Consider the following 288,358-nt stretch of genomic DNA (forward strand, 5'->3'; position numbering starts at 1 on the left):
TCCCTGCAGTTCTCTGGCCGGCCTCTCTTGGCCCATTTCCAACTCCCACCTGCAAGGCTAAAAACCTTGGGGTCATCTTTGACTCCACACTCACCTTCTCTCCTCACATCTCTGACATCTCTAAGAAGTCACACTACCAGCTGCTCCTCCTCAGAGGTATTCTTCCTTTCCTCTCCTTCCCCCAGAAGCTCACTGTCTCCAGCACTCTGGTTCTCTCTAGGCTGGACTACTGCAACAGCCTCTTTTTAAATCGGCCTGCTTCTACTATTCACCCTCTGCACCTTATCCAGAACAGGACTGCAAGACTTGTCCTTGGCCTCAAGCCCTGGGATTGCATCTCTCTAGGACTGAAATCTCTGCACTGATTCCCAGTGGCTGTGAGGATTAAGTTCAAACCCCTCTGCATTGCCCACAAGGCCTTCTGGGGCCTCAATAACCTTCAACTTTCTCTTCCTAAATATCTTCCTTTTCAAGCTCTTCCCTCATCCGCCTCCAACTCCCACAGGTGCAGTCGCTTCTCCAAGCAACAAGTTGGTGGTAGATCTCTTTCCTCGGCCGGTGCCTCCCTCTGGAACAGCCTCCCTGCCTCCCTTAAACTTGAGGAGAACCATCTCCGGTTCCGGAAGCACCTCAAAGCCTTTCTCTTTCCTTCTGCCTTTTTTCCACCTCTCCTCTGCTGACCTCCTAGCTGTAACTGTAACTTGAACTGGCTACCTGTACACCCTCTGATCTCGGGACCAAGTCCCTCCCCCGCCAGTGTCTCACACCTGTACTGCCCACCTGGCAACACCCGCACTTGGGGACTCTTTTCTGTATCCCTACAGTCCCCCTCCCAGCCCTTGACACCTGATGTCTGCACTTACCCATGCACTTGCCACCTGCTGGCCGGTACTACTTACGCACTTGCACAATCTGAATGGTACCTGGCCTAGTGGGATCGTTGTCCATCCTCCCTTTGTTCCCCTCCCTTGCCTCGTCGCACCTTGAAACACTTGTGTATAGGTGCGTTATAAATGCCATATCATATCATATCATATCATACCACTAGGATTAAACTAAAGAACAGGAGCAAACTTGCAGGAATACTCAAATGGAACTGATCTAAAAAACCTATGGACAAACACACCACTCAAGCTCAGTCCATTGAAATTAAACTATTCAGCCTTTGTTCGTTGATACTTGATCGGAAGCCAGAAGGCTTTGAACCTGAACTCTATCCAAAACGTCCACTATCACCAACACCAAAGAGAAATCCAAACATATCAAACTATCCTTGCAAGCAATGCACGAAAGAACATTACTTTGTTACCTACAGTCCTTCAACATACACTAATTTTTTGGAAAAAACAGAAGTTTCTGGTCACCTTATAGCGCACCTGAAGTTGAAATTAGCTAAAGGTTGAATAATGTTCCAAAAGTCATATTTGTTTTATCATGAGGTGTTTTAATGCAAAGTGATCCTCCAAACGTTATTCTTAAATAATAGTGCCCTCAGCACGTGTTTCACCAAATCTACTGGCTCATCAGGAGGGATTTGTAACAGAAAATTAAATTCAAATTCATTGATCAAATACAAAGATGCCTAAAAGAAAACCAAGAAGATAATAATTAATTGATGTGCATGTCTAACAATATGAAGCAGAGAAACTGATATTTGTGTTCCAAAAATATTCTTTGGCGCGAAATTAGATTAACAAACTTGAGAGAACCAGGCAGTAAGTTCACTTAGAGATAAAATAAAACATTTAAAAATAAAATGTTGTTGGCATGATCATTTGTTGTAAATATCATATGAAGTCTTACCTAGTGGTTAAATGCTTGCATTCATTACAAAAGTTAACACATGGATTGTTGGCTTCCAATTTACTTTGAAAATAAACTGGTCCCAGTAACATTTGTAAGTTAGGTTTCCCCTGTGTTATGTTACCCCAATTGGCGTTTCTAAGAAGAAAGAAAAGGATAAGGAGTTATTAGGGTGGATGTAGACTATGTTTAGAGATTCTATATGTCCAAGTCAATATTGGAATCTGCCAGCATTTATATTGGCGAGAAGTGGACGAAAAAGTAAGTTTATAGCGTTGTTCTTACCTTTTGAAGTCTTATGATTGAGACTTAAATGCGTCTGTTTGTCGTCCTCTTTCCTTGTTTCTAGAGTCAGTTGGGCATGTTTTACATTATATTCCATGTGCAACGTAATCACGTGTGCTTTAGCGTTACCAATGGCCTTCAGGAGGTTGCTATTGTGAATAAGTCAGAGAGATTGACTTGTGATCGTCCTATTAATGTGTTTCTACCGTCGGTTAGGCATAATCTGCTTTGCGTAGCGTATATGATGTGATACCGTATGCGGATAACGTCAATAAATGGTAATTAGAAGAATAACATTTGTTGATGGGTCAAAAGGAGAGAAAGAGTAAGAAAAAGAAATGTTTAAAAGAAAAAAGAACATTGACATTTTTTATTGAAGATAATATAATGCATGCGCGAACATGATCACTTGTGTGATAGCGTATCCAATGGCTTTCACGATGTCACTATTTTAAATAAGTCAGAAAAAAAGGCTTATGATCCTCCTCTTTACTTATTTCTACAGCCAGTTGGGCAAAGTCTGTATTGTTTGACATATAGAACGTAATAGGCTCGTGTGGATTAAATTTGAGCAAAAGATGTAACGTTCTGAAATACGAACGTAAGTGTTTTGGGTCATTTGTTTGTAGATAGAATATATCAATTCAGATAAGTACATGTTTTAGTGTAGTATAAGGATATTCTGAAGAAAGCATGGTAAGAGGTGCCATGTGGGATAGAGCAGAAAATATAAGTGTGTTGAATTGAAAATCAGTCCCCAAAGGTTCATACATAACAATATAGTGTAACATGGCATGGGTTTAGAGGTCTAATGTAAAACTGTTGTTGCGTTAGGTGCCAACAGTGGTGGATGTAAAGATTGTGTAGAATATTGTGTCATGGTGCATGCTCCCAAAACCCCAAAACTGGTGAGCCCATCCCGGACTTTGGCTTCCTTGGGGACTTCCGAGGCCCCAGCTAGGCTCATCTGGACTCAGTCCTGGCGCTGCTGGCGCCAGGCTCATGGAAGGTGCTAAATACATGGCCCAGATACTTGGCTCTGAGAGGCTGAGCCATTCAGTACAGGGTGTGGCTTGGGACTACTTTACCTGGAGACAGGATACAGTTAAGGGGGACTATTTTCCTGGGACTACTTGCAAGGCTATTTAAAGCGCACCCAGAAAACTGAACACGCTTTGCGTTATTCGGCACTCCTGCAGCATAACGCTCACCGTGTCAGCTCGGCTCTTGCTTCCCTTCTGCCACGCCTGTCCTGAGTCTTCCTTCCATCGGCACCTGAGAAAAGAGAAGAACAGGAGTTAGAAAAGCATTGAAGGCCTTACCTGCAGAACATCCTCATCTCGCCTTCTGCTTACCCACGGACTGCCGCATCTATAGAAGGGCAGAACTGAAGGTACCCTCCCGGGTAGCTACTCACCTGAAGCAGCCACTTCTAGAAACTCCATCGAGCATTTCTTCATCATTCCAGCATCGGGGCGCAACTTAACCCGTCGAGCGGCTCTTCCATCATCTTCCTGGAACTGCACCGCACCTGCCGAACAGAACAGACAAAGCAGGTTAGTCACACACAGCAAGGAAAGCTAAATACAGCGAACAATTAGCGTGCCTCGCACAGCGCTATACTGACCAGCTGGAATCCTGCTCATCATCGTCAGGAGAGTCATCCTCCATCTGAAAGCCACTTAAAGCCGCACCTGAAAGACAAGAATGAACATTAGATATTTCGGGCAAAGACTTAAGACAGCTATTTCAATGAGTTATTGGAATAGAGACATACCTGCTTACGCCAGCCTTTCCACTTCAACAATCTCCATCGGATCAGTGAAGTAACTAAATCCTGGATAGACTGTGAAACCGCGCCCCTGCCAGAGTGTGCAGGATGGAGAGCCTGCCCATTAAAAAACCAAGGTGAGCCAGAGGAAGAGAAGGGAAAATCGGAAGGAGGGTAAAACCAAAACCAGCTCCATTCAATTGGCTGAAATCTTGTTTTGACTTGCAGGCGAACATCTCCTGAGGCAAGAACGAAGGGAAGACGCAAAGCTAGCACCCTCCGTTAAGCAGAGCAACACCAGTGCAGACATCAACCTTCGAACACGAGCACGCCCCGTGGAGACCAGGTGAGCATGACATATTGGTCGTATGTGATTCATAAGATGACAACAAGAAAAATGTACACATCTTCACAACAGACAAATATTAAGCTGATGACCCCTTATTGTTAAATAAAGAGTGGTTGATGACAGTGATTATAAGAAATGTCTCAGTTCCATATCCATGTTTAGACCTGTATTGCAACAGTCCAGAGAGCAAATCCAGATAGTTTCCTTTGTCTAGGTCTTTTTTCCATATTTCCTCCTCTTGTAGACATTGTGACCTTTTCTATTCCAAAAAATTGCATTTTGTTCATTTGTGTTTCTGAATGTTCGCTCAAAGAATGTAGTCCAAGTGGAAATCTGAGGTCTTTGTTAATAATGGTTCTTATGTGTTCTGAGATTCTTGTTTTCAGCATTCTGATTGTGCTTCCCACATAGAGTCTGGAGCATTGACATTTGATTGCGTACACAATATATTTGCTTTTGCAGTTTATGAAATCTCGAATTTTAGGATTGTGATCGTTTGGCATTGCAATGTTTGAGATGCCATTGTCGGAATACTGACACATGTTGCATGGTCCACATTTGAAGTTACCAGTTAAAGCAGTCTGATTCCAAAGTTGTGTGAGTCCCTTTTGTTTGCGGTATAATTCAAAATGAGACGGACTGATGATTTGTTTCAGAGTTTTGGCTTTTCTGAAAGTGATTTTGGGTTGCTCATCTAGAAACGGCTGGAAATCTGGATCTATTTGTAGAAGGTACCAGTGCTTTGATAAGATTTTCTTTAGAAATTTAGTTTCTGAATTGTAAGTAGTTATGAATCTGAGCTTTTGTGACTGTATATTAATGCGTTGAGATTTGTTTTGTAAAAGGTCAGATCGAGTTCTCATGCTGGTTTTATCCTGTGCTTTTTTCAAAATGTTTTTTGGATAGCCTCTTTTTAGAAATGTTTCTGTTGCAAAATATTTATGCTTCTCAAATAATTCAGATTCAGTGCAATTTCACTTGATGCGTAAGTATTCCCCAACATATACTCACCAACTCGGCAGCACAATGGCTTAGCAACCCACACCAATATAGTGACAGCGCTTCACATCTCCAATCAACAGTAAACCCATCCATTAGCAAAAAGACAAAGATACTCTCCATTCCTCTCACTGCTCTCATGTGGAAACAAACTGCCTCTTATGTACCTATTATCTGTACCCCCAGGGAGGGGGACAAATTACAAATTGAAAAAAAAATTCAACAGGGATGGGGGTTGGGGGTGGGTGGTCACTAGGCACCAGGGATTTTTTACCTATGAAAGTGTGGTGGCCCTCCCACTCCCACACCAAGTGGAAAGGGGGCCACCACTTGTAGCCCTCCCTGGGGGCAGATTTCTGCCCCCAGGCACGAGTACATGAGGTGGCCCCCATCCAATTGGAGGTGGGCACCAGGAGTAAGTGTGTAGGCCCCCCGAAGGATGGGGCCTGCAGGTTAGAGCCGCCTGTGGGCAGATGGCTGATCATCTTCCCCCTGGGAAGGGGACAAAATGAAAAACAAAAAAACAAAACAAAAAAGGGAGATTTGGGTGGGAGTGGGGTGGCACTAGCCACCAGGGATTTATTTTACAAAAAAGGGGGGTGGCCCTCTCCCCCTAACCCCAAGGGAAAATAAGGGCCCCCCTTGTAGCCCTCCCTGAGGGCGGATATCTGCTCCTAGGAAGGGGCATCTGACCCCAGGGAGGGCTGCATGAAATTCCCCTCTCTTATCTGCCCACAGGGAGGGCTGAATGAGATGCCCCCTGCATTTGGTGTGGGGGCAGACGATCACCCCCCATTACATTAGAAAATTACCTGGAGGATAAGGGGGCCCCCCAGCCCCCGCTAAAGTGCAGTCTGCCATTTTCAATTTTTTTCCCTGTTTACCAAACTTGCCTTGGTGCAGAGGGGCACATTGGTGTGCCAATTTGGCCCCAGGGTGCCAAAATCTTACTGCCCCACCCACTGGGGGGCCTGTCACATAATATTCCTTGCTGGTGACTATTTCACCGATGTGTGACTGTTCTTTCGAGGCTCTGATTGTCATGCCCAGATATTTATATTCTACAACTTGTTCCAAGGACTGGCCATCTGTTTTCCAGACAAAATTGGGAGCGCCATACACTCACTTCCCAACAGTCATAACTTCTGTCTTGGAGATTTTAACCTTGAGTCCATTTTCTCTTGCGTGGGCAGCCATTTCCTCCAAAGAACGTTACAGCCCCACAGATGTGCAATCAAAGATGATAGTGTCATCAGCTTAGGTGAGACAATAATTGGCTTCAGAACCATATCTGGGGGGATGGTCATCCAAGAATCTTAAACATTTTTCAAAATCAGAGGCATGATGTGGCCCCTAGGGGATCCTCGTAAATGGAAACAAGGCACAATCACCACACACAAACTGATACAACAGACACAAGGTTCGATTCCCAAAATCTAGGGTTTATTGCAAAGCAAATAGTCTCAGTTGGCCGACTGGGTCTCACGTCTCGCAACGTGTGACGCAAGAGAGCGAACAATTTACATCAGTTACATATATACAAAATGACCATCATATTATCAGTAGTGACACATCCAAACTGCCCATAATGTATCTTTCTTTGCAATGGTTCGATGATTGAAAATTATGACGAATGTGACACCCTCAAAGACATTTATTCAACAACATTTGCAATCTCTGAAAGTGCAGACACTATTCTTTGTTAGCAAGAACATAGTGCTCTTGTTCTGCATGCAAGCTGTGTTCGTAGGAGGGACACATTCCAAGCCTCACTATCTCTTTTTCTATTTGTGAGTTAGAGGTCGGCTAGGTCTAGCAGGGCCCAGGAAAAGTGGGGCCGTAAAAGAGAGTATATTTCAAGCCATTTACTGCCTATTTCAACAGTTTCTGCCATTCCAGCAAGACTAGCTGGCACCTGCTTAATGATTAAATGCCTTTCTGCTTACTTCCAAGGACTTGTGAGGGAGGGAGGAAGGGATACAGAGCATTGCTGTCTGGGCTAGTCTCTCAACATGTAACTTGTGGCCTTGTTCTGTACATGAGCAGAACGAAATAGAATTCACTTTCAGCAAAGCTTTTGAACAGAAGCGAGGAAAAAGCAAAATTGCAAAATGGCGAATTCCAATGTTACAAAATGGACGCTCTATGGTTATGCTGACAATTCTGTACTGACGATGCTAGTCATACGATGCGGTTGGTTTTCGGCCAACATAATATATCGTCTATGCTATGGTAGGGTATTTTCTAGACTAACAAACCCTCCTCTTGGCCGTAAGCCAAACGCATCAACCATACATCGCATCCTCCTCTGACCATGTATTTGATTCTGAACTCTGCATACTGCTATAATCGTCATCTTCAGCATCAATATTAATCAACATTATTTCCTTCATAGTATTTATTTCGTGTTTCATGATTGTATTTACTTTGGGAGTTCTTTTCTGTGTCACCCTGTTTATGCATTCAACACTTACTTCAGTGCACATTATTGGTAGACAGTGTATGCAACAACAACATGTCAGGAAGATTCTGAGGACTGCTGCTAAGATTGCAGCTAATTTCCATCCCCATGAGCATACTAATTCCCCAAAGCCAGGAGCTGAACATAAGTTCAGCTCCCAACTACCTGCTGGGGGGTGGAGGTCAGAACTGAGGACATGTAACTTTTTTATTGCCTCAAAAATCGTAGCGGAGGAGTCAATCACAAATACGCAACACGATGACCCCACGATTTTGCAAACTCCTCCACGGTCAGCCAAAATGATATCAAGAGCCATTCTCTTTTGAAGTGTCATTAACCTAATTGCTTTTTCCTCCAGAGTCATATTACACAATATGTCCGTTGTTCCATTTATGGTTCTCTCTAAAATTCTGGACAGTTGTCTTATATTATACGAATTAATTGCCTGGCCCCAAAATGGTATAATGATTTTGCTATATCTTCTGCAATTAATCCTCCCTCCTCTCGTCGTGGCCTCGACCTAGATAGTTTGGCTACATTTAATGTTTTTGAAAGGAATACTCCAGAAAAAAGGATCCCCTAGTAACAGGTACCTCCCCAATTTCTAGGCAACCATGGATAGGCTTTTTCCCCACATATGAAATAGACCGGATCACCTACATATACTGGTTCATCATCTCTCTCAAGGACTGCAATATTCATGCACCTATTGTATGTCCCTACTGAATAGGAGCCTTTCTTTCTCAAGCAAAATGGAATAGTGCGAGGACTGTAATTTATCATACATGAGGGGGGGGGGGGCACTGTGTTTTTATTCCCTTCTGGGTTCATGTGAAATGTGATTACAGATGATTTTCATGGCACATATAGTGGCATTGTGGCATTACTACTGGTGTTATCATTCTTGCTTTGTGAAATATAGAGCAACGTACAGGTTTCATTACTACCTCTTCAAATTCATCCATGTTTGTCTTATCTATTCGACCTGTTTCACTCGTATTCCATTTACCATAGTATAGTGCACTTAAGGACGCATACCATGCAGAACTTAACGGCAATGGCTGCACATACCAACCTATTCCCTTACCACCATGTTGTGGTATATGGGTGCACACCCAACAATTGTTTTTTCTCAGAATTGATTGTGTCATGTTCATTGGTATAGTAATCAGTGTCGTTTACTGACAGAAACATTTCTAATGGGCAAAAACACTCCTAATGGATGTATCTCTTCTAAATACCATAATACCAGGACTATTGATATCGGTGCTAGTATACTCATAATGCACATGAATATCATAATGATTAGCATACATTTTTTTCTACAACTCTTACTCGCCACATTTATAGTCTCTATATCTACTCCATCATCAGCATTGGTGCAGGAGGGTGCAGGTATAGGCATTTTCTTAATTCTTCTTCTCCAACAATGTTCATCGTGAATACCTCTCACCGCTGCACTCATTGAAATACCAGTAGTTCGGGAATCTTAACAAAGTGTTTAGGCCAGTTCTCGGCAGCCTGGATTGCTAAACGTTAGGCAAGATTATCGTGCTTCTGCACATTGCTCGAAGGACTCCAGAGCAATCATGAATTGCCTGTGTACCATGTGAGCACTGCTTGTTCGCACGGGTGATCAACACATGGGTTTTCATTTTCAAAGGTAGCACCGGGAAGCTGTGTTCCAGAGCTGTCAGATTTGCACAACCCCCACGCTTCTCTCACCTAGGCCTCTGATTGCCACTTCATCTGTGATGGGAAATAGAGGCAACAAAGAATAAATGAAACGAAGATCTGATCACTTCCGATTTTGAGAACGTAGGTTGTACCGAATTGCTCCAGGTACTGAGTGATCGACAAGTAGTGCTTGTGCACTTCCAGATTCAGGCTCAGAGTCTGCCTGTGGCACAGCGAGAGATGGTGGGCGCCAAAGTGATGATGCAGGTTTCGTCTCAACCTGCAGCGATGCAGGTTCTGCTGGGCAAAGTTGGGACACTCTTAGCCCTTTCTCCTTTGTAGCAATCTTTCTAGGCTTTTTCTCGGGCTCAAGCAGAATTTTTGGCAGATAACTGGCAATGATGTCCTTCGAGTCAGAGGTAGCTGTATCTTCCTTGTCGTCTGGATCAGGCAGTTCTTTCAATGGCGATGGAATTCTTTTAGTATGAGTGGCATGTATCCATGCCTTTCTACCATCCACACAGACTGCAGTTTGTGTTGCCAGAAGAACTTGATAGGGCCCACGCCATATTGGCGCAAGCAATGACTTTCTTTCAAAGTTCTTGATCAGGATCCATTCTCCTGGGTTCGGAGAATGCCCCGGACCAGTATATCTAACAGGAAGAGACTCCTGCACCTGCTGATGAATCAAACAAAGCTTCTGTATTAAAATGTTACAATATATCCTAAGCACAGGATATTCTACTTCACTTTACTGCCTTGGCTGTGGCGCACACCAAACATTAGCAGGTCTCCGCATCATGATTTCGTATGGGGAGAGTCCAGTCCTTGCTTGCACAGATGTGCGCATGCACAACAAAGCTAAAGGCAATGCGTCCGTCCATTTCAACTTGTTCCCTGCGCAAATTTTACTGATCTTACTCTTCAATATGCCGTTTTGCTGCTCAACAAGGCCCGCACTCATCGGATGTCTGGTGCAATGGAATCGTTTATCAATCTGAAGACCTGTACAAATCTGTAATATCACGGCGGCAACAAAATGCGTGCCGTTGTCTGACCATATTACCCGTGGCAGGCCGAATCGGGAAAACTACTCTTTTAGCATCACTTTAGCAGTGCTCATGGCTGTACAATCCTTCAGCGGAAATGCTTCCACCCATTTACTGAACGCACACACTACCACCAGAATGTATTTTAGGTTCTGACACCTTTCCATTTCTATGAAATCAAAATGGATCACCTCAAAGGGCATAGGGGGGGGGGAAAACTACCTGTTGGAGTAGCTGTTCCTTTTCCAACATTGTGTTGCAAACAAGTTATACAATTCTGTACTAGTCTTTCCGCATTTTTACTTATGTGCGTGTTCTGCCATACCGTGGTTAAATGCTGAACCATTTTTTTTCGCAGAGATGTGCGTGGGACTGTGGGCCATGGTGACCATTGCAGTTATGTAGGACTAGGGCAGCATCCATTTTCTACTCTTTTTGTCTACCCAGCAACCTTCCAAGTCTAACTCTGCAAAGCCCTCAGCCCACCCTTTTATTTCATCAGCTGTTGCGTCAGCCTGCATCTCTTTGACTGTAGCATCCATTTTTTATCATGCAGGGCACTTCCTCTGACTATACTATCAACATTTTTGTACTTACGTCAGTGGCAGTTTGTTTTGCAATTTTGTCTGCAAATGCGTTTCCTTCTCCCACTTTACATGTTACTTTTTTATGCGCCTCACATTTCATTATCGCCAGTTGCTTCGGACACGTAAGTGCAGACAGCAATCACATTATCAAAGGGCCATGTTGGATCCTAGTTCCATGTGATTTTAGGAAACCACTCTCAGCCCAGAGTCGACCAAAATTATGTACCACCCCAAAGGCATACTGACTATCAGTATATACATTCACATTCAAATTTGCTGAAATTTCACATGTTCTTGGTAATGCTATTATCTCCGCTGCCTGTACGAAATTGTAGGGGATTCTTTTGCTTTCTACAATGTTTTTTAGTGTCTTAATGGCATAGGCAGCCGTTGATGTGCAGTCAGGTAATTTAAAGCAGGAGCCATCACAAAACAGTTCTCCATCTGGCTCTTTCTGTGGGGTGTCTGTTAAATCAACTCTTCCTTTTGTTTCTTCTTCGGTAACCATTAAACAATCATGGGGAGGTGATTCATTCACACCTATTTCTTCCCTGGGCAGTGGCATTCATTCTGCAGGATTCAAAGCGCAACACCTCTGAATCTGTATATGTGGTGCGAATAGAACACTTTCATATCTAGTCAATCTAGCTGATGTGAGGTGTTGCGTCAACGTTCTGTTTAAGAGAACGTCTATGGGGTGTGGCACCATCAAAATTAAGGTGTGCCCCAGCACCATTCCTTCAGTCTGTGTCACTGATGCGGCAGCCGCAGCAACAGCTCGCAAACAACACGGCTAAGTGCATGCTACAGGGTCCAGCACGGAAGAAAAATAACCGCATGGTCTATTTCTTCCTCCTTGTTCCTGTGTTAAAACAGCCAACGCGCAGCCTTCATTCTCATGAACAAATAATCTGAAAACTTTTTAATAATTTGGTGTGCCCAGAACTGGGGCGGAGCACAACACAGTTTTGAGCAGATCAAATGCAATCTGGCATTCTTCACTCCATGGCAAAGGCAACACAACATCCTTCTTTGTCAATGCCACCATCGGCTTTACAATCCTTTCAAAATTTGCTATCCATTGGCGGCAATAGGAAGCCATGCCTATTATGGCTCTAACTCCTTTCTGCGTTTTTGGGATAGGCATACCAGAGATACTCTCTATCCTTTCCGGTGTCAGTCTTCTCCCCTCTTTCGAAAGTAGGTAGCCCAAATAGGCCACCTCCTTTCGACAATACTGGAATTTTTTCAAACTAGCTTTATGGCCATGTTCTGCTAAATGTGACGACAACAACAAAACGGTACTCTTTTTACAAATCTCTTCTGTATCAGCAGCAATTAACAGGTCATCTGTGTATTGCAATAGTACACAACCCGCTGATAGTTCTAGCATGTCTAACTGTTCTTTTAATGCTCTGCTGTAAATACTTGGGCTTTCAGTGTAACCTTGTGGAATTCGTGTGAATGTGAATGACCGCCCTCCTAACGTGAAAGCAAATAAGTATCTGCTAACCTGGTGTACTGGAATGCTAAAAAAATCATTTTTGAGGTCGACTACACTAAAATATGCAGCCGAAGCAGGTATCATTGTCAAAATTATAGTGACGTCTGGGACCAATGGGAACTGGGGATCAACTACTTTATTCAATGTGCGTAAATCAATTATGAAACAGAACAGTATTTCATGACCTCCTTTTTTATAAACTAGAAGAATAGGGCTGTTACAAGTGCTACCACTAATCTCTTCAATCATGTTTCTTTTAATCAAATCTGAGACAATACACTTCAATGCTTTCTCGCCTTCAAATGAAATTTTATACTGGGGAATACGTAGCAATGTTACTCCTTCTTTCAAAACAATTTTCACTGGCTCTATTTTCAGGCATCCAACATAATTTTCATTCATTGCCCATATACAATTCGGTACCTTACTTAACTCAGCTGGCATCGGTTTAGACAGGAACTCGGACACTGGTACATTTTGTGGTGCTATTGTCAAAAATACTCCATCGGGAGTACAATGGATAATCGCACTTAATTTCTTTAACAAATTCCAACCTAACAGGTTCTCACCACAATTTTGTGTCAACAAGAACGGGCAATATTCAGTAAATGGTCCTAGCATTATTGGTACCGATTGGGACACAGGATTAATTACTGGGGTGCCTGAAAACCCTACTGAAACATTCTTTTGCCCTGACAGTGGTATACTTGGAACCAAGTGGTGATCTATTGAGTATTTCTGTGCACCTGTGTCCACGAGAAAAGTGTGCTCCTTATTCCCAACTTTCATTTCTACGTAGGGTCCTTTCTGGTTAATGGGAATAGACACTGGTTCCAACGCCTGTCTTGGGATGCCCTAATGGGGGAACAATACGTCATCTGATGTATAGTCACCAGAATGGTATGTATTTGGTTGAGTATCAAACATATTCCCGTCCCCACATCATTCTGCTGATTCTGATTTTAGTTTTGGCTCTGATTCTGGTTGCTATGTCTTTGATTATTCTGGTTTTGCTGCATACTATTATGTCCCCGGGGGAACTCTGTTCTGTCTTCTCTGACCAAACCCATTCCTATTTTGCAAGTATGGACAATGTGCTCGCCAATGACCCTCTCCCCTACAATATGCACACTGGTTTAGTCCAAGTGGACCTCCATGCATGTTCGAATTACTTCCTTTCCACTGTGCATTTCCTCTTCCTCTATTATGACCCACTACCTGCTGTAGTAACACCCTTGTTTTTAGATTCACTCTGTCTTTCACTTCTTTTTCTTGCTCTGTATTCACTCTGTTCTCATGATACTGGGCAATGTGTAAAACCTCACTTAGTGATTTTCCTTGCCATGCACTTTCAGATGTCATTATCAAGTTTTGGATCGGGGGTAACAATCCTCTCACATATTTGTCAACAAATATGCTCTTTCCCGCCTCAGTGCTTAAATCTTGCCCACTATAATCTGTAAACACTTCCTCGAATTTGTTGAAGTAGTCTGTAGCCAACTCATCTTTGCCTTGTACACATGCAGTTAGTTTGTCCCATACAATTCTCTTCTCTGGAACTATAACCTTCAATCTCTGTATTATCTCTGCTGGTAATGCTGCCATATTTCACAATGGTTTCTCGCCTGCTTTCCTGTCCGCATCCTCTTTTGCTAAATTCTCCCACGTATCACCAAAACTATCCTGATCATCTATTTTTCTTATTTGTTTCCATATATCTGCTGGGAAAATTACTGGGAATATTAGGTCAATATCGTTCATAGTAAAAATGGACGATTTCAAATAGGACTCTATTTCTTTATAGAATCCCGTCGGATTTTTTCTCAAATCAGGGATCGTTTGTTTTATATTATTCACCTCTTGGCTGGAGAAAGGGACATGCACATATTGTGCTGTATACTGTGCTTCTGCCACTTATGCTGGTGCCCTGTTAACACCAGGAACTTCTACTTTTGGCACAAAAGTGGGTGGAAACTCCATCATGCGGAATATCGCACTAATTTTTCCTTCTCCATCTCTCATATGTAGCACTATTGCCAAATCAAGGGATAAGGCAGTTTCTCCTGTATCTCGTGTAAATGCTCTCTTATACACTGACATCAATTCAGGTTGACAACTTTGCTTATTGTCTACATATTTGTCCGGTAAATATTCAACCATTACTTGCAATGCCTTCCTTTGCATTCCTAATGTATATTGGTCAAATGTTTCATGCACTTCCATTGTAGGAATGCTAGCATCTGTAGTCCATCTAAGCGCCTCTCGTGTGCATATTTTCATTTCTTCACTAGCATGTTTTGAGGGCAGAAAAAATTGCGGTTGCACATATGGTACCTCCTCTTGCCTACCTCACTGTATGCCCTTGTTCCTAAACCCAGGCGTAGAAAACATTTCAGCATACAATTCATCAAGTTAATTTGTAAACTCAAAAAGCCTATCAACATGTTCCTTCATTTCTGAATCACTTTCTCTTATACATCCAAAGGCATTCAAGTCCCGTAACTTCTGCGGTGGCACCACACCAATGAATTGCTTCCATCTCTCCATCAGATATTCCCTCATGCATTCCAACAATACCTGTTTCTCACTGAGCTTTCTATAGTCGTACATCGACTCCATCGTTGAGGTCTCATCATTCCCGTCAATATATATTTCTGCCTGTTCTCTCAGCTCCTTCTTCCTCTCTTTGCTGACCGCACTACGGGATATTCTAGCACACACACTCTGTGCCAGCTCCGCTTTTCCCATACTGTCTTCTCCGATTACCGTGGATTCAAGTTTGGTTGGAAGAGGGGGAAGCGAAACTATAGGCAACAGAGGGGCTGGTGTGGATGGTACAACTGGAAGGGGGAGAGGTAGCTGCGGCTGTAATGGAGGCTGGACAACGGGGATGGGCTGGGCAATAGGCGCTAATGCAATTATGTCAGTCTTACTGCTGGGACATTCTTGCCTTTTTTCATTTAAAATCTTATCGATTAACTCGTCTGATGAATGCAATTCTTGTTGGGGATATATTTTGTCGATTCCCATCTAGAGACTTCTATCCGCCTTTCTAATTTGCTCATCCCATTCTTTTTCTTCCTGATCTAGCGTTTTATCTTCCCTAGATTTGTGCCTATGCGCATGTTTCTCTCTGCTTCTCAAGCGGAGCATAGCTTCCTTCCTCCAGTTTCTAATGATGTTAAATGTTTCAGGGCGTGCTTTCTTGCGCAGCAATACTTATTCCAAATAATCTATACGCACCATCTCAAAACTCCCATTTTTAGGCCATTGCAAATCTTCCTCGTGTCTGGTTTGCCTATGCCAAATTTCACAAAACATTATTGCCCCTATTCCATACTTCACATACATCTCATACACTGGCCACCCTATGGGTGGCGCAGCCTGGACAGTTTCCAAAGATTGTCTATTGCAGTAGAAAAATCACACTTAACAGGAAGACAATTTCCCAGGCATGTTTTAATCTTTTTTGCACCTTACCCTGGGCATTTGATCTTGCAAGAGCAACACTCAACCTATATCAGGGCTATTAGAATCGAGGCACGACTCACCTGATCAACCAAGTCATCTTTCAAGATGCAATTCATCCGTATACTGACGCAACCAAGAATCGTCGTGTCTGCATATCTGACTCACTCTGCCTCGTTTTGGGACCCTCATCTTCTTGCTCTCTGGCCGAACATGTCGATCAGGGATCGGTTGTGTACAGATCTGCAAAGGAATATCTCATCACTTTTACAGGGGTGCCCCGAACACCTCTCAATCCCGGCTCGATGGTCTCGTGCTTGATTCGTTTTTTTAGCCTTCTTCAAATTACCACATACACGATGGAGCAGGTGGGGGACGGTCCCTATTCGGGTGCTATTTTGACGTGGCCCCTAGGGGACCCTCAAGAATGGAAACAAGGCACAATCACCACACACGAACTGATACGCCAAACACAAGGTTCAATTCCCAAAATCTAGGGTTTATTGGAAAGCAAATAGTCTCAGTCGGCCGACTGGGTCTCACGTCCCACGACGGTTGTCACCCAGACCTCGTGGGACGCAAGAGAGCGAACAATTTACATCAGTTACATATATACAAAATCACCATCATATTATCAGTAGTGACACATCCAAACCGTCCATAATGTATCTTTCTTTGCAATGGTTCGATGATTGACAATTATGACGAATGTGACACCCTCAGAGACATTTATTCAACAACATTTGCAATCTCTGAAAGTGCAGACACTATTCTTTGTTCCCAAGAACATAGTGTTCTTGTTCTGCAAGCAAGCTGTATTCGTAGGAGGGACACATTCCAAGCCTCACTATCCCTTGGTTTCTATTTGTGAGTTAGAGGTCGGCTCGGTCTAGCAGGGCCCATGAAAAGGGGGCGGCAAAAGAGGGTATAATTCAAGCCATTAACTGCCTATTTCTAAAGTTTCTGCCATTCCAGCGAGACTATCTGGCACCTGCTTAGTGCTTAAATGCCTTTCTGCTTACTTCCAAGGACTTGTGAGGGAGGGAGGAAGGGAAACAGTGCATCACTGTCTGGGATAGTCTCTCAACATGTAACTTGTGGCCTTGCTCTTTACATGAGCAGAGCGAAATAGAATTTGCTTTCAGCAAAGCATTTGAACAGAAGCGAGGAAAAAGTAAAATTGCAAAATGGCGAATTCCAATGTTACAAAATGGACGCTCTATGATATGCTGACAATTCTGTACTGACGATGCTAGTCATACGATGCCGTTGGTTTTCGGCCAGCATAATATATCGTCTATGGTAGGGTATTTTCTAGACTAACAGGCATACAGATTGTAAAGGGCGAGGGCCAGAATACAGCCCTATTTTAGTCCTCTCTTGGTGGAAATGGAGGTACCCATATTGCCAGATTGTAAGAGGTGAACCTGTACCTCCGTGGCTGAGTGGAAAAGCTTTAAAAAGTATAGTACAGATTTGTCTATTCCCCAGCTCTCCAATTTAGTCCGTTGTGGCCCCCGATGTACACTATCAAATGCAGTACTATAATCTACAAAGCACAAGTACATTGCCTGATCTGGGGGCAGTAAGGTGTCAGAAGTCAACGTGCGGAGGACCCACAAAGGATGGCTCGTGGAGCAGTTCTTCCTAAATCTCATCTGGGTAAGGTTAAAAGTGCAAATTTTTTGCCCATTTTGTCAATGCCTCCAGTAATAGCTTTGCATTTGAACAGAAGCGAGGAAAAAGTAAAATTGCAAATTGGCGAATTCCAGTGTTACAAAATGGATGCTCTATGATTATGCTGACAATTTGTTACTGATGATGGTAGTCATACAATGCAGTTGGTTTTCGGCCAACATAATATATCGTCTATGCTATGGTAGGGTATTTTCTAGACTAACAGGCATACAGATTGTAAAGGGCGGGAGCCAGAATACAGCCCTATTTTAGTCCTCTCTTGTGGAAATGGAGGTACCCATATTGCCAGATTGTAAGAGGCAAATCTGTACCTCCGTTGCTGAGTGGAAAAGCTTTAAAAAGTATAGTACAGGTTTGTCTATTCCCCAGCTCTCCAATTTAGTCCGTAGTGTCCCCCGATATACACTATCAAATGCAGTACTATAATGTACAAAGCACATGTACATTGCCTGATCTGGGGGCAGTAAGGTGTCAGAAGTCAACGTGTGGAGGACCCACAAAGGATGGCTCGTGGAGCAGTTCTTCCTAAATCCCATCTGGGTAAGGTTAAAAGTGCACATTTTCTGCCCATTTTGTCAATGTCTCCAGTAATAGCTTTGCAAATACTTTGGAGGTACTGTCCAGCATTGCCAGAAGTCTGGAATGTTCTGGCAAATTCCGGGGCTCTTCTTATGGATCAGGATTAGGATGGGATGCTGCCAGGTCCTAGGAATGGTACCCATCTCATAAATATGCATGAACATTTGCAGCAGGACCACTGCCCAATACTCAGGGTTGCTCTTAAAGATGACATTACAAATTCCAACTGTGCCAGCAGACCAGGAAGCAGTGAGCTTTCTAATTATCAGTGACAAGTCAGTGTCCCTTCCCAGCTGCCCTACCTCTGTGTTAACCATGGACCTAAAGGTCTGAGGCAATGGTGAGTCCTGTGGCATCTAGTAAATTTGCTTAATATATTTTTTCCCAACATGACCCTTCCATGGCACATATTATGATTGTATTAAGACTTTTCTTCATAGAACATTTTTACTGCTTGAGAGCGAGGTGTAGTTTTAGGAGATTGTGGTATTTTTGGGGTACATGTATTGTTTGATTGGATATTGTGACCATGCAGCCAATTTCAGAAGCAGAGGATTGTGATTGTTTAGAGTACTGTGGAAAATTAGAGTATTTTGAGAATGGTGTTAATAGTGATGTTGAGGACATAGGTGATATGTTCTCGAAGCATTGGCTTGTAAAGTTGTTTTGGGTCAATATAATTGTAGATGGAGTGTTGGAAATGAGAGGTTCATGCTGCAATTGTGGAGAAATATTTTTGACTGGGAGTACAGTTTTTTTCTGTTCGAGAAAAGGAAATTAATTAATCATCTAAAAAAAGAGCACATAGCAATGTACCAAGATTATTCTTTTTTTGTAATAGAGATGAAGAGTATTTTTCTGATTGAAAATAATTATTTTTAGCTATACATTAAATATTGTTGATGCCTTGTTTGTAAATAGCCACAGTTAAAACAGCAGCCAATGAAATGTTGTATCGTGTCAGGAGTAATATAGCCATGGGTACCGAGTTGGAAGATGGATTATGGCTGCGGGTACTAGTAAGCCAATAACACATTGAGTATTTTTGACGAGTGTAGCCATGTTTATGACTATCATTTTAGCCGTAGGCATGGCGATTCCAATGATTGTGCAATGATCATGGTGGTCCATTGATTTTACACTACACAATTTCACATGTGTATCTTTATGTTAATTGAATTGTTGCACCCTGTTAGTATGCCTTTTTAAATCTGTAAAAATGTTATGGGTAGCCGCATCTAGTGGCGGTTGACTCAATTCATGGTTGTACGTCGTACTCTGTGGCAGGCTTTGGCAGCCGCAGATGTAAACTGTGGGTCCTCAGTTATAGCTGTTTGAATTTTGGTGCCATGATCATATCATGTTTTGGGTGTTTTAGCACAATGTGTACATGTGTTTCGGTTTGGATGTTCTCATCTGAAGGCTAGTGTGAATTAATCTTGAAATCTTTGTAACATGTGTTTTCCAGCGGCTTTTAAAAATGTATGTGCAACCGCGTCTATAGGTGGGTTTTTATCAGATAAACAGGGTTTTAACCACGGTTATTTAATTTGGCCATATAGGGAAAAAAATGTGTTGTATATAGTGTGTAAATGTTGTGCAAAGCATTCTTTAGGAGGATTTTGCTCAGGTTTATTGATTGATATAGGTTTTAATAAAAATGTATTCTGAATTTTACTTTCTATGATCCTCTTTTGTGCTATTGATTTATGAAAGATATGAAAGTGACCTTTTGTTGAACTTGTCTCATTCTTTTTCAGAAGTGAGAGTGTGCACATGTTCTGTTTTCGGCTATTGTGAAGATCTCTTTAGCCAAAGGTGACTGATAGTGTGTTTTATATATTGTAGGTGCATTCAGAATTGCTGTATTTCTAAGATAAATACAGTATCTTTAGGTGTCTCATCTGGTCAATTTTATAAGTATTGTTTGAAAAGTAGGGTTTTCTATATTTTACTTCTACATTTTTAGGAGATTGATGAAGCAGTATGACATGTTATGCTATGCTTATGTGTGACAAGAAATATATTTCCAAATAAAGATTGTTTCTCACTGGCATTGAAAGATGTGATATGCATGTGAGTGCCGAAGAAGCTTTACTGTGAAGCAAGTAGTACAAGTCTACCCTTGACAGATATTGTTGTGTTTGTGCTTTGTAGTTGGATATTAAGCTGTTTTTGTATGACCTTATATTCATGATTTTGTGTTGTCCTAGAATGTTCTCAGGTTGTGCATGTTATAGGTGCTGTTCAATAGTATTCCACATTAGTCAAGAACTTAGAAGAGAGGTGTAAATGGGCATGTTTTTATACTGCAGAATTTCCACTCTCATGTAATTGTTGATAGTGATTTAAAAATAATAATCAGCAACCATGTTTTGGCAGTTTTAAAATTTGTTTGGAAATGGTGTGCTTTGGTAGGGGAGGAATCTATTTGTATTTCACAGTATACAATGCAATATGTTGATACGCAATACACGAACATAGGGAGATGTAAAATGAATAAGGGTGAATAGAGGGTTCGGGGAAACAATATTATATATGAGGTTCGCTAAGGTAGCTTTCTGGGGCTGCCCATGGCATTTAGTTATTAAAACCCTATTGGAGTGGGAATGGGCAGTGAAAGGAGGACATGCATGCTCATATGTTTCATTGATATGTTTCATTGAGTAGTAGTAGTAGTGATTAGTTTGTAGGTGAAGTGTAGAATAGTGGTTAAGGCCCTTGGTTCTATTATGGTTGAGTAGGTGAAAACAGGTGAGGCGTTTGACTTTAAATTTTAATCAATTTAATCAATCTGACTAAGCCAGGTTGATTAAATGGGTGGTAGGCGGAGAAAGGTTGTGAGAGGGTACAGTTACACAACTAACAGTAGAGGGAATGATGTCTGTCTGGAGTTGGCCCACAGTTCTGAAGGAAAGTCTTACAAGGTGAGACAACTGGAGTTGGGTGGAACAACTAAGTGGAAGTGCATTATTTTGAAACTCTTTTTTCTTAGTACCTTTTTCATGAATTGAGGACACACTAGAGAGCATGAATGGTCGGTTGCTACATCAGTGCAAAGATATGTTAGACATTATTTTGTATCACCTGTATGAATATGAATAAGACATATTAACCTGTTTTTGTATGACCTTATATTGGTGATGTTGTAATGTCTTGGAATTTTCTCAGGTTATGTATGCTACATGAGCTGTTCAATAGTATTCTAATTCTCAAACACTTATAGGAAAGGTGTGGATGGGGCATTATTTTATACTATAGCATTTCCACTCTCATGTAATTGCTGGTAGTAATTTAGAAAACATAATCAACAACCATATTTAGCAGTTTCACAGTTTGCTTGGAAATAGTGTGCTTAGGAAGGGCACACATCTAGTTGGGTTTCATGGCATGGAATGTAATATGTTGTTAAGCAATGCACTGACACAGGGAGATGTAAAATGAATAAGGGTGCAGAGTGGGTTGTGTGAGAAACCTGAAGGTGTCTCACCCTCTAGTCCCTGGAGATATGTCTTCCAGGTGCCCAGGACATGGCCATCACTATTGAATCCAGTTTCTGCGGTCGGACCAATGGCGGAAGATCACCTGGATGAGGGGTCTTTGGGGAGTGGAAGTAGGACATCAAAGGTTGAGACACAGTACCCCCTTCCTTGCAACACTTTTTCCCCATCCTACCTTGTAGGATATTAAGAAGTTATACTCCCCATCCCTTTTCTAACACAAACACTTTCTTACACCGTAACAGACAACGGACTAACACCAGAACTGTTTACCTGATATGTCCCAACACAAGGGTCAGGCAGTGTAAGGCAATTGACAATAATCACACACACCTGACGGCTCTTTACCTTTCCCAAAGGGATAAAAGATGGAGCACAAGAGCACACTATGAGCAAGGCCGCATGCACAAATAAACAAACAGTTCAAAGGGAGGAGAAAGGAGGTGAGACATGGAGGGATGACGAAGAGGGAACTGACCTGACACTTTTATTTTGAACTCAGACCTGCAAAACCTCAGAAAAGGGAATTACAAGACCAGAAAGTACAGTTGCTGTACTGGCCGAGATCAATAGTTAATTTCACCTGTAAGAATGTCATTGTATTTCCCCTTGTTCCCTCCCTTGCCTTGAAGCGCTTTGAAACACATTGTGTATTGGAGCTATATAAATTAACTATCATATCATGTCATGTGTGGAGTAACAGATGTCAGCGGTGCACGGGGGACTCCCATATTGATAACACAGGCTTGGAGGCACGCTGGCTACCGTGGTACCATCCTTGACACCAGAGGCAAGCCAAGCCAGCGGACACGACACAATCAGTGAGTTGGAGGAAGCTGGCAGCAAACTGAACTGTGTTGAGCCCAAGGTTGCAAGTGGCAACATTAGATGAACATAAGAAATTGGGAACAAAGAACTTGTCTCTGTTTGAACATTTGGAGAAGCCCAGAGAAGGGCCAGCTGCAGAGTGGTCAGGCACAACAGGAGTGCTCATTCGAAGGACTCTCTCTGGACCCTTTTACATTGAAACTGCAATTTCTCTGGGAAAGGGTGATGTGAGATGTTAGAGTGGTCCTACAAGGGTTACAACAAATCCCTTCTACAATCTAAAGTCTCTGACACATTGCCAAAAGAAATCTGGGGGAAGGGAACCTCTCCCGCTCTTTGGGAAGATTGTGAATATTGAGGAATAAGGCAAGTAGGAACCCGACAGAGGGATGCCAAAAGAAAGCAAGGGAAAGGGAACCCACGCTTTATGATGAGTTGAGGCAAGTCATGAACTGTGTGGGAAACTCATGAACTGTGGTAAAGATGGCTATGTGAACTTGACGGAGGGATACTAAAGGGAAGGCTTATGAGAGTGAATCCTGCATTATGATAAAGTAAAGTGAACTGTATATTTGGCAAACATGAACTCGGTTGAGGGATGCCTGAAATTTGGGGTGAAGAGTAATACACTGTGAACATTGTAGAGACAAGATTCAACCCAGCCGAGGGCTGTCTGCAGTGGGAAGTTGTTTAAAGAGACATTAAGGCTCTTGAATATTGCAAGCTGCATTTTAAAAGCCATAGTGACCCTGACAGAGGGAGGCCCAATTTGCAAGAAGGATCCAAGCCCGGCAGAGGGAGATCCAAGGGATGAAGAGCAATTGCCCAAGGTGCAAGATTACTAAAGGAAGTTTTGTTTGTTTGTTTGTTGCCTTGATGCATCAGGTCTTCTAAGGTAAGACACTTTGAAGAGAAGAGACTTGGCCCCTGAAGGGTTCTGGTATCGTTGAACTGGAATTGTGATCCTCGTGCTGGAGAGGCACAGGAGTCTGTTGTGCTCAGAAGTCCTGCCTTGTCATGTGCTAAAAATGTGGGTAAGGAAGACCCAGCCGTACCCAGCCGTACCATCCTGACTTATAATTTTGTGAACACTTCTTTCTTTACTGGTGAACATTATCCCACACTCTTTTTGTAACTTAGAGGTAAAGATTGGCAATAGATTTTTTAGTATAGGCCCTTTTTATTTAACAATATGTCACTAGGACTGCCTTATTATTATTTGATGATCATAGCATGCTCCCATTTTAGATTTAGGTTTAGATTAGGTGTTTATCTCACCTAGTATAAAGTTCTTCAAAAACACCCTCGAACTGTGTCTGTCTTTACTGTTATACCATCATGAGTTCCTCACATATGGTGTCGGGAGTGGAATATGATTCAACTGATAAAAATTGAAGCCCAGGCTAATAATTGTGGTACCACCAGAAGGGGAAAATAAAATAGATGATCTCCTTGATTCTGACTGCATATCCATGTTTTATTGTGCCAACTGGTCAACAGGATCTGTTGTTCAGAACACACGTTTTGCTAGATACCCTTCCTCTATCCCATTATAACATACAACCGTGGGACCAGATAATCCTAAAAATTCAACCTGTATTTTTCTTTATCAGATCCAGTGCATCGCCCATTGAGCGACCCATCAGATGAAGGCTGAGATTAGACCCCAAGAAAATTTAGCTAAGCTAATTGAACTGCCAACAAGACCCCTACTACCGCAGGGAGTATGCACTTCAACCATATCATGAAGGCAAATATTTAGGAAATGTTTTCTAACACCTAGCTGAACTAGGATGGGAAAAGAACCTTAAAATATGCTATTTAGCCCCTTTACTGAAAGATGAACTACAAACCTCCTATTAGCTACTCAATCTTGCACAGGGAGCCACCTTTTGAGACATCAAAGAAGGGTTGTTAAAAAGACTAGGGCAAACCTGCAATTGTTATTGGCAGAAGTTGAGGGCCATTAGATTGAACCTAGGAGAAACCCCATTAGAAATGAGTGAACGTGCCAAAAACACTGGATCAGTGACAAATCCTCAGAAGAACTGCAGAGATGATTACCCTATAGCAATTCACTTATTCTATACCCCCTTGTTTGCAGAAAGCCATTCTACTGTTAAATCGACCTACCCTAGCCATAGACATCAAAACTGCACGAAACTATTCAGATGCAGCTAAACATTTCCTCTCAATACATCGTTGGGAGGAACGGAAGGATTATAAACATATATACAACCTCAACCTCAGACAATAGATAAACTAGGGGGATCGTACCAAAGTAAAGAAGGGGTGCCACGAGAGAAAGTAGAAATTAGGAAGACTCATCCGAATACCAAAGATGAAAGTAGAACGGAGGAAGTAAAAGGGAGCACACACCCCCTCCAGTCTCTTTTTTATGTAGAGAAAGAGGGCATTGAGCTAGGCATTTTTCAAAGAATATCAGGGACAAACCTATGGAAATAGGTTGTTTAAAGGGTGAAGAGTAGAGAGAACCTGAGGAAGAGTTAGAGGCCTTTAGCATATGGTTATGTCAAACTCCTACAGTCTTTACCTATGAAAAATAAATTGTGTAAACATTAGGCAAGTAGGGCCTTAATTGACTCAGGTAGTAAACAAACTGCTATACAAACCAATTTAGTTTCCACAAAAGATCTAGACGTGGCCCTAGTGTTGAGCCCAAGGTTGTAAGTGGCAACATTAGATGAGCATATGAACTTGAGAACAAAGAACATGTCTGTGTTTGAACTTTTGGGGAAGTCCAGTGAAGGGCCAGCTGTAGAGTGGTCAGGCGCTGCAGGAGTGCTCATTTAAAGGACCCTCGTTGGCCCTGTTTGTGTTGAAACTGCAAGTACCAGAACGCCCTAGGAAAGGGCGGCGTGAGATGTCAGAGTGGTCCGACAAGGGTTACAACAAATCCCTTGTCCAATCTAAAGTCTCTGATGCATTGCCAAAGGAAAGCTAGGGGAAGGGAACCCCCACCCCCCTCTTTGGAAAGATTGTGAATATTGAGGAATAAGGCAAGTGTGAACCCAACAGAGGGATGTTGAAAGAAAGCTTTATGATAAGTTGAGACAAGCCCTGAACTGTGTTGCATACTCATGAACTGTGGTAAAGATGGTTATGTCAACCCGACAGAGGGATGCCAAAGGGAAAGCTAATCAGAGTGAATACTACACTGTGATAAAGTAATGTGAACTGTATATTTGGCAAACATGAACCAGGTTGACTTCTGCCTGTGAGTTGGGGTGAAGAGTAATACACCAGTGAATATTGTGTAGACAAGATTGAACCCGGCCAAGGGTTGTCTGAAGTGGGAAGTTGTTTAGGAGAGACGTAAAGGCTCTTGAATATGCTAATAATTGTTGTACCACTGGAAGGGGAAAATAAAATTGTTGATCTCCTTGATTCTGACCGCATATCCACGTTGAAAGAGGTGTTGTTCTCTTAATTACATGTGTCACCTGGAACTGTTGTTTAAAATGCAAGTTTTGCTAGATGCCCTTCCTCTCTTCCTTTATAACATACAACCGTGGGACCGGAAAATCCCAAAAAATCGACCTGTATTTTCCTTCATCAGACCCAGTGCTCTGAATCCCAATCCTTCCAAACCTTTTTTTTCATGGTACCCAATCATTATCTGTGCGGGGCCATCAGGTTAAGGGATCCATTTACTGCAGCCCATTACTTCGACTGACTCAGAGTCGGAAGAATCTGACAATTTAAAAACCTTATCCGGCGGAGTCGAGAGTTGCTTCCTTCCTGATTCGGAACACTCGACAGAAGGGACACTTACTCCACCGGATGAAATGGACAACCTAGCCAATGTCATCGCCCAGTTAGCGACCCGAGATCAGACTCCAAGAAAATGTTGTTAAGTAATTGAACTGCAAGCAAGACCCTTACTACCGTAGAGAGTACTTCAACCATACGTTGAAGGTGAGGATTTAGGAAATGTTTTCTTAAACTATGAACGTCTAGCTGAACAACTAGGATGGGTAAGAACCTTAAAAGATTCTATTTAGCCCCTTTACTAAAAGGCGAACTACAGACCTCCTATCAGCTACTCAATCTTGCACAGGGAACAACCTTTCAATCCATCAAAGACGGGCTGTAAAAAAGAGTAGGACAATCCTGCAATTTCTATCGGCAGAAGTTAAGTGCCATTAGATTGAACCCAGGAGAAACCCCTTTAGAAATGGGCAAACGTGACAAAAACACTGCGGCCCCGTGGATCAGTGCCAAATATTTAGAAGAACTGACATAGATGATTACCCTAGAACAATTCACTAATTCATTATCCCTTTTTGCAGAAAGCCGTCCTGCAGTTAAATTGACCTACCCTAGCCATAGCCATAAAAACTGCACAAAACCATTCAGGTGCAGCCAAACATTTCCACTCAGTCCATTGTTGGAGGAATGGAAGGATCATAAACCTATACACCGATCTCAACCTCAGGGAAAAGATAAACCAGGGGGATCGTTCCAAAGTAAAGAAGGGTTGCCAGAAGAGAAAGTGGAAATGAAGAAGACTAACCTGAAGGCCAAAGATGAAAGTGCAAGGTAGGAAGAAAATGGGAGCAAACCCCCTTCTCCAGTGTGTTTTTCCTGTAGAGAAACAGGACATTTAGCTAGTTACTGTCCAAAGAATTCCAGGGATGAACCTATGGAAACAGGCTTTTTAAAGGGGGAAGAGTGGGAAGAACCTGAGGAAGAGCTAGAGACCTGTAGCATCTATTTATGTCAAACTCCTACAAGGCACCACTAGGAATGCCTTATTATTATTATTTGATGGTCATAGCTTGCTATCATCTTAGATTTAGGTTTAGATTAGGCGTTTATCTCATCCAGTATAAAGTTCAATAAACACCCTTGAACTGTGATCACTTGTGTCTGTCTTTATTGTTGCCACCATGAGTTCCTTGCCTTTGGGGAAAACAGTATTATAGATAAGTTTGGACAGATAGCTTTCTTGGGCTGCCCAGGGTACTTGGCTACTGGTTCTCTATTGGAGTGGGCATGTGCAGTGAAGGGAGGACATGTATGCTGAAATCTTTTGTTGAGTAGTAGTAGTGATTAGTTTGTAGGTGAAATTTAGGATAGTGGGTCAAGTTGTGGCCGTATGATAGTTGAGTAGGTTGAAATAGGTGAGGCACTTGATTTTACAAGCTATTTGATACAGATGACTAAGAAGGACTGATTAAATGGGTGGTAGGAGAAGGAAGGTTGTCACAGGACACAGTTATGGTACAGTAAACTGAATGCTGTGTGTCTGGAGTTGGCATACAATTCTTAATGAAAGGCTTGTAAGGTGTGAAACCAGGATTTGGGTGCAACAACTATGAGGCAGTGCTTTATTTTTCAGTTCTTTTCTCTTACTAGATTTCTCATGAATTGAAGACACACTAGAGATGTATAGATGGTTGTTTGTTACATGAAAGCAAAGATGTGTTCGAAATATTTTTGTATCAACTTTATGAATGCGAATGAAGACATGATGCCAATGTATATCATGTTGTTTCAAGTGAACATTTCTTTTCTGTAGAAGTTTGGGAATTGTAGTCTAAAGTTATGGTTAGAGTATGTGAGGTATTACTGAAGAAATGTATAGTGGGATGGGGTCAACCATGGCACTTGGCCATTTACACTCTACCGAAAGTGGGGATGGGCAGTGGAGGGAGAACATACATGATGTTATGTTTTGTTGAATAGCAGTAGTAGCAATTAGTTTGTAGGTGAAATGCAGGATAGTGGGTCAATCTATTGTCTCAATATGCTGAAAAAGGTTAAAACATGTGAGGTGGTTCATTTTGCATGCTGTTTGATGAGGATGGCTTAGGGAGTACTCTTTAAATGGGTCCTGATAGAAACAAGTGTGTGGTAGGGTCCAGTTGTGTGACCAGCAGTATACCCAATGATGTGTGCCTGGAGTTGGCAGACTGTTGTTAAGTAGAGACTTCTAAGGTGTGAAAACTGGAGCTGGCTGAAGCAACTAAGTGGCAGTGTGTTATTTTGGTGCAATGTACTCTTATCATGTTACTTATGAATTGAGAACATACCAGAGATTAATGAATTGTTGGTTGGTGTATGAAAGCAAAGATGGGTTGCATATTATTTTTCAACTCCTTTATGCATGTGAATGGAGAACTGACGGTCATTTTAGTCATGTTGTTTCCAGTGAACAGTACTTCTATTTAGAAGTTGTTTGGTAATTGTAGACTGAGGTTATGGGTAGAGTATGTGAGGATTTTTTTTAATGTATTTATTTGGTAGGGTAGCTTTATGAGACTGACCATGGGACTTGGCCATTGAAACTCTAATGATGGTGGGGATGGGTATTGGAGGGGGGATAAACATGCTGACATGTTTTGTTGAGGAGCCATAGTAATGATTAGTTTGAAGGTCCCTTTTCGTATCACAGTAGCCAATTTGGAACATGTTTGTTTTTGGTTGCTGTCATCCGAAAAGGGACTTATTCTATTTTTGATTTAAATGGTGGTGGACATTATTATTATTTTTGTTTCTAATGAGAGATGGGCTCTACTTGACCACATCTCCTGTCACGTGGAAAAAAAAGAAAATTATCTACACCCCAGGTATGGGCTGACTGGTAGATATAGGGTTTTACATCCCACAGCCTTGAGGCCCTTGCTTCTCTTGGCCCTAAAATGCCGGGTTGGTGGGCTATTAAACGCTGTCTCTGCCCATCAACCTGAGCATGAAAGTTATATTATATATTGGAAATATAAAGAAACACAATGCATGAAGTTTACCATTTTAATATTTTTTCGTTATACAGCTTTTTCGTGAGATGCCATCAAGAAAGCAAGTAGAACGAGCCAGAAGAAAGGATCGTCTACAGGGAAGTACATTTGTAGAGTGTAATATTTCAAAAAGTAGTGTTGTTATATCTGTAGATACAAATCCTGTAGATAATACAACAATACCTATTATCGATAATACTTTCGATAATGTGCTATTTCAAATAGGAGATCTGCCAACAGAATATATTGATGGAACCAAGTTTATAAATGTAATTTAAAAATAATGTTTTTCTTGAAAGTAAAAAAAGAAAAAGGTTATCAAATGTGTTTCTATCTAGCAAAAAAAGAAAAGATAGTGAATGTGAAATCAATTTGAAACAAATGAATACAAATATACATATATACATACATAGGAAAATGTATCACTCTCATGTTTTTACAAATCTATGGAGAAGTCTGAAACTGAAATTTAGATATGTGGTAAAGTGTTTTTTGCAAAGGATAAAAGTAGAATGAATAATTAAGAAAGCTTTTGATATGAAAAGAAAATTGTTCTTTTTTCATATTGAATAAACTTACGAAATTACTGAAGGTGACCACACTATTCTATACAAATATACAAACAGTTCATCTACTTAAATGTGACAACTTTTGTGACCTTTTTCGAGTAGAATGAAAACACACTTCTCATACAGAAATATGTTTTAATAAGGAGAGTTACATTCAAGGAAACAATGTTCCCCTAGCTATTGATGAGAGTGTACGTAGCTATGAAGTCCGAAATGGTGTGATTTCTAAAAAAGAAGAAATTGTACAGTGTAATAATACAGAAATTTAGAGTGTAGATCAGTCAATAATAAAACCACAGAAGGATTGTGGGGTATGGACGTCCAATTTTGTATGCAATATCATCACATTTTCTTGTGAAGTCTTAAAGAGATGTTTGCAAGTTTTGCACAAAAATTATAGTGTGCAAAGACAGATCAAGATGCTACAAAGAAAAGATAACTGTGAAGTTAATGAAAAAACATGACTTTTGGGTCATGTTTGGGTTGATAAAAGTAGATGTAAGAGTCAGATTCATCATGTACGGATGCTGGCTGCTCATCATACTAAAATGAGATATCTTCTAGTTAAACTTCTAGTTAAACTGTATGAGTGCAAAACACCAAATATTTCTCTAGTAGTTTTAAATCAAATACTTTTGACTGGAACTGTAGAAAGTTTATTTTCTCCAATGCAAATGATACATATGATGCTTTTAAAAGAGTATGTGTATGCGGATGAGACACTTGCAGGATTTTTCAATAGTATAAAAGAAATATTGCAATGTTTGAGTTGTCTTCTATTGAAAGATGTGACATTGTTTGTGTATCTTTTCGACCCACACTTTTAATAAGTCTCAAGTGCAACTAGTGTACATTGAGGATACAATTAAACACAGTGTGGAAGATGTTTGGAAATAACTTTATCTGTATTTGTTTGTAGAAGACCAATTTGACACAAGAGAGGCACTATATGTTTGTAGACACTGTGTTGGGTTTTTATAATCAAAGACGTAATCCTCAAAGATGTTGTGTGGATGACATGGTAGTGCCTGATATCCCATCTGTGCTTCAAAAATTGAACATGTTTGAATTGATTGAATTGCAAACTGTTAATCCTTTCCAAGTTATTGTTAGATTGCAAACCAAGAAGTCAAATATGCCTAAGGAATCATTAGGGCAAGCTGTGAAAGGCAAAGTTGTGTATTTATCAATCAATTTGGGTGAAAATGTGAATACTCTTGGAGTGAAGTGTGACATTGGAGATTCTTGATTTGGTTTAGTGAATGGTGTTGCCACTAAAGATACAAGCATTTGGCAACAGCCTATAGATATTGGAAAAGTGAGACAAGCATTGGTGTTTCTATTTGAACGCAATGATGTATACAAAGGCCATCTGACTGTACCAGACTTGTCTATGCTTGATTTTGAGTCAGCAAACAAAAACATTGAAGGTTAGCGTCAGCTTATATCTGTTGCAGAAGGGAATAGTATGTATGAACATTATATTATTCATCATTTACACTCACATAAAGTCATGAGCAACAGTTTAGAATTGTATCAAATGAAAGCAATGAAAGGTGCACCAATCAGTATCTGGAAAATACATTAGAAGCCTGTTGTTTCCCTATACTTTGTCCAACTGGTATTGGAGGGAGATTAGATTATTGCAAGGTGTGAATATCTGTCTCAGACTACCGTTATACAAGGCTATATTTCGATGATTTACAATTCCGCACCAATGTTGAATATATTTTTCACTTATTGTATGCAAGTGAATTTTCAACATTATGTTCAGGCGGGAACTAGATTTCAAAATCTTTCTGCATGTGAAATGCTGCAACAGGTAAAAGAAAAATGAAATTTTAGATGGTAAAATAACAAATGTTCTTGCTACAATGAGAGGAACTAAAGAAAACTGGTATAGGAGACACTCCGAGGTTAGATGCATGAAGGGAAACTTGGGCTCTCCAACTTGTTTTGTGACTTTAAGTTGCACTGATTATGGTTGGGATGATTTTGCAGAGTGGATTCGTGAAACTAATTCATGGAAAGAAAACATAGAGCACATGACACCAGGAGAATTGTGTTCCATGGACGATGTAAGTGTATTGCGGTTCTTTCATCACAGATTTTTAGCCATGTTACATTTTATATCTAATAAAGACAATTATCCATGAGGAACTGTGGAGAATTTCTTTTGGAGGAAAGAGTATCAGGCACAAGGGGCTCCACATATACATATGATTTTGTGGATTAAAGATGCTCCTCAGTTTGGTAAGGAAAGTGATGGCTGTGTGATGGATTCCATTGACAAATATGTTACTTGTTCCATTCCAGCTCAGCACGTGATTGCTGATCTACAGAAAAAGATGGAAAGGTTTCAAAAGCATTCCTGTCAAAAGTACTGTCAGAGAAAATACAAAAGTAAAGACAAGAACTACACTAAGTGCAGATTTGGCTTTCCAAGGCCTCTGCCAGCAGTTGGTTGAGTGAACAGTTTAATGTCATCTGTTCGACACCATGTTACAGGTAATTCACCAAGAAATACATATAATTTAAAAAGAAGTAAGGAATGTCAATTCATTAATGATTTTAATCCTGTCTTTGCTCAGCTATGGAATGCAAATACTGATGCTCAGTTTATTAAGGGTGATACAACAGCTGTTGCCTGTTATGTTACAGCATACATGACAAAAGCTGAAAAGGGCAATGCAGCTGAAGTATGGACAGATTTATCAGCAGATAAAAGTCTTAGTCAGAAAACCTTTAAGCTTTGTTCTGAAGATGCTTTCACATAGAGCATGTGGTAGCTATGAAACTTCAGATTAGCTAACTAGTTTGCCTCTTAATGGATGTAGCATTAATGCAGTTTGATTAAATCTTTGACCAGCTAGTACTAGAAATTGGGTACTGAAACCTTTGAGTGAAATTGAGCAGTTAGCTGAAGCAGTTCCTGACAGTACAGCGATTTTGAAAACCAACTTGATTGTTAAATATTATCCAAATCAATCTGAAATGTTGCAGGATGTTTGTTTAAATGAAGTGGCCCTACGCTACTCCAATTGAAATATTGAAGGAAACAGTGCCGCTGTGAAGTACATGGATGTAGTGATTGTCTAGTCAGACGTGAGAAGCCAAGTCTCATGAAACTGTCTTGCAAAACTGCAGAGAAAAATGAATGATTTTATGTTAGGCAGAAACCTGTGCAGTTCCCTTAGGGACCACTGCAAAAGGCTTAAGACTACAGGTGTTGGCAGTAAACCCAATTGGTAGCAGTCTGTACCACCCAGATTTACCTGGTAGCTGTGGCTGAGCAGCCAGACTTCTCTCAAGAAGAGTTAGACAGTATATAGAGTATACAAGATAGGTACCAAAATACAGTAGCACAAGCAAACACTGACCAGAGCTTTGGTAACAAGTATATAATTATTTATTGAAAGATACACTAAGAAACACTCTAGCACTGTTATTATAAGCAAGTTCAAAAACACAGTCACTATTAATATATACATCCCTTATTCCTTATTAGACAAGTCTTAGTTAACACCACTTATTTCCAGACAGAGGTGATCGCTTAACTAAAGATGGCACTCCAATAAGTTTAAGAAAAAGGGAGGGAAAAGGCAGAAATTAGGAACAGCACACAACACAATCCTTTATAAGCACTCAGCAAGGCAGGAAAGTCAAAGTCTACTTGTGAGCAAAAAGTTCAGAGGCCAGACTCCCTCTTGGAGAGAGTAGAATACCAATGCGTCCAAGATCACACAGTTTAAAAGGCTTGGACAGTCTTGAAGAGAGTTCAGAAATGAATCAGTTCAGTTTAGAAAAGTTCAGTTAGCCAGCCTAGGGCCAACCCAAGTGGTAAGTTGAGGCTTTAAGAGTAACCCCACACAGACCATTGCGAGGGAGGCCAGGCGGACAAAGTACCTTTAAAGTGGAGAGGATCCTCCAGCGGAGGCAGTTGTTCCTGGCAGCGGGTGCAAGTCACGGTGTCGTCCAGAGGAAGAGATTACCTCGACGTGGAGGAAGGCTGAAGGTCGTTGCACTGCCAGGGAAGAAACCAGCCACGGAGTTCTCCGGTTAAAAGGTACTACCCTTTTATTCGCGGTAGTGAAGAAAACGTGGTATCCCGGTTGCCGGGGTGCTTGGCACAGGCAAGGCGGCCACGAGATGATCCGGGAAGGCAAAAAGGTGGGAAAACTGGTTATCCCCACCAGTCAAAGGAAGAAGACTCTTCGGAATGAAGATCTCCTCTGTCGTCGGGAAAAGTGGTGAGACGATTCAGCAGGGCTCCACCGGTGGTGTCGTCGTTGCAGGTTGGCTCAGCTTCTCCCTCTTCAGATTCTTTGGTCCTGTGCCGACGTCTGAAGTCCCAGTCCCCAAAGCCCTGCTTTTATGCAGAAAACCCCCATTCATCAGTCCTAGCTGTCACTCAAACATGCTAAGTGGTGAGCCGGGCGGCTCACCAATGGGCCAATCACACGAGAGTGCGACTTGAGTTGCCGAGGCAACTCAGTCCAGGGTGCCTAAACCCCCTCCCACACCCCCTGTGGTACCCAGACAGAGTGGCACCACTTTTGGAGGCTTCTGTGGAGAAGCCTGCGGAAAAATGGAACAAAGGGCTTAACTTGGGTTGGAGTCACAGAAGCGAACACAAACGCCATTTTGGAACCAAGTTTCAGCAAAAAATACCAACCGATGAATTTATATTAATTTAATAAACCAGCGGTATGTTCGAGGCTACATTAAAAAGTGGTAGCTTCGAACAAGGGGAAAATCCCATAGGAATATATTTGCGGTCGAATATGAAAAGTAGTATCCACTGCCACCAACCAAAACTCGGTCGGAGGGGACTGGACAGTGCCCCTCGAACAACAGACCCCGGGGCAATGGAATGGCCCTGACCAGTACGTCCACAATATGATGGTTTGTACTGGTTCTGTTCACAATTTAAGACTAGTAAAGCCAATGGTGACTTTACATGCCCTGGGAGACAGTAGTCAGTCCCAGGGTATGGAGTCTATGTTTGGGGGTCGCTACGTCACCCCTGGGTTACTGCACGAAGAGTGCTGTGTAACCCACATACCAAAAACATATGAAGCCCTATGGGGTAAAGGACCCCATAGCCCATAAAACACATACAAAGTCAAATGAACACCTCAAATCATGTCTAAGAGTAGGGGAAAAAGAGCCTCACTCTTAGCAGGAGAAAAAAATAAACCCCAAATATCCAGCAAAGCTGCTGGGGGACTCACTAGGTTTGGGAAATTAGCCTTAACAGAGAATTCTCCCTAACATTTTATTTTTGTCTTTTGCAGTTGTTTTTCACATGGCATGCAGATTTGCTTGGACACTTTGAAACTTTTGAACAATCATTTTTTGCAAAAAAAAGCTTAATTACCTATCCAAAGTTTTAACAGTACTTGGAGTTACTGGAGAAAGAACTACGTCAAGAGGAACATTTGGCAGCTGAATTGGCAAAAGAGACTCCTGAGGGAAGCCCAGGTTCTGCAGGAGGAATTGAAAATGTGCTTGGTGAGCCAATTATTCAAACTTATGTTGAGCTTGCCATGGAGGAAGTAGAAAGTGCAATACAACAAAGTAATGTTGGAGATGTGAATTGTGATGAAATTGTTAGAAAACTTAATGTAAAGCAACAAGAAGTATATTATTAAATTAAATATAGATTCTTACATGGTTTACTGCAGAACAAGCGTGAATGTTCGTGTTTGCAATACAAACCTGTATTGTTGTATGTTAGTGGACAAGCAGGAACAGGTCAATCTTTCTTAATTCATGCAATTAGAGCTTTGATCCAAAATGCAACAGATTCCACTTTGTCATATATTGTAACCGCTCCAACTGGTTTAGCAGCATTTAATGTAGGAGTTGTTACATTACATCGTCTATTGATGTACCAGTGGAGCATGACATCAAACTAGAGTATTGAAAACTTGTATCAAGTGCAGCACAAGAAGTAGGAAAAGTTCTTAGAACATGTAATACTTTGCTGATGAAGTAAGTATGGTGTCTACAAATTTAGCTTGAAGGTAAACATGTACTTGTTTTTGGAGACTTGTTACAATTAACTCCTGTGAAAGGTCAACCAGTTTTCAAAATGCTGCAAACTAAGTATACTCAAAAAAGTATAGGAAGTATTGGTCATTTTAACCTTTGGAAATGAATTCCAGGATATTACTATTAATATGAATTAATATGCAGATTTAGAGTATGCAGACATTCTTAATAAGATGTGTATAGGTGTTTTTGAGGAAAATGTTAAAGCAGTCTTAAAAGAAAGATTGATTTCTAAAATGTTTCATTCAGAGAGCAGTCCATATGATGTCATGTTGACTCTTAAAGAAAGAAACATTTTGTTTGTTGCTTTCATGTTCACACTTGCAGAGTTTAACACGTGTAACACTACAATGCTACTGTCAAAGGAGTGAAATATTGTGGAGATAAAATCATGTGATATTTTAGATGGTCATGTTATGCCTTTAGAGTTGGATAAGAGAGCAAAATCTTGATCAGGTCAACTAGAGAATTCAATTTCTAAAACATCAGGTCCTGAAGGATTTTTAAAACTGTGCATCAATGCACGAGTGATGCTAAAGAGGAACTTAAATGGAGGAATTGGTCTAGTCAATGGAGCGATGGGAAGATTGATTGCATTTCACAATTTTTCTCACAGTACACATATTGAACATGTTGAAGTTAAGTTTGATCGTGTTTAAGGTTCTCATTTGATTTCTAATACCTCTGCACATTTCATGCTTTTTAAGTATACTGTTGTGAAGAGAATCAAGTGGTTGTTGCTGTCCATGGAGACCTTTCTGGGGGGGGACAGAATAAATGACTGGATTGTCCATCTGTTTGAGCAGAGTTGGAAACTATGGCTTTGGTTCAAGTTGGGCACAGCTTGAATATAATTCTACAATCCATTGGCCAGCAGCGTTTTGGAGAAAAGCGCAATATAAACTAAATAAATACAAATACAAATAAATACAAATGGGTAAGATGCACAAAATATATAACTCATGGCAAAAAAGTAAGGTTTGAATAATTAATTGTACCACACTGTCTAACGTTTCCTCCCACAAGACTACTACTTTCTTTATGATACACTTTTATATTTTTGGATTAAAAGGTGAATTGGCGTCTAAAACCAGACTAAACCGGAGCAGTAACAAAGGGATTGTTTGTCACCATACACTTTGAGTCTATCAGGGGAAATGCAAGACAGTTACGTCCCCAGCCGGGCTTTGGAAAGGCAACTAAACAAATCACCCACAGGCCTACCATCTAGCTAAGTGAATGGTACACTTGAGGTCTGCCTGAAGGAGATGACAAGGAAGATTGAAGTTCAAGGAAGTTCAAGAGGAATTGGAGCATGATCTACAATTATTCAACCATGAACAGATTGTGCCCCAAACTTCTCACCACTGCTGTATCTGTTCTTTAAGCCCACCGAAAACATTGGCATGGTTCCAGAGGCATTGATAACTCAGCATTTATAACACCTATGCTCATGGGGGAATCATCTTTACCCCCAGGTGAGACATCCAAGATTGCACCGGCTTCTGCTTATTTACTGGAAATTAAGAATCAGTTGAATAGCACTAAGGGGACAGTCACTAAAATAGACATGTTGAATGAGAATGAGAATTTGATTTGATCTCTTTTTAAATCTTTTTAAAAGACTATCTTTGGAATATTGCTGGTAATCGATGACTCTATAAGAAATGTAGCACGCTCAAAATCACCCAGTGATCCAGCTGGAAAGGAGATTTCTGATTACCTGCAGCTGAATATAGGTTTTTAATTCAGACGGGAGAACTATAGAGATCCAGAACAGAAGCACTACATAAAGTAGAAAAGGACATTCACTGCCAGTGAGCAGTTCATCAGAAATGGGCTAGGTGTCAGTCCCACAAGTACACAGGGATACATAGAGTGTCACTTCGTCCACATTGAATCTATTGCTTGCCGCAGCACCACTGGTGGGCGTTATTGAGGGTGTATCTTCATTACTCTCTGGACAGTCAGAATCGACAGCCTCATTAATAAACAAATCCACACACTGGATCAATGCTAAGTTAATTGGTCCTCCAGTTAAACCTCAGAGAATACTAATGGCAAGATGTGTTTTCTGGATCAAACGTATAGTGCTAACTATTAAGGGAGATTGTATTGTGATCCATTTCATTCCATTTCTCTAGATGGTTGCATACCATGATTTTTTCCCTGGCCTTCAATGCCCACATGTTGTCCCTGTGGAGAGAGTACATTTTCCATCCTATACAAAACAATCCCTAGCCGCAAGCAGGGAGAAAAGCACCATATGTGGAAAACAAGTTTACCTACCTTTCCTTTACTCTTTACCAAACAACATAAACAGTGGATCTTACTCTCTGTCAATCCCATCTAGGTGATTGATCCATCCAAGCACCTTCTTCCAAAAGCACTGAATCGTAGATAATTTCAACCACATATGGCAGTATGTGGCCCTCTTTCCATATCCATGCCAACACCTCGAGTAAACCCTGGCTACATTTTTGAAAGGCAGACTGGACCGTACTGCCATTTGTATAACAATTTTAGCCTGTACAATTTATACTGGCATTCTATTGATGTCTTGTGCATTTAGGTATAGGGCCCTCTATTTCTGGTCATCAAATTAAAGCTCTGAGTCCTGCTCCTACCTGAACCTGTACAACTTGCCACTCTTCCCTGGTATTTTTATCAGGGATCTACATATGGCTGAAATCAGATCCTTTATCCCTGTGTTATCATTGAGGATATGTTTGGTTTACGTGAGTTCCCTTTGCAGGGTTATTTTCCATTTTAGGCAATTTAGAACCCCGCTCAATTGCAGGAACATAAATACTGGTAACCTACTAACATGGAGCCTCTCTTCCAACACCTATGTTGTCTCCTACAACCATTCCCTTCACCTCCTGGTCACAATGCATCTTTATTGCCAGCAGTTTAATCTTAAGGGCTAACAACAATGGAGACAGGGGGCAGCCCTGCCTAGTACCACACCCCAAACTAAACCCAGAGGAGGTCTTCCCACTGACAACCACTTGTGCCAGTGGATCCATGTATATGGCTCGTATTCCCCTTGTGATCTTTTCACCAAATCCCAGCCTTCGCAGAAATGCAAATAAAAAAGTCCATGCAAACCTGTCAAATGCCTTTTGGGTGTTGAGGTCAAGCAGTATAGGGTCTCCAACCCCTGACCTCCCTAGTTCCATGAGGTTTAAGGTCTTTTATAATGCGTCTGCACCCTTCTGCCCCTGTATAAAACTCACCTGGTCAGAGTGGATCAGGCGCAACATCAGCCTTCAAGAAGTAATGCTATGGTCCGTGCATAGATCTTCTCGTCAATGTTTAACAAAGATATTGGTCTGTACAACTGACTTTTTTCAGGATCTCTACCCTCTTTAGGTATAACCCATATTAGGGATCTGCTAAAAGAAGGAGGATGAACATTTTTGTAAAACCCAGTGGTGTATTCATCTTTGCCAGGTGCCTGGGTAAACGGGAGTCTGTCAATTTCCCTTTGCATTTTTTCTTCAGTAAACAGGGTGTCTAGATTAGTTTGTTCCTCTTCGATCAACTCTGGCATCTCAATGTCCTTCAAGTATCTGTATGCCTCCCCCTTTCTTCCTACCTCCACTCTGTGTAGAGTTCATTATAAAAGCTAGCAAAGCATTCAGCGACTACCTTAGATGAACCTAACCCGCACTCAGCAGCATTCCTTATTTTTGCAACCCACTTCTCTGCCCTCTGTACCATGAGCCTGGCCGCCAACAAAGCATTCACCTTGTCACTCTTCTCATAACAATTTTGCTTCAGGAAGTGCAGTTTCCTTGTCGTATCTGCCATCTCTATTGCCTTAAACTGCGAACACTTTTGATGAAGAGACAGAATTTCATCTTTCTAATATTACCCTGCATCATGCAACCTCCCTTCCAAGTCAACAATGTCCTTATGCAGGGCTGTATCCAGCAACCTCCTCTCCCTTTTCTTATGGGCTCCCTAACATATCAGCAGTCCTTATCAGATGGCTTTCCCTGCATCCCAGACTATATTAAGCCATACCTGTCCTGTGGCATTTATTTAAAAAAGATTTCCATATGTCATGGTCCAGTAGAACAGCGAACAACTGCTCCTTCCATAAATAACTGTTACACTTCCATCTCGAGGCAACTCTACTTACACCCACCACATCCACCTTCATAAGGATCATATCGTGATCAGACCATCCAACCGGCCTGATCACACAATATTGTATCCTATGCTAATTTTCCTTATTCACCAACAGGTGATCAATCCTCGTGTAAGTAGTGTGCAGTGCGGAGTGGAAAGTATATTCTCTCTGTCGGGGGTGTATGATCCTTCAAACATCCTACAGCCCATTACTCCCAATTGTCACTTGGAACCCTCTCCTGTGTGCCCTGGGGCCACCTTTGATGCATTTCGTAGGGACCTTCTATCCAAGTCTGCATCCACCCTCATGTTGAACTCTACCCCTATGATGATCAACTCTCTTTCTAACTTTCTCACCTTGAACAATGCCTGCTCAGAGAACACAGTCTGCCCTTGGTTGGGGCAATACACCAATTCCAATACCAGTCAAATCCTTCCCAGCATTCCTTGCACTTGTAATAGCCTCTGAACTTTCCCTTGGTTCCTCTTTAGACACTTATGGAGGAGGATTCCAACACCACCCTTCTTTACCTCACTAGAGGCCAAGTATACCTCCTCTACCCCTCCTCCTCGAAGTGGCTGTTCCTCCCCAAGTCAAAACCTCATTTCCAACACTAATAATACATTCAAGGCAGCACGTTGGAACTCTCTCACCACCAATTACCTCTTTGTGCGTGAATTCAGTCCCTTAACATTGAAATTACCCATGTTTATTCAGCCCTCCCTCAGTGTGACGCAACTAGTGCTCAAACTCATTCCAAAGTATCTAAAAAGGCACTTATCATCCATTACTCTTTGTCACAGGTACCTGCCTAATACAAATTACATAAGTAAGCTCGTTCCCATTTACCCTGTGTTGCCTCCCGGAAAACCCCAACATAGAACGCCCACCCTTCACCCCTAGAAAAAACATTCCCCATGAAAATCTCACTTCCAGTCGGAGCACCACAAGGGACACAAACTCCCTTCCTGACCCCTTATATGGTTCAACAATGCAGTCCATCTCAAGATGAACTCCTTTTAAGTACACACTGTAACCGTTGTTAGGCTACACATCTCAGTTTTGCTTCCCTTGGGTTGGTGTATTTCTTATATTTCCAGCCCCAGTCCCTTTCTTTCTTTGTGAAGGACCCTTCCGCTGGGCTCAGTTTCCTCTTCTTCTTACTAGTCGGCCCCTGCACCTGCGTCGGTTCTGCATCAAGGTGTGTCATTGCCAGGGTTGCTTCCATTGCTTAGGTAATCCAGTAGTCCTTGGTCCCAAACTCAATTAGCAATGGAAATGGATGGTCCCATACATACATAATATCTTTTTCTGTAAACCACAGTGTCAAAGGGTGACAGTCTCATCTCCGGGATAAGGTGAGACCAGATAAATCCTAAATTGGTATTGTTCCTCCTTCATATGGAATGTCTGGCGACATCTTTGCTTTAGCCAACATCTCCATCTTTCATTTATATTGGAGAAATCACACTACAATGGATCTGTGACCATTATTGTAAGCTTTACCTCCTCTATGGCTTGTTCTAGCTGCACCTGCTTTCTGTCAAACAAGATGTGGATAACTTCTTGCACCTTCCTTTTCACCTCCAGGGTCAATTCCCCATCACGTTCTGACATCCCCAGCACCATGATGTTGTTCCTCTGTTCACAGGTCTCCAAATAATCTAGCTTCAGAAGCACCTCCTCTTCCATGGATTTGTGTTCTGTCAGTCTGGCATCCATTCGTATCTCTACCAAATCAATACTCAATTGGTTGCATTCAAGCCCTCAGTCTTGTATTCAATGGATTCAACCCTACCTCTCAGATCTGCTAGCAAGGATTGTATGTCATTTCTCAAGGCCTTCATCTTCGACATAATGGGCCTCATTACCAGTTTGGCGGTAGCCATGCCGCTATTTGTGGCATGGCTGCCACCAAACCGGACTCCTTTACCGGGTTCCCTGAATGGGGAATTACCGGGCCATTCCGAGTTTGGAGGGCCCGGTAATTCCTCCCTCAGGGAACCCAGGCTGGGACCTTCCCCATTCCCATTTGAGCCCCCATAGGGCTCAATGGGAATGGGAGAGGGAGCTAACAACGGGCCGATTACGACCGGCCCATTGTTTGCTCCCTCTTCCCCTTGCAGGACCCGGTAATGATGCCAGGTTTTACCAGGTGTCCTCACTGGGTCCCTCGAGGGGACCTGGTAATCATGCGGAATGGTGTTAACGGGTCCGCATCCATTAGCTAACCCATTCCGCACGAGTCGTAATGATGCCCAATGTGTCCTATATCCTCTTTGGATGCCAATCTGGATTGTCGGTGCAGTCCTAGGAGAGGAGCCACCCATACCTCTCCCCTCATCTCTCCAGTATCTCTGGGTGGCTGAGATGGCCAATGATGTGCTGAGTGCCCTTCCTCTCACTGCTGACCGGTCCAGGCCCTCCAACTCTCCTAGGACTTCCTGCAAGATATGGATATGGACAGGCTTCCTTAGGCCCCACATTTAATCTTTGTGCCGCCTCGACTCGGTACACTCTTTCCTGGCCAGGACTCAATATCTCCTCAGGTGTCTTCCTTCGGAGACGTGACTCCTAGCAGAACGGTCCAAGTATGGCCTTCTCCCATCAACTTCCTCCCGTATTGACTTGTCTACAGCAAACTCTATCAACAGGAGAGGAGACCCTACAGCATGTTCAACTATATGTAGAGGAACTTTATAAATGTGCTTTTTGCCATTTGCATCCCTATGCTAGTTACTCTGCGCAAGCTCTCCCCTTGTGCCTCATACTCATCCAAAGAGCAATCCATTATTGTACAGGCCTTCCCATCAGCTGAACAGTCTACCCGAAAGGCCTCATAGTTATCTATTTCCAGGGGTGACATTGTAAGCATTCCTGGGGAACCATATTCAGGCCTTTCTGTTTGTGTTTGTGTGAGTAGTATGTGGAGCTTTGCTCCCCGTGCTCCGTCAACATTCAGGGGCAGCATATATGTTCCCCCTCCATGGCTTCCCTGGCACATTTTTAACCCTAATTTACATGCACAAAAGGTGATGAGTACCAAAACAAGGATTGAGACGGATATCTTAAAAATATTGGATAACCACATGGGGACCCAGGTGACAATGCTGTTGAGCCAATTGTCAGATGCTAATGGGCTTGTTTCTTTTGTCAAAGTCTCATGGAGTATGTGCAGCCCTTCAATTGCATTGGACAAGGTTCTATTTGCTGCATTGTTGCAGGCACAAATGTACAACAGCTGTTTCCTATGTTCATGCACACACCACCCTCAATTGTTGTTAACAAATCCAGAATTTGCCGGTTTTGAAGTGCAACTGGTTTTACCGGCCTCAGCTACTCCCTCATTGCATTTAATCACTTCTAAAATTATTTTCAAGTTCAGAGATTGGGCCCATCACATACATGTCCTCCTGTCCAATGCTTTATTAGAGTTTACATTTTATTCAATAGTGCAGGATGATAGGTAAATGGAATGAAATCTGAGTGGGGCACCATGAGGGGTGGGCTGTGCAAAGTCACAAGGGAGCACATTCCTCCCCAGTCGGGAGGAAGCTGTGCGTGTGCCTGGGTCCTACATGCCCATCATGTGTCCATTGTAGCTGTACCAAATTGGCACAATGCACACCAACTTGTTATATACTGTTGGAAAAATACCTGACTAAGGACTTCAAAAGAAATCTCAAGTGTTTTTGTGACTTTGTAATTAATTATTTAATGAATTACAGGTGATGGTGAGAAAAAAAACACAACCTTGGCATATAGGTTGGCAACGTAACAGAGAAAGGAGAAAGTTCTCTATGGAGGGAACTCACATCACCTGCACACTATCATATGACCTAAGAAAGGCAAGTAATTAAGAGTGAGCGCCAAGTGGTTGCTAAAGAAAGGAGATTTGCCTTACTATTTATTCATTCAGGTTATTATAGTTTTTTGTGACTGATTTATGACAATATTAAGCAAATACAATTAGGATACAGTCTTCGATTGAACCAATCGATCGTCCACAAGTTCAAAATTATTCTTTTTAATGCTCAAAATTGCCCATCCAGTTTTGAGTCAAGACTCTTCATCAGGGGCTTCTGATCATTAGATCCTTACAAAGAAATATGAACAGAGATTTATATAGTTTTTTTGCAAAAGGAACATTCAAGAAATAAAAAATCCATTGGTTAAACATTGTTAATTAAAGTGTCTGAAAAAATGTCTAAAGGAACAACATGGGATGTCCAGAGGATGTCCCTGCTCTCCACAGATACCAATACATCTTTGCATGTTAATACTGCAGCTCCTCTTAGTAGCATCACAATTCAAACCTGTATATATTAGCATTTCCATATTTTCAAGTTCAAGTGAATCCAAATAACATAGTTACATTGAAAAATGAGGTAATTCTTATGCCCATCTGTATTCACTCTCAGAGAAAGTATCCCTTATTGTTAATCTATGTTGTGTCATAGAATATATTCTTAAATTATGGTCACCAAGTAGACTATTCCCCATTCCCCTCAGAGCTGGGGAGAAATCCGCCATAGCCCTGATTTGGCGGACCCTTAAATCCGGCGGTAATAGCGCGACTGCCAGATTTAAGGGTTACCACCAAACTCGTGATGAGGCCCACGGTGTTTATCTGGATGCAAATTTGAATATGAAGAAACATGTTAGGCAGGTTAAAGTCTCTTGTGCTAACAACACAAGACACATTAGACAAATTAAACCTTACCTATCTGAATCTAATTCTCTTCACTTGCTACTGCTCTCCTGAATTCTAGATTCGATTACTGCAATTGTCTCCTAGCCAATACTTCTAAATCACATATTGCTACCTTACAGGTAGCACAAAATAATGCTGTACGATCTGAATTTGGTCTTGCCAGGAGGGACCATGTTTCCAAAGCCCATAAATCCTTACACTGGCTCTCTGTCAAAGAACGTTTTACATATACATTGCTAACTCTGACTCACAAATGCTTGGTGAATATTGCACCTGGATATTTGACCAAGAGGATCCTGCATGCTTCCTCTAATCCCTCCCTCTGTTACAACTGTTTTAATGAACTCTCCCAACCCTGGTACAAGCTAGAGAGTTTTGGTGGAACAAGTTTTGATATAGTGGCTCCACACCTGTGAAATTCCATTCCAACTGAACTCAGGAATTGCACAGATCTTGTTCAGTTTAAGAAATCCTTAAAGACCTTTATTTTTAACTATAATGACTAGTCTGTGTCTCTCTGGCGCAGCCCTAGTTTGACCCTTTTCTTTTCTTTCTCTTTCTTCTGTGTACTGAGGCCTGAGGGCATGTTGCGCATTATAAAAATTGCTAATAAAAATAATAATTAAAGGTCTTGTATGGCACCGCAGATGACTATGCCCCATGGCATTATAGAACTCTAATCTGCTCTGGGTTGTGAACAGTGTTCCCCTATTCTCGCCCCTTTCTGTCATATATTCTAATATATGTTTTGTGGCCTCTACATTAGCCATCTTGGTTTCGTATAATTGTCGACATACACTTCCTCCCCCTCATCAATAGCAGGAGTGAGAGGCACATGCATTCTCCTGCCAGTGACAATTTTGTGCAGAGTCATATGGTGATCCACACCAGGGGAATTACATAATGAAAACAAATCAAGAGGCAAACAATAGAGGTCGTTCTTGCCAAGTATGTCTGACACCTTGGCAATGCCCTCTTTAAGCAGGCTATTGAGGCACTCAACACGTCTGTTGGGTTGGAGATGATATGTATAGTGCAGTTTGTGCTTAATGCCCAAAAGGAGGTTACTGCCTTAAAAAGATCATTGGCAAGGTGTTGTCCATTGTCGGACCTGAACACGTCCTATACTCCCCACCGGGAAAATACTTCTCATATGTAAAATGTGGCTGCTGATTTTGCATCATTATGAGAACATGGGCCACCCTCAGGCCAATGTGAAAAAGGACATGCAACAATGACCCATGTACCTATAAGAGCTACATTGATCCTGCATATCGACATAGTCAATTTGCAAATGCTGGAAAGACCGCTCCGAGCCTGGCAATGTTGCTTTAATTATTTTAAGTGTGTGCCTTGCTGTAAACCTCTGGCATGTCTCACAATTATTTACAATTTCAGTTATTAGTTCATGTAAATTGAGCACATACCATTGTTCGTTAATTTCTGCAGCAGCATGCTCTTTTGATATATATTTTGGACAATGCAGCTACATTGATCCTGCATTTCGACATAGTCAATTTGCAAATGCTGGAAAGAACGCTCCGGGCCTTCAATGTTGCTTTAATTATTTTAAGTGTGTGCCTTTGCTGTAAACCTCTGGCATGTCACACAATTATTTACAATTTCAGTTACTAGTTCATGTAAATTGAGCACACACCATTGTTCGTTAATTTCTGCAAGAGCATGCTCTTTTTATATGTATTTTGAACAATGCAGCTACATTGATCCTGCATATCGACATAGTCAATTTGCAAATGCTGGAAAGACCGCTCCGGGCCTTGCAATGTTGCTTTAATTATTTGAAGTGTGTGCCTTGCTGTAAACTTCTGGCATGTCACACAATTATTTAAAATTTCAGTTACTAGTTCATGTAAATTGAGCACACACCATTGTTCGTTAATTTCTGCAGCAGCATGCTCTTTTGATGTATATTTTGGACAATGCAGCTGATCAAGGGCTATTTTGAGTGGCCTCTGGATCATCATTGTTTTCCTTGTACTGTTCTGTCTCCACACCAAATCCATGGGTGAAAGGAATCAGCCCTTCTATTTCCATAACATCTGCTCTTGTTGGGGTGCACTCCCCTGATACTCTATCACTTGGACAATGAGCAATGCATTGAATAGTTCCATGAGTGTGGGATGCTGCCCATGCAGCAATTCCATCAAATGCGTTTGATTCTTTTTAAAGGGCATGAATAGTGTTGTGTGTAGTGGCAGATATGCTGCTTCTTGTTGCTGCCTTTTGAAATTAAATTTGTGCCGTTGGTATGGGCAGCACATTTTATGACCGCCAATTCCGCAGGAAGGGGCAGTATATTAATTAGCCGCAACAATAACTCTGTATGTTGTTTAGGGGAGCCATTGCTCCTCCGGAACCCTCTCCTTTTCCAACCGCCCAATCCTGAGTGCACTGTGGAGGTGGTGTAGTGCAAATCTTAGAATATGTTAACAGCATGCCCTTCTGACATATCTATGGCCATTATGAGAGCTGTCAACTCTGCTTCCTGCACTGAATAGTGTAGTGGCAACCTCATCTGAGCCCCACCTTGAACTCTACTTCCTGATTACAGACCACTGCCCTATGGTGTGTCGACAAACTGTGCTTGAATCTCTCATTGATGACCCATCAACGTAGACCATATCTCCTCCGTCTATGGGATCTTCCTGTACTGTAGGGTCACCCCCGAGTGTCCATGCATGATGCAAAAGTGTGCACATACTCCCCTATCTCTGCTGGTTCTGTGCTATGACGGTCACTGCAATGACAACCTGACAACTCACTACCTCAATTGCTTGATTGAACAATAGCACCTTGTACCCTGAAACTCTTTGGGCTGTCAGTGTGGACTTAGATTTTTCTAGTATCTCAAAAAGCAAATTCTCCTCATAGAGTGTGAGTGTACAGCCTATTGTTATCATTGCTGACTTTTCATTGTCAAATGCTGCTCTGGTGAGTGCTTGTTCACAAGGAAGTGGCCTTCCATTATGGGGTCTAAAAGAGCACTGTAGTATGCCTTGGGCTTGTGTCCTTGTGGCTTCTTTTGAGTGAGGACAGCTGCGCCATCAGAATGGGAACACAAAAACAGTTTTTCTTTATAATTTAGAGTCGCTAAAACTGGTGCATGTGCTAAAGCTTCCTTAAGATCTGCAAATTAGTTAATAATTTTAAATGTACAGTTTATGGTGCCTTTTCCCTTCAGTGCTCCTTTTACTCCTTGAAGGAGGAACTTCATAAATGTGGAATAGTCGTAGACCCAGGCCCTGCAATAGTTGCATAGGCCTACGAACTGCTGCATCTACTTGACTGTGCATGGCTGCACTGTGCTATGTATTGCTTCTGCCCTTTCTGGAATCATCCTCCTGGCATCCACTGATAATATCTGCTCAAGCTACACTACTTCTTTCTGGCATTATTGTAATTTCTCCTTGTCCACCTTGTATCCCTTCTCTGCCAATACTGTCAGGAATGTCACTGAATCTTTCCTGCACTGGTCCTCCATTGTGCTGTACAACAGGAGGTCATCCACATACTGGATGACTATGCTGTGCATTGCAAGTTACTTGGTCCATCTGGATCACCCTATTGAATACACTGGGTGACTCACAATAACCTTGTGATAGATGAGTGTGATGAAATCTGGTCTCGCGATACACTGTGAATATACTGTGAATCTGGGTGCAGTGGGATGGAGAAAAACACATTCTTTAAATCAATAACTGTGAAGCATGGCACATCTGTGGGCATGTTACATACATTTTGGGATGGATTTGGTATGAGTGGAAACTCTGCTTCCACTACTTTGTTCAAGGGGCAGAGCTCTTAAATGAATCTTCACGCCCCTCCTTTCAATTTCTTGACAGGCTAAATGGCCGTATTACTTATGTTTTTATTATGCCATGTTGCCATAATGCTAGGAGTATGTCATATACACCATTGTCTACTTCATGTGATAGTGCATATTGTTTAACCTGTGACTGTAGTGCCCATTCCTTCACTTTTATACAGACTTTCCCCCTCTCCCCTCAGTAATACTACATCATTGGGCCCACTGGTTCATAGTACCTCTGGTATCTTTTTCAAATATTCCCACAAGCGAGCTGATACTGTGCTCACTATCTGCATCCTCTGGGGACCTGTCTCTCTTCTATATTTACCTGACATGGGATGCATACCTGGAATGCCTTCTCCCCCTCTTCTTCATCCTCTTAAAACAGTTGCTTATCTATCAAGTCAGTTAGTCTTAATGTCGGCTAAATACCTGAGAGCGTGCAACATTCTGTCAGATGTCCCAACTCTACACTGGAACACAGGGCCCATGCAGACAACTGACCCACACAGACTCAGCTACCTTAGGAGAAAGGCCATACACTGTAAAGAACACCACATCCTAGGGGAAATAGTAGAACTGCACAAAACAACATTTTCGCAGCATGCACACATAACCTGACTAACCACGCAAGAAGGAAGACAAGTCTATTGTGTTTCAATACATATCAGTGGCATACATTATGGGCCTCATTATGACCCTGCTGGTCCGGAAACTACGGTGGCGGTAAACCAGCCTCCACCGTTGTCTCTGGACCGGCAGACTACGAGTTCAGCAGGCGGGTGACCTTACTCCCGCCAGGTCTAACCTGGCGGGAGTAACATTGCCCACCTGCTGATGGAAATGGAAACACCAGCACCATTAATTAGGGTGCCCGTGTTTCCACGGTCCCCATTCCCATGGAATCCTATGGGACGGATTGCCAGCTCCGGAATTACCAGATCACCCGGGCTGTAATGCCCCGTTAATTCCGGCATGTCCAGAGCCGGTAATTCATGCTTGGTCCAGCGGCAACCTGCCAGTTTTTCCGGCACGGTTACTGCCATACTTGGAATGAAGCCCTATATCTTACGCTTCAATGGGCCTCATTACGAGGTAGGAGGTAGCCATGGCGCTATTAGCACCATTGCTACCCCCTTACCACATTCCGGGTCCGTGTTCCCGGAATAGGGACTTACCGGGTCATTCCGACCTTGGAGGACCCGGTAAGTCCCCATTCCGGGAACCATTCCCCATTCCCATTCGAGCCCCCGTAGGGCTCAATGGGAATGGGGATGGAGCTAATAACAGGCCCGCTATTAGCAGGCCCGTTATTAGCTCTGAAGTCCCTTAACGGGTCCCTTCCATAACGCCTGCCAGGCGTTGAGGAAGGGACCCACTAAGGGACCTCGGAATAGGGTGGTAAGGGATTACCGGCACCAGTGTCCTTACCGGTGCCGGTAATCCCTTACCTCCCACCTCGTAATGAGGCCCAATGAATTTCAGTAGCAACCTTTTAGCTCCCATTTTTTTCGTAATACTTATCAGTTGCAAAACACCATATCTTATGCGTGAATGTACTGTGGTGCCGTCCACTTTTGGTTTACATGTGAATTGAGTATTCTGAGGGATACTAGAATCCAGTTACCTCCCTCAAATTATATTTAACACACATCCCATTTGGAGACTCCTTGCGGAACCGGGGTATCATTAATTCCATCCATAAATACTTAACTACCAATCCTTAACAAGACGTGCAACATCTGTCACATTAATGATTTCCAAATCAACATTTTGCTACTCCTTTTTTCTCACGTGACTTTTGTCACTTTACAAAATGTGCAGCCTTTGTCACATTCACGATTACCAAATCAACATTTTGCAACCCCTTTATTATTTTATAATGTGACCTTTGCCACTTTACAAAATATGCAACCTTTGTCACATTAATGATGTACAAATCAAAGTTTTTGAACCTTTTCTTTTTAACACCTGAAATTATTACTAATAAACAACACGCATGTAGTTAGAACCTTTTTTTTCAATGTTACTTTAACCTTAAAGCTTTCCCAACTTTAAATATTCATGCAATTGAAAATGACTTTTCTTGTTACTTTCATATTTGAATGTGCACAGCTTAATTACATTCAGTTCTTAGCACATCATACATTTCCATTGTTGCCCAAAGTACTCAAAATGCATGTAAATTCTTTCCCCTGGAAACTCACTTTTAAACCTCATTTTCCCGTTCACCTTAATGGTAACTCAAACACTTTACTTTCAATCCAGTCATAACACAGATGAAATCATAGTTCAGAACAGTTTACTCCATCAAAACCTGACCTTATTTCCTTTGCAGGTCAAAGTGATTTGCTTGACAAGAGCAATCCCACAATATCACATTACACACTCAGCAGCCGCATTTTCGTTTCGTCAAAGGAGGGGCCACTGCACTGTAAATCACTATGGTGCCTACATGCCAGCCATCGCTTTTCCATGGCACTTCCATTTCCTTTACTTAGTGTGCCCTTTGGCACTGTCTTTTCATTTACACATCGCACATCACAGCGCTGCGTCAGCCGAGCGTTAGCTTTTCCTGCAGATATCAGGCTAACATTTTCTATTTTTTTCTGCACAGTCAGCATCTGCTGATTTCTACAACGTGGCTGAGAGCACATTTCTTTGAAGTTAAATGCTGCTCGAATACACTGTTCATTGCAGCACTCTCTTTGTCACATCCAGTAGTTATAGGCTTACATTTTCCTCTACAGTTAGGTACACTTATCTTCAGTGATCACATAATAGCAGTCAACTTCAAGGACCGCTCTAGTTCACAGTAATATGAGATCAAGCGCTCTTCTTTTCATGATGTTATTTATAGATCGCTCACAGCGCTGGTATATCGCTTTGCAATGCTTAAGGCACTATACCTTTCTTGCTATGCTGGTTCTTTCAATTAATAGCATTCTGTTCTGTTCAACACACTTTATTTTCCTGGACGGATCTCTAAACTCTGGCCTGCGCCGCATCTAGATAGAAGTATGAATGTTGGCATGACCACACCTGGATGGAGTCCTGGACACTGGCCTGTGCCGCGTCTGGGTGGGAGTGTGGGGGCCGGCAGGTGCCACACTCGGACGGAACTGTGAATGTTAGCATGGTAAAGGTCAGGTAACCCATTAACCAATATAAGCTCATACTCTGCATACTTATCTCACTCAAAAAACTCACACAACCATCTCTCGCACAACAAGCCGCGAGCACTTCACAACACTGCAACTACACATAAGCCGGAACAACAGCACACGCGGACTGACTCTGATCCGATAACCGCACCAAAGCTCAACACCCGGTGTATACTGAGTTGAAGCCGCCAACAGAACACCACTCCTCTCACTATCCTACTCCCTTCTTCACCTTGCTAACCCATCCCACCTTTATCATTTACAGATTCGCCTGAGCGCCTGGGGACCAATTCCGTTGGTGACGGTGCGGGGTATAAAACCTTTAACATTTAACATTTAACATTTAACATCCCTCGTTCTTTCAAGTAATACCGCTCTGCTCTGCTTATTGTACTTTACCTTTATGTTACTTTCACAGGTTCTTTAATAGTGGAGTTCGGAGACGAGTTCAGTCTTCTGCAGAACTCGGTGTCTGAGCCCCTGTGAGGAGCTGCTGCGACGGACTCTGTTGCTTTAAGGCTGAGGACCTGCCTACAAAAGCTGTGTGTCAGCGTGGAGCGCGGCGCGGAGTTCGGAGACGAGTTCAGTCTTCTGCAGAACTCGGTGTCTGAGCCCCTGTGAGGAGCTGCTGCGATGGACTCTGTTGCTTTAAGGCTGAGGACCTGCCTACAAAAGCTGTGTGTCAGTGCGGAGCGCGGCGCGGAGTTCAGAGACGAGTTCAGTCTTCTGCAGTCCGCTGCACATCCGACTGCACGCTATCACATCTTGGTAGCGGGCTGAGCTGCAGCCATAATACAATACAAAATGGTGACTGCAATATTGAAGGAGGGACCGCAGACTCGGCAAAAATCACTGTTACATCGAAGGAAGCCACCACAGAGGCTAAACAAGGAGGTAAGCCTGGTGGACTTGTCTGCGCTGAATGATTAAACTGGGTCAATTATAAATGTGGACAGATTGGAAACCAGTCGACCGTTGAAAGGCATAGTGCCTTCCTTAGCCTATTTGTCACAGACGGTAATGGGTTTCCCGCAGCCGGAGGCTGCTTACACGGGAAATGAAAGTAATGATGCCATAATACTTCCTCAAAATGTGCATTTAGAAAAACTTGAGAGCCGCATTGTTGAACCGGAAGATGCCTTTTCGCCTTCGGTCTACATTGACGCTTATGAAACCCCACAAATCTCTCCCTTTGAACTAACTGACCTCGATTTGTTGGGTATTAACATTCCAAATGTTCTATCTCAGACTAAAGTCTCATTGCCTCCCCCCCTGGCAGATCATAGAAGATCAGGAATGCAGTCTGCACCTTTTTCTCCAATGCTTCCACTTGTCACAAAAAACATACCAATGCCTTCAATACCATTCAGTACTATGAAGGCAGTTGGTTTTAACCCAGTTAATTAAATAAAATCGGGGGGGGGGGGGCGAGTTTTGATTCTATGCCGACTGAAATGCCGAATGTAATGTCATCTGAAATTGCCATAGCGGCGGAGAAAGACCTTAGTCAAAGGGTCTGCCTTGAGGCCGTGGGCACAAATAAAGCACATGCAATACAGATGCAAAAATCACAAGACTCTTCCAGAGGTAAGAAACCTACAGAAGTACCATCGACTGAACTCTCAGGACGCGAAGCAAGGTTGGCTACAAGGCTAAAAGCTGACTTCTTAGCAACTTATGAGCGTTTAAATGACAGCTTTCGACAAAATCAAATGGCACATTCATCTAGAAAAGAACCCGCAGACAATAAATTAGTAGGGAATTCATCTTGGAATACATCATTCAGGTCTGAGGGTTCCATGTCAGTTGTAGACAACTCGATACTTCAAAAATCGGATGCAAACTTGGAATCGGTAGGCTCAAAGGATGTAGAGGCCAGAGCTGTCATGAGTAACTCCAAGTTGACTGGTCGGATAAAGGAAAAGAGAGCCCCCCTTGGAGAGAACCAAGATGTCTCTGAACAAGAAAGGTCTGAACCCCCTCTAAAAGCTCGCTATCCACAGCGGCCGGAATACAAATCCACAATAATGTGTTGGCCGCAACATCAATTGCCTTATTACCATTTATGAAATTGTATGAATCCCTGCATGATGCTGTGAGTGACCAATTGACGCTTTTGGCTTCTGTAAATGCCAAGATTTCAACTTTAGAAACCTTTTCGCAAGTAATTACGCACAGAATGGACTATGAAGCTGAAACATCCCTAAAATGGCAAAGCAGATTATGCGAACTTGCTCGCCAGGCAAATGGTGATAATGCGGGCTTAATTGATGCAGTAATCGAATGCACAAAATGGATGCGCCACAATAATCCAACGAATAGCCGGACAGGAAGCGCGGGAGCCGATGACTTGCCTAGATTACCATTATCGACTGAATCATCAAATGGTAAGCATGGCTTGATCCCAAAACCTTGTTTCAAGCCCTCAGGACTGTCTTGCTGTAGTATGGTCCCTGCGTGTCCAGTCGATGAGCAAACGAATATCGAGAATAACGTCCTTGATGTAAGTGACAGGGGCTTGAAGTCAAACGAAGCAAGCAAAAAGCAAACGTCGCATGTCCAGCTCAACCCCCTGTCCCAGCAAGAAGCATCCGACAATACCAATAATGGTGTCGTGATTATAGCATCGGCGGAGCCGGAGCAAGCACAAGGGGAACGGTTCCCAGGGCCAGATGTGGAAAGAGCTGTCCCAGGAAACTTATCTGAAATACTCTCATTTGGGATCTTTAACAAATCCACAACAGCAGAGAAAGTGAGCAAAAACCAACCCCTGGATAAAAAGAGAGGGGAAAAAAACTTACAGACGCGCTCTACCCAGAGGCAAGTGGCCAAACGCACGCGTAAAACGGGCAGCAAAAAATTAATACGGAATTTATCAACACCGCCACGCCTGTCTATGTTTCAACGTCAGGTGAAACAACCAAAGGAGTCTGATAATTCTATAAAAGAAACTGAAATAACGAGAGTGCCTAAACGGTGCTTGAAAAGAAGAAGAGCCTGTTCAGGTTGTAATGACGATGAAACATCTGAGTCATCTATTGACTTATGTGAATTCTCAACCTACTCAATTGAGGAAAATGAAGAAAAAGAAGTGGCTGCCCCTACGGTGGAAGAATTACCGGGTGACACGGGTAAGGCCAAAGAGACTCAGCCTAGACCGGGCCTTCGAAAGGTCATTCCACCACAAGTAAGTGGGCAAGCAAGCAAAAACAACAAAAAGGTGCCTCTGCCTTTGCCAACAAGTACGGAAACAGAAGAGCAGAGCAGCAAATTGCCAGCTGTCCGTGCCCAGCCAAATGACATGTGCAGCAAATTAAATCCGAAATTAACAAGCACAAATTGAAAATCTTGGCAGAAATTCTAATTTGGAAAACACAGAGTCGAATGTTCCATTTGAGAGAGGTATCTGGAAAATACAAATCAAAAATGTCCTGCTAGAACAAAAAGAAGTAAATTTGAATCGTCGGAACATATTAAAACTTTTACAGTGCATCCCAACTCTCCGAGCTACCAAATCAGACGACATAGCGGTAGTTGAGTATATGTCTGAAGACCATCTGGACTGGGTAAACTTGCATCTTAATTCCAGCACGTTAAAGGAAGCCGTAAAGGATGCTGCTGCCGACTTTTTGTTCTTCGGCTTCGAAATTATATGTGCTGATGCTCAGGACGTAGAAAGCTTTCCGTATTCTTCTATGGAACAAACAGAGAATGAAAAAAGAAGAAAAGAACTGTGGGACCACATGAGGATAAAGCGATCATCGTGCCAAAGACACGCAAAACAAACTGGACAGTAGCTCAGCGTGGATGGATTGGACATTAACAATCATTTAATGCCATGGAACACACAAGGCTTTTCCCATCTTTTTGAAGGTAAATGGCAATTAGCGGACAAAACTTCAATTATATGTTTACAAGAAACATGGCTATGTGAATGCCCAGTGTGCGATGGATATACTGTCCTTCTCAACCCGGCAGGAAAGAACTTGTTTGGCTGTCCCTTCTCTGGTTTGATAACCATGATAAATAACAGTGAGGACTGGAAGATTTTGTCAACTAAGAATCCAAACATGTTCGCACAAGTCACAACAATTCAAAACTCCAGGTCCGTAAACTCCAGGGACCAGGTGACTCTGATAGTGAACATTTATTGGAATCCAGCAATGATATCACAATCAAGATTCATTTCTGAGGTTATGTCCGCAATTGACGAATGTTTACACTCATATACTGATCCTTCAATTATAATATGTGGGGATTTCAACTATTCTTGGGTAAATAAACCTCTGACAAAAAGCATAACAACTGCATCGAGGAGCAACGAACATTTGCAGGATCGGGGTGAAAGATGGGCAAAGGAACTTGCCCTTAGAGATTGCTCTATGCTGAATGGCTGCACTCGTGGCGACATCCCCCCAGGTCTTACCTGGAAGAGAGGAGATTCCATGAAGACGCTCGATTATATATGGGTATCTAGGAACTTTTTGGAACAAATAATCACTCTCAAAGTCACCAAGACAGAAAAAATTGACCATGACGCACTAATGCTGAAATGGCTGAAAGTTCAAAAAACAACCTTGATAAAATACCCGGAGAGGATTACCATAAACAATGGAGCCAATAGGCTACGTCTGAATGTACCAAAGCTGGTCAAGATAAAATCCCGTTTTGCTAACGCGACCGACAGAACGGCAAGGATAAATTATACATTGTTATTTCATCAATACAAAACGAGGTCCAATAAACGAAAAGGGCATGATGTCGAAGTAAAACATACTTTTAACCCAATAATAAAACGAGAGAAGCAAAATCTTCGGAACGACATCAGGCTCTTAAGAAAGGATCCAAACTCCTGCAATAATATACTAATTCAAAAAAGAAAACAGCGTTACCGAAACTGGATGAAATCTTTCAATTTGAGTCGAGTCCAAGCCCAAGCCGAACAGATGTTGAAACTAATTCTGCAAAAATATAGTAGACATATTTGGGAGATAATTAACACCGGTGGGATTAAACATACTTATGCAATGTCAAATGGAGTAAGTGGAGCAAGCTGGGTGGTGCATTTTACTACCATATTTGATGATTGCAACTGCATTAAGGTCCCCCAACCAGTGCTCCCTGATGTAAGATGGAATGTGGCAGACTCAGAGGAAGATATTAAACGGGCAATTCAGAAGCTAAACTCTTCCAGAGCAGTCGGCCCCGATGGTATTTCAAACATGATGCTAAAAAACCACAGCTCTGTATGGGCAAATCTGATGAGTATCCTATTCGAAAGAATTGCTCTGGAAAGAGTACTGCCTGATTCTTGGTCCAAGGCGGTGGTTGTTCCGATATTCAAAAAGGGTAATCGGGACGATCCAAACAACTATCGCCCGATTGCCCTTTTGGATACAATCGGGAAAGTATTTGGGTCCTTTCTCCAGAAACGTCTTGCTCACTGGGCTGAAGAAGTCGCAGCTGTTGATCGACGTCAAACCGGATTTACAAAGGGTGTGGGGGTTGAGCTTAACTTGGTGCTTTTGAACTGCCTAAAACTAGACGCACTGAGGCGTAAGAGAAAACTATACATCGCCTTTATAGATCTGAGTCAGGCTTTCAACAGTATAAATCGCAACCTGCTGTGGAAAAAACTTCGTGCTTGGAACTGTCCAAGTGAGCCGCTGGCCCCTTTGATTGCGCTACATTCCAACACATCCATTAGAGTTCAGCTAAACGAGGAAGGCGACTTATGTGATGAGATATTGACAAAACGAGGAGTCAAACAGGGTTGCCCTTTAGCAGCCCAGTTATTTAAGCTCTTCATCTATGATCTACCTCTAACATTAAGTGAATTAAGAGTCTTTCCTCCGTTGGTGAATGGTCATGAATTAAGTTGGGCTGTTTACGCTGACGATATTGTGTTTATGGACTCTACTCCTATTGGACTGCAGCGCCTGCTAAATGAATTCCAGCAATATTGCATGCAAAATGACCTACGAATTAATATCAAAAAGTCAAAAATCATCGAGGTTGGTCAGAGTAAATCAAAGAAGCCAGGTAACTTTGAATGGAAGATAAACGATGAACTTCTTGCGATAACTGACAGTTTAAGATACTTAGGTGTTTTGTTTAACACCTCAATTCGAGAATGGGAGTGGTCTCAAGACTTGGTGGCCCGGATGAAAATGTTTGCATTGCAAGGGGCAAAATTGCATGCAGCTTACGGAAAATTCACTCTAAAGCCGGCTCTATCATTCTACCTTCAAAACGTAGTTCCCGCGATAACTTTTGGGAGTGAAACATGTTGGAATCTTCCAGAAGACTTGTGGGACAAGCACGAAGGTAGATTTTGGCGTAAAGTGTTGAGATTACCAAATAGCTCATCAATTGTGGCAATACGATATATTGAGGCCCTATATGGAACTGTTCTGTGGAAATCAATCTCCATGTTTAGGAAAATGCGGATGGAGACGGTAGTAAAGAAATCATACACTCTGTTTCTGAACATTCATCTGCCTTTTTATTAAAGGAGTGGGAGAAAAAACTACTTCTTGTATTAGAAGATGCTGGAGTTTCTGTAGAGACTGTAATACTTCGCCCCCAAATTGCGAAGAAAAAAATTTGTCACCATAATTGGCTAAGAAATGAAGAACGCCGAAACAAACTGACAACTTCTCTGGACCTTGGAAGTGCGCTAAATAAACTTGATGCAATTCCAAAATACTTGGAGAAATTTCCATCACAATACCATCGTAATATGTTCCTGCGGATGAGACTTAGGGGGTAATTCATAGAATTAAGCGCACAAGTGGCGCACGCGGCTGGCGCACAGTGTGCGCGTGCGAATCCCTGCGCCAGCCGCGTGCGCCAAAACCCATTTCCGCGCACAGCGTATTCATGGATTCCAGCCACCAAAACCAGCCGTGGTGCACAGTGGCGCAGCGACCTTGCAGCAGCGCCAGTAACGCCCCCAAGAACGCCTTCCGCGCAGGGAAAAGCCATCAAAATCCCCAATCCAGCGCAAAGGGCTGCGCTAACCCTGTACCAGCACGGCAAGCGGGCTACTTGTATATTTCAGGGGTTCGCGTGAAGTTTCTCACGCGATCGGGCCTGGGGGAGCGTGCTACGTGTATTTCAGGGGTTCGCGTGAACTTTCTCACGCGATCGGGCCTGGGGGAGCGTGCTACGTGTATTCCAGGGGTTCGCGTGAACATTTTCACGCGATCGGGCCTGGGGGAGCGTGCTACGTGTATTTCAGGGGTTCGCGTGAACTTTCTCACGCGATCGGACCTGGGGGAGCGGGCTGCGTGTATTTCAGGGGTTCGCGTGAACTTTCTCACGCGATCGGGCCTGGGGGAGTGTGCTACGTGTATTTCAGGGGTTCGCGTGAACTTTTTCACGCGATCGGGCCCGGGGGAGCGGGCTAGGTGTATTTCAGGGGTTCGCGTGAAGTTTCTCAAGCGATCGGGCCTGGGGGAGCGGGCTACGTGTATTTCAGGGGTTCGCGTGAAGTTCCACACGCGATTGGCCTGGCCGCGTGTATTTCAGGGTTGCGTGGGAAGTTCCACACGCGATTGTCCTGGGCGCGTGTATTTCAGGGGTGCGCGGGAAGTTCCACACGCGATTGTCCTGGGCGCGTGTATTTCAGGGGTGCGCGGGAAGTTCCACACGCGATTGTCCTGGGCGCGTGTATTTCAGGGGTGCACGGGAAGTTCCACACGCGATTGTCCTGGGCGCGTGTATTTCAGGGGTGCGCGGGAAGTTCCACACGCGATTGTCCTGGGCGCGTGTATTTCAGGGGTGCGCGGGAAGTTCCACACGCGATTGGGCTGCGTGCGGGTATTACCGGGGTGCGCACGAAGTTTTACACGTGATTTCAGCAGGGTACGTGTATTTCAGGGGTGCCGGGGAGTCCTACATGTGATTTGCCAGTGTGGGTCCTCCCAGGTGTTCCCTGTACACCCTCCACGGCCCCTGCAGGCAGCCCACACCACAGGGGACTACCCTGCATCCCTGGTCATGTCCCGCAGGCAGCTCACCCAACATGGGCATGCCCCCCAGCAAAGGCACATGTCTCCTTGCACCAATGATCACCAACTCATGTCCCCTTGCACCCCCACCCCCAGCATTGCGGGGCACCTGCCAGCAGGCCCCCACCCATGTCTCCTAGCACCCCCACCTCCCCAGTCACCAGGGGTAGCCTCCACCAGGCCCCCACCCATGTCTCCCAGCACCCCCACCCCCCCTGTCACCAGGGGCAGCCTCCACCAGGCCCCCACCCATGTCTCCCACCACCCCCACCCCCCAGCACTGTGGGGCACCTGCCAGCAGGCCCCCACCCATGTCTCCTAGCACCCCCACCTCCCCAGTCACCAGGGGCAGCCTCCACCAGGCCCCCACCCATGTCTCCCAGCACCCCCACCCCCCAGTCACCAGGGGCAGCCTCCACCTGGCCCCCACCCATGTCTCCCACCACCCCCACCGCCCAGCACTGTGGGGCACCTGCCAGCAGGCCCCCACCCATGTCCAACTCATGTCTCCCACCACCCCCACCCCCCAGCACTGTGGGGCACCTGCCAGCAGGCCCCCACCCATGTCCAACTCATGTCCCCCACCACCCCCACCCCCCAGCATTGCGGGGCACCCTCCACCAGGCCCTCGCCCATGTCCCATCCATGCCCCCACCACCCCCACCCCCCAGCACTGTGGGGCACATGCCAGCAGGCCCCCACCCATGTCCCATCCATGCCCCCCTGCACCTGGGTCCCAACAATCCCCAATCATGTCCGTAATGGCCATCCTCCCCTGCCAAAAGGCCCAACCAACTATCACATCCACCCACATATCAAAGGCAATTACATGTTACACACCCAATGTAAATAATGCAAATGAACACATGTCTGTCACACACAATGGCTGCAAGTGAATGTTAAAACACCCAACATGACATGCATGAAAGTAATGAGATGATACGACACATTGAAGGATGAAAATAAAAATGTATTGAAAATCAACAAGAATGGAAATGAAATAAGAAAAACCACAAAGCAAAACAACAAAAAGAAGTTGAATGTCCATGAAATAAATCCAAAAAATCCAAAAATCCATAGAAGAACTATATACAAGACAATCCCGGGTCCACGAGCCCAACCAAATGAAACCTAACTATGTCAACTAACTAAAAACTGAACTATATACAAAAAGGTGGCGCATTGTCCAATCGCAACCAAATAAAAAAAAAATAATTCAAAGGAAACCTACCACTAACTATATAACTATATACAATGGCAGCGGGCAAGTCCTGCGGCTCACTCTGTGATGTTGCCGGCCAGGGCATCATCGAACTCCATGTCGATGTCCTGGAGGCGGGACTCTGTCCTGGCCCTGAGGTCTCGCAGGGATAACCCCATGTTCACCTCAAACTCCCTGCGAGCTTCCTCGAGGCACTCAGTCCGCATCAATGCCCGACGCATGGAGAACTCCGCCTGACCATGGTGAGCCGCTCCTCTTCCGCCCGCTGCCGCTCCGCACCTATCCGCTGGACCAACTGCTCCCACACGGAAGACACTACCATCCCAGGGTTCTCCTGCCCTCCGGCCGATGCCTGCCCCTCTGATCTTGATGGCCCCGAGCCATGATGCCTCCCACGTCGAGCCTGCTGCTGCCTCCGACGCCACTGCCTCTGCCAGCACGACGGCATCCAGGATGATGGAAACCACCGACGCCGTCGTGCACGTGCCCTGCCCGATGATGCCGTCACATCCTCCATCTGCTGGGGTCCAGTTGCTGTGTTGTCCACCCCTGCTGGACCTCTGACTCCCGACTGTGGCAGGGATGGGATCCCCACCGAGCTGGCTGCATTGGTCAGGGCAGGTCCAGAGGGGGCCCTGGTGGCATCTGGGCCGTAAGACGGCAAGGAGAACGACTGGCGTATAGTCTCCACAGAGGAGGAGAGGGCCACCAGATTGGCCGACACATGCAGGAAACCCCCGAACATGGCCGATCACAATTGGGCCACGTCGGCACGGTGCTCTTCGTGATGACGTGCGTGCTCCTCCTGGAAAGCACGCACGGCATCACGAATCACAGCCGTGCGCATCGCGACCCCAATCAGGACCTTCTCCACACGGCCAGGGGTCCCCTCGTCCGCAGGTGGAGGGGAGTCAGATGACATGGACATCCCCTCTACCTGCGGACGGGCCTGGGACGGGGCATCCCTGCTGGTGCAAGGTGGTGCACCCACAGGTTCAGGGACAGCGACATGCACAGGCCCCTCCACGGTGACCTGTGCTGTCTCCTGCCCCTGCCCCTGGACTGCACCACTTGCACCAGCAGGGATGCCCCCACCAGGCCCCATGTGCGCCTCAGTGGCGGCCTCCTCTTCCTCTGTGGAAACCACCAACCTGGATGGCTCCTCGCCGTCTACCGCCGTAGCAGGCCCCTGTGGGGGCTCACCCACCCCTTCCGCTGCAGCCGTGGGGGCATCCCCGCCGCCTTGCTCCACAGCGCCGTCTCCGCCCTCTCCTTCACTAGCCGCTGCGTAGAGGGAGACATAGAACACAAGCATCAGGGTACTGTACAATGGTCCCCTAGACAGGAAGCAATAGCAGATGAGTGCCACTGTCAAAGTACACTTCCATCATGTCACACCACAACACATGTGTCAGTCCAGGCAAAACACACACAGTAACAGGCATGGTGCATGCCATGGACATTTCAATGCATGTCCAATGGACTCTCGATTCATACAATGTAATGGGACTCACATGCATCATGGGTCATGCCTATCACATGCACACACTTCACCTCAGTCACATCCATCTGGCCCCGTACACCCCAATCACAGTGCATACAAGGATGACTAGGCTGCATCAGTGAATCTGTACATTGTCACAGACATGTGTCATGCATCCATGGCACTCACAAGTCACAGACACGCAGGTCAGGCACACAGACATGGATAAAACATATGTATCTGGCATCAGCACCCATCCCTCGCCCCCACCCATGTCCAGGAACAGAGACTGCCATGCTCTCATGTGTGCAATCTGCACAGGGCTCCCCATGTCGCATTCAAACACATGCAACAACCGTGCGGTTCACACATTACAGGTCGCACATGCATTCCCATGATGTCCCTGCACACATACATCATACATGCGTACATGGCCTATGTCACACATGCAGGCAAGTATCAGACAACCAGCACACTGCAACATGCCCTGTCTCACATAGCAATGCTTGGCCACTTACCGCTCAACTCCAGACGGGTCTCCCTCTCAAGGACCTGGGCGTGGAGCGCTGGGTGTGCGCGTTCCAGGACCCTCAACTGGATGGAACTCATGCGGCCCCGGCCCCCCTCCACGAGGCGCCGGGCCTTCATGAGGGTCCTGGACCTCAAGTCCTCCCAGCGCTTCTTGACCTTCTGGATGGTGTGGGTTGCCACCCCCTCCGCGTTGATGGCAACCACACAGTCGGCCCAGATCCTATCCCGTCCTTCCCTGTTGGCGCGGGACGATCCAAAGAGGGCATCATACTGCCCCAGGACTTGCTCCACCAGGACACCAACTTCGGTGGCAGTGAAGCTGGTGCCCCTCTGCCCCTCTGGCCGGGGGTTGCCACTGGGGTCAGATGTGGATGTGCCCGACATGGCAACCCCAGGGGCAGGAGTGGGTGGGCAACTGGGTCCTGGGGCTGGGCTGTGGAGCGATGTTAATCGAGTCGGGAGTCTTCTGTACCAGCAGGGGTGGACACAGCAACTGGACCCCTGCAGATGGCTGCTGTGCAGGCACCAAATGGCAGGGCACGGTGGCAGCAGGCAGGCAGGCAGGCAGGCAGCAGCAGATGGCACGTGGGAGGCTGCTCGGGGCACTGGGGGGCAGTGATTCGGCCTTCTGGGCAGGAGCGTGGTCTTCCGTGTGTTTTCGCGTGGCCAGCTTGATACGGAGTGATTTGGCACGTGAAAAATCTGCACGTCAGCGTGTAATTCGAGGAAAGGCCCTTAGCGCGTAAGCGCGTCTGTACGCATACGCATTTTCATTGGACAGAAGGCCCCTCAAGCGCAAGCGCCCCTGTGACGTGACGCGTACAGACGTGCATGCGCATTTCAGCGCGCGTGAAAAACTGCACGTCCGCGTGTAATACAGGAAAGGGCCTATGTGCGTAAGTGACGTGACACGCGCAGGTGTTTCCCTCATTGCACGTGATGACAGAACACACGTGGATTTCCACCAATCGCGTGTGAAAGTTCCCGGCACCCCGGAACACACGTACCCAGGCTAATCGCGTGTGGAACTTCCCGCGCACCCCCGAAATACACGTACCCCCTCAATCGTGTGTCACTTCCCGCGCGCCCCTGAAATACGCGTAGCCCGCTCCCCCAGGCCCGATCGCGTGAGAAAGTTCACGCGAACCCCTGAAATACACGTAGCCCGCTCCCCCAGGCCCGATCGCGTGAGAAAGTTCACGCGGACCCCTGAAATACACGTAGCCCGCTCCCCCAGGCCCGATCGCGTGAAAAAGTTCACGCGAACACCTGTAATACACGTAGCCCGATCCCCCAGGCCCGATCGCGTGAAAAAGTTCACGCGAACCCCTGTAATACACGTAGCCCGCTCCCCCAGGCCCGATCGCGTGAGAAAGTTCACGCGGACCCCTGAAATACACGTAGCCCGCTCCCCCAGGCCCGATCGCGTGAAGAAGTTCACGCGAACCCCTGAAATACACGTAGCCCGCTCCCCCAGGCCCGATCGCGTGAAGAAGTTCACGCGAACCCCCGAAATACACGTGCTCCGCTCGCACAATTGCTGTATGTTGCCACTTTTGTAATGCGCAGGGACGCTACCGTCTGCCTTCGTGTGGCGGACGTGTATCGGCTTGTGCGTGTCTTTCGCTGTGCGTGGCTTTGCCCTATTCGGTTCCATGAATACGTGTGGTTCGGGTGCGTGTGGGCGTTCCCTTTGCTTCCCTGCAGTACATCCCCAGTTATGCCCTTGTTTTCGCAAGTTGTTCCCCATTCCGCGCGTTACGCCCCGTGTTCCGCCCACTTTCTAGTGTATGCGCAGAGGTTGTGCGCTTTCACTGTGCGCGTCGCGCACGTCTTTCGGGATGTTGCAGTCACGTGTGCGCCATGCACGGGTTTGGCGCACATCCCGAGGAAGACACGCGCAGGGACTTCCATGAATCGCACGCGTGCGCGTGCGCCTCTTTTTTTCCGCTTGCGCCTGCTTGCGCCTGCTTGCGCGTAGATTTTCGGCGCACGTTTGTTCCATGAATCGGCCCCTTAATCTATATAAAACTAGGGAGATACAGCTCCTGAGGTATGATCCACTGGTGCAGACGGCACAATGTAGATTCTGCAAACTTGGCCAAGAATCGGTGAGACACCTAATCTTGGACTGTGAAGCCATTACAGCGCAGCGTAGCCTGCATTTAGATCGCTTTGCTCCCTCGTCAGGAAACATGGATTCCTGGTGGTGCTACCTGATCGCAGGTTTCAATACTCAGCTAACCTGCGCAATAATAAACTTTATGGACGCATTATAGTGAAACAACTTGGAATGTAATTAGTGATTTTAGTTAGTGAAGACTTTGAGGACTTGAGGTACAAATGTAACAAAACGTTTTTCTTTCTTTTGTAATAAACTAATGTTACAATAAAAAAAAAAATAATAATAATTAAAAAAAAATAGCACTCTACTTTACCTTTTCCCTGGATGTCATCCCTGGGTGGTCGGACTGTCCTTTTGGGCTGGTGGTTTTTCACTTTTGGCTGCTCCCCATCACAGCTCCTTGGAGCACAGCGACTTCATTCTCAGGCCCCCTTAGAGATCAACTTGTCACCAGTGTAGTCATCATAGACTCACACTTCAGTTGTAGGTGCATGTAGTGCATTTATTCTGGTCTTGGATGCATATAGTTCAAGTGCAGATCATGAGAAGACGACCCAGCAGTCCCCATCACCCCGTAATCTTTCCAAGTAAGTTTCTGCAACTGTGCCTTAAACAAAAATTTTAATTGTTCCAATGACCCAATTAAACAGTAATTTGTGCAATCCTCCCTTTTTGAACAACTGGCACAGCTATGCTCTCCGTTCATGATTGAGGGATGGAAAACAGTCAGCATAATTTAATTAAATATATATATTTAATGCACTTCTTCCCATTTCTTGGGGAAGGTCATCAAGATCACATTTGAGAAGCCACAAGGACTCAGAGCCCTTGACAGCTTAATGTATCTAATCAAGTATACTTCAAGTATGGGTGGCCAACCTCTAAGAATCTTTTGGGTTTATCTAAGGCGTTTTAAGGCTTCCATCCCCATTACTGATCAATTCTCAAAAACCATATGAGTCCCAGTTGACAACATAGGTAGCATCGCCAATGTGCATATACTTGCTGGATCTTCTTTCTTTGCCCTACAGAAGATGCACTTTGGCAATGTTTTTTGATTGTTTGCATTTTTATTTCTAAGTATGTTGATTGTTTGGCAAGTGTGCACATCTTTTCAAGTTTTATTACAATATGTAGTTTAATAAGAATGCTGAAACAACTCAAAATCAAGCTGTAGTGCAGTCTTTTGCAGGTATAGACAAAAACCATACCGCTAAACAACTTGAGCAGTTGATGCTGCCAGAAGTTGTTTCTACATTACATGCTGTAACCTTATGAGAATATCTCACACTTACCCACTCTGTTGCATGAGAACATACTATTTGTCATTCACGCGCTGAAGGACAGTAAATAATGCTCTTTTGGCTGACTGATTCGGACGCAGAAATACTGAATATGCGTATGTGCATAGCAATGTATCTATTGAGAGGTAAAACGATCATTTGAAGCATCCACACAAAAAGAGGTTTGGAAAAGAATGTCAGAGGAACTTTATTAAATTACCGGAAAGCAGAGCAAAGAGATTCGAAAACCAAACCTGATCATTTCTGATCAGAAAAATAGCCCAAATCGAGCTTCATTGTCACAGAAATGTTATTGTTGTTGCACCCGCCCCTTCACACTGAACGTGTACTTTACCTAATTACAATAGAAACCACGGTCCTATAAATAAGTTCTAAATCTTTTGCAAGTTCTAGTTAAATACTGACATTGAGAAACAGGCCTTTTCCGTTTTCCAAATGATACCCTTATACTAGTTGTAGTAACCATACAGATGTATTTGGACAACACTAGGGGAATATCCCTCTTGCAGGAACACTTATAATTGCAAATTCCTTACTTTTCTTGGCTGCCGGTGTGTAATAAGTAGCACTTGTCATATCAAGAACGACGCTTTACATGCGCACCATGTAACCTGGTCAGGGCTCATCTACTTTAAGAATGCAGTGCGATTTGAACAGACGGTGTGGCTTTGCACTGTATTTATTGGCACTGTGGGACACATGCAGAGAGCCCAGCACCCTCATTAGGGCCACACCAGTGGGCGCAAAAGCACATAGTTTTAAGGAACAACAACTGCCAGGAGGACCTTAATACCATACGTATACTCTAATTGATCCTCAATATAGACATGTATTATAGGAACCCAATGCCAAACCCTATAACATGTTTGAGTCATTTGCTTTGAAATGTCTTAAATGGGCACTCTTAAACATTTAGAACAATTTGGTCAATACATTATTGCTGTTTTATTTCACTTTGCCTTTTGTATGGAGCTTACATTACTGTTCTTGTGATGCTGCTTGCATATTCCAGCACCATTGGTGGGGTTCAGCCTTGAACCTGACCAAAACTACAAAAAGGCGAGGAAATGGTCCCTCCACGTTTTGCATCAGTGGTGCTGGGGAGGTTGGGTAGAGATGTTAATGTTAGTTAATGTTAAAAGGATATTTGTACCACACAATATCACCATCGGAGTGGTCCCCTGGCGCTCTGGCGGCTCTGTAAGAGAAGGGGAGTTTGAGTTAGTGGGAGGAAGCAGGAGAAGTGCAAGAGAGCAGTGATGTGCTGTTGGCAGCCTCAGCCCGTTGGGTCCATTGGCTGGGCTTGGGGTGTTTGCGGCCGTTAGTCATTGTGTACTGTTTTGCGAGTCTATGTGTGAATTTTGTTTTGTTGTTGCAATGTAGTGAAGTTTGTGTGGTTTGTTGTGCTGTAGGTTTTTGGTTGGGATTGGTTTGGAGTTTGAGAGGTGTATGCAGAGGGTGAAATTGTTAGTGGAGTTGGTTAGTTGGCATTTCTATCCTGAATTGAGGTGCTGGGCTTGTGTAGTCTCCCCTGATGCGCCTCTGTCCTGATCTGGGCCCGTCTGGCATTCAAGGTCCCTTTCTCATCTGGCCCCCACCTCTATCAGGCTCTCTCATAGCCCCACCTGTCTTCCCATCATACTCCTGTGGCCAGTGCACCTGCCAGTGTCAACAACTCAGATAGTGTGGTGGTTGTCAATTTCTCGACAATTCCACAACACTGTGGTACCTGGTGGTAACTGAGGGGCGGGTGAAGATGTTGAGTGGGGTTGGCTGGGGTAGTTGACTTGGTCTCCATGTGTGTCGCCTGCGTTACAGTTTGTCCGGAGTCACCCGTCCGGGTGATGTGGGATCTTCCCTGTCAGTTCTGGGTTGTCCGTGTCCTTTCCCGTTTAGTCATCCTTTTTCTTTGTTTCGGTTTTCAGTTTGAGTCTGTGGTGTTGAAGAGCCAGGTTTTTAGTGATTCCCTTAATTTTAGGTGATCGTCTGTGTTTCTTATCTCTTTTAGGATGTTGTTCCAGGTTTTTGTGGCTAAGTGGTAGAAGGAGGTGCCTCCAAGTTTTTTCTTAAAATATGGTTTAAGCTCCAGGCGGATTTTGTTGCTTGATCTGAGGGGTCTCTTTGGTTTGTAGATTGTTTTTTTCTTTTGTAGGAATTCTGCTCCTTGTCCGTTGATTGCCCTGTGCGTTATGCACATTGTTTTGAAGGTGATGCAATGTTTTACTGGGAGCCAGTGTAGTGTTTTTAGAGCAGGAGTGATGTGGTCTCTTCTGGATAGTATAAGGAGTAGTCTTGCTGCTGCATTTTGGATCCGTTGTAGTTTCTTCAGGAGGTATTCTGGTATTCCGAGGTAGAGGCTGTTTGCATAGTCGATTCTTGACATGATGAGGGCGACGATAGTGAGTGTTTTGTGCGTGAAGGAGAGGAAAGGTAGAATTCTTCTTGCCGTGTGGAGGAGGAAAAAACATTTCTTCACTGTTGCATTTATTTGCGGGTCTAGGGTGAGGGTGTTGTCCATTAGGACTCCGAGATTTTTTACTACCTTAGATGGCGTCGGTGTATTTCCCATTTCAGTAGGCCACGGGATGGTGGTTTCATTCTCTTGGTCTTTGGACATGATCATGATTTCTGTCTTTCCTGGGTTGATTTTCAGGTTGTTGGCATTCATCCAGTTGAAGACTTCTTTTAGACAGTCAATACTCCATATTTCCTATAATTTCTATTTGATTATCTTTTTCTCCCAAATAAATTAATGAGAGAAGGAATTCCACCCACCTCACCTATATAAACAGCTACTAATTTTGTCACATAGCTTTTTTACCCCTTTAACAAACCCTCTCCCATCTGATCTTTTTCTCCTCTGCCCAGCATGAACTGTTAATGCCAACACTCAGTTATGTTTTAATATAAAATGTTATTTCACATACTACGGGTAATTTAATGACGCCTGTCAGACCAAAGCCTTCAAGGCAAAAATCCTCAAGGCCAAAAAAATCATTCTACTGAAACAGAATCTCTAACATCTCTCACACCCGCAACACTAGCTGGGAACTCCACAAGATCATCTCAGAATTCCAGGTCCCTCCCCGCACTTCCTCCACCACTCCTCACTCTCAATCACTATGTGACTCCCTCTCAGACCATTTCCTAAACATAGCAGTGGATGGATAGCTCACCATTGGTGCCAAACTATCAGCATTTCCGCCCGATCACTTGCACCCTCCTCATATCCTACAAACCATCTCAGTGGCCTCATTACCTTCTCCTCTTTCTCTCCCATCTCACAATTCTTCCAAACATCACCGGGAGATCCATGCCCTCCGGCTCTCCTAAAAGATACCAATTCCTCAACTTGTGCTGTCAGCATTGCAATAGCTATCATTATCTCTTCCCTCACCTCAGGCATATTTCCAGCAACTTTCAAGATATTGCACAACAGACCCCTGCTCATAAAACCCACCTTGACACCCTCCGACTGGACAATTACAGACCTATCTCTAATAACCATTTCATAGCCGGACTTATTGACCAAGCAGCCTACTCTCAGCTTTGCATCTTCACCTATCAAACACCCTCCTCAACACAGTCCAGTCCAGTTTCAGACCGCCATGAGGAACTGAATCATCCCTAGTCACCATCTTGGATGACCTAAACAGAACTGCAGACATGGAAGGCTGTGCCACACTTATCCTTCTCAACCTCTCTGCTGCCTTAACACTATCAACCGCTTCACCCTCATGGGTAGACTCCATTTGTTCGGCATCAGGGACACTGGCATTAAGGTAGATTTCCTTCCTCCTCACTAACAGATCACAATTCACCTTCCTTCCTTCTCCTCGACCCCTTGCATGTCACCAACAGAGTACCACTGAGCACCTCCCTATTCAGCCTGCTCTTTAACCTATGTGAGTCCCCTCCCTGCTCTTATTTGCTCACATGACTTAACCTGCAACAACTATACAGATGACACCCAGATCATCTTCAAGATCCCTAAGACCTCTTCCAACCCCCATCCTGACCTCATCTCATGCCTCTCAGAAATCAACCACTGGATGATGGCTAACCACCTCCTCCTCAACCCTGGAAAATTTCAAAATCATGATCTGTGGTGAAGAATGCCCTCTTCACCCAACCCAACCCGTGGTTGTCCTCCTTGAGCCCTTCTCCCACTACATCCAACTCAGTAAAGATCCTGGGGTGTACCATGGATGCAGACCTGACACTTTCACACCACATCAGCTCTGTGTCCAAATCATGCTATCTATACCTTAACGTTCTCTGATGTATCTTCTGTTACCTTACCTACCCTAACAAAGTCACTGCAATCACAAATATCGTCCTCTCTCGCCTAAACTATGCTAACTCCCTTTACTTGGCTGCCCCTGCATTTCAACACCGAAAACTACAAAGGGTTCAAAACACAGCAGCTAGGCTCCTCCTAGCCCTTGGCCCCAGACAGCACATCACACCTGCCCTCTGTGTCCTCCACTCACTCCTTGTCGGGGACAGTCCACTTTACAAGCTATGTGAATCACACATTGTGCTCCAAGAGACCAGAATACCTACCTACCTACCTACAACACAATCTCACCCCATACATACCCAATAGAAATCAGAGATGAGGCACTGGATTCCTCCTTGCCATCCCCCCTTCAAATTGACCATATTAGGGGGGGGGTTTCTTCCTTTTCTGTCCTGGCTGCCACAATATGGAACGTGATTCCACTCTGCATCCACCCCTCACCACTTAGAGGATCACCTTGCCTTCTGGAAAGCCCTCAAAGCCTGGCTTTTCTCCCAATGTCCTGACAAAACCATTCCACCTCCCGCACTAATTTAACTCCCTGTCAAATAGACTGGGCCAGCAATGAGACCCTAAACGAATGTAGTGAGCAACACAGAAAAATGACTCTGGCAGACTGCAGGACAGGAATGACGAAACGTCAATGAAACAAAGAACCTTGCAAGGAAGTTGGTAATGTATCAAACTCCATGTCAATTGAAGATAGCCATAGGCATGGCCACCCACCCGCACTCATCTGCAATCACAAGCTACTTGAAGACACATCACACACCACCTCTACCATTAGCATGCAGCTATGTCCCATTATATTAATTTGGTCTAGCTGGACACATAATTAGTCTCCTGGACTTGCATAATCCCCCTATAACCTCTCAGCACCCATCCAGAAGCCAGCTCGAAATGGGACACTAGGAGCGACTTGCCAACCCCTACCTAACTTTACAAATGTCAAATTACATTACATATTAAGTACTCTTAATCTGGTCAGACATGATTCATCCCTGAAGCTTTTCTTCATAAAATTAATAAAAGGACCCCTCCTTACTCCATAGAGTACTCCATTATCCCATATCATTGCCTCTGTCTTTTATATCATGATAAAGTGGCATATCTGAGATAGCCGTAGTGACAGAGTGGAGGATATGTACTTCTCCCAAGGAAGGAAGTCAGCATATTACCTGTCACATGCAGTTGCATTATCAAGTTGCCCTCATTTGATCCCATTGCATATCACAGCTCATCAGTAGCTCCCAGTATGATCTTTTATGGCTCACCAGAATCTCAAAGCCTACCATCATACTCTAACAACATACTACGAGCCAAAAAGGCAGTCATATGGAAGGTGCAATATATTACCACATTCCCATATCTATTTGGGTATCTAGTGGAAGTCCACAAAGCAATCCAGTTTAAAATAGCATCAGTGTAGAATGTTTAGTAGGGTTTCCACAATGGCCAGACATGTAGAACACTGTCAGGAACCCGTCACCAGATTCACTGATGGAAGCACCAAGTGGGACTCTGGTGTCAATACAATCAAACACATGGACATATTTAGTTTGTGAATATCGTTTCAAGATGGCCACCAGGTTACCTGCAGGAAGACTACCAAGATGACCCCTGCCTGGCCGCTAAACATAATGCAGGAAGAGTCAGTGTTCCACCGATTATAGAAACCCCACCCAACCAGAAGCCTGTGCTTTGTGTTGCTAGCTAGTTCCTGATTACTTGCTTTGACACTTCTCTTGTTCAGCTCTTGACTTCTCTCATTGCTTCCCTGAGAATTCTGTCAACACCGAAAACTCTTCGACATCTGTGGAAGAAACCAAGACAAATACACCTTCAGTAAGCCAATAGCACTCTTGCACTTTCGTTTTCAGCATAGTTGCGTGCTTAAAGACTTTTTGAAGACATTGGGCCTCATTACGAGTCCGGCGGTAACCGAGGCGGTAAAACCCCCTGGTTACCGCTGGACTTGTATTACCATTCTGCCTCCGTGACTCCCGGAAATACCAGGGCATTACGACCCTGGTGTCCCGGGAATTCCGGAGGCGGAATTCAGTAAATCCCCATTCCCATTGAGTCAAATAGGACTCAATGAGAATGGGGAAGTGGAAACACCGGCACCATCTCGTGATGGTGGTGCTGGTGTTTCCACGTCCGCCTGCAGGTGGGCGGTGTTAAACCCGCCAGGTCAGACCTGGCGGGAACATCACCTCACGCCTGCAGGAGTCGGGATCGGGCGGTCCGGAATTAACAGTGGTGGCGGGTTTACCGCCACTGTTATTTCTTGACCGCCCGAACTGTAATGAGGCCCATTATCTGCGCTCTGCCTATAGCAGAACATTAGCCTGAAATAACGAAGCGCACGCAAGCCTCGCATCATGTTTAACTTTCGCATTGAGTCAGTGAAGTAACGGACAAACGAAACGAAGGAACAAACTGTTTCCAAATGAAGACGTGTTTTATGCCACACTCTCCAGAAAGTGTTTAGCGCCAGGACACACTGGCTTCCCGTGAATTTAACAGGCAGTCCTTATAATTTGTTAAAAACGCGCATGCTACATTTTAATAAACTAACCTGTTTATTTCACCGTTGGGACTCGATTCAGCACGTTCCTCTGCAGCATGTTTAACCTGCAAAGAACACAAGACTGGTTGATCATACACCATAAGGGATAAGAATAAAGGTGCAAACATGGAATACAATAGACACAGAACAGCCCTTTATACAAGGTTTCTAAGGCCCTGAAATCTTTCATCTTTTCAACAACTGGAAACACTGCAAAGACAACAGAAAATTGTAAGTTCTTGACCACACTGAAGAGAACAATAGACTTCATTACCGGAGCTGCCAAAATCTTCAGCCCAAAATCTGGTAAGATTGTAGGTAGTTAATTGTCCTAGGAGTACAGGAGGAAGGGCAGAGATGTGGTACAATCTCACCATAGATGCTAATTATAACACTCTACGCTGCAGAAAACCTTCCCGTGAGCCACAGAAAATTTAATGGGGCAGCAAGAGGATTAGCAGCCATTCCACAACCTTACAGCAGCTCTACTTCAATGCACATCCTATCTATTTGGATGCAACGGACTGTGAGCATCTCAGAATACCACACGTGCTTGATCTATCAAGGGGTGTGGGTATTCATCGACAAACACTGTCTCGGCATTACCCTCCAAAAGGCCAGGTAGGTCAATGTCCATCCATGCAAGACACCAGGGAAGCGTTCCACATTTTCATGGCCAAGAAAATATGTTCCTCACAAATCTTCATCTTTCGATTTCCCCATGGTGTCCTGCCATTTATTTGCTCTGTTTCCATATTGTGGTTGAGGGTCATGAATATATATGTTCTTGCATTCTGTCAAAGGATACACAGGGCACCCAGGTAGGTTTGGGGTGGCTATTGTGATATAATGGACAGGAAAGTGGATATAGCATTAGGGTAAACAAGAAGGAAGCATAGACAAGGTAAATCAGAACAAAAGAACCGGAAGAAAGGGCAGACCTCAATGTTGAACAAGAAGGGATGCTAAACATGCACTGGACAAACGATGAGGAATCCTAGTATGGGTGTATGCACAGGTTGGACTTGAGACTACCCACAGACATAATAGAAGCTTAATGCCTCTGTGCAGGTTACTAAGTTACTCTTACAGGTGCCACACCATGCAAGCCCATGGAAGTGGGCAATAAGAGTCGCTTCTGTATCTGGACCCTAAGGCATGAACAATGAGTGTACTTATATGAGACAAGCTTTTGTGGGTCCAGTGAGAACATACAGTGCATACCCTGTGTGGGAACAGATTGCAACACACGGTTACATTAGATTGTCTCCTAGGGTATAGGAGCCAATCTCTGTACAAAGGAATACACAGAGGCACAGATCCGTTCACCATACAACCTGTAGGAACAGAATGCAACACAAGGTTACATTAGATTGCCTCCTAGGGTATAGGAGCCAATATCTGCGTAAAGGAATACACAGAGGCACGGGTGCGGACACCATACATCACTTTTCACACACTCAGAGCCCCAAAATGGAATCACAAGTTAAGAACAGGATAGCAGGAAGACTGTAGCACCAAACTGGTACAAGGCAACAAGGGCAAGGTACAAGTACAAGGTAACAGAGGAAAGGAGCTGGTACCAGGTAACAGGGATGAGGATCTAGTACCAGGTAACAGAGACAAGGAGCTGGTAACAGGTGTCAGAGGCAATGAGCTGGTACCATATAATATAGACAAGTAGCTGGTAACAGGTAACAGAGACAAGAATCTGGTACAAGGTAACTGAGCAGGAAGCAGTGGAGACTGACTGGAATCAACACAAAACACAGAGGCTGATGTATGTAGGGACTGAGAACAGGGGCTTGGCACTGCAGCAAATCAGGACAATAAACTGGGGATGATAGCTGCAGGGCCACAGCACAAAGGGCATAGGAAGCACTCTGTTATGCATCTGTATTGTTGTATACTCTGTTGTGTAAATGTAGTGTTCTGTTGCTTCTAGAAGTTAGGTCCACGCTCAATAATAATAATAATAATAATAATAATAATAATAATAATAATAATAATAATAATAATAATAATAAGTTGATAATCTTAAACAATTTAGAAATTAATCCTCTAGTTTCTTCGGCTATTTATTAGAGAGGTTTTGGGGTTTGAGTGGCCACCTTTTTTTTACAATGGACTGGTGCTCGTAATGTCTCGCATAATACTGATGTTTCACTACCTCACCAAATCCTAAATCTTTCTTATGCACTTCAGATGAATACATTTTGCAGTCTAGAAACATATATACAACTTTTGAGCACCCCCTCTTCCACTTCATCCTCTTGTCGAGTTTTTGTGCATGTCAAAGACGGTGTCCAGCCAAAGGATCGAAAATAAAGGATCGAATGCCCTTTTGTTCAAATACAAAAGGACCGAAAAAAAGTTTTGTATGCATAAAAAGTTTTTTGTAAAAAGAAAACGGGGTGGTTGGGCGGTAACCCCCCCCCATAAAAAAAAAATCGACCCTTTTTTCGGTCCTTTTGGTGTCGAAAAAAAGGCATTCAAGCCTTTTGTTTTCGATTCTTTGACCTACACCGTCAAAGACATCTAAGGAGATCTTTTTTTGTTAGTTAATGTACGGAAATCTAGGGACGTATTAGTTTATTATCCAGATGTAATTATGTGTAAGCCAGGTAGAAGCTCTACCACCGTTCCACAGTCCAGCCATTCATATATGTTCATGTTCTGAGCTGTATGCAGAGGTGTTTGTCTTGGGCAGTCTTCGTCAGATGGAGAAAGCACTCAGCAGGGAATCGACATATTCCTCCTAAACGGTTCTGTTCACTGCATCTCCAACTACTAACACATGTGATTCAGTGATGAGAGTTTTGCAGTCTGTGTCGAACGAGAAGTGAGCTGTGAGTGCCATTAACTTTATTTGAGTCAGATTCACATCCTAAGACTCTTACCCGTATTCTCTGACTGACACTTGGAGTGCTGCCCTATGTGTATGTACGATCTGATGAGTGGGTGGAGCCTTATGTCTCCCAAATTAAATCATGCTCCCATCATTGACAAAGAGATGTTGGCCGCCATAAACGTACCCATGTCACCATCGCCGGTGGCTGGTTTATCCAGTGCCCATCAAATGGGGGAAGTGGTATCTCATTCTGAACATGTTAAGGAGGGGCTGGATATTATAACACTCCCACTACCAGTTAGAAAAATGACTCTTTTGCAGGCTAAACGTGTTACCAATTTAGTAACCTTCTTCCAACCAAAGGGCCCACAAGTGGATAAAATGGTATAGGCCTCAGTAACAGCTTAATTACTTAATAATGTAATCCTGACTTTATTAACCATTATGGATTCTCCTTCCCACACACCCTTGTGTGATGTTGACCACCAGACATGGAGCAGAGGTTTGCTCTGAATTTCAAATCCTCACTCTCCTCAATAGGTCCCTCTCCTCCATTTCTGCTAGCAAGGAAATCGGATGTCCCCTTCTTAATGTGTAAGGCGGGGGCATTCGCCTGGAAACAGTCACTGGTGGAAATAAATCAAGTTCTATGCATCTTAGTATCACTATACAAGAGTTTGAAAACAGAAACTAAAGCAAATTCTGTGCTTTTGGAGTCTCTTCTTTTGAAGTTTGACAATGTAAAAATGCATACTACAGCCAAAGAGTTTCTGTTTACACATGGTTTGGCAAATACTAAGGTTGCTCCTCATACCTCAGTTGGGCCCGCTCAGGTAAAAAATGAGAGGGGGGTCCTACGAGCATCAAGGGACAACCTTAGGATCAGGGAGCTCTTAAGTACAGATGCCCTTGTAGTCCAGAGACGTCCAGTGTATACATTGTGTTGGGACCTGAATTTGGAATGTGTGATCATCTACAAAGAGGTCTCGGCTTCGTTCGAGGGGGAGGATCATACTGGGGAACTGAACGTGGGCTCTGACATTTCGAGCTGACGAGCTTCCTACGATCAGTAATAAGCCCTCAAGGTACTGAGGTCTAAAATCAGGGAAGGAGGTTATTCATTTGACTGATGCTTTGACCACCTTAGGGCCTGGGGAAAAAGGTTCAGCCATTTCAATAATGCTGAAGCTTGCACCATCACATCTCACAGCAAAGGCACTGAGACGGAAAGTTCCAATGAAGAGGAAATCGAAGAACTGTCCAGCCCTCTCATAAAACAACCAGGCATCCCGACTGTTCTTAAAACGTCTTTTGTCTCAACTTGAAGTTAAAACAGCCCTGTCTAAATCAGCAGCTAGCGGGGACACTTTCTCTGTTAAAGAATCCCAGGCAACTTCCCATGTTGAGAAATAAGTAATTAACATGGTGCTTACAAATAAGTAAACTCAGCCCATTCATTTGGCTGGGTCTATTGTTACGGTGGAGGGAAGGCCCTCCCCTTTGTTGGATTTGTTGAGCTCGAGTGCTCCTCATAATGTAATGAGGAAGCCATTCACTCCATTATTGAAACCTCAAAAACCTCCACAAGTGTTATCAGGGGTGATCGTTTTTTACAGAGCAAAAGAGCTCAAGAGTCTCAGCAGTTGAACTTACGACTCATAGTGACTCATGTCCAAGGTTGGACATGTCTGGTGCACAGTTTCACTATGTACCAAAAAGTGGAGTGAATCGTTGGTTCGCTGGGGGTGAGTGTCAGCTCTTGGGTCTAGGGGTGCTGGGGGCTCCTTGTGGTATGAGAAAATACTCAGCATCTGAGGCCATAGATTTAGATTCTAAGTTTTGAATTCTATTTGAAAGTGTGATTGCAGATAATAGATCTCTGAACTTGAATCACATGAATGTTCTACACTTGCTATCAGAAGACCCAAGCTTAGCGGATATATCTACCAATGATATAAAGAGAGTGTATTTTCTGGATAGACATACGCCAGATAGATCTGTGGTTCTTTTTTTTAGATCCAAACTTGTTTTGTCCTCCAAGAATGAGCCTCAGTATGGGTGTTTGGTTATGATTTAACCAAATATGTGGATTGTCGAAGTGTGGGAATGGCTCCAAAGTGGCAGAAGTGTGATCAATAACTTAACAATGAATTCCTTGCCCTAAAACGTAAAATGATCTCTGAAGAGTACAGGGATTGGTCTTGGCCGCTGAAAGCAATGCAATGTTAAAAATCAACAAGTACAGGTCAAACACTGGTGGAAGTGAGTTCCTGTTCTATTCTCTAATGGAATACATAAGGTGGTTCCCATTTATTTACCAACTTAAATGTGGGTTGAGAATTGAAGTCTCATAATGTGGTCTGCCTTAGGGAGACCTGGACACTGAATCCACCAGTGTTTGACGGGTACACTGTCATCTTCCAAGCAGCAAGACTTGGGCGATGGGTTGCCCGTATGATGGCCTTTTAATGTTGGATAGATCATTGTGTACTATTGTAGTTGTGAGGAGTATGGACTGTTTCTTCGGCACTCAATCAACTCACGTGCCAATACTGGGTGCCGTGATCCTCCACTTCATGACCCTTAATGTGTATTGGCACAATAAAATCTTAAGCCTGAACTCCACTCTCGATTATGTGACAGAGTTTATCACTGCATGGTGTGAACAACATGCTGGTGGTCAGATAATGTTATTGGGTGATCTTAACTCTGAATGCATTATTAGTCATTTCCAATACAACACTGCAGGGTACGATTAATCCCTGTAAAAAAAAATAAAAAACATAGAGGTCTTATTTGTATGAGAGCTATGAGAGGGGTAGGTTTGTACCCGCTGAATGGATCAGTGTATGGAGATATCCCGCATAGTGTCACCTGGTCTAATGGTAAGGTGCATTCAACTTTTGATTACATCTTTGCAGGAGGCGGATGGTCTGATAATTGCAGCTCTATGAAGGTCGTTCCATCACCTTAAAGTGGTCATCATCAGCTGATAGCAAACTTTGAATTGAGGAATTCTGTAGAGGGTTCAGGGGTTTCCAGCCTGAAGGATCTGAATTCTAATTCAGCTGGGAATCTTGTAACTTGGAACGACATTCTGGTGGCACACGTGAATCGCTACTTGGTGGATGTCCTTAAATGGTCCTCATGCGCTCAGAAAAATTATGTGTTCTCGGCCAATAACTTTGAGGCACACATTGGGGAGCTAATTAAGCATAACCAATGCCAAGGATCATGAATCCAGCCCAAAAAATCTAATGAGCAATTCCACGTTTATAAGGAGGAAATTGCAGTTAAGAAACGCAACTTATGGAATGTGGTTAGGTCCCTAAACAGCGGTCCAGCCTCATGCCCGAAACCAAGAGAAATCAGATAAGGCTTGGACGCCAGTCATATAAGAACTGGACTAGAAATAATTGTGGTAAGAAGAGCCATGCTGATACAGAGGCAATATTCACTTTTCTAAGAAATAAGAATGCTCAGGTATTCTGGTGACTTTTGAATAATGCTGATCCAATGCAATTGGGGAAGCAAATCAACCCAGTGGTAGAAATTGAGTGGGTCTAGCATTTTTCAACCTTGTGCGCAAGGCCCCCCCTAGTGATTCTGGGCTTTTGCCAGGGAACTGGAGTCCAACCAGCAGGATGGACTTAGCCTTCTTTGACGATAACAGTTTACTTGAGCTTATAAGTAAGATTAGCCCATCCCGAGCCCCAGGACCAAATAATCTATCAAACCTCTTGTTTAAAAGTGATCCGGAAGCATGGGCAGAAACACTCAACATTTGTTTGAGAGTGTTGTGAGTTGTGATCATTTTTCCAATTTATGCTCCCTGACACTTATCTTTCCTAGTTACAAGTGGGCGTGAGAACGTGCCCTCTAAACTATAGACCAATTGCCCTTCTGAATGCAGACAGCAAGGTTTTTGCTTTAATCTTGCAGTCCCATCTGGATGTATAGGCCTTAGAGGTGGGCCAAAAAGAGAAATGGCAAATTGGATTCTGCGCCAATTTAGGAACCTCACTGAATGGTTTGATAGTTAAACGTGTCCTGCACTTGGCATGGGAGGGGAAGTACAACTCAGTCTTCATCACCTCAATTGACTTAACTGCAGCATTTTATGCTGTGAGCCACGAGTATTTATGATCCAAACTCTATCAGTGGAGTGTCCCTGTGGGCCTTTTCAGGCTAATAATTGGCCTGTACTCACAGTCTAATATTGAAATGCGGCTGAACCACTTGGGGTCTCTCTCGCGGCAGATTCTCACATTTCGTGGTGTCAGGCAGAGTTGCGTTTTGACACCCTGCCTGTTCAACCTTTATTTATCAGATATAGGTGATCGACTACAAACTGCTGCATTTATTTCCCCCAAGCCTCCACCTATTAAGGCATTTCTGGTTGTCCTATGCAGATGACTTTCTCATCTTTGTTTATATTCTGGAAGGTCTCCATAGACCTTTAAATGCTTTTATGGCCTATCTGAATAAGCATTCGCTATAGTTGAATTCCACGAAGACCAAAATAATGCAATGCTCATGAGGTAGAAAAAAATACCCCTTTTAGGTGGCATGTTGGCTGTGAATCGGCAGAAATGGTCGAGTCGCTAATCTATTTGGGCTTCTTTATTCATGCAAGAGCCGCCCAGACAAGTCTAAAAGAGAGGTTGGAGGGTCGAACTCTGACAATGGTTAACAAATTGCAGAGGGTGGACCAGCCTTATGGTAGATACACACTGAGACCATGTTTAAAATATTGCGAATGAAGAATTGTCCCCAAAATCTTGTATCATGGACATTTATCCCATATCATTATTAGATGTGTTGCCCACTCTTGAGGCCTTGATCTGGCAGAGGGCCTTATGTGTGCCCCATTCCATCCCAATCCAAGCAATTTGATTTGAGCTAGGCATTACCTCCCTGATTGCGAGGGCACAGTGGGAAATATTGTCTTTGATGAGAAAGATCCTATCTCCACCTGTGGGTTCCCTGTTTGAGGGCTTGAAGATTATCCTTGAATTGGGATCCTGTAGATGGGTACTCACAGTTTAACATTCAAGTGGGGCTGAACCACTCGGGTTCTCTCTCGCAGCAGATTCCCACATTTTGTGGTGTCAGGCAGGGATGCATTTTGGCTAACTGCCTGTTCAACCTTTATTTGTCAGATACAGGTGATCATCTAAAAACTGCTCCATTTATTTCCCCAAGCCTCCACCAATTAAGGCCTTTCTGGTTGTCCTACACGGATGACTTTCTCATCTTTGATTGTACACTGCTAGGTCTCCAGAAGTTTTTAGATGTTTTTTTGCACTATATTAATAAGCATTCTCTACAAGTGAATTCCATGAAGACTAACATTATTCAATACTCAATGGCTAAAAAAAGAATACCCCTTTCAGGTGGCATGTTGGCCATTAATCAGTGGAAAGGGTGGTTGAAAGGGCAAAATCTGCGATTGGTTAGCCAATTGTAGAGGGTAGACCAGCATTATGGTAGATACACACTTAAACCATGTTTAAAATATCACAAAGGAAACATGGTCCCCAAAATCTATGGCATGGGCATTTATCCCATATCATTAGATGTTTTGCCCACTTTTGAGGCCTTGATCTGGCGGAGGGTCTTGGGTGTGCCCAATTCCATCCTAATCCATGCAATTCGATATGAGCTAGGCATTACCTCCCTGACTGTGAGGGCACAGTGGAAAACATTGTCTTTGATGAAAAGTATCCTGTCTCCACCTGTGGGTTCACTGTTCGGGGACTTGAAGATTATCCTCGAATCGGGCTCCTGTAGATGGTTGAGGGAGGCTTTTGATTACTGTAGTGCCTGCTTACGAGAGATATGTAGTTCTGTGGTTGAGATGAAGGATAACCCTTTTAAGAAACTTTAAGTTAAGACACTTTTATTTAAATAGGATTGGTCTTGCACTTTTGATAAATTACACGCATACTCGTCCTTGTCCCATTTACAGGGGGACTATAAGAAACTGAGAACACTGGCCCCATTTTTGGCAATCTATCAAGCAAAGCATGTCAGGCTTGCTTTTCTTTGCTTTCGTTGGAACCTGTACCCGACAAAACAAATAATGATTATATTGTTAGAAGTTGATCAAAAGGAATGCCGCTTTTGTAAGTATGACCCAGAGTGTGAAACCCCTAAAACATGCACTTGTTGTCTGCCCTGCGATTCGAGGTATGCAGTGAAACTATTTAAAAGAATTTGGATCATCCCTTGATTTGGGGGATGAGGAAAAAATGTGGTCTTTATGTTTGTTGGCCCATATCACCTCTATAGTTATTGCTGTCACCAATTTCCTCAAGGGCTTGACATTGGAAGAGTATTGGGTGCCACCATTGTTGGAGTCGAGCAGAATTGTATTGACTCTTTAGAAATAAGACCTTTGTAGAGTGTGAGCTGATATTAGGAATGCTGACTTTTTTTCTCTCTAGTTTAATGATCAATGAAATTGATTTGCAGATTTGTTTTCTTTTGTTTCTTTTAATGAATTAAGGACCTTGTATCCTTTTTTATTTACTTTGTTTTAAACAATCGAATGCATTATTTTTGTATTTTCTTTGTGATGTTATTGCTATTGTGATATATATGTTTGTTAAAGGTTAATTTCCTTTTTTCCATAAAACAATAAAACAAAATATATATATATATGTTCATGCAGTGCACACACCCATAAAGTTGGAATAAGAACTTAACAGAACACGGAACACAAACAAATGTATTACCTCAGTTCGAAATAACTTTAAATGTAAAGGTACATTCCCGACCTGTATGGTTTTGAGAACGTAAGTACAACGTCCCATCACGTATGGCTTGTTGTTATGCAAGCTCAGGAATGCAATATCTATGAAACATGGGGAGAGAGAGAGAGAAAGGCAGAATTGGAAGGACTGGCATGTCCACCTCACGGGGAAGGAACACAAAAATAAAAATCCATAACCACAAGGTTAAAATGGGGGAGCGTTACATTTGGGTTCTTATTGGAAAATGAATTATGAGACGAGCTTTTGAAAAGGATGGACCGGGTCATTTGCACTTGGTGTGTAAGCAACAACGAAAGGATGAAAGAATGAGTAGGGCAAAAAAAGCTGTAGGTGTGGGTTATGAAGGAGATTTAAGGAGACATGAATACAGTAAAATATTGGAATACATAAATACGATAGTCAATTGAACCCCCTTATTGGCTTTGACAATCCCCAAAGAGTGCTATTTGTATTAGCAAAACAGTTTAATTGTCTGTTCACATAATCCTGAAAAAATTGGATTCATATTTGTTTGTTCCCCAAATAAAAAAGCAAAGAATGAAGCCTACCAACTGACAGGGCCCACTTGTACCTTAAAAAAATAAAAATAAACTTGAGCCACTGGTAACAATTAACACTGTGATGCAGCAACAGAAAAGCTGACTGGCGAAGCAGTAATTTCCCAGGATGCATTGGAATTATCCCACTTTTCTTTTTAAAGTGATTGGACTTGAGGCTTACACTTATAGTAAGGCAGCTCTACAGAAACTTCCATAAAAGGGGTGTGGTGTATTTGCCAGGTTAGAACCACTTCATGGAAATTCTTGTTGCTTCGTTGGGATGCTTGACATGCCATCCTTTAGGGCTAGGATTTCCCTTGCAAATGCGAAGCTTCAGGCCACGAACATTGAGCAAGCAATAGGAACACATCTCTTGTTCACCAAATAGCTTCTTATTTGATTGAAGGTAGGATAGAAAACAACCTAACAAGTGAGTTCTTCTACTTATTTTTTCAGAGGTTTATATATTTGTTTATTGATATTTATTTATATTTATGTATTTATATACACACAGAGGAAATTTGCTGTTTTGATCACAAAAGAGCGTATCATAGATAAGAAATCAGATTTGATGGGAAGCAGTGAGCGTCTTACAATTGGATGAGTTTGAGTGACATTCTGACCAGGTTGTGGAGGGAGTAAATGGAATAGTCACTGGGGACAATACATGGGTGGACATACATAGATCAAGGACAGGATGTCTGCATGACCTGCTGGTGCAGAATTCAGTAGCAGGGTTCCCCAGCCCCTCTGGACAAAAGATGAATATGAATGTACTAGATCAACCTTGAGAGTAGAGAAGTATAGTCTCTAGGCTGAGAAGACAGTGGGAGCTGAACGTTGCCATTAATATGTTTGATGCTAAGGAAACTTAAAAACAAAGGAGGCATTCGTGTGACAAAGGTAATCCAATGATAGTGTGGTCTCACTGGATACACATTGCAACATTACAAATTCAAGTGCCTCTGCCTAGATGACTCAATGTATTTTTAAACTACCTGCCACTTCTTCCCACTTGTGTGGCTATGGCATCAGAAATACAAACGAAAAAGATCCTATCAGGAACCCTGATGGGTGATCTAGAAGCCACTAGTGCTGCTTTGGCCCCTGGTAGAGACTTTTCTGTTGTGGGGCACTTTTTTCAAAAGCTTGTAGCATAGAGTATGTCTGATGGATGTATGACAGTGTTCTAGTATGGTTTTGCATTCAAGTGTTCTTTATTAACCTTTAAGACCTTTAGTAATCTGAAGAAACCACAGCTTTCCTTGGGACTTGACATTTAAGGGCTGATGTGAGCATAATTATGAACACATTTCACACCAATGTTCTGAAACTATAAATACTAGGATTATTAGTCATTATTGTAATATACAAGTCATTAACTCTGCTCAGAGTTGACAAGGGAGATCAGGCTATGATCAATAACTAGTAAGTGGTAGGAGGTGAAGAAAGAGGATCCTTCTGCATTTTTCTGCTGCAGCTAAAAACTAGTACTATGGCAGCATTATGGGACCATATATCCCTCGATAGTGTGTAGCTCTGGAACCTCCTTACGAGGGACCTTTCCCTGGTAAGTGCAGTGGATCAGTCAATGATGCAAAGGATATTGAAGTTTTCTTTTGACTATGAGCCAATGGAGAGTGTCCAGGTCTCAGGTAATATGATCGAAATGTTCCTTCTAAGCAGTAGTCTGGCTGCTACATGTGTGGCATCTCTGAAGGTTTTTCCCTGTGGTATTCTAGGAAGCTGAGATAGAGAATGCCTGTGTAGTCCATCACTGATAGAACTAGTGATATCATGGCCATAGTCCTGTAGGCAAAGGACAGAGAGGCATCGTGCCTGGCAGAGTGCTAATTTGGAAAACAGCACTTCGGACAAAGGCTTTCACCTGTGGCTCAAGTGTGAGATTGTGATCTAATATGTTTCTGAGGTTATTTACTCAGGGTGATAGCATTGAGCTTGGCCAAGGGAGTAAGATAGTGTTTGATGCCGCCACACAGGTAATCATTAATTCAGTTAGTGTGGTTAAGTTTTATACTAATTGTTGTCATACAACAGTCCATCTGTGCAAGGCATGTTTTTAGGTCTGGTGATTCAGTTGAGCGGTCCTGTTACTTCCAACATGCCTCCCTTACCTGCACCTCTGACACTCTCTTTTGGGTCATGGAATGTTGCACCAAGCTTCAAGGGCCACTTCCATGAATCCAGACTCCATGTGAAGAACCCCCTGCAGTCTTTCAGCATAATTCTGAAACCAATGTTATGGGGCTGCCTAAACACCAGTTGAGTGGGACAGTTGGTCGTCTGGGGGAATTCATTTGAACCACTGGATGTGTGTACTGTGTTAGAGGGATTTGAGACTTTTGGAAGTCACTAGGGTAGAATTTTTGGAGAAACAACTAGGGATTCTGCTCCTAACCAGATCACCTGACAATACCCTGGTACGCACTGATCACTGCCCAAGAGGCAATGCTAATGCTTGATGGGCAAACGCCAGAGCTGGCCCACTAGGGCTCAACCTTTCCCCCAACAAACTATGCGCTACGTTTCACATTACACCTACCTTGACCATTGGATTGACTCCTCGCAGCCTGAGCTGTGTTTCGGATCTAACCTACCTTTATCCACTGAATGGAAATGTCTGTTTTTCACCTGCAGCCCCATGCTGTACAATTTACTTATGTTTTGAGCCGTTGCTCTGCTTGACTGTGCATCAACTCAAATTCTGTACACCTGATGTATCCCTCTGCACCTCATGGTGCAGCCTTGCCATCTTGTGCATTTACCTAATTCCGCCTATTATGTATCTGTATACCTGATCTAGCCCCTCTCGCACCGCAAGGTGTGGCTTAACCAGATTATGCTGTTAAGAACTATTGTAACCTGCATATGTGACCTTCCACTATTAAGTATTCGAATTGTTACTTTTTACCAACATGTACCTTCATACTTAATTTTTTCTCCATTCCAAACTTGTGCTGTCTTGAACCGGTCCACTTGCACTTATTACCAGTCACTTCCCTCCCTCCTGTTCTTTGCTCCTTCCTTCGCTGCCTTCATCCCCACCTTCTTTTTTGTTACACCACTTGCACGATCCGAATGTCTCAAGGCCTAGTAGGAACGTTTCTGTTTGATTTTCTTCATCCCTGCTGCTCCCCACTTGCACTCCTCTGCGTCTCCCCTACTTACATGTTACAGCAATTGCAAGTTCCAAATGTCTCAGGGCCTAGTAGGAATGTTTCTCTTTGTTCTTCTTCCCTGCCCCCTCCGCCCCCTTGTCTTCATGTGCCTTGAAACACAATTTTGCTGTCTTGGCACCTTACAAATACCCAATAAATAAGATATCAGCACCTGGGTTTTCATTTATCGGGCAGCCCTTTCTCTATATCAGAAATGCATGCCTCCAGCGTCCCTTAGAATTTCCATGATGTAATGAGTGGACTCTCAAGACCCCTCCCCACTCATCTGCCACTTCACAGATTAACTTTGATCAAATATAAAGTGGTCTATAAAACCAACATTTCGTTTTGGGATTAAAGATCACTTTAGATTAGTTATCAACAGAGTTTTGTGAGTAATTATTGGTATCGTATACAAAGCAGATCAATTCAAATCGTTCTACAATATATACTTAACTAAAATGAAATCACCATTTCCCAAAATCTTTAATGGGAACTGCATTAAAATTGAATTTGTCAAAATCATCTGAGTTACTTAAGCATCTAAAATTGTGTGTTTTAATGCTGCTACAATATCATGTTTAATTAAACAAAATCTAGTTAAACTACATGGCAAACCATTGGATATATGTGTGTTGAAGAGATTAATACAATTTAAGAGCTGATGCAACATGTATTATTCATACAAATCGATACGTCACCAATTGGATATGGGACATTTTCCTCTAAAACGTACAGTAATCCCTGTTCCAGCACTGGAATGCAATGAAAATATCACTAACTATCCGTATTTTTCAGGTAAACAGGCTTTATGCAGGATTGCCAGTCTAAAATGTAGTTAATCCATCATGTTTAACTTTTCAAAAGAATGTGCATGAAATACTAAACAAATTGATGCAGTTGCAATTTTAGGAATTATCAATCACATTCAGAATAGTGATTGTGAACTAGTCGCTGTGGTCTTGCCTATTGCAAGGTGTGAGCTGATAGATACTCTCATTGAAATAATTGTTGAACGGTTGGCAAAAGAAACTTTTAATTGTATGTCAGCAGAAACTATGATATATGCAAAATTAAATGTAATTCAGATACTGTACATGAAGTGCAATCCATTAGGGTCTTATTTCATGGAAATATAATTACCAGCTACTATTGTCAGAGGCAAGCGTGCAGCTGGATATTATAATTTATGTTATTATAATTATATTTTATTTTTTTGACACATACATTTTACGTGCTTGGAATATACTGAAGTTGCAGATAAACCTTTGTGTCAAAGTACATGGAATGTGAGTCTATTTGCGCAGTGAAACATTCTTTGTGCGGATATTATTCACAAATGAGCCTTGTGCACTGAAGCCTTGGAATCTGAAAAGCTCAAAGTTGCTCAGGGAAAACCTTTAACGAAGGAGGTGAAACAGAGCATACACCTAAGTCTAGCATGTTTGTATGTTTTTCAGTCTTAGTGCAGGAACTGCAACTTGTTGGTATGGGAATACCCCCATTTCGTATTTAACACAAGAACCACTGAACACTTTGATTACTCTTGATTTCCGTGCTTGCTCCTATGTACATTTCTACCTTCCAGATAGCATCACCAATAAGGATTGCGATTGAAAGCTCAGACTCTGCATGATCCCTGCTGCAGAACATGGTAACAAACCTCATCTGGAAAATGCATACACATCAAAAGAGCATAACATTTGTATTTTAAACTATGGCATCATAACTATGATCATTGATCCAACTGTTATAAAAAGCATCATGCGAGCACTGCGTACCTGACCTTCCTGGTGTTTGTTGTGAAGAGGTAGCTTGTCTGTTACGGGCGTTGAAGAGATGACCTAGTAACACGGGGTACCCACCCAACACCTCCCTGTTTGGAACAGGAAAACACTGGATCAGCTCCAATGCCACTGGACAGCACTTCACTGATTTCTGTGGCATCAGTAAAGTTCAAGCATTGACTGGGAAGGCCAAGCTGGATGTCCAATAGTGTAGTTGTAGTTTGTGAAGCGTGGATCAAAGCGAAGAAACAACTGACCGGAGTCCACGATTCAGGCATCCAAACAGAGGCACAAAGCAGGAGCTATGACAAGTAGGGGTAAACAGGTTGGCACCCAAGGTAAAGAAAAAGGACGTTCCCGGAGGAAGAACCCAGAAGCAAAGACACCTAGCAGGGAACTAGACCCCAGAACCAGGAGATGGAACCAAGGTGAGGCAGGCCCAGGTCCTAAGACAGGGAACCGAGCAAGCCAGAGAAGGGGACAAGGAGAAGGAAGGACCCAAGAAATGAACTGAGAGTGGAGAGGGAGAGCTCACAAGGCACACGGTTACAGTACTAGGCAAGAGCGAGGAGGCAATCAAGGAACAGATCGCATTGAGATGTGGTTCACAGTTGCCAATGGTGACCGGATATACATCTGGGACCATAACGAGGCTTGAACTGCAAGCAAATGTTGCTGCAAGGCCAAGAGAACTGTGCATGTGCGGAAAGACGGACATGGATGTCTGCGCATGTGCAGACCCTCAATCATGGCTGCGCCCACAGAACCAGTGACCGGGGCTGAGTGCCCTCGAGACAAGCGCCATCAAGGACATATCCTCCATGTCGGATACCGATGGACCCCAGGACCCCTTCTCCTCATCAAGGTAAGTGGTGTAACACTAACTCAACATTTCCTGAAACACATTTAATAACAACAAATATATATACACATTGTTATTCTGAACAATATGAGCACAGTGAATTGTACTGTTGGGAATCAGCTAAAGGGCCTGAAGTGTATGATTTTGGAAATTCAACAGCAAGTGTCTACCAGGATGAAATATACTAATCATATTTTTTTAATTTATTTTTTATTTTCTTTCTTTCTCTCCCAATTTTTACATTTTCAATGGGATTTTTTTTTGGAATGATTGCTTGTATTTGCATACTATTTGTGGATATCTAATTTACCCTTTCAAATCACGTTTGCTCCTAATACATTCTTGTTTTACTAAATAACCTGTTTATGCAATATTCATCATTTGATGTATAGAGCAATTATTTAGGACCACATGTGAATGTAATATTATGTTTTATGAACTTGCCCATTGTAAAGCCTTGAAAAGGACATATCGGGTCAGAACACATGTCGGCTGGGGCACAAGACATAATATTACAGACCAGGATTCTTTATATATAATTATTTGGTTAATCAGGCAATTGAAATGAATATTTGGCTAAGTGAAACCACTACTGGTGTGCAGCAATCCCAATCTGCACATCGAGGATAAGGCAGGGGCAGTGCCTTAGTACACCAGTAAATACAGCTATCCAACCTTAGTATAGAACTTGAGTACTATATAAGCCTAACCCAAGCACAAATGTACACCTAGACAGTCCTGTTTCACATTAATATCTTCATCTATGATACCTTAGACCACCATATCATAATTTAAAAAGCTAGGCGGGTTGAAGGGGGGCCAAGTGACTCAGATGCTAGAGCAAAGGTTGTTCCCAAGTTAAGGCTGCAGGTTCAAGTTACTTCATTGCCACGCATGTACTTAAACTTCTAGGTTGAGCTGCACATTGGTAGGGAATATGTTATTATATTTATTTCCATTGCACATGGCTAAGATAGACACCAGCAAATGTGTTTGTCTCAACAAACATTTCTAGTTCAAAGATGCATCTGACACTAATGTCATAATGGAACAATCTCTGCTTTCAAAAGAGAGTCCCAATGGTCCAGGGGTTAGAGCAGAGGCACATCAAGGGCAATGTTGTAGGTTCAAATCATCTAATTAGCATGAAACATCCCACAATGTAAGTTCAGCCTATGCATTGGTAGAACATGTGTTAATGTTTTAATGTGTATTGTTTTTTCACACTGCTATAAGAATAATAATGTTTTTGTTGTAACTGTTTTTCCATCACAAACGGCTTAGAGTGAGAGACAAGCACATTTATGTATCCCAACCGGATTTGCTAGTTCCCAGATGAATCCTTATCCATTACACCTTAGAAGACCCTGGGGCCTCATTACAAGTCCGGCGGTAACCCGCCAGTGCTACCGGTGGGTTGCCGCCAGACTCGCAACAATTTACAGATGCCTGGCATCCCATTGCCACCAGTACATTACAAGTCCCGGCAGGTCAGGAGCTCACGCCAGGTAAATGTTAATCCCCATTCCCATTGAGCCCCATGGGATTGGGGAGATGGAAGCACCGTCATCGTTGCTAACAGTGCGGGTGCTTCCGTGAAAACGCTGCAAGCGGGTGCCGTCAGACCTGCCGGGAGCAACAGCCCCTGCCCGCAGAGTTGTACTGTGGCAGTGCGAGAAGGGTGAGGTATGGTGCAAGCAGCAGCCTTATTTCCAGACTGCCACAGTTGTAATGAGGCCCATGATGTCATAATGCAAAAAGCTAAGCCTTTTTTTAAGGGAGGCACAGCGGTTAGAGCTTGGGTTTAACAATGGCATGGTTGCAGATTCAAGACCCACCGTTGGCACTAAACTAATCAAACATGTGGTAGGCATGGTGTATGCAAACGTTTAAACTTAAACTTTAAAAAAAACTTGTTTTGCCTTTATTTTCATTAGAAATGGCTCAGAGAGCGAGACCAGGGGGCCGATTCATAGAACAAACGTGTGCCGAAAATCCCAGCGCAAGCAGGCGCAAGGAGGCGCAAGCATGAGAAGGCAAGCGCACGCGTGCGATTCAAGGAAGGCGCTGCGCTATGTTCCCACTGGTTGTGCGCCAAATCCGTGCATGGCGCACGCAGGCACACACATCATCAAACGGCGTGCGCTTTGCGCACAGCAAAAGCTCACATAGCGCAGCGCACACAACAAAAGTGGGTGGAACAGTGGGCGTAACACGCGGAATGGGGAACAACAGGTGAAAAAGAAGGCGTAACTGGGGAAGTACTGCAGGGAACTACACGGAACGCCCACACGCACGCAAACAACCCATATTCATGGATTAGTATACGGAAAAATCGCGCACGGCAAAAGACGCACACAGGCGTCAACGCGTCCGCCACGCGAAGGCAGGCGGGAGCGTCCCCGCACACAGCATAAAAATGCGCGCAAACAACAAACACGTATATACAGCTACGATGAAGGCCCAATTTGTCGCAGCACTGATCGTGGGACACCGCAGGAGGAGGAGAATAGACAGGGCACGCATTTTTTCACCACGGACAAGCCTTTTTGGGATGCCTGATGACCAGGTCTATGGCAGGTATAGGTTTCCACCCCATATCATCCCAGACCTGGTCAGGGAGTGGGAAGATGACCTAACATCCCCCACCCTCTGCTCTCAAGCATTGAGCCCCTTGGAGAAGGTGCTCAATGTCCTGCATTTTTTGGCCACTGGGTCTTTTCAGCGGACTACTGCCATAATGGGTGGGGTCTCACAGGCCACGCAGTCACGCTGCCTACACCAGGTATTGGCAATTATGACAGCGTGCCCCTCAGTCCGCAGGCACATATACATGCCCATAACACCCGCAGAAAGGCAGGCCGTTGTCCAGGACTTTTACAAGGTGGCACACTTCCCCAAAGTGCTCAGTGCCATAGATTGCACCCATGTGGCCCTACATCCACCTAGGGCCACTGAGCACATCTACCGAAACCGCAAGCACTGACATTCCATCAACGTACAGGTGGTATGCGATGCAAAGGGAATCATCACCTCTGTCTATGCAAACTACCCTGGCTCGACCCATGACAGTTTCATATACAGAATGTCCGCCCTGAGCCGGCCCCTGGAAGCTGGGCAGCATGGCGACACATGGATCCTAGGTGAGTACAAATGCCCGTGCACATGCATGCATGTCACACACACACATACACAAACCCCAATAATCACAACCATTATCACCTCTGCAGGGGACAGTGCCTACCCTCTGAGCAACCACATGATGACGCCAATCCGGAACCCCACCACACCACCCCAGGTAAGATACAACGCGGCCCATATTGCAACCAGGGCCATAGTGGAGCGCACATTCGGAGTGCTCAAGTCACGCTTCCGCTCCCTTGACCGCTCTGGCGGGCAGCTACTCTATGCACCCCCAGTAGTGTGCAGGATCATTGTGGCAGCATGTGTCCTGCACAATGTTGCAACACGGCAGGGCGTCCCGGTGGACATGATGGTGCCCCCACATCCCCAACCACAGGCACAGGCGTGGCCCATGGGAGGGGATAGGGCACGTGGCGAGGAAGCCCGTTCCCAGCTTGTGGCCAGATTTTTCACCTAGACTCCCAACCCTGCAGAGTGCACACAGGCCTGGCACATACCAGGTGACAATCAATGATGACAAAGAGACAGTCAACTGTCACAACCTTACCACCCTGAGATTGTTGCCATGGAATTGCCACATTGTGTGCATCCCTAGCTACTTAAACACAAGCAATCCTGTGTGACCAAAAGGCACACATGCAAGGTGTGAATCACACAGACCTGCAAAACAGGCCATGACTATCACTGGTATGTCACTCAAACCCTCCCAAACCACAACATGACATGGCAAGCAATAGCCATACACCAACACAGTACCAATAAGGTACACATTGCCATGTGAAAAATGTAAATGGCCATCAGACAATGATGCCTGACATGGAATCAGATGAAATGACTGACCAACAACCTCCCACCCAAAATAAGTCACACCCAAATGCATTCCAAAAGTCGTATTTGAAACATAACAATGAGTGCCTGTCCACATGCACAATGTGCATTGCATAATCAACACTGCAGCTACTGTGTGCCATGTCCACCTCCTGCAACACACCGCTCAGTGTACAGCACAGTGAACAGCCATTGTGTGTGATGCACACCTTGAGCATCACATCTAAGTAACAAACTACATAAAATAACAAAATTAGGCATGTACAGGATCTACTAATCGTCATAGAACATTCGCTGCAGGGACACAGTGGGCACCAGAAGGCAAACAGTGTGTACACGTGGACATGTAAGGGTGGTTGTACATGTAGTGGATCATAGTGCAAGTGTGTGGGTCAGTAGGGACATGCACTCAACATATGCATGTGAAATCAAGTGACCATCACTGTCCTCTACACATACCTCAAACCACAACTATCCCCTCACACCTGAAAGGTAAACACAACACATGAACAGGCATTGATGAGCAGAATACATCATGTACATAGTAAAGCACAATTACAATTTCAGGGTGCCCATCACACTGCAGGGCAAGGCAACTATCAACAACAAAACACCTACCCTCCCTCACAAATCACCACGACCCACTGAACAACTGCATCTGGGTTATTCATCCGACATCCTTGAATTACAGCTGGCCACAGGATCACCCTTCCCCTTTGTCACCATCTCCCACCTTGTGTGTAAAAAGTTGCCAGCACCCTCAGAGTCCACCTAGATTTGCAAAAGCACAAATTCCAAGAGAACTCAAAGCAGGATAACACAGAAGCCAAGCAAATACCCTGCAGGCAGTAAAACAAACCAGAACAGCCTCCAGTAGATGACTTCAAGTAGCAGTATGCCACAAAGGCCAAGTACTACCACAATGATGTTAACAAGCAAGGTAGCACAGTAAACCAATGTCACAACAGGATCTGAACCATGTGTGGTACATAACATAGAATGATGCAACACAAACTGATGTCTACTGTCACAGCTCCCGTGTACAGGCGCAGGAGTGGCACAAAACAACAACCCCCACCGTGGTCTGGGTGCCTGCAAGGTCTAACTCACACAGGCCTCTGAGACCCTGGTGGGGAAGGAGGGTCAGGGATATGCAGTCGGCACAAGCATTGGCATACTGGATAACCGGAATGAGGGGCAGGAGAGGGGAGTAGGATTGACACGGGAAAGTAGGGAATGCACCAAAATGGAGTACACACATTAACACATACACAAATAGACCAAACTTGTTCACATGCACATAGCAGCAAATTACTCAAATGGAAGTCAAAGAGAAACTTATCTCTGGGGTGAGTGCTGGCCTCCTGCCTGCGGACTCTCCGGTCCGGTAACAGGAGCAGTTCAATGCTGCAAAGAGAGGCACAGTTAATAATCTGTGCATGCCCAAAACACACAAACACACCACCAAATATGCCCCAAAGTAACAAAATACTCTAAAAACAGACAATCTTGTGTGGATGCTTCATACCCATACGTAACATTACCCCTGTGATGGTTCATACACAGTCAATGCATTAAGTCAGGCACCGATGGGTGCGTGGCAAATGGAACACCAATGTGTCACGATTCACACAACATGCAATGTTCCCTGGGTAAGCAGACAGACGTATATAGCAAGGTCTGACTTCAGAACAAGTCATGTACCACCATGACCAAAATAAAGTAGCCAGTGCATGTATCAAATTCTACTTGGAAATGAAATGCACTGCACCCGAGTCTGTCCCTTGCTGTCTGTCCCTGTGAGCTGCTTCATTCCATGTCTTGCAACGCTACATGGCTGATAAAAGTGCCTCAATGGACCATGGTGGAACGGAGGGTATGTGCCACTGCCCATGCAGGTGCCCCAGACAACTTTCCCATCAACTAGCCATCAGTCCACCAACACATCTGAGCTGTATTGTGTGCTTCAACACCAATATTTGTCTAAGCTCACCGTCAGTGCTGCTACTAAGCATGCATGTTCAACTGGCCAGGTGGAAGGTTTGCTGTGTTGGGACCTCCCTGTGCTGCTCACCTTGCCTGGAGTCCTTTGAAACACGTCATTGTTTATTGGATGTATGATCGCAATCCCTGTGCCTCTGCTTGCGCACACATGCGCATGTCGGCACCACCAAACGTGTCCAGATTCCAGACGTCCAATGGCCCATGTCTGCTGGCAAAGGTGGTCTTGAGGCTCATCCCCCTGAAGAAAGTCCATGAAACACATGATTAATGCTTAATATTCATCTGTGTGTGTCTCTTCAGGCATTACATGAGTGGACCATGTCAGAGACGTACATCAGAAATCATACCATCAGTCCGTCTTTCACAGCAACAGTGTGGAACACACTATCTATGGCATGATTTTCAACAAGCACATGTTCATTAAAGATAAGAAACATACTACACAATGCATAGCAATGAATGTACACATGTGTAATAGGCTGTTACACCGAACCATCCTTGCGAGCCCATGGATAAGAGAAGCAGGAGTGGCATATGTGAGTCAAGGACACCAAGCAGCAAACACATACACAAGACAAGCTTGAGGGGCCCAGCTGGAACAGACAGTGGATGCTTTCAAAAGCCACAAAGCACCACACCGTCACATGAAAGCACAATAGACTAGCCATTTTAAACTATATTAACTAATTACACTAACTATAAAAAACCTACTTTACCTATTTAAATTAACTATCAAACAGAAACTTAACTAAATAAACTAAAAGAAAAATCAAAAATGGCCACATACGACCCGGGGGAGGAGGGGAAGCACCCAGGAGGTGGGAGGTACAGGGTGCTGCTTAACACCCTCATGCGATGATGCTGAGGAAAAAAAAAAAACTCCATGGGCCAAATTCCTGCACAGCCCAACCTATGTGGGAGATAGATTGTCGCCCGAGTCTGGCTCTTCCTGGAAAGGAGGACGTGGCACAGGAGCATGACCACGCCTAGCCGCAGCTTGCCCCTCGTCGGCAGCAGGTCTGCCGGATGGGTGAGCCTGGTTCTGTGTGGCGATGACATGTAGGTCTGCATGCAGAACCTCCCTTGAAACACGTGCTTCCTCTTGCAAGGTAGCATGTGCAACACAGAGTTCCTCCTGCAAGGCCTGGCTATACAACCGCTGCACCTCCCGGCAAGCATGTAGCTCAGCCGAGATGGTACGCTCAAGCTGTGCAAACCTTTCCTCTACCCGCTCCCTCTGGGACATCAGAAGGACACCCAGAGTGGATCTGAGGGAAGCATGCTCCTCCCTCAGGGCCTTCATGTGTGCCTCTGCGTGAGCAGCAATTGCTTGACGCAGAGACGACATTTCAGCCTGGCGTGCCCTGTCTGAGGCCGCCATGCCCAGCCTGAGTGAGCGGGCTGTGGACCGTGCTGCCTGCTGCTGGAGAAGCACCTGCCTAGCAGGGGGGAGCACAGTTTGGGCCACACGCTCTATGCTCTCAGTGGTGTTCTCCATTGCTGCCTCCTGCTGTTCAGAATTGGCAGTCATGTCCTCTCAGTGCAGGTGTCGCGGACAGAGGAGTGTCCCCATCAGAATCACTCACCCCTGACATATGGACCTGATGCTCATCCAACTCGACATGGTCGTCACAGTGTTCTTCAGGGCTGGACACATAGGCAGCCAGAGACAAGATGGACTGTAGCACTTGGGGGTTTTCGTGGCCTACCACCCCACTACCCCCACTTGTGCTAGGTTGATGTAGTGATAACAACCCTGTGCCTGGCATGACAACACCATCCTCTGGCTCCATTGTGTCATCATCTGAAAAATAGAGAGAAAAAAGGGCACTACACATGTTCGAAGCACACAACACACACACACACCAACAACAAACACATCAGGCAGACATGTGACACACAAAATAGAACCTGGCATGCATGCTGGGTCAACTTGGAATTGCTTCTGTGATCAGACCTGTTGGAAGTTGGCAGTCTGCATTGAAGTGGGTCTATGCAGTGCAGCAAATATGTATGTTACTCACTACCTACATGTACAAGCACTCCATGGAGTGTGTCAGAAAATGTGAAGGCAGTGCAAGGTTAACTTCAGGCATCACGTGCAATGTGCATTCAATGGGTAGCATATCTACAAGCAAAGCACCCCTCCACCCAAGTGCAAAAGCAGGGATGCCTAGCATGGTATCAAAAGGCTGACCATAGACCTGTGTATTGACAGACAGTGTTGACTAGCATCAACAGCTTCATGTGAGTCAAGTGACAACACTTCAAATGATGATGGGACAGTAAGCAGGACACATGATGAAACCTCTGGAGTCCACCCACGTGTGAAGAAGACACTACACCAGTTGGACAGAGTCATTGGCCATTAAACAGGCTGAGGCCTGTAACCCTCACCGATTGTCAGACCCTAAACATGTGTGCAACGCAGTACTGAGCCACAGTTGACACGGGAAGGCAAATGAAATGCCATGCAATTTGGGTCATCATGGACCTGTGTAACAGTGATCATCCAGTCATGGACACATATGGGCATGCGTGGAATGCACATGGAGCATGAATGGGCACTCATGTCCCTGCGGGGCATCTGACCTCTGCACAGTCCAAGAGAGACACCCTGCATCAAGTACCACAATGGATATGTCTGGCAGATTGGCCGCTGGATGTTAGAATGTACACAGGAGGCATGACCAGGGAAGTAACCAACTGCAATATTGTAGCAGACCAGTGCTAAAATGGAATTGGGGTGCAGAGCAGGGGGTTGAGGGGCTAGGGATCATGCCTACATTGGCTACCCCCTTGCAGGCAGAGGACACATGCACGTCAGTCATGCTATGCATAGTTCCTGGGCTGAGAGGAAGCTCACCCCACGCTACATGCAGAAGTGCCAGTGAGCTGGAACATGGACCGGAGGGGCATACTGGTAACCAGCATGTGACTACGGTGCAAAAGTGGTGATGTGGACAGTCTCTGTCTGCTCCACATGTCCACCATCCAACAGAGTAGACGTGCATCAGGGAAGCATTGCATTACTCACACATCATAACCATGTACACTTGACATGTAGTGGCAGTCATGCACAACACATCCCACAAGTAAAACACGCACGTCCTCGACAAACACGCATCAACACTCACCGGACTGGCCATCAAAGTCCGGCATCTCTCCCACTCCTTCGACCAATTCAGATGGTATGAACTCTGCAACGAGTGACTCATGCGCAGTGAGGTCTTCCTCCTCCGGTGCAGGCCCACCGCCAGTCACCAGAGTCAAGTTGTAATTTGAGGCACGCTTAGCCTTAGCGCTGCGTTTGAGGTAATTCCAACGCTTTTTGCACTCTTGCGCCGTGCGCACCTCATGGCCGAATGCACTCACATGTTCTGCAACTTGCTTCCAGTGGGTATCACGGTGGGCAGCCGTAGTCTGACAATTAGCACCCACTAGCATGTCACGGCTGTGTTTCCGCATGTAGCCCACAATGAAGTCCAGTTCCTGGTTGCAGAAAGGCTTCTTCCTCGATGTGCAGGAAGTCGTGGCTGTGTGTGGGGTCCCAGCCTGTGCTGCAGGTGCAACCTTCCTCCTCTTGGATTGTGGCGCAGACCCTGGCTGGCTGATGCCGCCCTGATCAGTATGGCCAGTGGGACTGGTGGATTGAGCCATGGGAGTGGCAGGTGGAGGGACGACCAAAGGGCTGACTTGTGTCAGTGGCAGCTGGGTGCCCTCTAATGGACCCTGCGCATCAACATCCGCTGTGGCAGGGTCATTGGGCCTCATTACGACCCAGCCGGTAAGTCACCGCCTGGGCCGTGACTTTACCACCATGGCGTAAACTACGTTTACGCCATGGTGGTTGGCGGACTTACCGCCCCATTCCGAGGTTGGCGGGGCGGTAAGTCCCCAATCCCCATTTACCCTTCCCCATTCCCATTTTTGCCCCATAGGGCATAATGGGAGTGGGGAAGGCGTTAATTACGCCACCGTAAATTACGGTGGCGTAATTAACTCCATGGTCCCTTAGCGCCATGGATTTTAACACCTGCTAAAAGCAGGTGTTAAATCCGCCATGGCGCTAAGGGACCTCGTACTCAGGCGGTAAGGGTCGGCGCTGTTTACGCCGGCGTAAACCCCTTACCGCCTGAGTCGTAATGAGGCCCATTGACCGCAACTGTCCTGGTTGGCAGACTCACAACCAGGATGTTGTTGGCTGCATCTGCCCTGCACTTGTCAACACCCGGCTGTTCGGGGCATCAGATGACATTACTGCCACAGCGACACGTGTCTTGGTCAGGGCAGCCCTGCGTGCCCTTACGGTTTCCCTCTGGTGCTGTTGGAAATCTTCCAAGGTCTCTTCAACCGCCAATGCAGCCTGCCCTGGTAGACCCTGAGCCTGGGTGGTGGTGTCCACAGCTGTACCTGCAGCTACCACTACCCTTGGGCCCATGGCAGTCGATGAAAGGGACTGCCCGGTCACACGGGCGCCAGTGCCAGATGCAGAAGCTGCATCTCCCGGAACCACAGGGGGTGGTGGCATGACTGCACCGACACATGACACAACATCGTGCTCAAGTGGCGCACCCCTGCCTCTTCCCCCTCTGCGGCCACCCTGGACACCCTGGAGTCCCCCGACTCCCTGGTCACCCCGGCCACGTCCCTGACCACGCCCGCCATGAGGAGTACGCCCAGCTGAGGCGCCCCTCACCTTTGGTGGCCTCCCAACCATGGCACAGATGGAGTAGTGCCGGCACAGATGGAGTAGTGCCAATGGGAGGTGTACACCACAATTGACCTGGGCAATTGGAGTGAAGGGGGTGGGATGCAAGATGTTAACAACCCCCCTGAACCTGCAAGGCTGTATGTGACCCCGGTGATGTAGTGGCAGGTCCCGCTACGCTCAGGCACCCCAAAACTGCAGTAAAACCGTGCACGCAACCCTGCAGACTACATGCATGGAATCAACCTCCCGCAGGAAGCGGTGGGACCCAGTAACACAAAAAACGCGTACGCATGGGACACGCAGGCTACTATGACCTCGAAAACGGGTGTGATACACAGGGGCACCCGCAGTGGGAAAAATAGCGTGCGCGACTCACCGTCTGACTAGTGTGATAATGAAAAACACGCATAGCCAATACCTCCGTCAAAAGAAGAGATACGTCCTCGATCGCTGTGAAGATGTGATGGCGCGCGAAACAACACGAAGCAGCTACACACGTCAGTCTCCACGAAAGGCACGTAGAGCGAACTGTTGGCCCCGCTCACCTTTAACCCGTGCTGAGGGAAACGCCTGCATGCGTCACGTCACTTACGCACGTAGGCCCTTTCCTCAGATTACACGCATTCACATGCGGACGTGCAGTTTTTTCACGCACGCTGAACCACTATGCCCACGTCACGAGGGAAACGCCCGCGCGCATAACGTCAGAGAAGCGCTTACGCGCTAAGGGCCTTTGGTCCAATGAAAAGGCATACATGTGCTGACGTGCTTACGCGCTAAGGGCCTTTCCTCCAATTACACGCTGACGTGCAATTTTTTCACGTGCCAAATCACTCCGTATCAAGCTGGCCATGCCAAAACACATCGAAGACCACGCTCCTGCCCAGAAGGCCGAATTACTGCCCCCCAGAACCCCAAGCATGATCCCACCTGCAATCTGCTGCTGCCTGACTGCCTGCTGCCCACGTGCCCTGCCATTTGCTGCCTGCACGTCAGCCAGGGGTGCAGTTGCTGTGACCACCCCTGCTGGAACCGAAGACTCCCGACTGGGATTCCATCGCTCCACAGCCCAGCCCCAGGACCCACTTGAAAATGTGTGTTTACACAATCAATGCCAACCAGTGTATCTGTGTGACGGACATGTGTTGATGTACATAGTTGACTTTTGGTTTGTGTCTTGAGATAGGCATGTCAGTGTGGGGTGGATTGGGAAATCATTGTGTCTCAAGAATGGGGTGGCGAGATGTGGTTTTTTGGTGTAGAAGTGGCCCATGATTGTGCTTCTTTATTTTGTGTAGACGGGGACATGAGTGGGGCCCTGCTGGCAGGTGCCCCTCACTGCTGGGGGGTGGGGGTGCAGGGGGACATGAGTGGGACATGAGTGGGGGCCTGCTGGCAGGTACCCCTCACTGCTGGGGGTGGGGGTGCACGGGCACTTGAGTGGGACATGAGTGGGGGCCTGCTGGCAGGTGCCCCTCACTGCTGGGGGGTGGAGGTGCAGGGGGACATAAGTGGGCGCCTGCTGGCAGGTGCCCCTCACTGCTGGGGGGTGGGGGTGCGGGGGGACATGAGTGGGACATGAGTGGGGGTCTGCTGGCAGGTGCCCGTCACTGCTGGGGGGTTGGGTGCAGGGGGACATGAGTTGGTGATCACTAGTGGAAGGTGACATGTGTGCTGGCTGGGGGGCATGCCCAGGGGTGCAGGGTAGTCTCCTGTGTTGTGGGTTGCCTTCAGGGGCCGTGGATGGGGTGGAGGGCACACCTGGGAGGACCCACATTCATATGTGGGACTCCCCGTGCACCCCACTAGATACACGTACCCGCTCTGACAGCGAAACCGGGTGTGAAACTTCCTGCAAACCCCAGTAATACACGTACCCCACTCACACAGGGCCAATCGCGTGTGAAACTTCCCGCAAACCCCAGTAATGCACGTACCCCACTCGGACAGGGCCAATCGCGTGTGAAACTTCCTGCGAACACCAGTAATACACATTCCCCACTCGCACAGGCCCTTTCGCGTGTGAAACTTCCCGCGAATCCCAGTAATACACGTACCCCACTCGCACAGGCCCTTTCGCGTGTGAAACTTCCCACAAACCCCAGTAATACACGTACCCCTCTCGCACAGGGCCTATCGCATGTGAAACTTCCCGCGAACCCCAGTAATACACGTACCCCACTCTCACAGGGCCAATCGCGTGTGAAACTTCCCGCAAACCCCAGTAATACACGCACCCCACTCGCACAGGGCCAATCGTTTGTGAAACTTCCTGCGAACCCCAGTAATACACGTACCCCACTCGCACAGGGCCAATAGCATGTGAAATTTCCCGTGTACCCCAGTAATACACGTACCCCACTTGCACAGGCCCTTTCGCGTGTGAAACTTCCCGCGAACCCCAGTAATACACGTACCCCACTCGCACAGGGCCTATCGCGTGTGAAACTTCCCGCGATCCCCAGTAATACACGTACCCCACTCGCACAGGGCCTATCGCGTGTGAAACTTCCCGTGAACCCCAGTAATACACGTACCCCACTTGCACAGGGCCAAACGCATGTGAAACTTCCCGCGCACCCCAGTAATACACGTTCCCCGCTTGCTGTGTGCTGTGTGGAGTCCATGTATACAGGTACAGGGTTAGCACAGCCCTTTGCGCTGGATTGGGGATTTTGATGGCTTTTCCCTGTGTGAGGGGTGTTCTTGGGGGCATAACTGGCGCTGCCGCAGGGTCGCTGCGCCACTGTGTGCCACAGCTGGTTTTGGTAGCTAAAATCCATGAATACACTGTGCGCGGAAATAGATTTTAGCGCACGCGGCTGGCGCAGAGATTCGCACGCGCACACTGTGCGCCAGCCGCGTGCGCCACTTGTGCACTAAATTCTATGAATTACCCCCCAGAAGATGTGTTCATCGAATCCATCATTTCTAGTTCCCAGATGTATCTTCGTCCATTACACCTTTCACCCCCAAAAGTTGAAAGTTCCCACATTGGCATTAAAGTACCCCAAATTGTACAATGGCCTATGCATTGTGATTAAATTTGAATGATTTCTAACATTTATTTTCTGTTGTATAAATAAAGTTTATCTTTATGTCCATTACAAGTGGCTAAATGTGAAAGATCAGGAACTGTATTTATCCTAAATGGTATTATTAGTTCAGAGACAAAACATCTTCCATTAAACCTTATTATGTCATGGCATAATGCAACCAGCTGTGAAATTCGAAGAGTGGTCGAGTTGCTCAGTGGTTAGAGCCTGGGTTGAACGAAGACATTGTTGCAAATTCAAAATCCTTCATTGTCATGAAAATATTAAACTTTTAGGACAAGCAGTGCAGTGTAAGGAAATAGATACACTTTTCAAAGTTTTTCATTTTTTACTTATGTAAAATATTGTTCTATCTTTATTTATATTACAAATGACTCAGAGAGAAAGCCCTAGACTTTTGTTTATCCCTATTGACATTGCTAGTCCCCCATGCATCTTTAACCATTGCACCTTTAACCCCCATGTCATAATGAAAAGAACAATGCTATCCAGAGTGAGATCAAGTGGGAAAGAGGTTAGAACATGGGTTTACCACTGTACGAAAAAAGCACGTACAAGAGACACTTGTTTCTCCACACTATTACCCTCTTATCCATTCACCACATTCCTCATACTTCACAATTCATTTGTATGTTAGGTTCAGCACTTCAACCTGTCATAATCCCAAAATATATATATATATACATTTTATTCAGGTATCAAAGTTATATAGGCAGAAATCGCCTCCGTTTGACAGCATTCAAGCTATTCCAATTGTATCATTGTATTACTCTATCGATTAATAATCCATATACTACTGTTTTGCAATTATTCTGAGAGGATAAATCCATGACCAACAAGCCAATCTCTAGCACCAACATTCTTTTGATCATGAAGTCCAGAAAATGAAAGTACCCCTGCGGAAAGCCAAGCGTAATACCAAATTCCTTCCATTAGCCAAGAGCCAACCTGCAGAAGATAAATAAATTTAGGAAAGCAAGGATCTATCAGCAAGATGGTGAATTAATGCTTCGTAGCACAGAATATAAAAACTCGGCCCAAATATGGCAATTTACACTTCTCTGTGTTATATGCATTGCCGAAAGATAAGATGTCTATGATTTAAAACCTGCTAAAGTCCGATCTCCAAATGGAAATACAGAGGAAGATATTTATTACTATATTACTAAACACAGTACATCAAGGGCAGCTGGCCCGGACTATTTACACAATTCTACGTTAAAACAATATCCTGTTATATGGGCAAAAATCCTCCCAGTCATCTTTAATCAAGTTTTAACCTCTATAGTGGTTCCTCCATCATGGGTTGCCTCGATTATTATTCCAATTTTCAAAAAGGGTTAATAGGCAGATAGCTAATAAGTATAGGCCTATTGCACTATTAGAAATGCCAGGGAAAATGTTCGCCCGCCTGACATTGCAAAATTTGAGCTCCCGGTTGGATAGAAAATATCTAAGAGACCATTTCCAGACAGGTTTCATACCTGGTCTAGGGACGCCTATAAACTTATTTGTGATAAACATAAAGGCCCACGGAGACCTCATGCACCACCAGGTATACATTGCCTTCATATATGTATATGCAGCTTTCGACTCGGTATCTAGGGGTATCTTAATCGAGAAACTCTGGGAAGCAAATTGCTCCATTCCAATACATCAATTCAAGTGAGGCTTACCCCGTCTGGTGAAATGTCTGATATAATTCCAACGTATAGAGGGTTGAAACAGGGTTTCATACTAGCTGCAGCCCTGTTCAACTTCTTTATTGCAGATGTGGGTAATAGTCTGGCAGGTGTGATAGCATACGCCCCTAAGCTGGGACCAATGCCGATCCCGTGGCTTTTATACGCGGATGACATGGTTCTTATGTTCTCATGCATTTTAGTAATGTATTGCATTTCACTTTATGCACCTCATTTTATGATGTCTAGTTCTTATACATTTTAGTGCTGTATTGCATTTTGACTTGCCTGCATATTTGATACCTTCAAGCTTTCATTAACTGTTTCTAGTGTTCTGAACACATTTCAGTTTGACCATGATTTAAATTAATTCTCATGCATTTCATAATTGTCTGAAATTCTCTGTTTTTGGACGTTGCCATCTTTTGCGAGTCACAGTCTCTTCCAAAGTGATCCCCTTCACCTGGTGAAGAGTCCTGTCCCTCGGCCATTCATTGTTGTGCACCCACAGCCTCCAGAAGGGCAGGAGCCCCTATGCCTTGCTCTGCTGCCGAAACGAGGACCATGCGCTCTGCACGCCAGCCACGTGTTTCACAACATAACTGCCCATCAATCCTGTGATCTGCACCCTGCATTTTACATCACTGAGCCTGCATGAATTACCACCCTGATGCTGCTTACTAGCTCACCATCACAGTAATACTGCCTGATCCAAATCTCTACGACGTACCACAAACGAAGCACCAGAAATGTGCCTTCTCAGCTGATGCTAAAATGGCCACTGTGCGCCTGATGCATTTTCGTTTACTATGTTGCTAGGCAACCATGCTCGACGTAGCTACATCAGCCAATTGTAGCCGCCGGCAGGTGGAAACCGGGCCAACTGCCTAAGGCCCAGTGCACAAGGCTCCCTGTTCAGGGCCTGTCGCAGCTGGTAGGGGCTGCAGGGCTGCCCGAAACTCTGCCCATCAATCAACATGAAAATTGACATATGAACACTCCAGAATGTTGACCGTAGACCTGACGCAGTAAGGATACATCTGTTAAATACTGTTATGTGACCTCATGCTTATATCATACTTATATTCTCATATAGCGGGTAAAGTTAAATATTGGAGCCACTTGATTGCCCCAGTACCAGCATCTATTGTGCTGTACTCCCATTGCCTACATTTATTGTACCGTACTACTGAGTACCATTGTATTGCAATACTGCGCCTTCTACCGTGCTGTATTTAGCCTTGCCTAGCCTGGTTGCCCTATTGCCTGCATTTACTGTGCTGTATCCCCACTGCCTGTACTGACTGGGCCGTAGTACTGTGTTCTACCGTGCCCCAATTCTGTGCTTTTTTACTGTATTGTGCCTAGCTTGCCTGCCCCATTGCCTGCATCTAATGTATTGTACCTCGCATGACTGCATTTTCCCTATTGCCTGTCCTACGAGCTTTGAAACTGGCTCCATTTCCCAAAAGCTCACAATGTATGTCAACCTCACCAGACATCTACCCTCCCCCCGGAACACACCATGTTACCCCAGCATCCCACCCCACACCAACATCCTGCCTACCTCCTTCCTACCTTCCTTCTTCTCCAAATCCACTTACCCTTCGGCCACTTTCCACAAACCCCAGTAGCCCATCCACAACACATCAGGGAACATGGCCATCCAACACAACCACCGTCCTAAATATACTCCACCACCATGCCATCTCCCAAGATCCGTGACCACTAGAAATACATTCCTAGGCCAATGCTCACACCTTGCACATGTACCTACAACTACCATCCCTAAACCTCAACAACATCTCATGTTACCACTCAGGATACTTACTCTCACTGACTCTACTGCGCCACCCAAGGATACCAAACTTAACACCACCACACAGTCCAATGAAGGCCCTAGCAAACTCAACATAACTCTGCTACAATGTGCCCTGATCAATGCTAGATCTCTCCCAGCTCACGCCACTGAGATCTTTGACATCCTTTCCAATCTTGACATAGATGCGTTAGCCATTATGAAGGCTTGGCTCCATGAAGCCTCAGGCACGGCCTTATCACTTGCCCTCCTCCAGGCTACACTATCTTTTGGAAAGACAGACCCACTACCAGGAGTGGTGGAGTAGCCTTTCTAGTAAAAGAGAGCCTAGCAGCCAGACAAATAACCTCTACCCTCAGTGAGAATGCAGACTTCCTCACAGTCAAAATCGCCACCTCTCCCAACACCACCTTTACTATTCACATAGCATACCACCCTCCAGGGGTCCTAGCGAACTTCCACGACAACCTTATCCACATCCTTGGCGAAAATTTGAAAACCTCCTCCAAATCTATCCTGGGGGATTTCAACCTTGGCCTCAATGACCAGAAAGGCAGACCAGCCAAAGCCCTAACCAATGTACTGAAGGAACTCAGCATCCTTCAAAAAATCCTCGCCCCCACCCATTGTAAAGGGCGCACCCTGGATTGGGTAGTGGACCATAATCAGCTCCAACACCCCCACCCCCTGGACAGAACACCACCTCATACACTTCCTCATCCACACCACCTCCCCCTCTAATAATTCCAGCACAGTTCCACCAGCTTTAGCTAGAAGTGCACGCAACCTCACAAAAGAAAGGATTCTCCCCTTCATAGAGACTCCAGCATATACAACACACTGCTCAAAACCACAGTGGACACCATCGCCCCGCTAGAGAGCCAAAAGGCGAAGAAAATAAAACACTCAAACAAATGGTTCTCCTCAGAAATGAAGGAACTACGTACCTTAAAGTGCAAAGCTTTGAACAAATGGCAAAGATCCCCACAGGACGACACGCTCATAGAGTATAAAACCCTAGCAAAGCAATACAAGCAAGCTATATTTAAAGCAAAATCCTCCTCTTATAATGATAGGATCACCAATGTCACCTCCGAATCCAGAGAACTCTTCTCCATCTTCAACGAACTGTCCACACCAGTCACTTACACTCAAGAAGTAGTTAAAGATGAAGTCTGGTGTACCAATGTTCAAACAACCCTTATTAACAACATTGATCTCCTGCAACAAAAGATCCATGCCCATTACAACAACCTCTCTAAACACATTCAGACTGAATCCCACATTGCTAGCAAAGACACCAAAGACATAAAACCCTTCTCGTTCAGAGAAGTAACCGAATCTGAAATAAAGGACATCATGAAGAATATTAAACCTTCCAATTGCAAAGGCGATGCATGTCGGGCCTAGCTAGTCAAAGAATGTGCAGACACCCTTGCAACTTTTCTCAAAACTTTAAAAAATGCCTCTTTCAAATCCAACTCAGTCCCTGATAGTCTAAAAGAAGCTTGGGTCCACCCACTCTTGAAAAAACCCTTGCTGGACCCTGAGATAGCCAATAATTACAGACCAATCATTACGGTCCCATTCCTGCTCAAAATGCTGGTCAAGGTTGCATATACCCCAATCCAGCAATTCCTAGAAGAAAACTACATCCTAGGCAAAGGACACTCTGGATTAAGACCGGGCCATGGGACGGAATCGGCCCAACTGGATCTCAAAATACAACTTGGTGACATTATGGACAAAGGCAAACCGGCACTTCTCCTTCTGCTAGACTTATCAGCTGCCTTTGATCTTGTCAACCACGAAATCCTCTGCAAACAATTTAAAAATGCTTCCCACTTCTCATCACAAGCCACAGCCTGGATTGAGTCCTATCTCAAAGGAAGACTTATGAGGGTCTTCTCAGACTCTGCAGGCACTGATCCCACCACCATTCACTATGGAGTCCCACAGGGATCATGCACAGCACCCACACTGTATAACATCTTCACCCTACCCCTCTTCAATGACTTGGATCATCGCGACATAGCCTACACCAACCATGCCGATGATATGCAAGTTCTTCTCCCACTCACAGGGTCCTATGAACAGGACTCAGAAGCCCTAGCTAACATTGTAACGCTCACCTGATTCCCGTAGAGGCGCCGGTCTTGACTGGGCGTATACCGTATCTTCAAAGGTGATGTGCAACACACGGCTGGCTCTTTGGGCTGGACCTCTGTGCACTGTATGTCTGACTTGAATGGTGAGATGTCTGCAGATAGAAAATATGGGATTAAGGAACTGGGTTATTGAATGTCTCTCTCTTCTTCCCTTTCTCTTCTCCTGTAGAACCCCAAAGGTTAACGCTCTCACCTTAGGTAAGTGAATGCCGTGCTCTCCATCTGCCTCGGGTCAGGGTGCTGTAACCACTTTCTTCACTGGATAAGGGGAGCAGGCCTCTTGACTTCAGAGGACTGCTGTCCGTCGTTTACTGCACGAACGGTAAGTTTCGAGTAACTCTAATGTCTTTAAAGTCTTTAGTAATGATGTTTCTTGTTTTGCAGGGTTCCGGTGATGGCGGATGACGGGCTGAAGTGAGTTGAAGATGGAGCCCGTGTGATGAATAGAAGCGCCTGGAAGCACGTAAGTAAGCGCTTGTTGCCTGCTTCACGATGCGCTCTAACTGTCTTTTTATTTTGCAGGTACAAGTTCGGAGCGGCTGCCGGGTGCCGGAATACCCACTGGGTTAGATGTGGAAAGGAGTAATGGCACGTGAGTATTAAAGTTCCCCAATGTCTGTAAACGCACCTTGTTTTGTCTTTCAGATGCGGGATGCAGCGCCGAAGGCCTCCGGAGCGTGCGAAGAGTTGGTAAGCTTTTGTCTTTCAGATGCCGGAATGCAGTGTGAAGACCTCCGGAGCGCACGAAGAGTAGGTTAGCCTTTGTCCTTCAGATGCCGGAATGCACCGCGAGGCGTTGGTGACAGCCGATGGACCAGGTAAGTGAAGAGCTGTCACTGAAGACCGTAATGCTAACCTGTTCTTTCTTGTCTTTATAGGTGTTGCTGAAGACTGGATTCAGGATGGTAAGCCTTTTTCCTTAGGCCCAGGATCAGATGCAGAAGACACAATGAGCGTTCTGCTGCAGAGGATGCAGAATAACGCAAAGCAAGATTCATCCATCGGGTGTGGTTTAAATAGCCTCCTGTAGTGCTTAGATGTCTCCTTCCACAGCCACGCCTAGTAAGAAAAGAGTTCCTGCTTTCCAGAAGAGTTCCAGTGTTCTGAATCTAGGGAGTGGCTCCTGCCCCACCCAACAGGAAAAGTAGTTCCAAACAGAAGAGGATCAGAGGCTCAACTGGCAGGCAAGTAAGCAGCATGGTCTGCTGCAGGTAAGTCCACCCAAGCATTATGAGCCCGGCGCTTCCAGCGCTGGGACTGGGCATATTTATGAGCCTGGTCCCACTGGCGCTAGGACTGGGTCCAAAAGGTCCCAATTGGGACTGGTTGGCACTCGGAACCTGGGTTATGGATCTGCTTCCAAGGGAGTTGGGAAAACCCTGACCTTTTGGAAGCAGAGATCATGACAAACATCTATGCAGCTATACAGATATGGATGGCAGCAAACGGCCTATGTCTCAAAGGGGACAAAACCGGGATCCACTTGGTAGGCACCAAAGAGACCCTCAGCAAACTCTCTCCCTTATACACGACCTACAATGTTGACAACACACCTATCTCAGTATCACCTTCAGTCAAAATGCTAGGAGTATTTCTCGACTCCTCGTTATCTATGTCACGCCAGGTCAGTGTCATTGCCTTCTCGGCTGCACTCACCACCAAAATCATCAACGCTATCAAACCATTCCTATCTACCAAGAACTGCCTTAACATGGCCAGGGCCACAGTAGTTACCAAACTCGACTACTGCAATGCCTTCTTCTTAGGTATCTATGCCAAAAACATCAAAAAGCTACAAGTCACACAGAATAATGCCCTCCGGAAAGCCCTGTGCATCTCTAAAAGGGAGCACATTTCTCAGGCTAGGAGAGAGGCACATTGGCTGCTGGTTAGAGAGTGCATCTTATTCAAGGCCATTGCAATCCCACACAAATGCCTCTCACGTAATGCCCCTCCCCCATACTTATCTGACAGGATCACCCCAGTCACCTCCTCCAGACCACAAGGTCTTAATTACAAAGAGGCTATTTTCCATGCTAAAAAAGACACCTATAACAAACGTATCATGCAAGCTGAATCCAACACCAAAGAGCTCTTTAAGATACTTAAAGAACTTGAATCAACATCTGCTCCACCTGATTCCTGTAGCAAAGATAGTGCATGGTGCTCCAATATACATAAAGCACTCCTTGACAAAATCACCACATTACAAGCCAAAATCACAGCTAAAAAAAGTAGTCTACCAACCGTCACACGGCTTAGTATACCCACTGGAAAAACCTTGCCCCACCTCATACCCATAAACCTTTTCGTTTTTTGCCACTCTCTATAAAAGAGGTCGAACACATCATCTTTTTTAAAACAAAAAATGTTTGATTGTGTGTACAGTTTAGCAAAACAAAACTTTTACACAAATTTCCAGAAATACAGAATTAAAATGGAAAGAATATAAACATCATCACATTCAAACCCTCCAATTGCCACGGTGACACGTGTACTGGACCTACTGGACCTATCATCAAGGAAGCCACCCTTGAATTAGCACCTTTCATCACCACCTTCATAAACTCATCTTTCATCACAGGCACTTTACCAGATAACCTCAAGGATGCGTACATCATCTCCCTTCTCAAAAAACACCCCTAGAACCAAGCACACCTACTAACTACAGGCCTATCACCTCTGTTCCCTTTTACTTAGAATTTTGGACCGTGCTGCTTACCTGCAGATCCAGGATTATTTAGAGTCCAATAAACTCCTCGGCTGCAGATAATCTGGATTCCGACCTAAGCACGGAACAGAAACAGCCCTAATCGATTTAAAAACTCAAGTTGAGGACCTTAAAGACAATGGCAAGCTGGCCCTCCTATTATTGCTAGATTCATCGGCAGCTTTTGATCTTGTCAATCATCAAATCCTCTGCCATCATCTTAAATTTACAGCCCATTTTTCTGTCAACGCTACCACATGATTAGATACTTCCTAGCCAACAGATCTATGAGGGTCTTCTTACCCACGGCCTCCGCGGAACCCTCGTCAGTCCCATGTGGGGTCCCTCAAGGATTTGCATTTCACTTACACTCTACAACGTGTTCACAAAACCACTCTTCGGTATTCTCGACTATTTGGGTGTCACCTACACTAACTACGCAGATGACACCTAAATACACATCCTTATCACGGGTGACCACACAGTTCACACCAAAGTTCTAAACAAAGTCTATCAAGTCATCCAGGCCTGGATGGTGCAACACGGGGTCTGTCTTAATGATGTCAAGACAGAGCTACTCACGCACACTCAATAGTCTAGAACATGCATTAAAATCTTTCATCATTGATGGCAATACTATCAAGGTAGCCAACGACACAAAAACCTTAGGCATTCATCTTGACTCAGCTCTTTCACTTAAAGACAAACTAATGCCGTAATCTCATCTTCAGCCTACATTTGTAAACTTATCACAGCTTGCCGGCCCTTCCTCACTATGGTGGACTGTACTATCCATGACAGAACCCTCATCATGTCAAAAATCGACTATTGTAATGTGCTATATCTTGGAACTGCTATTAGGGCAGCATTAAATATCCCAAGGAACCAGCATATCTCTGACACCAGACGTAGCCTTCACTGGCTTTCGGTCTCCCAAAGAGTCTCACTTACAACTCTAGCGATCACGCACATATGCCTGGCCAGCCAGGCTCCCATACACTTAGCGAGCCACTTCACACCTCACACCTCCATTTGCCCACTTAGAGCAGCCCAAGTCAACTGTCTTTCACTTCCAAGAGTCAAGCTTCAGAAAACTGGTGGTGTCAGTTTCCCCGTCCTCGCCACTAAACTGTGGAATTTGCTACCCAACCCTCTCAGATCTGAATCCTACTTCCACTCCTTCAAGAGAAAAGCCAAAATGTGGCTCTTGGAGCAAGCCTCTCAGCACCAACCTGCCACTCCACTCACCTTGATTACAACAGCTTACACTGCTTCCTCTCTGCTTGGCCTGACTAGGCCTTGCTGTATCGTCTAACACCTTGTATTTATCCTGTAATTTTCTTGTACATTTCTGACCTGTATATTGCCTTATGTCCGTTGTATTCCATGCTTCTGTAACTTGTATGAAAAGCACCCAGATGCCTTCGGGCCAGGCGCGCTATACAAATAAAGAAACTACAAATACAAACACCTCAGCAACCAGCTCTACGTGCATCTTTCAAACAAGCTAAAGCAGGGGGTGCGAGCTTCAATACCTAGCACCAAAAAACTGGAACGCTCTCCCTTCAACCCTCAGAAACGAAACGTCATACTCAGTATTCAGTAAAGCTCTGAAACCCAAACTCTTCATCTAGCCTGTCTACTGTACCGCCTCTATAACATAATTGTAACATGCCACTAATGTCTCTGCTTCTACCTGTTCCACTGTAACAATGAAACCACTATTTTTGCCTAACACTCTTTGTGCCACCAATACTATGTAATGTGTTTTCGCATCTGCTCAACCAAGTAAGAATTCTCGAACAGTGCCACGATGCCCCAGGGCCGTTGTGCGCTTTATAAATATAAGTAAATAAATAAATAAATAAATAAATAAATAAATAAATAAAATATGTCACAAACTCTGCAGGGGCTTCAGAACCTTCTATGAGCTCTGCAAGATCATATGCACACAATTGATCTGACAATATATAACGAAAAAACTCAAATTGTGACCTGTGGGAAGAGAAGGAATCAGCCAGCTACCCTAAAATTTTCACTTAACGACTTAAATATTCAAGTACAATTGAAATGCTAAACTCGCTACAGCTATATCCCATGCCAAGATTATTGGTATGAATATGGCAAGTTTTCATATTCTCCAATCATCACCTTCTATCGGTTGAATGTAACACCTATTTTACTATATGGGTCAGAAACAACCAAGTTCTGGAATCTGAACAGTTTTTCAGGGTAATTCATGGAATTAATGTGCGCCGTAAACGGGGCGCAAGCATGAAAAAACACAGCGCATGCATGCAAAATGCATGTGCAAGCGCACGTTTACAGATTCATGGAACACATTGCGCGTAGCTTACCCGTGACCTGCGCTGAATCCACGCAGGTCCTACATGTCATTGCGCCATCAGGAACGCTCTGCGCGATTCGGCAAGAGAAGGCGCACACCGTCCAGTGCACACACCTAAAAAGGGGACAGAACACGTGGAATGGGGAACAACATGCAAAAACGTGGGTGTAACAGGGAAGTCTCACAGCAAAATACCTGCAAGGCCAACTTGCGCGCTAACAACACGTATTCATGGAATCGAACAGGGCTAACCATTGCGCAGCAAAAGATGCGCAAACCCGGAAACACGTACACCAGGGGAGAGCTGGCGTAAGCGCCCCTGCACAGCATAAAAGAGTGCGTAAACAACAAACGCACGTTCAAACATTCAAAAGGCCTTATGCAACAGCATCACAATGCTACAAGACAATATATTAGCCAAAAAATCTGCCCTCCATAACATTGCCCTTTCCACGCAAGAGGCCATCCTTCAGGAACTTGCCACTAACCGAACTAAACCCACTAACCAATTTAGCTTCAGAGCCATTTCTATCGCAGAAACTAAGAACATCATCATGTCTCTTAAACTGCCTCGATGCCTTGGTGATACCTGCCCAGCCCCAATCCTTAAATAAGCTGCAAATGAACTAGCCCCTTTCATCACTTCATTCATCAACTCATCATTCAAATCATGCTCTGTGCCAACTAACCTTAAAGATGCCTGGATATTACCTCTCTTAAAAAAGGTAAACCTGGACCGCAATGTCCCTACGAACTATAGGCCCATAACAACTGTCCCGTTCCTCCTCAAAATCTTAGATAAAGCTGCATATCTACAGATACAATCATACTATTAATAATCTACTAGGAACAAGACAATCAGAGTTTAGACCGAGACATGGAACCGAAACGGCTCTCCTATCTTAAAAACCAACTAGTTGAACGTAAAGATAGAGGAAATATCTCGATTCTCCTACTCCTAGACCTATCAGCTACCATCGACCTGGTAGGTCACAAGGTACTTTGTAATCACCTCAAATTGGCGACCAACTTCTCCACAAAAGCCATGGCGTGGATAAACTCATTCTTGGACAAGAGAACCATAAGAGTCTTCTCACCTACATCAGCAGCGGATCCAGTCCCCATCACCTGTGGAGTCACTCTAGGGTCATGTGTTTCCCCCACTTTGTACTATATTTTTACACAGCCTCTCTTTGTTATATTGGAAAAACTAGGGGTCTCATATACCAACTATGCTGATGATACCCAGATCCTTATCCCAATCCAGGGGGACTATGTAAAGGACACTAGCCTCATAAATAAAATCTACCTAATAATCCAAACCTGGATGGGCACACATGGCCTATGTCTTAACGACGACAAGAGTGAGCTATTAATCATCAGTTCCACCAGCAAACTGTCACAACTTTAACACAAGTCGGAAAAAGGATACAGACTTATAAAGGATACAAGGTCAGCATCTACTTTCGGGAGCCTCTTCACTCTGGGATATCTTGGACTGTCACCAAGATGGTTCTGGAATATCTTGATCACAATGTACACAAGACTTTAACCCCAAGAGCGCAGCCTGTAGAAAGTACACTAAAACTAACAGGCCAGGGGCTTGAGTGAAAAGGCAGGCGACAACAGAGCTAGGGGAACAAAGAGAAATGATAGTTCAGGATAGCAGTCAAAGAGCTACCAAAGTGCAGTGTTAGCCCACCCGTAATCAACTCTCTCTTACCTGCTTAGCCAGAAAGGAAATCCAGTGTACCTATGGAAGTCCAGCAGGGTGATGACCAGATGAGGAAGGAAGAAAGTCTCAGTTGAATGAAGTCTGTGCAATGATCCACCTAACCTGAACGGCACGAGGGCGCAACTAAATGTAGTCCAAGAAATCCCCAAGAATAACAGCAAAGCGTCCCCACGTGAGAATAGCCAATCCAAGAAGTGACCACGATAAACGGAGAGCGTCCGTTTAATCACTTCAGCATGTAGAGCGTTGTTTTCTTGTGATGCAGGCAGCGTTGTTGAGCAATCCAAAAAAAAGGGTATGTCTCGTGGTTTATGTAATACGTGGTAGTAAAGCAAGTCAGAAAACCCATGCAGGAATAGTAGCCAGTGGAGAGAAAGAAACGTAAACAGAAGTCTAGTTTAGGTTTTCCTTAATAACCTGCCATGCGTTACACTGGAGGTTAGCAAGGTCCAAACGCCACAACAAATGGGAGCAGGAGGAACACAAATCCGTTTAGAATGCCAAAAGTTCGATTACCAAGGGGAACAGTCGAGGGGTCTGGAGCCAGAAATCGTAGGGAAAAAACATTGGGAAAGGTCCTTGGAGCAAAGCCGGGTCTGTAATAACACAGGAATCAGAATAACAGGGATTCGAGCACTCAAACTGATTACTCAGTTTTAGGAGCACCCGTTACAGGGACAAGCCGTGCTAAGTACTGGCATCTGGTCCAGAACGCGAGGCACGATGCGGGTGGATCACGTGATCGGAAACAGATGGAATTCTGGACCTTATAGTGCGGCGTGTCCCCCGGGCTGTAAACAGTCGCCAGGGCAGTTTCCACCTGGAAATAAACGCCCGCGGGCTTCCGGAAACTGGGATGCGGGGCATGACACAAACTTAACAAATTACCCCATTTGTACAACTCCATCACGATTGATGGCATTACAATCAAGGTAGCCAAGGAAGTTAAAACCTTAGGTTTCTTACTAGACTCAGCTCTCACCCTCGACAAGCAAGTAACTGCCACATCCTCAGCAACCAGCTACACCTGCAAACTTATTCACGCATGCAAACCATACCTTTCCACAGACAGTTGCACCACCATAGCGCGAGCCCTCATCCTCTCCAAATTAGACTACTGTAATGCACTGTACCTACGCACCAGTAAACATAACATCAACAAACTCCAAACCCTGCAGAACAATGCCCTTAGAACAGCCCTAGGTATTCCCAAAGGGCAACACATATCTGTCCATAGAAGAACTGTCAACTGGCTGGCCATCAATGACCACATCAAATTTAAAACTCTGAACATTACACAGAACTGTCTGAACAACAAAGCACCTGCATACCTCACAGCACAGAAAAAATCACAAAGTACACGTCCAAACGACCCATTAGAAAGGCCCTCTCAAACAGCATCAAAATCCCCAACTTTAAACTGAAAAGAACTGGTGGGTCCAGCTTCCCAGTTCTAGCAGCCCAGCTCTGCAACTCCATCCCAGATGCACTCAGAGCCACCCCTTCCTTCCACGCATTCAAAGCTAACATCAAACTCTGGCTTCACACCAACGACTGCTAAATGCCTCAATTGTGCCTAATACTCTGTATATTTACTGTAAATTTCCCTAAAACTGTTACATATCTGTACATGTACTGTACATTTCCTGAAACTGTTACACATCTTGTAAAGTCAAGAAACTGCGTGATATATGATCCTGTAACATAAGAAACTGCGTGATATATGATCCTGTAACATAAGAAATGTAATATATTTATGTACCTGTAACCCAGGTTTTTATTTCTGCAAGTGCCCAGTTGCTTAACGGCCAGGTGCACTCTATAAATAAATAAATAAGCAATACAATACAATACAGCTACAATGAATGTACCATTCCTCTCAACAGTTATCGTGGGACACCGCAGGAGGAGGAGGATAGCCAGGCCCTGCATTTTTCTACACAAGACCAGCCTTTTTGGGATGCCTGATGATCAGGCCTATGACAGGTATAGGTTTCCACCTCATATCATCTTAGACCTGGTCACGGAGTGGGAGGATGACCTCACATCACCCACCCTGTGCTTCCAAGCACTGAGCCCCTTGGAAAAGGTGCTCAATGTACTGCATTTTTGCCCACTGGGTAATTTCAGTGGACAACTGCCATAGTTGGGGTCATCTCAGAGCCTACACCGTCACACTGCCTGCACCAGCTGTTGGCAATCATGACTGCATGCCCTCAGTCAGCAGGCACATATACATGCCCAGTACACTTGCAGAAAGGCAGGCCATGGTCAAGGACTTCTACGGGGTGGCACACATCCCAAAACTGCTTGGTGCCATTGATTGCACCCATGTGGCCTTATGTCCACCTAGCGCCACTGAGCACATCTATCGTAATCGCAAGCACTGGCATTCCATCAACGTGCAGGTCGTATGCAATGCCAAGGGAATCATCACCTCTGTCTATGCAAACTATCCAGGGTCCACCCGTGATAGTTTCATATTTAGAATGTCTCCCCTAAACCCGGGCCCTGGAAGCTGGGAGGCATGGCAATATATGGCTCATAGGTGAGTACAAATGCACTATTCTTAGAGAGGCACAGCTCCACCCTACTGAGGTCCAACCAGACCGAAACACGTGTCTGGGGTTGCTATTGGTACTCTTGTTCAGAGGAGAATTGCCTATCATGTCGGTGCTGGACTGACGCAGGGCAGGACAAAGACTGATATGTTTGGGACATTTCTTCTCCGTGAAAGGAAGTGAGCTGTAAGTCTCTTGTAACCAGGACTAATGTCTGGCAGAGGGACTCCCAGGACCCCCCTTGTTAATTTGCATATTTAAGTAAGTTTGGGTCTTACCCTAAATTACTAGGGGAATCCAGACGTGGACCCCATGCTCCCTATTCTTAGAGAGGGACAGCTCCACCCTACTGATGAGGTCCAACCAGACTGAAACACGTGTCTGGGGTTGCTGTTGGTACTCTTGTTCAGAGGAGAATTGCCTAGCATTTCGGTGCTGCAGTGCCCCAGGGCAGGAAAAAGACTGATAATTTTTGGGATTATTTCTTGTCTGTGTAAGATAGTGAGCTAAAGACTCTGGGTAACTGTCTCATAACCAGGACTAATGTCTGACACAGGGACTCCCAGGACCCCCCTTGATAATTTTTGCATATTTAAGTAACTTTGGGTCTCACTCTATGTTACTAGGGGAATCCAGACGTGGACCCCTTGCTCACTATTCTTAGAGAGGCACAGCTCCACCCTACTGATGAGGTCCAACCAGATCGAAACACATGTCTGGGATTGCTGTTGGTACTCTTGTTCAGAGGAGAATTGGCTAGCATTTTGGTTCTGGACAGCCCCAGGGCAGGACAAAGACTGATATGTTTGGGATATTTCTTCTCTGTAAAAGATAGTAAGCTAAAGACTCTGGGTAAGTCTCTTGTAACCAGGACTAAAGTCTGGCAGAGGGACACCCAGGACCCCCCTTGTTAATTTGCATATTTAAGTAACTTTGTGTCTCACCCTAAGTTGCTAGGGGAATCCAGACCAAGACCCCTTGCTCTCTATTCCTAGAGAGGCACACATACATCCTACTGATGAGGTACAACCATACTGAAACACGTGTCTGGGGTTGCTAATGATACTCTTGTTAAGAGGAGAATTGCCCACAATTTCGGTGCTGGAATGCCCCAGGGAAGGACAAAGACTGATATGTTTAGGATATTTCTTCTTTGTGAAAGATAGTGAGCCAAAGACTCTGGGCAAGTCTCTCCTAACCAGGACAAATTCTGGCAGAGGGACTCCCAGGACCCCCCTTGTTAATTTGCATATTTAAGTAACTTTGGGTCTCACCCTTAGTTACTAGGGGAATCCAGATGTGGACTCCTTACTCATGATTCTTAGAGAGGCACAGCTCCACCCTACCAATGAGGTCCAACCAGACCGAAACACGTGTCTGGGATTGCTGTTGGCTTTATCATTAATGAAAATTTAGCGATCCACTGTCTACTTTATGAAGCCATGCCTATCAAGGCTCTGACCCCTTAATGTGTATTTGGGACAGACATGCTAGAGATGCTTTGTATCCATTCAGGTGTCAGTCTTTTCCCCTCCTTTGACAGTAGATAGCATAAATAGGTGACCTCCTGTTGACAATATTGAAACTTTTTCAACAAAGCCTTATACCCATGTTCTGCTAGATGAATAAGCAGCAACACGGTGCAATCCTCGCAAGCAACTTCTGAATCTGAAGCTAAAAGAAGATCATCAACATACTGTAACAACGCACAGGTAGAAGGCAAATATAAAGCTGTTCCTTCAAAGCTCTACTATGAATACTGGGACTCTTAGTGTACCCTTGTGGCACACGAGTGAATGTAAACGAGCATCCCCCTAAGGTGAACACGAACGAATATCTACTTTCAACATGTACAGGAATACTAAAGAAAGCATTCTTTAGATCCACAACACTGAAATAAGTAGCTGAAGCTGGAATCAGTGTCAATATAGTAGTCACATCAGGCACAATCAGAAATTGTGGAGCAACAATCTTATTGGTAGCACGTAAATCAATAATAAAATGGAAAGGAATTGCATTATCCCCTTTCTTATACACCAGGTAACCTTCCGGAATGCTGACATCTTCATATTGGCACCGAAGCTCACCTTCAAACCTTCTGGAACGCTGAAATCTTCCCCTTGGCACCGCAGCTCACCTCAAGCCTTCCGGAACGCTGAAATCTTCATCTTTGCACCGCAGCTCACCTTCAAAGCTTCCGGAATGCTGAAATCTTCATCTTGGCACCGCAGCTCACCTTCAAACCTTCCGGGACGCTGAAACCTTCATCTTGACACCGCAGCACGACGCACTCCACCCGTGACCGCAGGAACTGCAAGTGAAAACAAAAGGCAAGGTTAGACCCTTAACGGACATTCAGGTAAGGTTGTGCTACCACCGTACCTCACGTTTTTCCTTAAACTATCACTCACTTGTTTTTATCCATCTTCCTCCCAGCCGTGCTCCGTGCCTCCACAGCTGTTTTTGGGCCGCATATCCACCTATTGGGAAGAAAACAGAAGAGAAAACGTTATTCAGGAATTAACAACACTATTGAGAGCAGTAATACAAGACAGAAAACAGAAAGGGTAAAGACAAGAGACCTTGAGAGACACTTACCATCAACCAGGGGAAAGCGCAGTGTCAGCTGGACTGGACCATTACTTACCAGGGATCAGTGAAGGAACTAGATCCCATCAACAAGCACCCCTGCCCGAAGTAGCAGGACAGAGAGCTGATCATCAATACTTAACAGGTGAGCCTTATGGGCCGATGGTTGCCCACAGAAATCGCACCTTGGGTTGAAGGGTTAGAGAGGTACAACAGTCACCGACCAGTGCACTCACGTTTTCTCATATCCACGCAGGAGCAGTGCCACCAATTGTCACCGTCCACAGCTTATCAGCAGGGGGAGAGACTTGACGGGGGTGATATAACTCGAGGGAGTGCTGCAACCGTGCCCCGACGCCTCCCCAGAGACCAGGTGAGCGTAACAGGTACACGACACACAGGGGCAACAGCAGTGGGAAAAATATTCACTGTCTGTCTTGAAAAAAGAAGAAAAACACACACACACAACTCCGCCGCCAAAACAAGAAGTGCGCAGTGCAACCGTAGTGAATTAATCCCATGTGAACCCACAAAAGAACAGAATCTCACGTGTCGGTCCTCATGAAAAGCATGTACAGCGCACTGGTGTCCTATGTGGACCTTTAACTTAAGCGCTAAGGGCCTTTCCTCTGAGTCCACTCTAACGTGCTGTTTTTGTACATGTGGAGTCACTCTGCATCCGGCTGGCCACACAAAAGTACACAGGGAGACCCACACTCCTGCACATAAGGCCATTTACCTGCCCCAGTCGACCCAAGTTGCCTCCTACGAGCCTTCTGCTGCTGCCAGCCCACTCTGTGTGCCTACTGCCTATGTGCCCTGCAATTTGGTACCTGCGCTGAAGCAATTGCCAGAGAGCCTGTTGCTGAGACCACCTCTGCTGACACAGAATATTCCCGACTACTATTCCATCGCTCCACAGCCCAGCCCCAGGATCCAGTTGCCCACCCACACCAGCCTCAGGGGTTGCCATGTCAGACCAAGTAACATCTGGGGAAAGTGGTGCCGGGGCCAGTTGTCCAACAATCAGATGAGAGTCCTAGAGTGCATACACATTTACGCCCAGGTCTTTCAGTTGCAGCTCCGTCCGGAATCAAGTGGTAAGTGTCCATGTGTTCTTGTCCAGCATACGGCATGTTGAGGTGTGGCTGGAGTGTGGACCATAGCCTTATGTCTGGCATGACTCATGTACAGATGTGTGTGAGCATGTCCATGACAGTGCTGCATGTGAGTGCTATCAAGCGTGTTCCACATCAATGGTGTCTGTGTTGCAATGCATGATGCTCACTGGCATGTCACGAGTTGAACATGTTTGCATTCCTGTGTCTGTAATTGGACATGCGAGAGGTGTGAGACATGGATGCTTATGTCACCTTCATGGACATGCATCGTGTCCATGTGCGTGTGTCTGGGTAGTGAGTGTCTGACTGGCAAACCCCATGGATGCATGACACATGAGCATCTCAATGTGTGATTGACTCATGTGGCCCAGTTGTCCACGAGTGCACTGTGACGGGAGGCCTACATGGCCTGATGCATGACTGTCTGTTGATGTGTGTGTATGTGATGTGCATGTGCCATGATGCATGTGAGGTTCAGCCCCTCTTCCGATGTGCCTGCAGTGCCTTGTTCATGGATGTGAATGTTTGATGCACGTGCCATGCTTGTTTTTGCATGTTTGTTGCTTGCACTGACCTGTGTGTTGTGGAGGGTAGCAGGACGGAGAGCTGATCATCAATACTTAACAGGTGAGCCTTATGGGCCGATGCTTGCCCACAGAAATCGCACCTTGGGTTGAAGGGTTAGAGAGGTACAACAGTCACCGACCAGTGCACTCACGTTTTCTCATATCCACGCAGGAGCAGTGCCACCAATTGTCACCGTCCACAGCTTATCAGCAGGGGGAGAGACTTGACGGGGGTGATATAACTCGAGGGAGTGCTGCAACCGTGCCCCAACGCCTCCCAGAGACCAGGTGAGCGTAACAGGTACACGACACACAGGGGCAACAGCAGTGGGAAAAATATTCACTGTCTGTCTTGAAAAAAGAAGAAAAACACACACGCACAACTCCGCCGCCAAAACAAGAAGTGCGCAGTGCAACCGTAGTGAATTAATCCCATGTGAACCCACAAAAGAACAGAATCTCACGTGTCGGTCCTCATGAAAAGCATGTACAGCGCACTGGTGTCCTATGTGGACCTTTAACTTAAGCGCTAAGGGCCTTTCCTCTGAGTCCACTCTAACGTGCTGTTTTTGTACATGTGGAGTCACTCTGCATCCGGCTGGCCACACAAAAGTACACAGGGAGACCCACACTCCTGCACATAAGGCCATTTACCTGCCCCAGTCGACCCAAGTTGCCTCCTACGAGCCTTCTGCTGCTGCCAGCCCACTCTGTGTGCCTACTGCCTACGTGCCCTGCAATTTGGTACCTGCGCTGAAGCAATTGCCAGAGAGCCGGTTGCTGAGACCACCTCTGCTGACACAGAATATTCCCGACTACTATTCCATCGCTCCACAGCCCAGCCCCAGGATCCAGTTGCCCACCCACACCAGCCTCAGGGGTTGCCATGTCAGACCAAGCAACATCTGGGGAAAGTGGTGCCGGGGCCAGTTGTCCAACAATCAGATGAGAGTCCTAGAGTGCATACACATTTACGCCCAGGTCTTTCAGTTGCAGCTCCGTCCGGAATCAAGTGGTAAGTGTCCATGTGTTCTTGTCCAGCATACGGCATGTTGAGGTGTGGCTGGAGTGTGGACCATAGCCTTATGTCTGGCATGACTCATGTACAGATGTGTGTGAGCATGTCCATGACAGTGCTGCATGTGAGTGCTATCAAGCGTGTTCCACATCAATGGTGTCTGTGTTGCAATGCATGATGCTCACTGGCATGTCACAAGTTGAACATGTTTGCATTCCTGTGTCTGTAATTGGACATGCGAGAGGTGTGAGACATGGATGCTTATGTCACCTTCATGGACATGCATTGTGTCCATGTGCGTGTGTCTGGGTAGTGAGTGTCTGACTGGCAAACCCCATGGATGCATGACACATGAGCATCTCAATGTGTGATTGACTCATGTGGCCCAGTTGTCCACGAGTGCACTGTGACGGGAGGCCTACATGGCCTGATGCATGACTGTCTGTTGATGTGTGTGTATGTGATGTGCATGTGCCATGATGCATGTGAGGTTCAGCCCCTCTTCCGATGTGCCTGCAGTGCCTTGTTCATGGATGTAAATGTTTGATGCACGTGCCATGCTTGTTTTTGCATGTTTGTTGCTTGCACTGACCTGTGTGTTGTGGAGGGTGATGATGTTTGTGACGTTTGACAGTGCCACTGTGCATTTGCTTTCTGTCCAGCAGACATTTGTTCGGTACACTGACTTGTGTTCAATGTCTCCCTATCTACACTGGCGATGGAGGAAGAGGCACGAGACGGCGCTGTGGAGCACAGAGGTGGGGATGCCTCCACCAGGTGGAGACGCAAGGCCCAGTCATCCTCCCAGGTCACAACATCTACCGGGAGTGAGGAGACAAGTGCTGTGTCTGCAACAACGGCCGCAACTGCTGAGAGGAGGCCCAAGAAGGCAAGGTTGGACGTGACTCCTCAGCAGCAGAAGGGACAGCGGGGCCCCCACAGGGGCAATTCAATGTGGAAGACGGTTTGGAGTCATCCAGGTTGGTGGTGGGCGAGGGGGAGACAGCATCAGGGCAGCACATGGGGCCTGGTGGGGGTGATGCCACAGGTGCAATTGGTGCAGTACAGGGGCAGGGGCAGGAGGCAGCGCAGGTCACCGCAGAGGGGCCTGTGCCTAATCCTGTCCCTGATGCTGTGCCTGCATCAGTGTGCATCTGCAGGCATGCCTCAGTCCAGGCCGTTCCGCAGGTAGAGGATGAGTCCACGTCAACTGACCTTCCTCTACCAGTGGACCAGGCAATCCGTGACAGGGTTGAGCCCCTGCAGCCGGTGTCGCAAGGTGCACAGTTGCCATTTGTGATGATATGCAGGCTTCCTGGTGGTTGCTTGCACGTCATCACAAAAGCGGTCTGTGCCCTCCTGAACTGGCTAGCACAGCTCATTGTATACAGGTTTGCTACATGTGCTGGGCACTGCTGCGACCCCTCCTCCTCTTTGTCCACTATGCGCCAGTCATACTCCCTGCCGTCTTCCAGCCCAGTTGCCACCAGGGCCCCCTGTGGATCTGTCCCAACCATGGCGGCCGTTCTGGTGGAGACCACACAGTCGGGAGTCAGAGGTTCAGCAGGAACACTGGCAATGGAGGTTCTGTAGGCACCTTCCAGCAGGGCACGTGTACGACTGCCCCGGTGGTTGTCATCATCCCGGAGGCAGTCCTGGTGGCGCAGGCACAGGGCTCATTGCCAGCAGCGGGCTCAACATAGGAGGCGTCAGGACTCGGGCCAACAACATCACAGGGGCAGGCATTGGCCATCGGCCAGGAGGACCCTGGAACAAGGAAGTCTCCATGTGGCAGTGGATAGGCCAGCAGATAGATGCAGAACAGCAGCGGGCACGGGGCGCACGACTCACCATGGCCATGGCCAGGGCAGAGAACTCCATTTGTCGGGCAGAGAGGCAAGCAGAGTTCCTCAAGGAGACTTGCAGGGAGTTTGAGAGGAGCATGATGGAGTCCCTGCGAGTCCTCGAGGATAGAGCAGAGTCCCGCCTCAAGGATATTGACGCAGAGTTTGAATTTGCCCTCGTCCAGGCTCTTGGTAACATTAGTGAGTCATAGGACTAGTGCACTGCCCTTGTATATAGTTATGTAGTGTTAGGTTTCCTTTGTTTTATTATTATTTGGAGTCCATGGTCTTTGCTCCAACATTTTGTACAAAGTTAGTTTTAGGGTTTTATAGGGTTTGTTTCTGGTTTTTAGGATCATAGACCCTTGGATGTTGTACATAGTTTGACTGATTTGGTATCTTGTTTTGTACTTATTTCACCATGGAGTACTGGTTTATTTTTGCTGAGGACATTCAATGGACATGGACCAGTTTTATCATTTTGGCATTTTTCATCCTTACATATTTATTTTTGGATTTCAGTTTTGTTTGCATTACATTCATATTTTCTTTTTCATGGTTGTCTTTCAGTTTGTGTGGATTTAAATGTTTAATACATTTGTATTGTTCTAATCAAAGTGGTGTCTGCTCTCAATGGTTTGGTGCATGTGTCACTCTTCACTTGCTACTTTACGTGTCCCTGCTGTTCATCAATGTTGGTGATGTGTGTGCAGACATGCATGTGATGTTTTGTGTTGGGGAGTGTGATCAATGGATGGGTGTTGAGTTGCACTGTGAGTGGGCAGCGTGTGGTGGAGTTTTGGTGCACATTTCACACATGATTGCATGTTGGGACAATGTGTTGGGAGGGACATGATTCAGGGCCTGCCTGCAGGTTGCCGTCACTGGTGGGGGGCACATGAGTCATGGATGGCCTGCAGGGTATGGTCAGGGTTGTTGGGGGGTATTCTGTGGTGTGGGCTGCCTGCAGGGTATGGTCACGGGTGATGGGCTGCCTGCGGGGCATGGTCACGTGTTTTGGGGGTCCCATGTGGTGTGGGCTGCCTGCAGGGTATGGTCACAGTTGATGGACTGCCATGCCATGCACCCAAGAATCTAGGCACTAGCCACAACCACCACAGCATAATATGGCCATGCACCCAAGAATTTGGCCACAACCACCACACCACACCTTGCCCTTAACTTCCCAATTCAAATGACATCTGCAGACATCAAAACAGACTGGCAACCCTATTTTTCACCTATGTCAATATCCCCATATCATGTGGATTCCACTCCCCTACTCTAACAAGCCCTTGTGTACTCACCAAATAACCCCAAACGTGTTTCTCGAACTGCCCACCAAAGACTTATTATTACAATGGATGTGGCCAGATTCTTGGTTGCATGGCCATATTGTGCTGTGGTGGTTGTGCCAGTGCCTAGATTCTCTGGTACATGGCCAATTTTTCACCTATGCAAACATCCCCATTTCAACTACATTCCACTCCCCTACCCTAACAAAGCCTGCTTGCAGTCACCAAGTAAGCTTCCCGCACAAGACCCTGTTTGCAGAAAACCATGGTGTCCTGCGGACTGCCACACCCTGTACGCTCTTCTTCCACCTAAACAAATAACCCCATATCATCCATTTTTCACTCCCCCACCCTTCGCAGCCCCTCTTTCCAACACCAAATGACCCAAAATAGGTTTCTCAGCCTTGTTCCCTTGCACGCTGTCCACAGACAGCCATGGCTATCCGCGGATAGAACATGGCGGGCGTTTCGGAAAAATATGATGCACACTTTTCAACAACCAATCAGCAGACATGTTGGGTATCCACGGACATCATGTCGCCTTCTGGACCAATCTGAGGCCTGTCTGTAGAGCGAACAGGTAAGTGAGTTTGTGGACTGAACCCAGATATACCTGCTTTTAACTCGTTTTAAAGAAAACTACTGGATGGATATACACCAAATTTACAAAAGTACGCTTTCTGGACAAAGCCGCCGCTCCTGCTGCAAATTTGGTCAAAATCCGTCCAGCAGTTTGGGCTGTATGCGTGAGCAATTTTCTTTTTAGATTAGGTCTGTGGAAAAATAAAATTTGGGACCCCAATTCTGCTCTGTATGGAACATAAAAATATGTCATCTGCTTTCTAGATTCTGTTAGTTCACACTAATTGTAGTCACAACAGACCAACGGTAACTCCTGTTAGCATTTTATATGTCTAAGGCCGGTGTATAACGCAGTACATACAAATCAATTTTTCACTGTACATCAAATATGTATTTCCTTGTTTGTTTGTGGAAACTCGTTGGAACCCGTGTCCATTTTGCTTACTCTGAATGCGTCTGAATGCGTCTGTTAAATTTCTGATGCCATACACTGATATCATTTATTGTTATTTATTTTTACTGTGTTATAGTAATTTACAAACTGTTCACACATTCTTCAATGAAAACAGCATATCATTAAGGTCATATCATATTAAAATACAGATAGAGCCTATAAAAGGTATGATAAAATCAGATGCTCCTCAGTTTCAGAAATTAAACACCTCTGCATCCTAATCCCCTTCACATAAATATTTCAAAAATAATTACATTTCTTTCCCTAAAAACAGTTACAAAATACAATACTGGCTTCATGATTCCCACTCATAAACAAATTCTATATTTCATCCATTATCCAGGGATCCTGTATGCCTGTGGCTTGAAGAACCTCCAACCTTAATTTCTGTAAAGATACACAGTGGACCAAACAGTGCTGTACTGACTCCTGTGTCCCCACTCCACTCCTCTTTTCCTGTGGGGCAGTATGCCAAGCCCACTCTATTTCCCTGGCCCTAACCGTATTACATTTTAAATTAAAATAAATTAAGATAGTCCCATACTAAGTTATTACACACAAATCGGTGGATATAGACAGGTGGTGCCCTCTGTTGCTGTAAGTACTTAACAAATTCCCCTGCATGATTTTTTGTGGCAAGATTAATGACAGACTGTTCCTGGCAATGACTAAGCAAAATGTCTCTCATATTCCTTTTTAAAGAGACTCAATGTTGCTGCCTTCATGTTTCCAGGTGAAAGCTTTAACCAATTGTTGGCAATAGTACTTAATTTCATGATGCTTCTAGCTGGCATCAAGCGGGCTCTAGTTTGGATAATGCCATACACAAAACCGATAAGAGTGGTTGCAGGGGCATTGGCGAGCTTCCATAAGGTGGTTAAGCAACGAAGTTGTATTCTCAAATATATGGGCATGATATTATGCTCTAAATGCACCATTTTGTTGTATGTGCGATTTGGTAATCATAATAAATTCTTCAGTATCGAGCGTTCTATTTTACTCGTCTCATCAAAATTAAGTAATGCACAGATTTCAGCTAGCAAGACAGAGGAGATTTTATTTTTATTTTGTTCATTTATAACGTGCCACAGCCCACAGGCATGAGGGTGCAACATGTAACAAAGATGACGGTTAAGAAAGGCCGGGCGCAGACGTATGATTGTGATCTAGTAATTACTTAAAAAGAAGCGTTTTGAGGCTCTTTTTAAATATTGTGAAGTTTGGTTCGAGTCTGATCGTGACTGGCAGATTATTCCACCCACAGGCAGCTCTAACTGGAAAAGATCTCCCTAGTCCGTTTGATTTTTTGATATGAGGGGTTTTCACTAGGCCTTGGTTCATTGATCGTAGGGATCGTCCTGGTTGGTACAGAGAAATATGTTCTTTTAGATATGCTGGTGCGGTGCTGTAGATGTAGTGATGGACTATTGAAAGTGACTTAAAGGTGATGTGGTCTTCTATGGCCAACCAGTGTATGGATTTCTGTCCTCAGTAACGTGGTCCTTTCTAGTTTTGTTCTTGATGATATCCACTGAATCATTTTTGTATGACTTGGCATTTGGAGATGTTATCTTTATTTGCTCCCAAAAGTAGGGCATTTCTTTAGGCAAGCCTTTAGAAGATAATTACTCTGGCTATTGTGGTGCAGTTTTTCTCATTTAGTACCGGTCTTATATGCCTAAGAAGTCTTTGATAGTATCTACAGTTTTTCTTTAAGTAGGCTACATGTGCATTTGCTCCTAGTGAAGGTTCCAAGTACACGCCTAACATTTTTACTTTATCTGAAACTGGAATACTAGAGATTTTTATGTTAAATTTAGTATAGTCTGGGCTTAACTTAGCCCTGGCCTGCGAGGATCCAGTTGATGTAACTGGATCAAGATACCAGTTCAAAAACCTCCTCCCTTTTGTTCAAATAAACAAATACAACCCTTTGTAGTGTGGGTCTTAAGTCTGACCTGATCCAGATATAGAGCACCACTGAGCTTACAGGCCGTAATTTAATCCTAGTTATTTATACATGGGAATGACTTACAAGGGGACCCCATTCATTTCACATTTTCCTTTATATGTCTTTTTACCAATTTGGTTGAATGCCATGATTTATTTCTTAGAAATATTCACAACCACTGAATTAAGGTCAGAAGAAGCTTTCAATTGGTTCAAATATCTGTGTAGGCCCACAGGTGTAAGATCCATAATGACAAGGTCATCTGCATATCCTAGCCACTGTAGAGAAGTAGATCCTATTTTAGGAGGGGTAGCTAGTGTATGTTTGAGGGCATGACCAAAGTCTGAGAGATAAAGATTAAAAAGTATGGGGACTAATATGCAGCCTTGTTTGAGACCTTTCTCTTTGGATATTCATGCAGTGGTGCCACCATGCTGGTCCAATCTAAACATATCCCTATGTGTTGTTGGAGGAGAACAATCATTTTCAATCATTTTCAAGAGACCATGGGGAAAATCCCAGCCAAGTAATTTGCTCCACAGCCGATTTCGGTCAAAAGTGTGAAATAGGGCATTGAAGTCGATATATGCCACATAGACCGATAGTTTCCTAATCGTCGATGCTTTTTGGATGATAGTAACCAGAGCCAGGCAGTTAATGGTGGTATTATATTTTGGACGGAACCCTGTCTGATTATATGGAATGATATTGCATTTCAGCCCATGTCTCCAACTCTCCAAGAAAGACAGAAACATGTTTGCTGGGGAGTCCAACATAGCGAGAAGACGGTTGTTGCAAGGATTGTCATGACTTCGCCTTTGGTGGATGTGATGCTGTTAGGGAGAATTCTCCAGAATGGCTCATTTCCCTTACCTACCGAGGCCCTCAGCAGCTTTCCTGGATTTCTAGGATTTATTTTTTTCACCTGGTAAGAGTGTGAGCCTTTTTTTCCACTCTTGCATGTGTTTTGCTGTGTGTTTAATATTTGTGTTTTCATAGACTGTGGAGCCACACCTACTCCATAGACATCATCTTTTTACTGTGTATCACACAGCACGTTTAGTGCACTGACAAAGGGTTGTCTTTTTCAGACTTCCCAATTTAAACTCCATTTTCTGGGACTGTCTACTGTCTCCCAGAACATGTAAAGTTGCCATTGACTTTATTAGTCTTTTTAACTTCACAGACCCAGTACAAACTATCTTACATAGAGTACTGGAAATGGTTAATAGCTATCCCTTTTTGTCTGTCTCTGATGGAACATTATTTTGTTCCCATTTCTTTAAGATTTGGCTGGTGGCAGTGGTATCTACCATATTTGTTAGTAGCCTCGAAATTTAATCCGCTGGACCCCATTTTCTTTTATTTGGTTCCGGCTGGGTTTATTCGCCATTTCTTTTTGTGTCTTTCTCGTGTTTTACTCTGTGCGCCAAACCAGGTTTGGTTCCTTTGTTCGCTGTCCTTTGGCAGGCTTCTGCACAGTTTTCCCTTGGAAACCCAAGTCGCACTCTTGTTTGATTGGCTAGGTGACTGTCCTGCCAGGACAGCCACCCTGCTGTGTGATTGACAGCCAGGCTGTGTGAATGGGGGAAAACTGCATAAAAAGCAGGTTTCTCTGACTTGGAAGGAAGAGTCACCACTGGATCGAGAGAACCGAAGAGAAGCCAAAGGAAGAGGACCACTAACGCGACTGAACCTCCCGGTGAAGCACTGCTGCGGGTCCAAATCTCCAAAGTTCGACGACAGAGAAGATCTGCAAGGAATATTCTTCACATGAGCTGGTAAACCAACCAGTTCGCCAAACACCAAGCAAGGCCTCCCTACCCTGGTTGAATTCGCTGTGCACAGCTGCAGTGAACCGGATAGCCAGGAGGACCAACCCTGTTTTGGTTTTAAGGAGTGCACCTTTTATTTGTTGCTTTGCTCTGCTGCTGGTTTCTTCCCTGGGCAGTGCAGGACCCTCCAGTCTTCCTCCTTCGTGTCAGTCCGCCAGCGCTTCAGGAACCGTGAGCCTGCAGGATCTACCGGGAACTACAGCATTCTTCTTCTTCTAAGGTACTGTTCAAACGCGATTGTTCGTTCCGTCCGACCGCTTAGAAAACGTTTAAAATCTTTCGCCAATCTGAGGACTTGTACTTCTCTACTCTTTTAAGTAACTTTTCTTCTAACCAATTTCATTTTGAACTCTTGGCAAAGACTTAACCGCAAACTACTCTGAACTGTGTGATCCTCTGCAAAGACTTTGAACCATTAACATTGGCCCAGGCCTACTGATTTGAATCTTCATTGTAGCAAGCCTTTTCTAGATTTCCCTGCATACTTACTTGTTGGTGCTGCTTAATTTTGTATAATCTTGTCTTTCCCTCCCTTTTTAAATTGCTGGAGTGCCATTTTGCTCACACTTCATTTTGAGATTAACTTGAACAGAATTGATTGGGTGTTGTGTAGTATATTAAGATTGTGATTTTTCTGCTGCTTTACTTAGTGACCTGTTTTACAAATGAATATGTAAATAAATATATATTCTTTTCCTCAGAAACCTTGAGTCAGTGTTTGTTTGAACCATAGTAATTGCTGTCCTTTGTGTAACTTCTGATACTGCTCACTTTACTCTTGAGATAAGTCTGGCTGCTCAGCCATCACTACCACTTTACTGTGTAGTACAAGCTTGTTCCAAAGGTGAATTTGTACTTGTACTTGTAGTCTTAATTGTGTGTGGTGTTCCCAAAGGGTACTGCATATGATTCTGCCTAACAGGTGCTAACCAAGGAACATCTCTTAATGTGTTCCATAGATGTCCCGAAGTGTATTAATGCTTTATTTGCACTCTCTACCGAGATCACTTCAGCAGCAGGGAAACAGACCACTAAGAAAGCATTAAGATTGGCTTTTGTTACGGGCAATGCCTTACCGATATTCAGATCACTCGCCACCATTCTTGCCAACCATGTCCAGCGTGATTCATCTTCCTGCTTCCTGATGTCGATGTTGGCACTCCTGTCACTAGGACACAGCCCATGTTTCTGCATGAAATCTGGACAGGTGGTGACATATTGTTATGCTGGACTAGTAGTCTCTTCAGTCAGTCTACGGATGCTGTTGTTCCGACTTTCAGGGCCTGAGTGATGTCCGTGTTCACCCTTGAGTTCAATGACGGAGCATTCATAACCTAGTGTGTAAAGTAGGGCACAGTGACCCATGATGTACGTAAGGATCCCTTGAGAAAAAAAGATGTAGTCTGTGTAATATTCCCATTTACATATACAATGCGGATATCACTGCTTCTGATCAAATGCAACGGTATGATCGTCTTTAGGAGTTCTATGAGGCGAGAATGATTCAAACAAATCTATTGCTGTGTCAAAATAGTCTTTTATTTTTAAAAACATAGTGTTATCAACAGTGGTGGGAGAATCTGCGCTTTTAGGAGCATTAGGAGCCATATTTGTTATGCTTCTTGAATCCACCAGTGTCAATACACTGTTAGTGGTGGGACAAATGCCTACTCCTGTGTTAGCAGCCTCCTTATTAATACACAACTCCTCAAGGTTACAAATGGTGTCATCCACATTGACTTGATTGCCAGTTTTTTCTCAGAAGTTCTGGTCCTGCTCCCCGGGCTAATAGGTGATGCTCTTGCACTGATGTTATCAGTTTTCTGTGCTTTTGTAAGCCATGTTTTACCCTGGACCTCAAGAGGTCCATCAGGATTAGTTGGGCAGTTAGTGAGATTTACGTATTACTTACTTGTTTGTTCTTAATTATCATGCCACTTGTGAGTGGACCTTGTGCAAGTACGGGACACAATGTTGTTGTCATGACCCTTGCCCCTGGCCCTCACTGGCAAGTCAGCCTTCCCGTTAGGGCCAGGTCAAAGGCCTTAAAACCTCAATCAAGACTCTCTTGAAGTCATTGCTGGTGCCTTTGGCGCCAGACTCATAACCATCATGAAGATCAACATTAGAATGGGACTATTTACTTGGGACTATTTAACATGGGGGGGGTCAGCCAAAATGGAGGCACACACATAGCTCAGTTACAAGGAACTGAGCTATGCGGTCTAGTCTTTTGGGTGTGGCAGGCCTGGGACTACTTTACCTGGACTACTTTGGGTGTGGCAGGCCTGGGACTATTTTACCTGGACTACTTTACCTGAGACTATTTAAACCACACCCAAACAGCAAAACATGCTTTGCGTTATTCTGTGTTCTTTGATGCCAGTTTACCTGAAACCAAGGACTTGCAGAGAGAGAAAGAACACTACGAAACTTACCTGGAACAGTATCCTGTCTTCAATCCATCGCCGACTTCAGTTCCACTCACTTGAAGGTATGAACTCCATCATCCGGCACCGCATGCATCCTGGAATACCATAACCTGGAAAGAGGAGAAAGAAAGACAGCATTAGTAAATGTTTACTCACAGTTCCTTCTGAATGAAGAAGGCCACACAATTCTTACCTGGGTAGTCATCTGGTCAGTATCATTGCTGGAACATTATGGCGCTTGGCAAGGAACATCGCAAACTTCAAGGAGAGAAAAGACACAGGTTAGCAATATAAAAGGGGAAACAGCACCGCGCATCAGGCATTACTCACCGGACAGCATCGCGCACACCGCGCTTTCACCTACCGGCCCATGATCATCTTCAAACTGCATGACAACTCCAAAATACCTTTCCATACCTAAAAGGAAAGAAGCAAGACATTATTATTCGAACTAAGAGGAACATAAGAACTGCATATAAAAACTGTAAAGCAGCAAACCTATGGAGTCGCAGCAGGCTTGGATTCCCCAGGGGGAGGGGGGGCTTGCACCAGTGAAGTTACTTGGTCGCTGCTCGCCCCCCACATCTACGCGCCCCTGCCACGAGGAGCAGGATGGAGAATCCACCTTCTACAGTATTAAGACCCATCTTTAACCAGAGGCCTTACCAAGGGACCAGGAGAGGGTTCAAGAGTGCAAATCATCCAACCAGGGCTAGGTGGCGCCCCGTGGATACTAGGTGAGCATAACCTCAATAATATTATCCACCTGGGAGTCATGGAGACTTCACAGAATGACCAGTTAGTTCAGTTGTTGGGACAATTACGTGTGGAACTACATTCAGCCAGGCAAGAAAGCAATGCTCTTAGAAAGCAATGCTCTTACTAAGCAATGCTGTTACTAAGGATTGTACCAACGAAATAAGTAGACAATTGCTCCAATCACAGGCAGGACAGACCCCATTGCCTGGTAACATTCTGCCAGCACCTGTGCTAGCTTCTACCAATCCAGTACAAATAACCCTTCCTCAGGCAGTTCCTTTAGCTCCACCTGAACGATTTACAGGGGACCCCAAAAAGGTCTCAACGTTCATGAACCAGTGTCGTCTTCATTTCCTTTGCAGACCTGGGGCTTTTCCTAATGACCAAGCGCGGGTTGCTTTTGTTTTGTCATATCTGAGCGGCAGTGCTGCGGATTGGTCGGTACCAATGGTAAGTCAGGATGACCCATTGTTACATGACTTTGGGGGTTTCCAGATGGACTGGAAAAACTCTTTGCTCGTCATACCCAAGGCCAAGCATTAGATAACAAACTTTTATCACTCCGTCAAAGAAGTCAAGACTTGCTTACATATATAGCAACATTTAACAGACTAGTCATTGAAGCTGGGTGGCCTGAGGAAAAAAGGACCACACTATTTCATCGGGGTCTACGAGGGGAACTAAATGATGTCCTTGCTCAAGTGGTTAACCCACCTAAAGACTGTGCAGAATTCATCAACCTTGTGGTTTAATTAGATCACAGATTACAAGACCTAAAAGCAGACCGGATAAGGTTAGACACTCGAGATGTGTATGTCCGGTCAAAGTATAATGTTCCACGTACATTGGGAAACACGGTAGAACCCATGGAAATCGGAGGTGTACAACCCCCTTTAACTAAAACTAAAAGAGACAAGAGAAGGCAACAGCAATTATGCTTATATTGCGGAAAATCATGCCACTTCCTCAAAGAATGACCACTGAAACCACCAAGGAGAACTGTTGGAGCCACAGAGAATGAAGATAATAACCCGGTGCGCAGAGGGCATAGTTTTGGTGGAGTGAATCAGCTGTTAAGCTGTGGCTGCGACCCCCCTCACCTGCCCTCTGCTAGCATCTGGAGGACTTTGGAGGTGCTGTGGGACACGCGGCTGGCAGCTTGGAGGACGTGGAACAGGAGAGAGCGCCGTAGCGCTAGTTGGCTCTGGCCCCTGCCCGCCCCCAGTGACACCTACAAGAAGTGATACAAATTCTGCAGCCAGGCACCCTTGCAGCGCTAAACCCGGCATGCAAAGGGCATCGTTTTGGTGGAGTGACTCAGCTGTTAAGCTGTTTGGCTGCTTGCTGTGAGCTTGCGGGGAACCTTACCCAGTTGGCTTTAACTTGGGGGTGTTCAGCCAACATGGAGGCACACACATAGGTCAGTTACATGGAACTGAGCTATGCGGTCTAGTCTTTTGGGTGTGGCAGGCCTGGGACTACTTTACCTGGACTACTTTGGGTGTGGCAGGCCTGGGACTATTTTACAAGATCAGAATCTGGGGCGAGGGAGAATCTGCATAGCCCGGATTCAACCATGGCTAGCCCTGGCGAAGAGCAGCACCCCCCTAATAAGAATGATGGTGACTTAACTGGAAATTCAAAATCAACCATACCCTCCCAAGATGGGGAATGGGCCGCCCTACACGAACACCCACCTGAGGTGACAACAGATTCAAGATCAAAAGAAATGCTATTACCAAAGAAATCTCAGACCCAATACCTGCGAATCTGAGTAATTCAAGTCTTGCAAATAAAATCATGCAAGACTTAACTATACTAACGGGAAAAATAGAGAGAGAGAAAAGCAAGAGTTTTTGCCTGATAAATGAGAAAATGGCAGCTTTGGACAAAGAACAAGCAGCAGGGAGATCCTTTCTGCCCGAGGATTCGATTACATCATCGATTAAGTGGCAAGAAAATAAAACAGCAACGAAAGAGACCCAAACACTAATCTCCGAGGAGAGAAACATACTCTTACCAGGCGATACCGTGAAAGATTTGACTTCAAAAGGAGCAGCTGGTGAGGAACAGACAGCAAGGCCTATGACCAGCTCTTTAACCTCGGAAGACGCCTATATACGCTCAAGAGAATCAGGAAATGATCGAATCCTATGGACAATAACTGAAGCCTGTAAACTTGGAAGAGAAAAGGATATGGAGCATATCGAAAAAGTGATCATGGCTTCATTAAATATTACATTGTCCCCCTTCTTAAAATTATATGAGGAAATTAAAGACTCTGTACAAGAGGTGACTAATAGCAATATCCAAATAAAAGAGACACACATCCTAATGGAGTCCTCTCTGCAGAGTATAAGTATACGAATAAACAAGGAAGCAGAACAAACCCAACTTTGGCAGATTCGCCTCAGCGATCTAGCAAGAAGAGATGCAACCGACAAATCCCTGCTGATGGAAGCAGTCTTAGAGGACTGAAAATGGATGATAAGTGTCCATAAACAGAGGAACGATGGAGAGCTGTCAGAAAAAAAACTCAAAGAAGGGAAAGGTCCAATGAAATTGAAACAGGGCGCAAATGCCCCCTCCAAACAAAAGGAGTCACAATTGGATGATGTGATTCTGATCCCCTCTGGGAAAAAGGGAGTGGGGAGCGCAAATAACCAGTCGACCTTAACCCAACCGGAACAATCTTCCTTTGCGATCTTTGCAGTGGCCACGCCTAAAGATCATGTCCAGCCAAAGGAAAAAGAGGCAATAAGAAAACCGAACGAAAAGGGAAAAAAATCTAAAAATAAAGAAGCCTAGAAGAGAACTGATGATGAGTAAGCTAGACTTTATTGAGGTGAGCGAGATAAAAGATCCTGAAAATGCGATAATAGAAGAGAAATGGGATGATCAGGAACAGCCAGAAAATCTGAGTGATTGGGTCCTGGCATAGTCTCCGTCATACCCAAGGGTATGACCTGTTTTATTTATTTCGTTAGGAGGCTTTGAAGTTGTTAGAGCTTCCTCAATTTGAGTACAATCTTGATTTCTTTTTCCCAAGAGACCGTAGCTTGCATAATCTTCCCTATAAGGTTGAAAGATATCAAGTGGTCCTCAGGCTGTCTCTCTGAGGCTAGTATGTTGTGTCTTTTTTCTCCGGATGGTGGACTCCTGTAGGGCTTCTTCCATTTGCCCCAAATCTATCGCGTCCCATTGACCTCCATGTTCCCATGATACATCTAATGGTTGATGTTCGGTTGTGGGACTTTCCGTAACGCAGCTGAGTTCTTGTATAGCTAGTGATTTAATTGAGCTGATGGATAATAACAGCGATGAAGAAGATTGGGAAAGTATCAGTCTATCAGAATGGCAAACCATAGACAACTGGGATACCACAGATACAATCTCAAATTCTAAGGATCATAAGAAATTGAAGCCTCAATGAGAGACTGTCCCGAAAAACATTGGGAATCCAGGGAGAAGATCGGAGCCATTGATAAGAGAACTTGACACAGAAAAGGAACCTGTCAAATTCAGAACCCTGGAACAAAAAAGAAAAAAACAGGACAACAAAGGGATGAAAGAACGAAAGAGACAGGATAGCCCCAGTCCAAAACCAAAAAACGACACAAAAGATCATAAGCATATCGAAGCTAAGAAAAGTGAAGTGTTGCCTCTGCCACCTCCAAAGAAATCCATTCCATTTAAATGGTGCTATTTGAAACTAGAAACCGCAGCAAATGGACCCAAAAGGATGGTAATAAATAGGAGCTGTGTGATGGAACTCTGCAATCAAGTTTTGCAACTTCATACGATATCAACTGAAGATATAAAAATAGTTGAATTCCCAAAGGAACAGAGGATGGACCAAGTCATTCTACATCTGTCTTCCAATAAGGCCAAACAGAAATTCCTGGCGGCGAGTGACACCCTAAAAAAAGGGGATTTCGGTTGGAAGATCTGGACGATGACTTTAGGCAAAAAGAAGAACAATCAGCAACAGAACAAAGAAAAGAAGTGAAAGACGTGATTCCAGTATATAACAAAGACAAAGCGACAGAAAAAAAGCATACAAAAATTAAATCAGTTGCTGAGATACCAATGGAAAAGGTCAAAAAAGGAAAAGAAGGGGGGAAAAATCAAAAAGGAAACCCTGCAACAACCAAAAAAAGCTATGAGGCAATGAAAACCTTGAGGTTCACAGTGGAAAATTCGGAAAACCCAAAGAGGATAAAAAGTAAGCCAAATAAAGTAGATAACAACAAAAAGGATTGGTCATGGATGGAAAATGCCTTGATCTCTAAGAAGAAACAATAGAGTAAGGAACGCCAGCAGAAGCCGGTCCTCTGTGCCTCATGGAACACTAGAGGATTTAAACATCTGCTCTCTAAAGACAGTTCCTTTTTGGCCAAATATGATCTCATTTCAATTCAAGAATCATGGCTAAAAGAACCTCCAACGTGTGACGGCTATGAAGTGTATATAAACTCGGCCAGCAAGGGACCAAAGGGAAGACCATTTGGAGGCCTCATGATACTAAAGAAACTGGATAGTCCACTAAAAGTGTTAGAACACCACACACCAAATCCACACGTGCAAATACTCAAAATAAGACTTGAAGCAGATGACATGAAAACTGCGATACAAATGATTCTGATAAATACCTATTGGAGTGAAAATGTGACAGGACCAGTGAGCTACTTAAAATCAATTATGAACGTAATTGATAAATCCATGTCGGAGGAGAAAGATCAGCTGATACTATTAAATGGTGACCTAAACATTAAATTGCTGGACAAAGAGGGTAAAATTAAAGAAATAGAACATCTACTAGGAAAGGAAAAAACATGGATGAAGGAAATGAGAATTTGTGTAGATGAAGATGTTAAACGGCCAGACAAAAGGAGACTTGTTGGGAGCAAATACATGGCACAGCGGAAAATCAGGAGCATGTCTAGAATACTGTTTTGTTGGAGGAAACACGTTGGAGTGGATAAATTCCTTCACAATAATTAAACAAACAAGTAGTGACCACTGTCTGCTAGCCATTGAACTCGCCTGGGAAATAAGGTCTACTATAGCGAGTGAAAGATCAATGGAAACTGAGGTGTTATGGGGAGGAAACCGATTGAGACTAAAAAAACAGATAATCCCAAAATTGGTGCAGGGTTATAAAGATGCAATAACCAAAGATGAGGAGGTGGTTGAGTATAAATGGCTACTGGAAGCCTACGAGGTCAAGTATGACCCTACCAAAAGTAAGCAAATAAAAAAAAAACATGTGTATGATGAACAGCTAGTGGCTAGGGGAAAACAATATAGAGCAGAGCTCAGATGTATAAAAAAGGATAATCATATAGAGAAACCTGAATTACCGAAGAAGTGTCGACTAAACTATAAAAATTGGCTGCGTGTAACTCGTTATCTAAGAATGCAAAGGCGATGTCGACAAAATGTTAGCCGCAATATCAACGAATAATGCTAGAAGTACATGGGACTTACTTAACAACAGGGAACGTAACCAATCGGATATAGGAATTAACCAAGTCTCAGAGGAAAATTGGTTCCAACACTATACTGCACTATTTGAAGGAGAAACCCAGGGACAAATCATAAATGAGAGGCCTGACAACACACCATGGGCACTGGAATTTGATAGAGATGTCATCTTAATTCTAATTAAGAAAATCAGTACTTCCAGAGCAGCAGGCCCAGATGGTACCTCCAACAAGCTGCTGAAAGAAAATTGTGAGGACTGGGCTGATCTTATATATACTCTATTCCAACAAATTAAAAAAGCTAGACAAATACCAACCACGTGGACGGAGGCTTACACCGTACCGATTTACAAGAAGGGAGATCGGGGAAACCCCAGGAATTACAGGCCAATAGCACTCCTAGATCCAATTGGCAAGCTATTTGCATCACTTCTATTAAGGGATCTAAAAAAATGGGCCACCCAGGCTAAAATTTTGGATGAAAGGCAAACAGCCTTCGTTAGTGCAGTAGGTACCGCTCTGAATTTGTTTTTGATTAACATGCTGAAGGCCAAGACTTTAGCAGGGAAAAAAAAACCTCTATTTAGCTTTCATCGACCTCGAACAAGCTTTCGATGGAATAAATAGAGAACGTCTGTGGTCAAAATTGAAGATGTGGGGATGTCCAAAGGGCCTGTTGGAAGCCATCCAAGCCTTATATACTGATACCTCAATCAAGGTCCAAATTACAGGAAACGGAGGGCTATCTATGAAGATTAAAACCTCCAGGGGAATTAAACAGGGATGTGCGTTAGCTCCCTTCCTCTTTGTATTGTATATGGCCGACATGAAGACTAGCCAAGAGCAGATTCGTGCATTCCCGCCAAAGGTAAACGGAAGAGAGATACCGTGGATGCTATATGCGGATGACACGGTATTCGTAGACCTGATGCCAATAGGCCTGCAAAGACGGATTGAGTCATTCAATAAACATCTAAGAGATAACAGCATGAAGATCAGCATCAAGAAATCTATGATCCTAACCATGAGATCTGGCAAGGGAAGAAAAACTGCAGAAAAATCTCAGACGTGGTCTCTGGAAAATGAAAAACTGAAGGAAGTGGAAACCACAATGTATCTTGGGATAATGATAAATAGAAATTGTAACGAACAAGCACATTGATTCGGGAAAAACTAACGGTCCTGACAAATCAAAGAATCTGCTTACATCGCAGGTATGGCAAATTTTCCCTAGCTCCAATAGTAACCTTTTTCAAGCAAAAAGTGGTGGCGGTCATCACGTATGGTGCTGAAGCACTCTTAGCCTTGAGATGGGAAGTCTGGAACAAATGTGAGGCCTACTTTTAGCAAAAGATCCTGCGCCTTCCGACATCGCTACCGGTGGAGCTCATAAGAACAGAGCTCAGGCTTCAGTCTGTGGCTTCAATTGCTCTTTGGAAAACCCTATCCTTGTATAGAAAGTGGGCATCATTACGACCCTTGAGTTAACCATGACGCTATTTGCGCCATGGTTGACGCCGGTATTTTTCCAACTCCGCCATGGTGAACGGCGGAATTTCCGCCCCATTCCAAGGTTGGCGGGGCGGTAATTACACATTCACCATGGGCCCTTCCCCATTCCCATTTTTGCCCCCATAGGCTCAATGGGAATGGGGAAGGAGGTAATTACGGTACCGTAAGTTACGGTACCATAATTACCTCCAAGGTCCCTTTGCGAGTTCATTTTTTAACGCCTGCAAAAAGCAGGCGTTAAGTACCAACCCGCAAAGGGAACTCGGAATAGGGCGGTAAGGGTTTGACGGCACCAGTCTCGTTACCGATGACCGTTAACCCTTACCGCCCTACTCGGAATGACCCCCAGTGTATCCTCGACAACCCATCCAAGCCGTTTGAAATCTTAATGCAGAGGGAAGTACCAAATGAGGATGCTATGATTCGAAATTGGAAAAGAAGATGCAAAGCTAGCTTGAAACAGGCAAACCTTTCAGAAGACACCCTAAAGGAAAACCCAGATAAAGCCAAAAGATCCATCTGGGAAAAGGACTGGGAGGAAACACAGGAGCAAAGATTGAAAAGAAATCAATGGCATAATATTGTCTGGGAAAAAAAGGTTTGAATATGCTACCACCCTACCTGCTGAAATTCTCCTCTCACCATTACCGAGATCTGTTGATGCGCTGCAGACTTAACATCTGGCACTGCAGAGAGGTAAAATGGAAAAGAAGGCAAATTGAAAAATCAACTGCATACTGTAGATTCTGCAAAACTAAAGACCAACTTGAAACTATCAGACATGTAATGTTACCCTGCCAGGCCTTGAAATCGAAAAGGGAGAACTACCTGGGTAATTACACGAGCAACATCACTGAGGAGACGGAAGAAGAATACTGGGAATGGCTCCTGACCATTGATAAGGTTGGCAGAACCCTTGACACATTCAAATTTGTTGAACTATTAAACTTGGACCAGGAGGAAGAGGATATTGGACCTTGAGATAACTCTAATTCTAAGGAGGCAAACTAGATCTACTTAAATAACTATTTAAATAACTCCTTCAATAACTACCTCTGGCCAATTGATGGGACAAGGTGCAGTTGAGGGAACAAACTATGGATATGGTTCTACTGAATGAAAATGAACTAAATAATGAAATAATGGAGTAATGAACTATTGTTTAAGGTTTAAATATGTTTAAGCAATAAAACAAAAACAAAAAAACAAACAAATAATAACAAGGACTCGGAAAACTACCAAGCCCGGCAAGGTAGAGGTCCGCTTGTCGAGCGATAAGGATGAGCCACAGACCTCACACTTTACATTACCAGTAATTTTGATCAATCACCAACAACCGTCTCAGATGCATGCTGTCGAAGCATACATAGACAGCGGAGCAGTTGGGAATTATGTAGACCAAGGTCTGGCAGCAGAGATGGGGATTCCCTTATGCTCTAAGTCGACTATTGAAAAAGTTACTACTGTTGATGGGACAGAAATTGCTTCCGGACCAGTAACCCAATGTACAGCAGCACTAACCCTACTGTGCCAGGATGGACACCGAGAATCTATTGCATTCGATCTCATAAAAGCTCCTCAGTTTCGACTAATCTTAGGGATGCCATGGTTGGTAACTCACAACCCTCTAATAGATTGGTGTGCCAAGTAGTTGGACTTTTCCGATGATTGTGCTTGCACCTGTTATTACCAAGAAAAGAGGAAATCAGACTAATGTACATCTGCTACTCCCAGTACGGTGGCGATTGTACTAGGTGTGACTAGTACTCTACCAAATGAAAACCAAGATTTTCAAGACGTGTTCCAGAAAGAACTGATTGTCAGATCAACCTCATACCTGGTGCGCAAATTCCTTGTGGCCGAATCTATGCACTTACTGAACCAGAAAACCTCCATTTGAAATCTTATCTTGATCAGTACCTGGCAAATGGATTTATCCGCCGGTCTAAATCACCGGCAGCCAGCCCCTTATTCTTCATACCTAAGAAGGAAGGAGATTTGAGGACTTGCATCGACCATCGCGCATTTAACCAGATCACAATAAAAAAATGTTATCCACTGCCCCTTATTCCTGAATTATTGGATCAAGTCAAAGACACCCAAATCTATACCAAACTGGACCTTAGGTGGGCATACCATCTTGTTCAAGTGAAGAAAGGAGATGAATGTAAAACCGCCTTTCGTACCAAATACGGCTTGTATGAATGCCGGGTAATTCCTTTGGACTTTGTAACGCTCCCGCTGCATTCCAGTTCTTTATGAATGATGTTTTGCGGGAGTACAATGACGTTTGCGCTCTGGTTTACATTGATGCCAACTTAGTGTATTCTGCTAGAAAAGAAGACCATGTCAGGCATGTCTGCTCCATCCTTACTAAACTCCGCCAACATAAACTGTATGCTAAACTCGAGAAATGCTCTTTTCATGTCACTGAAGTGGAGCTCCTCAGTTTTCTCCTCATACCAAAAGGTATCAGAATGCATAGGCACAAGGTAAATGCCATTCTTAACTGGCCGTCACCAACTTCATTTAAAGGAATCCAGAGTATGTTGGGTTTTGCAAACTTTTACCGCTGATTCATCCCAGATTTTTCCCAAATAGTGCATCCAATTTCATCACTATTGAGAAAAAACGATAAAAAGTTCCACTGGACCGAAGAAGCAGAAAAGGCCTTTCAAGAACTTAAGAAAAAATTCACTTCTGCTCCAGTTCTATGGCATCCTCGCCCAGACCTCCTTTATATAGTTGAAAGCGATGCCTCTAGCATGGCTATGGGAGCTGTTCTCTCGCAAAGGGACACAGGAACTGGCCAGTTGCACCCTGTTGCCTTCTGGTCACGAATATTCTCACCTCCCAAACTCAACTATGCTATCAGAGACAAAGAACTCTTGGCTATAAAATCGGCTTTCAAGGCATGGCGATACTATCTCTTTGGTGCTAGACATACTGTCACGGTCATAACTGATCATCGAAACCTGCAATACCTAGAAACAGCAAAGGCTCAATCATCCCGTCAACTGCGGTGGGCTCTTTTCTTCACTGAATATGTGATCACCTACCAGCCTGGAGTACGAAACGGAAAGGCTGACCCCTTGTCCCGCATGGATGTTGATGAAAAGATATACATAACTCCAGATCCAGTAGCCATCATTCCAGAAGACACACTCTTGGGTCTTACAACCACATTGACACAGGGTGAACTCCAAAACAAGATCCAACTCTTAATGGATCCCACTTTCTCACAAGAGTGGTGTACTTAAGGAGAAAATTACACCATTAAAGACAAGTTACCATATTTTAGGAACCGTCTATACTTGCCAAGTAAAGATTTACCAGAGCAGGTTATTTCAGGTTATCATGACTCCCTGATTGAAGGTCATCCTGGAATTGCCAAAACTCTAGCTAAAGTAAAACAAAACTATTGGTGGCCCACATGTCGTAAAGACATCATACAATGTATCCCAATCTTGCGGTGGTGTGCACAAAACAAGGCCCAAAAGCAGAAACCAGCTGGTCTTCTCCAACTATTGGAAATTCCTCCCACACCATGGCACACACTGTCCCTTTATTTCATTACAGATCTACCTCCCAGTCAAGGATTCAACACCATCTTAGTAGTTGTAGACCTGTTCTCCAAAATGGCACACTTTATTCATTTTAAGGGTCTTCCAAATGCATCCAATTTAGCAAAAGTATTCCTGGAGGAAATCGTACTGCTACATGGCTTTCCATCGGTCTTGATCTCAGATCGAGGTAGTCAGTTCGTATTCAACTTCTGGAGGAAATGTTGTTCAATGGCCCAAATTGACATTCGACTATCCACAAGTCACCACCCTCAAACCGATGGCCAAACAGAAAGAACAAACAAACCCTCGAGCAATACTTACGTTGCATGTTACATCAAGTGGAAAGAAATTGGAAGGACTTGTTATGGATAGCTGAATATGCCTATAATAACTCATTACACACCAGCACTGGACAAACCCCTTTCTACAATATATATGGTAGACATCCACGTACTTCAGAATTGGATCTCCCAACTTCTTTGGAAATGCCAGCGGTTAAAACCCTACATAGGACTATTTCCCAGGCCTTCAAAGAAGCAGCAGAACATTTACTCTAAGCCAAGAACAGACAAAAGAAATTCACTCACCAACATCGTAGTAAAGCCCCTGACTATCAAATTGGAGACAAGGTCTGGTTAGCATCAAAATATGTGCCCATAAAAGGGACTCAGACCTTTCGTCCCCAATATCTCAGACCATATTCTATTGAATCCATAATAAATCCAGTGGCAGTTAAATTAGCCCTACCACCCACTATGCAGATTCATCCTGTGTTTCCCGTATCACTCCTGAAACTGATACCACCCGGTACTCAGGTTACAACACCACCAAAACCAGGATTAGTTGACGGAGAACCAGAGTTTGAAGTAAAGGATATCCTAGATTCAAAATACACCAGATCCAAACTATACTACTTAGTTGATTGGAAGGGATACGGCCCTCAAGACAGATCATGGGAACCAAGTGAATACATCCATGCACCTTGTTTAATTAAAAAGTTGCATCAGAATTACCCAGCCAAACCAGGACCAGGCAGAAGTGCCACTGTGAGAGGGGCCTTGGGGGGGGGGGAGTGCTGTCATGACCCTTGCCCCTGGCCCTCACTGGCAAGTCAGCCTTCTAGTTAGGGCCAGGTCAAAGTCCTTAAAACCTCATCCAAGACTCTCCTGGAGTCAGTCCTGGCACCTTTGGCGCCAGCCAGGCTCATAACCATCATGAAGACCAACATTAGATTGGGACTATTTACTTGGCACTGTTTAACCTGGGGGTGTTCAGCCAACATGGAGGCACACACATAGGTCAGTTACAAGGAACTGAGCTATGCGGTCTAGTCTTTTGGGTGTGGCAGGCCTGGGACTACTTTACCTGGACTACTTTGGGTGTGACAGGCCTGGGACTATTTTACCTAGACTACTTTACCTGAGACTATTTAAACCACACCCAAACAGCTGAACATGATTTGTGTTATTCTGCTGTGAGCAGCGTAACGCTCACCATGTCCAGTTCTTTGATCCAAGCTTACCTGAAACCTAGGACCTGCAGAGAGAGAAAGAACACTACAAAACTTACCAGGAACAGTATCCTGTCTTCAATCCATCCCCGACTTCAGTTCCACTCACCTGAAGGTACGAACTCCATCATCCGGCACCGCATGCATCCTGGAATACCATAACCTTTTAAAGAGGAGAAAGAAAGACAGCATTAGTAAGCGTTTACTCACGTTTCCTTCTGAATGAAGAAAGCCACACAATTCTTACCTGGGTAGTCATCTCCTGGTCAGTATCATTGCTGGAACATTATGGCGCTTGGCAAGGAACATCGCAACCTGCAAGGAGAGAAAAAACACAGGTTAGCAATATTAAAGGCGAAACAGCGCCGCGCATCGCGCATTACTCACCGGACAGCATTGCGCACACCGTGTTTTCGCCTACCGGCCCATGCTCATCTTCAAACTGCATGACAACTCCAAAATACCTTTCCATACCTAAAAGGAAAGAAGCAAGACATTATTATTCGAACTAAGAGGAACATAAGAACTGCATATAAAGACTGTAAAGAAGTAAACCTATGGAGTCACAGCAGGTTTGGATTCTCACGGGGGGGGCTTGCACCAGTATAGTAACTTGGTCGCTGCTTGCCCCCGACATCTATGCACCCTTGCCATGAGGAGAAGGACAGAGAATCCACCTTCTACAATATTAAGACCCATCTTTAACCAGAGACATTACCAAGGGACCGGGAGAGGGTGCGAGAGTGCAAAACATCCAACCAGGGCTGGGTGGTGTCCGCGTCAATACCAGTTGTTTCCTCATATTTTTTATTCAGAAAGAGTGTTGTACATAATAGCCTGCTTCACAACCTTCTTTTTTGACCTATGGTTATACCAGGTAGGAGAGTCAAGATTGTTCACAGTCACACTATCCAATAGTGGGTCTGTGTCATGTTGCATGGTCTTCCAAGTCTAGCTGCACCTCTAACATTTTCACATGATTGGAAACTGGTATGTCAGAGATTATTATGTTAAATGAAGCATAATCTGAGCAGAGTTTAGCCCTAGATTGTGGAGAGCCGAATATCATGAGCTCTGTTTTACCTCTTAGATCAGACATTAGAGCATGGATTAACCAATGCAAGGTTACAAGTGCAAGTCCCCTCATTGGCATGAACATACTCAAATCTGGTAGATTGCACTGTGCATTGGGACGGAATTAATACATTTAGAATTTTTTTTAGGGTTATGAAAATATTGTTTTATCTTTATTTCCATTACAAATGGCTCAGAGAGAGACCAGCAACTTTGTTTTTCACAATTGACATTGCTAGTTCCCAGATGCCACGTCATCCATTACACCTTTGACACCTTTGACAGCCAGATCATATTCAAATGCAGTTGCTGTAGTATGACTTTGTGGCTCAGAGGTTTTGGGTGTGTTTTCTAATGGCAAAGTTGTTAGTTCAAGTCCACACAGTGTCAAGAATATACACTAAATGGTAGTTTGACCAGTTCATTGTGGAGCAATTGCTATTTCGTTTTTTTACTGTGGTACACGTATTATTTTATCGGTATTTCCATTACGAGTGGCTCACAGTGAAAGGATAGCACTTTTATTTCTCCCAAATGGCATTGCTAGTTCACAGATGCATTGTCTTCCATACAACTTAGACCACCATGTCATAATGCAAAATGCTATGCAAACTACAGAGAAACCCAGTGTTGCAGTTGCTAAAGCATGAGTTAAACAATTACAAGTTTGTTGGTTCAAGTCTGCTTGTACTCAGATGTGTAGTTTGGTCTTGCATTGGGAGAAAATAGGCAAACTGTATCTTGAAACTATTGTTTTATTTGTATTTCTCCCAACTGACATTGGTAGTTCGGAAATGCACTTTTGCAATTGGCACCTTTGACAGATATATTGTAAATGTACAAAACTACATTTGTTGAAGGGATTATCAGTGGCTCACAGATTAGAGTAGACCCAATGGGGAATGGGAATTTACTGCTGTACTTTGAAGTAGCCAAGGTGGGGTCCTTCCACCATACAGCAAACTGGAACCAGGTAAATTACATGTAAGATTATTGTGCCCAGATGTACAGGTAAGTTCTTGAGTACACAGGGAAGAAACACTGGCCCATCCAACAGCTCAGCTCACTCTCTTTCTCTAACTGTCTCCTTAGAATCTCAAGACTTAAAGAACAACCTCCACACAGATTTCACAGCACCAACACATTACAACATACTGCTACTGGTAATCCAGCGCTAATAGCACTGGACCGAAAAGCAGTAACACTTTTGCGCTGGCGGTATCCCCACGGTATTGCCGCCGGGATACCACCAGTCTCCTGATGAGGCCCATGAAATTCAGCCTCTTTCTGCAGGGACATGGTGTCATTGCATCTGTTCAGGAGGCACATTTAACCTTGGGCCCAGAGATTGATGCAGAAGAGCACATGTGTGTCCTATGCTTTTGGCATGGAGCATAATGAAAGGGGGGGGCGGGGTTGATCAGTACACCTTGCTTTTACAAACAAAAATACCTGCATCTTTGTATTATTTGAAAAAACAGAAAAGCCAGCTCTTAAACACCCTTGCCAAATGGTAATCCATCCCAAGACGAATCCAAGAGGCTAGACAAATTATAGAAGTGTAAGAACCCCACGACAATGAGGATGTGGAAGTTAAAAGGGAGCAGTTGTGAATTGTAAATGACAGACAGGAGAAAATGAGGGGCATATCCCCCCAAACAGGAGAAGGTTGCGATAATTAAGGTGGATATGCAGACAATAAAAACACCCTGAGAAGGGGACTGCAAAAAGGGAGCAGGAAGAAAGAAAGGAAAAAAGTGAAGGTGGACAGGCTTAAAGAGGCTGAAGAAGTAACATACTGGAGGGAAGCCCTGGACGGGCTTAGACAGAGAGGAAAGGTGCTACGGGTACTACCTATATCTTGCAGACCAGTGTAGGTTGAAGGTGGTACAAGGACATGGTGAAGCATTGAGTAGAGGTAGAAGTCTGGCACAATACTGTTATGCTTGATTTATGCTTGATCCAAAATGGCGCGTCTGCGCAATGCATTCTGGGAGCGCTCGGAGCCATGTTGGATATTTACTTCATACCGCAGTAAAAGGCTGCACACATTTTGCTGAGTGTTAGATTCACAGTGCTGAGACAAACATGCTTTTCCAAATCTGGTATGCGGTCAAGGCCATTTCTGCTGGGAAAGCTAACGTTGTTATGGCTTGCTACTGTTCTCCGTGGAGTGTGTTTTTAGAGAAGGGAGGCACTGCGCTCCTTGGGGGGAGCTCTCGATTGACCCAGTGGCAACCGACAGCTGTTCCTCAACTGCGCAAGTGCAATTTCCAGAATGTTCGAGAATTAACTCCCCTTTGTGGAGTGTGTATATATGCGGAAGCCCGGAGGTGGTCAGGTGAGACTTCAGCCAGAGAAGGACGCTTACGTCCGGCCTTCCTGTGAGCTGTGGTGCTCTCGGCCTGGCTGTTCCCGGGATGTTCCAGCCGCTTCTGGACGAGATGAGGAAATCTGTTACGCTCATGGTGATGTATTTCTTTTTGACTTCTTTACTTCTTCTATGATTTATGTCCTTATTATTTGTATGAGTTATTTCTATGTATTTGTAAGCTTTGAATAAATAGCCATAAAGAGCTGATTTATCTTCTAAGAGTGTGTGGTTGTGAGTTATTGTGTCTGTCTGTTTATGGTTGAAAGTATTTGCTCTATAATTGCATTGATGATTTATGGTTGTTTCGTGCTCTTTTCGGGGGACGGCAATACAAATACCAACAACAAGAATTGCTTCTTCTTAGCGTTTACCCTGCCACAAGAGTGATAGGTCCGCAATTGTGATATTTTGGGTCAGAGATGCAGAATGCCTCATCATGAGTTGGGCCTTAGTGCTTAAATGTGGTGGTAATACTATTACCACCACTTTAAGGGCTGGCCCAATAATGAGTCAGGTGGTAAATCGGATTTTATTTCCAGCTTTTTGCTGGAGGTAAAAATGTCCCCTTACCATTCATTTTTTGTCGTTTTTGCCACTATTACCACTGGTGTGATTACCACTGGGCACCTACCGCTGTACCGCTACTCGTGATGCAGCACAGGCTGGCTTTTCTGATTTTTCAAATAATAAAATGTTGCAGGTCATTCTGTTTGTGAAAGCAAGGTGTAATAATAGACCCCCCCTACATTATGTTCCTGTAACGCTCACCTGATTCCCGTAGAGGCGCCGGTCTTGACTGGGCGTATACCGTATCTTCAAAGGTGATGTGTAACACACGGCTGGCTCTTTGGGCTGGACCTCTGTGCACTGTATGTCTGGCTCGAAGGGTAAGATGTCTTAGGTAAGTGAACGCCGTGCTCTCCATCTGCCTCGAGGCAGGGTGCTGTAACCAGTTTCTTCACTGGATAAGGGGAGCAGGCCTCTTGACTTCAGAGGACTGCTGTCCGTCGTTTACTGCACGAACGGTAAGTTTCGAGTAATTCTAATGTCTTTAAAGTCTTTAGTAAAGATGTCTCTTGTTTTGCAGGGTTCCGGCGATGGCGGATGGCGGGCTGAAGTGAGTTGAAGATGGAGCCCGTGTGATGAATAGAAGCGCCTGGAAGCACGTAAGTAAGCGCTTGTTGCCTGCTTCACGATGCGCTCTAACTGTCTTTTTATTTTGCAGGTACAAGTTCGGGGCGGCTGCAGGGTGCCGGAATACCCACTGGGTTAGATGTGGAAAGGAGTAATGGCACGTGAGTATTAAAGTTCCCCAATGTCTTTAAACGCACCTTGTTTTGTCTTTCAGATGCGGGATGCAGTGCCGAAGGCCTCCGGAGCGTGCAAAGAGTTGGTAAGCTTTTGTCTTTCAGATGCCGGAATGCAGTGTGAAGACCTCCGGAGCGCACGAAGAGTAGGTAAGCCTTTGTCTTTCAGATGCCGGAATGCAGCGCGAGGCGTTGGTGACAGCCGATGGACCAGGCAAGTGAAGAGCTGTCACTGAAGACCGTAATGCTAACCTGTTCTTTCTTGTCTTTATAGGTGTTGCTGAAGACTGGATTCAGAATGGTAAGCCTTTTTCCTTAGGCCCAGGATCAGATGCAGAAGACACGATGAGCGTTCTGCTGCTGAGGATGCAGAATAACGCAAAGCAAGATTAATCCATCGGGTGTGGTTTAAATAGCCTCCTGTAGTGCTTAGGTGTCTCCTTCCACAGCCACGCCTAGGTAAGAAAAGAGTTCCTGCTTTCCAGAAGAGTTCCAGTGTTCTGAATCTAGGGAGTGGCTCCTGCCCCACCCAACAGGAAAAGTAGTTCCAAACAGAAGAGGATCAGAGACTCAACTGGCAGGCAAGTAAGCAGCATGGTCTGCTGCAGGTAAGTCCACCCAAGCATTATGAGCCCGGCGCTTCCAGCGCTGGGACTGGGCATATTTATGAGCCTGGTGCCACTGGCGCCAGGACTGGGTCCAAAAGGTCCCAATTGGGACTGGTTGGCACTCGGAACCTGGGTTATGGATCTGCTTCCAAGGGAGTTGGGAAAACCCTGACCTTTTGGAAGCAGAGATCATGACAGTTCCATGCCAAAAGCATAGTGCACACATGTGTTCTTCTGTATCAATCTCCTGGCATCAGCAACACCTGCCCTTCGGTAGCACAGATTAAGGCCAAAGGTTAAATGTGCCAAAGGAAATGTAAGGAAGGGGGAACTATAGAAGACAGGAAGGAAGGAAAGAAAGAATGCCAACACACAAAACTGTTATTGAGGCCCAATTACAAAAGCCAGAGTGCCTGATTGGGATGAAGTCAGTGATCCCCTCAACTGGAGTTAAAAGTACAAGCTAACCGGGCAAAGAACTGAATGAAACCAAAGAGACTACCCTTGCTGATCTATCTCCTCTGAAAGGTTTCCCATATTGTCCCCTGGATCAAATCCTTCCATAGTCAGTAAAGTGGGAGAAGGTGATCAAAGGCAGATGGGGAACAGGTGCAAGTGGATCTAGGTCACCTGGCCTAAGCACCACCCACCTTCTTAACCCTGCCTCTTCCTTCCCGCTCTTAACTATTAGATCAAGGGTGTCTCTCGCCCGGGCATCCTAAGCGAAGGGCAGATGAAGAAAAGGGCAATTCCTGTTTGGACCAGTAGGATCTAGGGCCAGACCCCCTGCTCAGACAGCAGGTAAGCATGCACCAACATGTGTTACTCCCTCTGTCCCACCAGGCCATCCCCATCCCCTCTGGTCCCCCTGTGATGTTCCCTTGTGCCCCCATCATTCTCGCACACAGGTGTTGCCTGTTTTGCTTGATTCTTTTACCCTGCTCCCCCTTCAACTCCCTCAAGCCTACTTCTGCAGGAGTCTGTCCTGATAAATTATGGTTTCACCATCACTGTTTTGTGGCCAATGCTGGATTTGGCTTTTATGGACTTCATTCATTCATGGTGCATCACCCTTTCTCAACTCTCATGCTGAACTTCCTTTGCATCTTGTACTCATGGTGGCCCTGAATCATGCTGTTTCCATCATCATCTTGTATCCTGGCTTGCAACATTATGTGTTACTACTGCCGTCTGCAATTGTAGTCACTCTCCCCTTTTGCTTCTCCACTCTTTTGACTGCTAACTCTCTGTTCTCTCCTCCTTTCCATTCTCCCTTTTCCTATCTCCCCCCTTACTTTCTTCTATGCACTTACTCTATGAGAATTGTCAGTGGACCTAGTATGATAGCAACCTCGTCTGTCTCCTCCTCCCTCCCCTTACTGGTTTTTTACTCCCCATCCCCCTCCAGAACTATCTGAAATGTTGTCAGGCCTAGTATGATAGTCGCTTGTTTTGTTCCTCCCCTACCTTTCTGCACCCCTCTCCCTCACCTCTTGTTTTTCTCCAGCTCTACCAGAAATGTCGTCAGGCCTAGTACGCTAGTCACCTGTCTGTTTCCATTTCCTTCCCACTCTCCCCCTCCCTTCCTTATCTATGTCTTAGAAATGTCGTCAGGCTGAGTATGATAGTTAATTTCACATCCTTACTGTTCATGGCATGTAAGAATGTCATTGTATTTTCCCTAGTTCCCGCCCTTGCCTTGAAGCCCTTTGAAACACATTGTGTATAGGCGCTATATAAATAAACTCATATCATATCATACCATGGTACTGTTGGAAAAAAGTGTTGAGGGCACTAACGATACATTAGACTGTTAGTGATAATTATCCCTCATGGATTTCTGGGGCAGTGGTACTGGACTTTTAGAAGGTTGATTTCAGAAAGTGAATGGTTACATATTTGATTCCCATCAGTGGATAAGCAATATCCATTTTGTTTTGCCATCTGTTCCCTTTCTGAGAAGCTACTCTGCTGTTTGTTTTTGCATCTGTTTCGAAACTGAGGATAAAATTTCATGCTGCTTATTTCAGTTCACCCCCTGTGCTGTGTTACATAGAAATTAACAAATAAAGCAAACAGCCACTTGCTTAGTAAACAATTCCTACCCGTTTACCATACTTTCCATCCATTCTCTACTCACCACCCAATGACCCCTTCCCCAATTTATCTTGTTCAACAGCTCATACCTTTTCCTCTCATACCCCAATATCATTCATCCCAGTTTACCCAGTGGTCTAGTATGTTTTCTTTCTTCTTGGACTTGGCTTTCCCCATGTTTCTCTCTGTCCCTATGTTTCATTGTCCTTCATTCCTGAGCAAGAATGATGCTGCACTCTTCACCCTGCTCCCCAGATCCGGGTCTTGCCTTTAATTTTGCTACATACGTACACTAAGATAAGACACCCTGTGCATTCTATGCAAGTCTGACTTTCAAAATGGGTCCTCGTCAAATGCCCAGTTTCACATATTCAGTCAAATGCACACCCTCACGCTCCTGTTCCTGAAGTTGCTTCCTTTTCTCCCCCTCCTATCACTATATGAACACCTTCTGCTCCCTTTGTAGTATCATGTCCCTCTCATGATCAGACAACTCCCACCTACTCTCACTCTATTCTTCTCTTGATCTCTATGTTTCTCTGGTTGTCTTTCACTATTACCCCCTTTTGTCTTCTGCTCTCCCCTCTCTCTATTCTCCTCTCCCTGTTACTCTGCCCTCTCTCTCCCTACTCTCCAATAACCCATCTCCCTTCCACTCTACTATACTCACCAATCTTCCTCTCCTTCCAATTACACACACCCCTTTCACTCCCCCATGTACTCTGCTCACCCACACTAACGTGTTCTCCTACTATTTCTCTAGCACTCACTCATGCCTTCCAATCATCATACACACACTCTTGTACACAAGTACCACTTTTTCTCACAGCCAATACTTTACCTTTCAACATCTTACCTTCAGTATTTTCCATGATCCACTCCACTGTCATTCATCTGACTGGTCTCTACTTTGCCTGAATAACCCACACTCAATCATTCCTTTATCTCGCTTTTATATTTATATTCCTGGGTTTCAGACTCCCCTCAACGTTCCTTTGACTGGAGAACTCTACTATGGGCCAATCTCTACCTACCTTTTCCACAGGGGCAGGGTAACACAGGCGTAATGTAATAAAAGCTCCATCAAGCCTGGCCCTTTCCCTGACCTCTGTCTGCTGGCATTCTGTTATGGCTGCTTAATATGGGAAAATGTGGCTTTGTGGTAAAAATGCAAGTTCAGCGTGGTAAAAAGGTGTGAACTTATCAGCAGTAGGATTAGCCCACTAAGATGGGAGGTGTATTTGTCGATAGTGTAAGGAAATCATGGTGGCAACAGTAAAGACAGACACAAGTGATTACAGTTCAAGAGTGTTTATTGAACAATGAATGTAGGGTGGAAAAACACTTAAGCTAAACCTAAATCTAATCTTGAGGTCTCCCTTCCCCATGTTTTTAGCATGGGACAAGGTGGGACTTTGGAGCACAGCACATGCTTGAGCCTTCCCACCACGAGTTGACAGTTTTGTTCCAGCTGGCACATCTAACCCTCAAGCTTTCTCAGCACAAGCCAACAGTTCTATTCCAGCGATCAGGTTCTTTGATTGTAAAGTCTCTTTGCATTAAAAAGATCTCTTGTGGTCAAGGTCTGATCTATCCAACAAATGAACACAAACAAAAAGTTCAGTTACACAGTTCACGTTGGGTGATGGCTTCATTCCTGGGTCCCCATCTTCCGGCACCAAACCCTCACTTATTTTAATCTACCAATAAACTGAATAGTTTCTTTCTCAATGAGCTTTGAGTGATTACATCTCTTGGTTCTCTTCCATAGAGCAATTCAAGGGAGGGGAACCTGTGGAAGCTTGAGGGGTTTTCTACACTGCAAATAGTGCCCATGGGACCATTCAGCCCCAGTGTTTACTGTCATTGTCTACCAGTTTTCAGATGATTAGTTTTAGGGTTTTATTGAATCTTTCTACCAAGCCATTGGTTTGGAAATGGTACACAGAAGTTTGCAAGGAGGTGATATGGAGTAGCTCTTTGACCTCGGCCATTAGATTACTCATAAAAGTCGACCCCTGGTCTGTTAGTATTTCCTTGGGAAAGCTAACCCTGGAGAAATATGGTAGAAGATGTTTAAGGATATGCTGCTGGGTGTAAATATGTTGCATTGGGAATGCCTCAGGATATCGGGTTGCATAATCTACAATAATAAGGAAATATTTATTGCCTAATGTGGAGGTTTCAAGCGGTCCAATAATGTCCACACCAATTCTTGAAAATGGGATTTCTGGGCAACGCGTTCAGAAGGGCAGGTGATGGGATGTGCATCCTGGTCTTTTGACATATTTTGCATGTCTGGATGAAAGTTTTTACAATGGAGTGGATACCTGGCCAGTAAAACTTCCCATCAGTATGCGCCTTGGTTTTAGATTGTCCTAAATACCCCCCCGGTAAGATGGGTATGCACGATTTCTAGTTTAAATTTTCGATGACTTTTGGGTATTACCAATTGCATTTTTACCATTCCTCCTGGGGAGGTTTCTTTTCTGTAAAGCAATCCTTGTTTTAGAAAGAAAAAATGACTCCCCTTCTCTAAACCTTCTTCTTCCGGAATTGCTTGTAAAAATGCTACAGCGAGAACTGCATCACTTCGCTGAGCGAAGACTAGGTCGGGATAGATGTGAGTTCCTCTCCCTTCCTTTCTTTGATGTTAATTGATTCAACAGCTTCTCCAAAGCCTAAGATACCTTGTTCTGTTGTATCTGGTACACTTTATTTGTACTGAGGAAAAGGAGCTCTTGCTAAAATCCTCTGAGCAATTTGATCTCCCTGATGTACCTCAAAAGGGATTTCACCATGATTTTGTAAGAGAATCTTTACATCTCCCCTAAAGTCTGGATCAATAACACCTGCTAAGCCATCTATCCTGAAATCCACGGTAGGCCAGATTTTGGGGCCAATTGAATGTACTCCCCAGAGGGGCTATCAAAACCAAGTCTGTAGGATTCATTCCTCTTTTCCTAGGGGGAATTGTAGCTTCCCTACTACTACATATATCAAGCTCTATTGATTCTTTGCTGGCGATAGAACAGTTAGAGGCTCTCTGACTAATGTTTTGAAATTGTAGGGTTGGTTCCCCAATTAGTTTCAATTGAGTCACATCCCACTGCTGACACCACATGTAAGGAATTTATGGTGGCAACAGTAAAGACAGACACAAGTGATCACAGTTCAAGAGTGTTTATGGAACAATGAATGCTGGGTGGAAAAACACCTAAGGTAAACCTAACTCTAAGATGGGAGCAAGCGTCGACCAAATGAAAAATAAGGAATTGCCAGTGGTGTCCTGGCAGTAATAATAGAGCCTATACTAAGAAAAACATATTGCCAATTCCTTACAACTAATTACAGAAAGAGTGTGGGATAGGGTATCAATAAAAAGAAAATAATGTTCAATTAATAAGTCAGGATGTGATTGCCTTGAGGTCTCCCTTCCTGACATTTTTAGCAAGGAACAAGGTGGGACTTTGGAGCACAGCATATGCTTGAGCCTTCCCGGCACGAGCTGACAGTTTTGTTCCAGCTGGCACAGCAAACACTCATACTTTCTCAAAATGAGCCAACAGTTCCATTCCAGCTATCAGGTTCTTCTATGGTAAAGTCTCTTTGCATTAAAATAGTCTTTTGCCTTCGTGGCCTGATGTATCCAACAAATGAACACAAACAAAAAGTTCTGTTACACAGTTCACGTGGGTGGTGGCTTCACCACTGGGCCCCTCTCTTGCGGGTGCCGTCCCCTCACTTATTTTATTGTACCAATCAACTCACCAGTTTCTTTCTCAATGAGCTTTGTGTGATGCCTAATCACCCCTGGATCTCCCTTTGCCGGGCTTGGATCCTAAATGACAAGGTAAAAGAACAAAGAAATATTGAGGCTGAATACCACAAAGGAAATACACCAATCACGGGCTAAAAGATTCACAGATCTTTTATTACAGTACAGTTTACAAAGCAAAACAGATAGCTATCTGGCCCCAATCCCTCACAGTGTGTACCAGCCGACACAGTGAGGAGAGTGAGGTAGTGGATATCGAAACATTTGTGCTCTTATAAAATGTGTGTAATATTGTCCAGCCTCTCTTTAATAATGCGTGGTCTAGAGTTTGTGCCTAGTTCGCATACAGATTATACAATATTATGCAAAGGATTACATAGGTTTGTATTTCCATGTAGATACAATAGAGATGTATGCTCTCTGATCCTGCGCTAAGCCTTGTTCCACGTTCCTACACAATGCAGTTCAGCCAAAACATACGTTTGAGGTTTGTTTTTCATTGTCCCAATGTTTATACAAGGATGAGGCCTGTGAGCGCAGACAACACTTAGATGACAGTTCGTATGAAGCGCAAGGTCTCTTTGCCTAGCTTAAACAGTTGGCTCTCGGACAGCCTATACATTAACAGGACTCCAAGGTCAGAAGGCTTGGTTGCAAGTCGAAAACATAGTCCACCATTTTATAAGGAAGAACACACAAGTGGAAATGAAAATGGCAGATGAATCTTAAAATGGCGGTGAAGTTAACCCAAAAATTGGAACTTTACAAAGCGGTGTAGGACGAATAAGTTTAGGCCAATATAACTACTAGAGGCACTATATAATTACCATTTAACAAACCCTCCTTTTGGCTTAAGCCAAGAGCCTTACTAAAAATATTTCTTTTAATCGTAACTCCACGTTTCAATGTCCGTACATCCTGAATCACATTCATCAGATATAACAATTACCATCAAATCCTTAACAGTTATATCCTCTTTTACAAATACATTAGTCATCTTCTCAGGTGCATGTATTTTCGGTCCTAATGTTCCTACGCACACAACATCCCCCTAACATCGAACATATGACAGGAAGACATTGTATGCAACAACAACAGAACAACAGTATTCCAAGGATTACTATTAAAGCTGAAAAGAATTTCCATCCCCAAGACCATAAAAAGTCCCAGAACCAAGCACTAAGGTCCCAGTTTCCCTCTGGAACATGTACTTCTGTACTTAGGACGTGCAGATTTTGTATTGCCTTAAATATGGTATGGGAGGAGTCAGGAACAAAAACGCAGCAAGCGGATCCCACGAATTTAAATACTCCACCACGTTCAGCCAGGATGACGTCTAACACCATCTGGTTCTGCACTAATCCGGTTGATGGTTCTCTCCAATACTCTTGCTAGTCTCCCAATATCCTCGGAATTCATGATCTGTCCACAAAATGGCACAAAGGATTTTGCTACATCACCCATGACTTGTGAAGGAGTATCACTGTTCTCGTCCCACCTCGGACGAGCCCTAGAGACCTCAGAGGTGCTAGCTACATATACCCCTGGTAGCAAGATACGCAAATAACAAGTACCCTGCCAATCCCTAGGTAACCAAGGATAAGCTTCATTGCCACAAATAAAATAAACAGGATCACCTACATACAAAGGTCTGTCCTCACTAGTCAAGTTCGCAATATTGGTACAACCCTCAAAAGTACCCATTGACTGAGAACCATTCCTTTGTATGCAGAAGGAAACAGAGCTGGGGCTGTGATTAATAGTATAAGAAGGAGGCTTGCCATCCCGGTTGCCTACGGGAGCCATCTTGAAAGAAATTAGCCATTGAAAAGATCTAGAAAGTTTATCGGAAGGCCTTATAGAAGCAACAATCAGCTTGCTCCTATTTACGAAAAGGGAGCATCCCAGAGACGTCAGGACTCGCCGTTCAAATTCATTCAAATTCATCCTGTCAAAATTCCCTGAGATGCTATCATTCCAACGAACAAATAATAATGCCCTTAGAGAGGCATAGCATGCAGTAGTTAGAGGCAAAGGATGAATATACCAGCCCAACCCTTTTTCCCCCGTGTTGTGGCAGATGCAAACAGATCCATCAATTAGTTCTTTTTAAGATCGCATGAGTGGCATTCATGATTAACAAAAGCGAGTTGTTGTGATAACTCTGTCTGTGTTGGGAATCACTAGGAGATTGAGTGTGCAGATACACGAAATGAGAAGACATAGTGGGAACACTTTCAGTGGGTATAAAAGTTTCAAGTGGATTCACCCTCTCAACAAACCAAAACCCAAGAGCAATTACTACTGTTAGACTGGTTACCATAATTACAAGGAAACAATATGTCCTCAGGGACCATGTATTTTTCTGTCCAATGTCTTTGTTAGCCACACAATCGATCGGTTACTCCGTACGAGTGGAGATAGCGACAGGCATTGTTCCTCAAAGCTCTTTCCCGTGAAGTTTCTGTGATAGACACCGTAGTTCGTTTGCTGGTGATCTCCTGACCACGTTATCTTGATTGAAGATAATGTTTACTGGTCCCAGTCACTCACTTGTTTTTCAGTGCAAAAGTGGCAAAGGACAAGCTCAACAGTCATTTCCTGTGGACACAGCCATGATGTGCTGTAAGTCAAGTGCCGTTGACGCAGATTGTACCTTAAGACTCCAGGCACTGCGTGATCTGCGAACAGCGTGTCGTTGCTTCCTGATGGAAGTGGTGAAACAGAGGCAAGGTCCTTCAAGGGTACAGAAAGATCCGAAGAAGAATTCAGAGACAAAGCAGCAGTCTCCCCAGGCCCCACAGGCTCAGGAAGAGTCTCTAAAATACCCTTGATGTTGTTCAAGGCCAATTGATCACCAGAAGCAGAGCAAGTAGTTTCCTTCTTATCTTCTCCATCGTGTGGCAAAGGGAAAGGTATCCTCTTCATATGTGTAGCGTATATCCAATGTCGTCGGCCAGCTACTCACACAGCAGTCTGTGTGGCTAACAGGACCTGAAATGGTCCTCTCCAGCGTTGTGCGAGGCTGGGTGCTCTCTCAAATGACTTTGTGAGCACCGAATCACTTGGTTGAATTCTGTGACCTGGCCCCTTGTATTTAACTTGGAGGGCTTCTCACACCTTTGGTAAATCAAATACAAGTTTTGAGTTAACTGGTCACAGTATTCAGATAAACGTAAATGCTCCACATCTCTCAATTTCATAGCTTTAGGTAATTTCCAAATATTAGCTGGCCTCCCCATTATTATCTCGTCGGGGGAGAGCCCAGTTCTAGTCTGTGGGGTTGTCCGCATGGACAGTAACGCTATAGGTAAGGCATCTGGCCATTTCAAAAACTGCTGGCACAAACCATTGCAATCTTGTTTTTCAAAACACCATTATGGCGTTCTACAAGTCCAGTGCTCTGAGCGTGTCTAGCCGAATGGAACCGTTTATCAATCTGTAATTCCGCACATTGTTGCAGAAATACAGCAGCGATAAAATGTGGACCATTATCCAACCAGATGACCCTTGGCAAACCAAACCTAGGGAAATATTCCTTAAGCATGGTTTTTGCCGTTGTCATTGCTGTAGCATCTTTCACAGGGAAGGCTTCAACCCACTTGCTAAAGGCACAAATGACAACCAAGACATATTTGTAGTTATTGCAGCGCTCCATCTCCATGAAGTCGAAATGAATCACTTCAAAAGACACATAGGGGGGACCAAAACTACCCCTTGGTATCGCCGTACCCTTCCCCGCATTATGCTGTAGGCAAACAGCATAATGCGGGGAAGGGTACGGCGATACCAAAGCATGTGAATTCAAAATAAAATGCCAGTACTCCGTTTTTATGAATTTCAAAGTGCAGATGAACGCATTTGATTTTGGACAACTATTAAACACATTCAAAAGCCCTTTCAGCATACGGCACATCTTATTTTAGTGCAAAGATGAACTATGGTAGTGCACCGATCTCACCATTTGCATCAAAAATGTTTTGAGAATCTACCCCAGTGACAAATTAGATTCTGCCTCTCAGGATTTCAAGGGTGAGCAGGGATAACATGTCTCGCTCAGCCCTCACACTTCTACAAACCAAAACCCAACGCAATCATTAAGGTAAAACAGGGACAGTTATGCGATATACCTTCTTTGCCTTTAGTGGTAACACAGGCCTAGGGCAGGCCATACTCCTAAGAGGGGAGTGAAGGTGAACTAGTAGTCACCCAAACAATACAGTATCGCAGTTCAAAAATAAATGGAATGTCCAATCAAGGTTCTATAAAAATATAAACACTTTAATAAAACTCACCATCTGCATTAGAAACGGAAGAGATTACTATACAAAAACCCACCCCAAAGACATTACCAGAAGTGATGTGACAGACTGGAGAAAGTAGCACTCTCTGCATAGTTCCCAAGGTGGTAGTTAAGGCAGTACCAAAAAGGAAATCTTGGTGAAGATAGGGACGATTGTAACCTAACCAGTCTCTAGGGCCCAAGTGGACCATGAGGACAGTTCAGTGTCACAGTCCCTGAATTCAGTTCTTGGTGGGCTGACACAACAGATCTTGGTTTGAACAGCGATGCAAGCTGATCAAGCTCAGTTGGTCACGTACAACCAGGGAGTCCTTGTCAACAAGTGGGCGTCATGCTGGGGTAAATGCGGTTGCTTAGTGCGGTCGAACAGCAGTGATTCAAGTGATGCAGGTTGGGGCAGTCCTAAGAACACTTCAACGTTGGGTGGCTGGCACGATCGGTGTTGCTTGTGAAGTTGTGCTCTAGGGGGTGTTGATTTGCAAACATGAGGTGGAGGTTCTTCAGTGGTGAGCAGGTGCTTTGGACTTGGCAAGTGTTGAGGTGACTTCAATATAGTGCAATAGTTCAGCTGGTTCGAGGAACACAGATACCAGCACCCACGCCTTCCCTCCTGCTCAGGATGCAATGAACACAGGGGGACTGGTTTGATGTGGGTGAGCAGGAAGCTGTGGCTGATCTGGCCCTCCTAGTTTCTGTGAGGTCTTCACAAAGGACTCGAGGACAGAATAGTCCAGATCAGGAATCTCTTCTGGCAAAGAAGATCTGATGCAGATTGTTGGTCCTTATCCACAGCCTATGTTCCCTGGGAGTGGTTTGGGGAAAGAACTTTGTAATGTCTTGGACGGTTATTTCTTTACCACTGGCAGAGTGCTTTGGCCAGTGCAACTGTCCAAAAAGATGTCCAGGTGAGAGTCCGCAGAATGTGTCTTCGACCTTAATGGATCCTCAAGGAACTGAAGGTGTTATGTTGAAGAGGTTTGATACCCCCTTTCTTAAGGGCCCAAATCTACAGGTGATTTGTCTACTGCTAGCCTACTTTAGGGGACCAATCCCTGTTCCTGGCTGGAGCAGACTTTGTCATCTTGATTTTGCACCCAGAGCGCAGTGCTTAGAGGAAGTGAGGGAGACAGGAAAAGGAAAGAGGGACAATGAGAGACAAAATGATGGAAGGATTCTTCCACTGCCCAGAGCACGCCTGTCGATCCTACTCCCTCCCCTTCCTTCCAGCTGAACAACAATACCCTTGAATTTGCAGCACCCTGGTGTGAGGCTATTCTTCCTGAATGGGTGTGCCCCTTTGATACCTAGGCCTGGGACAACTGCTTGCTGTGCAGCTGTCTCCAGGGTAGGTGGTTACCGGCCCTCACAAGAGAATCAAAGAGAGGCCGGGTCCTCGGCCCGTCTGACCCAAATTCACAATCCCTCCTGCAGTAGGGCGGGCTCACAGGAGCTGATACTTGTGCAATATCAAGTTGGATGTGGCGGTCATGATCATAAGTATCGCCATGCACTACGCCTAAACTCAGGCATAGCTTAGTCTTAGTGATTACTCTGCAACCAGCATGGGGTACTCATGATCGCTGTAGTTTGATTACCGTGGGCATCTCTTAAATCTCGCCCCAGTGCTGCAGTAACATTTCTGTCACTGCAGCATTTGAGTTGGCATTTTGTGGCCTTTGAACCTGCTCTGTTTCATGAGCAGATGGGGTGCTGCATATCAGGCTACTGATTCAACACAGAACAATTGCACTAAGCTTTTGGAATGGAGGTGTGACAAAGGGGGGTCTGGTTAGCAGAATACTCCTTTGGAGATGGAATCACATCTACATGTCTCGGGATGATAGCTCACCAACCAATTATAATTATAATCATTTTAGGTCATGGCCTTCTGTCTGAGTTGTCTGATTGCGGGAGTTGCGGCACTGCTCTATGCTGGCAGGACAACAAAGAATCTTCCTCATATTTGATGTATGTTTGTGATAAATGAGGCGCATGTGTGCGAATGGACTCTGAGATAGTCAGGAAAGTGTTATTTTATGTAAAATATGTCAGCACCTTTCAAATGTCATTTGGGGAAATTATATTTCATACTAAACGTGGCTCTTGCCAAATATTCACAACCCCAGGTCAAAGTGGGTGAAACTTACATTGTGTCATTGAGTTCATGTCAACATTTCTCTCTTGCTGTTTACTTTTGCTGAATTGTATTCCCATGAATATATTTGTGAATCTAGTCAATGTTGCTGTTTTTCAATTGGTAAATTCAATTATAAATGCACATTCTAAAAGTGACTGCGTTTCTTGATACATTATTCATGATACCCGGGTTATGTCATTGTTTACTATTGGTTTTTAGATAGACAGATTGTGTGAGTGTGATGTTTTCGGCTGTGCTTGCTGACTGCTGAGCAGATCTGTCAAAGACAGTAGTCCAGTTGGGGGATAAGTGACTGGAATGACAGTTAGCGCCTGCGTGTCCCTGCAGGTACAAAGTCTGCTATCTTGCGCTTACAGTTGACCCTAAGCAGAATACAGATATTAGAGGGGAGTCTTGTCACATCATATAGGGCATTACTATAGATATGCTGTGCCACCACGTTACCACAATTTTACCACTATTTTGCCACAGTACTAATATACCACCCAAATCATGTAATAGCCCTCTGACAAAATCCCTAACATATTTTGGTGCATTGGCCTTGTGGGATCAAATTGTGAAGCAGTTACTGGGCATGGCAAGCGTGTTCAGCACAGCCATTTGGTACACTTAAAAGTGGACTCATTCTGTGAGGTGATAGTCTGGCACTAGTCTCCCAAATTGAATCAACTTTTTCTGAGCTGGTTAACTACCAGGAGGCAAAGCTTTTTGCACATGCGGTGTGGTCATCAGTAAATGCAGTCTTATGGCAAGATCGCATATGTCAGGAGGTGCAAAATGAGTCATTACATGACATTTTTGAAGAAGGCAGTATTGTCTAACTCTCCCTATTAAGACTTTTCAGAGCTTCAGACAAATGCTGAAAAATATTGCTTAGTAAGATTATGTGCAAAGCTTTGGTTTCTCTTAAATCAGTCTTTAAGATTACAGGAGAACGATGTTGAAGTGATTAATAAACTACAGATCAGTTTGGGGGAGGCATGTGAACAGGTAGTTTAAAATTGGAATTAGAGTCATGCAACATAGAGACACAATCTAAAAACAGTAATTTGGATAAAAAGCTGTCTCAGAAAAAAAGACAGTTTGAGGAGAGTGAACAGGAACTGGTACAGTTAAAAGGAGTCATAGATGTGATTAGACAAGACAAAGATTACATCATTTTGGTGATGCAGACGCTTCAAAAGAATATCATGGAGTGAGAAAACAAAATTCATACTATTGATCAAGAAATGGTCAAAATACTAGAGGAAAATGACAAGAAGGACAGAGAGTTTAATCAGAGCCAAATGCAAATAAATGAAATGCAAGCTGTGATTAATAAGATTAGTGGTGAGAACTCTAACCTTTCTCAGGAAGTATACCGACTTCATAAAATGTGCAAATATTTGGAACAGCAAATATCTAGTGTTAAATCTCAGGAAAAACAACAAGGCACCACATTTAATAGAATTGAGATTAGCACCAACTCCAACTGTGCACAAGGGAGCAATGTACCAATGGCTATACCAGTGGCTAGGCCTGATTGTAGTCTATTTGGGGGATTTGATTCACCCGCCAGTCGGTTACCATCAGCCCTGACCACCTGAGAAAAGGAATGAGCGACAGAATAATGCACTCCCAAATATTGCGCCAAGTAGCACCATCAACGTAATGAAATCCATCAAAACCTTGATTAAACCATTCAAAAAGGGAGGTGATTGTTGCATAGAAGATCAATTAGAAACAGTGCATGATATATTTAAAATTCTTCAAATACCTAGGTAACGGAATATACAATACTTTCACCTAACACTTGATTTATTTATTTATTTTATTTATTTATTCACATTTGTTGAGTGCATATCATCCCAGGTGCTTTGTTATTCTAGTTACAGACATTTTTTTCTTAGTTGCAGAGAATTGTTCATGGTTAACAGTTATGATACTCATTATCACTGGTTACAGACAGTTTTACATAATTACAGATAGTACTTCTTGGTTACATTTACATAGACATTTGCATGTGCTGGAGTGGGATTAAATGAAGAGGGTGTTTTTTTGTTTTTTTTGGAAGGCAAGGAGAGAGTTTTCAGCACTAATGTTGTCAGGTAGAGAATTCCAGGACTTGGCGGCTATGTAAGGGAAGCTTAACCCTCCAGCTCTCGCCTTGTATATGTGGGGGGTGTCAATTTGGTTAGCGTAGAGACTCTTGACTGGTCGTGTGGAGGAGGATTTGGTTATGGTGTCCGATACATATGAGGGTGCAGTGCAAGTGAGACATTTGTGGGTGAGAGTGAGGATTCTGAAAGTGATGCTTTCTTTTACTGAGAACTAATGGGCTTCTTGTGTGGCATGGGTAATATGATCTCTTTTTAGGGATGCTGAGTGCTGCTCTTAATGCATTGTTTTTAGTGATTTGGAGTTGGTTTATGTTTTTAGCGGTTGTACCTGCTGGGAGGGTGTTACAATAGTCGAGTTTGGCACAGATGGTTGGTCTGGCTATAGATAGGCAATTCGGTTTGGAAAGGAATGGCTTTGTTGCATTTATGAGTTTAGTGGTGTGTGCTGATGCGGAGGAGATGGCGCTAACCTGCTTCAACACCAAATTTCACACCAGGGGCAGGAGAGGGGGGAAGCGGAAGCGGACGTGGAAGCTCAGACGAAGAAATTTCACGTCCTGGGATTCTAACCCGCTCAACCAGCAAGAAGCGATTGATCAAGTGATACAATCAGACTTGGTAACTAATTTGTCAAACAGACAGTTGAACAAAGTTGAAATTTCAGTATTGAATAAAGGTTTATCTTTTGCACCCATTATGGGCACTGATTTTCAAATTGACCTCTTAAAATTTTTGAGAAAACTCAAATTGAAAAAATTATTTTCCATTTTCCACACAACTTTTCACCAACAAGACATTACTATAAAGGGCACAGCTAAATGGAGCATTGTGCACACATATATTAGGAATAGAAATTACCTTTATGGGTATTGATTTAAATCTAAGGGCTATATCATATGACCATACAAAAATTTGCATATATTTTTCACAGGCCACATAAAGATACTCATGTCAGAAATGGCCCATTGAAACTCAGTTTGCTTGTAAAACCGCCATTCCATAATAAGGTAAGACAATTATTGTATTATCACTTCACAGTCAATGCCACCAAATAGCTCATCATAGATTGATACATATATGTTCATTCACTGCAGAAGTACTAATAACCATTTCTTCTGGAAATACTTTTTGATGTCCAAGTGGTCTCATGAGAGAACTATAACTACTAGGCGTTAATGAAATTGGATCTAACTTCAGGGTGAGTAGGCTTCGTTCTAATCATTTCAGTATACACAGGATATATAATTCAGATTTCTAAATTCCTGTTATATTTTGGTCATATCGGGTACTGACTGATGGAATATCTCACAAACCATGCATAAGCTTGGTGTTTATGTATCAAGGGTACATTTCTTAAGACCATATATTAGTGCATATTGAATACAATGGAAGGACAACAATTGCCAATTTGCATATTGCAACTTTATATTTTCTTTCTATCATTTAGTATTGAATTCTCATCCTGCTCTGACTCCAACCATCAAATCCTGACCTGGTACATGATACAATACGGTATGACTTATCTCTTTTTTTATGTTTTTTTATGTTTTTTTGTTTAATTCTATGATTTAATGATGATTGTACTGTCATGTACATTGTCACCAATGTTGTTTTGTTTTACATATGATGTATACAGCCTTGACAACGACCAGGGGTCGAAACACGTGTCGGCTGTTGTTCTTTTGGAAAATAAACATCATTCAAAATCTCACATGATTTGGACATATGCCACGTCTGTTTGAAATATTTTTTGCATTGAAAGGACTAACCTAGAGCGCAAGACACTCCTCCGAAGCTTAATTCTTAATTTCTATATCAACGTTAATGGAGATAATATCTGCAAAAATTCCACTTGAATCAGCCCAAACCCAGGCAAGGAACAATATGACAAATAACCAGAAGGGCGCTCCACCACAGAGAATGCCACCCCACACACCTATGTTCCAATCACATGACCCGAACAATTGAGAAAATTGCATTAGTCCTAGATATTTGGGTGACAGACGTAGAGTGGGATACCGGCCCGATATATCAGGTATGAATAACAATCAAAATAAAAGACACAATGGCCCATACCAGATACTGGGGCACAGAGCACATTTGACCCTAACACTATGGTGTATAGCAATCAAGACTGACCACGGTATGTGGATAGATTTATTGAAAATGGAAATCAGCATAGGGGACAGTTCCCATCCAATGAGGGAGAATTTAACTAATACCGGGTGGGGCTGCAAAGAGAGGAATCCAGGGAAATGGACAGATTTCAATGCCTTGAGGTCCAAGTTAAAATTGTGTCTGAAAAAATAGGAAAACTCTGTGCAGTCCAAAAACAGCCACCAAGTTAGGGTGCTGAAGGTCACAGGAGTGATCTTATGTGTTCTGACAACAAGTGACTATGTAATAGCCCGTGCAATGATACAAGTACAGAATCCAATGAACCAGTTCTGTGTAACAGTCCTGAATTGTTTGCTGATTCAAACATGAAAATACCCACCAGTGAAAGTGAAGCAAATGGTACACACCCGCACAAAAAGGGAGTGTGGTTCAATTTGGAGTTGAACCAAACTATCGAAGTGTGTGCAGATGAAAAAAAGGAGAAAATGAACAAAAACCTAAAGAACAGAGAGACAAATTTAAAAAGGACATTGTATGTGACAATAAAGCATCTGATAAAGAGGTAGGTTGTTAAAGTATCCTCCCCTAATAGTCGGTGTACTGATGGAGTCCAGACAGGAAAAGCAGGTGAGCAAAAGGAGGGTGCAGGCCTGTCACCTGAGGAGTATTTTGAACCACACATATTTCAAGAGACCGAAAAGACAGGCACCATGCAAAATGTAAATAGGTGTTCTGAGACAGAAAAGGACAGACCACCACATGATTTTTGTGAGAAGGTTCAGTCAAAAAACTGCAGTGTAAATACTGATGGTCCCAGATCAGAGGGGTGGATGGTGGCTACACTCCAAATGTGTTCTGAACATGGAAAAATAACAAAGATTCCCATAATGAAATGGACAAAAAGGAGGGAAAGACATAGTGTCACTTGCCTATGTGTTTGGCAAAAAGTCAAAAGAGACTAAGAAAGGTGAGTCCTGAAATCAGAAAAAATGCACACTTTTTGTGTGTATTGGAAGACATTGAGGACAGGTATTATGCGCCCATCATGGTGGAAGAGAGGTGCAATGCATTTGCAATGATTGACACGGATACACAGGCCACGATTATGTCCAAAGAGCTAGTGAAAAGTATCAATGAAGGGAGATCCCCACAAAATCATATCAAAGTGAGACAAGATGAAGACCTGGTGCACAATTTTAATGGTGAGGAGATACCTATTGAAGGTGTCACTGAGGTTGACATAAAGATAGGAAAACACAGGATGAGACTTGAAGTATTGATTACATCCATCAGTGAAATTCCATTTCTGATGGGGACAGATTGCCTGAAGAGGTTGTCACCCCTCATTGATGGGGTAAATGGGTTTTATGATCCCTAGCCAAAAAAATATTGAGGCCTAAGAAGGTGAGGTCACAAAACAACAGTATAAAAGAATGCCACACAGTGGCTAAATCAGATGATGCAATGTTAGTTTATCTTCAAAATGGATGTGTGCCTAGTGTCACTGTCATTCTGATGTGTCAGGGTGAAATGCGAGGTGAAGAAGAGAAGCAGTCTCTAGAGATTTATTTGGACCCCAAGAAAAAATGGCAAACAGAAATAGATGAAAGCACATTGCGTTTCTATTTAAAGGAAGAGAAGTGCAAGCTGAACGTTACTCCAGAAATAACCACAGAAAAACACATTACAACACTCTCTGAAATATGTATGGGAGACAGGCAGCCATGGATCCCTATCTGTATAAGTGGTCATTCTGAAATGATAAAAGCCACTTTAGCACTGGAGCAGGAAAGATGTTTCATTCATGAGAAAATATTCCAGCGAATAATTGACAGGGAGGAGATCCCAGAATTCAGAATAAAACAATCAACACATTTTTGGGTTGGATAATGCAAACTCAGGGAATAGTGTTGTAGAAAGATGCATGCTAAAAATTACCACTGGCCCGAAAACTATCTGTCACGACATGTGGAAAGTGAGTGGGGCGCAGAGTAACTTTTATTTGTGAAATCACATTATGCGCATAATGTGTATGGTGTTAGACTTCCTTAATCACAAGGTGTGGTCCAGGTTAGGGGTACCTGCACCAGAGTTTTGAAGACACGAGACAAGCTTATCATTGTGCACATATGGTACCATATGCAATTGAATTACAGGTGAAAAAGGATGTTACTATTCCTGCATTCACCAGGCAAGTTACAATAACGCTGAAACACAGAAAGGGACAGCAGATGAGGGATTGTGATGCATTTGTGTGCCTAAATGAATCCATGAGGCAGCAAGTGCTAGAATTTAAATATATGCCACTGGTAGAGATTGAAGATGGACCCATTAAAATCCTGGTGGACAATAGAAGCTGCCAGGATGTTCATTTAGAAGGGAGTTCAGCATTAGGAATGGTGATACAAAAATCTCATTATACTGCAGATTTCAGTAATGCAGTGATTGGGAATATCCCTTAAAAATATGTGAATGCGCAGGGTGAGTTGCCAGAATGTTTGAAATCCCAACCTAAAGAAATATTCAAAATTCAGTCTGTGTATCCTTATGAATCAAGTGAGACAGTGTGCTCTCACAAGATTATTGTATATCATTTGATGATTTAAACAAAAATACGATGGAAAAGCAGCATATTGAAATGGAAGTCAAGATTCCAAAATATTTAAATGTGTCTGCTCTCCAAAAAGTTACAGCCACTCAGTTAGAGGAGAGCACTAAGGTTCCTCCATTGGATGATTTCCTAGAATTTTCAAAAATGGTGGAGGAACAGGTTCAAGCTGCAGATGCATGCACATATGAGAAGGAAAGGAATGAGTTGAGAAAAATATTCATTGAGTTTAAAGAGGTTTTTGCCAAAGACGCATATGATTGCAGCCTAACTGATCTGCATGTTGCCACATTGCCAGAGGGATATGGTAGGGATCTGGAATTTGTGCATCAATATCGGTGGCCACTGCCATGTTTGTAATCATTAGCTGAGATAATTTAAAATCTAGAATCTAGAGGGATTATTAGGCCCATTCATAGCACTTCAAATACATCCATCTTGGGCGTGCTGAAACCTAATGGTCAATGGCGCTTGTGTGCAGAACTACGAGAATTAAACAAAAGAGTACCTGTTTCCAGGTGGCCACTTCCATTTATTCATCAGGGTATCGCACGGGTACACGGGTCAAAGGAGTTTTAGCTGGATATTGGTGTGTGCTACTGGCTGAAGGCATACAAAATTTGTTTGCACGTTGGTTTGAGAAATCCAAATATAATAGTAATAATAATGTATTGTTTATGTAGCGCTATGAAACAGGTATTTGAGCGCTGCTTATTATTACCCACGGTGCGTGGTGCTCATTTATTGACCTCGAAAGGATGAAAGGCTGAGTTTGGCCCTGCCGGGATTCGAACCTGCATCAGCAGGCTCTATGCAGATGTCAAAACAAGCACTCTACTCGCAGTGCTATCGGACTGGCTCATATGCATGGTCCCGAACACCCTTTGCGTATGTCAATAGTGGGAGTTAATTTGGAATATTTTTAAGGAAGGTGCTCCCCGATGCAGCCAGAGGGGGACAATAGTTTATGTAGATGATGTACTAATTAAACATGAGAATCTGAAGAGACATTTTAATGAGATTGGACATTTGCTTCGCCAGTTACAGAAGGCAGGGGCCAAAGTATATTTGCAGAAAGCACAATGGTGTAAAACGAAAGTGAACTTCTTAGGCCACGAGGTGACTGAGAATGGGTTGAATTCACAAAAGAAAAAGGTGGAGGTAATACAGAAGCTGAAAGATCCTACTAACTTGAAAGGATTGAAGAGCTCATTAGGGATGACAGGATATAACAGCAAATGTATTGAGAATTATGCAGAGATTACTCAACCCTAACTAAATTACTGAAGCAGGGTGTATTCTGGAAGTGGGAAAAGGAGCAATGTGAAGCAGTGGCTAGGCTGAACGATTGCCTCATGAAGGCACCATGTTTGGCCTATCCCATGAAGAACCAGGATTTCTATGTAGAAATATGGTTCACTGATCAGTGTATGTCAGATGTGTTATCTCAGAGGCATGATTTAAATCACAAAACTATTGCCTATGCAAGCAAGGCTTTATCTCAGGTTGAAACTAAATTCATTGAATGTGAGAAGGCGCTCCTGATCAGTGTCTGGGCATTACAACATTTCCGGCCCATCATTCAAGGGGAAAGAGTGATTATTGAAATGAATCACTAACCCTTACAGTTTCTGCAAAGTAAAAGAATTAGGTCAGGTAATTTGGCATAGTCCAGAATTACTTCTTGGACGTTGGAATTACAGGGGCTCCCTGTGGATGTAAAATATGTACAGAATAAAAAGAGCCCCGTTGCCCAAGGGCTGGCGGATCTGCATGATTGAACTGCTGAATGTACACCTGATGAAGCCGAAATAGAGTCAAATTTGAATGGATTTGAACAATCTCCCCACAATGCATTCAATGAGGATGGATGTAGGGGTTTACCAACAGTGTACATGGAGGGGTGCACATATCATGTGTATGATAATGATATGATATGATATGATATGATATGATATGATATTTGTAACGCGCCTATACACAGGTGTTTCAACACGCGACGAGGCAGGGAGGGGAGGGACAAGGGGAGACAGACAACGATCTTACTAGGCCAGGTGTCATTCAGATCGCGCAAGTGCAGGGGTGGGGGAGGGGGAAAAGTGCAAGGGGAAGGGGAGGGGGGAAGTGCAGTACAAGGAAAGTGGCGTAAAGTAATAAATAAATAAATAGGGCCAGCTGGTGGCAAGTGCGAGGTGAGTGCAGAACAAGTGCTGGGGAAGGGAGGGGGCTGTAGGGATATAGAGACAGTCCCGCAGTGCAAAGGGGTTCCAGGGCATCAGTGCAAGTGGAGAGTGGCTGGGCCAAGGACCGAGGCCGTTTAGAGTGGTCCAGTTGCAGGATCAGTGCAGTTTCAGTGAAGAATTAATTAGCTGTTCAGCAGGGGAGAGGGAGAGAGAAAGCAGAAGCAAAGAGGAAGGTTTTGAGGTGCTTCCGGAACCGGAGATGGTTCTCCTCAAGTTTCAGGGAGGCAGGAAGGCTGTTCCAGAGGGAGGCCCCTGCCGCGGAGAGAGATCTACCCCCAGCTCGTTGCTTCGAGAAGCGGCTAACCCTGAGGGAATTGGAGGCGGATGAGCGAAGGGCTCGGGAAGGAAGATATTTGGGAAGAGAGAGTTGAAGGTATTTAGGACCCAGGCCCCAGAAGGCCTATTTTTCCACAGTGGAAAGACTCACAGAGCAGAGGATAGGATATAAGGGTGCACAGATCTGACTAATGTATCATTCACAATTTATATATATTCTTTTCTTTTGGACATTAATCTCTAGTAGATTCAATGGGTGTGTAGTGGTTATTTAAGTTGCAGGTGGGCTGACGTCACAAGGCCACTTGGGACAAGACAATCAAACAAACCCAGAACCATATATTAATCCACACTAAGCCCAAATGCACTCCTTATATGAACCAATGTCCCACTTACAGATTACTGGTAAGCATATATACTTTCACCAGATGGGCGGGCATGTGAATTTAGAAATAACTTTATCTTTTGTCAAGTTGAATCAGTGTACTATTAGATATGTACCATTCAAAGAATGAAATCTCAATTCAATGTAAAACACATATATAGACTAGAATTTTAATTGTCAAATAAAACACAATTTCCAATGCGAATTCATATGAACAAACAGATCATTCGTGTCAATGTTATATAAAACAGAAATATAAACGAAAGAAATGCATAAATGTCAGGCAATGTGTAAGCCAACTTTGGTATTTACAAACTTTTGCATCAACAGTCTATTAAATTGACATTTGTCTCCAAAAAAGCCCCTTTTGGGTTTTAAAGTAACCAACGTGTTTCAGATCATAGATCCATCTTCCTGGTTAGAACTTCAATGTTCCTATTCAGAATTGCTTTCTTAATGTTGACCCTATAAGGTAATGAAAACGAACATCTATTTTGTGATTGCAGTAAGTTGAATAAAGTCTGAAGGGATAGGTGAATTTTAAGAGCTACTGACCTCTCCAAAATTCTAGAAGGGGTCCCGTGATAGACCTAACAATAACACAAGGAAATAATCAGTGTCACAGCCTTTAAATATATACTCATACAGTCCAGTCAATATTACACTGGTAGCGGAATTGGACCAATCTACTCACCCAGTCTTCTGGCGATAATCCTGAGAGACTGGGCATCCGCAGAAAACGGTCGAGTAAAGCCCTAGATGAGGCAAAGTAACTCAATTGTAGTGTGTGTGAATGCTAGGCATCAATAGTAGTACCCAAAAGTAGACCAACTGCCTAAAACTATTCCATACTAACAGGGGGCATAGTAAACGTTAACTATCAGAAATCGGGTCAACTACCCATATTAATCAATGTGACAAAATGAACGGTCACAAGTAAGTGAACTGCAAGAGGACTGTAGACAAGTCCTAATTTTGGTAGAGATCGTCTATTGCGTTTAAAACGCCTCTCCTAGAGGTGATATTCCCAGGAGAGCATAACCTATGATCCTGCTAGGGTACCCCTGATCAGCAAACATTGCTAAATGCAGCACAGTAGACTTACTAGGTTACTCAAGCTCTCAACTCCATCTGGCCGCAGCAAGACGCGCGGTGTGAATGAGTACAGCGTTATGTGTTGTCCTGACAACCCCGCGCAGTCTTGTTGGGCGTCAGGACAGTGGCCATCTTGGTGTGGGCATGGCACAAAGTGTAATTGTCAGGACAACCGAGGACGGGTCCTGGGCAGAGTGATGCCTACCGCCTGTGATCATAGTCCACAGATGGCTGATGTGTATATACAAGTGGATTAAGTAACTTGGGTGCAACATATGGATATGGCCAGTAAACCTCTGCGCTCCCGCTACTATTAAGCACAGATTGCGGTTAAGGTGAGTTTACCTTATCAGATCAAGAAAATATGGCTGAGAAAGGCAGCTGAGGACGCACCTGGGGGCACTAGCACGGTTCAACTGAATCCACGGTGTGCCCCCATGACGCGTCTCATTTTTAGGTTAAGTAAGTAATCACGGGGTGAGTTAGACCAACACGTACATTCTCAATTGCCTTAATACATTTTTGATGTGATGTTAAGAAAGACCAACAATTTAATGTTGTGAATTGCATTCTGGGTCACTTGACGTTCTAATAGCTAATACCACAGATTGAAAACAATTGTCAGATACTGCACTGTCTACACAGCGGCCCCAGTTTCAATATCCACTGCTGAATGGTAAATTCAATCGCTAATTATTGCCCCGTGGACTTCCCAAGACCTTCTGGGATTCGAGTTGGATAGACTCTAGAGGATTGAATACATATAAAAAGAGTTTCACAAACACAGGGCATCTTAGCAGCAATCCAAAATATACCATCACAAAAAACAAAATACAGAATGCACCACCACAACAAATCAAGAACAGATACTCATTGTATCAACAACATGTCAGGCATATGTTATCCCTTATACATTTTAGTTATTTGCGGATCACAGTGTACTTCTTGACCTATTACACTGTAAGTCAAACATATAAATATTACACAAAGCACATCAAGTCAAATTATGTGTTCATGCCTCGAGGGCTTAGTGAGTACAAAAGTGTAATCCATAGGATTTCTTGTTGTAACAATTTACGCTGCATAACCCCACCCCTGCTACCAGTCATTACCTGCTCTAAAACAACACATTTTAGTTGTGCAATGTTGTGTCGTGCTTTCCCAAAGTCGGCAGCAACCGGGGATTTCTGACTCTTGGTGCGGATACTGGACTTATGCTCTGTCCATCTCGTGTTCACTTTTCTGGTGATCATCCCTACAAAAAAGAATCTGCAGGGAGATTTAAGTGCATAAATCACATTCTGAGTGTCACAGGTGCAGGAGTGTCTCAGCATAATCGGTTTCCCAAAGTGACGGTGTGCTGTTTTATTGCCTTTGATGATATTACCACAGTTCTGACAGTTATGGCATGGAATATTGCCCTTGAATTGGCTCTGTGTTCTAGGGGATGGCACCCCAGCTTTGACCAAGCTCTTGCGTAAGGACCTGCTGTTTATGAAACAGTTGTTGTAACTGTGGGTCCATTCCCAGCATTGGCCATTGAAACACTTGTGTATAGGCGCGTTACAAATGCCATATCATATCTTGTAGTGCACTCTTGATCTTCATGCTCTGCATCAAATAAGTTGTAACATATGCAAGTGGTTCTCCAGGTTTGGTTGGTTTAGGCACAAGCAGTGTCTCTCAATCAATATCTTTGACTTTCCTCGCCACATCAGTGATCATCGAAGGATTGTAGCCTCTTGACGTGAAATTAGTCTCAAGCAGAGAAGATTGATGTTCATACTCAGTGTTTTCTGAAATATTTAGTCTATAGCGCAAGAACTGGCTAAGAGGTACACTATCAACAGTTCTCTTAGGATGGAAACTCGTGGCTAGAAATAGGCTATTTGGTGTAGATCCTGGTCTCAAGTGAGGCATCACCAACATATATCTAAACATCCAGAAAGTGAATAGTAATGCTACTTGTCTCAATTGTGAATTTAATCTGAGGATGCATCTCATTCATCATTTTGTAAAAGTCCTGCAGTTCATCTTGTGGGCCTGTCCATATCCCAAAGATGTCGTTGATGTATCTGTTGTATAACGAGAGGTGTCTCATCTATCTCAGTGATATTAGAATGTGTTCATGCTACAATTAGTACATGTATGCATTCACATAGCATGGTGCCATGGATGCGCCCATACTTGTGCCTGATATTTGTAGGAAGAATCGATCCTGGAATTTAAAGAAATTGTTCATAAGCACCACTTTCAACAAGATAAGGACAAAAAGTCTGTCACCCTGGCATTTCTCTGATTTTAATAGTAGCCATTTGATTGCTTCTAGGCAGGCTTCATGTGCGATGTTAGTATAGAGAGATGTTACATCCATAGTGAACATCAGGTCTCTTCCTTTCACAAATTGCACGCTGTTAAATTTCTCTAGAAAGTGCATTGTGTCTTTGACATAAGTGACAGTATCCTGAATCAGAGGTTGAAGGATCTTATCCAGGTAGTGGGCCAATGGTTCAAGTAGACTCTCTGTGGCTGCAATAATGGGACGGCCTGGTGGTTTGATAAGTCTCTTATGTATTTTTGGTAGTATATACATCACTGGCATGATGGGATGCTTATTCTCAAGGAAGCGTTGTGTTTTCTCTGAGGTAACCTAATTTTCTTCTGCCTCATCAAGTACTCTTTTAATGAGTGATCGTACTGCTTCCGTTGGAATAATGGGTACTTCCATATATGTTTCTCCATCGTTAAATTGACGTTCAATTTCCTCTAGGTAGTCCTGTTTATTCATTAGCACCAGTGCTTCACCCTTATAAGCTGGTTTAAAAATGATGTCCTGATTGTCCAAGAGATTTTTCAGTGTCTGCCACTCCCTAATGGAAAAATTGCCCTGAGTATTGGTTTTGAATTGTATCCTCTTGAAGTCCTGCAGTACTGTCTTCCCAAAAGTAGATGGGATGTGATTCTGTACTGGCAGGTTAAACGTACTTTTGGGACTGAGTTCCGAGAATCTATGGGTTTCTTTCACTATAGTATCCTCATCCAGGGAATCAAAGAAGACCTTCAATTTCAACTTTCTCATAAGTCTAAAGAAGTCAATTTTCTCACAAAGTAAAGTACTGTTGTACTTCGGGACAAAGGATAAGCCTTTCTTCAGGACTTGTGTTAAACCACATTCTCATAAATATGGTCTGATAATGAATATTGTCCTAAGCCATTTCGCATTTGTATTAAAACCTGCAGTTAATTAGAGTTGACTTCAAACACCATTTTGGAAAATATCTAACTTCTGCTCTCTGTTCAGTAATGATTAACCATGTTTTCAGCGGCCAGAGCAGAAACGACCTTTGAGCCTATGTCAACACTAGCACTGGCAGAGCAGACTATTTTTCCTGTGCAAACAGACCTTGTAGTCAGAATGAACTCTCATTCAAAGTGTTATCTATGTCTACAAAACTCATCCTCCCTCAAACTGTGATATACAATGCATGTAAACTAATTCTGTGTGTTTTTGAAGGAATCCTTTGTACATTTCTTGAAACAGGACTTACTCTAAAAACTAAAGATCCACACAGCTGACTACAACAAAGTTTGTCAGTATGGTTAAGGAACCTTGGAGCCAAAGTGAACTTCAATGTAAAGTGTTGTCTGCATCAATAGCCTCAGGAATTTTCAAACATAAGAACTGAATGGTAGATAATCTAGAACTATGTCCCTTAGCCATAAGCTATTGAATTTGTTTCTTGAAACTAGGATCAACCTAAGCTGGAGAACCAACAACACCATTGCATCTTCAAGGATGGGACAACATGTCAAAAGTACAAACCAATATTATATATTTGTTATGTGAACTGGGCAAAAAACCCAAATGTGTAACCTATTAGTTTGGAGATGGGCTGGGCTATGACTAGGACTGTGTATAAATAATGCATGTTTTGTGATGACCACTACTCACTCACCTCACAGTGTTTTCTGGTACATACTGCAAGGTGTTGGGAGCCAGATAGCTATCTGTTTTGATACTTGAATCTGGACAGAATACATTTTTGACTTCGTGGCTGGCGGATTCAATTTTTGGTGGTACTAAGCCTCGATATTCCTTGCTTGATCTTACACTTGTAATTCCATTTTTGAAAGAAGATACGATGAGATATTAACAACTTCAAGCTCTGTGCTAGATGCGTCAGATGAAGTATTCTCTGCCGGCGGTTGTCCTGGTTTCCACGTATTACCAAAATTAGGTTTGTTCTGATAGTTACCGTAATATACCTGGCAACTATAGACAATATCAAACTTATAGTCTTGCGTGTCATGTCTGAATTTTCAGATTTTTTTACTTCAAGTTCTTGTCTGTAACTTGCCAATTTCTGATTCGTCTACTCTAAGATCTGTTTGAGTTGATCCGCAGTGTAGCCTTTACTTAATGAGGTCTTTAACCCTTCAATGTCGTCATTCAGAGCCTTCAGGGAGTGTGCCAGTTCCTCAAATGTTAAAAGTATTAAATCAAGAGAACATTTGTTCAAAATTCGATGCCACCACTTAACAAAAGTGGGGTTCTCTTTACAGAGGGTGAGCTTGAGGTTTACATCTAGGCCCCTTGGTATTCTCTGTGTGGTGTAATATTGAGCAAGAGTAGGGGCGTGATGCTTAAGGTTAATCTCTCTTCGTATCTTCCATTCAAGTTGTCGGATTAATGCTTTGGGTTTGTCTGTTGCTATTATTTCAGCTCCTGCTGATTTGATCAACCCCAGTATTCGTTGTGCTTCCTCCTCTGTAAAGGCGAGTGTCTCAGCTCTGTTATCTGTGGTCTGGACTATTTTAGAAAATGACATGTTTATGCCCAATGGCAATTGTTCTTTGAATGTTTGGACCCTATAATTTCTAGAACATTCAATAAGTGTGTGCTACCCCTCGAGTGTGGCCAGAAGAAATAAACAGAGGATAGGATATGGGGTGCACAGATCTGTCTAATGGGACAATCACAATTTATACATATTCTTTTCTTTTGGACATTAATCTCTAGTAGATTCAATGGGTGTGTAGTGGTTATTTAAGGTGCAGGCGGGCTGACGTTAAAAGGCCACTTGGGACAAGACAATCAAATAAAACCAGAACCATGAATTACTACACAGTAATATATTGATCGAGAGACACTGCTTGTGCCTAAACCAACCAAATCTGGAGAACCACTTGTATATGTTACAACTTATTCGATTCAGAGCATGAAGATCAAGAGGGCAATACAAAAGAACTGACCAGTGCTGGGAATGGACCCACAGTTACAACAACTGTTTCAGAAACTCCCAACAGTTGCATACAGAAACAGCAGGTCCTTATGCAGGAGCTTGGTCAAAGCTGAGGTACCATCCTCACGAACACAGAGCCAATTCAAGGGCACTTTTCTGTGCCATAACTGTCAGCACTGTGGTAATATCATCAAAGGCAATAACATGGCAAACCCTCACTCTGGGAAACCGATTATGCTGAGACACTTCTGCACCTGTGACGCGCAGAATGTGATGTATGCACATAAATGTCCCTGCAGATTCTATTACGTAGGGATGACCACCAGAAAAGTTAAAACGAGATGGACAGAGCATAAATCCAGTATCCGCACCAAGAGTCAGAAATCCCCGGTAGCTGCCCACTTTGGGGAAGCACGACACACCATTGCACAACCAAAATGTGTTGTCTTAGAGCAGGTAATGACTGGTAGCAGGGGTGGGGATATACAGCGTAAATTGTTACAATGAGAAATCCTATGGATTGCACTTTTGGACTCACTAATCCCTCGAGGCATGACACAGAATTTGACTTGATGTGCTTTGTGTAATATTTATATGTTTGACTTACAGTGTAATAGGTCAAGAAGTACACTGTGACCTGCAAATAACTAAAATGTATAATGGATAACATATGCCTGACATGTTGTTGATACAATGAGTATCTGTTCTTGATTTGTTGTGGCTATGCATTCTGTATTGTATTGTGATGTATTGTGGTACAAAAATGAAAAATGTGGAGGGATGACTTTTGGTTCACAATACTTTTGATGGTATATGTCGGATTGCTACTAAGATGCCCTGTGTTTGTGAAACTCTTTTTATATGTATCAGTGCTCTAGAGTCTATCCAACTCGAATCCCAGAAGTTATTTGGAAATCCCACAGGGCAATAATTAGCGATTGAATTTACCATTCAGCAATGAATATTGAAACTGGGACCACTGTGTAGACGGAGCAGTATCTGACAATTTTTGTCACTCTGTGGTATTAGCAATTTGAGCGTCTAGTGACCCAGAATACAATTCACAACATTAAATTGTTGGCCTTTCTTAACATCACATCAAAAACATATTAAGGCAATTGAGAATATACGTGTTGATCTAACTCATCCCTGTGATTACTTACTTAATCTAAAAATGAGACGCATCATGGGGGCACACCGCGGATTCAATTGAACCATGGTAGTGCCCCCAAGTGCGTCCTCGGCTGCCTTTCTCAGCTGTATTGTCTTGATCTGACAAGTTAAACTCACCTTAACCGCAATCTGTGGTTAACAGTAGCGAGAGAGCAGAGGCTTACTGGCCATGCCCATATGTTGCACCCAAGTTACTTAATCCACTTGTATATACACATCAGCCATCTGTGGACTGTGATCACAGGCGGTAGGCATCACTCTGCCGAGGACCCGTCCTCGGTTGTCCTGACAATGACGCTTTGCGCCATGCCCACACCAAGATGGCCACCGTCCTGACGTCCCACGCGCATGCGCGGGGCTGCCAGGATGACGCATAACGCTGTGCTCATTTGCACCGTGCGTCTTGCCGCCCCCGGGTGGAGTTGAAAGCTCGAGTAACCTAGTAAGTCTAATGTGCTGCATTTAGCAATGTTTGCTGAACAGGGGTACCCTAGCCGGATCATGGGTCATGCTCTCCTGAGAATATCACCTCTAGGGGAGACGTTTTTAAACACAATAGACTATCTCTACCTAAATTAGGACTTGTCTACAGTCCTCTTGCAGTTCACTTACTTGTGACCGTTCATTTTGTCACATTGATTAATATGAGTAGTTGGTACTCGGAGCGGTCGTGGAGAGTGAGCTGAGTGAGAGCAGTCCTGCAGTCTGTCTACAGCCCTATTGGTGAAGGAGGAGCCCACTTATACTGGCTCATACCGCAGAGCGGCTGCGGAGTGTGAGCTGAGTGAGAGCAGTCCTGCAGTCTGTCTACAGCCCTATTGGTGAAGGAGGACCAACTAACAAAGAAACATCTGCCCCCCTAAGTTCAGAGGGGGGGGGCGAGGAGTGGGACATTGGGCCGGCGAGTGCGAATGAAATCTCGCCGTGCCCGGAACCAAGTATTCATAACACTCCTCGGGCTGCCAAAGCCAGCTACGAGCACGCTCGGAGCCGCGTGGCCACCAGCCCAGGAAGCAGCTCTAACACGCCGCCCCCAATCCACCATCTGCCCATCACTCCATCAGGGTCCTTGTGGGGTTCAAGGGGGCCGATCCGGGAGCTTGCGGAGACCTTTGCTGTCGGGCGGCCCTCTGTGGAGGAGCGCACCGCGATCGGCGCGGTGGATGCGTGGGAGGAAGCAGAGGGAGATCTGCCATGCACGTACGCCACGGAAGTCGTTGGGAGCGGGCCAGAGACTCACGCAGGGGAGGAGGTGGGAGTGGGGGAAGGAGAGGGAGTGAGGAGAGACTCCTGTGAGGTCCGCCCGCCGGAGGCAGAGATGCGACCGAAGGAGTCGCAGTGCACGCCCCCTGCTGACAGCGCTGTGATCAGGCGGCCAGCGCTGTCTGTGCAGGCGATGGTGCATGCTGCTGCACAACGGGCGGAGACTGCCCATTCCCCTGGCTGTCAGGATGGAGGCAAGTTGTGTGTAGACACGACAGACCAGGGAGGCCAAGGTTCAAAATCTACAGCAAATAAAGCAAAAAGGAAAAGAAATGACAAAGCTTGCACAGCAGTTCCTAATTCTAGGTCTAAGCATGGCACTAGAAATTGCAGATGGACCCGAGTGATGCACCAAAGAAACCTAGAGCGCACAAAGGGTGAGCGTCCCCTGACTGGGGTACTAGCGAAAAAAACACAAAAAGACCAGCAGTGAGCCATAGCCTAAAACACTACTCCAAGACAACTTTAAATCACAGAAGTAGAAACAACGAGGAACTCTCTGATGTAGAAATCCTCCAAGCATTGCAGGACTGCTGGCCACAGGCAAAATGCAGAAGAATTGAGGAGTCTTCGAGGTCTCCCTCGAAAGAACAACTGTACGCCCAAGCCAGCCCCCCTACAGAAGACACCTCAGTAAAGAGGGGACACGTTGACTGCCCCAGACCAACACAGGCGGACATTCACAGAAAAGAAGGGGAGCCGTCAGTAAACCTAAGTGAAGAGGGGGTCCGAGGAAAGGATGTCTCGCTCGAGGCAGTAGGCCGGATCCGGATGAGTCCCTAGTCGAGATAAGGAATGAAGAGGACTCTAGACCAATGTCAGAAGGCCCCCCCCATTGATGGAGGGGCCTGGGAAGCTCTACAAACTGGAGAGGGTACCTTCGAAACTGATCCTGCGCCAGAGCAAGCGGTCCCTGGCATTGTAGCAGAAGGGGAAAAAGGCAAACCCAGACCTCAGGACGCACAGGTCAGTTGCATAGCTGTCTCACCTAACGGGGAAAAGGGTTCTCTTGATCATTACTGGAAGTGTAATAACGGGGATCAATCCTAACTGCAAATATCATTGCCGCGTCCCGCAAGCAACACTTCGCTTGAACGCGGGACGCGGCAATGATATTTGCAGTTGGGATTGATCCCCGTTATTACACTTCCAGTAATGATCAAGAGAAATAAAGTTGGATAAGCCCTGATTTGAGAAAGGCACCTTGCCGAAACATGTGTAATCCATAGGGCAGATCAATTAAACTTTCTTATCAAACAACAGCAATTGGACTTAGTCTCTAGCATAATTTTTTTTTTCTGGTGCTGTAATAAGGTGTGACCACAGCAGCCTGGTTTCCTACACTCGAACGAGCACAACACATGCGTTTGACACTCAAGCGGTAGAAAGGGACAGCCCAAGCCGCCACCGCAGTGATAAGCCCTCAGCTAGAGACACGAGCAGCCTGCTGTCTAAGTACCGCCAGCAACCTGTTAACCAGCGGAACGAAAAAGAGGGCATAAAATCAAGCCACAGACAGGAGCAACAAAACAACAGAGATAAAACCGTTCCTAAGGTGCAGGGTGGCGAGAAAGCGCACTCGAGATTAAACCATGAACAAAACAATAGAATAATTGATTTCACGATAACAAAAACGATAGTGACGGACCCTTCACAACCCTCTCAGAGGCTCGATTCTAGATTCAACCAAGCACTAGGAGCCTGGTCGTGGCTACCAAAAGCCCTCATCAGTGAAACAAGAAAATAGCAACTCAAGCAACATGAGCCTAGCGCCATCTCCACGTTCGTCAAGAAACCAGTCAGAAGCTACATCCGACTAAGCTCATGGAACACCAGGGGGCATTCTCATCTCACGCGTCCTGGAGAAATTGTACTGTGCGAATACGACTTCCTCTGCTTCCAGGAAACCTGGCTCACAGAAGTCCCGACACTAGAGGGATATGAAATCTTCCTCGCTCCGGCAACAAAAGGTCGGACAGGGCGTCCGTCTTCAGGAATTCTGACAGCCTGCCGCCAGGGGTGTGGATTCACACTGGAGCCGACGTTAGTCAACAGCCCGTTTATCCTGATGTCCAAAGTAGTCCGGATGCAGTGTGAAGATCTTTCAGTAAAGTAAACTCCAGAGACACTGATCATAATAAATACATACTGGAATCCAGCAGGGATCAGCGATACATCTTACCTGGAACAAATGGAAAGAGCGATTGACGAGGCTTTGGCAACCCAATTAACTCCTTTTCTACTGATCTGTGGGGACATCAACACTATATGCCAGCCATCAGTCAACAGCACCACTGAAATCGATAAGAACATCCCAGGCGCAAAGATAGACTGATGAAGTCGCGTGAATTCCATAGCCTAGACACAGCTTTTCCAGACCCAAAACGGTTGCCCATATGGGCGAGACAAAAAACAAGTGCCACAATAGACCACATATTTGTGTCCACGGCGCTTGCTGACCGTGATAACCTCCTTCGACGTGATTGACGCCCCGGCGAGCGACCACAATTTGCTTGAGACAGTCTGGTCGACAGTACAGGCCGAAAGGGAATACGCCCTCCCCCGGCTTAGTCCGAACAACCAAATGACAAGACTGAAATTGTCGGCAAAAGCCATAAAGGATTTAGGGGCTAAATATGAAGCACAGACACAAAAGGAAACAAGTGAGCAGATTGACTACTTACCACTATTAGCAACATACAAAGTCAAAGTCAACAAAATAGTCAAGTCAAACAGCTCGCACCACAGGTATGACAACATCGTGGTGACTAAACGTAAGAAGATGAGAAGGCTAAAAAGGCATGCCAAATCTAAAGAAACCCAATCAGCAATGGCTGAGGCAGTGGAGGGGTGTCGACAGTACAAAAGCTGGCTTAAAAATTACCGGCTGACCTTATATCAGCAAGATTCAGAGGAAATCCTGAAAACAATAACAGCCAACAACAGTAGAGAGTTCTGGACTCTTCTGAACTCTACAAACCTCAATGGAGAATCCGCATTTATCTCAAATATCGGCTAACCTACCTGGGTGAACTTCGTTAGTTAATTATTCCAGAAATCGGAAAACAAACAAACTGAAATGGTGGAAGAAACATCATCGTCATGGGTCAAAGTAGACGACATTGAGAACATCACACACCAAATCAGGAAACTCAAAAACTCCCGAGCTCTGGGCCCAGAAGGCATTACTAATGTCGATCTGAAATCCTGTGAGGGAGCTTGGGCACCTTTCCTCAGTAAAATCTTTTAAAAATGTGCTCAACTGCACTGCATCCCACCATCCTGGAAAACAGCCACAGTTGTTCCAATTTACAAAAAGGGCGACAAGGAAGATCCAAAAATCTACAGGCCCATAGCCCTTTTAGACTGTATTGGAAAAGTGTTTGGTTCACTCTTACTGAAAGAATTTAACAACTGAGCCAGAATGGCAGGCTGCCACGACTACCTACAAACAGGCTTTAAAAAAGCACTGGGCACCGCAGCCAACATACTGATGCAAAGGAAAAGTGTTGGAAGGCGACTGCCACTCTATGTCATCTTCATAGACCTTACCCAGGTGTTCGACAAAGTAGAGCGCCCACGGCTCTGGAAGAAACTCGAAGCCTGGAGATGTCCCACCCCGATTTTGGAGCCAATCAAAGCATTATATACTGGCACCTCCATGCATGTGAGATTAAACCAGCAAGGCCTCTTATCTCCAGCTATTCCTACTGCTAGAGGAGTAAAACAGGGGTGTCCCTTGGCCCCGGCCCTCTTCATTGCCTTCCTGGGGGACCTGCAAAACACGTTTCAAGACATCCGCTGCTTTCCGCCGAAGTTGGGTACTACCCACATCAACAGAATGCTATATGCAGATGACCTGGTTCTTTTGGACCACACGCTGGTGGGTTTGCAGCGGCAGGTGTCGACACTCGCGGAATATATGACAGAGAACAAACTTGAGATCAACGAAAAAAAAGACAAAATGTATGATTCTGTCTACATCATCAACGAAGCAGAATAAAAAAAACGCGCTGTTCTTGGAAAAGCAGTTAGTCGAGAAAGTTCATGAATTCAGATATCTGGGAGTGACTCTCGACTGTTCCAGAAATGAATTGGCAATGCAAGTCCATCTTAAAGCAACAACAAAAAAGCTGACTGCGCAAGCCAAAGCCATAAACAGAAAGTTTGGACGTTTTTCTTTGATCCCTGTCTTAGATTTCTATAAGAAAAAGGTTATACCCACTCTGACCTACGGCGCTGATGCACTCCCGAATCTACCAGCCACTCTGTGACCGAGACTGGAAGCGATGTTTTGGAGGGGGAAATTGGGCTTGCCAAACTCCACTTGGGTCACTATAATAAGGAGAGAACTCAGCTTAATATCTCTCGGGGGCACAGTGAAATCCAGCATGCTTATGCTTTACCGCAGGTCCAGAATCTCGACGGATCTATCAATTTTCAACCTAATCAAGAAAGAATGTGAAAATGGCCAAAGCAAAATGCTAACCGGTTGGAGGCAAGCAAACCTGGCTCTACTGGCTACTACAGAGTGTGACGAGGAGACACTCTTTACAAACCCAACAAAAATCCAAAAAAAACTCAAAGAGATTGACTGGATACAAACTAGCAAAGCAGCCTCAAAGAACAAATTGCCACAGCACCTACCTATCAACATCAGAAGATTCAACGAATTACAACCTTATATCAAAAAGTTTCCATCAAGACACGCTCGTGATCTGATAATACGAGCTCGACTGAATCTCCTTCTAACAAATGAGATCCTGACAATCAGAGGACTTTCCGCATCGAACGAGTGTTGATTCTGCAAAGTGCCCGAAGTAACTGAATCGATCAGGCACTTGATCTTGACATGTCCCAGTACAGCCAGGATCAGAACAGTCTACCTGACAAAGATGTTCTTGGACCACACACTGAGCGACCAGGACGTGTGTTGGTCCCGACTGATGGCTGGTGACCGTCCCTCGTGGCTACTGGCCACCTACAAAATGTTGGACTATGTGAACACTGAACTTCTTGGTCGGTCAACCCCGGCTTAACCGGGCTGCCGAATGAGCATCAAAGCACCCTGGCTATCCTTCTTCTTCCCCTTTTTCACCGGCTGTTTCATCATAGTTCGTTCTTCTGGCTTCTTCATCCTCCTAGTCTTGTGCTTTTCTTCGTTTCTTTTCTTCGCAACAGCACAGCTCGGTAATGATTTACCGTCTTTTGTAAAAATCTTATTGATTAAACCAAATAATAAAAAATAAATTAAAAAAATATGGATAGTTTACCCGATTTACTATGCCCCCTGTTAGTATGGAATAGTATTAGGCATTGGTCTATATGTGGGTACTACTATTGATGCCTAGCATTCAAACACACTACAATTGAGTTACTTTGCCTCCCCTAGGGCTTTACTCGACCGTATTCTGTGGATGCTCAGTCTCTCAGCATTATCGCCAGAAGACTGGGTGAGTAGATAAGTCCAGTTCCGCTATCTGTGTAATAGCGACTGGACTGTATGAGTATATATTTAAAGGCTGTGACACTTATTATTTCCTTGTATTATTGTTAGGTCTATCACGGGACCCCTTCTACAATTTTGGAGAGGTCAGTAGCTCTTACTAATCACCTATCCCTTCAGACTTTATTCAATTTACTTCAATCACTAAATAGATGTTCATTTTCATTACCCTATAGGGTCTACACTAAGAAAGCAATTCTGAATAGGAACATTGAAGCTCTAACCCTGAACCTGGATCTATGATCCAAAACGCGTTGGTTACTTTAAAAACCAAAAGGGGCTTTTTTGATGACAAATGTCAATTTAATAGACTGATGATGCGAAAGTCTGTAAATACCAAAGTTGGCTTACACACTGCCTGACATTTAGGCATTTCTTTCGTTTATATTTCTGTTTTATATAACATTGACAAGAATGATCTGTTTGTTGATATGAATCACATTGGAAATTGTGTTTTATTTGACAATTAAAATTCTAGTCTATGTATGGGCCTCATTACGACCCAGGCGGTAAGTTACCGCCTGGGCCGTGACTTTACCACCATGGCGTAAACTACATTTACGCCATGGTGGTTGGCGGACTTACCGCCCCATTCAGACCTTGGCGGGGCGGTAAGTCCCCAATCCCCATTTACCCTTCCCCATTCCCATTTTTGCCCCATAGGGCATAATGGGAGTGGGGAAGGCGTTAATTACGCCACCATAAATTACGGTGGCGTAATTAACTCCATGGTCCCTTAGCGCCATGGATTTTAACACCTGCTAAAAGCAGGTGTTAAATCCGCCATGGCGCTAAGGGACCTCGTACCCAGGCGGTAAGGGTCGGCGCTGTTTACGCCGGCGTAAACCCCTTACCGCCTGAGTCGTAATGAGGCCCTATGTGTTTTACATTGAATTGGGATTTAATTATTTGAATGATACGTTTCTAATAGTACACTCATTCAACCAGTAATCTGTAAGTGGGACATTGGTTCCCTAAGGAGTGCATTTGGGCTTAATCTGTAGTAATACAAGACTCACAGAGCAGCACTCATCCAGGATTCACAGCTTGCGTGTGGTGATGGTGGATGGCTATGTGGGTTTCTGCGTGCTTCATTGCATGTATGCAGTGATTCACTGATCTGTCTGTGCTGTGTGTGGTAAAAGATTATAAACACAAGCCACAAATTTGTCCCCAAAAATGCTACAAAAGAGAAGGAGAAGGAAATGGGATTCTGAACTGATAATATCTGCTTGGAATAGCAACCAGCAATGTCACGGTACACTAAAATGTATTTTTCCAAACTCTTCTATTGAACTATTGAATGAGGAGATCCCTAAAAAGATTTGCTCCAGCCAGCAGCTTTGTAAGAAGCAAGTCTGCCGGGCTTTCCATTTCCCAGCTGCATAGTGACTTGCCTTGTTGGGCTATTTCGCATACAAATTGGGCTATTTTCGGTCTACTTTTGGTTGCAATCTTTTTTCGTTCTGTTCTAGACAATCACATTTGTGTTGCTCCCTCACCCTGTTTGTTGAAAAAAGTCTGTTCTGCAGACATCTGTTGTCACGTCTCTCTTTTATTGCCATGAGGCAGGTGAGGACGAATACTGTGAGGTACAGGCAGAGGCGTCAATCTTTAAAGACACAGAGCCAGGCAACCAGCCTTGCATTATTTACTGAGCAGCCTAACAGCTTCGGCTTGCCCTGGAATATTTTCATTGGTGTGCCTCTGTGGAAACATTGCAAGGGGGACAGAGAAATGTCTTAAGTGTTTCTTTCGCTGTGATAGTTTTTTCACTTAGCTAGGAGTCTTGAAGTTGTGAAGCAGCCTTCCCTGTGTTCCTGTTAGTTTCCAAAATGATTGTTGCACCTGGGTCCCCTAATATTTTTTGCGAAGCTGTCATTCGAAATGCTTGCTAATGTGTATGAGACATTGTTTTGGTAGCTAATCAGTAAGTTGTCTTTTCGAATGACAACGATTTTCAAGCATGCATTTGTAAAGTCCCATGCTAATACGAAGCACTTTTATTGCGTTTTTTGTCTTAATGGTACTTATAACTTATCACGACAGTTGTGTTTCTAATGTATACACAAACGTATTGAATGTTAGCCAGAGTTTAAAAGAAAGTAATCTGAAAAAGGAGGCAGACAGGTGACCAAAGCGGATTTTGAAGGGTCGTTGGAGGGGCCATGTTTTTTTGTGGCAATCATCTCCTGTTGCTGCTTGAGTTGCATCTCTCAGGCCCCATGTTTCACTCATATTAGCAACTGGGATTTCTTGCACCACCCCCCTTTATGATCCCCTGCCCACAAATCATTCTCTTGCATACCTTCCGACCAGCATTTTCTTCCACTCACTCCACACCCACCGTTTTGTTGTTCATATTTCCTGCCCCAACCCAACTACCACCACTCAACCACCCCACCCGCACTTTCTCCACCCCATACACTCAGACACCCTACCCTCACTCTCTCTACCCCAACACACGCTACCTGCATCCATCCACCCTAGCCCCTTCCTCTACACCCCACCGCCTACCCACCTTACTCCCACTCTCTCAGCCCCATACCCTACCCCTTTACGGCCCACCTATCCCCACTCTCTCTACCCCTACTCACCCACACTCTCTGTGCCCTCACCCACCCTATTACCACTCTCTCTATACTTACCCACACCACTACCACAACTTTCTCTACCCCTACCCACACACCCTACCCCACTCTCTGTACCCTCACCCATTCTACTAACACTCTCTGTACCCAACAAACCCACCCTACCCCCACTCTCCCTACTCCCACCCACTCACCCTACCTCCACTCTCTCTACCCCACCCACACTTACCACACTCTCCCTACCCCAAAAACAAACCCTCCCCCACTCTCTCTACCCGCATCTCTCCTACCCCCACTCTCAATACCACCAACACCCTTCCTACCCCACTCTCTACCACCACAAACCCACCCTACCCCCACTCTCTCTACCCCACAGCCACCCACACTACCCACACTCTCTCTATCTACAGTCACCCACTCACCCTAACCACACTCGCCCTACTGCAACCCAGAAACCCACTCACCCACTCCTACCCCCTCTCTTTCTATGCCAATCCACCCACTCTCTGCAACCACCGACCCCACTGCCATTACATGTGTTTGTTTGGTTATACTTGGGCTATTTCAGGCTACATTTGACATGTCCTCCCAAGGCTGCTTTGTTATTCATATGTCCTGCCCTCAACCAACTATAGCCACCCCATCCCATACTCTCTCCACACCCATCCATTCAGGACCCTACCCCACTCTCTCTACCTTCACCCACCCACCCCAGCCCCATTCTCTCAACACCCACCCATTACCCACCCTACTCCCACTCTGTCAACCCCATCCCCCTAACCGAAATAATAAAAACATATCAAGGCTTAATACCACATAATAGAAATACGCCAGTCATGACTACTAAGGTACAAGTACACTTTATTTTAGCAGAACAGCTGTCTGACTCTCAACAGCCCCTCTTTGTGTAACACATTAACCTAGGGTACATAGCCTTTCCACAAAACTAATACATGTTAAAACATCCTTGAATAGCTGATTGTTTTCTGCTAAACACTTCATATGTTTTTCAAACATTGTACACAAAGGTAACAGTCCTTATTTCATTTACTTATATTTGTCTACTATTTGTTCTTAATCTTAAAGTCAGCTTAGTTTCAAGGAGCGAAAACAAAGATTTCTGCAAAAGCACATGTTCAGCTATGCATCATTCTGTTTCGCTATTTGAACAGGGAAGACACTGTTGGTACAGATGGCATCTAAATTACTGATTAACACAGCTCTTGTTTAACTCCAAGGTTTCCTTAGTGCAGGACAAACAATCCACCTACGTTGACACAGTGCAAAGTTCATTTTGCTCTTCTGGAGCCGAAAACACAATTTCTAACATGGGACAGAAAGCAGGAGCTAATCGAAATGGCAGACAACTTAAAATGGCTGGGTAGTCAGCCTTTTTCAGGTTCATTCAAATGCGATTTACAGTGCAATGCGTATGTGCTTAGGCCAATGTTTACTATAAGGGGGTGTTCATTACTCAAATATTAGCATCATCCAAAGACCATGCATCATTATCAGAACATTCTCAATCACTATCTTCAAAAACATTGTTCTCCATTAACTCCTTTATAGTGATATCCTGCATTACCAAGGCATTAGTAATCTTTCTGGGCATATGTGTCTTAGGTTCTAATTTACCAAGCACTTGCGTACAATGTCCCCCTGTCATAGAACAAATGGCAGGAAGACACTGTATGCAACAGTAGCAAAACAGGACAATGCCATGGATCGCCATTAGAACTGTTAAGATTTTGCAGCCCCAAGATCGAAACAAGTCCCAGAACCATGTGCCAATATGCCAGTTTTCCTGCGGAATGTGTACTTCAGAACTTAAGGTGTGCAATTTCTTAATTGCCTTAAATATGGTGGGGGAGGAATCAGGTACAAACCGCAACACGCAGATCCCATCATTTTGCAAACCCCACTCCGCTCAGCTAGAATGATGTCTAGCACCATCCTATTTTGAAGAGCCACTAATATAATAGCCTTTTCCTCTAGTGTCATGTTATTGAGGATGTCAGTGGATTCATTGATGGTTTTCTCTAAAACCCTTGCCAATTTTCTAATATCCTGGGAGTTTATTATCTGTCCCCAAAATGGCACACAGGATTTAGCAACGTCACCCAGAATCTGAGGGAGTGTCGCCATCCTCATCCTGCCTGGGATGAGTTCTAGAGACTTCACTAGTGGTGGCGACATATACGCCTGGTAATAGTACACCTAAATAACAAGTACCCACTCAATCTCTTAGAAACCAAGGATATGTGTCATTACCGCAAACAAAGTAAATGGGATCTCCTACATAAAGAGGTCTATCTTCACTAGTTAGCACAGCAACGTTTGTACATCCCTCAAATGTACCCATTGGTTGGGAACCCTCTCTTCATATGCAAAATGGAACAGAGTTTGGACTGTGGTTAACAGTATAGGAAGGAGGCATGTCATCCCTATTACCTACGGGAGCCATTTTAAAGGTAATCATTGATTGGAACGGTCTGGAAAGTCTATCAGAAGGCCTAATAGAAGCAACATTTAGCTTGCTCCTATTCGAAAACAGAAAACATCCTAGAGGTGCTAAAACTCGTTTTTCAAACTCATTGAGATTAGTCCCATCAAAATTCCCAGTGACACTATTGTTCCATCGGTCAAAGAACAATGCCCTCAGCGAAGCATAACATGCAGTATTTAGAGGGAGTGGATGTATATACCAGCACATTCCCTTCACCCCATGTTGTGGCAGATGTGAACATATCCAACAATTGGTCTTATTCAGAATGGCATGGGTTACATTCATGATCATCAAGAGAGTGATGTTATGATAACCCCCTCTATGTTGGAGTTCTCGAGGACGAAGAGTGTGCAAATGCACATAAGGTGGAGACACAGTGGAGACACTTGCAGTTGGCAATAAAACATCAAGCAAATGTATACTTTCCATATATCAAAATCCGAATGTCAATGCAATTATAATACAAGCAGTTATTGTGATCAGTATTCATTTGGACCTTGAGAACCATGACCCTCAATGGGCCGACTCATTATCAGTAAAACAATCAAGATCCTTTTTAGTACGAGTGGCCCCTAAAATAGGCATAGTTTCTCAGCATCCGTTAAGAAGCTTCACTGTTAGGCTTTTTAGTTCATCCATGGGTGGCACTTGACCACATGGCCTATCTTGATTGAAGGTAACTTTGCCGGCCCTTGCCTCTTAGTGTATGCAGCAGAGGAATGATGAGGGACTGGCTCAACAGTGGTTTCTTGTGGGCACAGAATCCTAGCCGTACTTTCCTATTCTATCTACATCAATGTAATGTCAGCAAACTCTGAATCTAAATCCTGTTCTGTGGTCACAGATTGTACCTTCCAACTCCAGGTACTGAATGATTGGCGAACAAAGCATTGTTGTTTCCTAAAGAAGATGAAGAAGCAGAAACAAGATCGATCAACGGTGAAGAAGAAAATGAAGAAACAACAATCTCCCCAGGCCCCACGTGCTTCGGATGGACTTTTGTGACACCCTCGGTGTCGATCAAAGCAGGCTCGTTGTGAGCATCGGTATCATCATTTCCCTTCTCCCCCCCTTTGAAAAGGAATCCTCTTCACATGTGTCGCATGGATCCATTGTTTCTTTCTGGCCACTCGTACTGCAGTTTGCGTAGCCAAAAGGATCTGATGTGGTCCTTTCTGAAGAGGTAAAAGGCAGGTACCCCTCTCAAAATTCTTTATGAGGACCCACTGACCAGGTCGGAGTCAATGACCTGGACCCTCGTATTTTACAGGGATGGCTGCTTGTACCTGTTGGTGATCAAAATAGTCATTCAAAAGCGGGTACTCAATTTCTTTCAACTGCTTGGGCCTCAGTGCATTCCACACATTGGCTGGTCTCCCCATGACAATCTCATAGGGGCAGAGCCCTGTCTTCGATTGTGCAGTCATCCGCATTGATAGTAAGGCTATTGGCAAAGCGTCAGGCCATTTGAGATTGCTGTGCGCACACACCTTGGCAATTTTGTTCTTTAGAATTCCATTATGGTGTTCCACAAGGCCGGCACTATGAGCATATCTGGCCGAGTGGAACTGTTTATCAATCTGTAATCCTGTACATACTTGCAGGAAGACAGCAGCGATAAAATGTGGACCATTATCAGACCAAATTACTCTCTGCAAGCCAAACCTAGGAAAATATTCCTTAAGCATGGTTTTTGCCATTGACATTGCTGTAGCATCTTTCAGTGGGAAAGCCTCAACCCATTTGCTAAAGGTACAGACCACAACTAGGACATATTTATAGTTTTGACAACATTCCCTCCCAATGAAATCAAAATGGATCACCTCAAAAGGCATGGAGGGGGGACCAAAACTGCCCTTTGTTGTTCCCTTCCCAATATAATGTTGCAAGCATATCATGTAACTCTGTACCAGACGTTCAGCAGTTTTCTGGATATTAGTGTTATACCAGATGGTATCTAACTGTTGGCAAATCTTTCTGGCACATATGTGTGTTGGGCCATGAACCATGGTGACCATAGCAGTGACATGGGCATTGGGTAGCATACATCTTTGCTTCTCATTATCCACCCAACAACCCTCATCATCTAGACTCACTGGACCCTCAGCCCACTGTTTGATTTCTTCTGGGGTAGCTTCAGCCTGAATTTCTTCTATACAGCTAATCCCTTCGTCCATCATACACGTACCAGTAACCCATCTTGTTGGATCGAGCAAATACATCTTTGAGTGCAAATCAATAGCAGTCTGTTTGGCTATTCTGTCAGCAAAAGTGTTCCCTTTTCCTACATTGTCCATCACTTTATGATGTGCGGCACACTTCATTATTGCTAGTTGCGTAGGATGCGCAAGTGCTGACAGCAACCCGACTATCAGAGTGCCATGTTGAATTGTAGTTCCATGTGGGGAAAGGAATCCTCTCTCAGCCCATATTCGACCAAAATTATGAACCACCCCAAATGTGTACTGACTAGCTGTATATACATTTACACTAAGCTCTTCATATATTTCACAAGCTCTGGTTAGTGCAATAATCCCTGCGGCCTGCGCACAATTATGCAGAATTCATTTAGTTTCCACAACAGTGCTTAATGTGGTGATTGCATAAGCAGCGGTGGATGTACCATCCGGAAGTTTTAAACATGAGCCATCACAGAATAGCTCCCCTTGAGGATTCTTTAAGGGTGTATCAATTAAATAAATTCTGCCCTTTGTTTCTTGTTCTGTAATAAAGAGGCAATCATGTGACATTTTGTCACTGCAATCCTTCTCTTGTGGAGAAGGCAATAGTTCAGCCGGATCCAATGAACAACATCTCTTAATATGGATATGCAGAGCAAATAGAATCAGCTTGTATCTTGTTAATCGGGCTGATGTGAGATGTTGCGTCTGCGTTCTGTTTAATAGAACATCTACCAAGTAGGGTTCCATCACAGTTAAAGAATGACCTAAAACCATACCTTCACTTTGTTTTACGGATGCAGCAGCAGCAGATACAGCTCTCAAACATCTTGGCAAAGCGCATGCAACAGTGTCTAATGTGGAGGAAAAATAGCCGCACCGCCTATTCTTGCCCCCATGTCCCTGTGCCAAAACAGCCAAAGCACATCCATCACATTCATTCACATACAAAACAAAGCCTTTCTCGAAATTTGGTGTGCCCAAAACTGGTGCTGCACACAGCGCAACCTTAAGCAGATCAAAAACATTCCAAAAACATTCTGGCAATCCATGTACCACGATAAAGACAAAGAAATGTCCTTCTTTGTCAGTGCCAACATAGGTTTTATCAAGAAAAAATCAGAATCCAATGTCTACAATATGAGGCCATGCCTATTAAAGCTCTGACGTCTTTCTGTGTATTTGAAACAGACATATCAGAGATGCTTTGTATCCATTAAGGTGTCAGTTTTCTTCCCTCCTTTGACAGGAGATAGCACAAATAGGCGACCACCTGTCGACAATACTTAAACTTCTTCAACAAAGCCTTATGCCCATGCTCTGCTAAATGACTAAGCAGCAGCATGGTGCCCTCTTTGCAAGCAACTTCAGAATCAGCAGCTGGAAGTAGATCATCAACATATTGCAGCAACGTGCAAGTGGAAGGTAACTTAAGTGTATCAAGCTGTTCTTTCAACACTCTACTATAAATGCTTGGACTCTCAGTGTACCCTTGCGGCACACGAGTGAATGTGAATGAGCATCCCACTAGGGTGAACGGAAATATCTACTATCAACATGCACAGGGATACTAATGAAAGCATTTTTCAAATCCACAACACTAAAATGTGTAGCCGTGGCTGGAATCATAGTCAGAATTTTGGTAACATCAGGCACAATCGGAAACTGTGGTGCAACAATCTTATTAATTGTGTGCAAATCAATAATAAAACGAAAAGGAATCCCATTATCCCCTTTCTTGTAAACTGGTAAAATCGGACTATTACACACACTTTCTGCAATTTCCTCAATTACACCTCAGTGTATGAAATCAGAAATAATACTCTTCAAAGCCTGTTCACCTTCAACTGAAATCTTATACTGTGGAATACGCGACAATTTAACTCCTAGTTTCAACACAACTGGTTCAATTTGTACAATTCCAATGTCATTATCGTTAACTGCCCATAAACATGTCACAACCTTATTCATTTCAATTGGTAAAGGCATAGACAAAAATTGTGTAATGGAAGTTTTTTGGGGCGAAATCGTTAAGTACACTCCATCTGGAGAACAGTATATCACAGCATTCAACTCCTTTAATAAATTCAATCCCAACAAATTTTCACCACAATTTGTTGTCAATAGAAATGGACAAGAATCAGTGAATGGTCCCAGTGAAATTGGTACCGGCAGAGAGACCGGACATACCACTGGCATACCAGAGAACCCTACAGAAATGTAGTTCTGCCCTGACAGTGGAAAATCTGGAACCCGTGAATGATCAATAGATACTTCTGTGCTCCTGTATCTATCAAAACGAGATGCTCCCTATTCCCCACCTTCATTTCAACTTAGGGCCCTTTCTGATTGGCGGGAATAGGTATCGGTTCCAGACCCTGCTTCGGGCTGTCCTAATGGAACAATATATCGTCAGATCCAAAATCCTCTGGAAAAAAGACATTCAAAGGATTATCAAAAATATTCCCACTAGTAACACTCTGTTGCTGATTAACTTGTGATGGTGTCTGTTGATTCTGTGCAAACTGACTTCTACCAGGACCCCCTATACCAGGACGGCCTCTGGAATGTCTACCCATGGTGTTAGTTTTCAAAGAATCTACCTTTGGCCTAGCCCCACATGGCAACCATTTGTGGAACTGCAACTCAACCTCGGGGTGGGGTGGACCACTCTGGCACTATGTTACTGCCAAATTGCTATTCTATGGACATACAAACATACCCTAATGCTAAGAATAGACACAAAGAAAACACATGAATCAATTTGACAATAAACACACATTTATTCATGCCTAACAAGCCCAGATAAATCAGTACTAGCAAAGCGAATTTATAACCCTTTCTACATGGGTTCTAACTACATTGCAAATGAATGTAAATGAATGCAATTCATAATGCCACTACAATGCTAATAACAATGCATGCCTAATAACAACAAATGTGGCCTTGTACCAATTTGCAAGCATCAGCATTTCTCTCTCTCATCACCACACATCACACTTTCAATGTGTGTGCCTATCTCCCCTTCTGCCAGAACCCTTCTCTAGTGTGTGCAAATCTCAACAACACAGCTTCCCACTCAAAAGGCCTTAACTCCCCTTTACTGCATGAACTTCTTCCCAGGCAGCCTCACTGCTCTCTCCTCTCCAGCTCCCTCTGCCATCGCTGCACAGGGCCACTTTCTTGGCCCCTCATTGGTCTGCATCTGCTGCTCTCTGCCCGATCGATCTCAAACTCTGCTCTCATCTGCTCTCCCAGAATGCGTCTCTCTGCCAATCCCTGATCTGGTTCTCATCCCAAAAGCTCTCGATCTTCCAAGCTGGTCTGCCAAGCTGCAAGCCACAATCTCATCCCAAACTGCATCCAAAATGCTTCTCAAAGTACAACTGATTCTGCTCACTTCAGGCTCACAGTTATAGTGTCAAATCATGTCATACATCTCTATGGTAACATCTTCTCTAAGCTAATATTCACTCTCTTGTCAAGCCAACATTTCTCATTCAGGCAAGCGTCGAAATGTCTGTGCATACGTGTGTAATGTCCCCAGTCACTGTGACATTACAAACCAGTTCATACTGTTTTCAAACTGCATCTCCTCTATCTATAAACATACCATCCTCCCATCCAGCTAACATCTTCAGCTATAAGCTTGCTCTACCGAAAACTGTGCAAAGGCCTCACTCCATTTAAATGCCTCCCACCTTTCTGTCTGTCTCAGAGCAAGCCTAGGGCCTGATAAACCAGCCCAGCTTCCCTCTGCTCGGGCAAAGTTACGACCTCCCTGCCAAGACTCTGTTGACATTTTTCGATTCACAGTCTACCATAACAATCCTTCTGCGCACAAAGTGGAACTGCTTCTCTGTCTCTCAATGAAATGGCTTCAGAATGGCACATTCCTCATGCATTAGAGCCTAACAACATTCACTCAAACCAAAGCGCAACATAATGTGGACTCAATGCATACTTCTAAGTGCACATTCATGCGTGTGTGTAATTGCATACATAATGTCTAAACAAGACCTCTTCAAAGTGGCAGAATAATATGGGTTATGAATAACAAATGTCACTAATAGGAATGGAAGGAATTACTAATGATAACATAACAGGCAAACATAATATCTGGTTTTACAATGGCACCATATGTGCTATTTGATCTCTGCTGAAGGATCGGGCATTGTGCTTGCCAATTACCCTCCTGTCTACAATATGCACACTGGTTCATATGTACGGGACCCAGTTGTGCGCCACCCTGTGGTGTAAATTGACATCTAAACTGTGTATTCCCACCTCTGGCTCCTCTAGCTATTTGCTGCAATAATACTCTAGTTTTCAGATCTCCCTTCTGCTTTTCCACCTTCTCCTTCTCTGTATTAACCCTATTTTCATAGTACTGAGCCATGTGTAACACTACAGATGGTGATTTCGCTTGCCATGCACTCTCAGAAGTCATGATCGGTAATTGGATTTCAGGCAATAATCCACACACAAACCTATCAATGAACAGCCTCTTTCCTGGCTCTGTACTTAAGTCTTGTCCACTAAAAACTGAAAATACTTGCTCAAATCTGTTAAAATACTCAGTTGCACTCTATGGGCCTCATTACAACTCAGGCGTTAAGGGTTAACGCCACCGTTAACCCTTAACGCCTGATTCCGATTTTAACGCCTGCTTTTAGCAGGCGTTAAAATCCATGGCGCTAACCCGCCATGGTGCTAATTACGCCGCCGTAATTTACGGCGGCGTAATTAGCGCCTTCCCCACTCCCATTATACCCTATGGGGCAAAAATGGGAATGGGGAAGGGAAAATGGGAAATGGGGATTTACCGCCCCACTCACCTTGGAATGGGGCAGTAAATCCGCCATCCACCATGGTATAAACACCACGGTGGTAAAGTTGGTGCAACTAGCACCAAGGTCGTAATGACCTCCTATGACTTCAATTGCATGCAAGCCATAATCTTATCCCTTATGATTCTTTTTTCAGGAACCAGATTTTTCAATTTAGTCACTATTCTATCTGGCAACACAATTATCACCTGAGGCATTTTCTCACCAGCATTCTTTTCCCCATCTACTTGTACTAAGGTATACCATGTATAACCCATCCCTGCCTCATTGTCTACAGTTCTAATCTGCTTCCACAAATCAGCAGGAAGGAACACAAGAAACAACAAATCTATATCACCCAGCATGAAAACTGACGAATGCAAGTGTTGGGGAGAATTCTCACCCAAGTGCTAAATTCCCTCTACCTTAGAGCCCTCGAGCTCTTTTGCTATATTTTGGGGCTTTGAACTTTTCATTTTGATGTGAGTTTTACTTTTGTGTTCTTTGGTTATGGAGTGTTAAAGCAACTCCATAGGCATCATCTTTTTCTGTGTGTCACACAGCACCTTCAGTGCAGTGACACAGGGTTGTCTTTCAGACCTCTCAAGGTTTAATTACCTTCTCTGGGACTGTCTAAAGTCCCCCAGAGCATGTAAAGTTAAATTGACTTTACTAGTCTCTTTAAATGTACAGACACAGCACACACTATCTTACTATAGAGTGCTGCAGAGGTTGCCTAGCTTCCACTGAGTCAAAACACTCATGTTACAGTCAAATGTTACCCGTTCCTACTTTAAATGGCTGGTGGCAGTGGTTTAGATCAAACTACTGTGATTTTTCCCGACCGCTAACAACGGTAGCAAAAAATCGGGTGAGCCCTGTTTTACAATATGGCACCCAGACCTATCTGTAAAAACAGACTCTGGTTGACTTTTTTTGCCATTTCTCTTAGGAAAGGTCCTTCCTGTGTTTGTCTCTGCACGCCAAACCAGGTTTGGTCCCTTTGTTCATTGGCCTTTGGCGGGCTTCAGTGCTGAAGCCCTCCTCTGGCACCTGCGTGTCTGGAATGGACAGGATGTGAGGGAGGTGCCTGAAACTGCCTGTGCTTAGTCTCCTATGAGACCTGAATGCAATCTGGCGTGAATGGCCGGCTCGCTGACCGGCAAAGACAGCCACTCTGCTCGGTGAGTGACAGCCAGCTGGAATGAATGGGGGAAAACTGATTAAAAGCAGGTCTCTGGGACTTGGAAAGAAGAGTCAACCAATGGAAGGAAAGAACCGAAGATGGAGTGAAGAAAGAGGTCTGCTGCAACTCCTGGCGACTGGTGAAGCCCTGCTGCAGGTCTGAATTGCCTGAAACTCCATTGACAGAGAAGCCCTTCAAGGTTAACTTCTTCCCTTGATTTTGGTGGGAACAACCAACTCGCAAGCCACCTGCACAACGTCCCCATCTGGTCGAATGTTCTACAGAGTGCTGTTGAAAACCGGATAGCCAGAGGGAAGGAAACCAGCTCATGCACTTTAAGGCACTCACGCCCTAAATCGATGCCTTGCTAAGCTTTTGGTCTCATCCCTGGGCAGTGCAGGAACCCCCCGACGTCCTCCTTATTGTCCCCACAACTGCCAGGAACAACTGCCTCAGCTACAGCTCTTGTTCAATTTAAAGGTACTCGGCAAACGTGGTACGGAAATCTGTTTCGGCCATTGCGAAAGTTTGTGAAACTTTCCCAACTTCAAAGGCTTGTCCTTCTCTAAACATTCGTCAAACTTTTCGCCTGGCCAAATTCTTCTAAAAACTGTGGCAAAAACTTAACCGTTTTCTACCAGAACTGTGCTATCCAACAAAAAGACTCTGAACCATTGACTTTGGCCTAGGCATATGCACTGAATTGCTGGTTGTAGTCAACTGAAACGCTTTGCCCTGCATATACAAGTATTTACGCTATTAATTCTTATAACCTTCAACAAACACTGATTCAAGGTTTCTGAGTAAAAGAATATACATTTTTTTTTTGCACATCAGTTGTAAAACAATTCACTAAAGTAAAGCAGTAGAAAAATCACACTCTCAATATACTACACACCACCCAATAGATTCTGGACAAGTTGAGCTCAAAATGAAGTGTGATCAAAATGGCACTCCATCAATTTATAAGGAAGGGAAAGACAAGGTTAGACAAAAATTAAGCAGCACCAACAAGTAAGTAAGCAGGGCAATCTAGAAAAGGCTACTACTGTGAGGAAATCAAACCAAGAGGCCTGAGCCAAACCAATGGACCAGAGTCTTTTCAGAGGATCACACAGTCCAGTCTGGTTTGTGGTTAAGTCTTTGCCAAGAGTTTGGAACGAAGTTGGTCAGAAGAAAAGTTACTTTAAAGTCTAGAGAAGGACAAGCCCTCGGATTGGCAAAAGATTAATCACTGCGGTCGGACGGAGCGAACAACCGGGTTTGAAAAGTACCTTAAATGAAGAAGAAGGCTGTAACTGAGGCAGAAGTTCCTGGCAGGTCCTGCAGGCTCATGGATACTGAAGCGACTGTCGGACTGACATGAAGTAGGAAGACTGGAGGGTCCTGCACTCCCCATGGAAGAAACCAGCAGCAGAGCAAAGCATCAAAATAAAAGGTGCGCTCCTTAAAACCCAAGCAGGGTCCAGTCCTTCTGGCTATCCGGTTCACTGTAGCTGGACACAGCAAATTCGACCAGAGGAGGGAGGCCTGGCTTGCAATTTGGCAAACTGGTTGGTCCCACCAGCTCAAGGGGAGAAGATTCCTTGCAGATCTTCCCTGTCATCGAAGTTTGGAGATTCGGACCTACAGCAGGGCGTTCACCGGGAGGTTCAGCCGTGGTAGAGGTCCTGTTCTGTCAGCGTCTCTTTGGTTCTCTCGATCCAGTGGCGACTCTGCCTTCTCAGTCCCAGAGACCTGCTTTTTATGAGGTTTTCCCCCATTCACACAGCCTGGCTGTCAATCGCAGAGCAGGGTGGCTGTCCCGGTGGGACAGTCACCACAGCAAATCATACAGAGTGTGACATGGGTCTCCAAGGAGACCCCGTGCAGGGAGTCTCTGACTCTTCCCTTACATCCTGTCCCCATCAAGCATTCAGGCGCCTAAGGAGGGCTTCTGTGCAGAAGCCTGTCAAGGGACGGTGAACAAAGGAACCAAACCTGGTTTGGCGCGCAGAGTAAACACGAGAAAGACATTTACAAAAAGAAATGGCAAATAAATCAGCCGGAACCATGTAAAAGTAAATGGGGTCCAGCAGACTTAAGTTCGAGGCTACTAACTTAGCCTAAAACAGTACCAATGCTATTTAAATAGACTGCAGTAGGAAAAATAGGGTACATACCACTGCCACCAGCCAAATCTTAAAGAAAGGGGAACGAAATAATGCTCCATGAGAAACAGACAAAAAGGAATAAATATTAACCCTTTCCGAAACTCTATGTAAGATAGTTTGTACTGGGTCTGTGAATTTAAAAAGACTAATAAAGTCAATGGCAACTTTACATGTTCTGGGAGACAGTAGTCAGACCCAGAAAATGGAGTTTAAATTGGGAAGTCTGAAAAAGACAACCATGTGTCACTGCACTAAATGTGCTGTGTAACACACAGTAAAAAGATGAATCCTATGGAGTAGGTGAGGCTCCACAGTCTATGAACACAAACATGCAAAACACACTGTGGGATCACTGTGTGCTGGTGGTGCCAGAATCAGCAAAATGGCCGGAAAAGCCCTATGCGCGCTAAAAACCTATGAAAATTGCGCTTTGAAACATGGAAAGATGGCTGCCAAATCTACTTTGCCTGTTGTCAATAGTGGGAAGGAGACCACACTGCTGAAACATGCCACAGGGCTGCCTACCAAGGAAAAATGGAAACTGCATGAAAGGCAGTGCTTTATTGCAAGAAACCCGAAAATTGCTTTTAAATCCCTTTTTCTTGGTTGCTGAAAATACAAAATACTGGTCCAAAACACCACAAAACATCCACTATCTTTGCTGGGTGTTACCCGCCACTTCATTTAAGGAATCATTATGAACACACAAATTCAGGAAAAGCAGAATCTATCATCAAAATATCCACAGTAAAAAGTGTGCTTGCCTGTGAAAATCTGTCAAAATATGGGGCAGTACCAGCGGCCGCCTGTATGACAGCTGTCAGTAGTTGCATCAGAACCTTAAACTTGTGCAAATGAAATCAAACGCCTATAAATTAAGTGACCTGTTATCAAAAGTAATATAGGTTGCAACTATTTAATCTCCATGGTTTAGAGACTGGAATTAGAGTTCTGGTTGCCTGTTTTAAAATTGCAAGTTCATTTTCAACAAAGAAAAATTTAACCAAGTGACTTTTAAAGTAAGCCTGATGCAAGCCAAAACTACAAAGCAACTCCCTACTGGGCAAGGCACCTCCCTTCTGCTCTTTGGACCAGGAACTCACACTCATGTGTTGATTAAGAGGGGAGGGGCACTGGGACTGCTCCTGGGAGAGACAATGGACCTTCCTTGGTTGAAAGGATATGCAGATTTTAAAGTGTCAACAGTGGCCTCTGCCAGAAGAAGAGGGTGGAGATTGCTGCTGAAGCTTCAAAACCAAGGAGGCGGAGACAGACATTTTTGTTGATTCAAAATGCACAGAAAGCATATTTCTAAAAAGACTGATAAAGGACTGTGCACATTTGTAAACATTGTAGAATGAGTAGCAGTGTTAATGTGCACATTTTAACAGGTGCCAGAAATCTGTGCGATGTTCAGGGAGGGCACAGTTAACATTCTGGTTTTGTAGCAAATGTATTTAAGTCAGAAGCATGAAACTTCATACGATTATGCCCAGATATCATGCGCATATATGTAAAGAATTGTGGACGAATCAGATGTTGTGTCCCGGACAAAAAGTGTGAACATTTGTCAAATCCAGACCCAAGATCTCACAGGAAGTAGGCTTGGAACAGGGTGTGCTCCACAAAATATTTGATATCTGTATGTTATTGGTATAAAGATTGTACACATGTAAAGATGTATTATATCAAAAATAGATTTTATGTGCAAAAGGCAAAGGGGAGGATGTTTTGCCTCATAAACCACATCATCATGATGATACTCTGTTTTCTCCTCCAATCAAGGGAGAGTGCAGACTTTAGCCAATATACTACCTAGGGGGTGCACCTAGGATAATTCAGCATACACACCCCTTTATCAAACACATAAATAGAGACAGCTGAGGACCTAGAGAAGGACACTGATCCACCCACCATCCCGAATTTGGTGAAGTACTTTGAAGGAGATCCATCCATACTCCTTGTTCCAGACTCCAAAGACCTTGCAAGCAAAAAGGATCAGAGCATAGCTGAACCACTTTCTGCTGGGCCTAACTTCCAGGACCCATCCCTCAATTTAAAGGGGAAACCAAATAAGCAGCCAGGATGTGCTGTAACTGCTTGCCTGCCAAAGAATTATCTTAATAACCAGAATGACTGATTGAACCCAATCTGGTGCCGTGCCGTGCTGTGCAAACCAGAGAGCCATTGCAGATCCAGATCCAGTCCAGTTGTGCTGTGCAGGATAGACCAGAGTGCCTTGCTGTCCTGTCCTGCCGTGCGGTGTCCAGAGCGCCTTGCTGATCGCTGAACCAGACCAGTCCGGTGTGCCCAGCAGTCTGTCCCAGAAAGTATCCCTGACCAGAACCAGAATCCTTGACGGTTCCCTTCAAAATGTTGGTAGTGAGTATCCATAGCATAGGAGTGTTACTAGCCTATGTACTGTCCATAGTCATCCCTATCCAAGTCAGACCTTATATCCAGATATCTAGAACTGTATTGCTAGAATTTTTTTTTGTCTTGCATGAACTCTCTCTCTTATCCGATAGTCCTTCTGTAATAATATTGTTAAAAATCATCTTTGCGCTGATATAGTTCATCTGAAGAAGGCAAGCGTCTCGGCCGGCAACAACCTGATCGGAGCCGTCCTGGTCTGGTGGTTGTGTTGTTGTGTAGTTTGTTTCTTCATAGTCCATCCCTAGTGTAAATAAACCTTGTTTGTATTTTAAAAGCGCATCCACAATTTTGCCTCTATCTAAAAAAAAAACAAATGACCTCCACGAAAACGTCCATAATTTCTTCATACTTTATGCTAGAAACATTTATGCACAGAAAAGTTTGCTGTGAATTTTTTGTTCGGCCAAAATCTATAACGTGTAACATAGCTTTTCATTGCACCCGACTTCAAAACTAGGTTTTCTACTTGCTTATTACTCTCTAATCATTGCTAGTGCTTGTCTGAAACCATACAAAGTGCCTCCCATTCGAATTTCAACCATTTCAGTGAATTAAACCATTTTCAGTGTTTTACCCATTCATTCAAAGCCAACTTTAAAACCATTTTGACAAGTTTGCAATAATTCCGGTTTCTCTCTTGTGTTTGCGGGGGAAGGAAATTGGGATTGATATATATATTTTGTTGAATTCTGCATTCCTAAAACCTGTTCTCTCTCCTCCTATCTCTTCATATTGCACATTGGGGGGATGGAAGGCTGTGCAGGGGAAATAGTAATCACATTGCCATTTGATTGAACACACACAAAAGTATTATTTCTGTGCTGCCTTATTTTTTCCATCCTTGCTCCTTGTGATTAAAGAGATTGTTTAGTATGACATCACCCCATTTGTGATCATTGTATAACCATTAGAAATAGTGTGATATATTGTGAAATACATAAATAAATAATTTTAACTTTGCAAACCAGCCTGATTCCTGGTTCAGTGTGACCAGGGGGGATTCAAAGAGAGGGGGGGTGATATAAGTGGTACATCATTACGAATAAAATAACTTATAGACACACATAAATGATTAAAGGTTTCAGTTGTGCATCCCACGCTAGGCAGTGACTTAGGTGAAGTGCCAGATTGAAATCACTTACAACACACAGCAAAACACATGTAAGAGTGGGGAAAAAAGGCTTACACTCTTACCAGGTGAAAAAAAAATCAATCCTAGAAATCCAGCAAAGCTGCTGAAGGACTCAATAGGTAAGGGAAATTAGCCATTCTGGAGAATTCTCCCTAACACTTGCCCCCCTAGACTAAGGGACAGGAGGATTTAATCCACTCCTGGATGAATCTCTTCACTCTAGTCGGTTAAAAACATCCTAGAGATACCATCAGCATTTTCATGGTGACATCCTCACCTGTGCTCAATGGTGAAATCAAACCATTGCAGGCATATTGACCATCTTAGGAGTTTTGGGCTCTCCCCTTTCATTTGCATTAACCATCTCAAGGGTTAGTGGTCTGGCTGAATCACAAAAGTAGATCCATACAAGTATGGTCTAAACTTCTTCAGAGACCACACAATGGCAAAACACTCATGCTCTATGTTTGCCCACCTTGTTTCTGGTTCCTTCAGTTTCCTACTGATGAAGCAAATGGGGTGCTCCCTACCTTTCTCATCCAGTTGACTAAGGACTGTACCTTTATCTATATTGGATGCATCTGTCTGTACAATGAAGGGTTAGTGGTAATCAAGAGCTCTTAGGACTGGAGCTTGACAAAGGGCTTTGTTCAGGTTTTCAAAGGCTTGAGTGCACTCCTCATTCCAGCTAACCTTTTTAGGGAATTTTGGAGAGGAGATTACATTCAAAGGAAAAGCTATGGACCCATAGTTCTCAATTAAATCATGTAGTACTCAGTGAGACCTAGGAAGGCTCTCACTTGGGTTTGAGTAGTAGGGGTGTCCCAGTTTTGTACAGCTTGTACTTTGCTAGGCAATGGCCTTATTTCACCTCCTCCTACCTCATGACCAAGGTAGCCCACTTTGCTCTGACCAAGTTGGCATTTGCTTGCCTTTATGGTCAGATGGGCCTGCTCAAGAGCCTGTAAAACATATCCTAAGTGATCAATATGTTCTTTCCAAGTAGGGCTGAACACTGCAATGTAATCCAAGTATGCCATGCATAAGTCCTCCATCCAATTCAGAACTTGGTTGACCATCCTATCGAATGTAGCAGGTGGATTCTTTAATCCAAAAGGCATGATCTTAAACTGGTGGAGGCCTCCTGTGGTTGAGAATGCAGTTTTCTCCTTGGCATCGTCTGTCAGGGCTATTTGCCAATAGCCTGACATCAGATCAAATGTACTGAGGTACTTGGCTGCACAAAGTTTATCCAAAAGTTTGTCCTTGGAAAAGGATGGGCATCAATCTTAGTGACTGCATTTAGAGCTCTATAATCCACACAGAATCTCAACTCCTTGGGTCCTGCCTTTGGTACTAGAACAACTGGACTAGACCATGGACTTTTATATTGCTCTATAACCCTGTGATCAAGCATCTTGTTGACCTCTCCTTTGATGTGGGATCTCACATGTTCTGACATTCTGTAACCTCTGCTTTTCACAGGTAAACAGTCATCAGTGTATATCATGCTGGCCCCAAGGGGTCAAGCCTGGTGAAAGTGAAAACAGAGAGGCAAACTGATTTAACAGAAACGTGCACTCCTCCTGTTGTTCGGATGTCAGTTTATAAGAGAGATTGACTCCTTCTATGTTCTTATCCAATGTTTGGCCTCTGATGGGGCAAGGTAGAGGTTCACTCTCCTCCTCCTCTTGAGCTGAAGCTAGAAGCAAAGCTCCCACTTCTGGTCTCGAGACATATGCCTTCAAACGGTTGGTGTGAAAGACTCTGGGAGCCTCCTTAGGTCTGCCTAAATCCACCAAATAGTTCACCTCTTCAAGTTTGCCCACAACCGTGAAGAGTCCTATCCATTTGTCCTGCAAGGCCCTCTGCCTTGTTTGCACCATAACTAGCACAAGCTGGTCTTGAGTAAACTCAACCATGCTGGCCTTCTGATCATGCCAATGTTTGACCAGAGCCTGACCTGCTTTTAAGTTATCACTAGCTTCTGCCATCGTGTGTGACATTGTCCTCCGGAGACCTATCACATAGTCAGTCACTCTGACTGGCTTGGGGGAAGGAGCACTCTCCAACCCCTCCTTAATCAGGGCCAATCAACCTCTGACTGGATGGTCATAGAGAAGTTCAAAGGGACTGTAACCAACTCCCTCCTGAGGGACTTCTCTATAAGAAAAGAGAAGGCATGGCAGTAGAAGGTCCCACTTTCTTGTACAGAGTTCCTCTAAGCACCTAGCATGCTCTTCACAGTACGATTAAACCTCTCTACCAGTCCATTTGTCTCTGGATGGTAGGCTGTAGAGAACTTTTAAGTGACACCACAGTTTTTCCACATGGCTTGCATGTAGCGGGACATAAAATTGGATCTGCTTTCAGATATCACTTCCTTACGAAACCCTAGTCTGGTAAAAATACCAAGTAGAGCCTTAGTCACAGCCTGAGCCGTAACAGTCCTCATAGGTAATGCTTCAGGGTACATAGTAGCATGGTCTCCTACAATCAGGATAAACCTGTTCCCTGAAGATGTGGGAGGGTCAAGGGGACCAACAATGTTGATGCCCATCCTCTCAAAAGTAACTTCACCACTGGGAGAGGCACTAGGGGTGCCACATTATTGGCTCTACTCTTGCTGGAGGTTTGGCAAGTGTGACAGCCCCTACAGAATTTGTCAACTTCCGAACCCATCTTAGGCCAGTAGAAGTATAAAGAGAGCCTTTCCTTGGTCTTTTTGAAACTAAAAGGACCAGCCAAATGTATCTCATGGGCCAACTGTAGGAACTGGAGTTTGTTTTCTAGGGGCACTACAAGTATTTTGCAGTCCCCAGAGATAGACTCAGTCGGTTCACTGTAGAAGAGGTGATCTTCACAGTGCAACCTATGCTTCCTAGGCTCTTGCCCATCGAGCTGAGAAGCTGACTGTTGGCGAAGACCTTCAAGAGTAGGACACTCTCTTTGTCCTCTGCTAAAGTCTGCCCTGTTAGGTCCACCTTCTGCCAGTAAAGACTGCAGCTCAGGATGGTCAACAGGGTCTAGATCTCCAACTAAAACAATGTCTTCTTCCAGATCTGACTCTTCAGAAACTGGACCAACAACACAGGGTTGTACACCACACTCTGCCTCAGCAGGTGTAGGAGACACAGGTGTGACTTTGGACAATTTTGGGGATGTCCTTGTTGGTAGCACAGGGGTGCTATCTGTCTTTTTCTTGGAGGGCTTGGAATTCCCCTTTGCCTCTTTCTTTCCAGAAATGGCACTGAGCAACTCCTATGGACTGGGAGTAATAGTTTCCTCTGCCAACTCTTCTCGAGAGCCTCTCATGGTCTTCTCCCTTGGAGGCCTAGTGAGCTCCTGTTTCCTTTTACTGGGAGGCCTGGGGGTGCTAGACACAACTCCAAGAGTTTTCAGGTCATTACCCAACAGAACTCTCCCAGGCACTTCACTCTGCACACTGACAGGTATTTTGACAGTCATATCATTACACTGGATGAGAGCTGGTAACTGGGGAAGCATTTGCACAGGGCCTCCAGCTAACTTGGTTAGGCGTTTGGGTGCCTTAACAACATCACCTTGAAAAATGTTTCATCAACCACAGTTATGCTGGCTCCAGTGTCTCTGGTGGCAGGGGTCTTCTGGCCATTCACAAGAACACTATCTTTATAATACTCTTTAGTATTATCTGGGATGGAATTATAGACATCTAAATTATGTTGTTCCCACAAGCTCAGGGACACTAAAGAAACACTAGCTGAGACTCTCATGGGTTCATCAGCCAGTAGGTGAAAGTTTCCACTTGCCATAGGTACTTTTTCCTCTGGGGAGAAGGCTAAGGAGACAGTGTGGACCCCTGAAGGTTTACCCTTACACCTGGGAGCCCCTTTCACATAGTCAGTTCACCCACAAACATAACATTTCCCAAATGTTTTGATGAATGTGGGCTTGGTCTGACCTCCATCTGGTTTGGGTCCAGATGGTACACTAGCCTGATTCGGTTTCCCTTGTGGTTTACCCTTATGTTGCTGTTTGGGGCCCTCTTTTGGATTGGCGGTATTAGAATTCTCCTTGCTATCTTTCTTTGGCTGCTTTCCCTCATCCTTCTTCTGAGTTGCCCCAGAATCCTTGTGAGTAGCCCTGTTGGCAACCCACAAGTCAGCAGCCTTAGCAAACATCTTTGGATCTATTTCCTTAGAATCGGCCAAGTGCTATCTGAGCTCAGGAGAGCAGGCATCATCTATTGACTCCATCATAACAAGATTTCTCATAACTTCATAAGAGTTTACTCTGTAACCCTTAACCCAACCATCTAAATATTTCAGACATTCACATACCCAGGTAGCCCAAGGGGTACCATCATGCTTTTTGAGGGTCCTAAACCTTTTAAGGTACTGTGAAAGGGTCTTCCCAAATTTTTCAATTAAAGCTAGCTTCACACACTCATAATCTATTTTATTCACTTCCCTCAACTCCATCACAACATCAGATGCAACGGTGGGTAGCCTAGAGAAGAGCCAAGGAAGCAACTGATTGCCTGTAATGTCTTGAATCCCTTGGTAATATTCTAACATTGCCAACCAAGCCAAAATATCAAGCGACCTTCGACGAGGGTGGAGGGCAGGAGCCCCCCCTCCCATCCAGCAGACCACCCGGCAGCAGCAAGTGCAGATCCGCTGCACTGCACACGGCGGCCTGCCTGACTAGGTCTTTCCCATTCGCCTGACTTCCCCATGCCGGGCGCGACGCGGCCTCAAAGCGAGGCTGAGCCTCGATCTGGGCATTACTAAGCCCTCTGCTTCCGCCGGCAGGCGAATACGCCGGCTTACACGAAGGCCTTATAAAAGGCGCTATTCTGCCCCCAGGACCCCCCTTCCTGACGACCTTCGACGAGGGTGGAGGGCAGGAGCCCCCCCTCCCATCCAGCAGACCACCCGGCAGCAGCAAGTGCAGATCCGCTGCACTGCACACGGCGGCCTGCCTGACTAGGTCTTTCCCGTTCGCCTGACTTCCCCATGCCGGGCGCGACGCGGCCTCAAAGCGAGGCTGAGCCTCGATCTGGGCATTACTAAGCCCTCTGCTTCCGCCGGCAGGCGAATACGCCGGCTTACACGAAGGCCTTATAAAAGGCGCTATTCTGCCCCCAGGACCCCCCTTCCTGACGACCTTCGACGAGGGTGGAGGGCAGGAGCCCCCCCTCCCATCCAGCAGACCACCCGGCAGCAGCAAGTGCAGATCCGCTGCACTGCACACGGCGGCCTGCCTGACTAGGTCTTTCCCGTTCGCCTGACTTCCCCATGCCGGGCGCGACGCGGCCTCAAAGAGAGGCTGAGCCTCGATCTGGGCATTACTAAGCCCTCTGCTTCCGCCGGCAGGCAAATACGCCGGCTTACACGAAGGCCTTATAAAAGGCGCTATTCTGCCCCCAGGACCCCCCTTCCTGACGACCTTCAACGAGGGTGGAGGGCAGGAGCCCCCCCTCCCATCCAGCAGACCACCCGGCAGCAGCAAGTGCAGATCCGCTGCACTGCACACGGCGGCCTGCCTGACTAGGTCTTTCCCGTTCGCCTGACTTCCCCATGCCGGGCGCGACGCGGCCTCAAAGCGAGGCTGAGCCTCGATCTGGGCATTACTAAGCCCTCTGCTTCCGCCGGCAGGCGAATACGCCGGCCCACACGAAGGCCATACAAAGGCCCTGTTTTGCGCCCTGTTCGGCGCACGGGAGGCGTAGCCTGCTCCCTAAATGCTGTAAGGACCTTTGCTCGTTGCCTGACGGACCCATACTACCATGGTAAGCCCAGGGGCTTTTTACCCTACATCTCTTAAAGGGGAACCATCAATTTGACATCTTGGCTTTGGTCACCTGCAAGCTTATGCTAATCTTTGCCCACTGTGCCGTGTGCAACTTAGTCATTGCCTATGCTAATCTTTGCCCACTGTGCCTTTAGTCAACTTAGTCATTGCCTATGCTAATCTTTGCCCACTGTGCCCTGTGGCTTTGGTCACCTGCAAGCTTATGCTAATCTTTGCCCCCTGTGCCGTGTGCAATTTAGTCAACTTAGTCATTGCCTATGCTAATCTTTGCCCACTGTGCCCTGTGCAATTTAGTCAACTTAGTCATTGCCTATGCTAATCTTTGCCCACTGCGCCTTGTGCAACTTAGTCAACTTAGTCATTGCCTATGCTAATCTTTGCCCACTGTGCCCTGTGCAATTTAGTCAACTTAGTCATTGCCTATGCTAATCTTTGCCCACTGTGCCCTGTGCAATTTAGTCAACTTAGTCATTGCCTATGCTAATCTTTGCCCACTGTGCCGTGTGCAATTTAGTCAACTTAGTCATTGCCTATGCTAATCTTTGCCCACTGTGCCCTGTGCAATTTAGTCAACTTAGTCATTGCCTATGCTAATCTTTGCCCACTGTGCCCTGTGCAATTTAGTCAACTTAGTCATTGCCTATGCTAATCTTTGCCCACTGTGCCCTGTGCAATTTAGTCAACTTAGTCATTGCCTATGCTAATCTTTGCCCACTGTGCCTTGTGCAACTTACTCAATTTCGTCATTGCCTATGCTAATCTATGCCCACTGTGCCTTGTGCAACTTAGTCAATTTCGTCATTGCCTATGCTAATCTATGCCCACTGTGCCTTGTGCAACTTAGCCATTGCCTATGCTAACCTTTGCCCACTGTGCCTTGTGCAATTAAGTCAACTTAGCCATTGCCTATGCTGATCTATGCCCACCGTGCCTGGTGTATCCAGTTCCACATCATGAGTATCACACTTTGCAGCCTGCTATTGTACCTGTCTGCAATTATCTTCCACCATAGAGAGGACAGTAGCCCCCCTAATATGCTCATAAGACCTCTAAATTCCACCATGACCACCCTCTCTACTGACACCAGTATGGAACACCCGGATCTGAATCCCCTATCCGAGTTTGCCAGCAACCCATGTAGTCTACTCTGTCGAAACTCTAGGCTCAGAGCCAGACTCTCGAAACTTTATGAGCCTCTGACTAGAACCCTACCTCCCAACAACAAAAGATCCAATACCCAGAAGCCCAACACCAACGTCCCCCGAAAAAACAGGAGACTTCCTCCCACTACCCAGACCAAAACTGTACCACCTCATCCGTCAAACCACCTACTCAAAGGAGGACTAATAAATGCAAGATCCCTGATAGCACATGCCACAGATATCTGTGATCTGATAGTGCTCGACAATCTGGACTTCATCGCCATCACCGAATCCTGGCTGCACAACGCAGCAGGACCCCTACTCTCCTTAGCCATCCCAGAAGACTTCACGATATTCAGGCAAGATAGAACCAACACGCGCGGCGGTGGCATTGCCATCATCGCAAAGACTAGCTTAGATATGAGAACCTCACCTACAATAGCAACTGACTCATGTGAATCACTTACTATCAAACTTCCACTAGCTAGCTCCCAAACTTTGACGATCCACCTCATCTACAGACCTCCTGGTCCCTTAGGGACCTTCGAGGAGGATCTCCATAATTCACTCTCCAACAACCTCAAAACCTCTTCACAACTACTTGTCCTAGGGGACTTCAATCTGGGCTTCAATGACCCTTCAGATAAAAATGCCACCATCATTGCCAATGCCCTCTCAAATCTGGGCATGACGCAAAAAACTCTTGAACCTACACATAATAAGGGAAGAATCCTTGATTGGCTAGTAGACTATAATTGCACTGCCAATATCAAAACTATTATCCCTCAACCTTGGACAGACCACTTCTTCCTGTCATTTGAACTATCTACCTCCAGACCACCTCCACCAGCCTCCATCATGGCCCCGCCTTGCCCAACAAGAAACAAAAAGAGCATCACCAGAGACAAAGTGATCCCGGCCATTCTACCTACACTTAACGGATTAGCAGATCATCTAGACCCAGAAACACTAGTCAACGTGTACAACAAAATCATGCTAACTACCCTTGATAACATTGCACCCTTGAAACTCAGAAAAAGTAAACCCAAATCTCACCTAAATAAATGGTTTACCCCCAAACTAAAGGATTTGCGACTACTTAAGAGGAACTGCGAAACAGCATGGAGGCTCACCCCTTCAGTAGACCATAAAATGAAACTAACAGAAATCTCCTCCCAATATAAAAAAGAAATCCATCTGGCCAAACAGAACTCCTTTAATAAGCGGATCTCCAACGCCAATTCAAACATGAGGGAACTATTCACCATCCTCAAAGAACTAGAGTCACCCATCCCCATCCCGGATACATGCACCAAAGACAAAACTTGGTGCTCCAACATTCAGCTAGCCTTATCCAATAAAATCTCTCTACTCCAAACGAAAATAACCAAAAAGAAAGCCTCCCTTACTCATCATTCCAAGCCTAACAACCTCACTACAGACCCTACCCCAAAGACCCAGGACACAGTCACACGGTTCATGTTTTCCAAAACATCGATTCTCGAGGTGGAGAAAGTCATCCTCTCTCTTAAGCCGTCTAACTGCCAGGATGATTCTTGCCCTGCCCAGCTTATAAAAGACGCAGCTAGAGATCTCTCCCCGTTTATTGCCAAACTTGTCAACTCTTCATTCACGTCCGGCACGGTACCCACCAATTTAAAACAATCCTGGGTACTACCATTGCTTAAAAAGCAAACGCTAGACCCTCTTATACCCACAAACTACCGCCCCATTACAACTGTCCCCTTCCTGCTCAAAATCCTGGATAAGATCGCCTACAATCAAATCCAAAGTTTCCTGGAACAACATAAACTCTTAGGAGAGCGCCAATCAGGATTCCGTCCACAACATGGTACAGAGACTGCCCTGATTGACCTAAAGGCACAAATAGATGAAATAAGAGATAAAGGTAAAATGGCTCTCCTCTTGTTGCTGGACCTCTCGGCGGCATTCGACCTTGTAGACCATGGAGTACTTTGCAGCCATTTAGACTCTGCCGCACATTTTTCCAAGGAGGCCATATCTTGGATTGAATCCTTCCTCAGTGATAGGACCATGAGGGTGTTCTCCCCTTCGGCAGCGGCGGACCCAATCCCCATCCGATGTGGAGTCCCTCAGGGCTCATGCGTCTCCCCGACTCTCTACAACATATTCACCAAGCCCCTTTTTGATGATCTGGACCATCTTGGTATCACCTACACCAACTATGCAGATGATACCCAGATTCTCCTCCCACTTTCCGGGGACTATAACAAGGATTTGGCCTTGGTGAATAGGGTGTATATCATCGTCCAGGCATGGATGGCAACCCACGGTCTATGCCTGAACGATGACAAAACAGAGTTGCTCATCCTAGGGACACATTCTAACATGAAGAAACTTAGTCAGGATTATACCTCATTTGAAATTGACGGGAACATTATCAAGGTTTCCAAAGATGTGAAGACACTTGGCTTCTATCTGGATGCCACCCTCTCTTTTGATAAGCAGGTGAAGTCATTGGCATCTGCCACCGCCTACACATGCAAGCTCATTAGAGCAGGCAAGCATTTTCTCTCCGATAACAACTGCCTTATCCTAGCGAGAGCATTAATCCTTTCGAGGCTTGATTATTGTAATGCCCTCTACATCGGAGCAAACAAATCCATTACCCACCGACTTCAAATTCTTCAAAACAATGCCCTACGAGCCGCCCTTGGTGTACCCAAAAGATCACATATTTCAAACATCAGGCGTCAAAACAACTGGTTATCCTCCCAAAACAAAATCCACCTCAAAGTAGCATCCCTGGTTCACAAAGCCTTGAACAATGCAGCACCAAGCTATCTCTGCAATAAACTCACAAAAAGAAATCACTCGCGCCCTGCCAGAACTGCAAATGCCAACAGCCTCATCATTCCTAGATTCAGGTTATCTAAGGCAGGGGGTAGTAGCTTCCCGGTGCAAGCAGCTCAATTATGGAATTCATTGCCTAATCCTCTACGCGAGGCACAGCCCTTCCCTAAATTCAGAACTAACTACATCAATCTGCTAAGGACTGCTAATGAATAGCCTATTGGCGCCCACTTATCCCTCACCCCACCCTAGAACATACATTTCATCATGATCTTTATGGTCCCACTCTCTTGTACATAGACTCTCTTATCATATTTTGTATCCATTCGGCATGTAAACCGCAACTGCTGCCTTCCTGTGATATTTTGCATTCTATAATTTGTATTTTGTATTTATACAGTGTATGTATCCCATGACCCCACCCTGCAACCTAAGCTTCGCATTTTTCTGTACTGCTGCGCCCGGCTACCTTCGGGTTTGGTGCGCATTATAAGTGAATAAAACAAACAAACAAACAAACAGTTTATTTAGGCATACAGGGTCTCTTAGGACTGCAAGACCTAGAAGACTCTGGCAGAGACGCATTTTCCAAAGACAACTTTTTCATTTCTAAGGCATGATTTTCAGTTTGTGATGCTTTTGTTCAGTTTGAGCATTAATACGTTTAAATTCCAATTCAAGCCTCATCTTTTCTAGAGCAATGAATTCAGGACTGAGTGTAGGACTTAATGGTGTCCCAGTGGACAAAGGTTGAGGTTGCTGAGCAGATAGAGGAGCAGTAAGGCCTACATTGTGCGACACACCTGCCTCATCTAACTCATCCATAATGACAGACACATTATCATCCTAATTTTTTTCCACATTTGCTGAGGGGTTATATTTCAGACCCACTCCCCAGAATTTGTTTCTCTAACAACCTTTCAATCAATTCTGACTTTTTGCCTTTAACAGAGAGATTCCTATCTCTACACAGATTTTGCGGATAATCCACAGTGTAACTAAGGAGGGTCTCCTGACTGTAGCTTTCCATATCAGACATTTTATTGATGTTTAGCCTTGTGGTTAGTTGATCCAAGGTAATAGTAGCACTCTAAGTGTAATCACTATACTTGATCCTCACCGCTGTACACCAGTGTTAAGCAGAATCATATGCAGTACCCTTTGGGAACACCACACACAATTAAGACTACAAGTGCAAGTACAAATTCACCTTTGGTACAAGCCTGTACTACACAGTAAAGTGGAAGCTTTACTTAAGCTTTACTTAAGTTTTTACCAAGAGTTCAGAACAAAGTTGGTCTGAAGAAAAGATACTTTAAAGAATAGAGAAGGACTAGCCTTTGGATTGGTGAGAGATTTTTAACACCTTCACCGCGGTCGGACGGAACGAACAACCAGGTTTGAACAGTACCTTAAATAAAGAAGAAGGCTGTAGCTGAGGCAGAAGTTCCTGGAAGGTCCTGCAGGATCACGGTTCTTGGAGCGACTGACCGACTGACACGAAGTAGGAAGGCAGGAGGGTCCTGCACTGCCCAGAGAAGAAACAAGCAGCAGCTCAAAGCAACGAAAAGAAAGGTGCGCTCCTTCAATCCCAAGCAGGGTCCGGTCCTTCTGGCTATCCGGTTCACTGTAGTTGGGCATAGCAAATTCGACCAGAGGAGGGAGGCCTAGCTTGCAGTTTGGCCAACTGGTTGGTCCCACCAGCTCAAGGGGAGAAGATTCCTTGCAGATCTTCCCTGTCGTCGAAGTTTGGAGATTCGGACCCGCAGCAGTGGCCGAGGTCCTCTTCTGTCAGTTTCTCTTTGCTTCTCCCGATCCAGTGGCGACTCTGCCTTCTCAGTCGCAGAGACCTGCTTTTGATGCAGTTCTCCCCCTTCACACAGCCTGGCTGTCAATCAGACAGCAGGGAGGCTGTCCCGGCGGGACAGTCACCACAGCCAATCATACAGAGTGAGACATGGGTCTCCAAGGAGACCTTGTGCAGGGAGTCTCAAACCCCTCGCTCACATCCTCAGGCGCCTAAGAAGGGCTTCTGTGCAGAAGCCTGCCAAAGGACGGCGAACAAAGGAACCAAATCTGGTTTGGCATGCAGAGTAATACACGAGAAAGACCTTTACAAAAAGAAATGATGAATAAACCCAGCCGGAACCATATAAAAGTAAATGGGGTCCAGTGGATTGAAGTTTGAGGATACTAACTTAGCCTAAAACAGTACCAAGGCTATTGAAATAGACCGTGCTAGGAAAAACAGGGTAGATACCACTGCCACCAGCCACATCTTAAAGAAAGGGGAATGAAATAATGTTCAATGAGAAACAGACAAAAAGGGATAAATATTAACCCTTTCCAGAAATCTATGTAAGATAGTTTGTACTGGGTCTGTGAATATAAAAAGACTAATAAAGTCAATGGCAACTTTACATGTTCTGGGAGACAGTAGTCAGTCCCTGAAAATGGAGTTTAACATGGGAAGTTTGAAAAAGACAACCCTGGGTCACTGCACTAAAGGTGCTTTGTAACATATAGTTAAACGATCATGCCTATGGAGTAGATGAGGCTCTACAGTCTATGAACACAAAAATATTAAACACACACAGCAAAACACATATAAGAGTTGGAAAAAAGGCTCACACTCTTACCAGGTGGAAAAAAAAATCATAGAAATCCAGCAAAGCTGTTGAGGGACTCAGTAGTAAGAGAAATTAACCTTTCTGGTTGGGAAGCATAGAAGTAAGGACATGCCCTGCTTCTGAGACCCTGGACTGGGTTTCCCAGCAACCACAGAACCAAGGAAGGGACCTCTGCTCCGCCTGCATCTCCGAACCAACTCAACACCTGTTTGGGCATCTTTGAAACTGCCCAGGCTGTTGCAAAGGAACCACCTGAGTCATCATTGACCTCGATGCTCAACTACCTCTGCATCTCTCAATGTCTTTCCACTCTGATGCCAAGGCTTTGCTGTCTGTGTATCTGAGATCCACCAAGTCTTCTATTGCTCCCAACTCAATACCAATACTCGGATACCGGCTTCTCCAGGCTCAAAGCCATTGAGCAATACCAAAATGCCACGTTGAGCTAGTCAAGCTGGCTCACCACCAAAAGCAAGTCTCTGCTTCTCTGTCCCTGAGACTGATGAGTATTCAGCGCTACCAACCCAACACTGTCTTTCAGTTCCCATTGCCTTTGACCCAGGAAGCTGTTGACACTGCTGAACTGTACTGCGGCCATCAATGCAGCTCCCTGACTCAAACCCACCCCGGAAACGAAAGCGCTCTGACTACTGGTTTGATGGCAAAAATTCTTTAAGGCAAGAACTTGTGGAATTTGAAAACCACCAATGTGTCTAACAAAGTTCAGAGTTCCGTATCTTATATGCAAAGTATGGGATATATTCCCAGAGAGTGGCAACATGTATTCATATGATTAGATGAAAAACATGCTTGAACAACTTCAGCCATGTTGCTGCACTCCATGCAGCATGCAATGGCTGAAAGTGGACTTCCCTACCAATGCTAAGCCGATACCACAAAACAAAAACGCATTGAAACACACCAGACCCAATTTTAGTCTTTAAGGATGTTGGCCTTCCAGCAGAAAGTTGAAAGAACAGATAGCACCGAGCTTCATTCAGCATGGCTATGCAAAAGTCAACTGCTTTGATGGCAAGAATACAAGCTCTGGAGCTTAATGAAAACAGAGAATATCACAGGTCTAAAAGTGGAAAGCTGTACGCATTCGATAAGGGTAAAATCTGCCGCCTGTTACCTTGGACGAAAAATTGCCTATGCCATATATTTCTTGAATGAGTGAGGTCCACGCAGGACCCGGCAGTCTCCGATAAGAAAACTGCTAGTTATCCGGAAATTAGAATATATTCGAGTTAATGCATCCACCATCGAAATGTGCCGCGCTAGGAAGAATACGATAGGAAAAAGCCATTCCTATGACGAGATCCTGTGGGAGGTTCCAACCCAGTGCTGCGATTAAATGTGGACAATTACAGAAACACTGCTGGTGGCCATGTGAGATTTCCCGCCTCTGCATGAGCTCGGCACATTACAACGTGATTTGGGTCTTTGGAGCAAAACAGGAAGTTTGCTAGAATATGTATTTAGTGCAGGCAGGAGATGTTATTGTAATAGGTGAACCAAAACGGTATGATTTTCAAAATCGTGTTCTACCAGCCAAACCTTTTTTTGGAAAGGTGCACGTATTTTCGTTTGAGTTGAATTATTCATTAGATTGGAGCTACTTGAACGTGAAAAGAAACAAGCAGATTCAGTAGGCAATAGGAGATTTCTGTGAATGTGCATTGTACAGAGCTAAGAAATATACTAGTACAATATATAAAGGGCAGATTGTATAACTGCACTTATCTGCACTTATACATGTCTATTAAACCTATCCTAGGACCAGTCCATCATAGTTCTGGATGCATAACCCATGGGTTAAGATCTTGGGCCTGATTTACAGAAAAAAATGCTAACTTTATACTAAAGGTTTTGTGCATGCACTAAGATTGCTTGGTACACATGCAACGCGCCCGAAGGGCATTTACAGAAATAAGTGCAAGCAGGGACCTACAGACACGCCGACAATGCACCCTCAGTGCAAACCAATGACCCATTGAAATAGACCGTTTTGCATTCAATGTGAACTGTGTCAATAGATGCAGCAAAAATAATCCATTATTGCAGGATGATTACTCACAAGTAATCACCATTACTTGCACTTATTCCAGCTATTCACAGTCCCAGTAGTGCTAAAAATCCATGCCTGTCAAAATAACAATTGCAACTACTCCCACTATTCCTACTCTCTGTACAGAGACCAATCTGCAGCGCCCCAAATGCAAATTGCACCCATGCCCACTGTTCCTACTCCCTGTACAGGCACCAATCTACACCCAGCACATAACAGTGCACCCACACATTCCCCATAAAGTACAAGCACCCACAAGGAGCACCCCAAAACATCTTGACTCCGCACCCACACATTCCCCTCAAATTAAAACATAGGACATATGGCTGACACAAATGCAAATTGCACCCATGCCCACTGTTCCTACTCCCTGTACAGGCACCAATCTACACCCAGCACATAACAGTGCACCCACACATTTCCCATAAAGTACAAGCACCCACAAGGAGCACCCCAAAACATCTTGACTCCGCACCCACACATTCCCCTCAAATTAAAACATAGGACATATGGCTGACACATATATTTGTCTCTAGCCTGTCACCTTTGGCCCCCACTCTGTGGGGGCATAATGGTGGATGGGAAGTATCCACCAAAGGTAGTGCCTGTGTGGTGCAGCTGTTGGACTCCCCCCCCTGAGCCTGTACATGTGCACCAGGAAGGCAGCAAGCCGACCACCCCTGAGGTGCCCTGGATGCCCCCAGTGCAGGCGTCGCCCAATGGCCCTGAGCCCAGAGGGAGGCTGAAGTAAGGCCGGAAGCTCTGGACTATGTGGGTCCTGGGCTCTGGCAGGGTCACAGCAGAAGAACTGGCAGGGCTCTGTGTGGTGGGCCGAGACACACTGGGTTGTCAGCACTGAGCACTGGGCATCCACCAAATGGTACCAAAGGGCCGTAGTGGATTGTGAATCCCAACGAGGCCCAGCAGCTGGATGCACAGGCGTGGTGAGGGAAGTGCTGGTGGGACCTGGGTCCTGGACAGGGCTCCACAAGGCAGGGAATGATATCAGGGAGACAGTCAATTATAATGTACGTATTGGGGGTCCTTATGTCAGTAACAGGTAATTGATTTGGCTCAATATGGGATGCTTTTTGTTTGACATTGTTTAATGGGTCACGTCTGCATGTTGCTTTATTGGTTGATCTGTGTAGCCCAGTGACCCTCTCATCTGTATTCGTATGCCTTTTCTTTCATGACTGGGTAACACAGAATTGTCAGAAACTCCACACAACTGTTACTAAGTGCAGAGAAGAGATTGCCTAGGGCACATTTCAAATTGCAATGGGTCGAAAGATAAGTGTTAGGTAAGGTGACAATACATGAAACCTAAAAGAGTTTCTCTAAAGGAAACTGATGCCGAAAAAAACCTCAAACTGCACTTTTTCTGTCAAGTTGGAGACAGATGGATCAGTGTACGGAGAATCAAAGACACATGGAGAAGTCTCTGTTCAAAGTGAGAGGTGCGGGAATAGCGACTTTCCCTTCTTCACTGTTGTAATATTTTTCTATTGCTATAAATAGGGTGCACCTGTGGGGCGGGTGGATAGCTCAGCAGCAACATGCTTGCTTTGGAAGCAAGCCGACACTGAGCAACACAAGTTCGATCCTCGGGTCCGTGCTTAGAAACCTCTGGGTATTAAGTGTGTTATAAATAAACAATCATATCAGATGTAGTCATTTGCGGCCCTCAGAGCCAGCATTGTGTGGATTTTACCACAAACTAAACTGTCTCAGGGACCATATTGACCCTTTAGTACATTTCACCAAAAGACTTAAATAATGTAAAGATAAAAAGGAGATGCAAAAAGCACCATTTCAAAATGGAACTTTATATCTAAAAGTGTGAAGAGGCTGAAGAGGGCTGGAAATAAGATCAAGCACATAAGATGACAAAGCGGGTGCTACAGAGACATCTATTTTAAAATGACAGAAGACAAGTGAGACGATGCTGTCACGCTATCCGTATCGCGGCTCCAAACTTAAACAGAGGTAAGATGGTTCTATATATATATAGTTTGTATAGTTTGTTGGATCCAACACTTTTGAAATGCGATGCGTGCTAATGAAATATTCACACACGCTCGTTCTTTGCCTAGATATCGATATTGATTGGTTCATGGAGACACCGATTATACGAACCATTTTGGGAACTGTGAAGCACTACAATCTGACTTTCAAATTGTTCTATGTAAGTTACACAAGTTTCACTCTACTAAATATCAGTTACATCAATACGTTCTGGTCTTTTGACCTTATACATTCATTGGGCTATTCCATTCTCAAAAATACGTAGCCTAGAAGATCTCATTCTGTCTTTTTTCGTTGCTCTCAAAAGTTATAGACATTTACTTGCCCTTTTATTTTCTTCTGTCCAAACAGGATTTCAATGTACAAACGATTTCAGTGCACAAGTGTTAAGTTACAATCATCATTTATCATCTTATGAATATTTACAGGCAGTAAAAAAAAACCCTGAGGAACCGTCACATTTTAGACAGAGAAACACGTGTCGGGATTAGGCTGGACAATAGGAATTTAAGTTTGTGTGATTCTTATGTCAATCTGTGTATGATGTTTTGAATTCAGATTGTAGAGACCTTATCTCAAACAATAAGAATAAATCGCGGCCAAGAAGGCTAAGTAATCCAAATCAGTGGCGTGATCTAAGAGTTTTTCTAGTCCATTTATGACATATGCAATGAGGTATTTTCGAAAAGTGCATTTTTTTGTTTTAGCGCGGACTATAATAAGGTCTAGTCTGAACATTCACAAGTTTGTTTTTTTTTCTCTCTGCAGTCTGAGAGGTACAGACCTTTGTCCTGTTGCTTCTACACGTTTAACAGTCTCATAAGAGTAGCGCCGGAAACAGCTGAAGACTGTGCTGTGTTGGTTGGTCTCTCCTTCCTTCCCTTTTTACATGTATTCTGAATGCATGATTATGTAGATTCCTTGTTGTACATGCAAAATGAATTCCTAATGAATCCTTATTGTACTCAAAGCTTCCAGTGCAATCATTGTATTTTACTTTCAATAGGCAACTGCAAATTTGATGTATATAAAAAAAAGAACAGTATAACTTTATGAATGCATGTGGGGACAACCGTTGCATTGATTTTATTTTAATTAAATAAACTATTTGTTCTTAAAGTAGCCTGTTTATTCTGTCCCCAGAATTGCATTGTGGAAATGTACATCAGAGAGCATAATCACCAGTTCCCTCTTAGCGAAACAACCCTATATATATTACACAGCCACGGTAGTGGCCTTGTAGTTAGGGTTAAATTGCTAATGCCATAGGAAGAGCACTTTTTGGGCGGTTTATGACTTTGCTCTCCCTGGACGAATCTTCACCAAACTTTGCAAAAAAGTATATGGCACACTCTGAATTTTCTTGCAGTTTGGTGAAGTTTGGTCCATGGGGGGCAAAGTTATAAGGGGGTCCCAAAATTTCTTTTTTTTCAATATGGGGAAAAAACTTTGCTCACGCCTAGAGCCCAAACCGCCTTACGGATTTTCACCAAATTTGCAGCAGGAGGAGTGGCTTGGCCCCGAAAGCGTGCTTTTGCAAATTTGGTGAAAATTCGTCCAGTAGTTTTTTTAAAAATTGCCAAAAAGTAGGTCACAAAAAATTTGTGATATCTATGTCCGGTCCACGGACACACTTTCCTGTTCGCTCCGCGGACAGTGTTCTGATTGGTTAATCGGCTTGCGTCATGTCCGCGGACATGCAACGTGTTCGCTGATTGAATGGTAAGGAGCGTGGAGTGAGTCAGATTTTTGGAAACGCCCGCCATCTTGGATTCGCGGACAGCGGCCGATGTCCGCGGACATCGCAGTAAAAAGTATGAAAAAACACAGCATTCCACTTGTCAAACTTATCAAATAATCTCTGGGGAGGTGAGGGGTGATGAGGATGGGATGGGATATGGCTGCAAGAAGCAAAAAAAACGGGTGTTTTTTTGCCATGAAAGTCCGCGAACAGTCCTGTGAAATGTAAAGGCTTATAAATGAGGTGCCATTTGACGAATCCTCACTTAATTTGGGAAACTGATAATACATTTAGATATTAATGTTTTTCTGAAGTTTGGTAGGATTTTGTGAAGAGGGTCAAAATTAGAGGGGGGGTCCCAAAATAATGTAAAGGCTTATAAATGAAATGCCATTTGACAAATCTTTACTTCATTTGGCAAACTGATAATAGATCAAGATATACATGTTTTTGAGAAGTTTGGTGGGATTCTGTCGAGAGGGAGCAAAATTAGAGTGGGGGACCCAAAATATTGTAAGGGGTTATAAATGTGGTGCCATTTAACAAATCTACACAAAGGTTTGCAAAAAGATTATAGATCTAGATGTAGATGTTTTCGTAAAGTCTGAATGGATTTTGTCAAGTGGGGGCTGGGTTATATGACCATTGTATGTGCATATATTTGACAATTTTGAAAAAATAAAACATGGGTGGATTTCCAGCAAATTTGCGTAAGGAGCATTGGCAAGGACCTACAAGCATGGTTTTGCAAATGTGCCAGTGTTTTATTATTTGACAAGTGTCATAATGTAGCTGCAAAAATAGCAGTATACCTTTAGTGACCGAGGGGTAGCCTGTGGCCATGGCCAGTGGCCAGATCGTCCGGGTCATGGAATAAGGTCATGATCCAGACAATCTGGCTACTGGCCATGACCACAAGGTACAAAACATAGGAATAAAGTGGCCGTGTGCACCTGGGTCTGGCGTTGTTGTAAAGTTATTCAAAATTAGGATAGATTTGAAAGCGAACAAAAATGTGCTTGTGGTAATATGGTCTGCAGGCTGCTTTCGGTTTTACTTGGAACCATAACGTCCGTTTAACAAAGTCTTTTCTTTGAATTTCATAGGTTTGTATTAGTACAACTTAACCATAACATCCCTTTAACAAAGTTTTTTCAGTGAATATATATATTACACGGACGCGGTAGCGTCCATGTAGTTATGGTTAAGTTGGTGTTTCCATAGGAAGAGCATTTTTTGGGTGGGTTATAACTTCGCTCCCTCTGGACGAATCCTCACCAAACTTTGCAATAAAAGTATATGACCCACTCTGAATCATTTTGCAAAGAATGGTGAGGATTCGTCCAGGGAGAGAAAAGTTATAGGGGGGCCCCAAAACTTGTGTTTTTTCCTATAGACATAATGGGAAAAATTTTTGCGCACGGCCACAGGCCAAACCGCTGGACGGATTTACACCAAATTTGCGGCAGGAGCGGGGGCTTGGTCCTGAAAGCGTGCTTTTGCAAATTTGGTGTAAATCCGTCCAGTAGTTTTTTATAAAATGACCAAAACGTAAGGCAAAAAAATTAGTGATATCTGTGTTCGCTTCGCGGACGGACTTCCCTGTTCGCTCCGCGGACAGCACCCCGATTGGCCCAGGGCCTTGCGTCATGTCCGCGGACATGCGATGTGTTCGCTGATTGGACGGCGAGGGGCGTGGAGCGCGTCAGATTTTCTGTGGTGCCCGCCATCTTGAATTCGCCGTCGACCGCGTACAGCGCGGTGAAACGTGGATAAAAAATTGTATTTAGTGCCGTGTGTTGGTGTGTAAGAGTGTTTGGGGAGGGTGGGGGAGTATGAGATAGGTTCAATGTTTTGTTTTTTATGTGCTAGACGTTTTTGTGGCGTTCGATTTGTCCGCGGAGAACACGGCTGTTCTGACATTTTGTAAATAAACTAAATGGTGGGGTGTTTAGAGGACGGAGTATGTGTCATTTTTGTTCGCAAGGAAGGTAAAAATGAGCTATGAACACTCGTGGTGTACTTAATTGTTCGTAAATACACAAACTGGGGGTGTCCTCAGGACGCTGTCCGTATTGTAATCTGTCTAGTTGAATGTGTTCTAAGAACACTCGCGGTGTCGCGAAATGGTTGCAATTATACAAAATGGGGGTGTTCTGAGAACGTTGTTTGTATTGTTCGTTGTCAGGGTGAAAGTGTTTTAAGACCACTCCTTTTGTCCGCTAATAGTACAATTTCCCATGGGCGTCAACCGACTTTTTGTCCACTAAAGAAACGATAAATCCGGCTGGTGTGCGCCGACATTATGTGATAATCTTATGACTGGCGCTATTGACCTGGCTGACTTGCTTTTGCGACACTAAATCATATCTCCCGCCCCTAAGCCTGATATTATCAAAGCATTCATATTCCCCGCCTCAAAAGTTCATGTTGAGGCACGCGATGTTCCTTTGCGGTACAGAGGGTGTTAGATCAGCTTACAACTCAGTGCGCCACAATGCGGAATATGAAACTGTGGTTTAAAAGTAAACAGCAGGATTGTACATTTGGTAAAGTACATTTATTTCACATGAAATGTTTAGTGAATATTCAGCGATTTGCTATTGTCTCTGCTGTCGATCAGCAAAAGTTTATTTTGAGCCACACGTTGTTCCTTTGCGGTAGATAGGCTGTTGGTTTATGATAAAAGCAGTAAATGGTCGCTCTGATAATCGGAAGGTTGCTCCAACAACGAGCCATTAGACCACCCTATTGGTTGGTATGTTGTTTGTAGCCGCTAGTACTGCGTAAGGGCATATTGGTCCTTGGCGATTGTCCCATAAAATGGTGAGGGTCATGAAGTTGCATTTTTGGACCTGCACCTGGCAGTTGAAGACCCGATCCGCTGGAGTCTGTAAATCGTGACATAGGCAAAATGGGGCCACATACCTGTTTTAAAAAACATAAATTAGTCTCACCAGCCGATCTTCATTAAAAATCATCATTTTATTTATTAGGGCGTGAAACTATTTGCTATCGAAGATAGTGCAACGGAGTATGTTAATAATAAAATAATAATATTTTCCCATTCATATAGCGCTAAGAAACGTGAGGTATCTAAGCGGTGCTTATTATTAACCACGGTGTGTGGTGCTCATTTATCGACCACGGAAGGATGAAAGGCTGAGTTTGGCCTTGCCGGGATTCGAACTTGCGTTAGCAAGCTGTGCACGGATGTCAAGCTGTGCACTGTGACAGGCTACAGTGAAGTGGCACAGCGAGTAGAGTGCTTGACCGCCTATAGACCGGTTAAATTATTTCTATTAACCCACCCTGTGTCGTCTGCCTTTTTCAGAGCCCTCTAAACGACAGGGGATCAATTCGGCGGTGATAGTGCGCGGTAGAAAACATTATGCCACTTTCAACGAACAAGTTCAACTTGAGCGGTCTTTAATGCTACGCTATCGTAATTATATTTGGTATAAAATAATCTAAAGGGTTACTTACAGTACAATTGCAATTTCCATTGTCTACAAGTAGTGCAGTCCCAAAATACGAATCTGCGTGTGCGAACGATCTTTCGCATAGTGATATAATATATAAAAGTGGTTTCGTTTCAGAAATGTCATCCTTATCTTCTCTTACGATTTAGCAACACTCCTTCAAGAGAAGTCTTTCATCACAATCTCTGTCTGTCAAGGTCAAAACACAATACAACCTTATAGTCCGCTTCGTGAGCCTCTCCGGGGCCTGAGAAAAAAATGGAAGCAGCCGACCTTCACTGTGAACAAGCATAAATTCTTACTTTGCAACATTCTGTGTAAAGCCATCTCTGAGAAGTTGGTTTTTGCACGCCATGTTTGTATATTGTTTGCGTGATATTAAAAAAAGTTTGTTTAAGGGACGTTATGGTTCTAAGTACCGCCGAAAGACCCCTGAAAATCGCAAATGTCATTGATGAAATCACTGATGACATCACATGTGTATGTACTTTTCATGGAATTTGTGTACTAGGGATTTTTATTATAATGTTGCGAAAAAAGTGTCAAGGATATTGCAATAAATATCATACCGTTATTAGTGCTTTGAACGATGCATTGATATAAATAGCATTGTATTATGGGATTCTATCTAGTATACTGAGCTACTAATGGAGAAACATAGCATTGTGTGCAGAGTACAAGATGAAAGTATAATATTTGTAATGTTAATATGTTGAATAATGAAATGATAATTGTCCTGAAATGTTCGAAAATTCACAAAATGGGGGTGTTCTGAGGACGTTATTCGTATTGTGTGATTGCTTAGCTGTATGCAATGAGGGAATGGCACAGAGAGTAAAGTGGACGCCGTCCGCGGACACCGCGGCTGTTCGTGGACAGGGCGTGCTACATCCGGGTTTTTCCAGGAAATCCAACATGGAAAGAAGACTGTACGGATCAGCCAATCAGATGTCGAGGTTGTGGATTTGTGTTGAAAGAGACTGTGTATGGTGAAGATGGCAGAAGTGGAGAAAGTCAGGGTGTTGGTGCTTGGAGATGTGTTTGTGTATGGTTTACAACAGTACGCTAAATGAAGGCATGTTGCAAAGAACTTTGATGTGAAAGGAGTGGAGGTGGTGTGGAGCACTGTGCCTGATTGCAATGTACAGGGAATTGTACAAGTTTGTGAGGATATGGCCACGATGAACAGTCTGCATGTGGTAGTTTTGCACTATGGTGCTTTCCATTTGGGCAACGTCAGTGCCCCTACTTTGTTGGCTGATTTGGAACGCTTGGTTCAAGCCGTAATGAAGATCCTTCCAAATGCGAAAGTAATTTTTTCTGGATTACTACCTAGGGCAATATGGGACAATAGTTCAGTTTTTTTTCTGTAATAATGAGAATATTGATGCCAGTAATGCTGTTAATTTTAAAGAAGATGGCATTTCTTTATCTTTTACGGGAAATGCCTTTCTATTTTGGAATGTAAGGGTTGCTTTGGAGAAGATTATGTGAAGATTTTAGGAGTAAAGTAAGAAAAAAAAACAAGAAAAAAAATACAAAATAACAGGTGTCTGTCAAGCATCTGTAAAAAAAACAACTTCAAAGGGGAAATGGGGCACACTATTTAAATTTGCATTCACCACGCTCAGATTTTCGATATGTCCGCGGACATGGTGGTAGTCCGCGGACATGAAAATCACTACGAGGGGGTTAATATGTTCTATGTTACATGTATATGAAGTCAGGGATATTATGGTTAAGTTGTGCTACTAAAAACCTATGAAATTCAGTGAAAAAACTTTGCTAAAGGGACGTTATGGTTAAGTTGCGCTACTAAAAACCTATGAAATTCAGTAAAAAAACGTTGTTAAAGGGACGTTATGGTTAAGTTGCGCTACTAAAAACCTATGAAATTCAGTGAAAAAACTTTGTTAAAGGGACATTATGGTTCAAAGTAAAACCGAAAAACCCCTGAAATTCGGCAGTGATGTCATCAATGACATTTGTGATGTCATCTTTGATGTCCTGGGTGTTAGTGTTAGCAGTGCACGGTGGCGCGAGTTATGGTTGCTTATGTTACCATAACTGCCGAATTTCAGGGGTTTTTCGGTTTTACTTTGAACCATAACGTCCCCATAACCACATGGCTATTTTTTCCCCATTGACCGTCCCTCATGGTCATGGCCAATAGCAGATTGTCCAGCTCATTACCTTACGCCATGACTCGGACAATCTGGGCACTGCCCATGGCCACAGGCTTTACTTCATTGACCAAAGGTATGTCACTATTTTTTGAAACTACATTATGACACTTGTCAAAAAATAAAACACAGACACATTTGCAAAACCATGCTTTCAGGTCCTTGCCAATGCTCCTTACATGGATTTGCTGGATATCCGCCCATGTTTTTTTATTTTTTTCAAAAGTGTCAAAATGTACGTAAATGCAATAGTCATATAACTTAGCCCCAATTTGACAAAATCCATTCAGAATGTGCACAAACATTCAAGGTTGGTTCTGAAAACCTTTGTCTACATTTGTCAAATGGCAACAAAGTTATAAGCCATCTATAAATGTTGAGCTCCAGCTGACTCCACCAAACTTTGCAAAAACATGTATATCTAGATCTAAAATCTTTTTTCAAATGTGTGTGCAGATTCGGCAAATAGCACCATATTTATAAGCCTTTACAATAATTTGGGACCCCCCACTAATTTTGTTCCCTCTTGACAAAACTGCCCTACCCTTTCCAAAACCATTCAGAATCACATCCAAAATTTCATGCAGTTTCATAGAGTGGTGCCAAAGTCATAAGCCATCCAAAAACTGCTTTTCGCCAACCCTGTAATGCACAAATAAGCATAGATGCCCCCGAACTTCTCAGATGTTTGCGGATATTACAGGACTGTCCCGGACTGTTTGCAGACATCGGAGAAGTAAAAACACCTGTTTTTTTTGGCTTTTTATGGCCATATGCCATCCCATCCTCATCACCCATCACATCCCCAGAGATTGTTAGATAAGTTTGACAAGTGCAATATTGTGTTTTTTAATATGTTTTTACCGTGATGGTCGTGGTCACTGGCACCTGCCCGTGAATCCAACATGGCTGGAGTTTCCAAAAATCTGATGCACCTCATGTTTTTGATTGACTAATCAGCGGGTGGCACCCGATGTCCGCGGACTTCACGTTGGCCTATGAGCCATGGAACGAACGGGAAAGTGGATCTGCGGACCACACCCAGATATCACTAATTATTTTTACCTACTTTTGGGCCATTTAAATAAAAAACTACTGGACGGATTTAAACCAAATTTACAAAAGCACGTTTTTGGGACCAAGCCGTGGCCCTTGCCGCAAATCTGCTGAAAATCCGTCCAGAGGTTTGGGCTTTAGGCATGAGCAACATTTTGTTTCCATTGCGTCTATGGAAAAAACACGCATTTTGTGACCCCGCTATTACTTTGTACCCCCTGTACGAATCCTCACCAAACTTCACAGAATCATCTGACAGTGCCATATATGTTGTATGCAAAGTCTTGTGAGGATTGGTCCAGGGGGGTGAAGTTATAAGCCACCCAAAAAGTGCTCTTCCTATGGGTTGAGCACCTTAACCATAACTACATGGCCGCTATTGCAGGCTCTGTAATATAAAAATCATAAAGAATCAATAGACTTAGCACAAGAAAAAGACACTGCAATTCAGGAATACAAGAAATACACCAGATCACCATACAAATGACACAGGCACAATCACAGGGTGATAAAAATAAGGTGACTGCACAAGAGGTAATGCAAAGAATAGTAGAGAATATAACAGTGAGAGAAAAGTCAGAAACATTAAGGAAATATCTTGATGATGCAGTAGCAGAGACTGAGCACCTAAAGAAAGAATTAACTAGCTGACAGACTACCAGCCAAAAGTGGAAGTGGAAGAAACACATATTTACGAGAAGTAAAATGATTCCTTGCTGAAAGATCTTCATAATACGAAAGGAACATTGACTTCCAAAACTAGAGCATTTGACACTTAATAATAATAATAATAATAATAATAATAATAATAATAATAATAATAATAATAATAATAATAATGCCTTTCTAGCCTGAATGGATCTAGGAACCAACTGGTACAGAGGCAACAGCAGATGATAATTGAATTACAACATAATGCCAGATTGAGAAAAGACATCAAGGATAGACAATCTTACTTTCAGGCAGATACGTTTAAACAAAGAAGGGCGATCATCTTCAGTTCTTGAGACTACCATGCCACTGCCCAGGTGCTTCCAGAGTCATACTGGCAATGCAATTGAAAGGACAGTGGAGGGGCACACTTTGTAAGTCAGGTGTGGACAAGAGTGGAAATGAGAGCACTCTCGAACTGAGAATGAGCAAATCAAGGTAAAATTAGTTAAGAGGAGAAAAATGTCAGCATGTGATCCAGCAGAGAGATTGTTTAGACCATTTTGCTGACATAGAGAGACAGAAAATGCAACCAAATAAGGACATTTTAAAGACCACTATGCCAGGGATGATGGGGCTACCAGAGAGCCCTCGATAGTCGGGTAACACCAATTCTGAGTGACAATATGATGACATGTCTTACTTTCTAGTCTCTCAGAAAATATTTGAGACCCAAAACTCTGAAGGGCAATGGGAAATAGAGATGAGAGAGGATCCCCTGTACTGTAAACATAGGGAACCTCCTTACAGTCATTATGATGTGAGGGAACACATATGCAAGCAAGGAGGGGGAATCCAGTAGCGATTCTGACTCTGATGAGGCGAATTGGAACCAAATAAGGAGACAAAGATGAAGAAAATCACAGTCACAGTTTATGAAAGACACAATGAAATGGATTAAGGCTATACATGTTGTATGACCCTTTTACCATAAAAATGCAAAATATTCTTTTTGGGAACACATTGAATTGCATGAAAAGATTATGGCATCATTTGGACTAATGAATGAGCAAAAGAATCATTGTATTCATAAAGTAGCCCATGTTTTCTAGGTTCTTTTCTGTCTGGGACATCAAAATCATTTCAAATTTTCCTCTTGGAAGGCAGCCATTTTAAAATATCTTTCAAATCACATAAATCCTCAAGAGACCTGCTAGACAGCCTATAATGTAATGTGTGTTGAAGATCAATCCCCTAGAGAGCTTGCTCAAGAACTCAAGCATTAATTTGCTCAGATTTCTTGATATTTCAATACCAAAAGTTAAAATTTCATAATTGCATTTTTTCACACTATTCCAAATATGGATTGCCCCAGTTAGTTTGTGATTTTGATGACTTGAGAAGTCCTCAGTGGATTATCATGCAACCCATGAGGATCTATACAGCACCTCCAACAAATGCCTGCTCTAGCCTCCCTTAAGATATCTGAGGTTGTGATGAATTGTATGTCACTCTGTAGGAGTACAAGGAAGAGTAGGGGAAAAGGGCCCACTGAGCCCTCCCACCTCTACAAACCTAAACACAATGCAATCATAAAGGTAAAACAGGGTGAGACAAGTGATATACCTCCATTGCCTTTTGCAGTAATGTGGGCAGATGTGTGTGAAGGTAAACCAGTTGTGACCCACACAACAAAATATCACAGTCCAAAATAAAGGGAATGTCCAATCAAGTTTCTATAAAACATATATACTTTAATCAAACACACCATCTGCACATGGAACAAATAGAGACTAATGTACAAAAACCCAACGCCAAGGATGTTTACAGAAGATATAACAGACTGGAGAAAGTAGCACTCTGATCATAGTTTCAGGGGTGGTAGGGTATTCACTAGCCACAAAAAGGATATATTGGATTAAAACAGGACCAATCCTGACCTAACTAGTCTCTAGTATCCAAGTGGGCTGAGGGGGCAGTTCAGAGTCAACAGTACAAGTCGGTAGATGTGAGCAGATCAAGCTCAGTTCAGGCAATGTGGATCATGTGGGCCCAAGCATCAAGCGGTTGTTGACTAGGGGAAAACGCAGGTGCTCATTGAAGCAGAAGGGCTGCTCTCAAAGATGCAGTTTGTGGTGATCCCGGGATTGCTTTGCAGATGGCCAGGCCGAGGCTTTAGCTGCATAAAGGGGGTGATGAATGACACTCCAGTGGTTCAAGTCAGTAGATGATTGTGGTTGAAGTGGTGATCTCTGATGTGTACATGTGTGATCAATCAGGTGGCAGTTCAAGAGCTAGCTCGGCTGAGCCATGGTTGTAACCCTGGGTTAGAGTCTGCATGTGACTCTCCATTGATTTTGCTTGGGTCCCAGTGTTGAACAACGCTTTAGGCCTAGCAGGTGACAAGCTTTAGCTAGGGTATTATGCAGAGTCGGACTGTTTCAAAGTGCAAGCAAGTTCAAAGTGGTGGAGGTACTCAGCAACCAGCGCTGGTGACTTCCCTCTTGTTCCAGGTGCAGTGAACACAGAGTGACTTGTTCGGTGTGGTAGAACAGGCAGCATCAGTCGGTCTGGTCCTCTGTTTGCTGTGAGGCCCACTCATGGGGATTTGAGGACAGGATGGATCTGTTCAGGGTCCGCTCTCCCAGCTGAGGGGATTCCATTGAATTGTGGTAGATCCAAAGCAAAGGTCTCTCATGATGTGCCTTGGGAGTGAGCAGGGAACATATCTTTCTACTGTCTTGGATAATTCCTTCTTTACCTCAGGCTGAGGGCTTTGGAAAGTGCAATTTTCTCAAAGAAAGTCCAGTGAGATCTTCCGAAAGAATCTGCTGCCTTAAAGGAACCAAGAGGATCTCAGTAAATCTGAAGAATAGGTGGGAGACACCTTCTTTTAAAGGCCAAAATTCTCAGATGATTAGACTGAAGCTAGTCTGCTTTAGCTGTCCAGACCCAGCTCTTTAAAGGATTGGACTTTGTTGTTCTGATGTCACTCCCAAAGGGCCTTGCTCTTGAGGAAGTGGAGGGCACAGGAAAGAGAGAGAGAGGGACATTGAGAATCAAGATGGTGGAAGTCTCCTTCCATTGACCAGAGCCATCCTGCCTATCATAATCCCGTACCCTTTGCTTCTCACTAAGAACATAGCACTTTAGAGTGGCAGCACCCTGGTGTGAGGCTGCTCATTTTAAATGGGTGTGCTTCTTTCATGTATTGGCCCAGGACAGCTACCTGCTGTTCAGAGGTCTTGGGGAGAGGGTTATTTCCACTCTCACAAAAAGATCAAAGTGGAGACCAGGACTTCCAGATTTATGTCCTGCCATTTGGTGGGGTACACCCAGTGGACCAGAATACACATCACTTTCCACAGCAGAGTTGACTCACAGGAACTGACACACATGTTTATCATTTGGCATGTAGTGGGCATGATCAAAAGTAGTACTATGCACTATGCCTAAACTCATGTATAACTTTATTTTATAGATTATCCTACCACCATCATGGGTTACTTATGATCATCATAGTTTCGGTAATGGGGAACATGTCTTAAGTGCAGCCTGTGTACAGTAGAGACTCTCTGTCACTGCCAGTTGGCAATCTGCAACCTCTGAACCTACTCTGTGCCAGAGGTAGAGCAGGTGCTGTGGATCAGGATATTGATGCATCAGGACACAGATACATACTATGCTTTTGACATGGAGCTTGTGAAAGGGGAACTTGACCAGAAGATTACCCTTTCGGATACACAACTACCTGTATGATTTTATTATTCAATACAAATGAAAAAATTCCAAGGCTTTGCACCCTTGCCAGATGGCAATTCCTCAGAGAGGTGAAGAGTACTCCTGAGTGGGGCTTAGAGAACCAGGGACCAATAACTCTGCTGTTAAGGATACTAACAGTCTATGAAGTCCCTTGTTTCAAAGTCAGCTGACTAGTCCACTACTTGCTTTAGTCCTCAGTATTTAGGCCCTAGACCTGTCCTGGGTTTCAAGTATTTTCCTCCTTCAGAGAGAAATCGTCAAAACTCAACAGTCAGCCCCCATGGAAATCCAAATCTGAATCTTTACAGAGAAAGAAACAAATGACCACTTCCTAGGACTAATAAAGAAACTTACCACCTCTCCTCCAAGGTCTAGAATGGTACATCCCAGTATCAGGGTGATTGGGGACTAACCAATACATATAATAACAGTTATCAGAACTACCAAAACTACTAGTTACCATTCTTGGGAAGAACAGAGATATGGCCAAAGACCACTAAACATTCCGCAGTTTGGAGAAATATTTTCCCAAATTGAGCAACGTGTTAAACATTTTAAGAGAGCACTGATTAAATCAGTGGAATCTCATGATTCTGATGCTCACAAAATCCTTTGCCAGAATGAGTCAACAATTCAGGGTGGACAAGGACAAGAGGACATTGTTCATTTAAACATTCACAGGGAGAAAAGGATGGGGGAATGTGAAAGGAAACATATGCCAATCCTTAGAGGAAGTTTCTTTTATCTGACACAAAATACCCCTGACTTTACAAATAAATGGCAAAGGCCAGTGGTGAACCCACTTTAATCTGTTAAACCAAATCAGAGAAAAATATAAGTGTAGTTTAGTGAGGAGAACAATCTGACAATTAACTTTGAAAAATAGGAGAATGCTGTGTAGATATATCTCAGCATTTATTCTTTCTCAAAAGTAATGGATCCTTCAAAAGAATAGATAATCTGAGTTAAAAGAAGTATGACAAAGAACCTAATTCAAAAGAAAGAAACCCCTCGATGCAATAAGATAATTTCAAAGGAGCTACTGTAACATAAGGGTTTTCCTTCTTCCCAAGGTCTTTCTATGTCTTACAATCCAAGAGGCAGCAGTGACCAGAGGCAGGGTGGAGTCCCTGCACTGATAATGGTCTGTACATGTATTATCTTTTCTAAAGAGTCCTTGACAAGTTTATATGAACTTTATCCTGAGAATAATGTCCATGAGTTGCCCAAAGTCAAACTTATCGAATTCAAAACTATCCACTGTGAAAAAAACCTCAGGGTGTTCTCACTTGTAGACCCCAGGAATTCTTTATTCAGGTGGCATGGGGAGGCCCGTCATTCTTGGATCCCGACCCTAGGGGCCGACAAGTGAGGGAGGATCACCTGAGCAGGGGGTCCTTGGGGATTGTGGGAGGAACACCCTCGGGAGACACATGGTATTCCCCACTTTTCAACACCCTCCCACCTGACCTTTCCTCCACTTTTATAGATTATTCTAAATCTTGTCCTGTTGAGCAATCCCCAATTCCAACGGGTACCAACAGCAAAGGGAGGCATAGGAGTACCAGGAAAAGGAGAACAAACACAGCACCCCTTATTTTACAACAACAAGATTGTTCCCCTTCTAATAATATTTTTCCTCCTTTTCCTATCACCACTCAGGCATTCTACAACTCCCATAATTCATCCCCACTGTTTTTCCCCAAAACCACAGGAATGAGGAAAAGACAAACTGGAGCTATGAAGATTACCCATAGGAATAAATGTGCCATGAATTCCTATGGGTGGTCTCCATCTTGTTCTGTCAACAAGGACGGGCAGGGCTGGTCAACCACTCTCACCTGATTCTGATTAACTCAACCAGCCAGTACAAAAGGTGGAGCACACAAACACACTGGTGGCAAGCTGGGGATGCTGGAAGATGCACAGAGGCCAGAAGTGAAGAACCAGAGCTGGAGGAACCCTGGAAGGCCTGGTGCGAGGAGGAATGCCAAATTACTGTGCCTGTGAGTACAGGGGAGGCTGAAGTATGGTTAAAGAGCCAAACCAAGTGCAGCTGGGTTTATCTGGCAGTGCCCACACCAGAGCTCCTCGACTGGGCCAGACAGGAAAGCCGAGGCCTGTCAGGGGCAGGTGGTGAGACCCTGAAATCAGGAAACATCCCATGTTACAAACTTGCAGCTCCCAAAACCGCCGGAATGCCGTTTTAGTGGAGCTGGCGAAGTGGGAGCAAAATAACAACACTGCAGTGTGGGACTTGAAGTGCAAAGACACTATTATGGTTGAACCTTTATGCAAATCGAGAGGGTCTGAGCCCGGCTGAGTGTGACCCATGTGAGAAGTAAAGAAGGGGTCCGGGCCCGACCATGGGAGACCCATGAGAAGGTTGCCAGCAACCCTCCCGGGTGAATGGCAGAGTTGGGGAGGCACAGAAGTGGCAGTGGTAACAACCTTGACTCTTATATCAAAGGCGTGAAAGACGGAAATCATCTTAACATGACTGGCGAGTTTAGGGAAATGAAGAAAGCCCGGTCTGGGTTTTATTGAAATGCCGAGGGATGAAGGTTACACAACCACCAATAAGCTGTGAGACAAAGTGAATCCATTGTTAAGAACTGTGAATATGAAATACAAAATAGCAGAGTGGTCCGGTAAAGTAAGATTGCCAATTGAAAGTCTCTGTGAAATGTTTTAAAGCATTAGAGGCAGCGGGAAGCGAGAGATCATGAACATCAAGTGGAAAGCTCACACACTGTTGAATTTTATTTTGTGGAATCTGGCAAGAAAACGAAAGGAGGGTCCGTGCCTGACTGAGGGAGACCTGTGTGTGAAAGTAAAAGGAGAATCCAACCCCGACTGAGGGAGACACAAGTCATACGTAACAAGTACATTTTCCAAGAGACATTGTAACTGAAGGAAAATATGTAAAGTGGGAGTAAAGAAAGAAAGGGGGATCCAAGCCCGACTGAGGGAGACCCATTTGTATGAAAGGAGGTTTGAGCCTGACTGAGCGAAACCTATAGCGTGGAATGTGAAGAAAGCTTGGGGAATGGAACCCCATTAAGGAGAAAAAGTTTGAGCCCGACTGAGGGGGACCTATAGTGAACTGTGATCAGATACTATGCTTAGAAACTGTTTTGCTGAAACTGTGTAGAAGCTTTAAGGATGACCTGGACTTGGGTGAGAGGAACCCAAGAGGTTAAACCTATAAACTTGTGACTCGGACTTGCATGGCCAAGAAGGCTCTAGAGGGCAGAGCCAGCCACCTAACTGTGTTTGCAAGCCAACATGTGTTCATCCATCAAGTGTTCCACCTAACCCAATGCTGTACAACATGGGACCAAGAATTAATACTGATTTAGATTGCCATTCTGACATTTTGTTTCACCACTGATTTTTCCTTTTTTAAACACACATCCCTATATTACATTAGACTGTATTAGAGTGAGTGCAGGCATTAGGTGTGTGTTAATATAGGCCTTTATTGTTTGACTAAGACTGATTTGATGGTCGAGATTACTTCCATCTTTTTTTTTAGGGCCAGACAGGAGATGTTCCAAACCCCTTGAATTTAATAATACAGGTTTTGAAACTTGCAACTCTTGTGCCAGTGTCTACTTGTGATACCATGCATCCCTTACACCAGAAACTCACATTTTCTCTGTAAGGTAGGACTGCAATATGAAAGGTTATTTGTGCCTCTTCAGGTTCAAGGACAGTGTGACCTATTGGCTCTCAAAGATACAGGGTCTCAGCTGACCTTGCTATCTCAAGAAGTACTTGAAGCTCTGAACCAAGTAAAGGGGGAAATCACTGTATTGCCCTCAAACCTCTACTTGGCGAACTGCATTATTGTCATGGAATGGAAATCCTGGTAGATGTGATCAAAATAGGGCAACATTGACTCACCCATACAGTGATAATCATAGCTCCTCAGAGCACACCTCTTTTATTGTGCAAATATTTAATTCTGAGCCTTTTCGCTTGGACAGATTTTGTGAACTATGTCCCATGGACCCAAACTTACCGCCCAATCAAATTAGGACTGGCAACTATCTTATCTTCAATGGCACCAGTCACTTAACTGAAAAACATCCAGACTGATTGGATATTCATTTTCAGAGCACTCTTGTCTTAGGCATCACTTTCATATCTGTGAAAGAACAGGATGATAGAGATGGGACTCCCACAGAACCTCCGAGAATAAATCTTCCTCCAAATACTGAGTGGTTCTTCACTTTGGAGGGAAAAACACTGAAATGATATCCATGACAGATCTTCAGTGAGGATCAAGGTCAATTGGAAGATAACTCAGCAGATAAAATAAGCAGTTTAACTAATGAAGGTAAGGAACCAGTTATCTCAAACGTTTGTGTAGCTCAAGCTTCATTAGAAAAAAAAATGCTTAGTCAGTTACAGAAGGAACAGAACAATCTCACATTCAAACTTATAGACAAATGTGAATCTGGTCTTGCTGGAATGGATTGAAAGCTCATGATTACTAGCATGTTTATGCGGAAAATACAAATTTAAAGAAAAAGATAAATCATAGCTGTTGGTTCGTAGAAGATGTTATTTCTGATTTTTATATCGGCAAGGACATATTACAACAAGCCCAATCTTTACATCTAACTCCTGTATGATAATTCCTAATACTTTCCCTTTTGCCACAATTTTATACTATGCCATGGGATCGTAGCTCAACATCTACAGACTTTATACTGTGCATTTCATTATATATGTGCATTTATCTCTAGATGCAAATGAAAAATTAGACACACTAATAACCACTGAACGCTTTCACAATTAGACTCTTTTCTATTACCTCATTCGAAAGAACAGATAGACAGCCAAACCATTTGGTATAGTGGCGAGCATAGAAACATAGATAGTAAGCGTTTGCATGGACATGTGAGAAAAAAACAACAGCAAAACAAGTTCACCATTAATAAAGTTTTTACAGTGAATCAGCATGGTATTTCAAACATAAGTGACTTCTCTCTGACCTGAAACATTCTAACTGGCACTTCTGGCTGAGAAAGCACTACACTACAAAACAGTTTCAGCTCTCAATTACTCCCCTTCCCTTATAGTGTATTCGCAAACAAAATTATGATTATGATATTGCAGGATTATGATACTGTAACGCCTTCTGCTGAAAGAAGCATTCCCCAGCTAATCCATTTTGGGTCTCAGTTGATTTGTTAATCTTTTGGTACCAGAAAGATTAAAACAGTTCTGCCTTCTGTCCCCAGTTTGACACTGTGTCAATTACAATACACCGTAGAAATGGGTCCTACTGGCTTATTATTAACCTATTTATACTGACACTGTGCTCTATGAATTTTTGGAATAATCGCCTAGTCTTTGACTTGCCAGTCCCTTCTTCAGCCAAGCACGATTGACCTGTCTCTGCCAAGACGCAGCCCCGATTCTGGATATGGCATTCAAAGGACTCCCCCACATATGCTGCACATATTCTTTAACTCACAACCTTTCCTACATATCCTTCCATTTCTGTTGAGAATACTGATTAAACATGGGGACTCTGCAGAACAACTGACTTGACTAAAACTCGTGTGCCCAATGCCAGAAATGTTCCATGTTGTCAAACCAGTTGCGAACTTGTATAATCATGTGAGTTGCTTAGAATAATGAAGTACTAACCATTGCAATATGCAATATGTGAGCCCTTTGACACTGTCCACAATATTGTCTATGATCCATAGATTAAGGGAAAAAACGGTGAAAACAGAGTAAAGGGATACTATGAGAATAGAGTTAAAAGATAGAAATAAAGTAGTGAGCAAAATGAGTAATTGTTCGAATGGATTCAGCATCTTTGGAATTTGGTATGTGATATGGAGACTTCCTAAATAGGCATTCTATTCCCTAATATGAATGTAGTGGCAACATCCATCACAAGGCCTAATGCTGGCCCTGGTTCGAATAAATCTTGTCCATTTGCTGGACAGTACATTCCCAAAAAAACATTCTAATTGCAGACTGCCGTCTTGTCACCTCGTCTTCTCCTCTACGTCCGCCTTTTTCCACCTGCCGGACTCTCCACACTTTGTCTTCATCCTGGGTACTCCTAGTCGTCCCGGGGACTCCTCTTCATCCTGGGGCCTCCTCCTTGTCCTGGGGTCTCCTCTGTGTATATCTGGCTTCAGGGAACCATTTTGGAGGCCAACAAATTAAACATTCTAAAAAAGAGGAGAGCGACAAACAGCATAAGTACCAAGCAACAATAATATTTCCTTTAGGGTATTTTCTTTCTTGTCCTTAGAACCGGACCTTAAAATCTTCTCTCTTTTTTTATTCATTTGCATTTATAGCCTACAAATTGTACATTTCTCCATTTTACACATAGACTGCTCCACCTTTCATTCATTCCTTCAGGCACGCCACTTCAAACATACCTACTTATCTGCTCCGATGAATCCTTTTACCACCTTTCCACTACACCACTAGGGGATAGCCTGTACGACATATGTAATTTCCTTTTTACTCCTAGAATTTGCCACATATTGTGAATGAATGCACCAGTAAAATGGCTTCCATGATCCGGTTTTATTCTCTGAGGCAGACGTAACCTACAAAATATGTTGATCACCAACAACGTAGCTGCGGTCTGTGCACTACTGTTAAAAGGGATATTATATCGTGCCTCCTTTATTGTATATATTGTCCTAAGCCCAGTCGCTCTGCGAAGAAATCCACGTTGCAAAGTTCGATCTTAGATCGATTTAGCTGCCATTTTAGGTTCTTCCGCCATTTTGATTCTCACCCCAAAGTCACCATGTGTTCTAAAATGGTGGACAGTGTTCTTCTGTTTGTAACTTGGCCACCCTGACCTCTACATGTAAGTTAATGTCTAAACTGCCCGTAGGCCAAATGTTAGGGTCATGCAAGGAGACCTTGTCCTTCGTTGACCTGTAGATTGAGGATTACCTTTGCCAACAAAACTAATCCGCAAGCATATATTAAGCACAATGTTGTTTAAATACTGAATGTGAACACTTGTTGAACTGCAATGTATAAAACATGTACGAAGGCTTAATGTTAGATCCAAAGGTACACTGTTGCCATTGTGACTTATTTGTGTATGAACTAGGAATAATCCATATGCATATAGGTGAATAAATTAGAAGTGAACGCAGCACGAAACCATAGCCCAAGGAATGATTAACCTGTAGATGGGCTGGACATCATGTTAGGAATTCTATAAAAAGAGTGTGTGTTCTGATTTACAGTCCCACTCATTTCTAACACCGAAAGGGCTGGTATTCGCTGTGATGTACTGAGGGCCAGATAGCTATCTGATACTTTGTTTCTTTGAAAACTGTTCAGTTATAGAATAAAGATCTGTGTATCTTTGTAAATATGTGTTTGGTGTATTTCCTTTTAGGGTACTCAGCCTCGATATTCTCTTTTTGCTTTTGCAGATGGGTCTCGAATAGGGACCCTCAAGATTGATGCCAGCTCGTTGAAGGTTGACACAGCTATCGGACTGGGATCGGACGGTGTAAAAGGGGGCCCCTTTCTTGAATGAGAAGCGACACCTCAGCAGCACTGCATGACCCGATCCCTGGATGGTGAGCACGTGGTCCGAGTCAGCATCTTGACGAGGGTCCATATATCGAGGCGGGCAGATTTGCCGAAATCACCAACCACGAGGAAATCTTTGTTAGAAAACTTTCTAATCTGATCGGACCTCCTTACGATTTGATCAGGTGAGTCGTGACCCGATTCTTAAGTATCCTGATAATTTGTTTTGGCGTATTGCACTCGCGAGTTCAATTATTGACCAGGTAACACCAGTATTCTGATATGCCTGGGAAATTGTCTGCCTGCTTTAGGGCATTATTCCGCAAGGACAGACACACTTTGGAATTTGGCCAACCGGCACCAATGGAGGTTTCGCCGGCATGTACTATGTACTGTAAGCACGTCATTGGTAGTATAGTATTTAATGATATTTGGCACAGACAAACTAGACATGCTTCCGAACTTCAGTGGCCAATCAATGGTAGTTTTGAAATCCCTCGTATTGAATACTTAGAATCTATATTATTGAAGAAAAAGGCTAGACCTGCAGCATTCGATGTATTACAGAATTGGAAGAAAGAAGCTTTGCAGCAGCTTAAGAGTAGAGAAAAGCATGCGCGCCGTCATATGACGAACGCCGAAAAAGCGCTGTTTTACGACCAAAATAAACAGCCTGAGTCAGTTATGAATATGGATAGGGCTTTTTCACTTGGGATTCAGAAAATGTACCCTTCTAAAGACTTTCATGTATCTGATGAACTTATCGATAACTATTAAACGAAAGAAGGCCTGGTGGCACTGCGCCACCTCCGTATGTTCCTCTTACTGCTGTTATTCCTCCTCCCATAGTTCCTCCTGCTCCTCCTATTGTTCCCCCTGCTGTTCCTCTTCCTCCAGTCGTTGTTCCTCCTCTTGTCGTTGCTCCTCCACCCGTTCCTCCACCTTTGCCTGCTGTATCAGTAATAGCACCTCTGTTAGCTGATGTTCAAAACTTGCCTACCCTCCCTCTTCCAAGTGGTTCTACACCGCTTGTAGTACATCAGGGAGCAGGATCAAGGATTGTAACTGGTAATACTGTGTCTCCAGAGAAAAAAACGTGAGTTAACTGCGTGGGCTAAGCATTGCATGGAGAAGGGTGAACAAGCTCATGTTTTGCCACACTTTCTAATATAGACAATCTTCCTGAGAAAAACATTTTATTGAAGGATTAGGAATTCATTTATGTGTAATGTGGAACAGGTTGAATGACATAGATCTCCGACAAGGATTGAGGGATGTGAATACTTTAGCGTTCTCTAGAGATACTGCAGAGAAGGTGCTAGAGTATGTTGAGAGGATTCTTGAGTATAGAAGGGAGCTGGAAAGGTTACGGAATAAAGATGAAGATGGTGATAGCCTGGACGTTATGTTCATACAGAAACGGTTCCTTCCTTGTCGGAAATCGATAACTGAGGAAACACAAATTTGTACAAAAGATGCAATTAGATGGATCTCAGACATGTCTATAACTCCCGTAGAGGTATATGACACTTATAGTCAGTATACGCCAGAAATGCAGAGGAAAGTGATACAGGTAATGGTAGAGTACCTACAGGATGTGTGTGTAAAGAAGAAGATTTGTTGTCCCGTAGAGTTATTGAGTATTTATAAAAGGGCTTTTTCATTTGACATCTCTTCAGCTGCTTTAGGGTTCGATTTGGCTCTGTTACTTAGTAAGCGTTCGGAGTTGCCTACTTCTCAGTTGCCTATGAGAGAGGTCCCTCCGACATTTGTCCCAAAAGTAGAGATTCCCACTAATCCTGCAACAGGCGCAGTTGCTCAAGATATTCCTGCACATTATGTGTCACAGTTTGTGCACGTCCCATTCTCGAGACAGGAAGTGAACACCATTAAACAATCTATTCCCGACATTAGGAAGAATCCGACAGGGTTCTACAAAGAAATAGAGTCTGTCTTGCAATCATCGGTATTCACCTTAAGTGATATCGATTTGTTATTTCCCGTACTCCTGCCTGTCGACTTGTGGAAACAGATTAGAACTGTAGATGATGTACCAGGGTTAGGAGATACATGGTTAGACTCGATGGAGAAAGGCCAGTTGGCGAGAGACCGCCTCAGGTAATACTAACTTTGCCTGACAGAATAGTTACGAAATTGAAAACTGTAATTCCTGAAAAGAGAATTATTTGGAACAAGCTTACTGCCTGTGTCCAAGGGAAGTCTGAGGCTGCTACCGAGTTCTTTAATCGGTTCGAACAGGTATTTTCAGATTTCAGTGGACCAGACCTAGGCACAGAGTCTGGGAAAAGATTATTTGTGGACAAATTTGTGCGTGGATTGCTGCCTGACATCCTGTCGCAAATTATGTTCTTCGAGAGCACTTGGCAAGCAAAGTCTCAGTCAGAAGTATTGCACATGGCTCAGTACTATGAGAATCGTGTCAATAACGAAAAAATAAAGAGTTGAAAAGAGAAACGGAGACTTAAAAGCAAAAGTTGTATTGCAGCAAATTGTTAGAGGCCCTAGAGGGGGTATTTCGCAATTTAAAGGTCAGGACGTTCCGTAGGGAAATGCGCGCTTGGGTCCTGTAAACATTAACCAGTGTGCTTATTGTAGACAAGAGGGTCATTGGCGTGCACAATGCCCGATCCTCCAGCAGAGGTCCAATAACACATTTGGAAATATGGGTAGACGATCCAGAGGTCGCCCACGTGTAGGGGGGTCCTGATAGAGGTCAGTTTCCACAGGATTCACAGCAACCTTTTTCACAGGACAATCAGGCACCAAGTGTGGTTAATAGAAACATTTTTGATCATTGTTCTGCTGCTTATCTCTCTGAAGAACTTCCTTTTGACCACATTCTGTTTCACTAGGATTGCCCAAAACAGGCTTTCGAACCAACACCTATTCCCGTTAATCAGAAAGGTCCCTACGTTGAGATGTTAGTGGGAAATAGGAAACATCTATTTTTGATATATACAGGGGCACAGAAATGTTCCATTGACCATTCGCGGGTTCCAAACATTCCACTGTCAGGGCAAACCAATGTTTCTGTAGGGTTTTCTGGCACACCAGTTGTCTGTCCAGTTTCTTCGCCGGTAGCGATTACCTTGGATCCATTTTTGGACCATTGTCCATTCCTTTTGACTACGAATTGTGGAGAGAATTTGTTGGGGTTGAATCTGTTGAAGGAATTAAATGCGGTAATTCATTGTTCCTCTGATGGAGTGCGTTTGACGATTTTCCCACAGCAACTTTCTGCCTCTCAATTCTTGACCAGACCTTTGCCACCGGAATTTAGTCATGTTCCAGAGTGTTTGTGGGCTATTGATGATAATGACGTCAGCGTCTTGAAAATTGAACCTGTTAAGATTATCTTGAAACATGGAGTAAAGCTGGCACATATTCCCCAGTATAAGATCTCGGTCGATGGTGAGCAAGCTTTGAAATGCATCGTCTCCAATTTTGTGCATCGAGGGGTGATTGAGGAAATTGCAGGTAGTTTCTGCAATAGTCCGATTTTACCCGTATACAAAAAAGGCGATAATGCAATTCCTTTTCGTTTCATAATTGATTTACTTGCCATCAATAAGATCGTTGCTCCACAATTTCCAATTGTGCCTGATGTGACGACAATAGTAACCATGATCCCGGCTTCAGCTACTCATTTTAGTGTTGTGGATCTAAAGAACGCTTTCTTTAGTATTCCTATAAACAAAGACAGTAGATACTTGTTTGCGTTCACCCTAGGGGGATGTTCGTTTACCTTTACCCGTGCACTGCAAGGTTACACGGAAAGTCCAAGTATCTATAGTAGGGCTTTGAAAGAGCAGCTCAATACCCTTGAGTTGCCCTCTACTTGTACACTGCTTCAATATGTTGATGACTTGCTTTTAGGTGCTGACTCAGAGAGCGCTTGTAAGGAGTGCACTGCGTTGTTGCTTATTCATTTGGCTAAACATGGACAAAAAGCTTTGCTTAAAAAATGTCAATACTGTTGGCAGGAGGTCACCTATTTAGGCTATCTCCTGTCAAAGGAGGGAAGAAGATTGACGCCTGAATGGACAAAACCCATTTCTAGCATGTTTGTCCCAAATACGCAGAAGGAAGTCAGAGTATTGATAGGTATGGTTTCTTACTGTAGGCAGTGGATCCCCAATTTCTCACTAGTGATTAAACCAATGTTGGCTTTGACGAAGAAGGTCATTTCTTCGCCATTGCCGTGGAACTTGGAACACCAGCAAGCATTTGATTTGCTCAAGACTGCATTGTGCTCGACACCAGTTTTGGGCACACCAAACTATGAAAAGGCCTTTGTGTTGTATGTGCATGAATGTGATGGATGTGCTTTGGCTGTATTAACGCAGGAACATGGAGGGAAGAATAGGCCATGCGGCTACTTTTCTTCCGCCCTTGATCCTGTAGCATGCGCTTTGCCAAGATGTTTGCGAGCTGTCGCTTCTGCTGCGTCCGTAAAACAGAGCAAGGGAATGGTCCTAGGCCATGCTTTAACCCTGATGGTACCTTACTCTGTAGATGTTCTACTTAATAGAACACAAACGCAATACCTCACCTCCGCACGATTAACGAGATATGAATTGATCTTGTTTGCACCGCACATTCAAATTAAGAGGTGTTGTGTTCTTAATCCGGCTGAACTTCTACCTTTCCCGCAAGGTACTGCTTGCAGTGACGAAGAGTCACATGACTGCCTTTACACTACCGAACAAGAGGCAAAAGGTAGAATTGATCTGAAAGATACTCCTTTGAACAATCCACAAGGGGAGCTGTTTTGCGACGGCTCCTGGTTCAAACTTCCGGATGTTGTATCCACAGCTGCTTATGCAACCACTACATTGAGCACGGTCGTGGAAACCAAGAGAATCACGCATAACTCTGCGCAGCCCGCAGAGATTATAGCATTGACCCGAGCTTGTGAACTTTCCAAAGGGCTTACAGCAAACACATACACTGACAGTCAGTACGCCTTTGGGGTGATTCACAACTTCGGTAGACTTTGGGCAGAAAGAGGTTTCTTGACTTCACATGGTACAAAAATTCAACATGGCTTCTTGATAGTACGGTTACTTTCAGTACTTGCACTCCCTACTCAGCTAGCTATCATAAAATGCGCAGCGCATCAGAAGATTGTAGATCATGTAGGAAAAGGGAACGCTTTTGCTGACCAGATAGCCAAACAGACTGCCACTGATCTCTCTTCAGAAATGCATACTTTAAGGGAGGCCACAAATGCTTGTACTTTGGATGAGGGTATTGATTCCGTAAGGGATATCCAAGCCGATGCCACATTAGAAGAATCTAAGAAGTGGGATGAGGGTTTGGGGAATCTGGATGATGATGGGTGTTGGGTGCACAGAGTTGAAGGGAAGTGGTTACTGCCTGACGCATATATTATGATGATGGTAGTTATGGCTCATGGTCCCACTCAAATATGTGCTCGTAAAATAACTAAAATGTTGCAAAATGTGTGGGTAAATGAAAAAATCCCTAAAGTAGCTGAATGCTTTGTCCAGGGTTGCATGATTTGTTTGCAGCATAATGTTGGAAAGGGCACATCAACTCCTAGAGTAGTTTTGGTCCACCTACTGTCCCCTTTGAGGTTATTCATTTTGATTTTATTGAGATGGAGCGTTTGTATTAGTATGTATTAGTTGTCATCTGTGCTTTTAGCAAATGGGTTGAAGCCTATCCTGTCAAAGATGCCACAGCTATGACCACGGCAAATACTATGTTAAAGGAATATTTTCCAATATTTGGGTTGCCGAGAGTCATCTGGTCGGACAATGGTCCACACTTTATCGCTGCTGTAATTCTGCAGATATGCATGGGATTACAGATAGATAAGCGGTTCCATTCGGCTAGACATGCTCAGAGTGCTGGACTAGTAGAAAGACACAACGGCATCATCAAGAAGAAGCTCGCTAAGACGTGTGCCGGCACCAAACTAAAATGGCCGGACGCCATACCGATTGTGTTGTTATCTATGAGAACAACCCCTCAAACTAAGACTGGTCTCTCTCCCTTTGAGGTGGTTATGGGTAGGTCAGCTAATATTTGCAATGTTCCGAAGTCTCGTTCTTTACGAGACATCAAAAATGTATTTCTCTCTGACTATTGTGGCCAGTTAACTAAAAATCTGTATTTGATTAATCACCAGGTGCGAGAGGCTTTACCTGTATGGTACGAGGGTCCTGGTCACAGCATACGACCGGGAGAGTGGATCCTCACTAAATCGTTTGAGCAATCTTCTTGCCTCGCACCTCGCTGGCGGGGCCCCTTCCAAGTTTTGCTGGTCACACAGACTGCGGTGTGGGTAGCAGGCCGGAAGCATTGGATACACGCGTCGCACACCAAGAGGATTCCACACCCAGTGCCACATGATACAGAAGACACAGAACCCCTCACCAATGCTGTAACCAACGATCACGAAGCAGCAACCAGCATCGAGAGTGCATTGGAGACTCTCCCTAAGCCTGTGAGGCCTGGGAAAACAGCCATTTCATCTCCACACTCTCCAACAGTTTTGTCTTCTGAATTTGTTCCGGATCTTGCATCTGATCCTGCTTTGGATTCGCTGCTTCCAGTGGGAAGTGACAACACGTTGTTCACAGATCACTCAGTACCAGGAATCACAAGGTAAGATCTGTGTCCGAGGAAAGAGACTTACTGCACGGTTCGGCTGTGCCATCAAGGAAAATCATCGAAGGTCTTGTCTTTTTGGCCCGATCATTTGTACATAAGGGGATTCTGTTGGCTAGGGTTTGTGGAAGGATTAAGAAAACGCTCGGCCTGAAGGTTGCCAGCAAATAACATTGGCGCTTTCGTTTGAAGAATACAATGTCTGCAATTGCTCCCGCATGCTCATAACAGATAAGAAAATGTGTGACCAGCTGCGAAAATGGACAATCCACTGTATGGGCCCCAAAAACGTATTGCTGTCTTGTGATAATATTAATCAGTTTCACAATAGTCATTGTCTTAGGTTTCTAGTACATCCGTTTGAGAATTTGTTACCTACTGAAAATGTACCTACTGCTTCTACTCCTTTCGTGCATCTGCATACTCGATCTCCTCCTAGAGACTCTCAGCACAGACAGAATTATCACAACAACACACTATTACTTATCATGAATGCTACACATGCCATTTTTATCAAATCTAATTGTTGGATTTGTTCACATTTACCGCAACACAGGGATAAGGGGTTAGGTGTGTATATTCATCCTTTACCTTTGACAACTGCTTGCTATGCTTCTCTTAGAGCACTATTCTTTGGCCAATGGAACAATAGCATCTCGAAGAATTTCGATGGGACTAACTTGAACGAGTTTGAAAAAAGTGTTCTGACGCCCCTGGGATGTTCGCTTTTTGCAAATAGGAGTAAGCTTAATGTTGCTTCTATTAGGCCTTCTGATAGACTGTCCCATCCTTTTCAATCTTTGATCTCTTTCAAGAGGGGTCCTATAGGCAATAAGGATACCATGCCTCCTTCCTACACTGTTAACCATAGCTCCGATTCTGTTTCTTTCTGCATACAAAGGAATGGTACTCAGTTAATGGGTGATTTTAAAGGTTGCGCCAACGTTGCAAATTTGACTGGCGAGGACAGACCTTTGTATGTAGGCGAACCTGTCTATTTCGTCTGTGGTAACATAGCATTTCCGTGGATACCCAGGGATTGGCAGGGAACCTGTTATTTAGGGATTCTGTTACCTAGGGTATTTATTGCGAGTACTGTAGAGATTTCAAAGGCTCGTCCACCGCGGGACGAGAATGGTGACACTTCAGCACAAGTTCTGGCCGATGTAGCTAAATCCTTTGTGCCATTTTGGGGACAAATAATGAACTCCGAAGATATCAGGAGACTAGCAAGAGTACTGGAGAGGACCATCAACTGGACCACTGACATATTCTAGAATATGACTCTAGAACAGAAAGCAATAAGGTAAGTAGCACTTCAGAACTGGATGGAATTAGATGTCATCCTGGCTGAGCGTGGTGGGGTATGTAAATTGGTGGGGTCCGCCTGCTGTGTTTTCGCACCAGATTCCTCCCCAACTATTTTTAAGGCAATACATAATCTGCATGTCCTAAGTTCAGAAGTGCATGTTCCCGAGGGAAACTGGGATCTTAGCGCTTGGTTCTGGGACTTTTTCCGATCTTGGGGATGGAAACTATTTTCGGTCTTGCTGATTATTTTATGTATTCTGGTGTTTCTTTGTTGTTGTATACAATGTCTTCCTGGTATGTGTTCGATGCTAGGAGGATGTTGCGCACAAGCGATGGGTACATTAGGGCATAAAGTATAAGCCCCAGAGAAGATCTCCAACGAATATGTGCTGAAAGAAATCTTAGTATCTGATCTTATGGCAATTGATATCTCCGATAGTGATTCAGGATGCATGGACATTTAGACATGGAGTTACTCGTAAAGTGACTAGAAGTGGTTTAGCGCTTGGCTTAGGCCAAAAGGAGGGTTTGTTAAATGGGATATTATATTGTGCCTCCTTTATTGTATATATTAGCCCAGTCGCTCTACGAAGAAATTCGCGTTGCAAAGTTCCGATCTTAGATCGATTTAGCCGCCATTTTAGGTTAATTCCCCATTTTGATTCTCACCTCAAAGTCACTCTGTGTTCTAAAATGTTCTTCTGTTTGTAACTTGGCCATCCTGACCTCAACATGTAAGTTAATGTCTAAACTGCCCGCAGGCCAAATGCTAGGGTCATGCAAGGAGACCTTGTCCTTCGTTGACCTGTAGATTGAGGATTACCTGTGCCAACAAAACTGAGCCGCGAGCATATATGAAGCACACTGTTTTTTAAATACTGAATGTGAACACTTGTTGAACTGCATTGTATAAAACAAGTACAAAGGCTTAATGTTAGATCCAAAGGTACACTGTTCCCATTGTGACTTATTTGTGCATAAACTAGGAATAATCCATATGCATATAGGTGAATAAATTAGAAGTGAACGCGGCACGAACCCCTATCCCAAGGAATGATTAACCTGTAGATGGGCTGGACATCATGTTGGAAATTGATGTACAGTCCCACTCACTTCTCACACCGAAAGGGCTGGTATTCGCTGTGATGTACTGAGGGCCAGATAGCTATCTGATACTTTGTTTCTTTGAAAACTGTTCAGTTATAGAATAAAGATCTGTGTATCTTTGTAGACCCGTGTTTGGTGTATTTCCTTTTGGGGTACTCAGCCTCGATATTCTCTTTTTACTTTTACACTAAAATCAGGTGTAGGTATTCCAACCATTGTAACTGTTAGTATGTACTTGTTTCCTTGTGATGACCTTTGGACCGGACCAATGAAATTGATTTGCAAATCTGACCAGGGAAGTGTCAAGCTTTGTGTTGGGGAGGCGGGCTGGAATTGCGCACACACCAAAAACCCTTGGGTATACAATTCCACATCTTGGGACATATGCGGCCAATAAACATATTATTTTAATATTTCCAACATTTTCTGCAAACCTCTATGCCCTGCTGTAATTGCATCATGGGTGTGATGCAGCATTGACCCCCAAAATGACACATGGACCTCTCCAGCAGGTCATTCTTCAGACAAGTACTATCAGCCCATCTCTGCCAGAACACAGTCCGACTCCCGATATGGCCATCAAAGGACTCTCTTGCAGCTACATCGGCCTCCAGCCCAGCAGAGAAATCTCTTGATAGCTATGCACAACCACCCCTCCTTCTTCCTGCAGCTCCTTACTCTCTCCCCAGCATCCACCCGCAGAGGCACAGCAATTACACAGGAAGCCACAGAATGCACCTGACAGCTCTCTCTCTCTCACCAGGAAACTCAAAACAGCAAACACCCCACCTTTCTCCCCCTGTTAAACCTTTCTCAGAAAACCACCTCTCAATCTATGTATTCACATATTTTATTTATCATCTTCAAGCCTCTTTTGTGTCATCATTACTATATGATAGAACTTTCCAGCATCTATCCTGCCCCCTCTGACTCTGCACATCTAACCTTCTAGCTCTTGCTAAATGACCTTTGAACAGTATTCAGCATAACACCTCCCAAAGATGTAACCTATTTTACCTTCCTCTCTTCTGCTCAGCACAATGAACATTTATTATCAAGGCTCTTTTTATTTGCAGCTACACAGCATACTTTGCCTTGCAAAGGACTTGTATCAGCTCTCAGCTTTGCATGATTTCTGAAGCTGGCAAGCATCAGACAGCATGTTTTTTGTGCACCTGCTGCACAACACAGTACACTCAGACTCCAGGGCCTAACAAATCTTGCCCACACTACTCACCCCTATACTAATTGTTAGTACCCAATGTTACCCCCCTTTGGTGGCCCAATTCTAATTGTTAGTACCCATGTACTATATTACACAGACCATATGCTGCACAGATTCATTAGCTCACAACCTTTGCTTCACTCCCTCAGTAGGGTTATAGCCAAGCTCCCCTTTGTCAAGAGGTTGGACGAACTTAATAGTGGAGGCATGGGCATTTGAACATTTTATTGGGACTAGTTTGGACATTTGAGATATGGGTTTTTTGTTGATTTCTTCATGCACTGGGTTTATATCTGTTAAACAAGTTTCTTTTAACATATTTGTATATGCTGTTTCAATTTTGCACCAAGTTCCAGTTTATGATCAAGAGTCCTATAGTCCTATTGTCATTTGGGCATGTGGTGTACAGCTGTGCAAGAATAATTAATGGCTACATGAGTGGGTGCTTTTAGTAACCATGTTTTCACTACAAGCACTTTGTTGTGCTTGTAGTGGATGTGTCATCTGTGTGACATTGAATATGACATCCTATAGGCATAGTTCAGGGAATGGGTCTGATCATCAAGCCATTTATAGATGGGTCAGGTGATTGTATACATGTATGTTAGCAGAGTTGCATACACAGTGTATGGTTCAGTGATTATTAATCTGTATGCATCTGAAATGATCATGCAAATACCTTGTATTGTTGGGCAGTGCACATCTTCCCAAATCAGATGCCTGCCAAATCAACAAAAGAAATAATGCAACGCTGATATATCTGATGATGACATTGCAATTTCTATGCCATAGAGTGATGTAAATAATGCAGTTGTTGACATGTTTTTACGTTACATTAATCCAGCCATTTTCCTGAGAGATGAGGACTGCTGCATGGGTGAAATGGTATAGGCAGCCAAGAACTAGGACCTACTGTATGCCATATCTGAGGAAACGTTTCATCATTCTGGCATTTGGGACGAGAATGAAGAATGGTTGATATGCAGGTGGTTTTACTCTTGTGCTACATATTGTGCTTGTACAATTCACAGCACCAAATTTGATGCAGTGTTGTATGGGTTAACGTTTAGACAATAGAGGCGGATGAGTGTGTAATGCTGAATTAGAAGTCACACATGAACTACTACCACATTAATTGGCATCCATATCATGCATGTTCTGTTCAGGCGGTGTCTGCAACAAACGCCAATCCCAGAAAACGACAACTGAGAATGCCTGTTGCATATGATACTTGTATGGTTATACCCTACCCAAGCTTTACAAAGAATGAAACTCAAACAAATATGTGCGTTGAATGTGTTTACTTTGCACAGCTTCCAATACATGTATTAAAGTGTCTGATAATTGCTTTAGTTGATTATGCTTTTCCTGTGTATGATGTGTGAGTACATTGCACAGTGGAAGCTAGAATATTGGTTTGTACCACACACTTGATATATTATTCAGTGGCTCCACAATGTTAAATTCGAGTAGGCAAGAGACTTGTTCTGGGTCAGTTTGGTGTAACATTTGGCATGTTGCATGAATACATCTAGCATCACTCTTTCTTTGTGAATATCTATTGTGCGCTGCACAATTGTTCGGCGCTATCTTAAGGTTCGTACAAAGAGTTTGCACCAGAACAGCATTTTTGGGGGAATTGTCGTCTGACTTGTAAAAGGAATTTACAGTTCCCAAAGCATAGTGCCACACAAACTCGGGAAAACCATGTGTATATTGTTGTGGTAAAAGTTTCTTTTCTACAGCACATTATAATAGAATGTTTTTCCTGCTTGATTTAAATATGTTGGTACTCCATGTACCAAAACAGCAAAAATGATAACATTGTTCCCCACAGATACACAAATACATCTACATCAGTGAAATTCCAAATTGAAATAATGGAAACGTACATATAACATGAAGTTATTATTCCACAAATTTCCCTGATAAAAATGTCCCTTTCGTGAATGTTTCACATCGTCATAGGTTGGAGGGTTGTTGGATCTTGGCTACTGCCTGTTAATAGTTCAGTCCCAAAAGTAGAACCCCGCCCCCTCCCTCGACTGTCCCTCCTCTACATTTGAACCATCCAATGTTCACAAGCACAAACTCAAAACGTGCTGGAAGCTCAGGTACAGGTTTGCTCTAGTTTTAATTTTTGTGAATCATTTATAGAGTAGTAGTTGCAAATCAGAGATGCTCATAGGCAGATCCCGATTTGCACGAGTGTAAACCTTTGTGAATCTGCCTCACAGTCTTCATTGGAAGCTAATTCATTCACTCCTGCATTACATACATTTTAATTATTAGAAACTCTTTGCATGTGGGTACTAAGGTGCCAAGTTAAAATGTAAGCAAAATATTGTAGGCCCATGGAAGCTCTATGAAGAGAAAAAAGAGGGTACCACTCACCACCTCCGCCCTACGTGTTGTACCTACACTGAATTCTGCAGTGGGTTACACAAACCCACGATGGGTGTCCCCAAGTAGGGAGAAAGCAGAAATAGTGAAGGGATAGCCACAGTCTAGAGTCACTACTATTGAGAGAACAGCCACCAAGAAGTGTTTGGCAGAATCATATAGAGTACCCTTTGGGAACACCACACACAATTAAGACTACAAGTGCAGGTACTAATTCACCTTTGCTACAAGCCTGTACTACACAGTAAAGTGGTAGCGATGGCTGAGCAGCCAGACTTATCTCAAGAGTAAAGTGAGCAGTATCAGAAGTTACACAAAGGACAGCAATGACTATGGTTCAAGCAAACACTGATTAAAGGTTTCTGTGTAAAAGAATATACATTTATTTACACCATCAGTTATAAAACAGTTCACTTATGTAAAATAGCAGAACATCACAATCTTAATAAACTAAACAACACCAAATTAAATCTGTACAAGTTAAGCACAAAATGAAGTGTGCGCAAAATGGCATTCCAGCAATTTAAAAAGGGAGGGAAAGAACAAGGTTATCAAAAATCAACAACACCAACAAGTAATAGGCAGGGCAATCTAGAAAAGGCTTACTACAACTAGGATTCAAATCAATAGGCCTGGGCCAATCTTAATGGTTCAGAGTCTTTGCAGAGCATCACACAGTTCAGAGTAGTTTGCGATTAAGTCTTTGCCAAGAGTTCAAGACGCAGTTGGTCGAAGGAGTAGAGAAGGACAAGCCTTCGGAGAGGTGAAAGATTTAAAACACTTCCACTGCAGTCAGACGGAATGAACAACCGGATTCGAAGAGTACCTTAGATGAAGAAGAATGCTGTAGCTGAGGCGGTTGTTCCTGGCAGTTCCTGCAGGCTCACAGTTTCTGAAGTGACTGTCAGACTGTCAAGAAGGAGGAAGACTGAAGTATCCTGCGCTGCCCAGGGAAGAAGCCAGCAGCAGAGCAAAGCATCGAATAAAAGGTGCGCTCCTTAAAAGCACAAATGGTCTCTCTCTCACTGGCTATCCAGTTTCCTGTAGCATAGCAAATTCGACCAGGCTGAAGAGGAGTTCCAGGGGTTTTGTGAGCTGGTTGGTCCCACCAGGCTCAAGGGCAGAAGACTCCTTGCAGATCTTCACTGTCGTCTGAGTTTTAGGCAATTCGGACCTGCAGCAGGACTTCACCAGGATGTCCAGTAGTTACAGCAGTCGTCTTCCTTCAGCTCCTCATTGGTTCTCTCGTTCCAGTGGCAACTCTGCCTTCCAAGTCCCAGAGACTTGCTTTTAAGCAGTTTTCCCCCCATTCACACAGCAAAGCTGTCAATCACACAGCAGAGTGGCTGTCCTGGCAGGGCAGTCACCTAGCCAATCAAACTACAGTGTGACTTGGGTCTCCAAGGAGACCCTGTGCAGGAGCCTCACACCCCTCCCTCACATCCTGTGCACACCGGCAATTAGAAACTGTGTGATTGAGAAGGAGGTTTGGTTAAAAGGAGGAGCAAGCGGTGGTGGGAACATCAGGTGGTTGGACGTGTAGGAAAATAATGTTCAAGCTTGATAAAGAGACCGCAGAAGAGGAGGAGGTGAGCTATGTGGGATGAGAAACAGACCCTGAGGTTACCGATGGGGACAGAGGAGGAGTGTCAGGCAGCGGGGAGATATGGGATGACGAGCAATGGGATAAAGACAGAAAGAAGGCAAGGGAGGAGAGGAGACGGCAGAAGAAAGAGAGAGAAACAGAGGAGAAAGAAAGGGGAACAGAGTTGGGGAGCAGTAGGGACTGGTCCCAGACCCTCTGAAACAGGATTGGTAGGATGGCAGTAGCTACTACTGCGAAAGGGGGGCCTACTCCATGCCATGCCATGCCATGAACACTGTTGCAGAAAGGTTGAGGAGGAGCGCAGTACATACCATGGCAGGGCATGGACAGAGATAACTTAATGTATAGCTTGCCATCCCTTGCAGTGGGAGCAGACAAATGTATGTATACTCTTGAGGAAGAGATAGCAGGGGTTACCCTGGCAATGGGTGACATAAAGAGCCAATTTGCAGCCATATTGGGAGAGAGGGGAAGAAATATGGAAATAGTCAGCATATAACAGAGTAAAATTCAGTAGCAACATACACAGCAGTGCACATTTTAACAACTGCTGTGCACCCTTGTGGAAGTTATTAAGGACTATGTACCCAGATACATCAGCAAAACAAAAGGTGATGGCTGGAAGGTTTTTAATTAATCATAACCACGGGCACAACTCCAGGCCATTGTTTTTCAGCCTGCCTATCCATTACAGAAGGGGAAAAACCATATGCAAATCAGGCACTCCAGCCCTAACTGCTAGGTCACAACCCTTCTGCACAAGACCACATGCATCCCCAGACATGTTTCAGCCTTGTTGGGCATCATCAGTGAGGAGTAGCTTGGGTCTTAGGCCCAGCAGGCACGGAACTCACATCTGGGCATACCCGTCCCACTCGGGGTGACATAGCAAAAAACAAAGAGGTGAAGGCTGGAAGGTTTAGAATGAATCCTAAACTCTGCCATTGCTCTGGGCAACCCTCCAGACCACCGTTCTTCACCTGTATTGCCATTACAGAAGGGTAAAGACCATAGGCAAATCAGGCTTGGTCACACTCCAAATGGGGCCACCCAGCCCAAAATGCTAGGTCACATCCCTTCTGCACAAAACCACAAGCATCCCCAGGCATGTTTCAGCCTTGTTGGGCTTCATCAGTGAGGAGCAGCTTGGGCATCTAAGTCCAGCAAGAATGGGAGCCATGTCTGGGCATACCCGTCCCACTCGGGGTGGCATAGCAAAAAACAAAGAGGTGAAAGCTGGAAGGTTTAGAATAAATCCTAACCTCTGACATTGTTCTGGGCAACCCTCCAGACCATCGTTCTTTGCCTGTCAAGTCATTACAGAAGGAGAAAGACTATATGCAAATCAGGCTTAGTCCCACCCCAAAAAGGGCAGTCAAGCTGTGTTCAGCATACAATCCTCAAGCCAAGGGATTTGCTGAGCACCTCAATGGCCTGTGTAAAGAGTGCATTGTGAAGCTGTCAGTGACACTTAGCAAGAATTGGCTCTATTGTCTTCCACTTGATTTGTTTGCCCTACGCAATTCTTGTGACACAATCATCTTTTGACTCCACAGAAAATTGTTTCTGGCAGGAGAATGCATTCGCCTGTCACTCATGCCCGTACAATTTGGAATACTAACAGTTCTGTCCAACTCCTTGGCGATGGGTTTAAAGTATATTTGAGTGAGCACAGGAAATCTTTCACCTATATATCACGTTGGGTGTGACCACCTCAAGACGGGCCTGCCGACACAGCATCTAATACAGACATCCCATCAGCACAAGGAGAAGAGGCATTCACAGCACAGCTACCCCTCTATCTGGGTAAAAAAGGTTCTCATCAGGAATTTCACAAGATCTTGGAAAGAACCATGTTTCATCGGCCTCTTCATGGTCATGTACTGCAACCCTACAGTGGTGAAGGTAGCTTAGAGGTGCTGATGTATCCACCTGTCAGACAGCTGCCGGGACATGTCCTCTGCTCCTCTTGCAGAAGAAGAGAGGGGGCCAGGTGATGGGAAGTATTACCAAACTCTCCATGACTTTCTTCTCCTCCTATCGTCTGTATAGCAAATCTGGGAGAGTCCAGAAGGGTTTGGGTCTATTTGACATAAAACATTTGACCTAATCACATTTGATCAAATTTATTTGACATTTTCTTCGGTCGAAAATGCAGGGGGAGACCCCTGACAACCCTCCCTTCCACTTCCCTCAATTTAATCTATACCCTTACCCACCCCATATATATTTAATTAATTTTGACCAAATAAAGTTAAAATTCGATCAAATGTTTTAGGTCAAATGTTTTTAGGTCAATTATGCTGATATTGGCCAGCCAGATGAGTCATGCCACTTGCCACTGTATAAACTATTTTGTTGTAGTGTAGCGTTTTTGATTTTTGGTTTCATGTTTATTGGATTTTAGCAGAAAGAGGACAGTTTGCCCCTGTTAGGAGTAATAATTAAGTCGTACACATCAAATGAGATTTATTTAATACTGAATTGTTTGACAATAGCATTGTTGGTATACACAGCACTGTGTCTGGCAATGTTAGGTATGGCAAAATGAGATGGGTGGGGTGAGAGAGGGCTAATGACACATGGTATGTGTGCTCTGTCATTCCACACATTACATGGGAGCCCAAACTCTTTCTCCCTCAAGAGGTGTCAGCAGAAGAAGGGGTGTGTCTGATGCATAGGGCATTGTGTAGGACAAGGGGCTTTTTTAAGGGAAACTCAGTTACCTTCCAAATGATAGATGATGGGGAGGATGTATATGCTGGCAGGTATATGAAACTCACGAGAATGCCAAACAAAAAAGCCACAAAACACATTGGGTCGCATTACAAGGTTGGAGGTAGCCTTGCCGGTGAAACTGGCAAGGCTACCTCCAAACTTGGAAGAAAGTCTGGCACCCGCGAATGGGCAATTACTGGGGTATTCTGACCCCACCGGACCTGGTAATTGCCCTTTCGCGGGTGCCGGAATGGGGATGCCTTTAGCACTGGCTCTGTCCATAACAGTGTCTGTGTTACAGGCATGCTGTGCTCGCGGGTGCCTTTCATTCCACCAGGTGAGAGCTGGCGAATGAAAGGGATCCGCGAGCACAACTCAGAGTTTGCCGATCTGGAAACAACGGTACCGGTAAGCTTACTGGTACCATTGTATGTGGACCAGGAAACTCGTAGTGAGGCCCATTATATTAGAATACGTGACAGAAGGGGCAAGAAAGGGAGAGCAACTGTTCACAGCTCATAGCAGATGAAAGTGTCACAATGAGACAGGGCACAGCATTCAGGACCATTGATGTGCATTAACCGGTCAGTTTTCCATGATGGAGTATGTAGGGTGGAAGGGCTGATAGGGTTCGAAGAAGATGTAGTGATGTAGTGAGAAACATAAATACCAGCTGTCTCACAGTGTGGAATAAACTTGTTCATGCTCTAACATGGATAGATGAGAGAAAACAACTTGTACACATAAGGGAACTCACACGCTTTTCTTTGTGCTTCAGATCCAGTGGCTCATAATATTTGGAGACAAATACTCGATGCACCAAGGTAATGAGTAGTCTGGCACTAAGGAGTGGTACTGCAGTCATTATGGATTAATGGTAGGCATGCATAAACTAGGCATATGCCCAGCTCCCTCCAAATTTGGAGGCACATGTTCCCACATCACCCTACACAGCCCTGCCCCGGTGGTGCCCCACTCATAATTGATTCCTTTCAACAATCATCCTGCACTATTGAATACAGATTTACACACTAATAAAGCATTGAACAGGGGGTGCGTACACAATCAGCCCACTCTTTGAACGTGAAGAGAAGTCGCAGGGACAGTAATCATAGGACAGGCTGACTGCTATTCTACCGGAGTATAGGTTGTTTAGCAAGGCATCAACTTTCTTTGTGTCTCCATTGCTTCCAGATGTCAAAGCCATAGCCAATGCAAAATGGCTGCAGATGACATAGTATGAAGTACTACAATTAGGTAACTCGCCAGAGACAGGGCTAAATGCTGTGAGGGAATGACTGAGGGCAGTCGGATTAGTTGCCCTCCAGAATAGATACATTTTGGAACTACTACCAGCAATGGACAGTGGTGTCTGCAAGAAGATTCCAAGCAGCTCTTGTACTTTTGTGCCTGTAAATGACGCAGCAAGCAGAACTTTGAAAGAGGCTGTTGAGGCTCTACATAATGATAATGATAATAATGATAATGATGTGGTATTTATATAGCGCCTTAATCCAAAGCGCTTTACAGAGCACATATTTACATACAATATCACCCAACTGAAATTGGTACTCATGTGCCCCTTGAGACTATGCTGATGGAAACAAGCATAGTAACACCTGACAACTGGCTCCAAAATGTATTTGCCTACGTTTCCATGTGGTTGCTGAACATTTTTAAAGTAACTGTCCCAGTACTCGTTCTGATGCTCATCACCTTTTGTGCATGTCAGTTCGGATTAAGGATTTGGAAGGGAAGAAGAGGGAGGGGGAACTATGTGATTCCCCTAACAGTTGACAGGGTCAGGAAAAGTATACACTGCATACACCACACACAAATACAAACAGAAATGCCTGAATATGGGCCTCCGCGAATGCTCACAAGGCCACCCTTGGATATAGACAACTATGAGGCCTTTTGGGTAGATTGTTCAGATGATGGGGAAGCGTGTGTGATAATGGGTTGCTCGCTGGAGGAGCATGAAGCTCAAGGGGTGAGTTTGTGTAGGGTGACATGGGTGTGGATACCAAAAAAAAAGAGCAAAGAGCTGCTAGCCCAGAATGTGTCAATCAGTAAATTGATCGAAGGAGATATCTTGTAAAGTTTCAGATTCAATGCTTCCAAGGGTTTGCATGTACCAGTTGCACAAGTAACGTATTGACATCACAAGTAACATAGTGGGTGACTTCAGGTTTGGGGACATCATTGAACGTGGAGCTGCATGCATAAAGTGGCACAGAAGCAGGTGCAGTATGAAAAGTCCCATAGTGGAACTCAATGAAGAGTGGGCGCTTTGGGTATATTGGGGGTAGTTATATAGAGCGGGTACGGGTGGGGGTGAAAGATGTCCTATGGTGGTGTATGGTAGGGGGGTTTCTAGCAATATGGCAACAGTAGGAAGCCATTTTTGTTTTAGGCCCACATTAAGGAAGCATTTCTCACAGACAGCGCCTAAGAAAAGAGCGGCAAGCCTGTGAGTGACAAGCATTATGTATTTCTTGAACATTCAGCAGAAACAGTGTTTTGAAATGTTGCACAGTTGAAGTTTCCCAGGAGAATGCAGCCACAGCAAAGTCAGTCTAAGAGATACTTTTGAGGCCAATGAGCTAGGCATGTGGGTGCACAAGGGGAATTGGCAGAGAAATACAAATTAAATACAGTTAATTAAATTCCAGCCACAGTGTGGTATCATTTTGTTCAGACTACATTTTGCAGCAAGGTGCCAGAAGGGAGCTGGTGGGCCAGTGCATCAGGAGAGGGCTGTGGCGCGCAGGATGGGTGAGCCAATCCACAGAGAGAGGTTTCGGGTTCCCTAGGGTGTTGTCCACAGGGCACAACATTGGTCAGACTCAGTGTGAAGCTCTCACCCCTTGCCATCTCAAGTTATTTTGTACATTGGACATTGCCAACCAATGGCAAAACATCTTTTTCAACTGTTCAGCACAATCACATAATTGAGGGGTGGTGTGGTATTGTTTGGGATGTCATGAGGGCTGTTAAGATAACTATAGCCAAACATTTTATCATCCAATTAGGACCATTCAACATATATCTGGCTATAGGGAACTGACATAGTCCCATCAATCAGCTTGTTTGACCTACCTTAAAAATTTAACTAACATTTTGTATGCAAAATTGGCAAATCAGGTTTAAAATGTTTGGCTGCAGTGGGATGAGTTTACAGCTCATTTAATTCAGTTCAGTTCACGGTGCTGTCTGGACCGTACCTCTCAGCTGTTTGGATCCAATATATTTGTTTTACTTCTTGCTTGGTGTACGCTACATCTTTGAATTACTTTTTCTTCCCTTTGATTAATTTTGCCATATGTCCCCTGGTACATTAGGAAGAGAGATGATATAGGCTCTATGTATGCTTGATACTCAAACATCAAGCCCAGTCCAGTCTTCTCAGACAAAGTCATTTGAGCTTAGAACAATGTTGGACCTGGACAATGTATCTGCTATGTTGAAGCTATACAATAAGTTTAATTTTTTTAAAATGCCTTCTAGAATTATGATTCCTGTCAAGAGCTAACCTGCCAACCTAGCCACGCAAGTTACAATACCAAAACGCAGTATCTCCATGCCCTGGGGAGGGCGCCCAGAAGATCAACATACAGCATGTCCTAGATGGCTGTTTAATCTTAACAGCCAAATAATACCATACGGTGACATATTGTTCTATGTCACTTGGACACTGATTTTTCAGTCGTTGGCTTCCCTTTCAATATCTGATTAATTATTGTATTAAAACACCTGTGTCAGTCCGGTGCAAAATGAATGTACATTGCACTATGTAACATTGAAACTCCCCTTCGCCTTCCTTCCATGCCTTTCAAATAAGGAAGCTGATGCTTCTCTCACTACACATGTAGTTACTCTTCCTGTGCCAGTGTAAAAACTCCCCTTTTTAGTAGTGAAATGTGTGAGCTATAATGCGGCCACCTCGAGAAAGTTGTTTGTAAGGGGACAAAGTTTGTACCACAAACTCTGCTGTCCCCTCCTCCCCCGCACTGTGAGGAGTAATCAGACACCACATCAGAGGTTCCCTGGCCAAAGGCTGGTCTAGCATGACCACGTGCAGTAGAGTTCCTCCATTGCCAGACTGAATGCTCCAGACCGCTGATCATTGGTCGTAGGGTTGCAGAGAAAGTGTGAGATCCCTTCTTGCAGGTGGTCTCAGCAAACAAAACACACTCAGAGAGAGGAAAGCGGGATTGGACATCTGTCAGTATGTGCCACGTGCAGCAGAAGACAGGCACGCACTACATGTCTGAGCTCCTGGTCTCTCTAAGTGTGGGCAATGTGTCAAATGAATGTACACTGGGCTAGAGCAGTGCATATTGGCATGCGATCATTGTAGTCTACAGATAGGTACTCAAAAAGTATATCCAGCCCAATACATTGTATTATAAACAAAGAAGCAATGATGTTGAATGCATTTGTGTGGTTATCAGTAACAAATCATGTTGCAGGAAATGTGAGCTGTATCTAATGGTAAAATCAGTGATACGCAACAAACCCGGAATTGTCCTTTTCTTTCTTTAAACAAAATTCACCCTTACTCTAGTGTCTTCTTCCCTCTACATTCCTAAACCATGTTAGTCTTGCTTCCTTCTTCAGGAGGAGCAAAGAGGAAATGCGAAGTAAGTTTCTTTAAAAATAAAATAAAGTAGTAATGGTATTTGAACACAGGTGTAGCTGTTGCAAGTTTGTGGAGCTAATGCTGATAAGCACATTCCTGCTGGCTTATACTAGGCGCTAAGGGTGCCAGAAGGCCTTGTTAAAAAGTCCTTGCCTACTATCAGGAGCTTGTCCTTGTGGACTAGTGGATGCAGCTCCTTTAAGAAGGAGAGGACATTGCAGCGAGGAAGGGGACGGGGGAGGGAAAAGGAAGGGGTGCGGACAAAGGAAGGGAAGGCAGTTCTTAACTAGGGAATAAAGAGTTAAGAGGTGCATGTCTGTCTCCGGTGTCATTATTGCATATGTGGGAAAGTACACCATAACAACTGGCGAAGAGAGGAAAGTTCCACGCCTGCCTCTCGACGAGGAGGAGACACGAGCAGCGCGACCTGAGGAGGCGGCCAACGCTGATGTTTCTGCAGGCAGTGGAGGATTGGTGAGGTGCCGTAGAACAGGAGAAGACTGTGTGACCTGAGGCGGAGGTCGGCGCGTGTGGTCCTGACGACGGTGAGGAAGACTGCCGGAGGATGCAAGAAGGCAACTGGAGAAGCCCACGAGGAAAAGGGAGACCAGAAGTTGAGCGGACGTCCACCCACGATGAAGAGGGAGAGCAGGAGCCAGAGAAGATGCCCGCCCATGAAAAGATGGAGAGCAGGAGCTGAAGCAGACAACCACCAACTATGGAGAGGTGAGCCTGTCACCCGGAACAGTGCCAACGCAGAAGAATGTGTTACGCTCACCTGGTCTTTGCGGGGGTGTTGGGGCACAGTTGGAGCCCTCCCTCGACTTGGCTCCACTGGATCGCCTCTCTCTCCCTGTTGCTGCAGAGCCTGATGTTCAGGATGCTGGTATTGCCAATGAGAGAAGATGAGAGGCAATGAGAATGGCGTGGTGGTGTCGTGACTTCCCTCGACCCTCTTGTGCCAAAATGAATTGTGCAAGCGTTTTCCCAAGCAAGCTCACCTGTTGTGTTGTAATGTTGAGCTATCCGTCCTGCTTCTTGTAGCAGGGGCGCGTAGAATAGACCGCAGTTGCAGAATGAAGGTACCGCGAAGGAGAAGAAAAGAAGTGGAGCTCCGAGTAGCTGGGCGCACGGATCAGGTGAGAAGAAGGCGATAGTGATGGGATGCAGGTAAGAGGCGCGCACAGCGATGGAGCAGCTGGAAGTAGGTAAGGTGCGCCTACAGCGATGGAGTAGCTGGACCAGGTAAGATACGCGTTCAGCGCTGGAGAAGCTGGGTTCAGGTAAAAGGCGTCTTCAGCAATGAATTTGCTGGAATCAGGTAAGATGTCGTCAGAGATGAGCAGCTGGAATCAAGTGGATGCACAGGTAAGGACAGCGGTAAGCGTTACACTGCAGAAAGCAGAATAATGCGAAGCGGAGGCATGTGGATGGGTTGGCCTTATATAGGCTGGCCCTGGCCCCTCCCTTTAGCCCCACCTAGTGGCTCCACCTTGCCCCTCCCAGGGACTTCTGCACGTGCCTTCCAATGATGTTCTATGACGACGGCTCTGCTGCACGTGCATTAGGCACAGAGTGTGCAAGACACACTTTTTCATGAGCCTGGTGCCAGAGGCGCCAGGACTGGGTCCATTTGGACTGTGGGGGTGAGGAAGGACTGGACCCTTGTCCAGTGGCCATGACAGGATGCTGACACGTGGGGCGCAAAGCCAGCTGCGCCAGAGCAGTGCGTACGATATGCGCCACACAGCCTCATCGAAATATCCCACTAGAAAGCGAGGAAAATTAAAATAATTGTCAAAATCATGTGGCCTTACCACAGAAACCCACTAGAAAATGGCGAACATTATACCAAATGTCACAACAATACGCATCACGCGCCACGAGAAATGAGGACCATAACCTCATAAAGCACAGGCAGATAACTCCCCATTCAACTACCTCTGCAACAGAGACCCGTCTGCGACACACGCTACAGAGCCCAAAGCCCCAGCGCAGCCTGCTCCGTGCTATGAGCACCATACAGGGCAGCCTACCAGCCCACATGAAGGAAAATATACCCCACAAAGGGACACCCAGCCAAAACAGTAAGCCCCAGAAGATGTAGTGCCACTGAGGAATGGCACATCCTCTGGGGCAACACAGAGACGGAGCAGCCATGTCTCAAGGGGGTGCAGGAGCAGCAGGCGCGCCACAGGAAAATGCAATAGGAGTGGTCCCCACGAACCCAGTAACATTCTTACACCACCCAAACCCTTTTACCCTAGAGCCACAAGAAGATCAAGGCCCGCGATGGCAGGAGTGGATGGAAGAATTTGAAGAGTTCATGAGAGCAGTGGGAAATCAGAATGCACCCAACAAACTGGACATCTTCACAAACCTGGTAGGAAAAGAAGTGAAAAGTATCATTAAAACCATCGCTGCTCATGAAAAGTCCATCTCTCAACTCTTAACTGTCGCCATCAACGGATGACTGGTAGTCCTCCCCAATAGGCACTACGAACGTTCAACCAATATATACGTTCAACCAATATGTGCAACCACTCCACGAAACAATTGGTCAATTCTTTCTGCACCTCCAGAGGAAGATTACGTACTGCGACTTTGTGAACTTTAATGATGACAAAGCCATCAGGCTAAGGGTGATACATCACAATGCAGGAAACATCTATTAAAGAAACCCCTCCCACTGAAGGAAGTTGCAGACCTGGCCAGGATATACAAAAGAGTCAATGCACAAGCAGCCATCATTGAAAACCCAAAGAAAAGAGACACGATAGCCATTGTCATCTCTGACCTACAGGGCAAACCTGATACTTGAGTGTACCAATGCGCCAAGACTCGTGGAACACCAACCGCAGGGCCCCGCCAGAAACGCAATGTTACAGATACAGATTTGACACACAAGGGTCAATGCCTAGCCCTTGGTCAAATGTGCATGAGGTGCGGCCAGGAGAACCATTTCCAAATCATGTGCAGGGAAAAGATGCTGCTTCTGCCGGTGTACAGTCTGCCACCACAATCGACCCCCACCAGGAGATACGACCCAACAAGATCAATGAACCCATGACCGTACCCAGAGAAGGACGGTATGAGGTCCAACTTCAACAGAAACACAACGACCTATCAAACACAGCCAAGCCTACAAGTTGACACACCCAGAGGACCATTAGAGATTCCAGAACACCTCTTCCACACACAACCATACCAGGATGAGGACCAAAGACTCAAAAGGAAGATTTCCATGGAGGACCCATATGAGAACCCACCAGTAGTAGAAGAGCCATCAAGCACAGAGCGATACTATGAGTACGAAAGATACAGTCGGGAATACGCCGACACATATAAGACGCCTCCGATGATAGTGCCGTCCCAAAAGTGACTGTGCACATAGGAGGGCTCAATACCTCATTCCTCATTGATACATGGGAAACTGTCAACGTGATGAACGTGAAAACATACGAGACCATGGCGAACATATACCTCCTACAACCATCCCAATCTCGCATATTCCAGTTGGGAGCGACCTTTCCTTTACAATCCAAAGGCCAATTATGGTGTGATCTACTACATCGAGGGCAGCGTGTTCCTGTCACGATCCATGTCAGAAACAGCCCTGTGATTGGGAGATGCCTCCTCAGCTACAAAACGACCACCGCTCTACAACTCATCAACATCCAATACGACCAATCTGAGGCAATACAATGCCTCCCTCCACAAACCCAGACCCTACGGACCCTATCTCAGAGAGAACTAGACATCAGTGAACTAAAAGACATGTTGCCTAACCTATTCCCCTTTCGTACGCCCTGTACCACGACACCCCAGAAGGATAGGGTTTCACCTGCAAGCTGCAACTACTGCTTGAAAATTACATAATTGACAGAGTTGATGGACCCACACCCTGGGTATCCCCTTGATAGTAATACCCAAGTCGGATGGACGTCTACACCTGTGTATGGACATGCTGATCCCCAACATCACAATTCAGAGGGAGAGAAATCCTGGGCCTAATATCGAGGACATTCTAGTCAGACTGAACCAAGCCACTCGGTTCTCAAAGTTAGATCTGAACCAAGGCTATTATCAACTGGTCATCGACCCAGCCTCACGACCCATCACCACCTTCACTACACACAAGGGTCTATTCCGTTACAAGCGGATCAACTTTGGTATATCCTCGGCAGCCGAGATACTCCAGGAGAACTGTTAGGCGGAAACCTGTGCAGTTCCCTCTGGGACCACTGCAAAAGATTTAGGACTACAGGTGTTTGGAAGTTAACCCACTTGGTAGCAGTCTGCACCACACAGATTCACTTGGTAGCTGTGGCTGAGCAGTCAGACTTCCCTCAAGAAGAGTTAGACAGTATGTGGAGAATACAACATAGGGCAATTCTTCACAGTAAGACAAGCAAACACGCAACAAGGCTTCAGTGTAAAGATATAAAGGTATTTATTTATAACGACACATCTATAGAAAACACTCTGGCACTATTACGGCAAACACTTCAATTACAATTACTCTACGAAGGAAAAAGATCAATCCCCCTAACAATAGTTCGACAAGTCTAGGTTTTACCAGCATCACTTATTTGCAGACAGAGGCGTATGCTTCAGCCTAGATGGCACTCTAGTATTCGTTAGGACGGGAGAGAAAAATAAGCAGGTTACGAAATCAACAAGGTTCCAATACTTAACGGACAAATGCAAGGCAAGAAGACAAGAACCACGGTAGATCATAAAGTTCAGAGGCCAGGCCCACTCGGAGAGAGACAAGGCGATATGTCCCAAAAAGTATCTTAGTGGAAATGCGTTCGAGTTTTTGTAGCAAATTGTTATCGGCAGATTGGACCAGTTCAGAACAACACGCTAGAGAAAGCTTGGAGGCGACCCTATGGAGAGGCGAGGATTAAGACACCTCACTCTATCCGGCAACAAGGGAAGCCAGGCGGACACAGTACCTTGATTATGGAGAGACAGCTCCGGCGGGGGCAGTTGTTCCTGGTGGTGGGTGCACGTCCGGTCTTTGCTAAGAGAAGAGAGGATCTCGTCGTCGAAGGAAAGTTGAAGATCGTTGCACCACCAGGGAAGAGACCAGCCGCGGAGTGCTCCGTCACAAGGCACCACCATTTGGTCGTGGTACAGGGGTAGTGGCTATCCGGTTGCCGAGGTGCTCTGCACGGGCAATTCGACCACTGCGTCCTGAGGCGAAGAAAAAGCAAAAGGGACTGGTTGTTCTCACCAGTCAGGGGAAGAGATTCTCCAGCAGGGAGATCTCCTCTGTCGTCGGGAAGTGGTGAGTCGGTTCAGCAGGGCTCCACCGGAGGTGTCGTCGTTGCAGGTCGGCTCAGCTTTACCCTTGTCGGATTCTTAGGTCCTGTGGCGACTTCTGAAGATCCAGTCCCAAAAGCCCTGCTTTTATGCAGAAAACCCCCATTCATTCAGCCTAGCTGTCAATCAACACAAGCTAAGTGGTGAGCGGGGAGGCTCACCACTTGGGCCAATCACACCAGAGTGCGACCGGAGTTGGCAAGGCAACTCGGTCCAGGGTGCCAAAACCCCCTCCCACACCCCTGTGGTAACTGTAACGCTGACCTGATTCCCGCAGAGGCGCCGGTCTTGACTGGGTGAATGCCGTATCTTCAAAGGTGATGTGTAACACACGGTTGGCTCTTTGGGCTGGACCTCTGTGCACTATATGTCTGACTCGAAGAGTAAGATGTCTTAGGTAAGTGAACGCCGAGCTCTCCATCTGCCTCGGGGCAGGGTGCCGTAACCAGTTTCTTCACTGGATAAGGGTGCAGGCCTCTTGACCTCAGAGGACTGCTGTCCGTCGTTAACTGCACAAACGGTAAGTTCTGGGCACTTCAAATGTCTTAAAAGTCTTTTGTAATGATATCTCTTGTTTTGCAGGGTTCCGGCGATGGCGGATGGCGGGCTGATGAGAGTTGAGGATCGAACCCGCGTGAGGAATAGAAGCGCCTGGAAGCACGTAAGTAAGCGCTTGTAGCCTGCTTCACAATGCGCACTAACTGTCCCTTTTATCTTGCAGGTACAAGTTCGGAGCTTTAGAGAAGCTGAAGGGTGCTGGAATACCCACTGGATTCGGTGTGGGAAGGAGTAATGGCACGTGAGTAATAAAGTTGCCCAATGTCTTTAAACGCACCTTCTTTTGTCTTTCAGATGCGGGATGCAGCGCCGAAGGCCTCCGGAGCGTGCGAAGAGCTGGTAAGCTTTTGTCTTTCAGATGCCGGAATGCAGTGCGAAGACCTCCGGAGCATGCGAAGAGTAGGTAAGCCTTTGTCTTTCAGATGCCGGAATGCAGCGCGAGGCGTTGGTGACAGCCGATGGACCAGGTAAGAGATGCGCTGCCACTGAAGACCGTAGTGCTAACCTGTTCTTTCTTTGTCTGTACAGGTGCTGCTGAAGACTGGATTGCAGGATGGTAAGCCTTTGTTCCCTTAGGCCCAGGATCAGGAGCAGAAGACACAATGAGCGTTCTGCTGCAGAGAATGCACAATAACGCAAAGCAAGATTCATCCATCGGGTGTGGTTTAAATAGCCTCCTGTAGTGCTTAGGTGTCTCCTTCCACAGCCACGCCTAGGTAAGAAAAGAGTTCCTGCTTTCCACAAGAGTTCCAGTGTTCTGAACCTAGGGAGTGGCTCCTGCCCCACCCAACAGGAAAAGTAGTCCCAAACAGAAGAGGATCAGGGGTTCAACTGGCAGGTAAGTAAGCAGCATGGTCTGCTGCAGGTAAGTCCACCCAAGCATTATGAGCCCGGCGCTTCCAGCGCTGGGACTGGGCATCTTTATGAGCCTGGTGCCACTGGCGCCAGGACAGGGTCCAAAAGGTCCCAATTGGGACTGGCTGGCACTCGGAACCGGGGTTATGGGTCTGCTTCCAAGGGAGTCGGGCAAGTCGTGATCTTTTGGAAGCAGAGATCATGACAGCACCCCCCCTCAAGGCCCCTCCCAAACCGGGCTTCTCCCCGGGTTTGGGCTTGTTAGGAAATGTTCGATGAAATCTTTTGATTAGACGAGGCGCGTGGACATATTCTGCAGGTTCCCAGGATCTTTCTTGGGGACCGTAGCCTTTCCAGTCAATCAGGTAAAATAGTTTAGATTTGGAGATCTTGGAATCCAGGATGCTTTTGACTTCAAACTCGAGTTCTCCATCAACTAGAATAGGTTTTGGAGATGTAGTTAGTCGGGTTTGAGGTTGCACGGGTTTTAATAGAGAGACGTGGAAGACCGGATGTATCTTCATGTGAGGGGGCAAGTCCAACTTGACTGCTACTGGATTTACTATGGTAGTGATGGAATAGGGACCAAGGTATCTTGGGTTAAATGTGCGTGGTCCTTTTAGAGGTAGATATTTGGTGGATAACCAGACTTGATCTCCTACTTGATATTGGGGGGCTTCCTTCCGATGTTGGTCTGCTCCTTTCTTGTATTGTTCTTTAGCCCTTTGAAGGTGAGAAACGGCTTCCTTAAAGGCTTGGGTGATTGTAGAATGCAGGTGGTCTACTGCTGGTGTTCCAAGATCTTGGAGTGGATCCAACTCCGAGGTTCGAGGGTGACTACCGTATAAAAGAAAAAACGTGGTCTTCCCAGTTCCCGAGTGGACAGAGTTATTGTAGGCATATTCGGCTATCCAAAAGATATCTTTCCAAGTTTTTTCAGTTTGTTGTAGCATGCAGCGCAAATACTGTTCCAGAGTTTGATTGGTCCTCTCGGTTTGTCCGTCGGTTTGAGGGTGGTGGCTGGTCGAAAGTCTCACATCAATTTCAGCCGACCGACAGCACCTTCACCAAAAATGAGAAATAAATTGACTACCTCGATCCGAAATTAGAACTGAAGGAAAACCGTGCAGTCGGACGATGTTTTCGAGAAATTCTCGGGCCAGAGTTGCTGCTGTTGGTAAGCCTTTGAGTGGAATGAAATGCGCCATCTTGGAGAATAGGTCCACGATTACTAGGATCGTATTGTATCTGGAGCATGGAGGTAGATCGGTGATGAAGTCCATAGAAAGCGTATGCCAAGGGCGAGGCGGGATGTCAATAGGGCGTAAGAGGCCGGCTGGTTTTTCCTTTTGACTCTTGTTTTGGGCGCATACTCCACAGGACATTATAAAGTCTCTGATATCTTTTTTCCAAGACAGCCACCAGAAGTAGCGCTTGATCTTTTCCGAGGTCTTGGTCATACCGGGATGTCCTTCCATTAAAGAATCGTGATAACAAGAGATTACCTTTTTCTGTAAATCTGTGCTGGGCAGGTATAACCGTTCTTGGAAATATAATACGTTGTCCTTCACCGTAAAGTCCTTTCCCTGCAGATGCCAATTCTGTATGTCTGCTGGAGTTACCAGTAGCCTGGCTTTATCCTTAACTTCCTCTATGGATTGTGTGGCGATTACACCTAGAATTCTTTGTTCGGGAATGATAGGTACAGGTTTAGGATTGATCAAATGTTCTTCCACTCCCATCCGAGAAAGGGCATCAGCTTTACCGTTTTTTGTACCAGGTCGATAGGTAATTATGAAGTCAAACTCGGCAAAGAATAGTGCCCAACGGAGTTGCCTAGAGGATTGAGCTTTTGCGGTTTTCAAATATTGCAGGGTTCGGTGATCTGTAATCACAGTAACGGTGTGTCGGGCCCCCAGAAGATAATGCCGCCAAGCCTTAAAGGCGGACTTGATAGCTAGAAGTTCCTTATCAGTAATAGTGTAATTGATTTCAGGAGGCGAGAATTTGCGGGACCAAAATGCCACGGGATGCAACTGATTGGTTACTGGGTCCTTTTGTGATAGAACTGCCCCCATGGCAAGGCTCGAAGCATCAGTTTCAACGTTGTAGGGGAGTTCTGGGCGAGGATGTTTTAAGATCGGTGCAGAGATAAATCTAGTCTTCAAATTCTGGAAAGCTTGTTCCGCCTCGGTAGACCATTCAAAACGTTTGTTTTTCTTTAACAAGGCGGTGATGGGCTGGACTATTCGAGAGAATTCGGGGATAAACCTGCGGTAAAAGTTAGCGAAGCCTAACATGCTTTGAACACCTTTTACGGAGGATGGCGATGGCCATTTGAGAATTGCATCGACCATCTTTGAATCCATACGCACTCCGCTAGGTGATAATATGAATCCCAAGAATTCAACTTCAGTCACGTTGAAAACACATTTTTCCAACTTAGCGAAAAGTTTGTGTTCACGCAATCTCTCGAGGACCATTTTCACGTGTTTCCGATGTTCAGTTTCCGATGAAGAATAAACGAGGATGTCGTCAATGTAAACAACAACACACACATCTATGAGCTCTCTGAGGACATCGTTCATAAAATATTGAAAGGCGGCCGGGGCATTGCAAAGTCCGAAGGGCATGACCTGATATTCAAATAGCCCATACTTGGCGCGGAAGGCCGTCTTCCATTCATCCCCCTCTTTTACTCGTACCAAGTGGTAGGCTCCTCTAAGATCCAGCTTTGTATATATGCATGCTTTTCTGACTTGGTCCAGGAGTTCAGGGATCAAAGGTAACGGATATCTATTCTTAACGGTGATCTGGTTCAGGGCGCGATAATCTATACAAGTTCTAAGGTCCCCTTCTTTTTTTGGAACGAAGAACAAAGCTGAGGAAGCAGGGGACTTGAAAGGACGAATAAACCCATTCGCTAGGTATTGATCCAGGTATTGTCGGAGGTGAAGATTCTCAGGCTCGGTGAGGGCATAAATTCTACTACAAGGAGGAGTAGATCCAGGTATCAGGTCTATCTGGCAGTCATAAGACCTATGAGGAGGTAGAGAGTTAGCCTGATCCTTCCGGAAAACATCTTGGAATTCTAGGTATTCAGGAGGTAACTGGGGAGCCTCCGAGGAAATTGCTGCCAGTGCAACACCAGGTCGAGGGTGACAAGTAGAGACACATTCTGGAAACTGAACCGTTCTTGCTCGCCAATCGATCTGAGGATTGTGCTTCTCTAACCAAGGAATTCCTAGACTAATCTGGAACTGAGGGGCCTTGGTCACATCGAACACGATCTTCTCATGGTGTCCATCTTGACTTACTAGCGTCACTTCTTGGGTGGTATGCGTTACTGCTCCGGAGGCTATCTCCGTACCATCCACCGTAGTAATGACGTCCTTTACAGCCTTTGGACAAAGAGTCAGATTCATCCTCAAAACCATTTCATGATCCACATAATTGCCGATGGCACCGCTGTCGACGTAAGCTTCAATCGCATGTAATCGATCCGGATGTTCAGGGCTAATGAGGACCATAGGTATCACGAAATGCGAGGTCACAGAACTGGTTTTAACGCTCGGCAAGAGGACCTCTATTCTTGTCGGGCGAGGTCGTTTCCCTGCTCAGAGTTTGTGACCCTGGTAACTGCAGCTCCTACTGCCTTCTTGGCTGGTTTCACCGGACAGTCTCGAAGAAAGTGCCCCGAGTTTCCACAATAGAGGCATAATTGCAGCTGTTTTCTCCTTTCCCGCTCCTTTTGTGTTAGTGGTCCTTTCAGGCCCCCTATTTGCATGGGTTCCCCGGAGTCTACTCCTTTGGTAGGATTTGGTAGTTTGGAAAATACTCGAGCATCAAACTTGGAACGATCGGCCTTCCTGTTCTGCAGTCTGTGGTCAATTTGAACGACTAAGTCAATATAGTCCGAACAGTCTTGCGGGGGATTCACTACTTGGGCTAACACATCTTTGAGCTCTCCACGTAGACCTCTATAAAACAGCGTAATCCTTTTGTCCTCAGGCCATCAAGTTTCCACTATCAGTCTGTTCAAAGACTCAATATAAGCCAAAAGGTCTTGATTACCCTGTCGCAATGAAAGGAGCTCATTGTCCAAGGCCTGCCCCTGTGAATGTCTTGCAAACAGTTTTTCCATACTGAGCTGAAAAGCTTGAAAATCACGGAGAACCGGATCATCTTGATTAACTAGAGGGATCGACCAGTCTGCCGCATTGCCACTAAGGTACGAAAGCACGAAAGCTACCTTAGCTTGATCAGTTGGAAAGGCTGCTGGCCGGCATAAGAAGTGAAACCGGCACTGATTAATAAATACTGCAAACCTCTTTGGGTCACCAGAAAATCGTTTGGGCGGAGCCAGAGGTACATTCCCAGGTAGGTTGATCTGCACTGGGTTCGTAGAGGATGTTGAAGGAAGATTTGCCCCTGATGCGGGTAACGGAGTTTGTCTGGCTTGTGACTGTAGCAATTGTCTAGCGAGATCGTCTGTTCGCTCCTTGGAAATAATCAGTTCCCTTCTTAGAGCATTCGTTTCCTAACGGGCTGCATGCACTTCTGCTCTTAGTTCCCCAAGTAACTGGGCTAGCTGGTCAGTATCCGAGGTTTCCATAGCGCCTGGGTGGGAGTTTTGTGGTAGGCTTTGCGTTCTGTAACGCTCACCTGATTCCCGCAGAGGCGCCGGTCTTGACTGGGTGAATGCCGTATCTTCAAAGGTGATGTGTAACACACGGTTGGCTCTTTGGGCTGGACCTCTGTGCACTGTATGTCTGACTCGAAGAGTAAGATGTCTTAGGTAAGTGAACGCCGAGCTCTCCATCGCCTCGGGACAGGGTGCCATAACCAGTTTCTTCACTGGATAAGGGTGCAGGCCTCTTGACCTCAGAGGACTGCTGTCCGTCGTTAACTGCACGAACGGTAAGTTCTGGGCACTTCAAATGTCTTAAAAGTCTTTTTTAATGATATCTCTTGTTTTGCAGGGTTCCGGCGATGGCGGATGGCGGGCTGATGAGAGTTGAGGATCGAACCCGCGTGAGGAATAGAAGCGCCTGGAAGCACGTAAGTAAGCGCTTGTAGCCTGCTTCACAATGCGCACTAACTGTCCCTTTTATCTTGCAGGTACAAGTTCGGAGCTTTAGAGAAGCTGAAGGGTGCTGGAATACCCACTGGATTCGGCGTGGGAAGGAGTAATGGCACGTGAGTAATAAAGTTGCCCAATGTCTTTAAACGCACCTTCTTTTGTCTTTCAGATGCGGGATGCAGCGCCGAAGGCCTCCGGAGCGTGCGAAGAGCTGGTAAGCTTTTGTCTTTCAGATGCCGGAATGGAGTGCGAAGACCTGCGGAGCATGCAAAGAGTAGGTAAGCCTTTGTCTTTCAGATGCCGGAATGCAGCGCAAGGCGTTGGTGACAGCCGATTGACCAGGTAAGAGATGCGCTGCCACTGAAGACCGTAGTGCTAACCTGTTCTTTCTTTGTCTGTACAGGTGCGTCTGAAGACTGGATTCCACGATGGTAAGCCTTTGTTCCCTTAGGCCCAGGATCAGGAGCAGAAGACACGATGAGCGTTCTGCTGCAGAGAATGCAGAATAACGCAAAGCAAGATTCATCCATCGGGTGTGGTTTAAATAGACTCCTGTAGTGCTTAGGTGTCTCCTTGAACAGCCACGCCTAGGTAAGAAAAGAGTTCCTGCTTTCCAGAAGAGTTCCAGTGTTCTGAACCTAGGAAGTGGCTCCTGCCCCACCCAACAGGAAAAGTAGTCCCAAACAGAAGAGGATCAGGGGTTCAACTGGCAGGTAAGTAAGCAGCTTGGTCTGCTGCAGGTAAGTCCACCCAAGCATTATGAGCCCGGCGCTTCCAGCGCTGGGACTGGGCATCTTTATGAGCCTGGTGCCACTGGCGCCAGGACAGGGTCCAAAAGGTCCCAATTGGGACTGGCTGGCACTCGGAACCGGGGTTATGGGTCTGCTTCCAGGGAGTCGGGCAAGTCCTGATCTTTTGGAAGCAGAGATCATGACAGTAACCCAGACAGAATGGCACCACTTTGGAGGGTCTCTGTACAGAAGCCCGCCAAAAGTGGAACAAAGGGCTCGACCTTTGGTTTAGGAGTCACAGAGACAAACACAGACGCCATTTTAAAAACCGAGTTCTGGCAGAAAATACCATCCGATAGACTTATTTAAGATAAGTAGACCGGTGGTATGTTAGAGACTAACGAGAAAAAGTATCAATCTCTAACAATGGGAAGAACCCCATAGGGTTTTATTCGGGGTCGAACATAACAAGTAGTTTCCACTTCCACCAGCCAAAACCCGACGATGGGGGACGGGACAGTGCCCCCTCGAATAACAGACCCAGGAGTAATCGAATTACCCCTACTAGTACGTCCACAATAGGATGGTTTGTACTAGTTCTGTTAGTAAATCTAGTTCTAGTAAAGCCAATGGGGACTTTACATGCCCGGGGAGACAGTAGTCAGTCCCCGTGTATGGAGTCTATGAGGGAGGTCCGCAAGGACGCCCCAGTGTTACGGCACGCAGGGTGCGGTGTAACACACATAGCAAAACATATGAGACCCTGTGGAGTAAAGGACCCCATAGCCCATAGAACACATTGACATTCAAAGGAATTACACACATTCATGTCCAAGAGTGGGAGAAAAAGAGTCTCACTCTTGGCAGGATGGAAAAAACAAACTCCAAAAATCCAGCAAAGCTGCTGGGGGACTCACTAGGTTAGGAAATTCAACCTAAACAGAGAATTCTCCCTAACATTAACATACACCAGCTCTTAGCACAAGTCACAAACGCTTTCAACTACAGTGACATCTTGTTATTTGGCATCACCCAGGATCAACATGATGACGCACTACAACAAGTCTGCAACATCCTGCACACAAGTGGCCTCACCCTCAATGGCCCGAAATGCGCTGTCACTAAGCGCAGCTTGTCAGTCTTTGGACACATATTCTCTGATCAAGGGATAAGAGCAGACCCCGACAAGATCAACACCATTGTCAATCTGGAGGCCCCAAAGGAAATTACAGAACTCTGGTCCTTCATCGGAATGGCAGGCTACTGTGCCCGCTACCTGCCACACTACACAAAGCTAACCAGCCCACTCCAGCAGCTCCTCAAGAAAGACCTCACTTTCACATGGGACACAGACTGTCAAGTGGCCTTCGACACCATCAAGAGTGAATTGGCAAATGACCGCAAGCTGGCGTACTTCAACCCTGACAGGGCCACCGAGATCATGGTTGATGCCAGTCCCGTAGGGCTGAGCGCTATCCTCACCCAAACAGACCCAATCAAGAAATCCAACAGGCACATAGTGGCATATGCCAGCAGAGCCGCCACCACCATCGAAAAAGCCTATTCCGAGGCAGAATATGAAAGCCTCGCAGCGGTCTGGGCATGCAAACAGACCAGCAAGCACTTCTTTCCCTCTTCGGAAACACAAAGATCAAGATGCCACCACAGATAGAGAGGTGGGGTATTTGGCTGCAAGAATACAACTACACCATCGTTCACAAACCCAGAGGTGAGACCAACCCAGCTGACTATCTGTCCCGACACCTGGACAGCGCACCGGAAAATGGCATGCAAAGCGAGGTGGAAGCGTACGTTGCATACTTGTCCCTCAACACCCTTCCCCCAGCCATCACAAAGGACCTATTTGACGAGAGATGCAGGGCTGACCTGACCATCTAGGCAGCCATCCAGCTCACAAACACCAACATGTGGCGACACCTAACAACAGAACGCTTTGGAAACGGGGAGTGTTAGGCAGAAACCTGTGCAGTTCCCTTTGGGAACACTGCAAAAGTTTTAGGACTACATGTGTTAGCAGTAAACCCACTTGGTAGCAGACTGTACCACCCAGATTTACCTGGTAGCTGTGGCTGAGCAGTCAGACTTCCCTCAAGAAGAGTTAGGCAGTATGCAAAGTATACACAATAGGCACTCAGGTACAATAATACAAGCAAACACTGACCAGAGCTTTGGTATCAAAGTATATAATTATTTATTTAAAAACACACTGTTTGAAACACTCCAGCACTCTTATTGTAAAACACTCTAAACACTGTTACTATTATAATATATACAATCCTTATTCCTTATCAGATAAGTCTTAGTTAACACCACTTATTTCCAGACAGAGGTGAGCGCTTAACTATAGATGGCACTCCAATAAGTTCGTGGGGAAGGGAGGGAAAAAGACAGAATATGGCAAGATACACCACTCTAAGATTTAGGAACACTTTTAGCAAGGCAGAAGAGCAAAAGTCACTTGTGAGCCAAAGTCCATAGGCTGGGCCCACTCTTAGAGAGAGCAGAGCACAAATGCGCCCAAGATCACACAGTTACACTAGGCTTTGAAAGTCTTGCAGAGAGTTCAAAAGAGTTTAGAGAGGCTCAGAAAAGTTTAGCTAGGGTGTCCCAGGCTAACCCAGGTTCGAAAGCCAGGGGCTAAATCTACCCCGTACAGTCGGTGGCAAGGGAAGCCAGGCGGATCACGGTACCTTAATTGGGAAGGATCCTCCAGTGGTGGCAGTTGTTCCTGGCAGCGGGTGCAAGTCTCGGTGTCGTCCAGGGGAAGAGAGGATCTCGATTTGGAGGAAAGCTGAAGGTCGCTGCACTGCCAGGGAAGAAACCAGCCGCAGAGTTTTCCGGTTAAAGGTATTACCCTTTATTTCGCGGTTGTGGTAAAACGTGGTATTCCGGTTGCCGGGGTGCTTGGCACAGGCAAGGCGGCCACGAGATGCGTCGGGAAGGTGAAAAGACAGTGAAACTGGTTATCCCCACCAGTCAAAGGAAGAAGACTATCCGGCGGGAGATCTCCTCTGTCGTTGAGAAAAGTGGTGAGACGGTCCAGCAGGGCTCCACCGGTGGTGTCATCGTGGCAGGTCGGCTCAGCTTCTCCCTCGTCGGATTCTTAGGTCCTATGGCGACTTCTGAAGTTCCAGTCCCCAAAGCCCTGCTTTTATGCAGAAAACCCCCATTCACTCAGCCTAGCTGTCACTGAAACATGCTAAGTGGTGAGCCGGCCGGCTCACCACTTGGACCAATAAGGAGGGAGTGCGACTTGAGTTGCCTAGGCAACTCAGTCCAGGGTGCCTAAATCCCCCTCCACCCCTCCTAAGTACCCCAGGCACCACTTTGGAGGGCTTCTGTGGAGAAGCCTGCCAAAAAGTGGAACAAAGGGCTCGACTTGGGTTGGCGTCACAGAAGAGAACACAAATGCCATTTTAGGACCGAGTTTTGGCAAAAATTACCAACCAGAGAATTAATAATAATTAAATAAACCGGCGGTATGTTCGAGGCTATCGTAATTAAATAAATAAAGATAGAAGCCTCGAACAATGGGAAAATCCCATAGAGAAATATTTGCGGTTGAACATAAAAAGTAGTATCCACTGCCACCAGCCAAAACTCGATCAGGGGGGACAGAGACATGCCCCCTCGACTAACAGACCCCGGGGCAATCGAATTGCCCCAGCCAGTACGTCCACAATATGATGGTTAGTACTGGTTCTGTTTAGAATTCAAGACTAGCAAAGTCAATGGTGACTTTACATGCCCTGGGAGAGAGTAGTCAGTCCCATGGTATGGAGTCTATACTGGGGGGTCACTATGACACCCCTGTGTTACTGCACTGAGGGTGCTGTGTAACACATATCACAAAAACACATGAAGCCCTATGGAGTAAAAGACCCCATAGCCCATTAAACACATCTAGAGTCAAAGGAACACACTCAAATCATGCCCAAGAGTGAGGGTAAAAGAGGCTCACTCTTGGCAGGAGAAAAAAATGAAACCCCAAAAATCCAGCAAATCTGCTGGGGAACTCACTAGGTTAGGAAATTCAGCCTAAACAGAGAATTCTCCCTAACACTCGCCCCCCCTAGACTAAGGGACAGGAGGATTTAATCCACTCCTGGATGACCCTCATACCTCTAGTCGATGACATACATCCTAGAGAGTCCATCAGCATTTTGATGGTGACACCTTGACCTATGTCCTATGGTCAAATCAAAGGTCTTTGTAAGATATATGCCCTACAAACCCTTTTAGGAACATCAGTCTTTTTAAAGTTATAAGAGATCTGGTTGACCAGTCCCTCAGAAGTTGTCACAACTTCTGAACCTGTGATAGGATTTTTCAAGGAGTCCTTATAAAGGATTCCCTTAGATCTAGACGGGCCTCCAAGGTTCCTCACCACCTCTCTTGTGAGAGCAGGTTGGGTTTTAGGTCTCTTGTTTGGAGGGGTTGGGGTTAGGCAATGTACCTGCTTCCCCTTCTTCTTAGATCTATCCTTACCTACTTTAGGAGTTTCCCCCCTAATATTAGGATTTGAGTTGGTGTCTTCAGTAGAAGGTCCAACAGCCTGAAGGTTTTTGGCCTTAGACTTTTCTTTCCTGGTTTTCCACCAGCATTGAGAATTGCCAGTTCTCTCAGGCCTAGGTAAGGGTCCAGTAGGTCTACCCTCCTCTTCCTCAGAAGCAGGGGGGGTCACAGACTCTGAAACTGGGGGAACACCTAATGTACTAGCCTGAAATGTGCCTGGGTTAGAGGTCAACTTACTAACACCAGGGCTTGTAGTGGGGGTCTCAGTAGAGGTTCCCACAGGCTTAGAGTGGTCCCTTAAGGTGGCCTCTCTAGCCAATTTGGTTAGGTTCTGGTTCTCCATACTGGGAGGCCTGGGGGTATGTGACACTACTCCTAGAGTTCTCAGGTCATTCCCCAACAGGACTTTCCCAGGCACCTCAGTCTGCACACTGACAGGGATCCTCACTGTCATGTTGTTACACTGAATGAGGGCTGGTAGAATAGGAACCACTTGGACAGGGCCTCCAGACATCTTAGTGGGACCTTTGGGTGCTTTTGCAACCACAACATCCTCAGGTTGAAAGAAGCTTTCATCCACTACTGTTCTGCTGGCCCCAGTGTCTCTCCTGGCAGGAGTATCCTGGCCATTGACAAGAACACTGTCCATATAATACACTTTAGAGTTTGCAGGTAGGGAGTTATACACAACCCTATTCTGGGACTTAACCATATCCATGGACTCTATAGACATAGTTGCTTGAAGACCCAAGGGTTCTTCAGCAAAAGCTTCAAAGTGAGCACTAGCCATCTGTACTTCATCCTCAGGAGTGAAGGCTAAGGAGACTGTGCTGATCCCTGCAGGTTTACCCTTGCATCTGGGATCCCCTTTGATATGGTCAGTAGCCTTACAGATATAGCATTGTCCAAATCTCTCTGAAAGGGTGGCTTGTTCTGACCTCCTTCTGGTTGTTGACCAGAAGGTACACTAGCCTGTTGTGGTTTACCCTGGGGCTTACCCTGGTTATTTTGTTGTTTGTGGCCCTCTTTGGTATGGGAGGTATTAGAATTCTCTGGATTCACTTTAGGTGGCTGCTTTCCCTCATCCTTTTTCTGAGTGACCCCTGAATCCTTGTGAGTGGCCCTGTTGGCAACCTACAAGTCAGCAGCCTTAGCTAGTCTTCTGGAATCTAATTCCTTTGAATCAGCCACGTGCTGTCTGAGCTCCAGAGAGCAGGCATCATAAATTGACTCCAACATAAAAAGATTTTTCATACCTTCACAAGTGTTCACCTTGTAACCCTTAATCCATCCCTCTAAGTTTTTCAAACACTCACTCACCCAGGTAGCCCAAGGGGTACCATCATGCTTTTTGAGGGTTCTAAACCTCTTAAAATACTGGGAAGGGGTCTTCCCAAATCTAGCTATCAGAGCTAGTTTCACACATTCATACTCTTTCCTATCCTCCTCTCCCAACTCCATTACCACATCAGTTGCAACAGGGGGAAGCCTAGAGAACAACCAGGTGAGTAAGTCATTTCCTGTGATGTTCTGGAGCCCATGATTATATTCAAACAGAGACAACCAATCCAACACATCCAACTTAGGCTCATACATACCAACCAATTCTTTAGGCATCCGGGGTCTTTTAGGACTGGAACTTCTAGAGGAGCCAGAGAGAGAAGCATTTTCAACAGACATTTTTTTCATTTCTAGCTCATGCTTGAGCTCCATTTCCCTTAGCCTTAGTTCTTGGTTCAGTTCCTGATGTCTTTGTTCAGCCTGAGTATTACGTTTTTTAAACTCTAATTCAAGTTTCATCTTCTCTAGTTCAAGATATTGAGGACTAAGTGTGGGACTTGGTAAAGGTCCAGTAGGTACAGCAGGTAGAGCAGACAGAGGCCTGGGGGGGACAGTCACAGCAGCCTCACCCTCCTCTTCTGACTCTTCCTCAAGATCATCAACATTTGGTTCAGTTTCAATCTCAAAACTGTTATGTACAGTTGCTGGAGTGGTAGGTTCCTCTGAACCATCATCCAGGCTTTGGTTAGCTAACAACCTTTCTATTAGCTCCATGTTCTTGCCTTTAGTCAGGAGATTCTTATTCTTACAGAGAACTCTTAAACAATCAGCAGTTTTTGTAGCAAAGGACTCTTGACTATAACTTTCCATAGTTAACATGATAGAGAGATGACTTTTTCAGTGCTAAACTTTGTGGTTAGTTGTACTAAGGTATCCTAAAACACTATAAAATGTATACTCAATACAAATCCCACCGCTGTACACCAGTGTTAGGCAGAAACCTGTGCAGTTCCCTTTGGGAACACTGCAAAAGATTTAGGACTACAGGTGTTAGCAGTAAACCCACTTGGTAGCAGTCTGTACCAACCAGATTTACCTGGTAGCTGTGGCTGAGCAGTCAGACTTCCCTCAAGAAGAGTTAGGCAGTATGCAAAGTATACACAATAGGCACTCAGGTACAATAATACAAGCAAACACTGACCAGAGCTTTGGTATCAAAGTATATAATTATTTATTTAAAAACACACTGTTTGAAACACCCCAGCACTCTTATAGTAAAACACTCTAAACACAGTTACTATTATAATATATACAACCCTTATTCCTTATCAGATAAGTCTTAGCTAACACCACTTATTTCCAGACAGAGGTGATCGCTTAACTATAGATGGCACTCCAATATGTTCCTGAAGAAGGGAGGGAAAAAGACAGAATATGGCAAGATACACCACTCTAAGATTTAGGAACACTTTTAGCAAGGCAGAAGAGCAAAAGTCACTTGTGAGCCAAAGTCCATAGGCTGGGCCCACTTTTAGAGAGAGCAGAGCACAAATGCGCCCAAGATCACACAGTTACACTAGGCTTTGAAAGTCTTGCAGAGAGTTTGAAAAGAGTTTAGAGAGGCTCAGAAAAGTTTAGCCAGTGTGTCCCAGGCTAAGCCAGGTTCGAAAGCCAGGGGCTAAATCTACCCCGTACAGTCGGTGGCAAGGGAAGCCAGGCGGATCATGGTACCTTAATTGGGAAGGATCCTCCAGCGGTGGCAGTTGTTCCTGGCAGAGGGTGCAAGTCTCAGCATCGTCTAGGGGAAGAGAAGATCTCGACTTGGAGGAAAGCTGAAGGTCGTTGCACTGCCAGGGAAGAAACCAGCCGCAGAGTTTTCCAGTTAAAGGTATTACCCTTTATTTCGCGGTCATGGTAAAACGTGGTATTCCGGTTGCCGGGGTGCTTGGCTCAGGCAAGGCGGCCACGAGATGTGTCGGAAAGGCGAAAAGACGGTGAAACTGGTTATCCCCACCAGTCAAAGGAAGAAGACTCTCCGGCGGGAGATCTCCTCTGTCATTGGGAAAAGTGGTGAGATGGTCCAGCAGGGCTCCACTGGTGGTGTCGTCGTGGCAGGTCAGCTCAGCTTCTCCCTCGTCGGATTCTTAGGTCCTGCAGCGACTTCTGAAGTTCCAGTCCCCAAAGCCCTGCTATTATGCAGAAAACCCCCATTCACTCAGCCTAGCTGTCACACAAACATGCTAAGTGATGAGCCGGCCGGCTCACCACTTAGCCAATCAGGACGGAGTGCGACTTGAGTTGCCTAGGCAACTCAGTCCAGGGTGCCTAAATCCCCCTCCACCCCTCCTAAGTACCCCAGACAGAGTGGCACCACTTTGGAGGGCTTCTGTGGAGAAGCCCGCCAAAAAGTGGAACAAAGGGCTCGACTTGGGTTGGAGTCACAGAAGAGAACACAAATGCCATTTTAGGACCGAGTTTTGGCAAAAATTACCAACCGGAGAATTAATAATAATTACATAAACCGGCGGTATGTTCGAGGCTATCGTAATTAAATAAATAAAGATAGTAGCCTCGAACAATGGGAAAATCCAATAGAGAAATATTCGCGGTTGAATATAAAAAGTAGTATCCACTGCAACCAGCCAAAACTTGATCAGTGGGGACGGAGACGTGCCCCCTCGACTAACAGACCCCGGGGCAATCGAATTGCCCCAGCCAGTACGTCCACAATATGATGGTTTGTACTGGTTCTGTTCAGAATTCAAGACTAGTAAAGTCAATGGTGACTTTACATGCCCTGGGAGACAGTAGTCAGTCCCAGGGTATGGAGTCTATACTGGGGGGTCACTATGACACCCCTGTGTTACTGCACTGAGGGTGCTGTGTAACACATATCACAAAAACACATGAATCCCTATGGAGTAAAAGACCCCATAGCCCATTAAACACATCTAGAGTCAAAGGAACACACTCAAATCATGCCCAAGAGTGAGGGTAAAAGAGTCTCACTCTTGGCAGGAGAAAAAATTAAACCCCAAAAATCCAGCAAATCTGCTGGGGGACTCACTAGGTTAGGAAATTCAGCCTAAACAGAGAATTCTCCCTAACAGGGAGGTGGACAAGAGCGACCTACAGAGAATAGCAAGAATACAAAGTGAGCTGGCCACAATGGACCAAGGCACACTGCTGAGAGGCAATTGACTGGTGTCCCCCAAGAGTCTCAGAAAAGCCCTCGTCATCAAAGCGCATGAAGGTCACAGAGGAATCGCTAATACAAAGAAGATTCTGAGAATCCAAGTCTGGTTCTCGCATAGGGACGCAATAGTGGAAGAAACTAAAACACTGCACACCATATCAGGTGACCGCACCAAACACGCCCCCGTGTCCACTCCAAACTGTCCACTACCTGATGGGCCCTGGAAAAGGGTGGCAATGCATTTTTACGGACCACTAGAAGGCAGCCACCAGATGGTAACCATAGATGAATCCTCACGGTTTCCCTTGATCAAGCACGTCCAATCCACAGCATTCCACCATGTAGTGGCGGTAGAAGACGAGCTATTCAGCGAATGGGGCATCCCCAAAGTTGTCAAAACAGACAACGGCCTGCCATTTCAGGGCCAGGAATTCAAGAAATTTGCAGCTCATTTAGGATTCCACCACCAACGAATCATCCCCATATGGCCACACGCCAACGGTATGGTGGAGCGATTCATGGCTACGATAAAAAGGACACGCCAAAAAGTAGCAGCAGACCAAATGTCCATGCCTCAAACCATCTCCCAAATGCTGAGGAGTTACAGGAATACACCGCATGAGGCAACCGGAAGCACACCTACTGAACTCATGATAAAATACAAACCTCAGACCCGGTTTGCACAACTGGAAGACTACAGTCCTGCGGAAGATGATGAGAACAGGGAGCCAGAGGCCAAGAAAAGAAAGAAAGCCAAAGACTGGACGGATCGCAAGCGAAAGGCTGAAGAACCACAACTCCTTGTGGGCGAGGTCGTACTCATC

This window comes from Ambystoma mexicanum, chromosome 8 (assembly GCF_040938575.1).
Source record: "Ambystoma mexicanum isolate Mex_15411 chromosome 8, UKY_AmexF1_1, whole genome shotgun sequence".
Taxonomy (NCBI): domain Eukaryota; kingdom Metazoa; phylum Chordata; class Amphibia; order Caudata; family Ambystomatidae; genus Ambystoma; species Ambystoma mexicanum.